Source organism: Sminthopsis crassicaudata, chromosome 1, assembly GCF_048593235.1.
Source record: "Sminthopsis crassicaudata isolate SCR6 chromosome 1, ASM4859323v1, whole genome shotgun sequence".
NCBI classification, from domain to species: domain Eukaryota; kingdom Metazoa; phylum Chordata; class Mammalia; order Dasyuromorphia; family Dasyuridae; genus Sminthopsis; species Sminthopsis crassicaudata.
The window spans coordinates 326177420-326465777 of record NC_133617.1 but is presented as its reverse complement, the minus strand read 5'-3'; the positions used below and the strand labels follow the sequence as shown (position 1 = coordinate 326465777).

General features: G+C 34.1%; 2 protein-coding genes across 4 annotated transcripts; both read right to left on the bottom strand.

Annotated features, from left to right (window-relative positions):
• Window positions 1–67018: 67018 nt before the first annotated feature.
• ZNF622 (zinc finger protein 622) lies at window positions 67019–93538 on the bottom strand. Its single transcript, XM_074279104.1, has 6 exons — window positions 92768–93538; window positions 90979–91218; window positions 90554–90716; window positions 83850–83962; window positions 76220–76363; window positions 67019–67730 (listed from the first exon to the last, which is right to left on the bottom strand). The coding sequence occupies exons 1-6, from the start codon at window positions 93381–93383 to the stop codon at window positions 67603–67605; spliced, it is 1404 nt and encodes a 467-aa protein (XP_074135205.1). The 5' UTR covers window positions 93384–93538; the 3' UTR covers window positions 67019–67602.
• A 22006-nt stretch (window positions 93539–115544) lies between these two features.
• Window positions 115545–286613, bottom strand: RETREG1 (reticulophagy regulator 1). Of its 3 annotated transcripts, none has more exons than XM_074279101.1 (10): window positions 284083–286613; window positions 240970–241076; window positions 236797–236827; window positions 188985–189026; window positions 128609–128735; window positions 126102–126186; window positions 125098–125235; window positions 124344–124408; window positions 124004–124130; window positions 115545–120377 (listed from the first exon to the last, which is right to left on the bottom strand). In XM_074279101.1, exons 1-10 carry the CDS (start codon window positions 284421–284423, stop codon window positions 119878–119880), a joined length of 1563 nt encoding a protein of 520 aa, XP_074135202.1. In that variant the 5' UTR covers window positions 284424–286613; the 3' UTR covers window positions 115545–119877. The 3 variants fall into 3 exon arrangements, with proteins under 3 accessions (XP_074135202.1, XP_074135204.1, XP_074135203.1); XM_074279103.1 differs by lacking the exon at window positions 188985–189026 and adding an exon at window positions 165389–165430; XM_074279102.1 differs by lacking the exon at window positions 188985–189026.
• Window positions 286614–288358: the final 1745 nt, after the last annotated feature.

The window sequence follows — 288358 nt, the reverse complement described above, 5'->3', positions numbered from 1 at the left end:
ATCTGCCTGGAACTTAAATTTTTTTTAACCAGCTCTGTGATTTCATTTTCATATGGCCTTCCCAAGAAAGAAACTACCTCTACTCAGGCAGAGAAGCAATTGTTTTTCAACTCAAAGTTTCTGAGAGTTACCTGGGGCTCTGAGACTCCAATGTCCTTCCGTAAATATGTATCAAAGGCAGGTCCCTGAGCTCAGATTTTCCTGACTCTCTTATTCATTATACCACACTTTCCTACCCTACAGGAAATGCCAAATAAGTTCTTATTAAATGTAATTGCTGAATTAGCCAGTTGTTTGTATTAAAGACCAATTCAGAAAACACAGCTAATTTTTTTGTGCTGGGGACAGTGTCTAATTCACTTTTTCTGACTGTTGTTTCAAAGTAATATTAGAATGTAGCAAGAAGTGTTAACTGGGACCTCATAGGTCATCTTAGGTTCACCATATGTCTTATATAGTCTCACCCACTTAAGCCACCTCATAAACCCAATGTAAAAAAATGAATATTCATTCCCCTATAATCAGTAGTAATGCCACGGAATGGCTACTGAGACATTACAATTTAGCAGTCTGGAAGAAGAAAAGGAAATTGCAAACAGAAAAATAAAGGTGTCAATTTTTAGATGGGGGAGAAAAGACTCCCTATTGTCTTTTCTCAATGATGGAGATTGTTATTACATAGAAGGATATTAGGGAACAGCAGGAATGGGGGAATTGCATGGTTACAAATTAATGTACACAGTGACAGAGAGCGTTAATTTGTTATCGCTATCGCCACATGAAAGTTATCAACATGATTCCATTTGACAAGTGATTCATTCTGAAAAATCCAGCCTGTGTCATTAGCTATCAGTCATCTGCATGCTGTTTGCTTCTTCCTCTCTCTAGCCAGTCTGCAGGTATTCCAGGCTGGCTGATAACGGTAATGGGATGCAAGGGAAGGCTTTGATTTACAGGGACATGTCCTCCAGTATCAACACAGCAAGGTTCATTATCGCTTTTTGAAACTGTTGCAAAAAGAGGTGACAACTTCCCTTATAAATAGTGTTTATAAAGATCCCAAAACTAAATGAGCCAGACTTTGTATTTCAAAACAAGGCAGGCAGACCCAGGGTGAATTAGTATGCATTGCAGAATTATCTTGGTCTCCTAATGGTAACAGAATTTATTTTTACTTAATCCCATAGAATGACAGTTGGGAAAAAAAGACAATAATGATTAAAGAATAGAATTTGCCCAATAATAGGAGAGCAGAATATCAAGACCACTTTCAGCATCTCTTGGGAGGTCTTTGTGGCCGGACTTAAGGGGCAAAAGAGGAAGGAAGTTCCATCTCCCTTCTTTTCCTTTGCTGATTCCTTTCATCTAAACAGATAGGCCCAAAGGCTAATCCATGAGTCATTCTGTTTCACCAAAAGGAGGGGAGGAGGGAGCCCTATCTTATCTGCCTGCAAAGAGCTTTATTTGAAAAAGGCTAAATATAATTGAAGCTAATATTATTAACATGCATCAACTCAGTGCTTTTTTTAAAAGATCCATTTTGCTTGATACATTAATTTTCATAAAAGCTTTTGTAAGAGTTCAAGGCTTTTAGCTTTCGCTCTATTAACTAAAAAACAGTAAGAGAGAAATGAATATTCCAGAGCCTCAGCCACTTCTTATTCCAGACAGATCTTTCCCAGCAAAGCAGGCACAGAGTCTCCAGCCCAGGCTTCTGAAAACACCATTTTGCTGAATTCTCTGAGACAGTTCAAACCATAAACATTATTGACCTCTTTATGACTATAATTATGTCAATGCTACCCTGCCCCTCCCATTGCCACAACATTTTGAAATGCAAAATATTTTGTTTGTGGTTCTAAGATTTTCACAGCTAATTTAAATAGCAGTTAAACATCTGTCTTAATATTCTAGAGAAACTCCTTTGCATAAAGGCAGCAGGTGCTGGGTCCTGCCATCAGGGTAACTATATTTCTTGCAAATAAATATCTCAAGTGAGCTTTACCCCTGGGACAAAATAGAAAAGGTCAAAAGATTTCCATTCACCCAGAAAATGAAGGTTAGCCCTTTAAGAATGGAAGCCATGTTTCAAGCTTTTAAGAATAAATTTTCAAATTTTATAGGTGGAAGGGACCTCTGAAGCTATCTAGTCCAATCTGCATCTAACTAATAATTACTTCTCCATACACAGCAAGAATTATCCAGTTTTCATATAAAAATCTCTAGAAACCCATTACCTCCCAACAAAACCCAGCACACTTTAGAATAATCTAATTGGTAGAAAGCTTTTCCTTATATCAAGCCTACCTCAGCCTTTAGATAATAGTTCTATCATTCTCTTGCTCAAAGTCCACTCTTCCTCAGACCAAACACCTCAAGTTTTTTCAACAGATCTTCCTAAAGCTTACACAGCGTTCCTTGTAGTCTCCCTCCAGAACTAAAAAGAGTTCTCCAGATGTTCTCTGACATGAACAAAGTGTGGCAGAACAATCACTCTATTCATTCTGAACACTGTGTATTTTGATTAATTTAAGAGCCTATTAGAGTTCTTTTTGTTGTTATTGTTGTTTTTGCTGCCATGTCGTATAGTCAATTTTCTGCTCACTAAAACTCCTGATCTGTTTCATATAAAATGCTGTCTACTCATTCCTGGATGATATTGGACTTGTGAAGGTGTTTTTGAACTTTATATTTAAGACTTTATGTTTATCTCTATTAAATTTCATTTCATTAAATTTGGCACATCATTCTACCCTGTCAGAATCTTTTGAGATCCAACCCATTAGCTCTATTCACAAAGTTCTTTGTTATCAGTTAATGTGTTAAGCCTATGCCTTTACCTCTTTCAATAATAAAATATAAAACAATTTAGGTTGAAAAATAGACCCTGAATGGTCTTCATTAGAGACCCACCTCCACACTAACATTGATAGTGATATCTCTTTGTGATTGAATCCACTTCTCCTGTCATATAGCCAACATTTATTTATGCTGTCTATCATGTCAGCAAAAGAAACTCTGTAAAATGCTTTGTGAAAACCCATATTAAAAGCCATTGTTAAAAATGTTTATAAATTAGTGTATAAACCATGACAAAAAAGATTAGTCTGGTAGGGCCTGTTTATAATTAAGCCTTCCTGACTCTGTTGATAATTATAGATGTTCAAAAATCATTACAAAGAACAAGAAGTTGTTGAATTTTTCTAAGAATCTAAGTCCAATTTGCAGGCTTTAGTGTTCAGCATTCACTTTCCTTTTCTAAAAATTGGGATTTTTGCCCTTCTCCAATCTTATGGCAGTGCTCTCATTCTCCAATGCTTTTCAAAGGTCACTAGCAATGTCTCAGTAATCACATCTACCAATTCTTCCAATAATTTGTGATAGAGTTCAACTGGGCCAGGTGAGATGAACTCAGTAATATGGCAGCCAGTTGCTCTTTTAACATCTCCTAATTTATATTGGATTTTAATCAACATTTTGCCTCGTATTTTCTGTCCTTTCTAGGTCAAAGATCATTCTCCTTGCCAAGGAAAATGAAAATTAAAGAGGAGTCAAGTAATTCTGCTTTCTCTTCCTCATCCATTATCATTCCACATATCCCATGCACCAGTCTTTACCCTTCTTTGATCCTGTTCTTTTCCTTAATCTTGCTGGAAAAGCCCATTATTTGTGATGCTTAACATTCAATGCCAGTAACTATCCATCCTGAGCTTTACTACTCCTGCTATTTGCTATTCCTACATGATATTTTATTCATCTTATTGCCTATTTTTGTTTTTTCCTACTTCTTTTAAAATATCTTTATCAATGCAATGACCTATATGTTCATATCAGTTCCTTATTTTTAATTGGTACTACTTAATAGCTTCAAAATTTCATTCTTGAGTGGTCCCCATACCCTTTAAGTTGATTTTTTTTCCTTTAGAATTTCAAGCTCCAGGATCCTCAATTGGTTGACATACTTAGATAAGAGTAGCAACTTATTTTTATGATAAAGTTAATTTAAATGATTGCAATATGCAGCTGTAGGGATGGCATACATATATATATATACACATACACATATATATGTAGGGGGATAATGCTGTACAGCTCCAAAGTTATAGCTTAAATATAAATCCCACTTACTTCTGTGTGAGTAGATCCCCAAAACTAGACTCAAGAAGATCTGAGTTCAAATCCAGGATCCGATACTTATTAGCGCTCTGTCCCTTGGCAAGTCACTTAATTTTGTGTCTCAGTTTCCTCATCTATAAACTGAAGTTAATATTAGCACCTATTTCATAGGATTTCTGTGAGGATTAAATGAAACGATATTTGTAAATCACTTAGCACAGCACTTGGCTTCTAGTAAGCACTACATAAATGTTACCTATTATATTAATATCATTGTCATCAACATCATCATTATTATTATCTATATCATTAGCTATCTAGTTCTATTGTAGTGTTCACAAGTGTGTAAAGACTTTTCCTGTTGGAATGTGTGGATGACAACTTTGTTTCAATGATTATAAAGGCAATTAAAGCAGGGCTTGTGGAGAACATCAAAAATTGTATCTCAGTCATTTTTGTCCTATCACTGGACTTCAATGATTTAGAAATAAATGACTGCACAATTCTTTCTCACTTACATCCAATCCACACATAAGTCAGGACATCATCTGTGATATCACAGATCTACTTCAAAAATGAAAGGTGAGCAACAAGAAGAATAACAACACAAACAGCTACCAGAACAAACATAAAGTCTCCCATTTAGAAATATTCACATTTCCAAAAGTACACACCTAATTCTACCTCAGAAGTATCTAATCAAGTCAACAAATCTTTATTAAGTACCTGCTATATACCAGGCACTGTGCTAAGTCCTGGTGATACAAAGAAAGACAAGATAAAAAAAAATGCACATATGCATCCATTGTCCCCTTTTCTCTTGAATCTAACATGAATGAGTTTGTGTGCCATTCTTGTGTGTTAAACCTGCTTCAAAGGGTACTCTTGTCAGAGCTCACCATGAAAACCATTAAGGGAAAAACCAAATATAAGAGAAAAACTTACTTATCTGATATAAAATCCTGAGTTCTTCATACCAAAGATATCACAAATCCTTGGTAAGAAAGCTCATGCTCTTAAGCCTTAAGTCAATTCTACTGGTTCGGTCTCCCTCTAAGGCTATTGCAACTAATTTATGTCAAGCTCCAACAGTTTTGCTTATCTGAAGCCCAAGTCAATTGCAGAAAATTTGATTCTTGAATTTTGGAAAACATCTAGTTTCAATCTAGTTTTAAAGAATAGAAACCTGACTCCCAGAGATCTCCTATTTCTAATATTTTTTGCTTTAGCTCTATGATATGTGTTTAGTTCCTGGTTCAGGGCCTAATTACTTTGGACATTGGGCAAGTCACTTATCTACTCTGAGCTTCAATTTCCATATACATACATATATATATATATATATATATATATAAAATGAAACCATTGAAGATCTCTAAACATATAATCCTAATACCTTTTGACTCCTAGAATAAAGGTAGGCTTATAACCCACTGGAACAGTAAAATATAATAAGAAAGTCATACATGTTGACAATAGAAAGAAGAGATGCTGAAAGGCAGAAGTGAAATTGAAGGAAGAAAATAGGTTTATTAGGACTCAGATACTGTGGTAGGCTGACAAAAGAGAGAGTCTCAGTCCTGTAAAGGAATTTAAAACTTAAGCAATCCAAGAATTTCAAATTGGAGGCAAGATTATACCAGAAGGAAGAAGGAGAAAGCAGCCATTGAGCTTGACAAATTTTCAGCAGAAAAGGTACGTCATACTGGAGTGAAAGCAGAGCTCAGTCCAGCACAGAACATGCCTCAGAAAGTCAGCAGCAGGCCTTGGGGACAATTAAATTGATGTAGATTCTAGTCAGAAGGAAATTAGAAGGGACCCTTTATTGGCACTGGGAGCAGGACTTTGTTGCATTGCCAATAGGTAATTCCAGATCCCAGCCCAAGGCAAGGAGGAACATTAACAGGAGCGGGGTGCCCAGTCAGTTCCAAGACAGAAAATAGTGCTTGTGGTTGCTTATAAGCCATAGTCCAGTCCAGTAGAGCAGTGACCACATCTCTTCTTAGATCATACCACCTTGGAAGAATTGAAAATTACAGACCCCCAAAAAACTACTTCCAAAAATGTCAATAGAAAGTCCTGAAGCTTGGGACAGTGTTCCTCCAAACCAGATGCAGAGCCCAACTTTAACATAAAGTGAAAAGTCAAGAAATAGACTGGAAAAATAAGCAAACAATAAAATAATCAATTGAACCATAGAAAATTACTATGATGACAAGGAAGATTAAAATATACTCAGAAGTGGAAGTGGAAATCTTCAACATAAAGAAGATCCAACTCACTTCCAGTTGATCAATGATGGACAGAGGTAGCTACACCCAGAGAAGAAACACTGGGAGGGGAATGTAAATTGTTAGCACTAATATCTGTCTGCCCAGGTTGCATGTACCTTCGGATTCTAATGTTTATTGTGCAACAAGAAAATGATATTCACACACATGTATTGTACTTAGACTATATTGTAACACATGTAAAATGTATGGTATTGCCTGTCGTCGGGGGGAGGGAATAAGGGAGGGGGGGTAATTTCGAAAAATGAATACAAGGGATAATATTATAAAATATATATATATATATAATAAAAAAAAATTTAAAAAAAAAATATAAAAAAATTAAAAAATTAAAAAAAAAAAAAACTGCAGGGCACATTATTTTAAATTATGATGCTAATCAATGTTAGTTTGGTTTCCTTCTATAACAATAAATGTCTCTAATTTCTTCCATAAACATTATTTTTTGAATGTATGCTCCTTTCAACTGTAATAATTGCTTCAAAGAAAATATCTTTCAAAGGCCATATCTCACCTATAAGGATAGTATTTTGAGCTGTGCAATTGACCAAGAAGAAAATTGGCTTCAAAATAAAGATTCAGATATGACTGATGGCAAAAAAAAAAAAAAAAAAAAAAAAAATATATACTCAGAAGAAGACAACAATGTTGAAACAGCTACATGCAAAGCTTCCCAAATAAAGTGAATTGGACACAAACCCAAAAGGAATTCCTGGAAGATCTCAAAAAGGATTATAAAAATCAGATAAGAGAGGTAGGGGGAAACATAGGAGAGGAAATAAAAGTGATGAAAGAAAAAAGGAGCCAATACTATGATAAAGGAGGCACAAACTGAAGAAAACAACATCATAAAAAAACAGAATAGACCAAATAGTAAAAGAGGCATAAAAATCCACTGAAAAGAAGAAATCCTTTAAAAGCAAAATTGACCAAATAGAAAAAGAAGTACAAAATTCACTGCAGAAAAGAACCAATAAAAAAGCAGAATTGGGCGGGGGTGGGAGGTGAAAGGTGAAAAAAATATGCTGAAACAAACTCCTTAAAAAGTAGCCTTGGCCAAATGGAAAACGAAGTACAAAAACTCACTTACGTAAATAATTCCTTAAAAATTGGAATTGAGCAAGTGAAAGCTAAATAGCTTCACAAAATTTCAAGAATTAATAAAACACAGTAAAAAAATTTTTGAAATAGAAGAAACTGGAATATCTTATGGAGAAAACAACTGAACTGGAAAATGGATTGAGAAAGATAATATAAGAATTATTGGACTATCTAAATGCCATGATAAAAAAGAGCCTAGACATCATATTTAGAGAACAGAGAAACTGCCTTGGTATCCTAGAATGAGAGGATAAAATTCAAATTGAAAAAATCCATTAATCACCACCTGAAAGAGATACTATGACAAAACTCTCAGAGTTCCAACATCAAAAACAAAATACCTCAAGCAGCCAGAAATAAACAATTCAAATATCAAGGAGCCACAGTACAGATAACATGCTTTAATAGCTTCTATATTAAAGGAGCAGGGGGCTCAGAAGATATTCCAGAAGGCAAAGGAGTTAGGATTAAAAACAAGAATTATCTGCCCAGAAAAACTGAATATAATACTTCAGAGAGAAGGAAATGGATATTCAATGACATAGAAGACTTTCAAGCATTCTGATGAAAAGACCAAAGCTGAATAAAAGGCCTGACTTTCAGATACAAGACTCAATAGAAATATTTAAAAGGCCACCAGCAAAGAGAAACCAAGAGATTTAATAAAAATTAAACTATTTAATTTCAACATGAGAAGATGACATTTGAAGTTCTTGAGTACTTTATCATTATTAGGGCAGTTAGAAGTATTTACATAGATCAGAAAGGAAGGAATGAACAAAATTTGAACCTTATTCTCATCAAAACTGGCTCAAAGAGAGAATAATATTTGTATAAAAATCTATCTTGTCCTACAGGGAAGTAGGAGGCGAAGGAGATAAGAGAAAGGAAGAAAAAGAAAAAGAGAAAGGAATGAGGCTGATAAAAGGAAGGAAAGATTGGAAAGGCAGTGGTTAGAAGTAAAACACTTTTTTAAAAAGAATTTAATAATATTTTATTATTGTATATTGTATATAATTGTATATAAAGACAATTAGTAACATTTTGTTTTAAGAATTTTGAGTTCCAAATTGTCTCCCTTCCTCTCTCAACCTCCCCTCTTTCTGATATGGTAAACAATTTAATATAGGCTACATATGTGCAATCATTCAAAACATATTTATCATATTAGTCATATTGTGAAAGGCACCAACCCAAAAGAAAGAAAAAGAAACAAACAAAATAAAGAAAATGAAAAACCGTATGCTTCCATCTGCATTCAGGCCCCATCAGTTATCTCTGGAAATGAATAGCATTTTTTCATCATTAGTCCTTTGGAATTGTTTTAGATCATTATATTGCTGAGAATAACTAAGTTATTCATAACTGATATTCATAGCTGTTACTAAGTACAATATTCTCAATGTAATTCTTTATCATAACAAAAAAGAGCTGCTACAATTTTTTTTAAACTACATCATTTTCTTTTTCAGAAGCAAAACACTTTTGAGGGAGGACAAGGTAAAACAACAGAGAGAGAAAGAGAAAAGGAGAGAAAGATAACCAGGAAGAAAAAGAAATGGAGGGAAATACACATTTAGTAATCATAACTGTAAATGTGAATGAGATAAATTCACCCATAAAAGAGAAATTGAAAAATAATAGATGAAAAACAAGAATCCCACAAGACATATTCTTGAAGCTCAGAAATACACAGACTAAAGATAAGGGACTGGAGCAGAATTTATTATGCTTCACCTGATTAAAAAAAAATCAGGGATTGCAACTATGAATTTAAACAAAATAAAAGCAAAAGTAGATCTAATTTTAAAATATAAGCATAGAACTTAACATTTTGCTAAAAGGTACCATAGACAATGAAGTAATAATTATATTCAACATATATGTACCAAATATTATACCATCCAAATTCCTAAAGGAAAAGTTCAATGAATTACAGAAATAAACAGTAAAATTATACTAGTGAAGTACCTCAACTTTCCCTTTTCAGAGTTAATGAAATCTAAACAAAAATTAAATAAGAAAAAAGTTAAGGAGATAAATAGAATTTTAGAAAAGTTAGATATGATAGACTCTGGAGAAATATGAATGGGAATAGAAAAGGATATATCTTTTTTTCAGTGATACATGGTACCTATACAAAAATTGACCAAATATTAGGAATAAAAACCTCACAACCAAATAAAAAGCAGAAATATTAAATATATCCTTTTCAGATCATAATGCAATGAAAATTATATTCAATAAAGGACTGTGAAGACAAAGATTAAAAATTACTTGCAAACTAAAAATCTAATCCTAAGAATGAGTGGGTCGAAGAACCAATCATAGAAATAGTAATTTAATCAAAGAGAATAACAACAATAAAACAATATACCAAAACTTATGAGATGCAGCCAAAATAGTGCTTAGGGGAAAATGTATATCTGTAAATATTTATATCAATAAAAGAAAGAATGAGTAGATAATGAATTGGGAATGCGACTAAAAAGAAAACTAGAAAAATGAACAAAAAAAGAATAAATTAGAAATTCCGAAAATCAAACATAGTTGAAAATTTAAAAAATATTAAGCTAGTAAACAAAACTAGGACCTGGTTTTATGACAAAAAATAAAATAGATAAACCATTGGTTAATATGATTTTTTAAAAGAAAGAAAACCAAATTACCAGTATCGAAAATGAAAAGGGTAAATTCACTACCAATGATGGTTATATTAAAGTTATTATTAGGAGCTATTTTCCTCAATTACATGCTAATAAATCTATTATTTTAAATATAAATTAGCTAGCGGTTACCAAAACCATTTTGTATTGGCTATGAAATAGACTACTTGATCAGTGGAATAGGTTAGGTTCAAAGGACAAAACAGTCAATAACTTTAATAATCTAGTATTTGACAAACCCAAAGACCCCATCTTTTGGGATAAGAATTCACTGTTTGACAAAAACTGCTGGGAAAATTGGAAATTAGTATGGTAGATACTAGGCATTGACCCATACTTAAATACCATACACCAAGATAAGGTCAAAATGGTCAAGATCTAGGCATAAAGAATGAGATTATAAGTAAATTAGAGGGACATAGGATAGTTTACCTATCAGACCTGTGGAAGAGGAAGGAATTTATGACCAAAGCACAACTAGAGATCATTACTGATCACAAAATAGAAATTTTTGATTATATCAAATTGAAAAGTTTTTGTACAAACAAAACAAATGCAGACAAGATTAGAAGGGAAGAAATAAACTGGGAAAACATTTTTACAGTCAAAGGCTCTGATAAAGGCCTCATTTCCAAAATATATAGAGAATTGACTCTAGTTTATAAGAAATCAAGCCATTCTCCAATTGATAAATGGTCAAAGGATATGAACAGAAAATTTCAGACAAAGAAATTGAAACTATTTCTAGCCATATGAAAAGATGCTCCAAGTCATTATTAATCAGAGAAATGCAAATTAAGACAACTCTGAGATACCATTACACACCTGTCAGATTGGCTAGAATGACAGGGAAAAATAATGCGGAATGTTGGAAGGGATGTGGGAAAACTGGGACACTGATAAATGTATCAGTGAATGATGGAATTGTGACTACATCCAGCCATTCTGGAGAACGATTTGGAACTATGCTCAAAAAGTTATCAAACTGTACATACCCTTTGATCCAGCAGTGTTACTACTGGGCTTATATCCCAAAGAGATCTTAAAGAAGGGAAAGGGACCTGTATATGCAAGAATGTTTGTAGCAGCTCTCTTTGTAGTAATCAGAAACTGGAAACTATGTGGATATCCATCAATTGGAGATTGGCTGAATAAATTATGGTATATGAATATTATGGAATATTATTGTTCTATAAGAAATGACCAACAGGATGATTTCAGAAAGCCTGGAGAGACTTACATGAACTGATGCTGAGTGAAATGAGCAGGACCAGGAGATCATTGTATACTTCAACAACAATACTGTATGATGATCAAGTCTGCTGGACGTGGCCTTCTTCAACAATGAAATGAACCAAATCAGTTCCAATAGAGCAGTAATGAACTGATCCCAATGAAAGAACTCTGGGAGATGACTATGAACCACTACATAGAATTCCCAATCCCTCTATTTTTGTCTGCCTGCATTTTTATTTCCTTCACTAATTAATTGTACACTATTTCAAAGTCCAATTATTTTGTACAGCTAAATAACTATGGATATGTATACATATATTGTATTTAGCTTATACTTTAACATATTTAACATATATTGGTCAACCTGCCATCTGGGGGAGGGGGTGGGGGAAAAGAGGGGAAAAATTGGAATAAAAGATTTTGCAATTGTCAATGCTGAAAAATTACCCATGTATATATCTTGTAAAGAAAAAGCTATAATAAAACATATATAAACTGTCTAGATTAACAGAAGGAGAAATAGAATACTTAAATAACCTTATCTTAGAAATTCATAAATGACCAAAGAATATGAACAAGCAATTTTCAGATGAAGAAATCAAAGCTATCTGTAATCATATGAAAACATGCTCTGAATCACTATTGATTAAAGAAATACAAATTAAAACACCCTAAGTTACCACCTCATTCCTGTCAAATTGGCTAATATGACAGGAAAGGAAAATGACAAATATGAGAGGGCATATGGAAAATTGGGGTAGTTATCTATAATCATATAAAAATGCTCTGAATCACTATTGATTAGAGAAACACAAATTAAAAAAAAACTTTTTTTAGTTTTAGATCTTCAACTAGGGAATAACTGAACAAGTTGTTATATATGATTGTAATGGAATACTATTGTGATATAAAAAATTATAAGCAGGTTAATTTCAGAAAAACCTGGAAAAACTTTGAAAAACCTATATAAAGTAAAGTGAATAGAATTAGGAGAATATTGCACATAGTAAGAGTAATATTGTGTGATGATTAACTGTGAATGACTTAGTCATTTTCAACAATACAATTCTATGCAGTACTGGGGAAAGAATTGATAGAGTCTGAATGCAGACTGAACTTTTGTTTATTTTTTTTCTTGGAATTTTTTTTTGTCTCTGTTTTCTTCCATGACAAAATATGTTTTTATGACTATATATATAAAATGTATATAAAAGTGTTTGCCTTCTCAATAAGCAGGGGGGGGGAGAGAAAGAGAGAGAGAGAGAGAGAGAGAGAGAGAGAGAGAGAGAGAGAGAGAGAGAGAGAGAATTAGCAACTCAGAATTATTTTTTAAGCATAATGTTAAAAATTATTTTACATGTAATTAGAAAATATGCATATTTAAAAGGACTCTAAAGTACAATCTTCTACACAAAGCATCTCTTGACTCTCATAAGTACAAGTATCCCTTCTTCCCAACTACCTTATATTTATTTTATGTTTATTCTGTATTTATTTATTCTTTGTGTACTTATATGTGTGTACTTCTGATTCTGTTGATAGAATGTAAACTCTTAGAAAAGGGATTATTTTCTTTTTTCCCTTTCTCTTATTTTTGTCTTTGTATCCCCAAGTGTCTACAACACTGCCTGATAACATGTGAGCACTTAATAAACTCTTGATGATTGATTATTGATTGTTGTATAAAGTGGCTCTTAAGAATCTTATGAAATACAAAATTGATAATTTTGTAAAAGGTTTTGCACAAACAAAACCAATGCAGCTGAGATAACAAGGGAAGCAGAAAACTGGGAAACAACTTTTACAGCCAGTGTTTCTGATAAAGGTCTCATTTCTAAAATATACAAAGAACTGACTCAAATTTACAAGAATACAAGTCATTCCCCAATTACTAAAGAGTCAAAAGACATGAACAGACAATTTTCAGATGAAGAAATTAAAGCCAGATATAATCATATGAAAATGCTCTAAATCACTATTGATCAGAGAAATGCAATTTAAGACAATGCTGAGGTACCACCTCACATTTCTCAAATTGGCTAAGATGACAGGAAAAGATAAATGTTGGAGGGGATGTGGGAAAACTGGTACACTAATGCATGTTGGTGGAGTTATGAAATGATCCAATCCTCCTGGAAAACAATTTGGAAATATGCCCAAAGGGTTATCAAACTGTGCATATCTTTTGATTCAGATGTCTCACTCCTGTGTCTTTATCCCAAGGAGATCATAAAAGAGGGAAAAGGACCCACATATGCAAAAATGTTTGTAGCAGTCCTTTTGCAAGGAACTGGAAACTGAGTGGTTACCCATCAGTTGGAGAATAACTGAATAAGTTACAAGGATATAATGAAGTATTATTGTTTTATAAGAAATGATGAGCAGGCTGATTTGAGAAAAAGGCTAGAAAGACTTACATGAACTGATCCTGAGTGCAGTGAAAAGAACCAGGAGAACATTATATACAATGATGATCAACTGTGATGGACTTGGATCTTCTCAACAATTTGGTGATTCAATTTGGTGATTTGGGGTGGGAAAATGCCATCCACATTCAGAGAGAAAACTACAGAGATTAAATGTGGCATTTTCATTTTTTTTGCTTGTTTTTATTTTGTAATTTTTTCCCCTTTTGGTCTAATTTTTCTTGTACAACATGACAAATATGGAAATGTATATAAAAGAATTATACATATTTAACCTATATCAAATTGCTTGCTGTCTTGGTGGAGATGGGAGTAAGAAAAGGAAGGAAAAATTTTGGAGCCCAAAGTATTACAAAAATGAATGTTGAAAGCTATCTTAATATGTATTTGGAAAAATTAAATACTATTAAGGAAAAAAAGAAAGAAAGTGGCTCTGCTCTTAAGTTCATCCTTTAAATATATAAGATGAATTGTATTTCAAGTATAGGGGGACAGCAGAATATGGTAATGGAAAATGGAATGTCATTTGTGTGAAACAAAGGCCAGTTTGACTCCACTGCATAGGAAGAGAAGAGATATATCATAAAGATAGATACATATTGTGAAGGGGGGGGGGCGGTTAAATGCTAGAGAGGAGTTTATATTTTATTCTCTAGGTAAGAAGCCACTATAGTTTACTGAATAGTGAGTTTCATGGTAAGACTAGTAACTTTAAGAAAATGACTTTGATAGTCAAATGGAAGGTGAATTACAGTAGGGAGATATTTCAGACTGGGAAAACATTTAGGAGATTTTTGTAATAGTACAGGTAAGAAGTGATAAGAGCCTGAATTTAAGTGGTGGCCCTATGGTTAGAGAGATTACAATGGATTAAAAAGAAGGATGGAGATACAAATCACAAAATTTAGCAACTGAATGACTATAGAGTAAAATGACATTGAGGAGTGAAAGATAACACCAAGAAGAGATAAACAAAATACACAAGGTGGGGATAGATAATGGTCCCCTTAATAGAAATGGAGGTCTGGAATAAGTGTACTGGGGAAAGATAATAAAGTTCTTCCTTGAATGTGTTGAATGTGTTAAGTTTAAGGTGTCAATAGGACATCTAATTTGAAATGTCTAATGGGCCATTGCTATTGCATGAGTGAAGTTTAAGAGAGAGTAGATTTAGATACATGAATGGTAAAATCATTTGATTAGAAATGACAAGTCCCAGTGGGTGGGATGAGGGTTACCAAGGGAGATGAAAAGAAAAAGAGGATCCAGGTCAGAGCTCTACATTGTACACATCAACAAAATTATGTGATAATCAACTCTGGTAGACTTGGCTCTTTTCAACAATGAGGTAATTCAGGCCAATTCTAATAGACTTGTGATGGAGACAGTCATCTGCATCCAGAAAGAGGATTGTTGGGACTCAATGTAGATCACAATAAAGTATTTTCACCTTTTTGTGGTTGTTTTCTTGCTTTTTTTCTTTCTCATTTTTTTCCCTTTTTGATCTGATTTTTCTTGTGCAGCATGATAAATATGGAAATATGTTTAAATATTTATACATACTTAGCCTATATTGGATTACTTGCTGTCCAAGGAAGAAGGGAAGAGGAAGGGATAAAAATCTGAAACACAAGGCTTTGCAAGGATGAATGTGAAAAACTATGTTCGTTTGTATTTGAAAATAAAAAACCTATTAAGATTTTTTAAAATAAAATTATGTCTGAAAAAGAGAAGAGACATAAGATTATAGATTAAAAGGATAATATATTTTAGAAAGGATTTTTTTTAAAATGGAATTATGACAAATTTAGGCATAAACATTTTAAAAGCAGAATAGTCTTCAGGTACTTAGCATAGGAAACTATTTTCTTCATGAAATTCTTTTGAAAATCACCAAATTGCATTGTAAAATTATATCTGATGTCTTAAATAACAACTTCAACTCATAAAAAAAGTTAAATTCCATTCATTGGACTCTATTTAAGAAGGCAGGAATATGTACATTGCATTTTAGAAAGGTTTTCACCCTAAACGGTTAAATTTTTTAAAGCTTCTGGTTAATGGTTAAGCTGCAAATAAACTGGAAGATTGCCTTATGTGGAACAACTTGCTCCCTATGATAGATAAATAAGAGATTACTATAGGATATAACATTATTAATACCCTAAAAATGAAGTAGTTTGTGCAGGGCATCCATGAGAAGAGTAGATTTTCAAGATCAATAAGAACACTTTCTTAAGGGATGGGTGTGCTAGAGAGAAATGAAAGCACAATTTGTTTTTTTTAAGCCTACAAATGCAAACATCAATAAAATTTAGGCTTATAGAATACTAGTGCTGTAAGGCACCTTAGAGATTTTTTACTAAGATTCCTCCTTTTTCAGAGTGGGAAACTGAGGCTCAGAGAGGCAAAATAACATGGGGAAAGAAATAAAAGTTGTGAGTGACACAAATAGGACTTGAATCCACGTTTCATGATTCTGAATTCTGTATTCTTTCCTTTATGCCTAGATATTGTTAACTTTCTTTTTTTTTTTTTTCATTTTATTGCCAGTTTGGAAATAACCATCATAGGAGAGATAACTCTAAGACTTGCAGTTGCTTAGGGTTTAGTAAGACATTGAAAACACCAAGGTCATCCATTGCATCCTGGGCCATCATCTCTCATCTTGACTTTTGTCTTTTCACTAGACTTCAATGACTCTTGAAGAGGAAGTAAGAATGAAGACATTGTGTAACTCTATCTCACTTAAATTCAATCTACAATTGAGTTAAGCCATCACTTTCTGTTGCCATTGGTCTTCTTCAAAAATAAAGGACAAACAACAACAACAATACAATGCTTTAAAGTTTTCCATTATATATATGTTCCTAATAAACCAGATTGGTACCTACTTAGCAGTAACTGCAAGTCTTAAGAGTTATCTCTCCTATAATAATTATTTCCAAAACTGACTACACACTATGTACATGCATACATACATACATATATATATACATATATATATATATGCACACACATATACATATATATATGCCTCCAATATATAATTTTCCACCCCCAAGTAGCTAAATGTATCCTTGAATTTTGGAAATTAATTAAAATAAGTCATTTCTATAATCTTGACAGTAAAAATTCTTTAAGCATTTTCTTTGGAAGATAGCAAAATACAGGGTAGGACTAAGGGACAGGTAAAGTATATAGCTGAGGGGATCATTCATTCATTCATTCATACAACAGTCATAGAACCTGAGTTTAAATTCCAACTCTATCATCAACTACAAGTGACTTTGAACAAATTACTTACCCTTTCTGGGTTTTAGATTCCTTATCTGTAAGAAGATTGGACTCAAAGTTCCTCTAAGACTCTTCTAAAGTCTATATCTGACAATTATTGGTCTTTGGATCTATAACAATAATTACAATTATCTTTGAAAATAGTTGCCCTCATTACTCCTATTTTCGAGATAAGGCTCACCTTCTGTCACTTCAAGACATATTTAGATCCAAATAGAATATGATAAGTCTGTGTTCTAGAAAAGCTATTTTTATGTGAAAAAAAGTTTTAATGCTTTTAAATGCACTCCCACTTCCATTTAATACATGCAAAAGACACTCTAGCCTGTGAGGGTACATGTATATGTGATCACATCGATTTCTGAAACGTGTTAAGACATTGTCAGTCTTTGTGCTCCTGAACTCTAAGTACATGAAGTCTGGAAAAAAGACATGAGGATGAGCAGACTCCCATTTGTTTTTGTCAATTTATACAATTAATTATGCAGGCAGGGAGGATATGAATTAGATGTCTGCATCTGCTATTAATCAATCACCAGATGCTTATTGAGCTTCAGCCCTGTGGGAGACACTGTACTAGGCACTGAGGGGGAAACAGGGAAAAATAAAGCATGGTCTCTATTCTTAAAAAAAAAAATCTTTAGCCCTCAAAATTTAAGGCTGCTTGTAGTTATTGACCACTTGGACCATAAAAAATTAAAAAAATTTAAAAAAACTCATTGCAGGCTTTACAAAACATGTGTTTTTTAATAATATTATATCTATGTGATGCTTTCAGGATGAGCTAGCTAAAAAATGTACTTCACTGCTCCATCCCACCCAACCCCCAAGTAGCTAGATGTATGCTTGAATTTCTGTTAAAATGAATTATAATAAATCATTTCTATAATCTTGGCACAAAAAATAAATTTTAAAATAAGAAGTTTACAGCCTATAAGATCTCTTTATCAGTTTTTTGGTGCACAGCAAACTAAGACTTTTTAATAAAGATTAACCACCAAAAATTGAACATATAAACCTTCTTAACCAATGAAGACGCAAGAGATGTTGGTTTAAGGAACATTGCATCAGTCACTATGGACTGTTCTCTTCCTGATACTTTTCTTGAGATTCTAGTAGTCAACAGAAATTTAGACAAAGGGTTGTGAATGGGTCACAGCTCCAGGAGAAACAAAAATAAACTTAAATAAAGCTAATAATAGGAAATTCATCAAAAATATCTTCCTATTAAAACACAGGCAATGAGTTTTCTGAGTAGGGAACTCATTCATACAGCAAGCATTAAGTGTTCACTATGCTTTCTAAGGGCCTATGGAAGGAAGAAGATACAAAAATGTGGAGAATATGACTTTTCAAAAAAAAATACCTATTATAATTTAAGTGGAAGTAAAAACATGATGTACATGTACAAGGGTATCACTTTAAAAGGTGCCTACATTATACAGTTGGAATTGACTAATCCATTTTAAGGACTGGTGAAAACTGTTTTACAAAGACCTTTAATCTGGCAAAAGAAAAACAACAATAACAATGCTTTCCTCTGGCTAGAAATCTTGCAAAGGGTGGAGGAAAGAGCCCTATTATCTAATAAATTATCTACATTAAAAATGCATTAGTAATCAATCTTCATAATATCTGGTGACAACTACATTGCATATTAAAAAAAAAACAACAACACAGTCTCCTTTCTTTGAATATATTTTTTATGGCCCTTCCTCTGAAAAAAGCACGTTTAACCAGATTATAGGAGAGAGTAAACTGCTCTATAATAAATTATTGTGTTATAAATAAGGTAACTCTTTGCATAATATTTTAATTGGTATTTTAATTTATGGTTTGATGTATTGCTGCCAGGAATGTCTATGGCAGACTCTTAAAGAATAAAATTATCACCATTGATCATTAATCTCTCAAAAGGGAGGTACATAGTATTTATGTTTTCTATTCTTCTGACCCTGAAATACAGAGTTTTCTGAAGAGCTAAACAGAATATCTTTAGCAAATGATAAAAATTTTCCTCCTTCCTTTTAAAAATCAGTGAACCCATTCTTCTCAATGTCCAAATCACTCCCTGTTGGAAAGGTAGATGTTTAGGAAGGTATATTTAACTCTTTCTGGTACTTTATTCCTACTATGGCATATATTGCCACCATATTTCTGGCACCTAATACAAGTTCCAAAGGGAATCATAAACACTAATTAGTTATGGATTTGCAATACTGTGTTGAAGACAAACGGGTCAGTTCTTCTTTAGGCTGCTGAAGAAGCATTATTTCATATAACAAAGGAAATCTACATCATGCTACATGATTGTTAAGCCTAAAATTCTGCTTCCAGATCATTACATCCTGGACAGAGTTCAAGGGATGAATGAAAATAGTCAAGGGTCGAAAGAGTTATCCTGAAATCTCACCATCCTTCAAAATCCATTCTCTCTAAAGTGACAAATTACCTTCTTATTACCAAATGCAATGGCTTCTTTTTTCCAGTTCTTATATATCTTTCCTTTTCTACAGCACTTGGTACTGTAAATCTGCACCCTCTTTCTGTGGATACTCTCTTCTTATCTGGTTTCTGTAATTCTGTTCTCATAATTCTTCCCCACGCCTCAGCCCTAATTAATCCTTCTCTGTCTTTTTTTCTACCTCCTCATCTTTCTTCCACCCCTTATATGTGGCATGTCAATGGGTCTTGTTATTAAACTTCTTTTCTGCTGCCTTAACTCTCTTATGGCAATAGCACCCATTACCATTTATGACTACTCTATTTTTCTATTTTCTCCCCAGATGGAGCTGCCATAAACAAAAATGATATGGTCAATGAAACACTACAAGGTAACTTGGTGGCAGGGATAGAGTGCCAAGCCAGGAGTCAGGAAGAATCATTTCCCTGAGTTCAAATCCAGGTTCAGACACATCTAGCTGTGTGACCCTGGGCAAGTCACTTAACCCCGTCTGCCTCAATTTCCTCAATTGTAAAATGAGCTGGACAAGAAAATAACAAATCACTGCAGTACCTTTGCCAAAAAAAATTCCCAACGTTTTAACAAACCTTGTTTGTGGCATAAAAAGTCAAACACAACTGAAATAACTGGACAAGAATATAGAATTTAGAGTTAGAGGAACTTAATTCAAATCCTGTTTCTGCTACTTACTATGTGAAATTCACTTCTCAGTCTCATTTTACTAATCTGTATAATTTGAAGGGGTTGGACTAGATGGCCTTAAAAGTCCTTTCTAGCTGTCAATGTATTATCTTAAGTCATTAATAAACTTGCAAAAGGAGTTGGGCAAGAAGGTCATTTGGAAAATGCTTTAATGGCCTAGTCTCAAGCATAAACATGAATTCTTCAGCTCTATTTGAAGAGTTGGCATAAGGAGCAATAAGATGAATATGAAAAATAAGATGCAATTATGGAAATAATTGCAAATAAATGATAGATGAAGGAAGATGAATTAAAATAAATGAGCTTCTATCTTTTGTTTCAATCAGATCCTCACAAACCCCCACTCTTTCCTTTTGTTCTAATTCCACCTATTTTATTGTTCTTTTGTTTGCTGCTCCCACTCCTATTCCTGTGTGTTCTTCATGAAAACTTTTACTCTACCCACTACAAGTCCTCTCTTCATGTCAAACCTCTGACTGACAATCACTGAAAGCTGATGTTGCCCCAGCCTCACATCCTGGAACCTGAATCCCAGAAGCAAAGCTATGATTCCCTTTTGTGCCACAATTTCTTTATAACTTTCCTTTTTTCCCCTAGACCTGAAGGGTTCTAAAGTGCTAGTAGCTCCCAGTGGATAAATATTACATGGAATGCATGCCCTAATCTTAATTTTCTTATTTTATATCTTTCTAATTCCTTTTATTCTGCCTTCACATTTATTAAACTTTATCCTGTCTTCTAACCAAAACAAACAAAAAAAACCCCTCATCTTTTATTCCTGCTACCATTCCCACTTCTCCCTTCATCTTCCCAGCTAAACTTGTAGAAAGATTAGTGTACATTTTCGACATCTTTTTGCTTCTGTTCTCTATTAAAAACCACTTTCTTCAATCTGACAAATGACTTCCTTATTACTAAATCCAGTAATTTTTTTCCTATTCTTATCTTCCTTTACCTTTCTATAGAATTTGACACTTGAACCAGCACTTTCTCTCTCTATGTGGATATTCTCTTCTCGTTTGGCTTCTATAATTTAATGCTGCCATAATTCTTCTTCACTCCTTACCTCTGACTGGTCATTTTCTCTATTTTTTTATCTCCTCATCATTCATCCCTTATCCCCCTAGATTCTTGTCATTAATTTTTTTTCTATTGCCTTAATTCTCTTAGGATGATAGCATCATTCACAGTGATGACCATCAAATCTATATCTCTACTCCTTTATTTTCTCCCCAGAGCTAAAGTCCCAAATTTCCAGTTGTTTGTCAAATATCTCCCATTGGATTTCTTATCCAATGATCTTATGATCAATCTTTCAAAAACTGAGCTCCTTAGCTCATAAGCTCCTCAAGGGGAAGAATTATTGGTTTCAACTCCTCACTATATTCAATCTGTTGCCAAGGTCTGTTGATTTTATTTTTTAATACTTCCCCTTCTGTCTTCTGATACTGAAAACAAACCCTTATCCCCTTCTTCTTGAGGCAGCCCTTTCTACTTTTGAAAAAGTCTAATTGTTTAAACTTTTCTAAATGTCAATCCCAAACTTGCCTCTACAAGTTCTGGCCTCTAGGGCCAAGCAGAACAAGTCACTATCTCTTCCTCATGATGGCTTTCCAAATGCTTAAATACCACAGTCATAACCCTCTGTCTTTCCCTTTAAAATAAACATTCCTGGCTCTTTTATCCAATGTCTCTTAGGTGTGTCCTTCGTTCTCCAGGAGGACCATGACATCAGGGAGGTGATATCATGACAAGCAAGTGAGTTGGATTTAAGGGAGGAAAGAATGGGCAAGGTCACCTGCTCACCTTCCAGATATAGATCAGGATGACTGGAGATGGCCCTGGATGCAATGGAAGACCTTGGGCTTTTTAAGCTAAGGTCTTCAACAGGTCTCAGTCTGACTGAGGCTGCACCCCCTCAGTGATTAAGGTTAGGTAGCCATTAAGATAAAGTATCTTCTCCAAACCATTTCTGCTTTGGCCAGAAACCTTGAGGGTTTTTCCCTCTCAGATTTATGGCCTCTTAGAAATAGTTGACAGTCACATTACCCTCATCTGGATGTTCTCAAGTTTGTCAATTCCTTTTCCTAGCATGTGGTACCCAAGAATGAATAAACACAAAACTTCTGAAGTAACTGGTGGAGTAGGGTTAAAGCATTGGATACCTTCTATTTACATGATTCTGGGCAGTCACTTAACCTGTGAATTTTTTTTTCAGTTTTTTTCAATTGTAAAATGGGAATAAAACAGCACCTATCTCACAGAACTAATATTAATAAAAGTGGAAAAAATTAGCACAGTGCCTAGCACATAATAGGAATTATATAAATTCTTGGGGCAGCTAGGTGCTGCAATGGATAGAGCATTGAGCCTAGAGTTAGAAAGATCTGAAGTTCAGATCCAGTCTCAGATATTTACTAGCTTTTTGATCCTGAACAAATCATTTAGCCCCTATTTGCCTCCGTTTCTAAGCTGTAAAATGGGGATACAGCTGAGAAGGAAATGGCAAACCACTTCAGTATCTTTGCCAAGAAAATTCTACGAACAAGTCCATGAGGTCCTGAGGTGTCAGACACAACTGACCAATATAAATAGTTATTCCTTTACCTACCTCAAGAGTGATATAGCACAAGAACAATATAAAGTAAGACTATCACTACTTTAGGCCAAAGTTCTGTACTTCTTGATGCAACCTAAAATCGCACTAGCTTTTTCAGTTGCCAGATTGCTGACTCATGTTGAGATTGCAGTCCACTAAAATCCCTGGTCTTGTTTTATGTATGCTATTGTCTAGCCATGCCTTTATTTTTCAATTTGTAAAGTTGATTTTTTTTTAAACCCAAGTCCAAAATTTTACATTTTACCCTATTGAATTTTAGTACAGGGATGTTGATGTTCTAGCCTGATGAAACATTTTGGATTACTGAGTCTATTATCTAATGTGTTAGTTTTTGCTCTTAGTTTTGTGGTATTTACAAACTTGATAAACATGCCATATATCTTTATTCAAGACATTGACAAAAATATCATACAGAATAAAAGCAAGAACAGATCCACTAAAGATCTTTTTTTCCAAATTGATGTGACTACTCTTTGGGTCCTATCATTTAACCAATTCTTAAATCACTTATCATCTGACCTGCATAATTCCACTTTGTACTCAATGTAAAAAAATGAGAATACATCAAATGATTTGAAAAATTCAAGAACAGCTATATACTATCTCAATCTATGGATTTATTGATACTGCCAAGAAAAATAAAGGTTAGTGAAGGTCACCAAGGAAGTTGTCATGGAGCGGATGACATTTAACCATGAAGAATGGTCATTTGATAAACTAGGATTTGTTGACAAAGGAGAAGCCTGGTTAAGGAAGAAACAAATCTCTATGAAGGCATGATAGTAAGACAGCATAAGGAGAGTTCAAGGGATGGTAAGTATGGCACAATGGAAAGAACGCAAGATCTGGAATCAGAGATCCTGAGTTTAAATCTCAGTTCTGCTCCTTAGTACTGGGAGCTTTGAGCAAGTATACTTCTTTGAGTATTATTTCTTCATCTCAGAAAAGAGAGGGTTCAGGAGCAGAGACAAGATGGAAGAATTAAAGCAGAGATGTTTTTTCTAATTATTTAAATCTGATTTTATTTGTATACAAACTATTTTATAAGTATGTTTATATCATTCCTGAGTTCTCCCAAATTCCCCTCCAAACAGTTTCTGGAATAACAGAAACCACAAAAGGTCAGGGTGAAATAATTTTCCAGTACAGGACAACTTAGGAAGTCTGCAGGAAAGGTCTATCTCTTTCAAGTGATATTCAGACTGGGAGCCCAGCCCAGACATTGCAACACAAGCTACACATGGGTACCAGCAAAAGATCTTAGAGACTGTTCATTAAGGAGGATAGCAGCAGTTTCAGGAGCACTACACTCACAAAGTAGTCTGACAACTAGTCAGAAAAAGATTAGAAGAGTCCCTTTGCTGGCACTGCATTCAGGACTCTGTTCATCCCCATATGTAATTCTGGGTTGCAGTCCCAGGGTGATGAGAAGCACTAGGCTTACTAGCACTTGCAGCCGCAGGGATAAAGAGATCCTGATCACAGTTCTGGAGCAGAGAAGAGTGTTTGTTGTCACTCCAGCAGAGAAGTAAACACCCTTCTCATTAGATCCTACCACCTTGGAGGAAATGAAACACTCCAAACCAGTTCTGAAAATAGTAGCAAAAAAGACCCAAAACTTGGGACAATGTCCCTTCCAAAATGAGAGCAAAGCCCAACTTTAACATAAAGTTATAAATTTAGAAATAGGCTATAAAATGAGCAAATAACAAAAAAGAACCTGACTATAAAAAGATACTATGATGAAAGAGAAAATCAAGACACAAATTCAGAAGACAACAAAGAAAAGAATACATGCAAACCTTTAAAGAAAAATATGAATCAATCACAGGCCCAAAAAGAATTCTTGGAAGAGCTCAAAAAGAATTTTAACATTCAAATAAGAGAGGTAAAGGAAAAATTGGGAAAAGAAATGAGAGTGATGAAAGAAAATTATTGAAAGAAAATCAACAGCTTACCAAAGTAGGCACAAAACACACCTTAAGAAATAAAGTAGACCAAATGGTAAGAATCATGTACAAAAATCTACTGAATAGAAGAACTCCTTAAGAAGTAAAAATGGCTAAATGGAAAAAAGATATAAAATTCATTGAAGAATAGGACTCCTTAAAAATTATAATTGGCCAAATGGAAAGGATGTATAGCTCACTGAAGATCACTGAAGAAAATATTTCCTTAAACATTAGAATCAGGCAGCTAGAAGATACTGACCTTGAAACATTAAGAAAAATTAAGCAAAGCCACATAATTTAAAAATAAAAGAAATGTTAACTGTCTTACTGGGGAAAAATTCACCTATAAAGTAGACTGAGAAGAAATAATTTATAAACTATTGAACTACCTGAAAAGCCATAATTTAAAAAAAAAAAGACATTACATTTAAAGAAATTGTTAAAAAAAAAAAAACTGCCATGGCATTTTAGAACCAGAGGGCAAAATAGAAATTTAAAGAATTTACCAGAAAAACTGAGTATAATTCTTTGGGGGAGGGGAAGAGAAAAATGGATAATCAATGAAATAAAGGACTTTCAAGCATTCCTGATGAAAGGACCAGAGCTGAATAGAAATTTTGAATTTCAAATACAAAACTCAAGAGAAACATAGAAAAATAAACATGAAAGAAATCATAAGGAATTCATTAAACTATTTAAATTCTTATATAGGAAGATGATACTTGTAATTCCAAAGAAGATTCTCAATATTAGAGCAGTTAGAATGGGTTCACAAAGTTACAGAACATGGATATGAGTTGACTATGATGGAATGATTTTACAATAAAGTAAGGGATGAAAAGAGGAATGCACTGGGAGAAAAGGAAAGGAAGAATGAAATAAATTATCTCATATAAAAGAGGTACAAAAGAAAGAGTTTTACAGTGGAGGAGAAGATGGGGAAGGGGAATAATACTAAAACCTTACTTGATTCAAAGAAGAAAAACAAAAACATTCAGTTGGTTATAGAGATACCTTATTGGGAAGCAGAAATAGGGGAGGAGGAGGAAGGAGACTTTTGAGAGGAACAGTGTAAAAAAGAGAGAAGCATAATGGGGAGAAGAATGGAATAGAATGGGATGGAGAGAAATACAGAGGTAGGTAATTCTAACTATGAATATGAATGGAATTAATTCACCCATAAAGCAGAAATGAATAACAGAGTAGAATAAAAGCCAATATCTGATCATATGTTGCTTAGAAGAAACACATTTAAAGATACACAGAAAATATAAATAAGGCAAGAGGATAGAAAAGAATCTTTTGTTTCAGCTAAAGTAAAAAAAAAAAAATTTAAAAGCTTAAGTAGCAATCATGATTTTAGACCAGCAAAAGCCAGAATATATATAATTTAAGGAGTTAAACAGGAAAACTATATTTTGCTAAAAGGTAGTATAGGCAATGAAGTAATATCAAAACTAAACCAAATGATATAGCATCCAAAATCTTAAAAGTTAAATTAATTACAGGAAGAAATAGATAGTAAAAGTATACTAGAGAGGGATGTCAACTTTTCTCTCTCAGAACTATATAAATCTGGCCAAAAATCTTTTTAAAAAACAAGTTAAAGAGATCAGTAGAATTTTAGAAAAGTTAGAAATCATAGACCTCTGGAGAAATGGGAATGGGAATAGAAAGGGATATACCTTTTACAGTGGAGGAGAAGATGGGGAAGGGGATAACGCTAAAACCTTACTTTTATCAGAATTGATTCAAAGAGGAAAAACAAAAACATTCAGTTGGTATGTCATGGCATCTACACAAAACTGATCGTGTATTGAAACATTTAAAACTTTCCCACCAAGTGTAGAAATGCAGAAAAATTAAATATATCCTTTTTAGATGATAATGCAATGAAAATTACATTTTAAAAAGGGCTATAGAAATATAGATTTAAAATTAATTGGAAACTCATTAATTTGAAAGAATGAGTGGATCAAAAAAACAAATTATAGAAACAAATCATTTCATTAGAATGACAACATTGAGACAACATACCAAAATTTATAGAATTCAAGCAATGCAATATTAGGGGAGAAATCATATCTCTAAAAACTTACATTAGTAAAAAAAAAAAAAAAAGAAAGAAAGAAAGAAAGAGCAAATCAATTATTAAGGCATGCAACAATAATTTTTAAAAAAAAGCAGAAAAAGGATACATTTTAATTCCCTAATTAACCATCAATTTAGAATCCTAAAAATCAGAGGAGAGATTAATAAAACTGAAAGTGAAAAATAATTGATCTAATAAATAAAACTAGAAGCTAATTTTACAAAAAAATAAAAGACAAACAATTGGTCAATTTGATTTTTTAAAAAGGAGAGGAAACCAAATCACTAGAATAAAGAATATGAGTATATCACTACTGTAACTGAAATCAAATCTTGGGACAAAAATATAATAGTTTATCAGATTAAAGTCTCTTATCTAAAACATATAAAGAATGTTGTTAAATCTATAAGAATTTGAGTTATTTCCAACTGATAGATGGTGAAAGAATATGAATAAGCAATTTTCTGATGAAGAAATCAAAACAATTTATAGTCAAATGAAAAAAAATTCTCTAAAACATTGATCAGAGAAATGCAAATTAAAACAATCTTGAAATATCATTTTATGCCTATCAAATTGGCCAAAATGATAGAAAGGGAAAGTAACAAATGTGGAGGGGGTACAGAAAAATTGGGACACCAATTCATTGTTGGAGGAATTGTAAACTTATCCAACCATTTTGGAGAGCAATCTGGAATTATGCCCAAGGAGTTATCAGATTGCCTATATGCTTTGACCATTACAAAGTCTATTTTCAAAGATAATTAGAGAGAAAAAAGAAACTTTATGTCCTAAAATGCTCATTGCAATTCTCTTTGTGGTGGTAAAGAACTGGAAATTTCAGGGATGTCCAATAGGAAAATGACTAAACAAGTTGTAGTATATGATTGTGATGGAATACTATTTTATTACAAGAAATAATGAGTTCAATGATTTTGGAAAACCATGGAAAAACTTGCATGAAATAATGAAGAGCAAAATGAGCAAAACCAAGAGAACATTGCTTACAGGGACTGTTGCTACATGGTACAATAGATAGAACACTGATCTTGGGATCAGGAAGACCTCAGTTCAAATCTAACCTCAGATACTAGTTGTATGACCTTGGGCAAGTCACTTAATCCTGATTACTGAGAAAGAGAAAGAGAGAGAGAGAGAACATTGTACACAATAACAGCAATATTTTTTAAGAATGACTTTAAACTAATTTTGACCATTATTAATACTCAAATTAATTATAATGGACATATGAAGAAAGATGTTTTCTGCATTCAGAGAAAGAACTGATAAACGTAAATAGGTATAGAACAATTTTACATGTGTGCATATATATACCCATACATCATAACACATACATTTATCTCTAATGGTAGCCATCTCTAGAGTGGGGGTTTTGGAGTATGGAGAAGAAAGGAAGAAAAAAGGAGAGAAGGAAAGAAATTTACATGATAATTTGTAGTGGGAAGAAAAGAACCTTGGACTTGACATTTTGATTCTCCTTTCTATGACATAAGTATAATTTTGCATAATATCCAGTTTTATAATTTATATAGGTCTTTTCTCCATTCTCCTCAAATTTAACATTAAAATTATTTCAGTCAGTTTGACAAAACTGCCAAGGTTTTAATAAGATACACTAAGTTCTTTGCTGAGTCCATTATTCTAGTATCATAAGCTATGGTTTACAATAACTAATCCTAACTGTCAAAGCCTTTTTCCCGGGCAAGATTTCCATGGCAGCTGTTTTGGGAAGGGTATGAGCAATCTCTTAATATAGATAAGCAATCCATAACACAGAACAATCCTTTGGAAGTCCTATGGGTCACCCCATCTTCCTAGACCAAACAGACATAAGAAAAGTCACCTCTTATATTATATGTAATATATATTATTTTGTTATGTTAAATTATATTATGGTATGTTTATTATGTCATATTGTATTACATTATATTATGCTATATTATATTACATATTATGTTATATTATATTATGTTATGTTATGTTACATTATATTATATTATATTACATATTATATATAACTTTAAGAAAATCTAGAGTTAAGTGAGTCATAATGCCTGGGAAAAATTAAAAAAAAAAAAAGGGACAAGAGTTCTTGAGCCAGCAATAAACAACTAGGTTTATGAAGAATCAGTTCACCTGAATTAACTCCTTTGTCACAGCATGTGTACATGCATGCATGATGTGTGCATGTCTCTGTATGAGTATATGTGTGTAAAGAAGAATGCAGATGAGCACTCCCTGGAGAGTCAGAGACTGTTGGGGTCCAGGAATTTGCTGTCATCTATTCCATGAGAGGTTGGTCTTAGGGAGAAGGGAAGAGTCCTGGATTTGGAGTTAAAGGTTCTGAAATAGTCATTTAGCTACTTGGAAACTATTTTCCTCATCTGTAAAATGATGGAGTTATTAAATAATTAGGTAATTTAGATATTCTCTAAAGCTTTTTCTAGCTTTAATTTGTGTGGTCCATGACTTTGGTTGATGCCATCAGAGTCCTCTACATGGCACCCAAACATAACTGGCCCAAATTGCAAAAAAAAAAAAAAAATGGTGTTTCCCTGGGGATGCCAATAGTTATATTATGTTATATAATATAGCATTATAATCATAAATATACAAATCTCGTGTATAAATACATATATATGTGAGTATTCAGATGGGGGTTTTAAAGAACAAAGTGAAAAAGAAAGGGGAGGGAGACCTCCAGGGAGCATGGCAGCCTCTAGAGTAGCCTATTTTCTGATTGTAATGATAAAGGCAATAGTTGCAGAGGTGTTTTAGAGGAAATGATGTGCACAGCGAATTTGAGATGTCATTAGCAGCTATGGGTCCAGATAATCTAGAAATTAATTTTATCCTACAGCTTAGGGAAACTGAAGATTTGTGGATAAGGGGGAAAATTAACAAGGTGTGTCAGGATGTAATTGTTAAAATAGGGTCCTGGAAGTCAAAGAGTTCTGGGCTTGAAGCCAGGTGGGGGCATTGATCACCCAGGTGACCTTGGTCAAGTCACTCTGACAGGAAGGGCTGCCAGAATTCTGCTTGGTTAATATGAGCCAGATCCTTTCTGGGCAAAGGAGGAAATTTTTCTGAGAAGAGAGAGGAAAGAGATTGCATGCTAATAGCACCCGCTGGCAATGTAACACAAGAAAAACTTATAGCAGGCACTATTAAAATCTGGACGGTCCTATGTTTTTATGACACATCTGGAAACTCAAATTATATGAAAATATTGCCTGACTTTGGATCCTCCTTTTGTTCCTTCACTTCCTAATAAACCTTTCTATTGACATACACCACCACCAATGCTTGGTACTCCACCATCACCTTAAAAGGTCATTGATGAAAGAAAGAAAGAAAGAAAGAAAGAAAGAAAGAAAGAAAGAAAGAAAGAAAGAAAGAAAGAAAGAAAGAAAGAAAGAAAGAAAGAAAGAAAGAAAGAAAGAAAGAAAGAAAGAAAGAAAGAAAGAAAGAAAGAAAGAAAGAAAGAAAGAAAGAAAGAAAGAAAGAAAGAAAGAAAGAAAGAAAGAAAGAAAGAAAGAAAGAAAGAAAGAAAGAAAGAAAGAAAGAAAGAAAGAAAGAAAGAAAGAAAGAAAGAAAGAAAGAAAGAAAGAAAGAAAGAAAGAAAGAAAGAAAGAAAGAAAGAAAAGAAGGAAGGAAGGAAGGAAGGAAGGAAGGAAGGAAGGAAGGAAGGAAGGAAGGAAGGAAGGAAGGAAGGAAGGAAGGAAGGAAGGAAGGAAGGAAGGAAGGAAGGAAGGAAGGAAGGAAGGAAGGAAGGAAGGAAGGAAGGAAGGAAGGAAGGAAGGAAGGAAGGAAGGAAGGAAAGGTTTCAAAATTTTTATAGCAACACTATTTTATAATAGCAGCAGAATTGAAAATAAAATAGATGTCCTTTGATTGGGGATACAGCTAAATAAATTATGGTACTTGAATGTAATGGAACATTACTGTTCTATAAGAAATGATAAACATGATAAATCCAGAAAAGCATGGAAAGACTTGGAGGAACTGACGCAGAGCAAAGCAGAGACAGGAAAACAATATGGACTGACTGCAACCCTATAAATGGAAAGAACAGCATCAACAAAACAATCAAAATTCAATGTTGTAAAATGATAAGACAAGATTGCCCTCAAAGAAGTGACATGAAAAGGTACCTTCCCCCCATCCTCCACATTGCAGAATTGTAGGGTACAAAGGTGTGAACATTGTTTACTCTACCATTTTTGGTATATGGTTTGGGTTTGCTGATTTTTTTCTTTCTTTTTCCCTCCTTAAAAAAATTTATTATAAGGCATGGCTCCTTGGGAGGGAAGAGGTAAGGCGATCCAGGGGAAAATTTAGATGATATAAAAAGAAAAGAGAGCAATAAAAATCTATTTTTAAAAAACAATGCCCTCTAGCTACCTTGTTTCACACTCCCTTTACACCATTACTACTTCAGAGTTCCAGCTATTCCCACTACCTTAGATTATCCCACATTTTAAACATTTCCTGATCCCTGACATACCCTCATGAAAACTTAGTTGTCCAGTGTCATTACTTTAGGACCCTTATAATTTGAGAAATGGATTTTCATTGAGATTTTAGTGGCTCATGTTTAACATATACTAGATTACTTGCTGTCTGGGGGAGGGAGGTCGGAGGAAAAGAGGGAGAAAAATTTGGAAACAACTTTTTGCAAGGGTGAATGCTAAAAACTCTCTTTGCATATATTTTGAAAATAAAAAGCTATTATTTAAAAATTTAAAAAATATTTTAGTGGTTGATTGAGGTTCTGGGAATCTGAGGGAGTATCAATAAGTTGAGGAATAGATGAATTTATGATACGTACATATGAAAGAATACTAGTGTACTGAACTCATCATCATAATGATCAATCAGGATTCCAGAGGACAAATGATAAAACATTCTGCCCACCTCCTCAGACTGAGAAATATATCTTTTTGATTTGGCCAATAAGAAATTACCTTTGTAACAGGAGTTATGTTTCCCTTGCTTTCTTGGTAGGGATAGGAGAAAGAAAATGGGAGGAAGTAAAGGCTGATCTTTGAAAATAAAGTAAAATTTATTTCTTGGGCAGAATGATAAATGTGGAAATATGTTCAGAAGAATTGCACATGTTTAACCTGTATTGGATTGCTTGCTGTCTAGAGGAGGTAAATGGCAGGAAGGGAGGGAGAAAAATTTAGAGCGCAAAGTTTTTCAAAGATGAATGTTGAAAATTATCTTTGCATTGATTTTGAAAATAAAAAGCTATTATTAAAATCTTTTAAAATAAAACAAAGTAAAATTTACTTTTAAGAAATTTTTAAGGTAAAATACATGAAGGAAAGTAAAAGGGATAAGATGACAAAAGTAAAATGGTGCCAGATTATGGAAAGCTTTAAATTCCAAATTTGAATATAGTATCTTGAATAGTAGAGAGCTTCTAAAGATTTTTGAACAGAGAAATAACGTGTCCAAATCTATGTATAAGGAAGTTTATTCTGTCACTCACATGAAGGATGACTTGTGGAGAGGGAAAGAGTAAAGGCATAAATTGATAAGAGATTATTACTGTAAAATGCAGGAAAAACATTGAATATAGTATCAGATTTTTTTAATGTGTTGTTTTACTAAGCTGCAGGATTTTTTTTTCATTTTTTTATTCTTTGTCATAAGGGAAGGCTCTCTGGAAATAGGGAACTAGAAAAATACATTGAGAAATATAGTTTTTTGTTAAAAAAATCTAAAATCAATCAAAAATGTAAATGGGGCTATTGCAAAAATCCAAAGAGTTGACAATGAAAGCTTATATAAAGATGATGGCAGTGAAAATATCTTGGGACCAATTAAAAATATTACAGTCTTTGAATTGACAGAACTTAGTAATATATTGAATATGAGAGATGAAGAAAAAAAAAGTCAAAGAATCCCTAAGGCTGTAACCATGAGATACTGGATAAATGGTATGACAGACAGAAGGCAGGTTAGAGGAGAAGGTGTTAGGGAAAAGATAATAAGCTCGTTTTGAGACATGTTGAATTTGAGGTGTTGATGTGACATCCAGCTCTGAGGTTCAGAAAAGAGGTTAAGGGAGAGAGATATAGATTAGGAGTTCACCCTAGATCTGATAGTTGCAGCCATGGAAGAGAATGAGATTGCCAAGGACATACTGCAAATATGGAAAAGGGGAAGGGCCAGAGCAGACCTTTTGAGAAAGTCTAGTAGACTTGTTAAAAAGTCAAGTTGAAGCTGAGCCCAAAGAGCAGGACTGGATAAGGAGGCAGGGAAAGAACAAAGAGATTGTGCTGTCTCTGAAATCGTGAAAGGAGAAAGTAACCAGTGGTGGGATGATCAACTCTCAAAATCCTCAGAGAAAGCAAGGAGGAAGGGTACTGGAAATAGGTCACTGGTCTTTGGCAAATGTAGACACTAATTTTAAGACAATGCAAATGAGTAGAAGCTCAATTCTATCTGACCTGGGGCTTTTAATATGAAAGACGCATTGAATGTCTTTAAACTATATATGTGAGCAGCTGTTTTTCTCTTCCTATTTACAATTTGAGGAGAAAATGAGTTTTTCTATCTTTAGGGAACCCGAAACAATATATATATACCTGGCAAACTAATGCAAAGAATTAACCTGCCAAAAAAAAATTTTTTTTTTTAATATCCCTTAGTTTTAACCAGTTCAAGGCAAGAATACCTAGATCTTCCTAGCCATTATTGGCTAATTCTTTGATATATTATGAAGAGGAGAAATTGAGCATTGGAAATGATTTATGCCATGTTAAGTGATACTACAAATAATGTATATTGAAACTTAATTTAAACCACTTTGGAGTTTGAACCCAAATAATCACCTGGCACATGATGATAAAATCAGCTAGTGTCAATCTTGATATTCAGTCTAGAGAGATTAGATTGGACTATTACATTTCACTGTATGGATATGTCCAATTAAGGACTGGGAAATTGTTTCCACTTGACCAGATTTTTTCTGCTTCCCCATTAAGCTCCACCTCTAAAAGGTAATATCCAATTCTTTGTTAGTTTTGTTTTGGAAAAACGAGCCATTGCAGTTTGCTTTGTTCCAATCACACTTAGCACATGACAGTCCTAGAAAATTAGCATGATAAAAAAAAATGGAGTTTAATCCCAACAGGTCAATATCTAAGATAAGTATTATGGATTTCAATGAAGTTCAAAGGAGTGATAGAATTTCTTCATAGTCACCTAGAGCCTAAATATCAGGAACAGGATTGACAGCTAGACCATTATGACTGACTACAAATCTATCACTCTTGCCTCCATTGCACGCTTTTGCTTAATTTAAAGTTAATCAAATATTTACAAAAGAGTAAGTATAATGTAGTCATTTAGTATTGTAATGTAATTTAATCATGAAATAGTACTTATCTGATTCTAAGATGCATAGTTCTTTGTCAGGTTTGTTTGCAATGAAAAGTTCCTCCATATAGCATTTATCTTAAAATATCATGCATTTATGAAGTACCCTTGTTTCGTGAATCTTAAATCACATCTAGTGCTCAGTTCCCATCTTCATGACATACCAGCAAATTTTCCAGGCCCAGTCCTTATTACTCTCATTTTACAAGTAGGATGTTCAATAGAAGGAAGGAATCCATTCATCATCTTTATCTCAGGATTCCTCTCACTAGGTCCTCCTGTCTCTCCTTTACTATCCTTTACTTATATTTGTCATGTCACCTCAAAGGGTTTAGGGAAGATATGGCCATCAATTCAATCCAACAACTATTTGTTAAATACTTACTATGTGCTAGCAACTATGCTAGCTGCCAGAGCTACAAAGCTGAAAATGAAAACTATTTATGTCCTCAAACAACTTACATTCTACTTTACAAAATGTTCTTATAATAGGAAAGGACTGACTGAAGGAAATTAAGATATGATGAATGGGAATATTACCATGTTAATGACTAGCTTCAGTAATACTGTTTTCAATTCCTTTGCTATGCACTGAAGGATGAGAAATTCTTTGTGTTTGATGATTATGACCTATATCTAATTATTGGATTATTGATTTGCATAATTGTTATCCCAATAACCACTAGGTAGACAGGATCTCTGGAACAAACTAGGGTTGACATTCATCATGTCATACAGAAAATTTAGAATGAGATCCTCATTCAAAAAAATTGCCAAAATAAAAGTGTTACTATAGCATCAAAATTCATGCTCCCTACAGCTCATAATTCAGGTAATGGAAGCTGAAATTGAGTATCATAATCTTTCACTAACAGCCTTTTTGGTGAATGGGAAGGTTCTGTGATCATTTCCAAAATTACAATTACTGTATACTCCTTTACTTTCCCTAGTCATGATCTGAACCCCCAATGTTTCTATGGTGCTGAAAAAGAGCATCCAGCAGGGCCATAGGTCTGGAACCAATCCAAAGGGGCAGGCAAAGCAGGTGTAAGTCCCAGCTGTACACTAATTCCAAAGACATTAGGTCTACTGTTATTCTTGACTGACCCCCCCCAAATCATTATCAGACAGAAAGTATGATGGGATAGTTACTTTTTATCAAAAAACATTCTTATTTGAAAAAAAAAAAGAGACTAGAAGGAAAAATAGACAAGAGAAATTTAAGTGCTATTGAAAATCTGATGATTTCTTTGGAGAATGAATTAGGCAATGAACTTTCTAACTCAGTAGATCAATCAAATCAGCATTTTTTTGAGACAAAAAGAATCAAATTGTTCATTTACATCAATGAAAAAGGATGATCCCAATGCCATCCCTCCATCCTAATCCCACTACCTCCAAGGAAAAGAAAATGCAGTTAAGTCAGGTTCTCAAAGCAGAGTTCTATACCTAACTTAATGCTCATCAACTTTCAGATTTCAGATTTCAGAGCTAGGAAGGAATTAGAAACCATCTGTTTTAGCTGATAAATTCATTTTACACATAAAAAATACCAAGACCGAAGGAGTCAAGTATCTTGCTCAAAGTTACACAAGTCACACAGTAGTAGAATAGAAGTAGTACAGACTCAAAGGTTTTGTTACTAAGTCCTGTACTCTTTTCACCATCACAAGCTCAATTCTGTTCGAGGCATTGTACCAATTACTGAGGATTCAGTAGTTGATATAACCCAAACTCTGAATTTACAGGGGCTTATAGTCTAACAACGAGGAAATGACATCTATTTTTTATAGAAGGAAGACTGCGATAAATCCAAGAGAAAAGTCTATGAGAAATTTTAGGTAAAAGAGACCATTTTCGTCAGGGAATAATCAAAAGTTTCATGAAAAAGGTGACATTCAATCTCAGCCTTGAAGAAGAAGAGTGACAAGTAGAAATTGAAGGGTGTGGAGTTTTTTCAAGGCAGAGAGGACAATAAGCAAAAACACACAGACAAGTGGAAAGGTGGGATGCCAATGGATAAATAGCGTATTATAATCTAGTCTGACCATATGGATAAAGTCAAGGAGATAACTTGTGAAGGCTGGAAAGATAGGATAAACAAATTAGACTTTGAATAAAAAAAAGAAATAGGAATTTATATTTTATTCAGTAGCACTAAAGATCTCTTGATGACTTTATCAGTTCCCATGAATTGGATTTTCACCTCTATGCAGATGACTCTCAGTCATATGTCCATCCCCACTCTCTCCTTAGAGCTTCAGTCTCCTATTAATTATGAAAATTTCAAATTAAATATCCCAGAGACATCTCAAAATCAACACTTCCCAAATAAACCAGCCACCATCTTAGCTCAGCCATTATCACCTCTTGCCTAGACCTATCAAAATGTCCACCAACTGGCTTCCTGCCTGAAGTCTCTCAACATTCCAATCCATCATCCACAAAGTTGTTTTAGTGATATATGCAGATCTAGAAATATCACTTTCTTAAGTAATAAATCCCAATGGTTCTCTTTTGGCCTCTGACATAAAATATAAATTCCCTAATTTGGTCTTTAATGCTCTTCACAACCTGGCTCCTTCCTACCTATATTTTTTGGCTTCATTATTATTCATCCTCTCACACTCTACACTTAGGCCAAAATGACTTTTTCCTCAATTGCTCACACATTTCTTCTCCCATCTCCATAGCTTTGCACTATCTCTCTCACATTCCCAAAACATCTAATGCTTCCTCATCTCATAAAATTGTTTTCTTCCTTCAAAACATAGGTCATACATTACTTTTTACAGTAAGCCTTTCCAAATCCTCAATTCCTAGTGTTATTCCTTTCAAAATACTTTATATTTAACTGCCTTGTATTTATTAACACATATTGTATATATTTATTCTTTATATATTTATATATAATGTTCATGATATTTTCTTCCAATAGAATATATGGTTCCAGATATGGATTATTTCATTCTTATCACATATATGTATATATATATATATATATGTGTATATATATATATATATATTTATATATGTGTGTGTATGTGTGTGTGTGTATATATACATACATACATATATACATATATAGATACATATATATGTATTAGTACAGCCTTTGGCATATGAATCACACATGTAAAATATTTGCTGATTCATTGGAGAGGTGTGATGTGATTATAGTGATGAGTAATAATGAATCTTCAAGTTTCAATGTAAGGTCAGAAACTGGATAGGAAGGCCAGTTATTTAATTATTAAAATAGTTTAAGAAAGCAAGATAGGAATAGAATTAAGGTGGTTGTGATAACAGTAAGGGGAATTGGGAGAAAGAAACTGAAAATTATTGGAAAAATTGAATCTATAAATTTTGTTCACTGAGCTAAGGTTGTATGTTGCAGAGTAGGGGAGGGATGGTTGCTGAGGGAAAACACAGAATTAAAGATTATTCCAGTATTTTGATCCTAGATATCCTAGATAACATGAAGGATGCTTATAAAAAGAAATGAAAAAGTTAGGGTGAGTTACATATTAGGGGATAGAGATAAAGATAAGGAGTTCTATTTGGACATGTTGAGTTTGAGATGATAAAGCTCTAGGGAAAGGTTAGGGAGTGAGATGGATTTATGAGTCATCTGCATAAAGATAAAAATTAAACCCATGGGCATAGACAAAATCACCACAGGACAACAGAAAGAGAAAAGAAAGGAAAATTACCAAAAACAGAACTTTAGTGGGAACTAAGGGGAGACATGGAGAGAGATAATGAGGGACAAACAAATAATACAAAGAAGAAACAGTGAAAGAGGTGGGAGAAACATAAAAATGCTTTTTTTTATGGAAGTTAAAGAAATACAAGAAAGAAGGAATCGATGGTATTAAGGTCAACACTATAAAATGTTGCAGAGGCGTTCAGGAGATTAAAGAATGAAAAAAAGGCCAGTATATTTGGGGATAAAGGAAAAGATGTGTACTCTCTTTCTATTGGGTAGAGCAGTTTTTGTTAAAAATAAACAAATAAATAAATAAATAGATAGATAAATAGATAGATAGATAAATAAATAAATAAATGGATACATAAATAAATAAATAAGTAAAATAAATAAATAAAGCAAATATGAATCCAGATTATTAAGGGTTAAGGAGAACATTGAGGAAATGGAACTGTAGAGTATAGCCAGTTTTGAACTATAATTTTTGTTTTCAAAACATGAATTTCCTCCAATAAGATTGACATATTAGGGAATAATCTAAGTATAATTTAAATTTCAAGTACACTTATATAGATTTCTTCTAGAAGAAACAGCAAAAACAAAGAAAACTACATTACTTTCTTAATAACTTAAAATAACTTACAAGCTAGAACTCTTTTGATGTCCACTTCCAACCTTTACATTGGAACTTTTTCAAAGTAAAGTACCATGTTTATTTTCTTTCTTCTGTTGTAGTAGGACCTATGGACCTAAACAGGTTGATGCACCCCCTTGCTCCCCTTCCCTACTCCTTTATCCCTGACCTTAGACGGTGGATTCCTAACCCACAGGTCTGAAGTTGTGGTCTGCCCAAGTGAGCAGCAACAGGAACCCTCAGAGCCTACCCCTATTTACTGTAGTATTTATGTATTTCTTAACCATTGTATAACCATTGCTTTCTTAACAATGTATAAAATTTAAGTCATTCCCCAAATGATAAATAGTCAAAGGATCCAAAAATGGGCAATTTTTAAACAAATAAATTAAAGTTATCTATAATCCTATAAAAAAATTCTCTAAGTCACTATTGATTAGAGAAATGCAAATTAAAACAACTTTGAGGTATCACTTCATACCTATTAGAGAGGCTAATCTGACAAAAAAGAAAAATGATAAATATTGGAGGGGAAACTGGGACATTGATGCATTGTTGGTGGAGTTGTGAACTTATCCAACCATTCTGGAGAGCAATTTGGAACTATGCTCAAAAAGTTATCAAACTGTACATTCCCTTTGATCTAACAGTGCCACTATTGGGTCTAGTATCCCAAAGTAATCATGAATGGCAGATCAAAGCATACTATTTTCACTTGTGTATGTGTTTCTTTTGGCTTGTTTCTCCTATGGAAATATGTTTTGTACGATTGCATATATAAACTATATCAAATTGTATACACACATATGGGTACACATACACACATATATATATGTATATATATAAACTGATTTTTAACAAAGAATTATAGGTAATCAAAAATCATAGAAAAGATTTTCCCCAAGAAACAATATAAACAATGACAACAACAATGTAAAGGGAAAGAACAAAGACAAAATAATCAAAAATGAATGTTGCAAAATTACAACAACAAAAACGTTTGGCCTCAAAGAAAAAATATGAAAACATCCCTTCTTTGAAAAGGTGTGGGATCCATGAATATGAAGACATTCTTATAACATCAGTTATTTTTTGCTATTGATTGATTTTGCTGACATTTTTTCTTTGTCTCTTTAAAAACATCTTTATTATTAGATATAGTTCTGTGGGAAAAGAAAGTGGAAAGATACAGGGGAAAACTAAGCCTTGTTAAAAAAAATTATTAAAAACCTATTCTTTAAAAAAAAAAAAAAAAGATTGCTCCAAATTACTAATAATAGGAAAAATGCAAATTAAGATTATGCTTTTAAGTTTCACTTCATGATCTGAAAATTAAAAAAAAAAGAAAACTAAAAAATACAACCAGACAATGGTAGAAGAGCTGTACAAAAACAAAAAAAACTAACATATTGTAGGTGGATCTGTAAATTATGGGTCCAAACATCTAAAAACAATTTGGAATTATTTGATAAAAGCTATTCAATTCTGACCTAAAGATTCCACTGCTAGACATAAAAAGGATTATATGTAACAAAACATTCATAGCTACATTTCTGGGGGGAACAAAAAAAAAAACTGGAAAAAAGTAGGAGCATCCATCAATTGAGTAACAGCTGAATAAATTATTGTATATGAAAATGACATAAGAAACAAATCTGAGAAATAGAGATAAACATAGGAACAGGGAGGACAGGTGAATGAGATCATAACTGTGACATGCTTAGAACAGTGCCAAATTCATCATAATCTACATAGATGTTAGCTCTTATTGTTATACAAATTGAAGTAGAGTTAAGTAAGCAGAACCAAAAACAGAGTAGTCAATAGTCAATAAACAGTTATTAAATTCCTACTATGTGCTGAACACTATGGATACAAATATGAAAAAAAAAAATCTTTCTCTAAGACCTTACAATCTAATGGGGAAAAGTAAAACAACAGTGGCTGAAAATTGGAAGGGAAGAAGAGAAAAAGGAAGGGAGGGAGATTCCTAATTTGGGGGCATGGTGGAAAAGTCACAGAAGTCCCAAAATAGTATAACTAAATGAGATTATTGTCCTAGTATCCAATCAAAGAAGCAGAGAATAGTGATAAGATGGAATATCAAAGCTGATGAGATCTCATAAGATAAGATTTTCTCAATAATGAATTTCTTCCATGGTGGAGAAATCAGGAAGAAAAGTTTCAGAGCACACTTGCCAGGTAAGAAATGAGTAGTATACACAATAACCATGATTATATAAATGAGAACACTAAAATTAAGACAAAACCCATATTTATTATTCTTAGATCTGGAAAAAAAATAAGGAAATTTAATTTTTTTTTTTAGAAAGGTGCAGAATGTTGCAAATGGAAAATAGCTATGTCAAATAGATTTTTTTAAAAACTGTTTTTCTTTATTACAAGGGAAAGTCTATTGAGAGAGGGTAAGGGTATAAAACTTGTTCTTTGTTTTTTAAATGGACTCAACCTTTTCAGTTAATCAGAAGGCCAGATCATCTCTTAAAATTGAGAAGGATGATCAGAGTTGAAGTAAAAGAGATAATTTGAAATATTCATTTTAGGGAGAGCCAATTGAATAAAAGGATTACTGGGGAGTAGCTAAGATTATTGGCATTTGTAAGCATTTTAGGCAGCAGTCAATCAGCATGGTTGTCTGCAGTAGAATGGACCACTCAAGAGTTGGAGTGGAGGAGGCAGATGATAGGACCCAGAGTTGAGGGATACCAAGGCAGGAATAAAGAAGGGAGAGGAAGTATAGAATTCAAGGAGGGAGAAAAAAGGCATTATTGAAACATTTTCCATTGGGTCAAGACTTTTCTGAATAATTAGCATGAACATTTCCTTGATGAATTTTCCCTTAAACAGCACTAGTCTAAATAAAAATAAATTTAAGGAAAAAAAAGAAAAAAAAAAGCATTAGTCTGTTCCCTTATCTTTTCTACCCTTGCCCCCAGGAAGTCTATGTGGAAATGCAAGAATTGGTTTAAAGCACAGCTGTAACCTTGAAACAATCTGGGAGACATTTAATAAGAAATAGCAAATAGCAAATGAGGAGGAGGATAGAAATGAGATGATCAGATAATTGGAGATTTTCACAAGAGCTGCCCACGACACTGTGAAAACTGTTTTCAGAGGTTTCAGAGGTTGTATGGGAACGGGTGCCTATGTTAGGATAAGAATGTGCAGACAATATAGTGAATGGTCTTTGATAAGAATTAATTAGTAGGATGAGCTTATAACTGCCTAAGGAAATGGAACTCAAATGGAAATGTCCAGCCATTATTTGGTGGGAGTAGACACAAATATATCTGTGCAGTCACTGTTCCATGAAAGGGTTTATAAAATCTTATCAAAGGTATAAACTCAAATCTTTCATTTTCTCCATGAAGTTTCTCTCCTCTGCACCCTTACTTTCTTTCAAAAATCAGCTGTTTGGTGGATTTAGGCATCCTTCGGCAAGAAGCCTTTCCTTGTACCCCTTAATGTTAAAGCCTTGCCTCTGAGACTATCTCCAAGTTATGCTACATATACATTGTGTGTGCAGAATTGTTTATACATTGTCTCACCCTTTAAATTGTGAGCTCCTTGAGAAAAAAGCACTTAGCACTATGCTCAGTACATAGTAGCTTCTTAATAAATGCTTCTTGACTTGATATGCACTATTTGGAGTTTCTACATTATATGATGCCCCTGGAGATTTGAAAGTCTTTCTTAGAAAGTGAAATCTCATGCCTTATCAGCATGGATGAAGCACGTGGCTCTAAGAATGGATGAGTTGCTAAATATTAGCATTGTCACTTTGAAAAAAAATTAAGCTTTTATCATATTTTAAAAATTATCTAACATTTGTTTTCTCTACCTCCCACCTTTCCCTCAGATTGAATAAGAGAGAAAAACTAAACTCTTCTTAAAACAATGTTACTAAAAAACAAAAACAAAACAAACCCCCCCCAAAAAAAAACAAACAAAAACACCTTATTTTACTGTCTCAGTGGATAGAACAACTGGCTCAGAATCAGGAAATCTGAATTCCAATCCAGTCTCAGACATGTATCAGCTGTAAAGCATTAGAGGGAGCCCCCTAGATCTCTTTAAGAAGGGGCCCTACCCATCCCTTCCTTTCCCCACCTTCAGTTTCTTTTTATGTGTCGTCTCTCCCTCTCTTTGTACCTCTAGCATGTGCCCAAGTGCCTAATACATAGCAGGCACTTAATAAATGTTTCTTGTCTGACTGGTTACCAATTTAAAGATGGGGAAACCAAGGCTCAGAGAGCTTAGGTGACTTGCCCAGAATCACACAGCTATTGCTGGGGCTGGAGTCCAAACCAAGCATCCTGAATCCTAGTTGGAGTCTATAGAGCATTAGCTTTGAAGTCAGGAAGTCTTGAGTCCAAAAGCAGCATCAGATGTCTATTAGCTATGTGATACTCAATCTCATCTCTCAGTTTCCTCATTTGTAAAATGAGAATGATAAGAATTTCCCCTAAGGTTGATTTGACCATACATATTTGTAAATCACTTTAAGAACCCTAAAACAGTTCAAATCCAATTATTATTACACTTCTACTATACTACTTGTTTTCTAAAACAATTAACATTTATTGTGACATGTTATCCTGGCAGCAACCCATGAAAGTAGGTGAGGAGGATGTCCTTAGCCTGATTTTGCTGATTAAGGAGAAGGCCTGAGAGGCTTAGGAACAATTGTACCACTGGTTTGCCCGATCAGAACCTACCCACCTAAACCTCCTCATCTTCCCACTTTCAGGAAAACTACTTCTGACCTGTGAGTTACTAATATCACGGCGCTGCCGATTGCTTTCCTCTGCTCATCAGGCCCCAGCTAGTTCTTAATTCCCCTGTCCTTGGAGATAATGCCTTCTAGCCCCAGTACTTGAGGGATAAAGCTTCCCTGGCTAACCACTCCTGAGAAAAACTCCCTCCCCTGTGCTACTGGTTCGTGAGATAGCTGATAATGCTCTACCCCTTGGAGTGAATCTAATTTCTATGCTTAAAACCGGAGATTGCTCTGTCTGGGTATCTACATACAGGAGAATGACGTCAAGAAAATCTCACATAGTCCTGATGAGCTTTATCTGTAACACCTGATTAGACCTCAATTTGCATGTAAATAAGCCCTCCCTAGTGTTGCATTCTGGGTCAGTGAATCTTCCTTACTCAAATGGAGCCTGTGCCTTTGATTTCACTTTGACCCTGGATCACAGGTCTCCCTATGGAGAAAGTGGGTTTTAGTGACTATTATTTGTTAGAAAAGGGAACAAGGCTTTTTCATTGTTCTCAAACCACAAAAAGATACACGGGAAACAAAGGGCTAAAATGTGGCTGATAAAAGGAATGGCATTTTAAAATGCAAGTGACTATTGGACCAGCAGATGCGTAAATTATTGCTACTAGCATCCCTAGTGTTAGAGGACCTTCATAAAGGCAAAGTTTTGCATTGTCAGGCCAACAGGCAAAGCTTCCAAGGGTCTTACACCCATTAACTGCTATTGCCTTTCTAACCAAGAGAAGGATGAAAAAAAGGAAAAGCTACTGGTAGAAAGCCAAAACTAGGAATTTTTATACCCAGGACAAGTAGCATGAAATGAGTAGATGGGGATGAGGCAGTGAAGAGAATGCTGGCCTTTGAGGTAGGACAGAAATTATTTCTGGAAAGACAATAGAGGTAAAATATAAATGAAGGACCATGATGGCATGGAAGAGAAATTAATTGCCATCTGGTTGCATTTCACTTAATTTTTAAAAAATAAATCATAACTGATATCTTTTATTTTTATATTATTGCCTACATTCCTCAATGTTTTCTTCCCCTTCCTCCCAGAAAAACATCCCTTAAAACAAAAAATAAAAAAGAGAAAGTGGGAAGAAACCAACACACCTAAACTCTAAAACTTTTTGAAGTGTACCAGACCCATAATTCCAATCTCCAAACTCTGCAAAGAGAAAGATACCTTTTCATATCTCTTCTTCAGAGCCAAAATTGGTCTTTATAATTTCACAGAATTCAATTTTGTTTTGTTGTTATTATTTTCAGTTTATATTGTTATAGTCATTATGGATACCATTTTCTTGATTCTGCTTGTTTTATTCTATACCAAGGAATATGTATTTCCAAACCTATTTGTATACTTCATATTCATTGTTTCTTATAATGTTATATCAGTTTCCTTTAATTGTTCTGCCTCAGTTTCCTTAAATTGTTCTGTCTCAGTTCCTTGAATTGTTCTGCCTCAGTCCCCCTGGCTGCAGCCCCCCTTCCTGACCATTAGGATTGATATAAATTAGGGTTGAGAGGCCTGACCACCAGCATTCCATAGAGCCATAAACTGCAGATGGTTAATCTCATATAGGGGGAATATCTCCTATCTCAGACTGAGAGGCTCCTAGCCCTCCCAACTTATCAGGATTTATGATCCTTCCTTACTCCTAACTCTCAGAACTGAATTTTGGTCTGTTCCTGGAAGTTCCCATTCACCAGAGCTCTAACCTCACCCTGCCTTATTCCTCTGATCTGTAGAACCCTATAAGAATCCCTGGAATCCATCACTCGCTGCTGGATGCTTTGAGACATGAGTCCAATTCAGCCACTGGAGGTAACAAGGATCCTATTTAGCCTCCAGCCCAATCTCCATCTCTCAAATATTAAAAGCTCTCAAATCTCTATCTTGCCTCAGTTTCTCCAGCATTATAATATTCCATTTTATCAATGTACTACAACTTGTTTATTCATTCCCAAAATTGTTAAGTATCCTTTTTTTTTTTTTTTTTTTTTTTTTTTTACTGTTTTTGCTTCTGCAAAATGTGCTGATATATATGTTTTTAATATTCAACCTCTTTCTATAATTTACATCTTTGGGGCATATGTCTAGCAATGGAATATCTGAATCAAATAATAGGGACATTTTAGTCACTACCTTAAATTCCAAATTGCTTTTCAGAATGGTTGTACAAATCCACAGTTCCATTGGATTTCCATGTCTTTCCATATTATCCAATTTTAGGTAATTATTCTTTGTAACTAGGTGCTAAACTCCATGATTTCTACATTGCTAAAGTTCTAAAATTGCTGCAAACACCTTCTAAATTCAGTCTCTAGGAAAAAGTTCCAGTCACCTACAGGATTACTTCATTATTGCTCAAAATCAACATTACTTTTAAAGGATATCTTCCTTATTATTCCTTATTATTTCCTCCGGAAGCAAAGGAATTAAGTTTTCATGGGCATTTACTCTCAGTTACAATTTCTGTCAAAATGTTTTGTTTTTTTTTAACCTGGCAGAAATCGGATGAGTTGACAAATGTCTAGTTGACAAGTTCACATTCCAAACAGAAGCATGTGTGTAAATACTCAAATGTCATTATTATCCCACTTGGAACAATTTGTTTAACTACAAGTAAAATTCCAACTTCAGACTACAAATTATAACAACAAAAAAATTAATAATAAATGTACAATGCATCTATGAAGGACAGTGACTAGATTTACAAAGAGAAAAAAACAACCTTTCAGCAGATGAAAAGAGTAGATTGACCAAAGGAATTTTATTATTATTATTATTTTTTTTTTTTTTTTGCTGAGGCACTTGGGGTTAAGTGACTTGCCTAGGGTTACACAGCTAGGAATTGTTAAGTGTCTGAGGTCACATTTGAACTCATGTCTTTGTGACTTCAGGGCTGATATTCTATCCACTATACTATCTAGCTGCCTCTAGACTAAATGATCTTGAAGGTTTTAGTGCCTAAATTCTCTACTAAGAGATTGAGCACAATGCTGTAATTCATTTCTCTCTATTTTCTTGGTCCCTGGATCAAGTTCATCTTTTCACCCTCTCCCATCCATATATCTAGTCCCCAATAGTTTCCAGTGTTTTTGATGTCTCAAGTTGTAGGCATAGTTCAGGGATGTTTAAGCAGGCTACACCTTTTTTTTTTTTTTTTTTTTTTTTTCCCCAATGATTTCTCTCCCTGATACCAAGTTACCTGAAATTCTCTCTACCAGGTTCTCAAAGAGAAGAGGATGGAATCTTGGCTTCGGGCAGAATGAAAAGGGCATGAGGATGTAGATGATTTTTTTTTGTACTATTTACTATTAAAAAAAAAAATTCTTCTGCCTGGAGTCCAAATGCCCTGCCAAGCCTGGTCAGTTCTTGCCCACTTTCTTTTCCAGAGGGATCACACTGGCAGAGATCTGCTCAGTTTCTAGCAATGCCCTTTCAGGGATCAATGGTGAAGAAAGATGTGTTCTGAAACTCCTTTCAACAAGAAAAAGAAATACTATCTGGACAGCCACTGAAGAAACCATCCAATTATTACTCATGATTCATCCCAAAAGGAATTGAACTTTGAAAGCACAATGGGATGATTGCTGAAAACAGTGGATGCTATTTGTGGGGCACCCATTTCTTCTTTAATATGGTAGCAGCTATAGATTGTCTTAAGTGCCCACTGCCACATAATTGATTGGCAAATGTATCCTCCAGTTTTGTTAATTGTATCTGGCTTTTTCAGCCCGGTTGTGATTATTATTTGTTTCCATCCAATGATGAGTATGCTCATTGGTCCTATAGGTCTCAAAAGCTGATTTTAAATGTAAAGGCATGATCTCTGAGCTTTCCAGATTTAAAAAACTGTTTATGTAAAAAGAACTGGCTGCTAAGTCTTGTTCTTGATAACACTGCTCCCATCTCACGCTCAGATGGGGAACACATTCACAGACATATCAAGTGTCAGCAGTGGTGACATTCTTAGGGATTATCTGGTCCAATACTGCTGTAGCAGGGCTCTGGGCTTTGTATCCCAAATTCCACAAACACTAGCAGACTAGGTCATTCCTAATCAGGGCACCTGGATACTGCTACCTTTGCTTTCTAGGAGTAAAACTGAGGGGTTGGAGATTTTAACACTCCCATCAGGTGTGTTCTCCTGAACCACTTAGCAGAGGATATCTTCCTAATACCAATTAGCCAATTAACATCAATTAGCATTATAAAGAGATACTTACCATACAGTACCAGCTCTGAATTCAGAAGGTATGACCTCAATACTGTGTATCCTTGAGCAAGTCACAACCCTAATTCCCTCCAAAATACACACACACACACACACACACACACAGATTTACTTAGACACTATAGATCCCCATGTAAGTCTGGCTCATACCACTTGTATCCTCAAGCTTCTAAAACTTGACTCTAAAATCAGTGGCTGGATAAAAACTGCTGCTGAAAATTCCTTCAAACAATTCCAAAACATCTCCTAATAATAGCATTAATTTATTTGAAATATATTTAATGTTGCGAAGTATTTCATTCCTTCCAAATTATTTTTTAAACTTAGTTTATGCCTTTGATTGATTATTAGTAATATTAAGATGTTTACTTTTCTTTCTGTTCACACATTTCTGTTGCTCACTCATAAAATCATCAGGAATATACACCATCTTGCTACTCTAATTGGAACTAAAGTGTGTAATATCCCATTCCTTTCTATACTGCTCTTTCCTAGATGAAGAAACAGAATCCAAAAAAGGGAGGCTTCCTCAAGATCAAAAAGAAAGATCTAGGACTAGAATTTATCTCAAAACTAGCTTAGGACAAGAACTAATAACTTCAAAAAGGCTTGCAAATAAATGTCTTTCTAATTCAGGTCAAAAGTCCTGATCTAAACTCTCCTAAACTCTATAGACTGCTTTGTATAATACAAGGTCCATAATCAAAGCTTTGGATATTATAATGGATCTATCTATCTTTCAAAATTCTTTGGTTTGTGCTTGATAAAGCAAATCTGATCATCACACAACTATTAAATGTTAAAGATAGGATTTGGACAGAAGTATATCTTCTTATTCCTATTTTCCCTAAAGTGTCTAGTAGGATGTTCTGCATGCAGCAAGTATTTAATAAACATATGTTCACCAACATTTTTTGTGTACTTGAAAAAAGATTCCAGTGGGCATCTAACAGATGCTTAGAGATCTTTGCTTATTGCTGTTGAACATTTTAATCAGTGATTTAGATAAGGACACAAATGTTTGCAGGTGGCTCAAAATTGGGAAAGACAGTTAACATACTGGATGACAAAAAAATTTTTTTTAAAAAGATCTTAACAAGCTAGACATTGGTTTGAATTTTATAAGATGAAACTTATTAGAGATAAATGTAAAGGTTGGAGCTAAAGGAGATTTAGAGATCATTTAGTCCAGTCACATTTTACAGGTGAGAAAACTGAAGCTGAGATCACTTAAATGATTTGCCTGAAGTCACACAATTAATAAATGTCACTGACAAGGTTTTAACCCAAGTTCTCTGACTCAGAACAAAACCCTTCCTATCATATCGTGTTCTCAGCTTGCTTTTAAAACTCAGCTGCACATTTGCAAGATGGTACTACTCTACTATGCCCTAGTCAGAGCACAGGTAACAATCCCAGGCACCTTGTATTAGGAAATTCAATAATAAGCCAAGAGCAACTACACAAAAGCAAACAGGGTACAGAGAGGCCTTAAGATAAAGGCATGTTTGGATTTCCTGAAGAAGCAGTTTTGCCTTGAGAATACTTAGAGGGGTCATGACTAAGTTTTTGAAAGGTTTTGTCATGACCTATGACAAAACTCTCTTGCTCTTTGCCCTGCTTGGCCCCAGGCACAAAATTAGAAGTAATAGATGGTGTAAATAATAGCAAATTTTGATTTAACCTTAAAAAAAACTAATTAACAGGACTATCCAAAAGCAGAATGGGCAGCCTTAGAAGTTGAGGGAAGGGAAGTTTCTTTGCTAGAAGTCTTCAGGCAAATGCTGCTGGTTATATTATGGAAGGGATACAGGTATGCTTTTACAAATTGCTTCCAAAGTCCTTTCTAAAATTGAGATTCAGTAATTCTGCAAAGAGAAGTGTTACTATTGGATTGGTAATAAAATGACTCTAGCTTTCACTTGAAGAAGCTTGATTTACATCCATCATGCATGATTCTCATGTGTACCAAAACACAGGTCTAAAGTCTCCAAGAAATCATACTGAGAGAAAGTAATAGTTTTAATAAAATGGCACTGACTATCTTTTATGCCTAGAATGCATCTCCATATTATCTCTACCTCTTGGAATCCCTTTTTTTTTTTTTTCAAGACTCAGCATAAGCAATAAATACCTTCTAGATAAAGCATTTTCTGAACCCTCTAGTCTGGTGGACTGCCCCCCCTCTTCAATTTGCCTTGGATTTAATGTCTGTTTCACATATTCATATTTATGTACAAAAGGTGGTATGGCATAGAAAATAGAGAGATGATTTTGGAGTCATAAAGAACTGAGCATAAGTCCTGACCCCTACAGATGATGTGAGATATTGGTCAGGTCACTTAATTTCTCAGTTCTCTGGGTCAAAGCTTCTTAAAACTGTGAGTCACAAGCACATGAATAGTCATTAAATTGAATGTGAAACACAAAAAATTTGGCAATAGTAAAATGTATCAAATTTTCTATCAGGATTTAATTCTTTATGTAAAAAACACATCTCACTAATATGCAAATTTGCTTTTATCTTTAATAAATGGTGAAATTATATGTATACCAAAGAATTGTTTTAAAATAAATTTCTTTATGATTTATTATTTATTGATTTGTATACCTATTTCTTGGACAAAAAAAGGGTTATGAGTAGAAAAAGTTTAAAAAACCCTGATTCAGGTTACCATTTAATACTATACATTATAGAGAAAGTAATATAGGGAAAGAATTAATCAACATTGGTAGAACTAACCTGCAGTTATAAATTGAGCTATACCTAACACTTATAGTTCTTTATATTATTGAAACCACAAGTTCCTAATTCTATTAATGTATATCTTTTCTCTTCAGATTGCAAGCTCCTTAAGGTCAGAATATATTTCATTTTCTTCATTATAATTTGAGTACCTGGAATAGTGCTTCAAACACAGAAGGCACATTAAAATATTTATTGATTTGTTTTAAAGAAAATGTTGATAATGTATGAGTGAAAGGTATCTGACAGTCTATGAACCTTTGTTTCTCATTCCTTTCAACCTAAACAATATTTACTAAGGCTTTTTACATATTTTCCACTTGTGCCCATTTTTATATTGAAGTTACAATGTTAGAATGTGAGCTCCTTGAAAGTAGGGACAGTTTTCATTTTTCTATTTGTTTCTTTAGTGCTTAGTAGGGAATATTTAACAAATGCCTTTTAAAATTATTTTTAGTAATTCATTATGTAATGATTTAATTTGTATAACTATCAAATTCTTTGGTCAAACAACCAATAAGCATTTGTTACGTACTTACTATGTGTCAGGCATTTGAGCTAGTTTATATGGATATGAAACCAAAATGGATATGGTCTCTATTCTCAAGAAGTTTTATTCTGCTGTAAGATATAGCATGTTTGCAGATAACTAAATGAATAAAATAGACAAAATGATATGGAGGACACTAACTACTAGGGGATTCAGGAAAGGCCTCTTGAGGGAGATTCTTCTTAGAACTTCTCTGTCTTTCATCCTCTATCATGATTTTCACAATATTATGGCCGGTTTGCTTTTTGCATTACAGGCACTTATGAGATGAGATGACTTTATGCCCAAAAGCAATTATTTCTTTTTTGAGTGCTCATGGAAATCAACTTTGCTAACTCTTATAAACCAGGTGCTACCTGGTTGAAATGACTTCAGGTATAGGCCCCAAGAGCAGCCTAGCTAAGTTTGAAGAGGTTTGCAAACAGAAGGTTGGTCATCATCTGATGAATTTTTTCTGGCCACATCAACTCATGACAGTTACCTACCAGAATGTGGAAAGATTGTGCAGTCTACATTGGTAATAATGATGGTTCTTTTGATCTACCAATACTACAGATACATAATATTGATCAAGTAAGAAAACCCACGGCCCTTGAAATGTCTGGGTAAAGCCAAAATAATAGCTTATAATACAGGCTAATGTTTTTCAACTGCATCTGACTCTTTATGAATCTATAGAGCATCTTCAGTCCATCACATTTTCTTGGCAAAGACAGAGCTTTACAATGTGAAGAACAGAGAGGACGAATGATCTGAGGTCATTCAAGGCAATATGTGGCAGAGCCAAGAGTCAGCCATGTATGGGCACCATATTTTGTTATTATTTGTCCTTTTAAGAGGGTCAGTGACTAAGCTGTCAGCCTCTGTTTTCTAGAGTCATCAAAGTCCAGGGATAGGACAAAGTTAAGACAACTCAGCCAATGGCCTGAGATACAGTGGATGATCCTGGTATCTTCAATGCACCATAACCTCAAGTTGAGTATTCTTTTAACTGTTTATCCAGACTTCTAGTAAGAGTCAGAAAAATGAAAGAAAGAAGAGACAAATAGTGGTTCCTTTCTGCCAAGCAATACTGCAGCAGCTATTGATTGTCTTGATCATTGTTAATAACAGAAATAACTCCTCTCTTCCCAGGGAACACATCTAAAGTGTGACAGAAAATCTCCCAAAATTTATCAAATCAGATGAGACTTCTCCATTTCAAGTGATTTACCTGGGTAAAAGATTCGTATCTATCATCTCCTCTCTTATTTTCTATTAAACAGAATTGGAGGAAATTGTACAACTGCAATGACAAAGTTATGTTATCCAATTCAATGGTTCCCTAACTGCAGAAAGACAAATTTTATTCTTCTTGAACTAATACTCTAACCTCAAGGAACATGTGATTAACCAGTGAGAATGTAGGACTCTGGGTTGCCTCCTACTTTCCCCATTATAGGAAATTACAATCAAACCATTCTCTTGACTCACTATTAATAGCCCCTCAATATTATCCCTTCTCCCATTTTCCTTCCCCAATGTATGACTATAATTTATTTTTAAAATATTCTTCTGTTGGGGTATATAGTAAAAAATACTATTACAGAGATGCACAATCAAAAAATTTATCAAACTCTCCAATTAGAGTCATTCAAAAAATTCGTTATTCTGCTTCTTCGACTCTGATAACTGAGGATCCTGCACCATAAATTACTGCGAAAATAATGGTCATTCACCATGAACTCCTTGATATCATCCCCTGTTCTATCCTTTGATGAATGTTACCCTTTTCACCAAGGCCAACCTCTCTATATGTCTCACCTATTATCTTTAGCAAATGGCCTCCCCTTTCTCTCTTATATTCAACCTCTCCCCACGTACTGGTTCTAACCCTTGCATACAACCATGTTCATCTTTAGAAATATTTCACTTGACCCTATACATCCCTTCTTAAAGCCATTATCCTATGACTCTCCTCCCTTTCTCAGACAAATTCCTATCCATTGATTCTACTTCCTTTCTTTTCCTTTCTTTCTATTGTTGAACTGAAACTGCTCCTAAATTACTTATAATCTCTCAGATGCCAAGTCCCATGGCCTTATTTCAGTCCTTATCTTCTTGACCTCAGTTGACACTGGTGAACAACTTTTCCTCCTGGACACACTCTTTTCACTTAAGTTTCCATGACACTGCTGTATTTTCATTTTCCTCTCACCTGTCTCACTGACTATTCCTTTAAAGTCTAATTTACTCAATTATTATCCACATTATGACTTGAAACGATAGGTATTCTCACAAATTTCTGTCTTGGGCCCTTTTCTGTTTCTATACTCTCTCATCTTATGACTTCATGGGTTTAATTATTGTCTCTATGCAGATTCAAGATTTGTATATTCAGGTTTAGTCCTTTATTACTATTAGACATTTCCAACTGGACATCCTGTAGGCAACTCTAATTAAATATATCCAAACAGACATTATCTTTTCCACTTCTGTCCTCTCCACAATCCATCTATCTTCCAAACTACTTTTTTTTTTTTTTGTCAAGGTTACCACCATTCTTCCATTCCCTCACATTCAAAACCTTAATTTTATCCAACTGCTCATTCTCATTCACTCAACATATCTAATTAGTTGCCAAATGTTCTGATATCTGTCCTCACATCTCTGTATTCATCTCCTTCTCTTCATTTACATAGTCACCAGCCTAGCCCAAGCTTTTATTCACTTTTGGCTGGTCTATTTTAATAACTTGAAAAATAGACCCCTTGGTTCAATTTTCTTCCCTCTCCAACACATTCTCTGCATGGTTGTCAAAGCGATATTCCTAAAGAACAGATATGATCATGGAATTTTCCTCTCACTAATTCCAGTGGCTTTCTAGGATCATAAATGAATTCTTTTTCATATTTAAACCTCTTCAAAATCTGGACCTAACTTATTTAACCAACTTTACCTTTATTATACCTTATTCCCCATTATCACATTGTAAAGTGTAAGTCAAATTAGCTTTCTTGTAGTTGGTTTCCATAATACTCTATTTATTATCTGAGGGTTTTTGTTTGTTTATTTGTTTTGAGTTTTTTGATATAGGTTGTCCTTCATGCCCAGAATACTCCTTTTGTATCTCTTCCTTTCAGAATCCCTAGTTTCCCTCAAAACTCCATTTGAATTCCTTCAACATGAAAACTTTTCCAACCCCATTCTTATTCTCACTTACCTTGTAAATATTTTAAATAAACTTTTATTTACACATATTTAGACATATTCTTTCTTCTCAGAGAATTTAAGTTCCTTGAGGTCAGGGACTCTTAAAAAAGTAACTTTGTATTCCCCATTCAAGAACAGTATCTGGCACAGAATAAGTCCTTAATAAATGCTTAAGTTCTGCCATTGTCAGAAGCTATGTAAAATGCAGTGCTGAAGATTATGAATCTTGTCAAGAAACTTAAGTTTTTAGAGGCATGGTCTGTATTTTTAGAGGCATGGTCTGTATGCATATCTGCTTCTTATAGAAGGTAAGAGTTTCAGATAAGAAAGGCAGTTTTGAAAGTAAATAGATGATTTAAAAAATGATTTCTGAAAAATAAGATTTAAATTTCTGAACCATATTTTAAAATCTATGAATGACAGACTCTTCATCAGGGATGGATGGAGTACACTTAGCAAAAGTTAGCAAAAATGTATTTGCAAATCTAATCTTTATACTAAAAAGGAAGGGGGAAGAAGATAACTGCCCATGCTGTTTAACACAGGCAGCAGATACAGCACAGGAAGAAAATAGCATTAAAGAAGCCCAGAAATTCAAAGCAGATTAAGTCCAAGAAAGGATGCAATAAACTCTATTACTTCAAATGTGTAAACACAAATGCAAAAAAGTATGGCTAAGAGGCAAGGTGAACTAGAAATCCTAAAGCAAGGCTAATTTGACTTTATAGGTATAACTGAGACACAAGAGTCCTGTCTAGTATAGGGCTCTGGAATGGCATATCTTCTTCAAAAGAAAGAGATTAAAAGAAGAGAAAGGATTAGCATAATACATTATTTTTAAAAATCTAAACTGATACCAAATAAAATTAGTATTTCCATATATAAAGTAGAACAAAAAAAGGATTGTATATGAAATTTCTATAATGTTTTATAAACTGCTTTCCCTTTCATGTGTATAATAAATGCAACATGTAACTTTCAAAGAGCTAATATTTGTCTGTATTTCTTTTCGGGCTCCCTTCTGTTCTCTGAATTTTAGAAAATGCTTCAATGGCTCTCTTTTATTTCTTTTCTTTTTAATAACTGTAACATTAATTCTTGTTTTTCTTCCCATACCATTCCCCATTATAAAAAAAAGACAAAACTCTTGTAACAAAATACATAGTCAAGAAAAAACAAATTCCCATATTGGCTGTGTACAAAAATTTATGTCTTATTGTACACTCTGAGTCCATTACTCCTTTGTCAGCACAAGGAGAATATGATTCATGGACAGACCGTCTAGAACCATAACTGGCTACAAGAATAAATCCAGGAATTAGAAAGGGAAAGCATGGTAGGTAGTATTTAGATAAAAAACAAGGGAAAAGCAATTTTCTCATTGGCATTTACTACAGACCCCCTGGACAGGAAGAAGAAATAAAGGCAAACCTTGAAGATATAGTAGGTTCAGTTCCAAATTACCACAATAAAATCAATTATCACAATAAAATGAATCACAAAAAATGTTTTGTTTTCCCAGTACATATAGAAGTTAAGTTTACACTATATTATAATCCACAACAGTATTATGCCTTAATAATGTATATACCTTAATTTAAAAATATTGCTAAAAATGTTACCCATGATCTGAGTTGTCATCATTGAGTCATTGTCTTTTTGCTAGTGGAGGGGGCTCCCTGTTGTTGATGGCTACTGACTGATTAGGGTGGTGGCTACTAAAAGTTGGTTTGGCTGTGGCAATTTTAAAAAATAGGACAATAAATTTCTCCACATTGATTCTTTCTTTTACTTCAACACTTAGCAGTCATTGTAGGATCATTAATTGACCTAACTTCAATATTGGTGTGTCTCAAGGAAGAGGGAGGTCAGAGGAGAGGGAAAGAGATGGGGAATGCCAGTTGATGGAGCAGTCAGAATACATATAACATTTATTGATCAAGTTTGCTCTCTTATATTAGCCCAGTTCATAGTGCTCCAAAACAATTACAATAGTAACATCAACAATCACTGACCAGAGACTATCATGACAGATAGTAATAATAATAATAATAATAATAATAATAATAAACTTTGAAATATTGTGAGAAGTACTAAAATGTGACACAAAGACACTATATGAGCACATGCTATTAGAAAAATGGCACCAACAGACTTGCTCAGTGCAGGGTTACCTCAGACTTTCAATTTGTAAAGAAAAAAATGCAATATCTATGAAGTACAATAAAGGGAAGCATAATAAAACAAAGTATGCCTGTAGATAAGAAATTCAAGAAACAGATTACACGTCTAGTATGAAAGCATGAAATAACAGTGATGAGGGATTTCAATTATTCAGTCATCTGCTGGAAATCTTTCTGACAAAAGCCGAGCAGTTAATAATTTCTTGTCTTATTTTTATTATAATTTCACCTTTCAAAAGGTGGAGGAAACAATGAGGAGAACTTCTATTTTCTATCTGATTCTCATCAGCAAGGAGGAAATGGCTGGTGAGGTGGAAATGATGGAAACTTTGTGGGGAAAAGAGCAATTCCTATTAGAATGTATAATAGAGAAAGAAAAGATAGTATGACATGAAAACTAAATTTATAACATTACAGAGATTTGCATTTGAGAGAGTAAATTTCAGTAGGTACAAAGAAAGGATAAGAAATATGCCATGGCTTAAAATTCTATATGTAGTAATCACTATTCATATGGACCCAAAAAAGCTACCACCCTCAGTTCCTCACTCATAAATAAGTATCCATCCAAAATCATAGCTCATAAACCTCCACTAATGAGTTTTCACTTACTATGTCAAACAAAAGACACATTACTTCAAAGCAAAAGATATTTAATTTTCAGCACACCAAGACAGATATAAAAATATCCTTCCCATACAAAGAGGTCTCCCACATGATCAATGGATGAGAATATACAGGAAAAATGAGTAAACCAATAAATATAGATGGCTTGAGAACACACATGGAAAGAAATATGCATGGGGAGCTATTGGCTTGATAAATCCTATTTTCTCAATGAGCTGAGATTTTTGTTTCCTTCTTTCTACTCCATTGCTCTTTACTGGGTATCTCTGCAGATTGTTCTCTGATGGCAAATCCTCTGTTCTCATCCTCCACCAACAAGCCATCAACTGCAATGTAGCCTCTTCTACTATCACCACTCCCTCAAAGGGGGAAGAATCCAGCAGCTCCATCAGTTCACACTCTTTAGAGCTTTTTAGGTCTCTCATAATTTCCAGCCAATTTTCATTAAGCATTTAAAATTGTCTTTCTAACTTCTTTTCCCCTGAAGCCATTTGAGGTTTCTTTGTCTCAATTCCTAACTGAATGATGATTCAAAATTCTTTTTAACAACTTATATATATATATATATGTGTGTGTGTGTGTATGTGTGTGTATATATATATATATATATATGTATAATTTTTAACTCATCATGGCCCTGGTTATTATATAAAATGGCAAAGGAACAAAACTAAAAAGGGAAAGCGAAGTTGATAACATTGGCAATCTTTGTTCTAGGAAGTCATCCCAAAAGAGATGGGAGTATCTCAAGAATTAATTTCTTAAGATAAAGACAAGCAACTCCAAAGAGGAAGAAAAAGAGTCATAAATGAAAACAAAAATGGAGGTTCTACTAAGATTCTAAACAAATTCATTTGGAAACAACTAATATTTACACTGGACTTCAAGAGTTTCAAAACATTTTTCTTATAAAAATCTCATTAGGTAGGTGTATGAGATTATTCCCATCATACAGATGAGGAAAGTAAGGCTGAGACCCTAAGTGACTTTCCCCATGATCACTGGTCTAGCATCTGAAGCAGAGTTTGCACACGCATTTTCCTAATTACAAGTCTTATTTTCTTTTCACTGTGAACTGAAAACATTTAAAAAGTAGAGGAAAATTAACCTCTGTTTTCACATTTCTTCCTCATCAATTCTTTCTTCAACATTTATTTTTTATTCCTGTCTTTTCAGTTGTGCAGCCCAATGCCATGTATTTTAGGTAAGTGTGATCAATTTATAATAATAATGACAGAGGCTGGGTTGCTAACAGAGGAATGTTTGCTTTACTGCAACTCATATCCCATATTTCATAAATGAAAGTTGTAAAGAACTCTTGAATCTCTAAGGGATGTCACTTCACCTCAGTGAATTTGTTTCAGTGAATGAAGCTTTCTGAGTACAGAGATTATTGCCTCTTTTTGTATCTCCAATGTTTAGCACAGTGCCTGATACTTAGCAGGAGCTTACTGACTTGATTATATATTATATATATATATATGTATGTATATATATATATATATATTTTTCTTTATTATCCAGAAATCTGAAGATTTTGTCAATTATTTCCAGCTGAGTTATTTGATTGCCAGAGCTTCAGATTAGGAGTGCCAAATTAGTTGTGTGCTAGAATTGGACAAAAGAAAGCTGAATTCTAATCCTAGCTCCCGTACTTACTAACTGGGTGGTCATAGCCAAGTAATTCAGCTTCAGTGAAATGCAGTTCCCTCCTTTACAATCCAAAAACCCCTATTGTAACCAGCCTCATGGACTGGTTGTGATAAAAGGGCTCTGGCATCCTTAAATAGCTAGCCCTGAGGTTGAAGCTGTCTCCTGGATCACTTAGGTCTGTGGTCCTCTGAAACCACACATTCTGTTTCATCTTCTTCCTTTTGTACAATGACCTCCAAGATCCTTCTTCTGTTCTAAAAGTATAGGACTATGAGGCAACTAGGTGGCACAGTAGATAAGAGTGCTCAACCTGTAGTCAGAACAGAACCTGTTCAAATCTAGCATCAGACATTTACTAGCTGTGTGACCCTGGACATGTTATTTAGCTTCTGCCTCAGTTTCCCCATTTGTAAAACAGAGATAATAATAGCACTTACATCACAGGGTGATTGTAAAGAAAAATTAGATATTTGCAAAGTGCCCTACATAAATACCAGCTATTAGTATTGAGGCAGCCTAGTAATAGCACTTTTTAATTCATAGTTCTAGGGAAAGAGGGTGACATAGGGGAAAGAGCCAGAGGCCCTAGACTTAATCTTGGGTAAGTCACTTAACCCCCTAGATCTGTTTACTCAATTGTAAAATGGGGCAGGGGTGTTAAACTAGATGGCTTCTGAAGTTCCTTTCATTTCTACATCTATGACCTATTAATTTACAAATTATAGAGGGAAACTGGACTGCATTTTAAAGTTAAAACAAATCTATCCATTTAAAATAGTTTCCACAACATATACTTCATTCAAAATTATTACCAAATTAGTTATTTGCATCTTTAAACAAAATAATTCATTGCATCCAAATAATAACATCTTTTGAATCCAGAAATAATCCTTTGATAGAAACATGTGCAGACTAATTTTTTTTTTTTTGCCAAAAGCTTTACTCTACATTACAATTATTAAAGGATAATAAAAATGGCTTCATCTGAGGATGCTTAGACAGCTAATCTACCAAACTGACTTAGATGCCTGATCAATGAGATATTTTCAAATAGCACCCAACATCTACCCTTCTGTCCCAAAGGAATGATGATTTATAACCTTGTCAAATAGAAATTTTATTTTATTTCCTGGTTTTATTGCTGTTCTTTCAGCTAAAAAGACTCAGCTTAGAGGTCATCCCTTGGGAAAAAGGAGGGAGGAATCTTGGGAGGCCCTCAGAGACCTTTGTGAAACCAGGAAACACTCAGCATTGACCAGTTTTATTGAAATCAATATGACGTAGACAGAAAATGGTAGCAGCTGAGAGAGATAAATTCTAGTCCATATTTTCCTTTAAAATACAATTTGCAAAAAATTTGGTTAAAGCACAAGAGGTATGAAGACAATTTGTGTTTAATCACAACATAAATGAATTTCAATTTGCACTATTGAAGTCAAAGGCTGTCTTGGATAGAAAGATGTGGTAATGAAAGGCCATACTTTTCTTTCCTTTTGTATAAATGTGACTAGTAAGGACAGAGAATAAAGAAGCCAAAGGGGGAGGGGGGGAATCTCACTAAAGATCAACTGTGGTCATTGTCTAGTGGCTCTTTGCTGTGATTTGAGGGTCTGTTTTCTAGATGGAACCAATCTAAGTATTTTCAGATTGGTTCGAAGATATATGATTAAAAATGTACTTCTGACAAAAATCTTCAGTTGGTGGTACCCAACTGATGCTTCTACACATTGAAATACCACACTCCTATTAGGAAGAAGGGTAGTAGTGTAGGTGGTCTTTAATCAGACCAAGGTTTTTCTACTGTTATTTTAAAGGCCAATGATCTATCACAGGTTATCTCTCCCAATGCCCTTTCAGAGGAGGCAACACAAATTATCAACTTGCAATATAGAATAGTTAAAGACCTTGCAAAAACTTAGATTTCCTTCTATCCAGAACCACTTTAGTGTGAAGGGGAACTATAACTTCTGCAAATCAACTACTGCTTAGAACCTTACAACTGGGAAGTTTAAGGTAACTTACCAAAAATAAAATCTGACAATGTGGTTCACTAAGTATGAAGCAGCTATGTTTGAATGGAGGTGAGAAAAATAAGCATTGTTAATAGCATTTACTTATTACCTATCTGGAATCAGATTAAGTAAGATGGGACTCTTCAGAAGTTAAAAATAAGTCCATGTAATACAGTTCAACCTACATTCCTTAGGAAGGCAGGTGGAAATCTAATTTAAAAGAGGTATTCCATTTTGAAATGACATCAAAAGCCACTATCTAAACAGGGATCAGAACATGATTAAAAAATAAATAATTGAAGTACCAGAAACTCAGACTTGCATATTGGGCAGACAAGATCTCCCTATAGGAAAAAAAAAAAAAAAAAAAAAAAAAAAAGGCAAAAAAGCAACTCATTCTCTGTAGGTTAGGCAAGATTTCCTTCTCAATTTGACAAATTAAAAATTCAGTTAAAGAGAAGATCATTTATAAGGCACAGATTGCTGGAGTTCTTAAGCTATTGTTTTTGAAACATTGGATGGTCTTATATTCATTCTAGGTAAAAGAAAAGTATTTTTTAAGGAATTTGGACTAGAACTCCTATTGAATAATTGGTACTAAGTCCCTAAGAGGAAGGCAATCTTTGAGCAAAACACTTCACCTTTAAAGGCAAAGAGGGAAAGTCTTGTTTCTTCACATGTAAAATGGTATAATTGACCTAAATGATCTAAGATCTCTGAAACCCCTAGACCTAGTTTTTCCCCCCTATCCCTGTTGCTAGACATGAAGACCTGTGTGTATTAAGAGTACAATCTCAAGATATCCCATTCTCTCCCAGAGCTCCAAATAAAAAAAGGAGATGGGTAAGGAACATTAGCCAGTAGAGAACCATTTCTAGCTTATGAAGGCAAAATCATTTGAGTGTCAAAGATCTGAAGACTCCCATGGACTGATGTAAAGGTGCATATTCAACAATGGCTTGCCAGCAAAGGCCTTATTAGATATTAGTGGTAATGGAAAAATGTTGGCACTCTTCAGGTGCTCTTAGCTACTGTTACATTGTCCTCATCCTCATCAAAATTACCAGATGTGATAGTCAGTGCCGGGTACTGTTCTACACATATTAAAATTTCTGTTTGCACTAAGGAACCCGCCTTCTTGTGACTTAAAAAAGGGGGCTCTAAGTAAATGGTCATGTGCAAAAGGGACTTAACTTTCAGGTTGGCCCCTGTGATATTTATCCCATGTAGATCTTTTTCTTTACTGGGGTCAAGTACCAGATATATTTCCAAGGCTAAAGTGATATATATAAGTCTGGATAAGCTATAATGGTACTTGGCCTATACAATTTTATTCTATAGATTGGCATATAGGTAGTACAGTGAATTATCATGTTGCACGTAAGAGGCTGAATAACGAGTTCAAATTCTTCCTTGCACATTTAACTGCCTACATGACCCTGGGTAAGTCATTCAATCTCCTTTAATCTATAAAGTGACTATGTAAAATTTATATATGTATATATACACATACAGATACTATACATGTAATAGTTAGTATTATTAAGAATGGACCGAGTTCCATCCATAAGCTATCTTTCTGGCTGATAGCAACAATCCCACCTCTCTCTTTTGCTGCTACTTACAACTTGGTCTGACCATCTGAGTCCACCTGTATAGGAAACCAAGCTTTCTACCTTGCTGAACTTGCAAACAGTGCTGATTTTCCTCTTCACAACTACTTATACAGATTTTGGGGATACTGTAAGGTAGATTTGAAGCTATTTCTCAGTTTCTTTTCGTGAGCAGACCAAAACAATGGTACTTGGATGAAGATATGAATCCATTTTGTTTTATTTTTGTAGAAAGGAAGTTTTCTGTGACAAGCTAAGGTCTCAAATGAAATACTTCCAAACCCTGTCACATACCTGTGTAGACTTGAATCATGGCATCTTGATCCTGTTCTCAGTCCTGTACAATCTTTGAGTCCTTCAGTTTTTTGGTTTTTTTTTTTTACCATACAGTAAGCCTTTTTGTCCTGCTTCAGCATTTTCTTATGGCTAGCAATTCTTGCCCTCAACATTTTCAAGGGTTATTTCTAAAATTTAGATGTTTTCTCATGGAATTCAAAAAGGGTACTGATTATAGGCACCAAGCAAGGTGAACATAGGCTCTTAGAAATTTATAACATAGAAACATAATTTATATGCATATTACCCTATGAAACATTGGATTCTAGTAATATTATAAAGCTACCATCTCTTGATCTGAATTATTCAGCAAAGTATGTTACTAGCTAAACTGAGCTAATTATCTGATTTATTTGGAATCACAATATACCTTATTTGGTTTAGTTGTTTATGATTAAGCTTAAATTATGGGCTAATAGCAACAACAAAATCCTGTGTTTTTAGTTAGTGTAACACTCATAATTCCTCTAGGTATATTTTGGTACCCTTACCCTGCACTTTATTTGAATAAAATCTTGGGTCAAAGGGTATTGTTGCAGCAGCAGGGAAGGGACAAACACCAAGGAATAAGTATGCAAATGTAGTCTAGAGCAAGAAAAACTTAGAAATTTGGGTTTCAGATGTGGATTTAGCTACAGGTAATTGGATTTTCCAGTTGTTCAAGGGAAGGCCTTCCTCCTCCCCTTTTTCTCTTAATATTCAATCTAATACTTCAAGGACTTGTGACTTTATCAGAGTACATGCTCTAAAAACACAGATCGCATCTATAACTTAGGCAATCTTAAATGGTTTGATTTGGTTGTTACCCATAGCTAAATGATGAACTTAGCTAGGCTGGTCCTTAAAAGACACACACACATTTTATCAATGGATCTATGCTTGAAGCCTTTCTAGTTTAGCATGACTTACTAGATTATGTTCCACTGCCATGATTTTCTAGAACTTAGTCAGGTTCACTTCCATTGCAACAAGATGTCAGTCAAGGATTTTTGATGAAACTAATAAAAATAATCGCTCCCATTTATACATTTCAAATTTATAAAATTCCTTCTACAACAATCCTTTGAAATAGGTAAAACAAGCATTATTTTTCTTATAGTTAAAATAAAAATGTGTCTCTTTTGCTCTTCATATTTTCTTCTTTTCTACAACCCTGGCCACATACTCTCCCTGCAAAGTCTTCATTGACTGATATTTTGTTAAGAGATATATCATGTCATGTTATGAAAGATATACTTATAAGATAGTTCTTTCATCTTTCATTAAGCATCCTTTTAGATGAAAGAAGAAATATGGTATCAAGGAAAATTTTCTTCATGTTTAACTCAAAAATAAACATATAAATAAATGAATAAATAAAATGCCCTATTTAATGCCTGTGGCCAAATACATATCAAACATTCTAGGAATACTAAGACAAAAATATAAATCCTAGCTCTGAAGAAGTTTTTAAAAAGATATGAAGTAGCAGAAAAGGCTTTAACTAGAATAGTACAAAATCCAAATGCAGCTAGTTTTGTTATGTGGAATTTAGGATAGCAATGATGCTAAGATTATTAGATTTCATTTATCAGTAATAAGTTCAAACAACAGATGTGCCTTCTTGTTATTTTCAGGCTTGAGCATGATGTGGTTTATTCCCCTTAAAAGGCAGAAGTTGTAATTAATAAATAATTTGTATGAAGATCAGTCATTCCAAAAGTGAAAACAATTTTCTCATTGCAGTTCAATGTGATGAACATAGGAAAAAATTAAGAGATGAAATTGAATTCTCTTAACTTTGCCACAAACATTGTGTGTGGTCTTGGACTGTAAGACTACTTTTTCACCTAAATAATGGGACTGGCCTATATTAACACTTAGATCCCTTGTTCCTCTAAAAAAATTTTTGGAAATAAAACTTTCTCCTTTCCCATCTTATTTAAGATAGTGTGCTTTAACATTTACAAAGACTTTTCGTGATATGTCAGGCTAGTATTCCAAATATGATCCATTAGAAAACTCATCAATTCCCTACCCAATGTTGCAAAGGTTCATTTAAATGAAGTGTATAAACCCCATATTAATTACAGTTTATTCTTTTGGAATCATTAAGCATTGATAAAATTTTCTCCAGGTGAATACCGTCTCCTTAACTTACTTGGAATATTTAGTGTTTTACTATGGGCAGAAAAGCCACTCGGATTATTTTCTTACTCAAAAGTGTACTGTTATCTTAAATTCCATATTGTTGATGACCAAATTTGTAAGATTTTATTGTGCTAAGCATAAGAATATCAGGGTGGCTAGGTGGAAGGATATGACAAGTTAGGAAAAATAATAGACATTATTATAGTAAAAGAGAGAGCCATTTCTCTGTATTTGGCAAATGATTTAAGGGTAACATTTCTTTTTATTTACATGATGCAAAGTGTAATTTTTTAAAGCTTTATTTATCTAGATTTCATTTAAACCTTGGGAGATAGATGAGGCAAGGTAAGGAAACTGAGGCTTATGCCTAAATAACTTGTCCATGATCACATTAACTAATATTAATATCAGGACTAAAGCCTGGGTCTTCTGACTCAAAACCAGTCCTCAAAATTCATTACGTCTCACTTGTTTTAAGTTAGTAACTAGATTTCCCAGACTTCTATTTTCAGAAACAAACTATGCCATCCTTAAAGTGATTTTATTGAGATTTTTCAATTTCAGCAAAAACAGCTGAAATGTTCCAAAAGGTCAGCAAAAAACAAGGAAATCTTAAAAAAAAAATAAAATAAAATAAAAATACTGCCAATATTGTTGGCATCTCCCTTAAAGCATAAAAGGTCAAGTCAACATTGACTTATAAAAGTATTCCTAAAAAAAAATGTAATTTTCCATAGCATTCCCTTCTTTTGTTTGTCTCCTAAATACAAAGTAAGGTACCTGAGAATTATTATGCAAAGCAGAACATCTTATCCAAAGCTGCTGAAATATTCCTTCCAGCTTAAGTCCACTCCTGATATCTGAAACTGTATAGAAGCACTGGGCTTCTCTGGCATGCATGGAAAAAAACAAAATAATATTCCCACTTCTGATCCTAGTCATGATGTCTCCTGCTAAATGACTGCTGCACTAACACACCAGGGCCATCTGGTCCCATCCTCAATCCCACCAAGAGAAATGTCACACAATTTATTTTCAGCCAGCTGCAGCAGACAACACTAATTTGCTATTGTCAAAGAATATCTTTTATTGCTACTCTGATATCCAGTTTAAATCATTTCTCTCTGCCAATAGACCCAACAGTTTAGTTTTTTTTGTTTTCTTTTCTTTTGGGGGGGAAGTGAGGGTAGTGAGAAGGGAAGGAGGAACAACAGCAGCAAACACATTATATCCAAAGTACATAAAAAAGAAATATAGAAAAATATAATTTCATAATTCAGTTACGTAGTTCTTCAGGTTAAATAATTTAAGAATTGAAAACAAAGCACCTGTAGAAAAGTGAGGTCTAGAGGCAAAATATCAAAATATGAAAAGGCAAAGATTTTGGATTTTAAGCACTGAAATAGCTTGTCTATATAATTCTAAGTTCTGAGAAGAGTTCTGTCTCTTTTGACTTGACTGTTGTTCACAAGGCTTCATTTCCCTGTGCAAACATAGGCCTAGGATGAGAGCCTTGGAACTAAAAACAATGCAGAACTTCTCTCAGGCCAAGGAGGTGAAAGTGTTAAAAAGAAAGAAAAACAAGAACATATAGACAGAAAAATCTAGTGAGACAAAGAGATATATAGTCTCCATTCTTCTCCTACCTTTTACAGTTGAAAAAAGTCTACAAAATCAGTGAGCTAATGAAACTAACACCATTGCCATTAGTCATTTCCCAGGTTGTTCATTCACTTTTCAGTAGGCAGTACCAATCCACAAAGAGTCATACACTTAGGGTCCTGCCCTCCACAAGAGTAGAATAGGCTAAAAACAAACAGACTCAAGAGAGATTTCAATATAAACATGAACAAAAATCATGCTGAAATAACAAAGAAAGGAGGAGAAGTTGGGATACATAATTAACTTTCCGATTTTTAAATCTTGGTACCTCTTGGGCAAATTTTAGCACTGATTTGTGTGATTCAATTTGGCATTTTTCTATATTCCATGAACTGTCTGAATTAAGATTTTGGTTGAAGACAACCTTGTCTTCAACCAAGATTTCTTTCGAAAATAAAAACTAGAAATGATGCATGTACTTTCCACTCAGTATGTACCACAATTAGTGAAGGGTTGAGGGAAAAACTGTAGTTAGCTTCCAATGTTCAAAAGGCTTTGGTACATAGTATTGTCACCTATTTTAAGATGAGCTATAGAAATGAAAACTCTGTAAGCAAAAAAGTTTGAAATGCCTCCTGAAAGATGTTCTAGTTTAATGAAACTACACAGTGCAGTTTTATCTCAGCACCAGCAGAGATAGTCATACAAACTTTATGGAGAGGTGAAAAGTCCAATTCTCTTCATAGAAATTATAAGTCTCAAAACTGCCGTAGATGGCACACAGGTAATTCCACCACACCATGATGTGAAAAACTGTTGTTTTAGAAGTTAAACTAAGATTGGATTTGACAAGTCATCTTGAAAGTCTCTCAATCATTTCTTTCATTGGATATACTGCTCTCTGATACATAAAGTTATCTAAAAGCATAAGCCAACTGCCAAACTAAATACATGTTACTGAGTACAGTGATCACTCGAGCACATTTCATTCTGTACATATAAAGATTTTAGAATTTGACAGAGATGACATTTGAAAACTGGATGATTTTCAGTATTATGATAGGTAAAAGTGGTGGTGGGAATAGTGCAATAGCAGTTGAAGAGGTTTTATCACACTATCAGACATCAAGATTCTCAGACAAATCAGGAACTTCTGAAGTGATGAGATTGCACTGAACCCTACCCTCCAATACTTCCAAAGGTCACTTAAAACCTCACTTGAGCCCTATAATGCATCTGTTTTGTGGCATTGTTGCTCATTCCTGTCTTTAGCATCCATTTTGACTTCATCCTCTGGACATACTGCATGTCACGCTCCCGCAGAAGAGTGGCTCCTGTGAATAAAAACACAAAGCAAAGAAAGAATAACTAAGTATTATCAGTTGCAAAGAAAAACTGTTCTGTGCAAAATCCAATTCTTATGGTGCTTATAAAAGCAGTCATACCACTTAAAAATGCAAAGAAGGCATAGAAGTACCTACTAGAAGAAGTAATTTCCCATGAGGAAGATATGAAATCAGTCTTTGCTATAAACAAATGACTTTGTAACTTATGAATTCCAGCAGAAGAGGAAAACTGCATGTATGTTGGTAGTGTGATATTTTAAAACTGATTTTAATTGCCCAGAGCTTTCCAAGCAATCAAAAAGGTTACTCCTCACTTAGCCTTTTCACTTGCTTGAAATTCTCACTCAATAACTAAAGATGACTAATTTTGCAAAATGAGCAAATCAGCAGAACTCTTTAAAAAAAAAAAAATTTCAAGCAGACAATTTGGCAACTTCTGTTGTTTTGTCCTGATCTCTTAGAAAACCAAGAAGACTCACAAAAATAAGAGGGACTTTTATCATATACCCTTCAAAAGTAGGACCTACAATTTATTTTTTTTAACACAAGGGAGCATATTATAGTATTATTAAAAAATTTAAAGGCTATTTGTACATTTCCATAAGGTGGAAGATAGTTCTAAAGCACCTTAAAGTCTTTCACTGTCTGTTTTTCTCTCTCTATCTAACCTATGACATCTCAAGGAAAGCCACTAGGCAAAATAAATTTAAGATGGTGATCTCTGTTAGAAAATAAGACTTAAAAGGCAGTAGGTAAAGCAAATTTAAATCTCTTGCTCATATGGCACCAAGCACTTTATACATTAATCAAAGTGTAACACGTTCCAAGATCCCCAGCCATGAACATGCTACACTCCACACACGTGTGCATTCACACATATATGCGCATACACTCACACTCCATTGAGTAAAGCTGTAGGTATGCCAGGTTAAAAAAAAAAGAAATATTAGAATTTCAGAGTAGAAGGTTTTCTCCACCTTCTATAACTCTGAATAAAATATAACAAAAAAAACTAACTTTCTAAGAAGTGATGCTTCAATATAATTCCCTTTCATCAACTTTTTAGGTTGAAAAAAATGCATTGTGTTATAACATACTTTTGTCTTTTCAACCAACCAGGAGAAAAATGACCCACCTCTCTTACATACAAGTGTCAACTTTTTTCCTTATGTCACTTTTTCCTGTGCCCTCTCTACTTTTTCAGGGGCCTCACCCTTTAATTACCCCTCTTTCTCTCTATCCTTCCCTACATACACGCACAGATCTCAACATTCCTAAAAACAAAACAATTCTGGGAGTTAGGTGCTGTTATTCTCATTTTTCAGATGAGGGACACTGAGATGGGAAATGGAGTGATTTGTGGGAGAAACAGTAAAGTGAGACTGATTAGACTGCATGAAAAAAAGGAATATATAGTGAGCTAGAAAGGAAGATCAGAGTCAAGATTTAAATCTCAAAGAGGGGGTTTATATTTGATCCTATAGATACAATTAATTGAATAGGAAAATACTATTTATGGTTAAACCCATGCTTCAGCACAATCTTTACGTAGCTGTGTTGGATGTACTAGGCAGACCAAGGACACTTAAATCAGGAAGACCAACCAAAAGGCCCTGCAATAGTCCAGGTGAGAGGTGATGAGGAGGGACTGAATGAGGACTGTGACTATGTGAGCAGAGAAGAGATGAATGTGAAAGATATTGTGGAGGGAGAAACAAGATGTCGGGTGACTATATTTACAAGTTTAGGGAAAAGAAGAATTGGAAGATGACACCCACAGTGGTTCCTCTGACAGTATAAGAGACAGATACATATAAAATAAAAAAGTTCATACTGAACTACAAAAGTTGAAGAATTCCAAGAGAAATCATGGCCAAAAAATTATATAGATAGACAGATAGAAAGAAAGGCAAAAGTTACCATTATAAGATCTCATGTTACACTGCAGTAATTATCAAAAGTATTTAGTGCTGGTTAAAAAAAAAAACCAAAACTGATCAGTGTATACAGATTAGAAAAGGAAAAAAAAATTTAAAGCAAATGAGTATAACCTTATTTGACAGGAACTGCTAGGTAATTTAGAAAGTTGTTTATAAGAAAACTGATTTTAGTCTATTTTATACTATTTAAATGACAAATATAAAAAGTCACGTAAAAATTAAGAAAATAATGGCAAGACATATCTTTCATAACAATGGCTAAGAGAAGAACTTATCAGTAAAGAGAATAGCGGAAATTAAAAGATAACTGCATTTTTATATAATTAAAGTTTTCTTACACACATATTGTAGCTAGACTAAGAAAAATATAGATTGGAGGAAAATCTTTGCATCAAACATATCTGATAATAATAATAGCTATCATTTACACCACACTTATTATTTAGCACAGCACATGTATCATGTGCACTACTAAGTGCCTAAGGCTGGATTTGTGCTCGAATCTTCCTGACTCCAGGTCTAATACTATATCCACTTCACCCTCTAGATGGCTTGATGTCCAAAATCTACTGAAAACTGACTAAAGTTCAACAACCCCCCTTTCTCTCTATCCTTCCCTACACACACACACACACACACACACACACACACACACACACACACACACACATCTCAACATTCCTAAAAACAAAACAATTCTGGGAGTTAGGTGCTGTTATTATTTTCATTTTTCAGATGAGGGACACTGAGATGGGAAATGGAGTGATTTGTGGGAGAAACAGAAAGTAAGACTGATTAGACTGCATGAAAAAAAGGAATATATAGTGAGCTGGAAAGGATGATCAGAGTCAACAAGTTTGAGTTTTCAAAATAATGCAAATTATCAAACACCATATGCAAATTAAATATCAGGTATATCCATATGTTAAACTACCAAAGATAATTAGAAAAAATGAAACTATTCAATATTGAAAGTCTATGGTCTATAGTCTATGAACAGACCAGCACTAAAATACTGTCAGTGAAGCAACTGTTCTAAAAAGGAATTTCTAATTGTGGGAGAAAAAAGTTTTACCTAGCATCTTCATTACTGGGTCTATATTTTGAGGAATTCTTCAACACAGTAAAAAGTACCATTTGTACCAAAATATACCAAACTGAACTATAAACCTATATGAATTATCATTAACAGTTACCTTCATCTGCCCTACCTACTCACTGTGATTACACTCTCTACCACTTTTCAATTTTCTCAGATGTTCCTGTCAAATCTTTTCCCAGTAGTTTGTTTTCCTTTGGCATCATGTAAGCTACTGGTGTTCTTTTAAGACTATTAGGTCTCTCCATCCTCCCTGAATCAGAGCCCTCTTTTCTTATGTGCTATGTGCATCCTGACAGCAGCAACCATCTTATTTTTCTTTTTATATCCCTAAAAATTACAATAGTGCTTGGCATATTCGCGCTAAACACATAAATGCCTTTTCATACATTTCATTCATTCATCCATCTGTGATCTCATCAACTCCCACAGATTCAGTTATCACCTTTCTGCAGTTTATTCACAAAATATATAGATCCAGCCCTAATCTCTTTCTAAGGAAGAAATTACTGCCTGTCTATCTTACATTTCCAAATAAATGTTCTCTGGAACCTCCAACTCAATGTGTTGAAAATAAAATTCATGATTTTCCTCACAATAGCAGTTTCTTTCTTCCTAGGTTCTCTATTTCTGCTGAGGTTACCATCAACCTTATAATCACTCAAATTTGCAGTCTCAGACCCATCCTTCAAATCTCTACTTTCTACAGCATATGCAGTAAGTTATTGAAAAATCTTTTCAATTCCACCTCCAAAATCATCTCTTGCTTTCTCTACAATCTTCAAAATAAGCAATCAACTCATCTCTTTTAAAAATTGATTTCTATTCCATTAATTTATTTTTCTTGTCTTATGGCCATCATTGGTATTTTGAATATTTTATTAAATAATAACAATAATAATAATGGTACAACTAGGTGACAGTGGATAAAATACCAAGCCTAGTTCAAATCCAGCTTCAGAAACTAGCTGTGTGATCCTAAACAAGTCACTTAATGTCTGCTTCAAGTTTGCTCCACCTGAAAAATGAAAATAATAGCAGTACCAATCTCCCCAAGGATTGTTGTGAAAATCAAATGAGATAAGAATTATAATATGTTTAGCATACAGTAAGTACTATATAAAATTTAAATACTGTTAGCAACAACTAATTAGTTATTAATGAAAACATCGTTATTAATGATTAATAACAGCAATAATAACAGTAAAAGAAAGGGCACCTCTTACTTCATCTTCTTATACAAAAAATCCTAGTTTTTTGTTTTGGGTACAAGCTTTTGATCATATTTACCATTTTAGCCTTTTAATTAAAAAAAAAAAAGCAACAATTTTTAGAATGCTGCTACTGTTTCTACTGATTATAATCACATGTGTTATGTTATTTATAAGATTAATTATGCCAAAGGTTTTCCTAAAATTGAACTATCATACATGTATCCCTTGGCATAAATCCAACTAGGTCACAAGGAATAATTTTAAGGATATATTGCTGCAGTCTGCCAAATTTTAAAATAATTTTGCATCAAGTGAAAATTTAATAATATTAGTCTTTAATTTTCTTTCCTTGCTTCAGCCTCTGATTTTAATATTAAGACCATATTTTCTCATGATAGGAAAGTAGTACTCGAAGTTTCTGAATGTACACACAAAAATTTTAGCATATGTCCTAAATACATGTAATTTGCTTATTTATAGGTTATATACATATACCACTGTATTAACAATTATACACATTATAAAATATAATAGTAGACTTTTAAGACACAGATGAAATATTTGATCACAAGAGTCAATAGAAAAGCTCTGGAGTTAGTAAAGAACAAACATGGTCAGATTAGCAAAATTACTCTAGCAACTCTGTAGAAGATGGACTAAAATAGAGATAGATTTGAAATAGTAAAGTCAAGAGATAATAACACCTAGCATTTTATGATACTTTTAGGACTGCAAAGCTAGTAAACGTCTGAAAGCATAGCTTGAACTCCCAGTCCTGTACCATATCTGCTGTACCATACAGCAATCTAGATTGAATGAGGTTGGTGGCTGTGAAACAGAGAGGAGATTCATGAGAAAGAAATCATGGGAATGGAAATAATCTGGCAACTGGAAGTAAAAGGAAGGAAGGAGAGGAAGTAGTTGAGGATCACAATAAAATGTGGAACCTGGGTATTTAGTTCAAAGATTGGTGGTTCCCAGAAATAGACAAGTTTTAAGAATTATGGGTTTGAGAAAAGAGGCAAAGATAATATAATGATAAGTCTATGAAGCAAATCAAAGGTCATCCATATTTGTTCATGCTAGGCAACTAAAAATGAAAGAAAGTGAACAAAGATTTTGTTAGGTCCCTGCCAGGGTATTTGCTGCAGGATACACTAGGATACAAAGCAAGGGGATTTTTACAGTATAACAACCCTGAAGGAAGTTTGTTTATTCATAGAAAGCCAGAGATCAGAAAAGTACTGATGATCATAAATGAAGAAAGAGTTGCAGTTGCGTTGAAGATAATCTCAAATGGAAGGCAAGATGACATTTTCTTATCCTCTGACTCATTACAATTTCCTGGGGTTATGCGTCAGACCCAGTGGGCTGATGCCCCTATCTAATAGACCACTGTGATAGAGACTTCTCAAAATTTTGAGAACAATGTACATGGTTTTCATTGATCTAGCTTAGATTTGTTAAATTTTTATATTATCTTTTAGCCTTTTAGTTAGTTCTAGGTGTTAATGCCACTTGGTGAACATACATTTGGGGAGAAGGGAGTATTTCTACTATTTCAAGACACAGTATTTAAGCACATTACAATAATTATCTCATTTGATCTTCACAACAACCTGTGAGGTAGGTGCTATTATCATTCCCATTTTATAGATGAGGAAACTAAGACAAAGAGAAGTTAAGTGCCAAGAGTCACAGAATAGTAAGTGTCTAACGACCACATCTGAATTCAGATCTTCCAGAATCCAGGTCCAGTGTTCTTTCTACTGCATCATCTAGTTGCGTCAACAAATATTTAATAATAACGCCACTAGCAAAAGACCTTTAACCATAAAATAGTTTCCATATTTGTAACTCCTGGTAGTATCTATTTTTCCATTTTTATAATGCCTCATGAATAACCAACTAATTAAATAAAAAAGAGTATATAAAATTTTAACCTAGTTCCTCAATTTAACTATGTGCTTTTTATGTCTTATATGGATTTCCTGTATATATAAAATCTTCGGGTTCTGTGTTCTGATCTACCCTGTCATTTCATGGGCAATTTAAGGCTATTTTCTGTAAAAACTTACATTTTTCACCTTTAAAACCAGTGTGAGGGTCCCTGAAATTTTGCCTTTACCAATTTGATTCCAGTTTCCTTTCACTTCTTTCAAGTGGAGATACTCTGAATGCACTTTTTTATTGTTATTATTCTTTCTTCTAATTCTTCCTCTAGTGTATTTTTGTCCAACTTCCCATTGTAAGCTTCCCACATAAATACTCATGTAATTCTATCAGTCAGCATAAATCAATGTAAACACTTTGGCCTTTTTATGCCAAATGACCTAGTTTAACTTTTTAAACATTTCTTTTAATTGATGAATTACTGGCCAAATATCCTGTCTCTAGTTTATTTGATGGGATCATGAATACATTTTCCCTCTAGTAAAGATCTATTTTCTTCACCAATAGTTAAAAGCTAAGTTTTACAGGATTTGTTATAGTATGTTAAGCAAGCCAATTTCAATTATATTCTAACCCCTTTTTTTTCATTATTCACAGTCAAGGAAAAACTTAAAAGATTTAGCTTGGTACATGAAAGGCCTCCTTTTGGGTATTTGCAAGACTGGTTGTTTATTGGACTTCCAGAGTTTGACTTCTGAGTGAATTGGGCCTAGAGGTTACTATCTTTGAACAATGCTATTAAGCTGTACTTTTGGATTTCCTCTGTTACAGTATTTAGGCTTTTTATTTCATGTTTTCCTAAAAAAAAAAAAAAAAAACAATAATTCTGTCCTCAAGGTAAGATGCTTTAGCTTTGTAGAGGTCTCAGGTGTTTTTTCATCTTACTGACTTTTGGTTTTATTTTGAGATTTCATTGAAGCCAATCATTTTTCAAAGTATACTCTTTCAGGTAGATTTTCTACCTGTTCTCAACTATCCCAAATCTTTTAAAAGAAATCTTAATTTTTTTTTTTTTTGTTTTTTCTTCCAGTAAGTCTTAGGGTCTTCTTGAGTATTATACCTTTTGGGGTTTTAGCATAATTGTTTAAAAAAAAAAATTCGACATTATAGATGCACTGTACCAGAGAGTATTTTTGATTATTCAATTTTTTGGTCTTCTAGCACCCCACATCCCAGTTCAATTTTCCCTGGGATTAGTTCTTTGCTTTCCACCAGTGTTCTGGTTTCAATCTTTTATTTGATTTTCTTTTTTGAAAGAAAATCTGTTTTGAAATGGGAAGGGCTATCTTCCTAGAAGTCAATCATATGCTTTTGAATAAGATTACAAAAATCCTATTTATAGTAATTTTATGAAAAAAGTTTTTTTGTATGTACATTGCATCACATATCCCCACAGCAAACCTAGCAAATTGGTCTTTAATTCAGAGTTTCAATGATCTACCTCTAGCTGCACAACTTAGCAAATGGCAAAGTTGGGACTGAACTCAGATCCTCTCGCCTCTTTATTTTCCAAGTGTTTCTGTCGGACTCTGTGTTTCAATAGCAATCAACTTCATAGATGGAACCCAGGCTAGAGGTCCTTCTACCAGACTTTATGAATTAAAACCTTTCTACCCTTAGGACAGGGACCAGAGTTTTAAAATGCAGTAGCTGTTACTCAGTTTGTTACTGCCAAAAACAGAGTAAGGGACCTCTGTAACTGTAAATAAAAACTCATTTTACCTCCACTACGCTAATTAGGGTTGTTTCTATCATAACCTGTGTCTTTAGTAACATAGATATAAAGGCAATGCTACTCATTCAGATATCTATACTGACTCAGATATATGGCTTACATTATTTTTTCAATGCATGATGAATTCCAGTTTCTTACCTGGATCTCCTTACAACCAGTAATTCATACTTGGGAGACAGTTAACTAAGATTAAAGTTATACTTGTTTGCCTATAGAATTATTTTTCTCTGTTCAAAGGAAATACATGGAAGATAACTAGTAACAGTCTCTACAGGGTTTAAAGCTATTTAGTTATATACAGAATGTATTCCAAAAATGCCTGTCCTTAATCCTGATGGATCTGAAGCTGAATTTTTCCCCCAAATAAAACATTCTTTGCTGGCTTTAAATAAACTCAGCCTAAAATGGATGTTATTGATGATGACATTTTTTTCCTAAGGAAATTCTAATACCATACAATGAAAAGAATTAACCAATAATCCTTCCCAGAAATAAAAGTCCTCTTCACATTTTTTAGTTTTTATCACACCACATACCTGTGCTTCCTGTCCATCCCAGTGCTCTGTATTGCTGGAGCACCCTGCCCACTGCTTTCTGATTTTTGGCAGTAGTAATGGCTCTTGACAAACCAAACCGTTGTTTGTAATACCTCATCAAGGAGCGATGACCAACTCTGGCACCTGTAGGTAAAGAAGCATTTTATAATCCCAGAGCTGAGGACAACAACACAATCTCTTAAAGCGATACAGCATAAAGCTATGGAACAAAGCTTAAACAAACTAGGCTTAGGAGTCTTTATGGATGAAAAAGAGGTAAGAGTTCTGTGCTTGATGAAAAAAAGAAGAAGGAGTATGCAAAATAAAAGCAGGATCTCAGAAAGCCAAAGAAAATACACACATATCCTAGTATCAGAAGTCACTGAGTAAATGAAAAAAAACAACAGCTGATAATATAAATGTTAACTATTCCAAAAAAACACCTCCCACAGCCACTAACCAGTTAAAGCTAATAAAATTCCAAGGAAATGAGAATGGGGCAAGTAAATTACTGCCTTATTTTAAGAATGGAAAAAAGCATAAAGAAAATATTCAGTTAATGTCAAAGATGGAAAATCAATTCCTAAATAAAGGAAACCTAACACTGAACCAGAATAAAAGATGACTGAGTAATATGGAATCCTGTCACTTTCAGTATACCCTGTGACAGGCACATGTATTTGAGGTGGCCGGGTCTTGGGGGAGGGAAGAGAGCAGAAGAATCACCCACTGACTGAAGTTAGAAGACCTGAGTTTAAATCATAATATGAAGATCATGTTCATTGTGACCTTGAGTAAATCCCTTACCTGGTCTGGGCCTAAATTTCCTTATCTGGAAAATGGCCTAGGTTATATGATCTCTTAAGACTCCTGGCTCTAGAACTGCTAATCAATCAAAAAATGTTCTAAATATGTACAAGCGTTCATCTGTACACTGATAAATCAAATAGCAATTTGTAACATGTAAGCCAACAAACAGCCCTCCACATTATAAAGAAGGAATCTAAAGAATAAGGGCAGGGATTATACCATTTGCTCATTCTACTGAAAATCTAAAATATGGAAATTTAATGAAGAAACTACATTAAAACGATTTTAAAATAAACTAAATGTAATAAACCATTTGATATAACAATTTAAAGTAATCATGTACAGTAGGAAGAATTAGGAAAAACAACCTGCTTACCACAGAAACATAAGCATATATATGTTGATTATTTCTGTATTTCTGTGATCATATTCAGGATAGTTAAATTAGATTATAAATTTGAAGGCATGTTTAGCACATAGTAGGTGCTTAATAGATTTCTGATGACAATATTCATAACAATACTACTTTGAGCATACAGTATAGTGGCTTGAAGACAGATGCTCCAATTTAATGTTAAACTTAAGATAGTTATTTTTTAAAAATCTTATTACTTATTAAAGAAGGGAAAGGGACCTGTATGTGCAAAAAAAAATGTTTGTGGCACCCTTTTTCATAGTGGCTAGAAACTGGAAATTGAATGTATGCCCATCAATTGAAGAATGGTTGGGTAAATTGTGGTATATGAATGGTATGGAATATTATTGCTCTGTAAGAAATAACCAGCAGGATGAATACAGAGAGGCCTGGAGAGACTTACATGAACTAATGCTAAGTGAAAGGAGTAGAACCAGGAGATCACTATACACTTCAACAACAATACTGTATGAGGATCAAGTCTGATGGATGTGGCCCTCTTCAACAATGAGAGAATCCAAATCAGTTCCAATTGATCTGTAATAAACAGAACCAGCAACACCCAGCGAAAGAATACTGAGAAATGAGTGTGAACCACAAGATAGCATTTACACTCTTTCTGTTATTGTTTGTTTGCATTTTTGTTTTTCTTCCCAGGTTATTTTTACCTTCTTTCCTAAATCCAATTTTTCTTGTGCAGCAAGATAACTATAATAAATATGTGTAATTGTATTTATTTAACATATTTAACATGTTTGGTTTACCTGCCCATCTAGGGGAAGGGATGGAGAGAAGGAAGGGAAAAGTTGTAGAAGTTTTTGCAAGGGTCAATGTTGAAAAACTATATTTAGTCAATAAAAAGCTATAATAAAAAAGTATTAAATAAATAAAAATTATGGCCCTTGCAAAAAAAACAAAAAACAAACAAAAAAAACTTATCACTGAATTCTTAATTCCAACACAAAGCAGGCACTTAGTTTTTTGATGACAATAAGCAGGGAAGTATGTTTCACTGATATTTAGCTACAGAGACAAGAAAAGGGTTAAATAGCAAAGCTGTAAGATCCTAAGACATAATTGACAGATATGAAATGAAGCCTGAAGAAGGCTTTAACAGGAAATCCCAGGACTATATGCTGTGGTTTTTCATTTCCGATATTCTGTCAGGATGTACTGAGTTTGCTCAGGTAATTATATCCAGATCATTAAGCAGTAAATCATTAGTATAGTGAATCAATATATTTCTATTCCGATCAATATTCTGACCTGGTATTTGAAAGTAATTTATTAAAAATATATTTAAATTTCTAAAAAACTTCACAAAAAGATTTTCATTACTCTAGACCAATGCCTTAAAATACCTGTTTTTATTCTTACTGGTTAGAAATTTCTGAATGAATATCAAGAAACTGATTAAGATTTCATGACAACCAATCCTATAATGCTATAGGAATGTACTCTCTAAAGATATTAATATGTAAACTTTTACTGTTCAAGGTATAATGTTCAAAAATCAAATGGCACAGCTTTCAGAGCGTGTTCAAAACATGTTATTTTGACGATTTCTTCTGGTCAGACAAGACTATGACCTCAGTCTTATCTCTTCCCTTTTCTTCATACGTTTAGCCAACCAAATGTCAATTCTAGTTCTACCATATCTCTCAGATTTGTCCCATTCTCTCTACTCACAAAACTCTCATCACTTTTCAAGTGATCCATATTATTACATCCAAGATTTGCAAAATATTCCTACATCACAAATCTGACCATGCCACACTCCTACTAAAAATTATCACTGATACATCATTACTTATAACATAAAATATAAACTCCTAAGGCTAATATTTAAAGCCCTATACACAAAGGCTCCTGCTTACATCTCCAAGTACATTTCATACTACTCCCTTTCAAATTAAGTTTAATTCATATTACTCCTTTTTAAATTAATCTAGTAGCCGTTCTTCATAAACATTGAACATCCTGCCTTTGAGAAGACATAATGATTACTAGAATTAACTCCTTCTCATACCTGCATCTTTTTATAAAGTTTTATTGATGCAATTTATTTTTACAATGCAAACAGCTAAGGAAAACTAATAATAGAGTGAACTCTTCTGAAAGTATATATAACATTTCATATATTTAATGTTCCTCTCAACTCTCTTAAAAAAAAACAAAAAAAAAAAAAAAAAACCCACAAATCTTTCTCCAATGCCACTGAGAAAAAAAATAGAAAAACAAATTACTTATAATAAATATGCATGCTCAAAGCAAAATAAATTCCCTCAATAGCTTTATACAAAAATTTGTATTTAGTTCTTTATCTTAAATTCATCTATCCATAATAGGTAGTATAAATTTCATCATCAGTACGATGGAATCACAAAAAGTCATTGTATTGATCTTTGTTCTTAAGACTTTTCAAAGTTGTTTGTTTTTATAGTCCGTTGTTATTGTTGAAATTATTCTCTGGTTCTTTACATAATAGCAATCTCTCTAATTCAAAAATATGACCATTGTCACTGGATCAGAAAATCATGCAAATAAGTATATATATGGGTACACATGCATGCACACACACATATATCCCCTCTTGACAAAGAAGTTGCAGATAACCTTTGATTACTTATAACTACTTCCTAAAGTGAATATCTACATAAACTGTGAGCCTAAATATTAATTTTCTTTTGAACCTTTTTAATCTCTCCTACCAGCCTAGAAGTTCTTTGTGGGCAACAACCATGGTTTTTATCTTCACATCTGTGTTAAGAGCAGACATTTCACTAGTATTTACTAAATTTAATCAGAAGAAAATATTTATATATTATGATGTTCATAAAAAATAAAACCATTGATATTATGAATCTGTTATTTCATCTGACTAGTCAATAACTTTAACTCACTAAAGTGAGTGTGGTCAACAGCAAAATCAAAAAAATTACAGCTTTTAGGTTCAAGACAAGATTTTACAGAATCTTTCAAAGTGAAGACATAGCACCATCTGCTGGATATCCTACTGCAATGACAAGATTATATTACTCCAAAAGCAAACGGCTTTAGCAAAGTAAGAGCTACTACAGGTTTTCAATACTCCTAGACTACTGTTATTCTAGATACATACTACTTTTCAGATTAGTCTGCATTTCCAAAGTTTTTGATATCCTGAATTTTTTCAGAAACAAGTTAATTCATTCAAGCAGATTCATTATAACACTGAGTATCTGTATGCTAAAGTCAACTTGTCCTGTGTGAAGCTGTTCATTAAGTCCCATCACAGTAACCAAATGGCTCATAATCAGATCCACGTATATGTTCAACTACCATTTAGTAACTAGCTGAATAAATAAATTCTACATAGAAAGCAAATTAATAATATAAGGTGAAGAACCAGTGGAATGTAACAGTCATCTCTGATGCTACATGTGTTTAACATTAGTTTTTAAAATCTTATGGTTTTCACAGTAAAATGATAAAGGCAAAATAGCTGGTAAAATGATGATGCTTCAGGCTAGCCAATCTCAGATTGCTGACAGAATCATTCCCACTATAAATTATTGTTGTGAGTTTTAGAGTTTTTCTTACTAATTTTAAATGATAATTCAAAAGTTTACAGAAAAAAAAATTGAAAACAAAAATCCACCAAATATAAATTGCTTTACCAAGTAATAATGAAGGATGACAATAAGTATATGCCAGTGGAATGGTCAAACAAATTAGCTTACTTCCAAATGGAGTTTATAGAATGGCAAAAGGCCAAAAGTAGAATTTAAAAGGTCATCCAAAGGGTAACCACTCAAATGGGCAAACTATGAGCGTTCATTAAATGAACAAAAGGCATATGAAACAACTGTGCTTTATCTTCAGGCAGTGCTTATGAAATTGAGTCTAAGAGTGGAATCTAAAAGTGTACAAGGGACATTTAAATGAATTCAATCAAAAAATTAAATTCATGAAGAAAATGAGCAATGTAGATTTGATTCAGGATTAGGTCATTTCTACTAGAAATTACATAAAAGTTAGTTTTATTTATTAATTAATGATGATTAATATTAATTAACATTAAAATTAATATTGATTTAATTAAATATTGATTAATGATGATTAATAATGAAATGATGGAAACTAAAAGATTCACTTAAGGATAAAAAATTTTTTAGCATCTACAAAACAGCTCAAGTCAGGATCAGAGGGCCAAAAGCATATACTAGAAGTTCAAAATAGGCAACAAATCCCCACACTTTAAATCCAATTCTCAAATGTTTGTTAGAAAAGTAACAGCAAAAACCTGCACTGGAAGCTATATGTTGTAAGACAGAATTGTCGCCCTCTGCTGGCCAATACTTCTGTTGGGAGTAAAGCTTAAAGGTACAGCTGAAGCTAGAAAAGGAAGTTCTTACCATTGAAGTCCTTGGCACTATTAAAAAGAACATTTGAATCAAACTAGAAACTAATATGACTTCTGTAAATGACAGATTAATATATGTACTTTCTCACTGTACCAGCTTACTTCCAAATGGAGTTTATAGAATGGCAAGACCACCAGATCTTTCCCTATTGTCTCCATTAGATTTCTTTGATAAGTCTTATTTTCAAGATCTAAAAGGAACTGATTTAAATTTATAAGAGCCATTCCCCAAATAATAATGATGATGAAAAGGATATAAACAGTTCTCAAGGGACCTCTAGTCATATGGAAAAATGCTTCAAATGACTAAAAATTTGAGAAATGTAAATTCAAGTAAAGCATACCCATTAGACTGACAAGCTTGAGAAAAAATGAAAATGACATACCAGAGCAAATTTTTTTTTTTTTAAAATAACTATACCAGGAGCAGCTAGATGGCACAGTGGACAGAGCACCAGCCCTGAAGTCAGCAGGACCTGAGTTCAAATCTGTCCTCAGATATTTAACATTTACTAGCTGTCCTAGACAAACACTTAACCCTAACTGCACCCCCCCCAAAAAAAATAATAAAAAAATTGTAAACTTTTGAAAAACAGCCACAATTTTCTTCATTTATTCTTAAATCTAATATTTAAAATAATCCTGTTTAGAAAGTAAAAATACTGGTTCGCAATGGAAATATACATGGGTGTAACTAAGATATCTGTGATTGCTTTAGACCATTAATGTATTTTGGGGGTAATGCATACTTTGTTTCTTTGGAGATACATTGGCTTTGTAAGAAATTTTACTGTTTTTAGGGATAATGATATCTTAAAGTGCCTTTGAAATATAAGATTTTAGGTCAGATCTTCCGTTCTAGGAAGAAAATGGTGGCTACTTGTCAAAAATATACAGTTGTCAGTCAAAATAACAAGTACACTCTAAATAGTTTGGCCTCTATCTTAGACTTAGTAGACAATTAAAAAAAAAAAAAAGAAAAAAAAGAAAAAGAAACTAGTAGACAATTAAAAAATAAAGAAACTAGGATGTTCAAGTCCATTAAAAAAAATATTGTTGTTGTTCAGTCATTTTCAGTCACGTCCATCTCTTCATGAACCCATTTGAGGCCTTTTGGGCAAAAACACTGGAATGGTTTGCTATTTCTTTTTCCAGCTCATTTTACAGATGAGGAAACTGAGGAACAAGTGACTTGCTCAGGGGCTCACACAATTAGCATGTTTCTAAGGGACAGGTGTGAACTCAGTAGGATCAATCTTCCTGACTTAACGCCCTGTACTCTATCCACTGTGTTCATCTAGCTGCATACTACACTCAATAGCATATTATTTAGAGCACTATTTTGGGAGCTGAAAAAACAACTAAAAAGGCATAGTCCCCTCCTCTGAAGTTAACAAGCATATTCAAACAAACAAACTAAAATGTTTTAAGGATGTGTACATATTCATTTTAGGGAAAGGGGCACCAGTGGAAAGGAATTTGGAAAAATTTCATGTAAAATGTGACACTTAAGTTGGATTTCAAAGGAAAAAAAGGATTCTAGGAGCAAAGGGGAAGTGAGCAGGCAGCACTCCATAGGAATAGAAAATATCAAAGCAGAGGCATGGAAATGGGGGAGGGAACGTACTATGAAAAACAGTAGGAAGATCAGTTTCACTGAACTAAACCAAACCCAAATGAGAGAAGTTATATATATAATAATCAATTCTAAAAATAAAGTACATGGCTGAAATAAAAAAAGAAAATCAAAAAGAAAGGATGTACAAGAAAATAAGGATAACAGAAATATTACTTAAAGGATCCCCGGATTCCCATCATAAAACAGGAAGTAAAAAAAACGAGTTTTCCTTTAAATTTAGCTAGAAACTTCAGAAGTTAAGAAAATATAAGTGACATTTACAATATGTGTTCCTTTTTTTCTTGAACAGAAAAAAAAAACCTACTTATGTGCTATGCCTGTTAGATCAACATTTAAGATATTTTTTGAAATAAGTATTTACCCGAAGGGAGAATCAGCTCCATGGTTTCATCATCATATTCTAAATTCTTTTCTGAAGGTAACTCCTCAGACACGTCAATGTCCTCACCTTCCTTGTGATCTGGGTAGCTACTCCTATAAATGAACATATTTTTAAGAACATTTTGAGTTTTTAGAAGTCACACAATTTAGTCTAGTTATCTGTCATAGAAGATAGCATAAGTACACAATTCTCCAAGGGAAGTCACACAATTCTTCAAAGTTTTTGTTTTGTTGGTTTTGGTTGGGGGTTAGGTAATAGGGATGAAAGGGAGAAGAAATACAACTTGCTAGCATGAGAAGTAACACAGTCAAAGCAATATAAAAGTAATATAGCAGATCTGAAAACCAAGATATGAGTTCAAGTACTGATTCTGATATGTGGCAAGTCACATACCCTCTCAGAGTGCTCTCTGCAACTTTCTAAGACTTGAAGTTGCACAAAGAAATAATTTCCTTTCCTGGTAGTTCTATATATATAAATGAATTATTAAATTTAGTCTCTCTTCTAATCTTTATTAAGATTATTATTGGCAGCATAGGGTAGTCCTGGATAAGAAGTCAGAGGTCTTGGGTTCAATTCCTATCTCTATCACTTAAAATCTATATAACCTTAGGCAAATCACTTAAATTCTTGGGATCTGATTTTTCTCTGTAAAATAAAGAAGTTGGAGTGAAAGACCACCGAGGTCCCTTTCACCTTTAAAACTACAATTCTATCGTGTCCTACAGTAAGATAAGTATCAGTAGGTCTCTGAATATACCTGAGGAACCTGGAACAAAAAGAGAGAGAGGCAGGAAGTTGGAGATAGAAAAAAATACTTTAAAAACAACACCCCCTCCCCCCAAAAAACCAAAATCTGGCATTTAGGTATGCCAGATTTATCACTACCTTCCATGGGAACTCAAGTCTTGCTTTTTAAAACTACTTTAGTTTTATTAGCTCTGCAGCATAAGCCAGATTCAATTTTGGGAAATTATTTGCAGTAATCATGTTGGTAAAACATTAATTGATGAAGTCATCAAAGAACTCATACCTTGTCCTTCATAAAGCAAGGGCTTACAGTGTGTTGAAACTTAATCAACATTAGGGCAAGATAGCAAAATAAATGTATGGACATATATACATATATTGTATCTAACTTATGCTTTAACATATTTAACATGTATTGGTCAATCTGCCATCTGGGGGAGGGGGTGGGGAAAAATTGGAACAAAAGGTTTTACAATTGTCAATGCTGAAAAACTATCCATGCATATGTCTTGTAAATAAAAAACTATAATAAAAAAAAAAATTAGAGTAAGAATGATATATTGGGGGGGGGGGTAAGGGGGAAAGGGGAAAAGAGCCAAGATGATGAAGAGAAGCCAAGAAGTTGCCTGAGCTCTCCCCAGTTTCCCTTAGAAACAATGTTAAATCAAGCCTCTGAACGGCTTCTGGAGCAACAAAACCTACCAAAAGAATAGTCAATTTTCCCGCCTCAGAAAGCTTGGAAGGACTTCAGGAAAGGTCAGCTTCATTAAGGTAAAAGAGGAGAGTAGCCCAGCATAGGTATTGTCTGGGTAAGCCAGTGGAAGGCTGTTAGGTATAGCACAGATCAGCAATGGACTCCTTGGTGGATCAATGGAATAGGTTAGGCATATAAGATACAATAATCAATGATTATAGTAATACTGTTTGGAAATCTCAAAGATTGTAGTTTCTGAGATAAGAATTTAATTACTTGACAAAAATTGCCTGGGAACACTGAAAAATAGTGTCGGAAACTTCCCAAAGACCAACATCTCACACCTCATAGTAAGATAAGATCAAAATGGGTTCATGATTTAGACATTAAGGAAGGGTAACACTAAAGCAAATTATAAGAACAAGAGATAGTTTACCTGTCAGATCAGTAGGAAAGAAGCAATTTATCACCAAACAAAAAACAGAGAATATTATGAAATGCAAAATGGATAATTTTGATTACATTAAATTTGAGAGGTTTTGCACAAACAAAACTAATGCAGCCAAGAACAGAAGGGAGACAGAAAGCTGGGAAACAATTTTTATAGCCAGTGTTTATGATAAAGGTCTCATTTCTAAAATTTAAGGAGAACAAAGTCAAATTTCTAAGAATGCAGGTTATTCCCCAAATGATAAATGGTCAAAGAATATGAATAAACAATTTTCAGATAAAAACATCTATAGTCAGTCACATGAAAAAATATTCTAAATCACTACTGAGGAGAGAAATGCAAAATAGGAAAACATCTGAGATACCATTTCATTCCTCTCAGATTGGCTAAGATGATAGGAAAAGCTAATGATAAATGATGGAGGGTATATGGGAAAACTGAGACACTAATATATTGTTGGTGGAATTGTGAACTGACTCAACCATTCTGGAGAGCAATTTGGAACTAGGCTCAAAGGGCCATCATACAATATATATATATATATATATATATATACACACCCCTTTGACCTAACAATACCACTACTGGGTCTTATATCTCAAAGAAATCATAGAAGAGGGGAAAAAAAGCCCACATGTACAAAAATGTCTGTAGCAGTTCTTTTTGGTAAAGAATTGGAAAATGAGTGGAGACCCAGCAATTGAGGAATGACTGAAAAAGTTATGGTATATGAAAGTAATGAAACATTACTCTATTATAAGAAATGATGAACAGGCTGACTTTAGAAAAGCCTGAAAAGACTTATACTCTATGAAAGCATTGTATATAGCAACAGCAAGATTCTGTGAATAACTATGATAAATTTGGATCTTCTCAGCAATTCAGTGATCAAAGGCAATTCCAATAAACTTTGAATGGAAATTGCCATCTTCATTCAGAGAGAGAACTATGGAAACAGAATGTAAATCAATGCATATTATTTTCACATTTTTTTTCTCATTTTTAAAAAATTTTTGTTCTTCCCTAATATGATTCATATGGAAATAAGTAAAAAGTGAATGTACATGCACAATCTTAAAAATAGCAAAATAAAAATAAAGGAAAAAAACTGAAAAAGAAATATACCTTTATTAGAGCAGTAGGGTATGGGCATAAATTGACTTTGATGTGATGACCTAAAAAAAGAAATTAAAGGATAGAAAATGGATTGTATGGAAGAAAAGAAAAGGGGAGGAAAAAATGGAGTAATTTACATCACGAAGAGGCACAAAAGACTACAGTAGAGGGAAAGAAGGGAGAGGAATAAGCATTGTTTAAACTTTAATTTCATCAGATTTGGCTCAAAGAGGAAATAACATGCATATACTCATCATTTGGGTATAGAAATTTATCTTATCTGATCGGGAAGTAAGAGAAAGGGGAAAGAAAAGAGAAGGGCTGGATACACAAGGGAGGGCAGATAGAAGGAGAAGGAAAAAAAAATAGTTTTAAATCTTCCAAGAGCAGCCAAACTTATGCATAGCAGTCTAACTCAATACCACTACCATCCCCACCTACCACTGAAACCACATCCCCTAATTCAGTGTATAGCTAATTAAAAACACAAGGGAAAAGGATAACAGGAAGCTTTATAACTCTGTTCATAGACTCAAAAGGGTCATAAACTTGAAGCTGGATGGGGATTCAGAAGCCACTGGATCCAAATCCTTTATTTTTCAGATGAGGAATGTAAGTCCAAAGAAGTTAAGTGATTTTTCTATGGTCAGGTATGCATCAAAAGGGGATGGTGAACCTGATTCCTCTGATTGTAGGGTATTACCTCCTAACACACATCCTTCTTTTCAAGATTCTAATGAGAGGTCAAAACAAGTGATCTTCTTTAATGCATATAACTTTTATAATTCAAGCTTTTTATGACCATCTAAAATTACCCTTTTAAAAACAACTATCTTGATTGTAGCAGCAACAACACAAAATAAAAAACAAAGTAGGTTTTTATTCAATGAGGAATGATTGAACAAAACTGTAGTGTAAAAATAGAATGGATTAAAACTGTGCCATAAATATTATTTTTCTATAAGAAATAATCAGCAGGATGAGTGAGTAGAACCAAGAGAATATTGTACATGACAAGATTATGTGATCAATTTTGATGAATGTGGCTCTTTTCAACAATGAGATGATTCAGGCCAGTTCCAATGATGTTGTGATGAACAGAACTATTTATACCCAGAGAGTGGGTGGAAATTGAGTGTAAATCACAACATAGCAGTTTCACTCTTTTTGTTGTTGTTTGCTTGCATTTCGTTTTCTTTCTCATTCTTTTTCCTTTTTGATCTGATTTTTCTTGTGCAGCATGATAAATGTGTTAATATGTACAGAAAAACTGCATATGTTTAACATATATTGGATTGCTTGCAGTCTAGGAGAGGGGATGGGCAGAAAGGAGGGAGAAAAATTTGGAATATAAAGGTTTGCAAGGGTTAATGTTGAAAACTATCTTTGCATACTTTGAAAGTAAAAAGCTATTATTAAATAAAAAAACAAAAAAGAAAAAAACTGTGCCACAAGAAATTATAAGTATTGAAAATTCAAAAAGTTATATGATATAGAATAAAGTATATAGAATTAGACTATACACTACAACAATGTAAAAAGAAACAACAATAAAAAAGTTTCCTAATTGTAATGACCAAGCTTCATCTGCACAAACAATGGATAAAACATAACTTCCTTCCCCCTAGATAAAAGAGACGTACTATGAATGCAGAATATTTGTTTTCTTCTAAATTTGATTAATTGTTTTTCTTTTAAAAGTAAAGATTCAATGGGTTGGGAGGGAATTAGAGGTGGAAAAGAGGAACTGAATGTAATGTAACCACAAAAGGGATCGATTTTTAAGAAGTTCTATTGGGAGATATGTTCTAAATCTTTTTTTTCTTTTTTTAACTTTTTATTTTTCAAAACATACGTATAGACAATTCTTCAATATTAGCCCTTGCAAAACCTTCTGTTCCAATTTTCTCCCCTTCTCCCATGCTCTCCTCTGATTGGAAAGTAGTGCAATATATGTCGAACATAGTAGAAATAGATGTTAAATCCAATATATACATACATATTTATACAATTATCGTGTTGCACAAGAAAAAAATCAAACCAGTTAAAAAAAAAAAAAAAAAAGCAAAATAAAATGCAAGCAAACAACAACAAAAAGAGTGAAAATACTATGTTGTGAACCACACTCAGCTCCCACTGTCCTCTCTCTGGATGTAGATGGCTCTCTTCATCATTGAACAACTGGAACTGGTTTGAATCGTATCTCATTGTTGAAGAGAGCCACTTTCATCAGAATTGATCATACTATATAATCTTCTTGTTGCCATGTATAATCTCCTGGTTCTGCTCATTTCACTTAGCATCAGTTCATATAAGTTTCTCCAGTCCTCTCTGAAATCATCCTGTTGGTCGTTTCTTATGTCTAAATCTTTTAAATTTGGTGATGAAGCTAACACATTTAAACATTTTTGAATATGACAAAATCTAAATGGACTTCATAAAGTGTTAGAACTTAACCCATAAAACTGACAATATAATCAAAGAAATGGTCCCTTTTTATCAATTTTCTACACACCCCAATCCCATTTCTCTCTACCCTCTCCTACACACATCAGAAAGAGAATCTGAATACATAATATTTCAGCAACTCAATTGATATGAAAATTTCACTTGGAGCACTAGGACTGATTATTGTTAACTCCTCTAACAATTTATCAAAATCCCTCCTCATCTATACATATAACCTTTGGAATTCCTCCCTTCTCTTTCACTGTGTGGATGTTTTCTTAGATAGATGCTTCAATCCATCACACAAGTATATTCATTCCTATCCAGGTTAGACCTAAGCCTCCCAAAAGCCTTTCCACTCCCCTCCACCTCTGCCCATCATTTCCTCTTCTAGTCCCTTCTGTTTACTTTCATTTATAAACTATGTGCATAATCCTGGAGACAAAAAGACCAAAAAACATTTCTAAAAGCCTGCTCTACATTTCCACTGCTAACTTAGCTTGGGGACAAATTCTCTGGCTCGGCTACTATAATCTCTGAATTTATCTCCCCATCTTAAGCTCTTTCCTCCTTCCCCTAGGCCCCAACATGGTTCATTTTACACACTAAAATCCAGGTAAATATCCCACAAGCAGTTCTGATTATATTATTCTTTGCTCAGAAGTCTTTATATAGCTTCCCACCACCTAATGAATAATTAACAGCTTAAAAGTCAAGGCACTCTGCCATCTACTTTTCTTATTTCCTATGACTGCTATCCCTCCAGCCAAATTATATTTGTCATTTCTAACTAAACTCTGTGCTTTCCCATTTCCAAACTTTTCCTCATGCAGTTTATTCTATCTTTAATATACTTCTACAGCTTCTTTCATAAAAGAAAATCTAATTTTCCCAGCTGAAAATGTTTCAAAGATATTTTCCTGGTCAGAAGTTACAAAAAGACACATTCAGACTTGATGGTACAAAAAACTTCCTAACAAAACTCTTCTAAGCTGGATTGAGCTGCCAAGAATTGATGGATTCCCAATCTTATTTTTTCTGGTATTATATTTGTGTACACATTTTATTTCTCCAAGTTTTAAGATTATTGAGAGTAAGAAACAGGTTTGATTTTTTTTTTTTTTGGTATCCCCCCCTCAGCATTATATAGTGCTCAGACACACAAGACCTCCCAAAACATGTGCTTAGTCTAATCTCACAATCCCACATAAGAGTTTTTCCTACCTAAAATCATAGAAGTCTGCAAATTCCAGGGCAGCATCTCCTTCAGTGAAGAGTTTACAATGGCTTTTGTCATTCATATGAGCCTGCACAGCTTCTGTAGAGTAGAAGGACTTCCCTTTCTCATTGCACCACAAACAAATCTTCCCTACACCAACTTTCTCCCCTGGAAATGAAAAAAAGTTTGGGAGGAAAAGTAAAAAGGACCTTTTGGGGAAAACATTTTGATATTTAACTGCCTCAAAGAAAACATTCCTGTTTGTGGTATTCACAAACAATACATATTAAATAGCTTGGTAACAGAGAATTAAAAATCTATGTAAAACAAGAGTTAAGTCTGATGCATGTGAAAACAGATCATCCTACTTCCCCACCATTCATCCCCACACAAGTTATTTTCTTTTTCAAGGGAAAATGATTGAACTTACCCAAATATTTAATCAGTCCCCTAAGATCAGAAAGGTATTCTATATCAGGGATAAAAAAACTATGAAACTTTGTCATGTGAGCCACATTCTTCATGAGTGAGCTCGAGTGATGAGAACAAAACAAGCAGTCTGTTACAAGAATAGCCCCAGGAGGTGGGTTTTCAGTAACTTCATCAACTTCATCTTGTTCCTCAGCACCTTCAGAGTCCATCTCTTCATCTGAATCAATATCTTCCCAATCTTCAAATCAGAATAAAAATAAAGCCAGTTTTAGAAATGCAGTAATGAAAACCATAGCTATTGTCTCTCATTCACAAAAGTAACAACACAATACATGTTTTTTGAGGCAGCCAGTAGACCTGTGTTCAAATACCTACCTCTAACATTTATTATCTTTGAAGCTTTGAACAAACCTGTATGCCTCTCTGGCAAGACCTAATGGATCATAGATCATTCCCTTCCCCAAACAGATGAAACCACAGTTCCTTTATTATACTCCATGAAACTGAATAAACAGAAAGTATGCATTCACTGAGGCAATTTATTTTATAAAGAATGGTATTTTATCTCCCAATCTAAAGTCATATATAAGTATGTATGGTATAATATCTATGAGAAATAACAACATCTCACAGAGAACTTACCTATACTGTTTTCTATTAAGAAGCCATCTGTATTACAAACTTAAAGCCCCTGACTTATAATTTACTTTCATTAATTCATTCTTGATTAATTCACAAATGCAAACTATCAATTCCTTTGCCTACTTGAAAACTTGATATGGTAGGCCTTAACAAATATTTAAATTAATCGACATATGTAAAAATCCTTGAGACACTTCAAAAAAAAAAAAAGTTATAGAATCACTTAGCACCTTACAAATGTCAATCTATGAAAAAGCCATAACAGCTTTCATGTACATAGTACTTCATATCATTTCATGGTTCATTTGAACATTACAAATTTTATAATCCACCTTTCTCCCCAACCAAATCGGAATGTCAGCTTATAAAAGTTAACAAGTAGAAAGCTCAACTTCCATTTAGAATAATCAGATTTGCAGAAAGAAGAATTTTGAATGCCTAAATTCATGACCTGGATAAAAAGAACATGTCACTCACAAAAAAGTGGCCTAGGCTCAGATCAAACTTGCAACAAATGGGGAAAAAAATTAAAAGCCCAGGTCTCACTGAGGTAATTAGCAACAGCAGTATCATGAATGCACAGGAAAATTTTGTCCCGTCACACCGTTTGGAGTTTTCTTGGTAAAGATACTAGAATGGTTTGCCATTCCTTCTCCAGCTCATTTTACAGAGTTCTAGGAACTGAGACAAAACGGCGTAAGTGACTAGCCCAGTGTCATTCAGTACTAAGTATGTGAGGCCCAAATTTCCCGACTCCAGGCCAGGCAATCTACCTGCTTCACCGCCTAAATCCCCAAACATTCAAATGCTAGGGGCCCCACAAGCTCAGCTTGACCATTTCTGAAACCGTCACTCAGAGTTAGCACGTTTTGCATCTTGCACACTCTGGCAGTCCAGTGCAGCCGAAGTTCCTTTTTCATAATAATGCCCTTAAATGCATAAACCAAGTTAAGTAGAATCACAAAAGAAACCAACTACATAAAAAGTTATCAAAATGTTCTTTGAAAAAAACTACATTACAGACTTCGGGTTAAGAACTTGTTTTTTTTTTCTGTCCTCTACTCCCACACCATTACAAACCTCTGAATTCTGAAAATTAAACCAAAGGCAAAGCAATCGTGTAAGTTTTTTAAAAAGCTCCTTACCGTCCCCTTCCATGTCCTCCTCCTCCTCCTCACTCCCTCCCTGCTGCTTGGCGAACTTCTTTGCCTGCTGTTCAAACCACTGTAGTCGGGGTGCCTTCTCAGCGGGGTCTCGGTCCTGGGCCTGCGGCCCCGCTGCGGCTGACAGCCGGCTCTTGGACAGCCCCGGAGCCGGGACTGCTTTCCGCGGGGACATGGAAGGCTGGGCTTTGATGGCCTGCTGGATGGCCGAGTTCATGGCATCCTTGTCCAGGCCGTCGGGGGCCAGCCCCTTCTCCAGGTTCTTCTCGTTTAACATCTCGACCTTCCTGCTCACGGCCTGGACAGCCTTCTTTTCCAGATCCAAGTGCCTGCGGGACTTGAGGTGGTTCTCGTAGGCATTGAAGGTGGCAAACTTCTTGCTGCAGACGGTGCAGTAGGTGGCGGTGCCTTTGCTCTCTTCCTCCGCCACGGCCCGCTGCGCCAGGACCCGCTCCTGGAAGTTCTCGGCCGTAACCGGGGCCATGTCGGCCACCTTCCGCTTCAGGTTGTAGCGGTGCCAGTCGCTCTTGTAGTGGGCGCGTTGAATGTCCGCGTCCTTGAATGCCACCCGGCAGGTGATGCACGTATACGACGCCATCGCGAGACCGACTCCAAGGGCTCCGGTGCCACGGGTCCGCCCCAGCCCGATGCGGCCACTAACCTAACCACGCTAAGGCCGGGGAGCCGGCCAGCCGAACTCACCACGGGCCGGAGGTTGAAACTTCCTGCTTCCGCCGGAAGCCGTTGATCCCCTTCAGGAAGTTTCACCTCAAAACGGAAACAGTCAGAGCCAGTTTGTAGCGGATTGGGTGGTTTCGGTGGCAATCTGTAGGAAGCTGAGGACGGCGAGGATGGTTCTAACCCCTCCTTCTCCAGCATTTACTCACCTTTGCTGTTTTCTCTCCTCCGTTTTCGGCGTTAGATGACTAATACGGTGTCTACGTGGAACTGATGGAGGCTCACGTAATATTTGGGCTTGATAAGCGTGGATCGCTGCTGATGTAGAAGCGCCGAGGGCCTCGAGATAGGATGCAGGAACCTAGTTGATAGCTAATTTATGACGTTAGGCGTTTCTGTGTTGCCTTCGTTTTGTTTCGCCACAATTTTTTTATCTATTAGAAATTTATTTTCTTTTCCAACTGTTACACTAGCGAAAAAAATTATTGCAACAAATATTGCCTAGTCAAGCAAGACAAAATCTACAATTGAAGGGCTCCAAAATGTTTGTCTTTATATTGAGTCCGTTACCGCTGGAAGATGGTCGCGTGATAGCGCTTTTCGGGCCCCAAAGAAAGAGGAAAAGTTGTATCTCTGCTTCTCCTCTCCCCATCCTTGGACCAATTATTTTATCTTCTCCCCGTCTTATTCTCATTTGCAAAGTGAGTGAACTATTTATGCCATAGAATTGTTATGGGAAAATTTTGTTAATTAAAACATTTCATTATTGACTCGATTTGTGATTTCGTTGGTTTCGATTATAAAACTATCTATGCAGCTTGGGCGCCCGCCATTCTGCTTCAGTTTCTAAAGCACTTTGCTTACATCAACCAAGTGACGTGTGCATTCTAAGTAGCGTTTATTTCCACTTTACTGAGAGCTTGCAAATAGAACATCAACTTGTTGATTTGAAGTCATTGCTCAATTTGCTGCCATCAAAATCATCCATTGTGGGATTTGATTTCACTGCTGACAGCAAATCAGGCTTGCCTTTCCTTCTCATGTAGTCTAGGGACAGAATCGGTAGAAAAATATCCTGCATCTACATGAGAGAATAACGTTAATGGCCACTAGGCGGCGCAGTGGATAGTGGTAGGCTACGACTCATCTTCCAGAGTACCTCGAAGGTCAAATACAGTTGGGCGGGGCTAAAAAACTGATTGATATACTACCTATCCCCAGTGCTTAGAGGTGTCTGGCACTTAGTAAGCACTTTGTGATTCTTGAGTAGCTCTGTAACCTCTCCTCTTAGTTTCCACAGGTATAACAACAGGAGGCTAATAATAGCCCCTATTTTGCAAAGTTTGAGGGATCAAATGAGATTGCCTGTGTTTTCCAACGCAAAAGCACTATAAAAATGCTGGCTATTATAACAGGACTAACACACAGCACTCCATCCAATCTCCCCATACTTAGAATGCATTTTCTCTTCACCTTTGCTGTTTAGAATTTTTCCACTGCTGTCTTCCAAGCAACAGAAAGCACTTGAACACCATCACTTTATATTTTGAATTTAATTTTTATGTATATTTTGCATTTCCTCCAGTCTAATGTTAGGTCCTTAGCAGAAGGGACTGTTTAATTTTTATTTCTGCCTTTCTAGTCCTAGCTATGATGCCTAGCATATTTATAGATATTTTTAATAAAATGCTTGGTGGCAGTTGGATGGCATAATGGATAAAGCTTTCAATTTGGAGTCAGGAAGCCCTGATTTTGAACCCTGACTCAGATACGAGTTAATTGACCATGAGTAAGCTTCAGTTTCCATGTCTAACATTGGAAAATAGTACCTCCCTTGCAGGATTATATAAAAGACTTTGCAAATCTTTTTTTTTTTTTTTTTTTTTTTTGTGGGCTGATATTTTTATTTTTATTTATTTATTTTTTTTATTATATATATATATATTTTATAATATTATCCCTTGTATTCATTTTTCCAAATTACCCCCCCTCCCTCTGTTCCCTCCCCCCGTCGACAGGCAATACTATACATTTTACATGTGTTACAATATAGTCTAGGTACAATACATGTGTTCGAATATCATTTTCTTGTTGCACAATAAACATTAGAATCCGAAGGTATATGCAACCTGGGCAGACAGATATTAGTGCTAACAATTTACATTCCCCTCCCAGTGTTTCTTCTCTGGGTGTAGCTACCTCTGTCCATCATTGATCAACTGGAAGTGAGTTGGATCTTCTTTATGTTGAAGATTTCCACTTCCATCAGAATACATCCTCATACAGTATTGTTGTTGAAGTGTACAGTGATCTTCTGGTTCTGCTCATTTCACTCAGCATCAATTGATTTAAGTCTCTCCAGGCCTCTCTATATTCCTCCTGCTGGTCATTTCTTACCGAGCAATAATATTCCATAACCTTCATATACCACAATTTACCCAACCATTCTCCAACTGATGGACATCCATTCATCTTCCAGCTTCTAGCTACAACAAAAAGAGCTGCCACAAACATTTTGGCACATATATGTCTCTTTCCGCTCTTTAGTATTTCTTTGGGATATAATCCCAGTAGTAGCGCTGCTGGGTCAAAGGGTATGCACAGTTTGATAACTTTTTGGGCATAATTCCAGATTGCTCTCCAGAATGGCTGGATTCTTTCACAACTCCACCAGCAATGTATTAGTGTCCCAATTTCCCCACATCCCCTCCAACATTTGTCATTATTTGTTCCTGTCATCTTAGCCAATCTGACAGGTGTGTAGTGGTATCTCAGAGTGGTCTTAATTTGCATTTCTCTGATCAGTAGTGATTTGGAACACTCTTTCATGTGAGTGGATATAGTTTCAATTTCTTCCTCTGAGAATTGTCTGTTCATATCCTTTGACCATTTATCAATTGGAGAATGGTTCGGTTTCTTATAAATTTGGGTCAGTTCTCTATATATTTTGGAAATGAGACCTTTGTCAGAACCTTTGTTTCTAAAAATATTTTCCCAATTTGTTACTTCCCTTCTAATCTTGTTTGCATTAGTATTATTTGTACAGAAACTTTTTAGTTTGATGTAATCAAAATCTTCTATTTTGTGATCAATAATGATCTCTAGTTCTCCTCTGGTCATAAATTCCTTCCTCCTCCACAAGTCTGAGAGGTAGATTATCCTCTGTTCCTCTAATCTATTTATTATCTCCCTCTTTATGCCTAAATCACGGACCCATTTAGATCTTATCTTGGTATATGGTGTTAAGTGTGGATCCATATCTAATTTCTGCCATACTAATTTCCAGTTTTCCCAACAGTTTTTTCCGAATAATGAATTTTTATCCCTAATGTTGGAATCTTTGGGTTTGTCAAAGATTAGATTGCTATAGATGTACCCTTTTTTGTCCTTTGTATCTAATCTGTTCCACTGATCTACCGGTCTATTTCGTAGCCAATACCAAATGGTTTTGGTGACTGCTGCTATATAATATAGCTTTAGATCAGGTACACTTAGACCACCTTCCTCTGAGTTTTTTTTCATTAGTTCCCTTGCAATTCTCGACCTTTTATTCTTCCATATGAATTTTGTTGTTATTTTTTCTAGGTCATTAAAATAGTTTCTTGGGAGTCTGATTGGTATAGCACTAAATAAATAGATTAGTTTGGGGAGTATTGTCATCTTTATTATATTCGCTCGGCCTATCCAAGAGCACTGAATGTCTTTCCAATTATTTAAATCTGATTTTATTTTTGTGGCAAGTGTTTTGTAATTTTTCTCATATAATTCCTGACTTTTCTTTGGTAGATGGATTCCCAAATATTTTATACTCTCAACATTTGTTTGGAATGGAATTTCTCTTTGTATCTCTTGCTGTTGCATTTTGTTAGTGATATATAAAAATGCCGAGGATTTATGTGGATTTATTTTGTATCCTGCCACTTTGCTGAAATTTTGAATTATTTCTAGTAGCTTTTTAGCAGAGTCTTTGGGGTTCTCTAAGTATACCATCATGTCATCTGCAAAAAGTGATAGTTTGATTTCCTCATTTCCTACTCTAATTCCTTGAATCTCTTTCTCGGCTCTTATTGCCGAGGCTAGCGTTTCTAGTACTATATTGAATAGTAATGGTGATAGTGGGCAACCTTGTTTCACTCCTGATCTTACTGGGAAAGGTTGCAGTTTATTTCTATTGCATATTATGCTTACTGACGGTCTTAAATATATACTCCTGATTATTCTAAGGAATAATCCATTTATTCCTATACTCTCAAGAGTTTTTAGTAGGAATGGATGTTGGATTTTGTCAAATGCTTTTTCTGCATCTATTGAGATGATCATATGGTTCTTATTAATTTGATTATTAATATGGTCAATTATATTAATAGTTTTCCTAATATTAAACCAGCCCTGCATTCCTGGAATAAATCCTACTTGATCATAGTGTATTATCTTGGAGATGATTTTCTGAAGTCTTTTTGCTAATATCTTATTTAAGATTTTAACATCAATATTCATTAAGGAGATTGGTCTATAATTTTCTTTCTCAGTTTTCGATCGACCTGGTTTAGGTATCAGTACCATGTCTGTGTCATAAAAGGAGTTTGGTAGGACTCCTTCATCCCCTATTTTTTCAAATAATTTATATAACATTGGGGCTAATTGTTCTTTAAATGTTTGGTAGAATTCACATGTGAATCCATCTGGCCCTGGGGATTTTTTCCTGGGGAGTTGATTAATAGCTTGTTCTATTTCTTTTTCTGAAATGGGACTATTTAAGCAATTTATCTCCTCCTCTGTTAATCTAGGGAGCCTATATTTTTGGAGAAAGTCATCCATTTCACTTAAGTTATCAAATTTATTGGCATAAAGTTGGGCAAAGTAACTCCTTATTATTTCTCTAATTTCCTCTTCATTGGTGGAAAGATCCCCCTTTTCATTTGTAAGACTATCAATTTGATTTTCCTCTTTCTTTTTTTTGATCAAATTTACCAAAGGTTTATCTATTTTATTGGCTTTTTCATAAAACCAACTCTTGGTTTTATTTATTAATTCAATAGTTTTTTTACTTTCAATTTTATTGATTTCTCCTTTTAATTTTTGTATTTCGAGTTTAATTTTTGGTTGGGGGTTGACTTTGCAAATCTTAAAGCTCTTTATGTGTAGCGAGCTGTCGTCTCTAGAAGCTGCTGGATCGCTCTCTGGGAAGAGATCTGCTGTGTCTTCTACTCAAATCTTTAAGACAGATTCTTCTTCCTGTAGTGAACCCTTGTCTCCAGGCAGTTGCTGTTAACTCTTGTCCTTAGAAGTGACTTCCCTTCCTGCAGAGAGCCCCGTCAAGCCTGATGCAATTCAGAGTCTTCTCCTCTTCCTGGATTGCTGTCCTCTTTATCCTCCCAGAGAATGGGCGTGGGATAATGCAAGGGCTTCTGGGAAGAACCACTTCAGCCAATGGGCTTGCTCCTTCTACCAAGTCAACCTGAGTTCTCACCTTGTAACTATCCAGACAACCTCAGTTCTCACTTAGTAATCCTAACATCTCCCCCTTTCTTTTGATTTAGAACATAGGACAGTCATGACCTTGAAACATAAATCCATCAATATGGGAAGTATTACAGATAATTACATAAATTACATAAGCACATAGTAACATAGTAACATAACACATGCTAGAAGTATATAACATAATCATAATCAAATAATCATAAATTGAAAATTTATAAATGTCCATAAGTCCATTGTCCATTAGTCTCATCTTGTGTGAGGAAGTCCAATGATTCCTGCTGGTTTTTAAAGTTCTTTAACAGTCTTCTTATTATTCATGATCTTTCAGTGTCAGATGTTTCTTAGATCTTCTCCTTTATTTTGAGGTCTTTCTCTTTTTCTGTCTCTCTCTGGTGGACAAGGCGAATATGACTCGTTGGCACCCATCTGATTCCTTCTCCTGCTGAAGAAATACAAGCAAACCCTCTCCCCCAGGCATTTAACCTATCTAATTATTACCTTCTATTTACCACTTTCTAAATCTCTTCTCATCATCTGGCAATTACATTGGAATTGTTTGCACTGGACACAACCCTGTTGGTTTAAAAGGCCTGTATTCTCCCCAAGTGTAATCCATTTTTGCAATCTGATTGCCTTTTGACTCACTTATCAGGTAATCCCTTTCTGCCATGTGATTGCTTTTCTGCTGGTTGATTAAATCATAGTCCTGACCTTCTAAAGGTTCTTTGGGTGTAGCATTAGCTGCCATCATACCCCAAGTCCTTTTTGCCTGGGCCCTGGACCTGGGCCCCTCATCCCGTTTCCCTGAATTATTCTACACTCTGATGCCCAATGGAGTCCTCTGTTGCATTTTGGACATGGGGTTTTAGGTCTTCTCTCACCCTGTCTTCTCACTGTATCTCCATACCTACACTGAGCTCTTAGATGCCCAATTTTTCCACATTGAAAACATCGCCGAGTTTCTCTAGAAGGCCCTTGCCATGAGGGACCCTGTCTTTCCACATTCATCATTGTCCAGGTGTAAAAAGCATTTGTTCCCACTGTAGCACAGCGTCTTATGATCTCCTCTAAAGGAGCATCTTTGTCTAATCCCCATATAATTCTTTTGCAAATCTCATTGGCATTTTCCTTAGCCAGATGTCTGGTCATTATTTCTGTAGCTGCATTTTCTCCAATAGTTCTTTTGACAGCAGTTTGCAAACATCCCACAAAATCTGCAAAAGGTTCATTGGGACCTTGCTGTATTTTAGTGAAAGCCTCTCCACGATCTTTCTGTCCAGGAAGGACACCCCAAGCTTTTATTGCAGCCTTAGCAATTTGTTCATATATTGTCATGGTATAATCAGTCTGTTCTGAATTCTCTCCATACTGACCTTCACCAGCCAAGTGCTCAAAAGTGAATTGTGTGTTAACTCCTATTTCCAAATTGCATCTGACTTGAATTTTACATAATTCATGAAATTCCGCAAGCCATAATAAATTTTCTCCAGGTTCCAGACATGTCCTTGCTATGGATTTCCAATCATTCGGGGTTAGGACTTCATAAGACAAACCATCTAGTAACATTTTGACATAAGCTGATGTAGCCCCATAAAGGGTACAACCTTTTTTCAAATCCTTAATTTTATTCAAATCTAAAGGTGCATATCTTCTCCTTTTTTTACCTACAGAGTCAGTATTTTCAATCACAGGATATGCATGTATAAAATCACTTATATCCTGTCCTTCTCTCTTAGCTTTAACCAATGCTTTTTCTAATCTTGTCATAGGCTTAGGCTGCTTCACAGGCAATTCTGTTTGTGTTTCTGCCTCTTCCCCTCCTTCTTCCTCCACCCATGAAGGGTTAATTGAGGGAGGAGATGGGAGGTGCTCCTGTTGCTGTTGCTCAGAATTGTACTTAACTTCATTGTTATCTGATTCATCCTTTTCACCTAGTTTAGTTGACACCTCCCCATTTTGCTCCTTCATCTCTTCCTTTAGAATAACATTTTTTAAAGCCATTTGGATTAAATTGTAGGTATGAATTGTATCTTTGGAAATTGAGTTTGGCCTGGAATTATAGTGTTCACCTAATTGCTTTCCTACTAATTCCCATTCATCTGGATCCAATTCTTCTTCCAGAGAAAAAGAAGGACATATAACCTTCACAGTTCTTAAAAGTTCAGTAATCTCCTCTAAAATTATAATCAATCCTTGGCTTTTCATAATCTTGATGATGCTCTCTAAACATTTTCCTTGAACAGAAGGTGTTTGCCCCATTTCACTATAAGAGATTCCTGGTTTAGCCCTTAACAAATTAAGTTCCTTATTTATCTATTAGCACACTCACTTAATCTTTAACAAAGTTTCCTCGTTACTCACGGTTCTGGGTCAGAGAGACTGAGATCTAGATCAGAAGCTTTTCCACTGGAATCAGGACTGTGTCTGTCCCTGTTCGGGCGCCAAATTGCGAAGGTCTGGTCTAGCTCCTCTTGTCAGGATAAGCAAAAGTCCTTGCCCCACGTTGGGCGCCAATTGTAACGAGCTGTCGTCTCCAGAAGCTGCTGGATCGCTCTCTGGGAAGAGATCTGCTGTGTCTACTCAAATCTTTAAGACAGATTCTTCTTCCTGTAGTGAACCGTTGTCTCCAGGCAGTTGCTGTTAACTCTTGTCCTTAGAAGTGACTTCCCTTCCTGCAGAGAGCCCCGTCAGGCCTGATGTAATGCAGAGAGTCTTCTTCTTTCTCTGAGAGTCCTCTCTTTTATTCTCCCAGAGAATGGGCGTGGGATAATGCAAGGGCTTCTGGGAAGAACCACCCCAGCCAATGAGCTTGCCCCCTCTATCAAGTCAACCTGAGTTCTCACCTTGTAATTGTCCAGAAAACCTGAATTCTCACCTTGTCACTGTCCAGACAACCTCAGTTCTCACTTAGTAATCCTAACATCTCCCCCTTTCTTTTGATTTAGAACATAGGACAGTCATGACCTTGAAACATAAATCCATCAATATGGGAAGTATTACAGATAATTACATAAATGACCTTGAAACATAAATCCATCAATATGGGAAGTATTACAGATAATTACATAAATTACATAAGCATATAGTAACATAGTAACATAACACATGCTAGAAGTATATAACATTTATGAATGCTCATTATTTTATAATAAAATGGGGATAACAGCACCTACTTTACAAGGTTGTTATGAAGGTCAAAGGTAATTGTTATGGATCAGAACTCTGAATTTGAAACAAGGAATTCTTACAAGGTACTAAGTGGAATTGATAGAGACAATAATTATCTAATTTAGCATGGTTCAGTATGATTGATCTGATCCTACAAGGAGATGTTATGGGCCAGAACTTGAAACAAGGTACTAAGTGGAATTGAGGAGGCAATGGTTAAATCTAGTTTAGCACTGATTTACTCCTACAACAAATAATGGTTTCCTAGTGATGTAATGATTGGTCTATACTCAGTGTGGGGCATATAAGGAGGAGCTCTCAGGGACAGAAAGACAAGCAGACTAGAAGTTCTAATAGCCTCAGCTAGGAGTCAGTCTGGGACTTTCAGAAGCCAGAGAAGGTGGGCAGGAGCTCAAGCTCTGGGAACCAAGACTACAGAAGTCCTCCTAAGAAAGCTAACCAGGCCACAGGAAAGGAGATAAGACTTTGAAGGAAACAATAAAGGATTTGGACTTTAACAACACCTGGCTGCATTTGGGGTGATTACTGAACTGAAAGGAAGGCTGCCTCCAGAGGCCTCCAAGAAAACCCTAACAAGAGAATATTACATTTTGGCACCCAACATGGGGTAGACACCATCCTGATTTCAGTGGAAAAGTCTCCTCAACCCAGAAATTAGGGGGTGTACAAAAATAGACAAGGAAACTGTTAAAGGGCTAAAGTAGTACTTCAGCTAAAATAGGACAGATGTTTAGAAAACAGCCTTCTTTTCCAATTCAAGGAAAATGTGTAGAGAGCATTGTCAGACTTTTGAAAAGCCAAGGTTTGATTATGATTTGGGAGCAAATCACTGAATTTTTAGAAACAGTACAGTACATATCTCCTTGGTTCTCCAAGGAAAAAGAATTAGATCTAGAGGAGTGGAAATTAGTAGGAGAGCAACTATGTGAATACTACAATAACAATGGACCTGACTCAATTTCCAAAGATACACTTTATACATACAATTTAATACAATTGGCTTTAAGAAATTATATAAGTGTTAGAATAAGAAAAAAGAAGAAAGAGCAGGAGGGGGAGGATCAAAATAAACTAGGTGAAAAGGAAGACAAATAAGAATGGAGTTAAGTACAATTTTGAGTGTAGTGCTTCACAGCAGAAACCATTAGGGCATCTCCCATCTCATGACCCTCCCCCCTCAATTAACCCTTCATGGGTGGAAGGAGGAGGGGGAGAAGCAGTAACACAATCAGCATCACCTATGAGGCAGCCTATGATAAGATTACAAAAAGCACTGCTTAAGGCAAAAAAAAAGGTCAGGATGTATCAGATTTAATAAATGCATACCCTATGATTGAAGAGCTTGACTCTTCAGATCAAAAAAGGAGAAGATACACTACTTTTGATCTGGAAAAAATTAAGGATTTGAAAAAGGTTGCACTCTTTATGGGGCTACATCGTCTTATGTTAAGATGTTACTAGATAATTTAGCTTATGAAATCTTAACCCCTAGAGATTGGAAATCTATATAGCAAGGACAATTTAGAACCTGGACAAAACTTGTTGTGGCTTTCCAAGTATCATGAATTATGTAGGATTCAAGTCAGATGCCATATGGAAACAGGACTTAACACACAATTCACTTTTGACCAACTAGCAGGTGAAGGTCAGTATGGAGAGAATTCAGAACAGATTAATTACCCCATAAGAGGATATGAACAAATTGCTACTGCTGCTATAAAAAGCTTGGGATATCCTCCCAGGGAAAGATGGAGAAGCCTTCACCAGAATAGAGCAAGGTCCCAATGAACCTTTTGCGGATTTTGTGGGATGTCTGCAAACAGCTGTCACAAGAACTATTGGAGAAAATGAAGCTACAGAAATAATGATCAGACAACTGGCTAAGGGAAATACTAATAAGGTTTGCAGAAGAATTATATGGGGACTACACAAAGATGCTCCTTTAGAGGAGATCATAAGACACTGTGTCACCCAGACTATGATGATCACGGAAAGACAGGGTTCCGCTTGGCAAGGGACTTCTAGAGAAACTTGTCGATGTTTTCAATGTGGAAAAAAGTATGGAGATAGAGAAGACAGGGTGAGAGAAGACCTAAAACCCTATGTCCAAAATGCCACAATGCTTCCACTGGGCCTCAGAATGTAGATTGACCCAGGGAAATGAGAGGCAGGACCCAGCTCCAAGACCTTAATCAAAAGACAGGTGGGGCATGATGGCAGCTGAGTTTACACCCAGTCTCTTTAAAAGTTCAGGACTCCGATGTGATCAATCAGCCAAAAAGCAATCAGATGGCAGAAGGGGATTACAATTGGGGAGAATACAGGCTTTTATTTTTTAACCCAACAGAAGAGCAGTGTCCAGTGCAAGCAGCTTCAATGTAACAGCTTCAATATAATTGCCAGGTCATGAGAAATCCCCAAAAGTGGTAAATGGAAAGGACTAGAGAGGTTAACTGTTTGGGAGAAAGGGTTTGCTTTTATTTCTACAGATGGAGAAGGAATCAGATGGATGTCAATGAGCTGTATTCACTTTGTCCATTGGAGAGACAGAGAAAAAAGAGGAAAAACCTCAAAACAAAAAAGACATCTGACACTGAACGAGTATGGCTGATAATGAGAATGCTGAAGAACTTCAAAATCTGCAGGAATCATTGGATTCCCTGAGATGAAATAATTGCTAATGAGACTATTGCAGGACTCCAAAACTTGCAGGAATTATTGGATTCCTGGCACATGAAGTAATGGACAATAGATTCCTTTTGGACTTTTTCTAAGACTTATGCACATGTATAATTCCTTATGTTGATTCATTTTATTTGTTATATCACTCCTAGCCTGTCTATATACTTATGGAACTTATGTAATTATGTGTAATGCCTCCCATATTGATGGATTTATGTATACCTGTTTTAAGAGTGAGCCCCTTCAGAAACCTGCTAATGTGATTTGATTTCCCATTTCCTTTGGTATTTTCATGTCCTTTCCTGAGCTGTCAGGGAAGGCATGATCACCTCCTTTTTTGGGGGTTCTCATCTCCTTGAGAAGTCAGGGAGGTTATGGCCACCTATGTTCTAAAACAAAAGCAGGTTTTGCCTAATTTAAAACTATTTAAAAACTAGTTATAGTTTATTGAATTGAGTTCCAAAAAATTCTTGACAAAAGTTTTAATTTTGATATATCATCTTACCAAATGTATTCTTAGGGGTACTGGTCCAATTTCCATTGCTTTGCAAGAGCACAAAAGGGTCTTATCCAAAAAAGGAGTGGTCAAAGTTCCTGTTGACATTTAAGAGATTAGTTTGCTTTCTTATCTGCTTATATCTGCCAGAAACAGTCTCTATTTAAAATGGGAACAGGTTATATGAGTAACTTATTAGAAAGGAAAGTATCGGGTCTATCAAAATATCTGCAAGCTGATGTTTGTAGCAATGGTCGGTCACTTGATTTAAAATGGAGAGGATCAGGTTTATATCCCTGTATTACTGCTTATTTTGGAATCTTGAAAAAAAAATCAGTTCATCTCTCAAAGCCTGTTTCCTAATGAGGGATTGAATTAAAATCTCTTGACTATTCCATTCCAGACCCCACTCCTCTCTTTTGTATACATACATTTGTATGCTCACAAAGAAATAAAATGTATCTTGGGTAGGATAATACAAAGAAGTATGCAGAGGAAGCATATTAAAATTCATGTGTAGAGAAATGTTTTCTTATATGGGAGATTCTAAATTCAGTCTCCTCCAAAATACCAGTGGTGTTTAGGGAAAAAAAAAAACAACTATCTTATGAGATAGTATAGTTCCAAAAGGAGGAAAAAGGTTTATCTTCAGATAAAGCCCAAGTTTACAGCCTTCCTGATTTTTCATAAAAGATCTTAACACATTAGGAAACAAAAGAATGGTTGTGTCCTGACTCTAGATTTATGAATCTTTCATGACATGGCTTTGAGTTGTCTCACCTTTCTGGCTATCCTTTTCTGGATTTACTCTAGTATATGAACATGCTCTTAATTTGGCACCCAGAACTAGATACCATACTCTGGATGTGGTCTGACTAAGGGATAAATGACTCATTCTAGACAATGTAATGGTATTAATGCAGCTTAATTCAAGAAATGTTCACCAGGGGGGAAAAATATTTCTCAGGCACCGTGCTCCTATGTTAAAAGCACTATTATATAGGTACTATTATAGGCAGATATAGTGATTGGGGTTAAGAAGATCCAAGTTCAAATCCAGTTATAGCTGACTGTGGACAAAGCATGTTTGTCTCAATCTTCTAAACTGTATAATGAAAATATAATAGCACCTACCTTGCAGGATTGTTGCAGCTCAAATAAGATATTTATAAAGAAATTAGCACAGTGCCGGGCACTAGGTACATGCTACATAAATGCATATTCCTTCCCCTGTTCTATTCTAGAAATTAAAAAAAAAAAAACCCTCTCTTTTTAAAGAACTTGCCATTTACAAACTTGTATTAACTTTTGACTGGCAAGTCTGTTTTGACATGTTGGGTTACAATTTACCAAAAACCCTATATACATTTTGCATAAATTATTATTCAGCTGTGTTTTCTTTATCCTATGTCAGTAATTTATTTTTATTGTGGTATACTACTAGTGGTTTGCCTACTTCCTTTTCCCACTCCAATGCTTCTTCCATTCAGCTTCAAAATGACTTCCCAGAAGTGCAAATTCATCTATTGTCATTCTACTAATAAAGTCTAGTCATTCCCTATCACCTCTGGGATTAAATGTAAAATACTATGCTTGATATTCAAAGCCATTCATAAACCTCCCTTTTCCCCTCTTACCATGTTCTCTTTAGTTCAATAGCAATGGCATCCTTGTTATTACAAGACTCAGCTCTGGGAATTTTTTCTGGCTATGCTCCACATCTAGAAGGCTCTCCTTCCTCATCTTTCTCCTGGTTTCCCAACTAAAAACCTATCTTCTAAGCCATTTCCAACCCCTCCTACTTTTACCGTTTTCCCTTCGTAAATTATTTTCCATGTCTTTTGCCTCTTTGTATCCCCAGGTTTAGCACAGGTCCTAGTACGTGGTAGGTGTATAATGTGTATGGACTTTTTTTTTTTTTTACATTTGCCCCTATTAAATTTCCTCTCTATCTTCTTCCCCTTCAGAATCTTTATTATATCCCCATAAGTTCCTTCCTCTATGCTTTGACAAAATATTGTTCTTGGTATTCCTTTTGGGCTGTCACTTTTTCTCTACTTTCACTACCAAATTCTAAAATTTTGGCCCACACTTAAGTGCCATACATTCCTAAAACCATGTAAAGTAGGTTTTTGTACAAATGTCAGGCCATATAAACTAAAATGTTATTAGCTAAATTTAATTTAATCCTCAATCTTTTTTTTTTTTTTTTTTTTTTTTTTTGCAAGAAAAGATGTTCTTTTTATTTAAATATATCAAGAAAAATATTCTGGTCTATTATACATAATAATTTAATTTAGCTAGTATAAATAGTGTGGGGATGATAGGAATTTTATTGTAATCAAGCATATTATTTTTTTTTTCCTTTTTTTTTTTTATTATATATATATATATATATATATTTTATAATATTATCCCTTGTATTCATTTTTCCAATTTACCCCCCCTCCCTCTATTCCCTCCCCCCGACGACAGGCAATACCATACATTTTACATGTGTTACAATATAGTCTAGGTACAATACATGTGTGCGAATATCACTTTCTTGTTGCACAATAAACATTAGAATCCGAAGGTACATGCAACCTGGGCAGACAGATATTAGTGCTAACAATTTTCATTCCCCTCCCAGTGTTTCTTCTCTGGGTGCAGCTACCTCTGTCCATCATTGATCAACTGGAAGTGAATTGGATCTTCTTTATGTTGAAGATTTCCACTTCCATCAGAATACATCCTCATACAGTATTGTTGTTGAAGTGTACAGTGATCTTCTGGTTCTGCTCATTTCACTCAGCATCAGTTGATTTAAGTCTCTCCAGGCCTCTCTATATTCCTCCTGCTGGTCATTTCTTACCGAGCAATAATATTCCATAACCTTCATATACCACAATTTACCCAACCATTCTCCAACTGATGGACATCCATTCATCCTCCAGTTTCTAGCTACAACAAAAAGAGCTGCCACAAACATTTTGGCACATATATGTCTCTTTCCGCTCTTTAGTATTTCTTTGGGATATAATCCCAGTAGTAGCGCTGCTGGGTCAAAGGGTATGCACAGTTTGATAACTTTTTGGGCATAATTCCAGATTGCTCTCCAGAATGGCTGGATTCTTTCACAACTCCACCAGCAATGTATTAGTGTCCCAGTTTCCCCACATCCCCTCCAACATTTGTCATTATTTGTTCCTGTCATCTTAGCCAATCTGACAGGTGTGTAGTGGTATCTCAGAGTGGTCTTAATTTGCATTTCTCTGATCAGTAGTGATTTGGAACACTCTTTCATGTGAGTGGATATAGTTTCAATTTCTTCCTCTGAGAATTGTCTGTTCATATCCTTTGACCATTTATCAATTGGAGAATGGTTCGGTTTCTTATAAATTTGGGTCAGTTCTCTATATATTTTGGAAATGAGACCTTTGTCAGAACCTTTGTTTTTAAAAATATTTTCCCAATTTGTTACTTCCCTTCTAATCTTGTTTGCATTAGTATTATTTGTACAGAAACTTTTTAGTTTGATGTAATCAAAATCTTCTATTTTGTGATCAATAATGATCTCTAGTTCTCCTCTGGTCATAAATTCCTTCCTCCTCCACAAGTCTGAGAGGTAGATTATCCTCTGTTCCTCTAATCTATTTATTATCTCCCTCTTTATGCCTAAATCATGGACCCATTTTGATCTTATCTTGGTATATGGTGTTAAGTGTGGATCCATATCTAATTTCTGCCATACTAATTTCCAGTTTTCCCAACAGTTTTTTCCGAATAATGAATTTTTATCCCTAATGTTGGAATCTTTGGGTTTGTCAAAGATTAGATTGCTATAGATGTACCCTTTTTTGTCCTTTGTATCTAATCTGTTCCACTGATCTACCGGTCTATTTCGTAGCCAATACCAAATGGTTTTGGTGACTGCTGCTATATAATATAGCTTTAGATCAGGTACACTTAGACCACCTTCCTCTGAGTTTTTTTTCATTAGTTCCCTTGCAATTCTTGACCTTTTATTCTTCCATATGAATTTTGTTGTTATTTTTTCTAGGTCATTAAAATAGTTTCTTGGGAGTCTGATTGGTATAGCACTAAATAAATAGATTAGTTTGGGGAGTATTGTCATCTTTATTATATTCGCTCGGCCTATCCAAGAGCACTGAATGTCTTTCCAATTATTTAAATCTGATTTTATTTTTGTGGCAAGTGTTTTGTAATTTTTCTCATATAATTCCTGACTTTTCTTTGGTAGATGGATTCCCAGATATTTTATACTCTCAACATTTGTTTGGAATGGAATTTCTCTTTGTATCTCTTGCTGTTGCATTTTGTTAGTGATATATAAAAATGCCGAGGATTTATGTGGATTTATTTTGTATCCTGCCACTTTGCTGAAATTTTGAATTATTTCTAGTAGCTTTTTAGCAGAGTCTTTGGGGTTCTCTAAGTATACCATCATGTCATCTGCAAAAAGTGATAGTTTGATTTCCTCATTTCCTACTCTAATTCCTTGAATCTCTTTCTCGGCTCTTATTGCCGAGGCTAGCGTTTCTAGTACTATATTGAATAGTAATGGTGATAGTGGGCAACCTTGTTTCACTCCTGATCTTACTGGGAAAGGTTGCAGTTTATTTCTATTGCATATTATGCTTACTGACGGTCTTAAATATATACTCCTGATTATTCTAAGGAATAATCCATTTATTCCTATACTCTCAAGAGTTTTTAGTAGGAATGGATGTTGGATTTTGTCAAATGCTTTTTCTGCATCTATTGAGATGATCATATGGTTCTTATTAATTTGATTATTAATATGGTCAATTATATTAATAGTTTTCCTAATATTAAACCAGCCCTGCATTCCTGGAATAAATCCTACTTGATCATAGTGTATTATCTTGGAGATGATTTTCTGAAGTCTTTTTGCTAATATCTTATTTAAGATTTTAACATCAATATTCATTAAGGAGATTGGTCTATAATTTTCTTTCTCAGTTTTCGATCGACCTGGTTTAGGTATCAGTACCATGTCTGTGTCATAAAAGGAGTTTGGTAGGACTCCTTCATCCCCTATTTTTTCAAATAATTTATATAACATTGGGGCTAATTGTTCTTTAAATGTTTGGTAGAATTCACATGTGAATCCATCTGGCCCTGGGGATTTTTTCCTGGGGAGTTGATTAATAGCTTGTTCTATTTCTTTTTCTGAAATGGGACTATTTAAGCAATTTATCTCCTCCTCTGTTAATCTAGGGAGCCTATATTTTTGGAGAAAGTCATCCATTTCACTTAAGTTATCAAATTTATTGGCATAAAGTTGGGCAAAGTAACTCCTTATTATTTCTCTAATTTCCTCTTCATTGGTGGAAAGATCCCCCTTTTCATTTGTAAGACTATCAATTTGATTTTCCTCTTTCTTTTTTTTGATCAAATTTACCAAAGGTTTATCTATTTTATTGGCTTTTTCATAAAACCAACTCTTGGTTTTATTTATTAATTCAATAGTTTTTTTACTTTCAATTTTATTGATTTCTCCTTTTAATTTTTGTATTTCGAGTTTAATTTTTGGTTGGGGGTTTATAATTTGGTCTTTTTCTAGCCTTTTAAGTTGTAAGCCCAATTCGTTAATCTTCTCTTTCTCAATTTTCTTCAAATAAGCCTCTAAAGATATAAAATTTCCCCTTATTACTGCTTTAGCTGCATCCCAAAGATTTTGATATGATGTCTCATCATTATCATTATCTTGGGTGAAATTGTTAATTGTTTCTATAATTTGCTCTTTCACCCAGTCATTCTTTAAGATGAGATTATTCAGTTTCCAATTACTTTTTGGTCTATTTACCCCTAACTTTTTACTGAATGTAGCTTTTATTGCATTGTGATCTGAGAAGAAGGCATTTATTATTTCTGCCTTCCTACATTTAATTTTGAGATCTTTATGTCCTAATATATGGTCAATTTTTGTATAGGATCCATGAACTGCTGAGAAGAAAGTATATTCCTTCCTATTGCCATTCAGTTTTCTCCAAAGGTCTATCATACCTAGTTTTTCTAATGTTCTATTTACTTTTTTAATTTCTTTCTTGTTTGTTTTGTGGTTTGATTTGTCTAAATCTGAGAGTGCAAGGTTGAGATCTCCCACTATTATAGTTTTACTGTCTATTTCTTCTTGCAGTTCTCTTAACTTTTCCTTTAGAAAGTTAGATGCTATACCACTTGGTGCATATATGTTTAGTATTGATATGGCTTCATTATTTATGCTACCTTTCAGCAGGATATAGTTTCCTTCCTTATCTTTTTTAACGAGATCTACTTCTGCTTTTGCTTGATCTGAGATAAGGATAGCTACCCCTGCTTTTTTGGCTTTACCTGAAGCATAATAAGCTCTGTTCCAACCTTTTACCTTTACTCTGTATGTATCTCCCTGCTTTAAGTGTGTTTCCTGTAGACAACATATTGTAGGGTTCTGCTTTTTGATCCAATCTGCTATCCGTCTCCGTTTGATGGGATCGTTCATCCCATTTACATTTACAGTTAAAATTACTAATTCTGTATTTCCTGCCATCGTATTATCCCCAGATTATACTTTTTTCCCTTGACCCCCCTGATCCCCCTCCCCGATATTTAATTTACAGACCCCCCTTGTGACCCGCAACCCTCCCTCTTTTTTTTTTTTTTTTTTTAGGATCCCTCCCCCCTCCCTCCAAGTCCCTTCACTTATTCTCCTTTTCCTTTCCCCTTTTCCTCTCCCCCCTTTTAATGAGGTGAGAGAAAATTCTCTGAAAAACAAATATGTTAATTATTTACTCTTTGAGCCTCTTCTGATGAGAGTAAGATTCACACAATGATTCTCCCCCTCACTAAGTTCCCTCAGATATGGTGTATTTTCTATGTCTCTTCCTGGGATGTAGTTTCCCTCTTTTTATCACTCCTTCCCCTTTTTCTGAACCGACCTCCTTCCCTTTACCACACCCCCCTTTTTTTCTTTTATATCAGTAAAATCAAATTATCCTTGAGTATTTTTTATATACCCACAACAAAGTTACAGTTCTCAAGGGTTCTGTGTACCTTTTTCTGTTTCTCTTCAGTCTTGTGGATGTAGATCAAATTTTTTGTTTAAGTCTGGTTTTTTTCTTAGAAACATATAGAATTCCTCTGTTTCATTGAATGACCATCTTCTTCCATGGAAAAAGATGCTAAACTTAGCTGGGTAGTTCATTCTTGGTTGCAGTCCTTGATCTTTTGCCTTTCGGAATATCAGGTTCCAGGCCCTTCTATCTTTTAATGTGGAGGCAGCCAGATCTTGGGTGACCCTTATTGTGGCACCTTGGTATTTAAATTGTTTTTTTCTAGCTGCTTGCAGGATTTTCTCCTTTGTGTGGTAATTCTGCAGCTTAGCCACAATATTCCGTGGTGTTCTTTTTTTAGGGTCTGTTTCAGAAGGAGTTCGATGAATTCTTTCCACATCTACTTTCCCTTCTGTTTCTATTATCTCTGGACAGTTCTCTTTGATAATTTCCTGTAAAATAGAATCTAGGCTCTTTTTTTGGTCATAGTTTTCTGGAAGTCCAATAATCCGCAGATTATCTCTCCTAGATCTATTTTCCAGGTCTATAGATTTTCCCAGTAAGTATTTGACGTTGTTCTCCAGCTTCTCATTTTTTTTGTTTTGTTTGACTGATTCTTGGGTTCTCTGTGAATCATTCATTTCTATTTGTTCCATCCTGACTTTTAAGGAGTTATTTTCTTCTTTCACAGTTTTTAGTTCTTTTTGTAAATGCCCAATTTCGTTTTTAAATGAATTATTTTGCTCTATTGAATTTTTTTCCATTTCCCTAATTTTTTTTTTTTTTGAGAATTATTTTCTTTTTCCAATTCAGAAATTCTATTTTCTTGAGACTTTTTTATCTTTTCCAATTCAGATATCCTACTTTCCTGTGTTTTTTTAACCTTTTCTAATTCACTAATTTTGTTTCCCTGCATCTCCTGTGAATTCTTTATTTTTTCCAACTCCAATTTCAGGACATTGTTATTCTCTATCATAACTTCCCTTTCCTTGCCCCATTTTTCTTCGATCTCCCTCAATTTCTTAAGAGCTTCTTCTAGGAGAGAGTTATGTGATGGGGGGCAGGAATCGTTCCCCTTTAGGTTGTTATCTGATTCTCTGCTGTCAACTTCCTCGGGGTTGGACACCCGCTCTTTCTCTGTATAGAAGGAATCTATGGTTTTTCTAGCTTTTTTGCTCATACTTAAAAAAAATCTTTTGGGGTCTGTCTCTGGGGTAGGAAATTATTTACTTCTTTACCAGCTTCCTCCCAGACGGGATGGATGCAGCGGCTCCTGAGCCTGAGCTAAGAGAGAGCTCTGGGAGAGAGTTCCCCACCCCCTCCCTGGGAGTGCCTCAGAGGTGATTAGCACTGCTGTGCTTCGAGGGCGTAGAATAGTGAAGACTGCAGGAAGCCCAGGCTATGTGTCCGGGTGGGGAGTGGGTGTCTGCAGCAGGTGACGTAAGAAGCCCCTGCGCTCAAACTGGAAGTGTCTGCCAGAAACCGCGGTCCCTAGTTCAAAGGTTCCGCTTCTCTGGGACTTCCTGGAGCTGAGTTCCACTCCCTCCAGCTAAGCTAGGCAGTGTGTGTTGCCTTGGGCCGTATCCACCCACTTGTCAGTCTCTTAACTATTCTCAGGAGGTAGCTGAGGCCACACCCCCTGGTGCCGAGATCTGTGCCTGAGTCACCCCCAGGGTCCGGGGAAAATCTAATCTGAGTTTTAAAATATTTTGGCTTTCTCTTCTGAACTGCTAAATAATTAGCAGAGAAGAGCTAACAGCCTGTGCCAGATTCCTTTACCTCAGTGGCTTCTCTGATCCCAGAGCCCCTCCCAGCGCAATGGGCGCAGTGTGCCCCTACCCCACCGTCTGTGCTGGTCTTTCTTATTCCTCCCCTGAGAACTGACCTTTCCTGTTGAAACTCCAGATTCTCTTCAGCTGGTAAGTCGTGCTTCCAGTCCTTGTGGTATCTATCAATCCTGAGCTAATTTTGAGACTTAATTTATCTAATTGGTTGTGAGGGAGTGAGGACGTTCACTGAGTCGTGTGTTTCCTCTCCGCCATCTTGGCTCCTAATCCTCAATCTTATTCTCACTTACAATAAATAACTCACTCCCTTCCCTTATTTTTCTGACTTTCAAGCAATCCTGGTTCTCTGACCTCTATGTCACATGTTCTAATTGTCTTTTGCCCATCTTGTATTTTCCTGGTTCTTCAATGATTTAGCTGTTTCCTTGGGTAGAACATTTAGTTTGCATTACACAATTTGGCATCTAATTATACTGCATTCTTCAATTGTTTCTTAAGTACTTTCATGCACTTATTTTGTACCATATTTAATATTTTTACTTCAGATGTGTAGATACCTAGGGCTTTATTTTTTGATCAAATAAAATAATGCATATAAAGCACTTTGTAAATACCTAAGTACTCTACAAATAAGAAAGCTCATACTCTTGTTTTTCCCAGTATCCAACAGTGTAAAGTTCTTATTAAATATTCATTAAATTAAGTTTTCAAGAGCTAGTATATATCATATCCCCCCCCACTGTATTATCCAGCACAAAGTAGTATTCAAATGCTGATTGATCAAAGTAGCACTGTGATCAAACAACTTTGCAATATCAATAAGTATAACACTGGGATGCTCAATTCAATGTTCATTCATGATTGCTGAGACTACTGTTAAAAGCGCCTCATTATTTATGAATATATGCCTGCTGATAAGAATTTAAATTGACTTTCAAATCATTTTATAAAAGAAAACACAATTTGTTCAGATGTGAATAGGTGGGTTAGAACTGTTTTCATATTTTGTGATATTTCTTGAGTTATCCTTCATTTTAATAACTGAAGTTGGAATTAGGATATATCTCAATTCTATAAAGAGACAGCACACACAAAGTACTAGCTTCTCATTATTTCCATACACCAAAGAGAAACTTAACAACACTTGACAACGAAAAAATCCAAAATATAAAAACAGGATTCTTAAGAAGTTTACTGTTATCAATCAAGTGAATATATTGGAAGATATAATCTTAAATCTTGACAAAATCCAAATAAATGTTACTTCTAAACAGTAGTTAAAAATAATTTTTTTCATAAATACCTTTCAGCCATTCTGAGCTTAATAGCTGGGCAATATGTTGGTTACAGCTTATTTTTGAGGATTAAAAAAAAAAAAAAAAACGTTTTGAAAGGTAAAAACTAACAGACATTTATTAAATGGTTTACAAACAATTGCTATCAATTATTCCATGTTTATAAAACATTCATGTTAATTAAAGTGCTGCAAATGATACTTCCATAAACAGTTTTAAGACATTTTGCAACCTCCAAAATTTCTGGTTATCTGGATATATGGAGTCTACAGGTGATTAGTATGATACATTCACATTAAATTTAAATTGACGCTAAGGTATCTGTCACAGTGTTTGGTTCACAGACTTTAGTCTGAATGATCAATTTACATCTGGGGGATTCTCCTTATACCAAGGTTTTTTTCATTCAGTTAAGAGTGAAGAATGAACCCAAATTAAATAAAAGTTTATTTTAACATTTCATATAATTCTACTCAATTATAATAAATTGTATCCTTCCTTCATAAACATGTAAAAAACAAAACTAAATTGGTATATGAAAGTATGCATTTGTGCAAAGCCATGAAAATCATTATTAGAGTTTTCATTTGAGTAGGCACTTGCATGTTGCCTTTATTCTAATGCTCAGAGGAAGACTTCATAAATTATGTTGTGAAATAGTAATGAATACCTTGGTTTTACATAGTGCCTTTGTTCAAGGAATTAATTTTCTTGTTTTCACTACATCATGGTGAGGTAGAGCGGAAATAAATAATAGAATCCTCATTTATAGAAGGAGAAACTGAGGCACATGGGCTGTTTATTGATTTACTTCAGGCCATCATAATAGAACCAGAATCCCAGCTTGTTTATTCCCATCTAGCTTAGGTCAGATTAACACAGTAGTGGAAAGAAAAGATAGGAATGCATAAATATCTAATTCTTGGACCTTCTAATATTATCACCTATCATTAATGGTAATTTAGTCAAATTTCTCAGAATAATTTTACTCTCACACTAACTATAGCAAGATAATTTGAATGGTTCAAATCACAAATGTTATTTAAAAATCCCAGCCTGACTGTTAAACATGACAGTAAACTGCATGAAGGCAGACACTATTCCTAATCTGATTGGTTTCTTCTACAATGCCCAAGCACAGTAGTTTTGCAAAAATGTTGGAAAAATGTTAACATTAAGCACAAATTTCTTAAATGGTGCTTAATATGAATGTTGACATTGCTTAGTTTGCTTTATTTCTCTTAGACAAATATTTATTTTTAAAACAATACAAATTTAATATTCTTGAGGGTGTGTGATTTTTTCCCCCTCTCAAATGAAGCAAATGGAATTATTTCAAGATTCCTAAATTTTTTTTAATACCGAAAGTTTAATTTCATTAAAGAGCATCGATTTTTCCCCCTCCTCTTGTACAAAGCTGTAAAATAGATGTTTCTTTATTAATTCAATTGAATCATCATTTAAGTGCCTAAAACATTCAAGACACTGTGCTAGGTACTGGGGGGCTGGGGAAGGGGAAGGACAAAGACCAAAAAGAAAAAAACAAAAACAAAAAACAAAACTCAAAGGTCCTGCCCTCAAAGGAGCTTGCATTCTGCTTTCTGAGCCTCAGTTTCCTTAACTAAAATTATAGGTCTGAATTAGAGTACTTTTAAGGTCTCTTTCAGCTTCAATAGTATGATTCTAAAAAAGGTTCTTAGTGTGAAAATTCTATTTTTTAAGCTAACAGAACAAGGGAGAAACAAAGGTCTTTCAAAAAGGGAAAATAGTTTTTTCTTCAAAGTCCAAATTGATATACCAACATAGAAAACTTCCACTTCTCTAGCGTTATTTTGTTATTTAAAAAAAAAAAAAACCTAGTACATAATCACCTAGACTATATTATTACATACTGTTACTCAGAATGGTCTATGTGAAATTAGAGAACAATTACTCTAATATATTTAGTATCAAAAAGGTACACCTGGTTCACTTTGACTGAATATTTTTTGACTTGATAGGAGATTTTCAACCATTTTTAAAGAGATACAGGGGAGAGATACAATGCCATATTATGTTCTTGTGATACAGCATGTGTAGCAAGATCACTACAGGGAAACTTTTTTTTTTTTTTTTTTTTTTAATGTGCCAGATGACACATACAAATTCTCAAACACAAAGGCAAATGCACAACACCTATATCTCAAAACCAGAAAAAAAAGATTATATACAAAAAGCCTTGACAACTACTCCTTTCATTATATGTTGTTTGGTTTAATTAATGTTTTGAGAAGAGTTCTGTTTTGTTGGATACATAATAATCACATTTATTTTTGAGCAAATAGCATTAAAGTGCACACTTGCTTACAATGTCACTGTTTAAGGAAAGCTATTATATGTCTGAACTACTGTACTTGCAATCCTGGTAACACCTTTTCCCAAGCCAACTCCCACCCCACCCCAAGCCCATTTTATTTTATTTTTTTTAAATATTTGACCCTCTAATATTCATTGTTTATCCATCATACAACTCAACTGTTGACAATCTTCTGTTAGGCTTGTCCTCTTTATACTTTTATGACTACCTGGATTGTCTTAAAGATACACTAAGGGGAGAGGGGAAACCTGTACTTTTTCCTCAACTGAGAAATTGAAATGGCTTTTATATATGTTTGGACTTCCTGGATAAGAATGTTTTTATGAGGAAGCTCACATGAAGAACCTGGAAACAATTTATTACAAAATTGATATATAACTTTTTCTTCATGTCCAGAAACTTTCATTGAATGGAATTAGGACATATTTCCCCAAGACCACACAATTTGTCCAACAAATAGTTTTCCTTTGTTCCAGAATGGGCAAGATAACAAAGGCACAGACTCACTTTGTACCAAAAGGGACAAGCAAACAATAACCACTAGGCACCTACTGATACAAAAGCACAGCAACCACAAATAGGAAATGTCAAAAGTCTTATGTAACTTTTCTCCCTACAATATTTGGCAAATTCAGTCTAGATTTTTAATACCTCAGAAAGAAAAATAAATAAATAAGGTATACCACATTAAAATGTAGAATTACCTACAATTTTTCTTTAGGAAGATAAGGCAGGTAAACAAAAGGAAAGGAGAGAAAAATAGGCTTCCTATTTGCTGGGATTATCCTTCCTTTCTGAGGGTCCCAGGTGACCATGTTCATCTTTTAAAATGCCAGCTATATTAGCTGTTTTTGTAATAGCTGACATGGTCCCTCAACCCTTCTCAAAGTTTCACATTAATAAATTGGTTTCATGTCTTACTTTGTTCCTTACTAAGAAATCTGTTCCTTATAACAAATTTAGTTATTTAAAGATTTTCAAAAAAAAGTTTTTATGATATTTTGATAGTTAAAATCTATTCCAGAACCCAAATCATCAAGAAATTACCATGTATAGACTTAAAATGACAAATAAATACATTTCCAAACAAAGTGAATTCCTCTTTTACTTAAATTACCCAGACCAGGGGTATAGGACTAAATAATTCTGCTAGGCAGCTGATGTTCACAAATGACAGCATAGACTAGAGAACTCCACAATCTTAGGGGCTGCTACTGTTCATCAACTAATGTAGGAGATAAATCAGCCTGTGTAAGGAAGAAGGCTTGTTTATGTTAAACATCAGCACTCCAAAATCCCTATCATTTGACAAACAGGGAACAAACTACAACAAAAATTTTGTCTGTTTACATTATGATCAGCATCTGCATGACATAGCAATACTTGCTTTTTGATGGCAATCGATTTAGGAGCAGGCCACTTAACACATCTATAAGCCTACTACTGCAGAAATAACCTGGAAATGTATCAGCCTATCCAAAGAGTTTAAAATAATGATTTATGTAAAATCATTTTATTTTCCTAGTTAATTCCTTTTGATAGTGCTGTCCAAGTTCTTAAATTTAAAAAAAATGATGCAAGGATTCTTTAACATCAAAATTTTAAAACTATTTCAAAATACTGGGGGGAGAGGATAGCATAAAGCTTTACACACACACATATATATATATATATATATATATATATTGCAACACCTTTCTCACTGTGTCACAATAAACTGCAGACTTGAAAGATGAAGTATGATGAAAAGGATAGAGAATACTTGGAAGGTTGTATCACTCTAACATTTGATCTTTTCCTTTAAAAAAAAATCTGTAATGTTCCTCTCTGTGGATATAGAATTCGTTTCCATGCTACTAGGCCTAGGTATAATGATCAGAAATATTAAATTTTCAGTTTCAGCTGATATATATCCAGTTAATTCACTGCAGAAGGGAAAATAGGACAACAAATCTAAAGTAATAGTTAAAGCTCACAGCTTATATAATTTTCTTTTTTTTTTCTTTTTGTTTGTTTTAAATTTTTTTGTGGTTTATTTCTGCTCTGTTGCAAGCTCTGATTCCCAAGTTAATGGCCTCCCAGCAAATTTGAAAGGAAGCCTGAAGATTTCTTTTGCTGTGGTTCTGCTTCCTGGTCTTGTGTAAGTCCCAGTTCACTCTCGATCTGATCGAGCTCTGACTGGTCCAGTAGTTCAAAATCATCACATTCTTCTGTGTCTGTGTCATCCCCTGGGCTAGGTGAGGGCTGGGAAGATGCTTTCTGCACTCCCTGTTGTAACTGGTCTTTGATGGCAGCAGACATTGCAGCTACAATGACATCACCAGCCAGATTACCCATCAAGTGAATGGTTTGGTCACTGCTCAGAGGAAGGGAAAGATCAGCTGCTGGATGCCTCTCTTTACTCTGTCTGTGACCACTATCCAGCTGTTCTTTTTTTCTTTTGTACTGGATAGGCAAGCCAAGGCTCAACTCATCTTCATCATTTGTTCCCATGCCATTTTCTAGAGATGGAAATTCTGAAAGATCTCTGGAGAAAGCTTCTTCCTGTTCACTGGGTCGATCGAGATCTATGAGATAATTGAGATATGCAATAAGGAATCTGAAATAAAGTTCTTCAATATAAAGGATGACTTAATTTAGTCTGAACTCTCAAGTTAGTCTACAAAACTGACACAGCTTTTTTCTGCATCACATTGAAGCAGCAGAGCACTGAGACTGAAATGGATTTCCTAGAGAAATTACAGATTGAATTCTCCTCTCCTCTACAAATTTTCCAAAATCTGCTGACTTAAGAGGCCTAGGATAGCACAAATTCAGTAATGCTAAGCAAAAAGATATATGTTTAACTTATAATCAACTATATGTGTTATAGAACACATCAAACTACTAGCCAATTTTCAATATTAAGGGGCTGGTTAACCTTTAATTTTAAATGCAAATTAGAACAAAAGTTCTCTTCTTTATGATATGAACCACATATACCAATGTCAAATTGGAAACAAAAGTGCTCTCACATGTCAAATAGGTGTTTTCTCATGTTCTGCTTTTCACTGATATCTGTGTATAATAGCCCCTAAGGCAAATATGGCCCTTTTTCCTGTGGTTGAATGTTAGTTATGATATATATGAGAAACTTTGAATATCCTCATGTGTGCTTCTATAGGGAGAAAGATATCAGAGGCCCTATCTAACTCAGTTCCATATTCAATAAAAGAATCTGTAGGGGTATACCTGATACTTAGCCCTCTGACTTTCCACAAAATAAAATTGATCTTATTTACTTAATCTTAATTTCTTGCCTACAGGAATACCATATATCTTTAAAAAAATCTTTTTTCATTAAGCATATAGTAGTTACTTAATATTTTTATCTTTAGACACATAGTGAGTTAATTACTCTTTTGTTAACATAATAGTAAGTCACTATTAGTATTTAAAAGTCTTTAATTCATTTTAGTACACAGTGGGGACTGTAGACACTAAATGCCATAAAAGTGAACTGAGATGTGGTTAAATAGTATTTCTATTAAAGTCCTAATCTCATGCTTTAGCAAGCATGATTACATGATAGCATAGAAGTAAAGCTGAATTCTCATAAGGCCATAGATTTAGAGCTAAAAGGAATCTTTAAGGACATAGAGGCCAACTTTCTCATTTAACTGAAGAAATTTAGGGAACTCTCCCACCCTATGACTGGAGAAGGTGGAAGGTGGATATTGGAGAAATCTTTTCTGATTCTCCACATCTAAGGAGGGCTCTATGGGAATTCAATTCATCAATTTCCACTCAGCTACTTTCCTGGACTTATTATTATTGTCCAAAGCGTCAACATTCTACAAGATGAAAACAACTCCAAAATTCTTACCTCCTCAGACCATCTGCTTCCTGGCTACAGGACTTTATCACAGTCCCTAGGCTCCCAGTCTATCAGCTTCTATGTGTTGTCCTCCCCTGTTAAATCGTGAACTACTTATGGGCAGAGACTATCTTATAAAACTATCTAAGGATTAACCAGGAGGTGACAACTATTTTTAGCTATATCAACTCAAGACAACTAGATGGCTCAAATGGCCAGTCAGGAAGAGCTAAGTTCAAATCCTTTATCTGACACTGACTAGTTATGTGACCTATGGCAAATCACCTAATCTGCTTGCCTCAAGTTTCCTCATCTGTAAAATGAGGATAATAATAGCATCTACCTCCAGGTTTGTTATGAGAATAAAATAGTTAAGGCTCTATAAAAGTACTCAATTTTTAGTGTTATTATTATTACTACTACTATCAAGGTATACAAGGATTTTCATCTGCAGTCAGGGAAGAAAGATTACACTGATAAAAGGAGCAAAATAAATGTTATTTGAATTTTCTGCATCTCTCCAATAAATAATTACTATAGGTTGTACAAGCAGATTGAGTATTTAGGATTTAGGAAGACCTGAGTGTGAATCCTGTTTGCAAGTGCTTATTAGCTATGTATCCCTGAGCAAGTCACTTAATCTTTCTCTACTTCAGCTTCCTGATCTGTAAATATAACTTAAATTCTTACAAGATTATTGAGGAGATTAAATGAGATAATATGTATAAAATACTTTACAAACATTAAAAGTGCTACATAAATATTTATTTTTATTGATATTTTTTGTTTCCTAACCCCTGAGTGCTGCTACCATTCATTTTTGCAACTATTATTAAGTCTCCAAAGACTTTTTATCTCTTTTCTTAATATAGTACCTTAGAGCGAAGAGCTATTTTATTTTGTACTTCAAAATATGACCTCAGTCCTTGAAGATTTGTGGCTATTTAACAATCCATCTCATAGATTAGCAATCACTTGATTACTTTGCATTTCACATATGACAAAGCCTTTGAGGCCCAGAAGATGGTGAAATGAGTGACCAGCTTGAGATCATGTAAGCAGTTAAACTGAGAAAGCCCTCCTGACAGAAGATAGTGATTATTGTGAGGGCTATGCTTATGTTTATCTTGGATTTGTAATTTCTAACAGAAATGGAAATTACTCCCTTCTATTGATAAGAGATCACAGCCTCTCTCTCTAATTGGGTAAATCATCTTCAATAACTGCTGTGGTTTAAAAAAAAAAACAAAATCAGTTCATGGTCCTGCAGCCACCAAGTAATAAACTTCTCCAATTTGGTCAAACTATAGGCCTGTACTCAAAACTTTTCTAGTTTGCTGTGATCTAGCAAAGCCCTTGCTGCTCTAAAATACCCATTGTCTTAGAGAATACCCACGTCTTGAAATCCAATGAAATATCAAAACACAAAGTGAGCACAGTCCAATGAAGCGAGGAGTAATAGTGATAAGATTCTCTTCTAAGTTTAACTAATAGTCTTAGAGGATAAATATTAAAGAAAACTGTGCTACATTACTCTAAGTTGATTTATCCAAAATTTATACAATTTATGGTACAATGTGTTATGCTGAATTTATACAAAAACAAAATTTTCATATATTATATAAGGATATGGAAAAAAGGGAGGGGAAGGAAGGAGTTACCATAACTCACTATATTCAACTCTCTCTCTCAATGATTGAGGGAAAATTGTTCCTGAAAATAGGCAGTGTGCTATATAGAGTAGGGACAACTTGATATAAAAGTATTAGGATTTAAAGTCAAAAGGAGCTAATTTCAAATCCCACCTGTCACTTGCATCCTGTATCACTTTGGGGAAATCTAGACTTCACCTTCCCCATCTGTAAAATGAAGAGGTTAAACTGAATGGATTGATGTTCTCTTCTAGCTCTAAATGTATGATCCTATTAAGAAAATTGTTCTATCTCCATATATCTACCCCATATACAGAATATTAAGCATTTTGCATGATGTTTTAATAATGATTCAGACTATCAAAAAGCAATAACATACATTACATTAAAAGACAGCTTAAGTGACCCAATGAATATAATGCCAGACCTGCAGCCAGAAAAGCCTGAGTTCAAATCCAACCTCAGATACCAACTACCTGTGTGATTCTAGGCAAGTCACTTAAACTCTGTATTGTTTTAGTTTCCTCAACAGTAAAATGGGGATAATAATAGTACCTACCCTCCCCAGGTTGTTGTTGCAAGGATCAAATGAAATATTTGTAAAGAACTTAGTACAGTGCCTGCAGTAGGCATTATATAAATGCTAATTATTATCATTACCAACATCATCATCATGGTTACATACCATCAGAAGTGTCTGTTTGTGGAGTACATCCTTCAGATAGATTGAAGGTGCCATTATCAGTCCAAGATACTTCTGATATATCTGTGTCAGACACAGATAGCTCTTTGGCAACAGTTGTAAGGCTAACCTATGACAAATTAGAAAAGTCAAATATTAATTCCAATCATCTTTTCTTGTACAAACACTAACACAAGTAGTTGTGAGATAAAAATGAAAAAATGATTTAACAAATGTGTTGAAATGCTGAAATTCCACCATAATGAACATGCAGCTTTGTTGCAGGCAAGTGAATTGACAATCAAACTTAAAAGAGAACCACCAAAAATTAAACACAAAGTACCTTAGGACAAAGGGCTGAAAAGTCTAATTCACTGTCATCTTTGTGATTTTTTTCTTTATCTGCCTCTGTTGAAAAAGAAAATGTACATATGAGCTTTTAGTTTCCTAGCTTTCCTGTAAGTACTACATCTTGCCTACCATGGCTGCTTCTTCATGCTCATCCCACATTTCTCAAGTTCTCAAACATTTCCAAATCTTGAATGTTTTCACAGCAGAAACATCATTGAGAAGCTGAATAAATTATTTCTGTATCACTGTCTCAGATAAGCTGAGTGGGAAATCAGTTTTCCTACTTCTTCTATCCCTCCCCCCTTACTATGATTATTCTCTATTCCTAACATTATTCTGTAGGCTTTTTCAACTCCAAAATATCATTATCCCACTCTCAAGTGGGATAAACTCAAGAAATTTAATCAGATATAAAATGTTTACACTTTTCACCACCATGGATTCCCCCATTTAAAACTTATTCAATAAATTCAATGTAATGCATGAAAACTGGGGTGGACGGGTATTGGGGGGATATATATATATATATATATATATATATATATATATATATATATATAAAATATAAAAACAAATAAACAGTACGCAAGGAGCTTGCTCTCCTGAGAATTTAGGTAAAACCCTTTAAAGTAGAAACAGTGGTTAGCATGAGGCCTTGCTCACAGAGAAACCTCTTAAATCTAATTCAACGATTCATGTATGTATGTCCATTTAATATGTGGCATCTACTTTTAAACCTTACTTACCAGATCTTTCTCGCCTCTTTTGGTTAATATATTCTCCTATTCCAAAATCTAGTTTCAGCAGAAATGACTTGATCTTGCTATATACTCTTTGTCCAAATTCATTGCACTTAAACAGTGGACACAAAAAGGCACAGAGTACTAAAAGGATAAAAAGGGGAAAGAAAATATTTATTTTCAAGTGATCAAAATTCTAGAGGAAAAAAAAAAGTACTGACTGTCCTTTACTGCCAAATAAGTGTTTATTTCTTAGGAAAAGTACTCTGCACTGGACAGAATAGAAATCATGAAAACAAAATAATTAACTTATTTCACAAACAAGGGAGCCTTTCACTTTCCTTCTGTCAACTTCATCATTACCATTGTTGCCATAAACAACTTTAATAATAAGCCTTGTTCAAAAGCTGGTGGTAAACCAGAGTTTTATCCATTCATGCCCTTGCAACCTCAAAACTGTAAGGTAAGGTACTTAGATTTGGGCTATTTCATTTTCAGGGAAAATAAATTTCTGAGAGTCAGTATGACATTCTGGAAAGAAGACAGGAAGTGGGGTCAAATGACCAGGAATGTAGTTGTAGCTCTGCCACCTAATAGTCCCTTAGTTTCTTCACTGATAAAGTGAGATATAACAGAGTGGATTTTCAACTTCAATCTAACTCTTCTCAAGAAACCATCAATGAAATATTTTATTAAGCATTTAGCACATGCTAGGCATATAGTACTACATGTTGGGAGCTTTTTTAAAAAGAAAAAAACAATTCCTGTCTCAAGAAGCTTATGTCTAATGGGAGAGAAAACATGTATAAATCAGAACATACATATGGAAATTGGAAGGTAATCCTAAAAGAGACAACAGTAGCAGCTGAAGGCTCTAGCAAATCCCTCATAGAAGAAGTGCACTTGAGCAAGCTGAATCTTAAAGGAAGCTATAAATTCTCATAGAAAAATATATTTGCAATTATATTATACCACAAATACAATATAAATTAAAGAGGGTATAAACTTACATACGAAGTAGGAGAGTATGACTCCAGGAATGTAACTTCCTAAGATCGTAAAAAATGTGCACACACTGCAGACCAGGAGGCAAAACTAGAAGTTTAATCAAAAAGGGGGGGGAAAAAAAAGAGCTGACAATCAGTATTTATTTGATGAAGACAATTTATTATTGCTACATATATGCCACTACCACTCCTAATTATTTTTTAATAAGTTACTTGTGGATTTTTTTAAAAAATCTACCCTATTTACCCCTGTCAGGATAGAAGAATTTTTCTAAATCCTGCATGAATTTTCATGGGGGTTGTTACTTCTCCACTAGTAGTTTTAGAAAGTTACACCTATTTTGTACACAGGAGGAATAATGTAAATCATCCTGTTTGTTTAGGGTCCTAAGTACATTATTTTCCCTATTCCATCATAATTAAATATTTGCTATTTGATTCTTGATTCTTGTATGGCCTAAGAATAGTGTATATTAGAACAAGATTTTGAACTATATTTGTGCAATTAGGACACAAACACTCCCACTTATTTGGAGGAAGCTGTGATTGCCAGAGGTGAAGGAGTACCATGGTTAAAAGGGATTTTTGAAAATGATATAGGTGACAAAGGGATATATACCTTTTGAAAGAGAAGTGATTAAAAGAAGAAAGGCTAAATTGCATGTTCATTTTTTTATTTTTAACCTTTGACATGAGAAAAGTAAGGGCAATGTGATGAAATATGAAGAAATGAATCTGTTTTTAAAACACTAGGGACCAAAACACATACTACAGAATACTTGTAGTGATCCAAGCTTCTCTCTGAAACACAGGACAGTCTTTATATTAATAGTTTTTTTCAATAATGATGCTATATTGGCTAATAGTCACATCAAGGTCAGTGGAGAAGACATATAGGCATATAGCAGCACATGACCAACAAACAATTGGGTAGGAAAAGGGACATAAAAGATTTCAGCAGGGAGATTTATGGCTGGAAAGAAAAGCATGAGCTGCTCACATAAGAAGTTAAAAAGTTTGCTAAACTTTTGTTTTAAGGTTAAAAGTTATTTTATAGCATGAATATGCTATAACCTTAATATGACAATAGTTAGCATATTATAGTGATGTGAACTCTAAATTAACTTGTTCTTTGGAATTGCTAAAATGATGGACTCATCCTAATCCTATTAATCATATAATCAAATCAGTTTTTTCAAAGTGTCCTGTTTGTATAGAATCATGTGAAGCTGGAGTTCTTTATTAATCCATCCATCCTGTCTTCAACTTCTGAGTCTGCTTAGATTAGCACATTGGAGACAATCTTCGTGGGAACTCAGTTTTTCCAAACTATCCTCTATATCTCAATACACAATCTTGTCATTCCCCAGATCCCACCCTTTATTTCCCCTTTCTCCCTGAGCTATAAAAGTCATGTTTCCCCAAAAAGCAAGTTGCTTAATCACCTATGTCTTACTTAGTTGTGGTTGATTATGCCTATAAGCTATTCCATGTTTTTAAAAAAATGGCACACCTTTATAACCTGTGATGGATGTCTCTTGACAATTTTTTTATGCTGTGAACTGAACCAATACTATTTTTATAATACTCTTTAATAATTTTGCTCTCCCAAATCTACTTATAAATCTATTTCATATTATCACTTCTGGTATCTTTCTTTTCTTCTGGTGTACAATTTTCAAGTTTGCAAAGCACTTAAAAATATCTCATTTTACCCATCCGGGAAGTAGGTGTCTCATTTTACAAAGTCCTTGATCTGAGTTATAACATGAGATACCTCTTTCCCCACAAATTCAATTTGAAAAATATTAAGGTTTATTATTTATTTTGTGTTAAAAAGGATTTCCAATAATATTTATTTTATTTGTTCTATTTTATAATTAGTATTTCTATTAAAAGCTTCCTTAATTTTTGTGTGGAAATGGAAAGAAAGAAAATTGTTTCATTTTTCCACAGTAGAAACCAAAAGAGAATCATATTGAATTCATAATGTGTTTTTTGGCTTATATTATTTGAATACAACAAATGATTTTTAAAATCAGGTAGCTTCTCCTTGATCTGAGTTATAACAATTCTTAAATTCAGAATAAAAGCATAGCTGACTTTAAACTAATATAACATCTACAACATTCTCTAAACCCTATTTTTATAATAAACATAATATTCATTTGTATAATACTTTTAACATTTATAATATCTTTTCCTCATAATAACTCTGTGAGAAAGATTATTCAAATATTATCATTCCTAACTTAAGAGTTGTGGGAAAGTGGCTTATCCAGGGCAATCTAAATTAGTATAGTAGCAGAATTGGGATTTAAATCCAAGTTGTCTGCCTATTATTTTAATGCTTTCTTTCAGCATATTATACATTCTTTAAAGTAAATTCAAAATGAATACAACTTGATGTAATTTGCAACCTGATTTGTAACCTGATATAAGGTCAACTATTTCCAAATTTGTTGGATGCTTTAATAAATGTAATGATTACCATGTACAATGAAACTTGCCTTGCCAGGGTTCTGCTGCTTAAAGAGTGCCATTTCTTGAAGAAATAAGCTGAAGTTCATCCATGATTCTGCAATACATTGGCTGAGTCCAGGCTTTTCATCAACTTTGGAATTTACCACTTCCCAGCTAAAACAGAGAGAAAGAAAACAAGTCATAATCTGGATAATTGATAGTAATATTTAAAGGAATTTCACCTTTGATGTGATATCAATCAAATAATGAAAGTATACATGCCGCAATGGATTTAACATGGTTGGTCAACTTTACATAAAATTGAAAATGTAGGCTGAGTAGCCACATGCTACATACATAGTCTCTCTTTCCAACATCAATTGGCATACGTAGGTAGTACTGGGAAAATGTAAATGAATCTGAGTATTTATCTAAGAAAACATTATAAGCTTAATAAATTTGATAAACAAAATTGTAATGAGGAAAGTTCAGAGATAGAGATTGTTGTATATCAGAAACTCCTTAGACTGTTCAATATGACCATATTTTTGTTTACTTTTTTTAAATTCTCAAGTAAACAGACTCCATATCAAACTGATGGTTCTAGTGAGCAAAGGAAAATAAATAGGGGAAAAGAGGAATTAGATATTCAAATCTATTGAAATTCTTTACAGGTATCACTCTTTCATAGCAAAAGAGTGGCTTTTTAAGAGAATAATAGTTCTAATTTGGAGGCTAATTCAGAGTATCATCCCAATATTCTTCCTAAAATATTATCATTCTCTGAGAAATGATGAGCAAGATGATCTCAGGAAAAAAAATCAGGAAAGTCCTCCATGAACAAAGTAAAATGTACTGTATATAAAGTAATAACAATGTTCTGAGATGACCATTTGTAAATGGCTTTGCTTTTCTTAGTAGTATAATCATCCACAACTACTCTAAAGGGCTTATGATGAAAAATCTAAATACAGATGTAAGCATTCTCTCTTTCTCTATCTCTTGCTTCCTTTTAAATGAGGGTTTTTAATTTCCATTATAGTGGAAAATCTATGTTTTCTTTCACAACTTGACTTTTATGGAAATGTTCTGCATAATTTCATATATGGTTTCTTAATTGTGGATGGGTATAAGGGAGAAATTAAATAAAATTAATCCCCACAAAAAAACCCTAAAATATCCTTCCTAAGATGGACTATGACATCCAAGAGATCTCTTTTTGGTCAGCACCTTGTTGCTGTCAACAAAAGTTCCTGGCCAGATTAAAAATGGGTTCATTTATTGTTTCATCTCTGGACTTGCCTATTTCACTGACCTTTAAGAATCCTGATCCCTATTACTGCCTGATGTTATTTATACTTACTTTAAATAAGCTCAAAAAACTCAGATTAATACATCATTTTCCTTAGAAAAACAAACCCATTTTTCTGACAATTTTCTGAAATAATATTTTAATTCCTGTTATATTTAGCACAGTGATAGGAGTATGCAGGACAATTCATTGCTAAGTAAAAAACTACATCAATGAATCATTATCATTATATGCTTTCATCTAACAACTTGATTGCTCTAATATACTTTTGTATATAATCAGGTTTATTTATGTTATATGACTTATTTCTTTCTCTATTCTTTTCTCCTACCTTCCTTCCTCTGATATTTATTAAATAATCTTTACATGCTAGACACTGAGGCAAAGATTAAAAAAGGCAAAGGTTCTAATCTCAAGCAGTTTGCAATCTCATAAGGTCATTAGGTATAAATATATCTATCTAACATAATATAATATAATAATAGATAAATAAATGTCATATATAGAATATAAGCTCATATAAGTACAAAGTACCATAAGATTAAGTATTGTTGATAATGTCTGTAAGGGTATGCTTGGAAATGATGAAATGTAGTCACATGGAAAAATTCCTAGACTGGGAAATGGAAGAACAGGTCTGATCTTGGTTCTGTTATAAACTGGCTTAATGAAACTCTAGATAAAATATCAATTGTACCTCTCTGTACCTCAATTATTTATATATAAAATACTTATTTTAAAGCAAAAATTATTTTTGAGGGGCCATCCCATTCTAAAATGCTTTTTAAATAATGTCGGCCAGCCCAATTAACAACACTATCTCCCTTTCCTTCCCCTCCCCTCCACCTGTTCTCTTTCCTAGTATCAGTTGAGTGTTCCACTTTTAGAGACAGAACTTTCTAGGAAAACTGATTACCTCATTCCTAGAATCTAAAGTCAGAAAGGAAATTTATGCTACTGATTATTTGACGTTTGGAGTGTACTACAGGTAACATGTACGTGATATGTATAGTTACTCAGAATATCTGATTCTAGAATTTCCTAGAAAGTCCTTTCCTAAAAACATTTAAGAGAATGGAGTCTGTAAATATTAGATTGACTCATAGTAAATGTATCTTTTATGTGTTGTATGGCTCCCTTCCTGTCATCTCAAAAAAAATATAACATACAATATAAGAGATTGAAGGGATTGAAATATACATAAAATCTTTGTTTTCAAGTTAAGTTGCTGTAGTTTTTAAAAATAAGACAAAATTCTTCTATTATATCCAAAAACTTAAGGAAGGAGGTTATTCATAGCTTGAATATTGATCAATATTCCAATATTTACTGTTACCTTCCCACTTAGTTTTAGTTCAATATTTATTTATTTATTTATTTATATTATATTTTTAAATTTACAAAACATATGTATGGGTAATTTCTGTTCCAAATTTTCCCCTCCTTCCTCCCACCCTCTCCCCCAGATGGCAAGTAGCCCACTGCATGTTAAATATGTTAAATCCAATATTTGTATACATATTTATTTTTTATTTTTAAATAGTTTTTATTTACCAGATATTTGCATGGGTAATTTTATAAAGTTGATAATTGCCAAATCTTTTGTTCTAATTTTTCCCCTCCTTTCCCCCCCCCCCAGATGGCAGGTCAACCAATACATGTTAAATATGTTAGATTATAAATTAAATACAATATATGTATACATGACCAAACAGTTGTTTTGCTGAACAAAAAGATTCGGACTTTGAAATAGTGTACATTTAGCCTGTGAAGGAAATCCAAAATGCAGGCGGACAAAATTAGAGGTGTTTAGTATTTTTTAGATAGCTTTCCATTTTCTTGCTTTTACTAGGCTTAAGATTAGGAAAGAATAGGGAACTTTCTCAAGAAATCATGCCTATAGCAAAATATGATACAGCTTAAGGTTTCCCTTCGCTGATGCTGAAAATATTAGACACAAAATATTATTGCAGGTACTGAATTCTGGAGTATGTCATCGGATTCTTCTTGATGAAAATGAACTAAGCCACTTATCTGGACATGCATCAAGGTGAAGTTTCCCCAAAACCAAACCTGAGAATGTATAAAATTTTATCAGATATTTCAAAGGAAAGTATCTGTGAATAAGATTAGGATAGCTCAACAAATGACCATATTTATGAGGCACAGTGAAGTAGGTACCCCACAACTGTTGAACCTGGAAGTAGGGAAAGATCATACTCGTGTGAAAAGCTAAAAGCTAAAAGAAATAATAATAGCTTCCTTTTGTACAGTGAAATGACAACTAAACTCATTACAATTAGTATTAAATAGCAAAACCAGGATTGGAATTCACATCTGGCTTTTAGTCCTGGCTCTGATTTAGAAAGACAGTGAGATATAATGGAAGAGTCATAGAACCTAGATTTATATTCTAGCTCTACTATCTACTTCCTTGCCCAATTTTCATATGTGGTTTCTTAACCTTCATTTTTTCCTCTCTGGGTCTTTATAAAAATCTGGGAGCTGGTTTAGATAACTTTAAGATTCATTTCAACTCTAAATCTATAACAGTAATCCACTCCTTAGGTACTTATCTGATATAATAGTATACAGTATCAACAGAGATAGAAAAGACCTTTTTAAGTTATCTAACCCCAAACTCTTAAAATGTTTTTCATATAAGATAAAAATGAGTAAAGATAGTATTTGTGGAAGGTCCTCTGACTCATATCTTGCACATTTTCTACTGTATCTCACTACCTCACTAAAAACTATTAGTAGCTGGACTCAGAATGTAGGTCCTTCCATTACTTTGTACTGCCTTCCATCAGAAACAAAAATTCTTCAGAAGACTGCTTCATTTTGGCCACGAAAAGTATTTCTATTTATTATTCCCAAGAGTAGAATTTTATGCCCTAAATCTTTTCCCAAATCCTATCACATTACCGTGTATTCAGTTCTTATAGGCTTTGATCTCAGGACAACGGCTTCCTGGCTGTTCCATGAACATTCCATTTTATCTCAACTCAACACTTTCTTTGGCTATCCTTCAGTCTGATATGGGCCCCCTCCTCAAAGATAGAGAGACTACTAAACTCCCTGGTTTCCTTTAAGTTTTAACTAATTCCCAACTTTTATTGGAAACTTTTCTCAATCCCTTAATTCCAGAGCCTTTGCTCTGTTAATTAATTTTTTTCCCTGTTAATTATTTTCTACCAATTTCTTGGTATATATTTATTTTCAATCTGTCTTCTCCATTAGAATACAAGATCCTTAAAGGCAGGGATAATTCTTTTACCTTTTTTTTGTTTGTTTGTTTCTCTGGTACTTATTAGCACAGTGCTATTGTTAGTAGGTACATTACAAATATTTATGGATGTTATGCCTTTCTGATCTATTTTCTTTTTTGAGAATTTATTAGTTTTTAACATTTACTTTTGTAACATTTTGATTTTCACTTTTTTCTCCCTCTTCCTCCTGCCTCCACAAAATGACAATCAATTTGATATAAGTTATATACAGGTACAGTCATATTAAACATTTCCAAATTAAGTCATGTGGTGAAAGAGGAACCAGAAAAAAAGGGGGAAAACCATGAGAAAGAAAAAAAAAAGTGAAAATAGTATGCTTTGATGTTCTTTCAGACTCCATAATTCTTTGTCTGATTGCAAATAGGACTTTCTATCATGAGTCTTAGATTAATTGCTCAGAAGAGCAAAGTCTATCAAAATCTATGCAATGTTATCACTATGTACAATGTTCTCCTGGTTCTTGAGTTATAGCCTTAGTAGCAACCAACCAAATACTTAATCATAAAGTCATGATTATCCAGTTGTCCTCAATAAATATGGACTGAATTTGTTTGAATGTCATGTTGTCATTTATTCAATCAATAAACATTTATTCCAGATTCCATTATTTGTCTACTGATCTGAAACTGATTTTTTTTTTGCTTATTGAGGAACTACCATTTAAGGTCTTTAGATTATTTAGCAGAATAATTCTTTGATCCAAGACAGCAAACAATGCAATATAGATCAGAGTAGATTAAAAAAAAAACCCACAGCGTTTTCATTCTGATACAAATCATATCTTTTTCTGAAGTAGAAAACTAAAATGGCTCTTTCTTTAGCTGAGCACCAAAAACAAAGTTATAGAGCTATTAAACTCGTATTCCTATGAATATTGAAACAAAAAGAGAATATTCTAAAATAATGGGATTTCTTTTCTATACCAGCAAGAGACATGAAATCTGTGCCTAACTTTTAAGATTATACTGCTAAAAAACTCACACTAAACTAGTCTATGTTTGTCAATGTTTTCTTTCTATTTGGATTCTTATGAATAGGTCTTATAATAAACATAGGCTATTTAGCATATAAGTGTGGCATGTGGAAAGAACGCTGGACTGAACATTCAATCAGTAGTTCTGCATTCTCTTCCAGGCTCTGCACATAACTCTGTATGTTACGGTGGATGAATCACTTTATCCCTCTAGGCGCTTCAGATCCTCATGTGGGAAATGAGGCAGCTGGACTAAGATCCATTCCAGTTCCTTGAATTGTTCTTAGTATGAGAAATCATTCATTGGAGTATAAACAAAAGAAATTAATTCTGAAGGTAACATTTAAAAAAAAAAAAAGAACAATATCTCAAGCACACTTGACTTCTGGTGTCACAGAGACAGATTTTTAAAAAAAATAATTCATAGTGGAAGCTTAATACCTTGTAATAATTTATCTTTTTTCATCTAGAGAATTAATTGAATCTTCCGGAGAATTATTTTTCCTTATAAAATAAAAAAGATTGAATTTTTTTTCTAGTGGAAAAATTTTAAAATAACATATAACTTGGGTTAAAATGATATATCCTTATCCAATATAAATTGCAGATTATTACATCAAAAATCTTATTTTAAATAATATTTATACCTTGGATTAAAATGGAAAGAAATATTTAACAATTCTAGTTTAGAATTTTTAACCATTTTTAAAATTGCTTATAAAACCAAAAATATTTTCTCAGTGGATTTTTAAAGCTGCAACCCATAATGTTCTCCATTAGGGGGTTCTACAATCCCAAGAAACATGCCCTAGTGCTCTTTAAAAATAGAATGCCATTTTTCTCTAACTGAATCCATCCTAACTAATATTAATATTACAATGTAGGGACACTGAGGGAAATGAAATATATTCTCAGTGCTACACAAACAAGTTTGATTGTCTTAATAAGGAAAATAAATCTCCTCAATCAATGTTCTTCAAGCTTATAAAAGAATCTGTATAACAAAAATATTTAAGACTTTTTACCTCCCCCCCCCAAAAAAAAAACCCTTACTCATAGAGACAAATGGCTACACACTACAAACAGCTAATTTTTTTTTTTACAAATTAATAAATAGGGACTAGCCCTAAAAAAATATCAAAATGAAGTGGGAAAACTGTTAATTATTGCTAGCACTATACATGTAAACATTCTGGTCACTTTCTTCATTTTGACACTTTAAACATTTAACAATTTCTTTGTCCAATGAATTCCTGGATTTGAAAACAATAATTATTTTCCCAATTAAAAACTGTTTTGGGGCAGGATTATTTTTCCTCAAAAGCTGAGCAAGATTTTTATTTAAATCTTATAATTTCATTTACATTCTACAAAATCATATTCTCATATCTCCACTAGCTAAGAGGCATCATGGCCAAATACAATGTATCTGAGCTTCATTAAACTCTAGAGCATCCTTCTTGCTTTGTTATTTCCTTATAAAATGTCTGCATTCCTGGAGTGATACTGTAATGAAGCTTGGCAACAAACCAATACAAACAAAACAGGTCTACAAAGGTGCTGGGTCTTTTTTTTTTTTTTCTTTAAAGAAGAAGTGTTTCTGGACTAGTCATAGGTCCCCAGAGTTCAGCTGAGACTGAACTTAGTCCAGTACAGAAAGAAAAAAATAGAGATTTAGTGATTCTTTCCTGAGGCTTAGGTTGTGTGGGACCTTCAAAAAGGAAGATAGCGTTTTGTGGGACTCAAGTGGCAGGAAAGCTAAAAATGTCACACTAATAATAACAGTCTGAATACCCTCAGTTATTTCAGAAACTTGGGTCAGGAAAGCAAGTTGTTGTTTTTTTATGTTTGTGGTTTTTTTAAATAAATAACAAAGTTTTATAAAGTACTCAGTGTATTAAACTAATCTAACCATAATAAATCAGGCTAAGATTTAAAAACCCTCTATAAATTAGGCTGCAAACTACATTACTTATTACATGTTGTTGTCCAGGATAGAATATAAGATTTGAATTCACAAAGAACTGAGTCAAACTGACTAATATAAATCCTCACACACTTACTAGCTGTGTGATCAGGGAAAATCATTTAATTTCTCTGTATCTTGGTAAACTCATCCACAAAATACAAATAACAACAGTGCCTCCCTTTCCAGGTTCTTGTGAGTAATGAGATAACGTATATGAAAACACTTGCAAAATTTAAAGTGCTCTACAAACATTTGATACTGTAATTTCACATTTCTACCTTCTAGTCATCATTCTCCCAACAATACCATTTTCAGTCTTCATTTATTTACATTTACATTTCAACTGCATTTATCTTCCTTCAGATTCAATAGCTCATTTCTTTTTTTTTTAATAGTTTTTATTTACCAGATATATGCATGGGTAATTTTATAGCATTGACAATTGCTAAACCTTTTGTTCTAATTTTTCCCCTCCTTCCAGATGGCAAGTTGACCAATACATGTTCAATATGTTAAAGTATAAGTTAAATACAATACATGTATACATGTCCAAACAGTTGTTTTGCTGTACAAAAAGCATCAGACTTTGAAATAGTGTACAATTACCCTGTGAAGGAAATCAAAAATGCAGGCTGACAAAATTAGAGGGATTGGGAATTCTATGTAGTGGTTCATAGTCATCTCCCAGAGTTCTTGCGCTGGGCATAACTGGTTCAGTTCATTACTTCTCAATTGGAATTGATTTGGTTCATCTCATTGTTGAAGATGGCCACACATCCATCAGAATTGATCTTCGTATAGTATTGTTGTTGAAGTATATAATGATCTCCTGGTCCTATTCATTTCACTCAGCATCAATTGATATAGGTCTCTCCAGGCCTTTCTGAAATCATCCTATTGGTCATTTCTTACAGAACAATAATATTCCAAAATATTCTCATACCACAATTTATTCAGCCATTCTCCAATTGATGGGCATCCACTGTTTCCAGTTTCTGGCTACCACAAAGAGGGCTGCCACAAACATTCTTGCACATACAGGTCCCTTTCCCTTCTCTAAGATCTCTTTGGGATATAAGCCCAGTAGTAACACTGCTGAGTCAAAGGGTATGTACAGTTTGATAACTTTTTGAGCATAGTTCCAAAGTGCTCTCCAGAATGGCTGGATATATTCACAATTCCACCAATAATGTATCAGTGTCCCTGTTTTCCCACATCCCCTCCACATTGCACATTATCTTTCTCTGTTATTCTAGCCAATCTGACAGGTGTGCAGTAGTATCTCAGAGTTGTCTTAATTTGCATTTCTCTGAATAATAATGACTTGGAGCATCTTTTCATATGGCTAGAAATAGTTTCAATTTCTGTCTGAGAATTGTCTAGCTCATTCAATTAAAATATTTATTAAACACTGATAATATATAAAAATAAAAGAAATGGTCCCTATCCCTCAAGGAGCCTAGAAAGAAAATCTAGCTATTTCTTCCCCATTTTGTCTTTATATTCCTCAATGCCCCCAAAGCCCGGGTACTTAGCCAATATTTGTTGAAATGAATTGGAGTGGAAATGGAACAGATATGCAGGCAAGTACATGCAAAAGATATAAATACAGTAACTTCAAAATTAAAAAAGATATTTTTACAAATATTATCTGATTTGATCCTTGCAATAACCCTCAGAGGCAGATGCCATTGTTATCAGCACTTGACAGGTGGGGAAACTGAGGCTGAAAGAGGTGAAACTTGTCAAAAGTTAATGAATGTCTGAGACTATTTAAACTTAGATTCATCCAAGGTCATCACTCTACTGCACTATTTAATTGCCTTTAAAAGAGACAATTCTCATTGCTGAGGTTGTCACAATTCCACATAATGGGCATTCTAGCCATGGAAGAGCATCTGTAAAACACAGAAGTGGGTGATGCAATGTAATACAGAAGGAACAACAAGTAGGCCAATTTCACTAGAAAAGAAATGCATAAACAGGAATATTAATCAGTGAGACTAACCCAGAGAAGAAATAGGTGGGAAGTCTTATTTTGGAGAGCTTTCAATGACAGGATGAGGACTTTTTTTGTAGTTTATTTATCTTAGGGGCAACATGGAGCCACTGATAATTTTTTTTCATAGTCACATACAAATCTAGAGAATATCAATCTGGAAGTGTATGAAGAAAAGGTTAGTAAAGAAAAAAACTGAAAACAAAAAAATCTATTAAGAGAGATTATAATAGCCTGAGAGATAGCAAAAGTCCAAACTATGATAAATGTTATGTGAGTAGAAAAAAGAGATGAGAGAGATGTTGTAAAGGTAAAATCAATAATTTATAGGCAATTTATTATATAAGGGGAGGTGAATGAGAGGAAAGAATAAAGAATAACTATTGTAAGGTTTATTTAAACCTTGGTAACTAGGAAGGACAGTGTTACCCTAGGGAGAGACTGGGACAAGAATTGAGCTTAGTAAAAAATGTGAATTGCATTTTGGATTGTGAAGTTTAAGATGTCTGCAGAATATTCAAATAGTGATGTCTAGTTTTCAAGTGGTAATGGGAAGTCTTATGAATAGAGGGCTAGATTTGCAATCAGGAGAATTAGCTAGATATAAGACTTGAACAAATCATTTCACTTTTCTCATTCTCTCTTCTCTATAAAATGCAGATAATGAAAGAGTCTACTTCCAGAGGATTTCTGTAGGAATCAAATTAAATAATGTATATATAAATTTTAAATTAATACAAAATATAAATAAGCATAAGGTATTTTATAAATGTACTCTGAATATGGAATGTGAGGTTAGAAGAAAGATTAAGGCTGCATACATAAATCTGGGAGTCATATTCATGGAGATAAATGAAACCAAATGAATTAAGAGTGCTAAAAAAAGTATAGAGTAAACAAAAACAGAAGCCTAAGATCAGGGCAATCATTTATTAAGAGGCAGAAAACCTTCAGAATAGGAGCTCTTTTTTAATGAAGTCTTCACTGATATTCCAAGTAATGAATGTTCTCTTTCCCCTCCTTAAATTGCTTTATCTTTGTATAAGTATCATGCATGTTTTTCCCAGTAAGATGTGAGCTTTTTGAAGGTTGGGTCTCTTTCGTGTTTTTTCCACACTGTATCCTACATAATCTTGCACATACAAAGTATTTAATAAATGCTTGTTAAAACATATTGGTCTCAAAATCTTTTCCCTAAAGAAAACTATAATCTATATTTATTCATCAAAACAATTATTTCTGAGGACAGTTCCATGGGCTTAGGAATCATTAGATTAAGAAGACCTCATTGGACAAGAATCTGAGATAGCATAGTGTGACAGAATAGAGAGAGAGAACTGGACCTAGAGTCAAAACCCAAGTTCAAAACTCACCAGAAGGGACAGAGTCAAGATAGCAAATTAAAGACATTCAACTAAACTCTCCCAAATTCCCCTTCAAAGAACTTTAAAATAATGCCTCAAATCAAATTCGGGAGCAGCCGAATGAAACAATTTTCCATTCCAAGAAAACTCAGGAGGTAACCTGTCTCACCAGAGTTGTGGTTGGACCCTGCCCACAGTACAGTGCAAGTAAAGCTATGGCTACCCTTGGCAGGCCTTGGAACCAGTTCTAAGGAAAGCAATGAGAACAAGAGCATTATGAGTTCTCAGACCAGAAAGGGTAAACTACCAGAAAACTGATCAGGAGATTACAAGTGATCCTTTGCTTTCAATGGGAGCAAGATCCCGTTTGCAATGCCCATATATGATTCTGTGTCACAGTCTCAGAGTGAAGAAAAGTGTCCTCAGGGGAGCAGAGACCCTGGTCATAGTTCTAGAGTAGAATAGACTGCTAAGGATGGCTCATAGGTCAACAGAGTAAAAAGAAAGGGAAGGATAAATGAGAAAAAACAAAAAGGAAGGAAGCATTAAGTAATCATAACTGTGAATATAAAGGTGATGAACCCATAAAATGCAATGGATTAAAAACCATAACCGCAAAATACACTGTTTACAAGAAACATACTTGAAACAGAAAGACACACATACAGTAAAAATGTGGGGGACAGAGCAGAATCTGAGTATAAGTAAGAAGAAAAAAAAAAAGGCAGTTAGCTATCATGATCTCAGACAAGCCAAAGGCAAAAATAGATCTAGTTAAAAGATAACCAAGTGGACTCCCATTTTGACCAGGTTGAAGTTATACCAGGAATGCAAGATTGTTTCAATATTAGGAAAACTAATCAACATAATTGGCAATATCAATTAAAAAACAACAACAATTATATAATGATATGAAGAGATACAGAAAAGGCTTTTGATAAAATACAACATTCATTCCTATTAAAAAAGATGAGGAAGTAGAGCAATAAAAGTTGCTTTCCCTTAAACAGATGAGTAGCAACTATCTCAAACCATCAACAAGCATTATCTCTAATGGGGATAAATTAGAAGCCTTTCCAGTAAGATCACGGGTGTAAAGCAAAGATGCCCTTATCACCCTATTCAATATTATACTAGAAATGCTACCTATAGCAAAAAGAGAAGTATATATATATATACATACATACACACACATACATATACATATATATACATACATATACATATATATACATATATATATGAATATATAATGAGGAAACAAATTATCACTCTTTTCAGGTGATATAATGGTAAAATAGAGAAGCAATTAAAAACTGTTGAAATAATTAACAACTTCAGCAAAGTTGCATAATAGAAAATAAATCTAAATAAATCATCAGTATTTCTATATATTACCAACAAAGTCCATTATCAAGAGATAGAAAGACAAATTTCATTTAAAATAACTGCAAACAATATAAAATTCTTGAGTCTTTCTTCTAAGACAAATCCAGGAACTATGCAAACACAATTATAAAAATTCTTTTCACACAAAGTTCAGATCTAAACAATTGGAGAAATTTTAACTGTTTATGCATGAATGGAGCCAATATAATAAAAATGACAATTCTATCTAATTAATTTACTTATCCAGTACCATACCAATCCAATAACCACAAAATTATTTTATAGCATTAGAAAAAGTAATAAAATTCATCTGGAATAAGAGAAGATCAAGAATATCAAGGTAATCAGTGACAAAAAATAGGAAGGAAGATGGCCTAGTGGTACCAGATCTTAAACTGCATTATAAAGTAGTAGTAATCAAAGCAATTTAGTATGAACTAGAAATCAGAGTGACAGTTCAATGGAAAAAATTAGAAATACAGTAGCAAATGAAAATAGTAATTTAGTGCTTATTGATGCAAATACCCAAGGTTTGGGAATAAGAATTCAGTTCTAGGAAAAATGGAAAAAAGCTTCTTAAACTATGGATCATGACCCTATATGGGGTCCATAACTGAATGTAGGAATTGCAAAAGAGTTGGCAACAGTAAAAGATTTCCAAATGTGCAGTGACCAAAAATTAATTCAAAATCAAATGTGTAATCTGGCAATGTGCCCAAGTTGCATTGCATGACTTCACCACAGCCTTGGTTCTAAACACATAAGTGCACTATGTACTGTGTATGCCATCACACCACACAAGGCCAACAAACACTACCCAGAAGTACCTCAATTCAAATCTGAGAGTATTGTGTATTATGAATGGTACTGTGTTTTTACTGTACATACAAAGTTTTTTGCTATTACAAACACACAATAGTTTAATTAGGGAAAATAAAAACTTTTATTTTCCCACTGTCATTTCTCAACATGCAAGTATCAAATTAGCATATCTTTGGATTGGATTGTGCTAGAATGTTTGATTTTTAAAATTGCTGTTATCTTCTTTTACAGAAACTTAAGTGTTTGACTGTAGCAAGCCCTTTAATAATATTTCTCCAATCATCATTACTGTATGCATACGTAAATGTGAACATTAATTTTTGAAATTAAGCATAAATAAAATTTTATAAACTAAAGCTAGTATTTGAGAAATTATTAACAATACTCATATTTTAAGACAAAAATGTTTTTGATTATGGATAATTATAGAATAAGTGGTTAAATTTAGACAGAAGAGCAAAAAACACTAATGACACAATGCAGCAATCTTTGCAACTAGGTTATATAATGTATTAACATACCTAAATCGGCAACAACAACAAAAAATATATATATAAAATCATTTTTGCAATATGGATTTACTTCTAATAATGGTGATGGTATGGGAAAATCTCTTTGGCTACAGAGAGCATGAAACCAGCCAGATTAAAACAATATCTTTTTACCAAACACGCACAGTACTGCAATAAACCAATAGGATATTTTGAACAACTTTTAAAATTTTCAAATAAAGAAAAACAATCTTTTGAGAAATATATTACTGCCGTAGATATAAAAAAATTTATACTTGCTCTTTTTATGCTGGCAAAAAAAAGAAACTGAGTGGATGCCCATCAATTGGGAAATAGCTGAGCAAATTGTGTTATATTAATGTAATGGAATACTATTTTGTTCTAAAAAATAATGAATAGGATGCTTTCAGAAAAATCTGGAAAGACATAATTATCCATCCAAAATGAAGTAAGCAGAACCAAGAGAATACTGTACACAGTAACAACAATATTATACAATGATTAACTATGAATGACTTAACTATTCTCAGCAATGGAATGATCTAAGACAATTCTGAAGTAGTTATTACGAAAATAATATCCCTCTCCAGAGAAAGAACTGATGGAGTCAGTATGCAGATTGAAACATCTTTTTGGCTTTATTTTCTTTTGGGGAGAGGGTAATTTCTGTATTTTCTTTTGCAACACGGCTAATATGGAAATATTTTACATGAATGCACGTGTATAATCTATATCAAACTGCTTGTCTTCTCAAGGATAACAGAGCAAAGAGGGAATTTGGAGCTGAAAAAAATTTTTTAATTGAATTTACATGTAATTGAGAAAAATAAAATAATAGAAAAAATAAACAAAATTTTAAAAATTCACCCCAAACACATATTGGCTAGATCATAGGAAAGTTAATTTGCTTCTTAAAACTATATAAATGTAAGATACTGCTTCTGTCTCTTAAGCCTTTCTTTTAAAAAAAAAATGATAATTATCCATTAAAATACAAAAATGTGGGGAATAATTTTACCTAAAACTCTTTAAGTTAACAAACCCAAACCAAAATGAATTAACAAATAACAAACTTGTAAATAAGATCCTTTTTTATTTTTATCTCCTTTTAAGATTGCCTCAAACTCTCACATCTATAGTATTTTTTCCTTTTTTTAAAAAAATTAGTTTGCATGTATGCAGTTCTAGTCCTGCTAACTTTTCTCTACCTCATCTTAGATTATCTATAATTCCTTATATTTTATGTTTACAAATTTCCATTAAAATAATGATTTAAGGTAATTTCAAAAGATAAAGTAGATTATTTTAATTAAATGAAACTGAAAAGATTCTGAATAGACAAAATTAATGCACCTGGGATAAAAAGAGAAGCAGTTGAATTGGGAAACACACAAAGAAGAAAAATATACATTTTAATTTTAAATGTAAATAGAATAAAATTGAAAACCTGGAATACAATTAACTGTCCATCAAATGAATCTTTAAAAAAGAGGAGTTATGTTACAAGCATGTTATTATGGGGGAAAGGGATTATTAGACTTGTGATTTCACTGGTATAGAAAATTGTAGGGTAAGAAAAATGCTTCTGCCAATACAAACCCCACAGATTGCAATGTCCAATCTTACAAGAAAACTGCTTGCACAGGGAGAAGTGAAGGAATTTGACCAAGGTCAAGCACATCATTTGAGCCCAACTGAGAACAATTCTCCACCCAATGTGTCATTCTCTCTCCTGTGCCATTTTGGTTTTTTGGGTTTCACTTAGCTGGCAGCAAAGTTTGTTCCTGTATTTCATTTTGATTATATTTCTATCTTTTTTCAGGGGAAGGAAGACAAGAGGGAATAGAGGGTTAGTTACTTAGGATTGAAATCCTAGGAATTTCATAAAGAAACTAATTGACATAACTTCTGTGAAGGCCGAATAGAAAATCAATAAAAATATTATTTGTATAAAATGATAAAATCTGAAAGACAATTAACAAAAGAGGAACTATCATTCAAATTAACCAAAAATGCATAAAATATTTGGGAATCAATCTACCAAATAAATGATGGTATAGTATTATCATAAGTACAGAAGGGAGCTAGAGAAGAAATTATATTGAAAAATCAATGTGAGTTGAAGTCATCATGGGAAGGTTCAAAAACTGGCATTTCTACTGTTTTGGAGGAATTTCAAGTAGGAAAATGAGCATAAAGAAATGAAAGGGAATTAGAATAAGTGATACATGCAGATGGGAGATTGGCCTGGATGAAGCAAAGATTTTTCATATCAAAGTGTAGCAGACCAAAAGGGTGAAAGAAGTAACAAAGCCAAATTATGGAGAAATTTTGAAAGCTAGAATTTGCAAAGAATTAACAGTTAAGTTTTACTGCTATTTATCTATGAAATTTATTTTGAACCTTTTATGGAGAACCATAAAGTTAAAATTCTTATTTTATGTTTCTGGTAACAATTCTTATTATATTGGTCTGATCAAGATGAGAGTGGTACAATAATATTCAATTGCATTTAGGACATTTGCCATCCTCTTGGAAACAAGCATTCTAAACAAGAAACCTGCACTTTGCAAAGGATCTGTTTGGGCAAAACCCAGATCTTAACATTTTTTTTCTATTTGCATCCAAATGCAAAAAAGAATACGATTACAATACTGTAATTTGGAATATAACAGAGAAACAGATCAGAACACTAAATGAAGAGAATATAAAGACAAGACTGAAACAATTTCATAGTTTCAAATGAGCTCTGGGAGAAAACAAAATCTCCACCATTTTGGGGGGGGTGAGGTAGTGTTTTCTTAAGAATTGCCAGGCCTGTAATGCTTTACTGAATGAAGATAAAGTTTGAAAATACCTCTGACTTTCTGGCCCATTATTCGAAAAAAAGCTTAGAACTTTTCTCACTAGTGCATGTTCTTAATCAATGTGCAATTAGATTAAAATTAAGGCTGAGAATGACAGATAGCAGACATTCTAGAAACAAGGACTCATAATATCACTATTTTTTATATCTATAAAATCTTTTTATATCTAAAATTAAACAATTAAATTTTAATACAATATTTATTAAGTGCCTACAACAGTGCTAGGCAATATTTAACATATTTAAATTTTTATATCATTTACAACCTATTCTGTGACACTCTTCAAGCTCTTTTAGATCTTAGTTTACTCATCTATGAAATAAAGGTATATTCAATTAGATGGCCTAAGATCTCTTCTTGCTCCAACTCACATGATCCTAGGAACATTTTTTTAAAGAGAAGGTTAACACAAACTATCACCTAGCAACTGTGACAAGCAGATGCTCCAATTCATCACATTTTTATATATGTGTGTTTTGGCCCAGAGATCCCGTAGACTTATTGTAAGACTTTTCATTCTCTGGAAATGACTAATGATCTCATGTGCTCTGTTGATAGTGGACATCTGTTAAGGCAAAGTCCTGTCAAATTTTTCTTAGAAAGGTCAGTCAATCTCAAGTTACTGACTTCAGAATGTCTTAGAGTAATGCGTGGACATTTTTTTAACCCACTGGCATAAATATGCCCGTGGCAAGCACATACCAAATACATCTGTGCATATGTCTATATATACCTAAATAAATGTGCTTAGGGTTTATATATGCAACTGGGAGCCAGAGAGACAAAACCTATATACAAACACACAAATCACTGTCATGATGGAGCAGAATGAGATGTGTCAACCAAAGGATTATACAAACAAACACAAGATTAAGAAATTACACAACACTCAGCTCTAAGCCTTCACTTTCTCAGACAGCATGTGCCAAGTGGGCAACATCTTCTCTAGGGCCTGAAGAGGAATAGAAGATGCCACTCAGTCTGTTCTTACTTAGGTATGACAAGCAAAGGGCCATATTCTTTAAGTAGTAAATTAACATCCCACTGCTAAAACTGAAGTTCTATTTCCAGGGCCTCTTTTTATACCGTTTCATACTAATCAGAAATAAGTAGTATATTTATGAACTTTTCGTTTTCCCTTTTCTTCTTATTTAGATGGATCTCCTTTCCCAGATAATCAAGCATACAACCTAGACAACCTAGAAGCCTGAAACTGAACTTAACATCAGTTTTTATTTGATTTCAGTTGCACTTTAAGCTTCTGTGAACAAGAGGCCAATTGGAAGGCATTTTAATGTCTGATTTCATTGAAGTTTTAATAGTCTATAATAAGCCTGAGGCATGAACAATTTAAATTCCACCATCAGAATGGGACAACTTCTACTGGAGGCATCCTGATGATTAAATGCCTGTTTCCATTTGTGAATGCCAAGGTTTGTCTTCAATCACTGTCTCTGTGAGGGGAAAACGATTCTATTTTTTCCCCTAAAGAATATCAGATAGATAGAAAATAAAACCTTTCTACAACCCCTAAAGCAAAGTTTCCTAATCATTTTTGTGTATTGTGGACTCATTTGACAACCTGGTAAAGCCTATATAGGACCTCTTCTCAGAATAGTTTTAAAATGTATGCAATAAAATACATACGATTACAAAAGAAAACAAAGGCTTGTGCTAATAAAGATGCAATTTTTTCCTTATCCAGTTCCAGATGCTCCAAGTTCCCTAAGGAGAATTTAAATAACAAAATATACTTCTGTGAAATAAATTTGCTTCTGTGGGCATAAGCCCTTAGCAGTATTCTGGTATTGGGGATCCTCTATGAGGATACAGTATGGAAAGACTTGTATTTAAATTAGACACAAATTTTTTTCTTACATATTTGGTAATATGAAATGTATATTCCTCTAACTACATAAATCATAGGTATTTAGGCATTAAAACAAGTCATGCATGTGTAATTGCTTTGCCTCCTTTTCTGACTCTTTTTAAAGCCCCATCTTTCCATGAGGGCCCAGGTAAAATAGTATTTTCTCCATGCAGTTTTCCCTTATTTCATCCTCCTCTTTTTGGTGCCCTTTCATAACATTTAAACTCTACTTCATGTAAGTGTGTTATTTTTCTCTGATAGAGTGTGAGCTCTGTGAGAACAATAACTACTTCTTTTTATTGTCCCGAACAATTGCCTAAGTGCTTTGAAAAAGGCACTCAATAATTCTTTATATAAGTTTGCTAAAGAATAAATATGGAAATTGTAATGCAGATGCTACTTCTACAGAAATATGTATGTATGTGTATATATATGTATATGTATACACACATACATATACAATCAATAATTTTACTATGAGTTTGCTAAAGTATAAATATTCAAATTGTCATTTAGAAGCTACTTTTTCCCATGGAAATGTGTGTGTATATGTATCCATAAATAAGCATAAAGAAACTAATTGACATAATAGCTTCTGTGAAGGCTACAAAATAAACCAACAAAAATATTATTTCTATAAAACATTTAAAAATTGAAATACAATAACAGAAGAGAAACTCTCATTTCAAATTAACTAAAAGTGCATAAAATATTTGGGCATCAACCTACCAAATAATTAAATAATGGTATAGTATTGTCAAAAGTACAAAAGGGAGCTAGAAAAGAAATTATATTGAAAAAATCAATGTGAGCTTACAGGAAAAATATCAAACACTAAATAAATAAACCAAAAGGGGCTGAGCATCCTGACTCACACCAGAGGTACTAGTTTCCTTGACACCCCAAATACCCTGGAAGTAGTAGCAACGACAATGATCATAATGCTGATGCCGACTACTAGCATTTTGAGTTAACTTCTGGATTTGCAAAGCCCTTTATGCATGTTCCTTCATTTGATGTTCACAAAAATACTATGAGATAACTGCTACTGTCCCCATTTTACAGATAAAAGAAATAAAGGCTGTTAAGTGACTTGCCCAGATTCACCTAGAACTTGGGTTAGGAATTAAATTCAGTTCTTCCTCATTCCAAGTCTAGTACTCTATCTACCATGCCATCTAGCTGTTGAAATATGTTTGTCTAAGTATTGCAATAGATTATGATGCATGAGAATTATGTAGCAAAAAGAGTATATGTGTGCTCATTTATTCCTTTTCTCTAAGAAAGCAATTATGTCTGACTCCTATCTACAGCTACTTTCAATTTAAACAATATGTCTGACTTCTATCCATAGTTATTTTCAACTCAGACTTAATTCTACAAAATTGTGTGATACTCTACAGTAGTGATACTTTATTTTTGTATCAATGAAATAATAAGCCTGTTCCCACACCTAACACGAATGGATGGACCATGACTACATAATCCACTAATAATCACTGTCCTACTGTGAGTGACAGTAAAGTTATTTCAGGTAATTAACTTGCTTATCATACCAAGTCAGCATATTTTCTTACTACTAATACCATCATCTTTACAAATTCTAATGCTTAAAATGTCAATGGATATCCTTCTATGCCAAAAGAGTAAGCTTTCTACAAGAGTATTTTATAAATATTAATTCCCACTATCTGGTCCTACCAGACTTACCATTTGCTACAAACTAAGCATTTACCAGTGGCTCGTTCATTATTCTTTGGAAGAAATTTGTGATTATGACTGTGTTTCTTTTCAGACATAATTATCCTATCTCTTATTTCTATTTCCTAGCTAGATTTTCTTTTTCTATTACTTTGGAGTTATTGAGTTTAAAAGTTTTTCCAAAACTTAGTACTGCAGAGTTTTCTCCTTTCTTCCTGAGTCATAATCAATTTTTTCTTATCATATATAAAATGCCTAAATAATACTCATCTATTATCTAGATAATTACTGATTAATTTTTAATAATCATAGTGTATGGAGCTAAAAAAAATATTCCCAGTATACCAAAAATCCCAGCAGCAGGCTTTCAGTTTCCAAGTAAACCCCATAGTATTTGTTGTACAAAATAAGACTTGGATATATAAAATAATCTTGATTCACTCTTTACTGTCAGAGCTCTAACTACCATCATCCGTAAGCATATTGTCTGACCAATGAATACTGATATCTTTGTTTACATCAAAATTTAATAACAGATTTGTTGCTGAACTCTAATGAAGTATGCTCTTGCACATCCAAATGATATGAGCTAAGTAGCCCAGTGGATAGAACCCTTGGCCTATAATCAGGAAGACAAATTCAAATACAACCTCAGACACACTTCTTAGCTATGTGACTCTGGGCAAGTCATCTGTTTGCCTCAATCAAAGGCAATCCGAGGTAGATAGCATCTATTTCTTAGGGATGCTGTAAGGATCAAATGAGATAATATATGGGGAAGAACTTTGCACAGTGTGTTAAAATATTAAGCACTACATAAATGCTTATTCCTTCCCTCTCCAGTTTCACCTAAATAGATCAGTCAATTAAGTGACATTAAAAATATCAAGCTACTAAGACTCATAAACTTCACATGAATAAAATATTAAGGTATGGTATGCACAATACTTGTTTTGCATAAGGTGGAGTGATTTCCCTTTAAGGAAGCAAAGACGGCTGGTTGGTCGAAAGGATTGTAACAGGCTGTAAATGGTAAGCTTATATGGAGTCAGTGATCTGAAGGTTTTAGCAGAATTCCAAATGTCCTGTGGGCTATGCCTTCCAAGAGTTACATATTTCAATGTGAATAGACAGGCAAAAGAGTAATGGCTTAATTTAATTAAGAATAATATCCCTTTTAACATTATCACAAATAAAAGTGGTTGGATTTTGATTTTTTTGCTTTGTTTTGTATTTTATTGTTCATCAATGTCTTACTGCTTGCTAACTCTGAGACTGAATTACTAGATTGCACTGAATTAGACTCAGCCTAGAATAAAAGGCAATGAGTCACAGGTGAAGCAAACAGGACAAAAACCCAGCTAATGAAGCCCATGGGGCAAGCTGGTCAACAAAAGATGAGACGCTGTTCTATTTTCACTAAACGTCATTTAATGGAACACCATGTGTCTAAGCAGAAATAAAGGCAAAATATAGTTCACTCAATCATTGCCTTGAAATATATTCTGGACTTGGAACTAATTAGGCCATTACCACTCCAACAAGAACTGATTTTTTAAGTCAGATAAAACATCTTTTTAAAAAAGGGTTGTATGTTTGTATGCCTTTTTATTAAAAATGGCCTGTTCTAGTTAAAGAATTGACCTATATTATTGAATGCTTGCCATAAATTAGAAGAAAAAGTATCAAGTTTTATTTAAGTTCATTTATAATCAAACCTCCCAATTCTTCTCATTACCAATTCAGGCAACTTGTTATTGCCTAGAGACACTCCATCAGAAAAAAAAGAATTTGATTCTATTGTCCCCTTAATTATTTTTTTAATGCAAAACCTTCCACAAAAAAGCTTCTTGTTGAGATAGAAGTGGAGGCAATTTTGTGAAGTCCCAAAAGTCAGGAACATGGCTGAGAAAGGAATGAAAAGCTTATCTGAACCCTTTCACAAAAATGGAGATTATAGGAGGAACTTCTCCAGTGAGAGAAGAGGGACTTCACAGAGTTCAAATATATAGGAAAATATAAGAGTAAAAGTATGCTTTGATAAACAGGAAAAATGAAGAAGGATGACTTAAAAGAGGCATAGATGGGTGTTTATTCAAAACTAGACAGGATAACTGGATAAGTTAACATCAGTAAAAGTTCTTAAAAGAATAGAACAAATCTAATGAGATAAAAGTTAATAAGAATAAATATTGAAATCTTATGGTCAAGTTAAAAAATAACTTCCAACATAAGATAGAAAAGGCATGATTAGGCAGAATTATTTGAAAAATATCTGAGGGTTTTAAGTATAAAATCAATATGTGCCAAGAATGGATTATGGGGGAGGGGAGAGAATGTCCAAATATAATCTTAGCATGTATTAAGAGAATTATCCTGTCTAGAAGTGGAAAATAGTTCTGACATACTATACCCTGCTCAGGCCATTTTTAGAGCATTGTATTTATTTCTGGAATTCATTTTAGTAAATATATTAATAAGTTGGAAAATATCCAGAGGAGAGTAACCAGGATACTAAAGTGCTTTGAGATCATGCCATATGAAAACTGAATGAAAAAAGGGGAGTGTTTCACTTGAAAAAGAGAAAACTTATGGGGAACATGGGAACTCTTTAAGTATTTGATGGGTTCTCATACATTAGAGATATTACCATGAGGCTTGTTCTGTGCTTCCTTACTAGGAACAATAGGCAGAAATTGCAAAGAGGCATATTGAATTAATTAATAATAAAGTGTGGAAAGGCCAGGGTAATTATAACCTGAGAGACTTTCGAGAGATATTAGTGTGGAGGAACAGAGGGCAAAGAGGGAAAAAATAGTAATTCAGATTTGGACATTCTGAGTTTAAGATAATTTCCAGGAAATCCAGTTTGAAAAATCCAATAGGCCAAAGATAATGCAAATGTGAGAGACTTGGGATGGATATTTAGGTGAAAAAATTAAAGGAACTCCAAAATGGAAAAAGTTGTCCTTGGATTAATAGACCTTCCTCACTCACTTTGCCCCCACCCTCTCTCATCCTGAAGTTATCAAGCAAAAATTGGATGGCCACTTGTTGGTTATGAGAAGTCTTGTTCAGGTATAGAAAGGGCACTAAATAATTTCTCAGGTCCTTTCATTCCTCTGTTAGACTGAGATTCTATGACCTTTCCTTTGGTGTAGAATGAGCCAGTGTTTGAAACATGTAATTCAGTTTAGTGTTGTTTGTTATTATTATTATTATTATTATTAACTGTCCCATTGTTCTCTTTTTCTATATGATTCTTTGAGAATAAAATTATGTAAACACATGACAAGACTTAACTCATATTCATAACCCTAATAATGAGAGCAAGTAGCATTCATATACTATTTTAAGACTTGCAAATAATTATATATTCCTTTTTAACAGAGTGCACATTTAACTCTTCCTTGTTCTTTCAGAATTCTCCTTCTACTTACCTTCCTCTCATATAATATCTAATCATTTTTATTCATGGATCTACTGGGAGTTCGGCAAAGAATAAGTTAAGTATAGAATATGAGACACAGCAAAGCCCAGATTCAATGGATGTACTGAACTATAATATTCTAAGTGAAACACTTTTTTCCATTAAATGTCACAGTCTAATGGGAGAGACACATGTGAATAACAGTGTACAAATGATATATACAATTTAAACTAGAGATAATCTCAGAAGGGAAGTATTAACATTAAGAGGGCTTCTGCAAAGGTAGGATTTCAGCTGAGAGTTGATAGAAGCCAGAAGATGGAGATGAGGAAAAGAGAGAGCTTTCCAGGAGTAGGAGAGGGCCACTAAAACTACATGATCCTGGAGACAGAATGTCTTGAGTAAGGAATAATCAGTAGGGCAGACATATTTAATACCTTAAAATGTGCGTTAATGGCTACAAGTACCAATTGAAATAGTAATTCTAATACAACTATTCAACAATGAATATGATTTCTTCACTTTCTCCTGACATACTGTTTGCTGATGACCTAAAGTGCTAGTGTTCTTCCTCTGAAACAATCTTATTTAGCTAGTCAATATTTATTCTATTTCTGTTTATTCTGCATCTTCTTATACAAGTCCTGGTTGTTTCCCCTATAAAACTAAGTTCCTTGTGAAGAGGGATTGTTTCATTTGTTATATTTCTTTCTACAGCACTCAGCACTGAATAAATGATTGCTGATTGATTGCTAGGATTACCATCTGACAGGTTGTACACCTGACGGTGTTGTGTCACAGTTCTCTTTTGTTGTCCTGACTCAGTTTTCCTAACTGGTTCTGCCTAAATTTTCCTAAATTGTTCTGCCTCGGTTTCCTTAACTGTTCTGCCCCAATGCCCTTAGTTGCAAAACCCCTCTCTGGTTCATTAAGACTGAGGACCACTTGCTCTAAGGTTATAAATTGTCAATGTCAAGATAAGGAGGAGTTCAGACTTCCTGGCTCCTAACTTCTTCTCTCATCAAGAAATTATGGCACTACCCTCTCTAAACATTCCAAAAGATAAGACTATCTTGGATACCTCATTGACACCTTTACTTCTGTTTATTCAGACATCCTGACTCTGGCTTCCTATTTCCCCCCCCCCCCCCCCATCATCCTACTAGAACCAAATTTATAGTCCTGAAACTTCCCACTCTTTACTTCCTTTGTTTCTAGAGTCCTATTTAAAAAAACAAACAAACAAACAAACAAAACCTGGGATTCTCACCATTGGCCACTGGATACTTTGAGACCAGAGTCCTATCCAGTCAATCCAATTAATAAAATATTAAAAACTCTCTAATTTACTCTTTCTTGCCTCAGTTTCTCTGACATTACAACAGAATCATAGTGACAAGGTTCCTCAAGGGATCCCAGAAGATCTGGACACTTCAGCTTTTGACACTGTCAATCAACTTTCCCTTGGTGCTCTCTTCCACTTTTCTGCAACAGTGATCTCTCCTAGTTCTCCTTGCAATCTGACCTGTCCTTCTTAGTATCCTCAGCTGGGTTCTTTATCTAGATCATGCCAGCTTTGGGTGTCTCTCAGTGTCCTGCCCTGAGCCCTCTTTGATTCTTCCTCTGTACAGTTTTGCTTGGATATCAGCTCCCATGAATGCAAATGTTATCTTTATGCTAGGAATGATCAGATCTACTTGTCAAGTCCTAATCTCTTGCCTGACCTGCAATCTCACGTGTCCAAATGGATATATTGAATTTTATGTACCATAAAAATCTAAAATTTGGGCAGTCAAAAGTTGAACTTACTAATTCCCTCAAATTCTCTCGTCTTCCTCACTTAATACTCTTCAAGAAAATCACTAGCCTCCAATTCAAACTCAGAGATATTATCCCCAATTCCTCACTCCCTTTCACACACAGCTCTAATCCCATCTATTTCCAAGTCCTATTGATTCTACCTATCTTTGTATATGTTACCCACCATGGTATTGCCTTCACTATTGCAAAAACTTTGTGATTCATCTCCCTGCCTCCTGTCTTTCCCCACTTAAGTCCATTTGCTACTCAGTGATCAAAAAAGATTACTTCATAAAAAATGAGTTTCTGACTATGTCACTACCAAAACCATTCAATAAAGCCCAGTGGCATATTAATTATAATAATAACTAGAATGTGCAATAAATTTTACTTTAATAAATTGATTAATTTATTAGATATTATTTATTTGTATGAATATATAGAATATTTAAAAATTAAATAAATAAAGCAAATAAATTAATAAAATTAAATAAATTTCACTATTACCTTCAGGATCAAATATAAATCTCTGGCTTAAGCCCTTTATAAATTTGTCTTACCCAACCTTTACAGTTTTCTTATTCGTTACAATCCTGTGACATTAGTCCACTGTCTGTTCCTTGCACAACACACTCTTTCTCCAACATCTTGAATTTTCAATACCTCTCTTCCATGCCTAGAATGATTTCCTTCCTCATCTCCAGCTCTTAGTTTCCTCAGTTATTATTCTCCCCTGCTAGATTGTGAGTTCCTTATGCTCAGGGAATGGTTTTTATTGCCTTTCCTTGTATCACCAGTGCTTAGCACAGTTGTTGATTGCTGACTATCAGGCAGTTGTTCTAAAGACCTGTCATTGTTCTTAAGACCAATGCAATAAATGTTAGCAATTCAAACTAAAATCATTCATTCCACCAGTATTTTTAAATTGAATCATTGCTTTTTCAGAACAGACTAAAAATATTTCCTTATTTTAACCTCGCAAGCTCTGAACTTTTTCTATTAGATATCAAGCAATGGCTGCCTCCTTTAACTTGTCCTCTGACATAGCAAAAGATTATGGATCATATTTTATGACCGATGTCAAAGACTGCTGTATTTTGATTAATTAGCCACTGTTCTCATCTAATTTCTGGCAAGCAGAGTCAGTCCAGGTCTATGACTTGTTTATTTGTTAATTCCACCCATGGTAGATTCTGTTACTTTTCTTAGTATAGTTCTTAGTATAGTTATGCTTTCAAGAGATGTTTTAAAGTAAAATGCCAATTGTTTTATATCAGTTTGCTGGAAAAGTTATCAATCACAGTTCTTATTTAATTTTAATTCATAATTTATTTATTGTTCTTTAATAACATATATATACTCTTCAGGATTTTCTATACTTTGTACTCTATAAGGTGAAGAAAAACATTCAAGAATATTTTCCTGTCCCCATACCTCAAAAACAAAGCGACTTTAATGAGGGATAGGGTAATTTTATGACTTTCAATTACATTATACTCATAGTTAATTTTCCCTTTTAAAATAACATATTTGCTGATGCACAACTAAAATACTACCACGAAATGTCAGCTATTAAGCCAGAAGGTATCACTTACACTCAGCTGCCTCTGTTTTTGTTTACATGGCTGAGACTGAAGCTTAATCGTGATGATAATTATGTAACATTCATTAAGCACTTATGTGTTGGTGTCCTAGAGAGGAGACGAGAAGTCCATCCTTGCCCTTGAGGAGTTTATCTATCAAGGACACACCAAAATGCTAAATCACAGTTAAGCAATGTCTATGAACACACAACAGAGGGACTCTCCGCTAGTCATATACCATTGATCAAGGAACAGAGGGAAATCTTCATGCCAAAGGAGCCCACAGGTGCTGGTCAACAATTTGAGCACAACTCTTTCCCCAGATTTCCTTACTGCCTCTTCTTCCATTTAAGGAGGGTAAATATCACACATGTTCTACATATGATCACGCTGACTCCACAAGACATGACCTAGATCTAGACAAATCAGCAGTCTCATTTAACCAATGAACCTCATTTTGTGAACAACGATTTCCATTGTGTTTATGCTATTATGACATTTATGTATTATGCTACTAATAACAATACTACTACTATTTTATATTTATATAACACTTATTTTCAAAGTGATTTATACGTTATTTCATTTATCTAAGTCACAAAAATGTCCCTAGAGTATTGTAGCAACCTAAGTTAGAAAACAGAGTTCTAGACCTAGAAGAGATCTTGCATCCATTCAGTATCTTAATTGAAACATGAAATCCCCTTTCTAGCATCCTCAAGAAACTACTTTGTAAGGAAATCTAATTCATAATTAAAACAGTTCAAATTGTTAGTCCATTCTTCCATAACCTGAACTTGATTTATGTATTTCTACCTATCATTTTTATATATTTATGTATCTTCGACCTACCATTTTTAATTCTCTCTTCTCAGACCAAGAATCCTATCCTTCACAGCATAACAGCCCTTAAAATGTTCTAAGACAGAGTTCAAGTTTTCATCTCTTATCAATGTAAATATTCCTAGCTCTTTCACAAATTCTAGCATGGTTTGGAGTCCACTTACCATACTATTTCTACTTCTTTGGTTTTCATATCCCTGTTAATTTTGAATCAAGAGGGTGGAGATTAAAGTAAATATTGTAGGAAGAGGAGGGTGCAAGGGTATATGAGGTACATGTATATTAAAGGTAGGGAAACTCCCCTTTCTGCTAGCCAGGCAGTCCATGGCAATTGCCATAATAAAATGGCATTGATCTAACACTGTGAAATAGTAGACTCCTTTCCTATCATTTCCAAATTTTTCTAAGTGCAGCCAACAACTTTTACTCATTCTTATTAAAGGTCCCTCCTTCCCAAGTCTATTATAGCTCTTATTATATACCATTTCTACCAAATCCTAACTCATTCCCCTCCTCCTAGAAAAAAAGGGAAGGAGTTTCAATTTTAAAATGTGACTTTGATGTACTATTGTAGTGACACTTTAACCTTTCCCCTCCAAAAAAAAAAAAAAACACATTTTCTTTCCTAACTAATCATAACAAATACTATTGGCTGAAGAGTTTAAAATCCCTTTTATTCATTTTTATAGTGAATAGTAAAATATTTTATAATTCTCCCAAGAAAAACATTCAATAAATGAAGAGGTGTTTTTTTTTAATTTCCTATTGTCCTTGATATTTTCTATTAATCTACAAATATTTAGAATATTTATATATATTTATAATAATTTAGAATAAAAGTTTCTCTATCTTCTTACATGGCTGAATTTTAGGAATGAGAGTAACTGGTTATTCAACAAGTATTTATTAAGCACCTACTAAGTGCCAAGCACTGTGATACAATTGGGATACAATACTGGGATACAAAGAAATTCAAAAGACATTACTCTGCTCTCAGGAAGCTCATAGTCTAATAAGAAAATAACATGCACACAACTATGTGCAAAGTGGAGATATTGGAGATAAGCAACAGAAGGAAGGTAAAAATATTTTAAAAGGATGGGAAAGACTTCTTGTAGAAGGTGAGATTTCAGCTTCGACCTGAAGGAAATCAGGGAAATCAGAAGATAGGGAGAAGGAGGTGGAAGACATGAGACACAGTCAATGAAAATGTCCCAGATTGGAATGGAGCATCTACCTTGGGAAAACCCATGAGGGCCAGGGTCACCTGATTTCAGACTAGATGGAGGTAACAAAATTGAAGTAACAAAGCTAAGGCCAATTAATATAACCCCTTATCTTTTTTTTTTAATTTTATTGCATTTATTAATAGCTCCAAAAACCTCACCCAATTAAATATGTTAAAGGTATTTAGTCAGCCCCAGAGGAAATCTCTTCCAGTGATCATACATTATTAGGAATCATTTTTTTTAAATTTTTTATTATATATATATATATTTTATAATATTATCCCTTGTATTCATTTTTCCAAATTACCCCCCCTCCCTCTATTCCCTCCCCCGGATGACAGGCAATCCCATACATTTTACATGTGTTACAATATAGTCTAGGTACAATACATGTGTGTGAATATCATTTTCTTGTTACACAATAAACATTAGAATCCGAAGGTACATGCAACCTGGGCAGACAGATATTAGTGCTAACAATTTACATTCACTTCCCAGTGTTTCTTCTCTGGGTGTAGCTACCTCTGTCCATCATTGATCAACTGGAAGTGAGTTGGATCTTCTTTATGTTGAAGATTTCCACTTCCATCAGAATACATCCTCATACAGTATTAATATAACCCCTTATCTTAATGTTGAATCTCCTTTGCAAAATCCCTGAGATGGATATCTTTTTGAAAAATAATGAGAAGATTCTAATGTTTCTCAACTAACTTTACCTGCATGTCATGGGAACATACATGCTTTATTATATTAGATATATATTATATTACTGAAATCTGGCAAAATTTTGTGTGATAGACTAATATACCTATGAATTAGGCTTATCAGAATTGTTATAATCATCATTTACCAAGTCATAAGGAAGATATTTTCCTCTCTTTTTTCCTCTCCAAAGAGTAAAAGTGCCCTTTGTACCTCCAAGGGAAGAACTACAAGTCTAAAGTTTACTTTTGCTTAGTGATGTAAGATAATGAAAAGTAAACAAGAGAATTCAGACTTCTAAACAGGTTTTATTTCAAGAACACCTCATTTAACTAGAAGTCACATACTTCAATTTTAATAATCAGTAAAATTAAAAAGAACAAGGAAGCAAAAATAAGATTTTAAATGGTCATAATACATCATTCATAAAAGAACATCTTGGATCTTTATTTAGTGACTATTTATATTTAAGACATAATTTTTAAAAAACTTAATTACCTGATTCCAATCTATATTAGATTAAAAGAAACAATATAGAACAAAAATTTAATAGAGATGAGCATTATCAGCTAGGACTAAGTGACATCCTAATAATGTTGGAACAAACCAGAAAGCCTATTATAAAAAACTAGAACTAAAAAAGCCATTTGTTCAAAGCCATTTAACTTGGGATCAAAGACATCTCAAACAAAACCCCTAAAGAGGTCTGATGCTCTATGAATTTTTAACAAACTGGGATAGAAGGCACTCCCTAATGGCGTATAGTCTAAACTGAAAAAAAAAATCTGCCCTTCCTGGTTTCTTCAGTCATTTGAGTACTTGAAGTATTAGAACAGGCATTAATACAATGTTAATGTTCTCAAAGATGACTTATTAAAGAAAAGATTAAATTCTCTTCATTATGATCTGCATTAAGAAAGACAAGTAAGCAATGCATTTAAAAAAAATAACACAATGCCTATATAAAAATGTTTGAACCTGGCAAAGTTTGGGTACTTAAAGGACTAAATGTTTGTTTTCTGGGAAAAATCAGTAATATGGAACTCCTCCTTCCTCTATAAGGTGGCAAACTGAGTTTTGAACATTAACAGGGGAAAAAAAAGAAGAGAAAAAACATTGGGTTTGGAAAGCTAGGTTTAAATTCTGGCCCACATACTTAGGAGCTGTGTAATCATTAATTACTCAGAATCGATTTCCTCATGTATAAAACTGGGACAATAATACACAACACCATGGAGCTATTGTAGAAAAAGTGTCATGTAAATGTGAGGTATGTATATGAATATAAACATATATGTGGAAAAGAAAAAAAAAGGCAAATAATTCAGGCAAAATGGATCCTTATTAATTTGGATTCATTAGCTTAGAAGCTGTATTGGGGGAAAAAACCACATACACACACACACACACACACACACACACACACGAAAACTGCTAAAGTTCTCAGTAATTTATTGGAAATAATATTTTTTTTGTAATCTTCATCAATTTCACAGAAACACATTAAATGAGTTTTAGATAGTAATGCAAAAGTTAAAATTGTATTTTATTTTACAAATAAAGAGATGATCTCCTTCCTTTTTCACAAATTCTCAATGTGTTAGAGGCCTTTTTAACCTTATAAATGAAAAGACAGTTTAGTGTGAAAGGGGGAAATCTATGATCTTATTCCTATATCCAAGTAGGCTATTTTTTTGTTTCTACTTGCTCAATATTTTTCTTTTTCTTTCTTTTCTTTTTTTTGCCATTTTGGATTTTAAAAAATAGAAAAAGTTGCATTTAGGCAAATTCTCAAGGTACTGAACACTAGGCCAATACAATAATTACATTAGTCTGGTGATAGTGAAAATTAAAAACAAAATAAGACTGAACAAGATGTTTTTACGAGCCGAGCTAATGTCAAGAACATATTTGTCAGCCTCTTTATCCAGGAAAAAAAGTGTACTATTCAACTTCATTTTTATTTTAGTTTATCTGAAAGAATTTGTCATTGAAAAGTACAACAAAAATTCTGAAAATCTGTACTATACTAACCCATAATTTGCAAGTTAAAAAAATGGATGAGCAAAAATTCCTGAACTTAAAAATTTCAGCAATAGGTAATAATGTTTTTCAGCAAAGGCCAATGTAAGCCAATAAAAATCTATCCCAAGATATCTTCTTAAATTGTTACTTTTAAATATCTTGAACTATTACTAACAAATAGCTTACAAATAGAGGTTTGGCTAAGTTTAAAATACTTATCACACTCAGCTTCTTAAAAATAGTTACATTTCCCCTTTAATAGAAGAGTACATTTCCTATCTGGAATTTAGCTCCTGAACTAGAACATTTATCTCATAAAAGGGCTAGGAAACAGGATGTATGCAAAAAAAAAAAAAAAAACAAAAAAACCCAAACCCACTTCCAAACAACTAATATGTATATATCAGGAAGTATACACACTAAAGTTGTACTGCAACTCTTTTTAGTATTTGGACTTTGATTAAGGAGTTCTACTTCTGCACACAATCCCAAAGAGCTTGGAAATGGAAAGACAATTAGAATTAGAAATTAGAAAGGGGACTTCCACAGGCAGGTACACTAATAGCAGCAAGATGATGCTAGCAAAGGAGACAAATGGGTATCTTAAATTTTTTTAAAAGCAGGCATGTGAACTGGAGACAAATCAGAAATGGAGTAGTAGTTTGTACAAGGAGGTAGCCCAATGGCACAGTGAGAGGTAAAAATGTCAAGTGCTCAGCCAAGCTCTACTGGTACTCTCCTGAATTCAGGGCTGGTGCTCTATCCACTGCACCACCTAGCTGCCCCTCTACTGGTACTCTCAACATTTGAAGAAGACCTACAGAAAGGCCTCCAGAATACTGGATGAATCTTCTGGGGAGAATCTATAGGAGAAACCTAGACAAAAATAGTGCAGAATCAGAAGCACAGATTGCAGTCATCTGGCCATACTTAGACAGTGAGTTTGGATTCTTAAGGAAGGAGAAGCATTTGGAAAGAATGAGCACCAAAAAAAAAAATTATTAGTTTTCCAGGGGAAGTTACAGCACTGGGAATGGCTGGTCAGTCCAGTCCTGTTTCACAGCACACAATCAAGAGGAAGTGATGATGGGATGTTGGTCCCTGTGGGAGGAGGGAGAGCATTCATCCCCAAAGAGCTTCAGGAAGCCTTCTTCCCATGTACCACCAGCTCCAGAGGAACAGCCCTTGGCTACTGAAGTCAAGGCCCACAGAGATTTATCTCCAGAGCACCTGTCAGGTTTCTTAGCACCATCCCTTAATCTAAGGCTTGCTCCCTCTTCTTGTGGGTGAAGGGAGTGGCCACAGACGAGGCAAGATTACAACAAAGTTGAAGTGTTAAGCAATGAAGCAAACTGAATTTAAGATAATGCACTTATTAAGTGCTATGTGTCAAGTACAATTGTTTGAAAACAAACACACACACACACACACACACACACACACACACACACACACACACACTTATTAGTGATTTGAATTCACAGATCCAGAGCTGGAAGGGAACTCAAGGCAAAGTGTTTTATATAATTGTGAGATACATAGATATACATATATGTGTATGAATATATATGTACAGCTAGAGGAGAAAAAGCCCAATTCAGTCCCTTGTTTTACAGATTAAGAAAAAGCAGTCCAGAAGAGGGGAAGGGATTCGCCTAAAGTCACACAGTAAAGATTAGTGTAGGATTCTAACTTAAAATCTCCTGAATCCAGAACCACTGTCCCTTGCTACTGTCCCTTCCCACCTCTCAAAGATTAAAGAAACTGTAACACAACATTGTAAGGGAATATCATTGAACCATATACGATCATGGAGGTAATATATAAATTGAGAATGGAGAAAGCAGATTATTATTATTACTACTAATACTAATACAATTGTTGCTGCTACTTGCTGTTGCTGCTCTTACTATTAAGAACTGGCATTTATATAGAGCTTTAAGATTTTCAAAATCCCATGTATGTGTGTATATATGCATATACATATACACACATACATTATTCTCAATTTAACCTCACAACACTGAGAGATAGGTGCTTTTATTATTCCAATTTTACAGATGGGGAAATTAAGGCAAATACAAGTTAAGTGACTTGCCTAGCACTACTCAGCTAGTAAGTGTCTCAGGCTAGATTTGAACCCAGGTTTTCCAGGACAAACAATAACAACTGGATCATATAATAGGAACCTAATAAATTTATTTTTAATGACACTATGTCCTTCTATATAGAAAGGCATATAATATTGAAGATCAAGTGTGTTAAAATGTGATTTTTGTTTTTTTGATGAGGGATTCTATCATGTTGATGTCTAAAATCTACATTAAGAGTATCTTAAGATTTACAGGCAGACATTACAATAGAAACTATCTAACAAAATCCTCAATTCCTAGAACTATACAATGTAATCCAGGGGAAAATGTGCTAGACTTAAACATTAGGAAAGAACTAGATTGAAATCCCATGTATGATACTTACTAGCTATGTGGCCCGTCACTTAACCTCTGAGCTTCAGTTTCTTCAACCTGCAAAACTATACCTATAACACCTAATTAATTCACCAGGTCTTTGTGAAGATCAAATAAAAACACTGCTAGGTAAAGCAATTTGCAAACTTTAAATAAAATTTAAAAGAAATGAGAAAAAAACTGATTTATAGCATTCCAAACAAACAGTGATAGCTATATCTGCACAAATCCATAATTCTTTGTACGCAGAGATCTCTATCCCACAGAAGCTGGATAAACAGTATCTAACTTACTCCCAAATTTATTAATGTAATTTTCTCTAGATACAATACCAATTCCAAACGCTAAAAGAATCATCCATTGACAGTATTCCTTTCTCCTATACAGAGTGATTTTGATAATATTCTGAATGTAAGGCAACTACAGAGAACAGGGATGAGAATGAGAAGGAACTTATGAGAATCATGGAACTTTGGAGCTTGAAAAACATTCATCATTTTCTAAACCTGGAATAGTGAGGTAACTTTGGTAATGATGAATCCATTATATCCTACAAACTAGCAACTGTTTGGACAGACACTAGAGCAGATTATTTCTTGGGTCCTTTTCTGCCCTAGATCCCTATGAGAAACAAAATACTACAGGTACTTATTTGGGTCTTTATGTGACCAACTCTTTCCCTGGAGGAATTTATGAAAAAGATAAGCTTCTCTATATGAATTCAAAGGGAGTTTTTCTCTTCATAAAGTCAAATATATTATCTTTCCCTTCTCGTAATGTTCAAATTCTAATAAAAATTTATTACTTCAAAATAATATCATTTACAACCAATTACTTTTTCATTTTAAAAATGACAATGTTGTAACTTATTAAAATACTAGTTACACTAACCTTCCCATACTGACATGGATCTAAAATCGTTCTGATTGTGTGTACAAATCCTAATAATTACTGCAGCTGATATACAGCTTATACAATTAGCTACCATACTAGTGTACTTAAGTATCAAATATATTGAAGATCCAAATGTGTTATCTCAAAATCAAACCAGTCTTTTATAATTATTGGGAAATATTTTATAAATTTCTATTTCTGAAATTATATTATTAAAAAAGAAAAAGAAGAGAATAATTTTCCAGTTTACATTCCTTGATCTAACCATCCCATTCTAAAGTACAACTTCTTAATATTGAATTCCACACTTCAGATATTTGAAAAGGTTTCTCATTTACATAAATTGACTATTAACCAAAAATTTTCTTTCAATATGTACTGGTATGCTGGTGTAATACTGAGGGGATGAAAAAGGGTGTAAAAACTGAAAGTTATATAGTTGAAAATGAAAGTTATTTAACTATATAAGCTGATAATCTCTGATAAGCAACTTGCAAAGAGTCACATTTTCATTTAGCAACACTAGCAGTATCTGAATCCAAATAATTATATTTCCTTTTTTAGATCATAGTAATAAAATATTTTATAAAGATATGATTTGAAAACTTTTGTGAAGTAATAGACCCCTACTTAATTTGAAAGTAATGTTAATGAGACCACTCTGCTTAAAATAAGACTGTTTCTATTAATTTTTATTATGCTGAAATCAATTTGCTCAAGTGAGAACTGTAATTAAGATATTTTATTTACCTGGTTAAGTTATTTATTTGAAAAGTTATCACAGAATAAAAATGTAGAATTTTAGTATTTATGGAAATTGCTGAACCTGGGAGGAGAATGAGGTGATAGTATTGCCAAAAAAAAGGAAAGAAAAGATGGTAAATAAAGTATTTAAAAGAAAATTTACAAAAAAGCAAAAAAATTAAGTTCCAAAGAAGGCACAAACTTTGAAAGTAATTCACTGAATTTATAATTTTTAAAAGGAGACAACCCATATGTAGTAGAGATTTGCAGTTTTCTTTATTCTTTATTTTTTTTTCTTTTATTCTTTTCTATTTTGTATATAAAAAAGATTCTTTTGTGTTTAAACGTATATATTTAAGCATAAAATTTTAAAAAGAATTTTTTAAAACTAGTGGATTATGACCAAATTGATTGATATAATGCTCTTTATTCCACCTCACTCCTACAACTGGAGCACAATAAAACCCCCAATACTGTTCATTACTATTTATAATTATCAGGATGAACTCTTTCAGAGCTTTAAACTGTCACAAAAAGAAGTTTTTTAAATACAAAAACAAGTAGTTTGATTTGGTATCAAATAATTTTAGCATTTTCAAGAAATCCACAAGTACAAATAGGAAGTCTTATCTAAAAAATGAAAAGCTTCTTAGCTTTTAAACAAGAATATAATTTAAAGTTAAAACTCAGAAACCATAAAATTTAATTTTACATGGAAGACAATCTCAATACTTTACTCTCTTTAAGACAGTAAAGTATCCCCCCTATTTTTCAACATAATTCATAGAAATGTTTATATACTATTTTAATGATATTAATGCATAGTCTAGGAATAGAGGACTATAAATCTCTGCCTTTCAACCATATAAAAATAAACTAAGTGATCATTCAATGTTCTTATATTAATAACTTTAAACTTGATATAAATATTTTTGCTGGTTATTAATTTAAAAATCTACCACCACACATATGTCTTTAAAAAGCAAATTAAAAAAAAAAAAATATATATATATATATATATTACATCAAGCATACCTTTCACCTTGTCCAAAGTCCTCACCTTCAGGCATTTCAGCCCTTTAAAAAAATAAAGGAGATACAACTACAGGTCTTCTATAGCAGGGTAATTATTCCAAATGATAGACTCTTTTCAACTCTGGAATTAAATTATGTCAATAGGAAAAATACCCAGCCAGTTCTTCCCCTCTGGAGAAGAGTGCTCCCGGCTCCTCCAGTCAGTGTTTACACACTTCCTGCTGGTCCTGAATGAAGCTCCCAGTGCTGCCTTTGTTATTGGCCCCTTCTATAAATAAACCGGTCTGTCACCTCTTACTCTAAGTACCATGACAGGCAGCTGGGGAGCAGGAGCAGCTCAGCTGCCAGGCATTTCTCCCCAGTCTTGTGAAGAGCATCACCACCCAGTTATTAACCTTTATTTGGATGACTTCACAGAGGCCTGTTCCTTTTTTTTTTTTCCCCTCATTTCTTCTTCTTCTTTTTTTTTTTTTCTCTCAATGTGGCAGGGCACTAAGCCTTACCCAGGTGACCAGAAGCTTCAGCACATACTATCCAATCCCATATCCCTCAAGCTAAAGCAGGGAGTTTGGAAGCCAAAGGTGTTGTAACTGTGATAGTACCCAGTAATGTTTGCTCGATGTCACAACGACTCACTTGGCAAAAAATGTACCTGGAATTGATTTCCCCCTCTCCCCCTTACTCTAAGAAGTATCATCACCATACCCTAGTATTTCTTTAGAGGATGGTGTCAGCCATTTTTCCAAGAAAAATTGACCACTGCAACATCAGCTCTTCAGCTCTCTAACTCAGGTAGACTATGTCCCTGGGAGTCTTGATTTGTTAATCATCACTGCAACATCAGTCCCTCAGCTTTCTAACTCAGACAGACTATGTCCCTGAGAGTCTTGATTTGTTAATTGGGACAAAATGATTTCCAATAAAGTTTTCTCTGATGCTGGCAAAGGGCCAAATTGGGAACATGAGTTATTTTTAAGGCCCATAACTGCCTCCACCCCACTCCCATTCTTTGTCACAATTTAAAGAGCAGAGCAAAATAATTTCAATTTTTATTTACCAAAGAGAAGAAACAGACAAATGATAGGTAAGAGAGGATGAGACAGAAACATACTTTTTTTTTAAGGCTGCCCTAGCATGTCATAAGCTAATAGATTTACAGCTGCTAAATCACTACTAATTAATGAAAAATTAAAACATCTCACACCTATCAGATTGGCTAACATGACAGGAAAGGAAAATGACAAATGCTAAAGTAGGTACTATTAGCACCTATCAGAAGCTGCTGGGGGAGGGCTATAAATGGTGGCAAAATTTTTGAAACTAGAAATAGTCTCACAGGGAATGCAGCATGACTGATCTGGGCCTATCCCCAAATGGAGATTCCTAAAGAAATCAAGGATGGGAAAAGAGGGATCCCTGCATGGCAGAAGCCCACTGCAAGGTGAGATGTTCTCAGGTACTGAAAGAAGTTCTAGAGTAAGATGATTTCTTCTGGGTCCTACATCCTAAACTTAACATCCAAATTTATTAAATCCTTTCTTTGATGTGCCAAATAGACAAAAATATTTTGTTTTGTAAATGTCTTTTTATGTCTTTAAAACACAGACTACTTCTGTTAATATTAATGTTAGTGGATTTCTCAAAAGAACTTGTACCTGATTGATTAACTGATTAATGAAGAGATTCCTATGCTGCAGTACAATGCATGAACCACATGTATTTTGATGCCATGGCACTGACAGAAATGCTCTACCTTTCTTTGAAATTTTAAATCACTTCCTGCCCCCAGGAATTCAATTTAAGGGAAATGTTGGTAGTAATTTCTGAGATGTGAAAATAATAGTGACAAGTATTTAAAGAGCTTTCATAGAGAAATGAATTAAATAGCTTCTTCATTTTAGTCCCCGATAGCAAAACGAGGAACAAGACAGAATTCGTTTTAAAAAATTTTTATAAGAATTAGATCTAGTCAAAAGCAAAATGGATTGGCTTGGAAGAATATGGGTTTTCCTTCCACTATTTGTGGTCTTCAGAGAATAGTCAGATAATCTCTTGTATGAGTTGGACTAAAATGCTTTCTTAAGTTTCTTTCCAGCATTTAGATTTTTAAAATATCTTTTAAAAATCCTGGCACTTGGCCATTATATAAATATATAGATATTTTAATATTATTATAGTAATATCATTACATACTAATATCATGTTGTATATTAATCATGTACCATATAACCATATAGATATTACATATATAACTGTATCTATATATTTATGCCACAAGCATAAGAGATTATTCCCCCCCACACTCTTTTGAGCTCATTTTCCTAAATGAAGAACAATAAAAAAGAAATTCAGAATTCTGAAATTCAATTGATAGTACAATTTATACAAAACAGAATTCAAATAATCAAAGAATCATGGAATATGAGAATTGGAAGGGAATCAAGAAATCATTTATTTAGTCCAGTCTGTACCCAAATGTTATTCTTATTATTTAACACACCTGTCAGATAACCTTCACTGGAAGACCTCCAGTAAGGGAGGGCCATTGCTTTCTAAGACAACCCACATAGGAAGATTTTCTTTCCACCAAACTTAGATTAGATTCTGCTAAGAGTCTAATTGTTTCTATTTTTTCTAGTTCTGCCATTTAATATGAAGAATAAGTTTAATCATCTCTATTCCACATCAAAGTCCTTCAAATATTTAAAACAGTCATCATATCTCAACCATTCTTCTCTTCAGCTAAAAATCCCCATTTCCTTCAACCCATCAATCTTCATAGAGAATGTTCTTATCAATCTTCATATATCTTAGGTGCCCACCTCTGCCCTTTTCCCAGCTTATCAATGTCCTTCCCAAAATACTGCATACAGAGCTAAACATCATATGCCAGATGCAAGTTTCCCAGAGCAGGTGCTCTTTTGTTGGTAAGAATCAGATCTATATTAGAAGTTCCTCTCACTGGTTCCTCCAACTCTGAAACATGACATTAAGGAAGAAATTAACAACCATTCCACTTCTGGCAGAGAAATCTCTAGATTTCAGAGTAATTTAAGTGCCCCATGAAAACTATCCAGAGAACACTTTGATGACAATATTACTCCTGTTCTGCCTCTGATCGTCTTCAATCGATTTCTTCCCAACCTGCTTCTCTCTATTCAAACACCTAAAATTCTTCATATTTTAATATGCAATATTATTCCATTCTTTCTTTTTTGTATACAATCACTTTTCTGTATACAATTACTGTACCTTTATACAGATTTTTCCAGTTAACTCAGATGATGTAGTATGGTATAATATCAAGCTTTTAATCTTAGAGTATTAAGTTCAAACCTCATGAAAGTACTCATCTCATCATAATAATTAACACATTTAAAGCATGTGAAGTGCTTCACATACATGATTTTATTTGATATAGCAATCCAGTGAGGGAGTTACAACAGACATTATTATTCTCCTTGTACAATTGGGGAAACTGAGATATAACAAGGGTCAGTGATTTGCTCATGATCACACAATTCTGGTATAGACTAGAGGCCCCATTTAAAGCCAGATCTTGCTGACTATGTCCAGTGCTCTATTACATACCACACTACATCTCTTACTTGATTCTTAGTTTTCACTATTTGTCTCAAAAAGTTGTTGCAACAAAGAGCTTCGTTAACTCTAAAGTACTATATAAATATAAGCTACAAATATCACATAAAGATTCAAAGCAACAATCAGTTTGCACAAAACCAATATCTGAGGGCAGGTACATTTTGGCTAACATGGCATCTTTTTTTTCATAAAGAATCATAGGTCTTTAAGATGCTGTCACAATCCTTACCTGGCTATGGTTAACACATGGTGCTCCTTGTTGCCCAAAACTAGTTTGAAAAACCAAGCCTAGATTAAACATGAGATGTAGGTATGTATTTAAACCATTAGTTTGTTCTAATGAGAGATCCTGGAGTTGAAAGATGGAAGAGAAACCATTTAGAAATCGTCTAAATAAAAATAAGAGGAAACTGAGACCTATAGAGATGATAAGAGTCTCACGTCATTTGAGTCATAAATGAAAGAGCCAGAATTCAACTTTGGGTCTGTCGACTCCAAATCCATTCTACCACATAATGAAAGTTTTATTTCATGATTATGATTTCACAACTGTGGCTAATTATTTATCAGTAACAGTTTGATGATGTCAGTTGAATGTTTAATGAATGAAGAACTGGAAGAGCTCAGCATTTAGCAGACAAACAAGAAATCTAAAAATCGTTTTCAATTATCTCAGGAGCAAAGAGAGCTTAGACTTATATAATTCAGTATGGAGGGAAGAATTCAGGACAATTAGGTGAAACTATAAGAGACTCAGTATAAAGAAGAATTTTCTAATAATGAGTGTTATTCATATAGAACAACAGCCTGGAGGACAGAGCCATGAATTTCCTTTAACAGGAAAAGTTTTCAGCTAAGGATGGATAATCAACCATTTGTCAGGGACTTTACAGTTTAAGCATAGGGAAGAAAACTGAATTTTATTTAATTCAGTTAATATTTATTAAGTGCCTACTATGTGCAAGGCTCTGTGCTAGGGGATACAAAAATGGAAGTAAGGTTGGAGAGACAGGGCAAAAACAACAACCTTAAGACCATAGCATAAAGACCTGGAAATTAATTAAATCAGTTCATTTTACAGATAGGGAAACTGAAGTCCAAACAGTCTGACCTCTAAGATTCCTTTCAATTCTAAAATTCCATAATTCTATTTTTACTAAATTGAAAAATTCAAAGTCATACTTATAACTCAGAAATAAAGGGATAACATTTTCTTGTACCAGTTACAATTTTATATCCCAATGCTGTTAAGTGACTCCTAAAGGTTGAATTTCAATACAATTAGATTATTTGAAACATTGAATTATACCAGGGAATCAATACTAATGGTTTCCCAGAGTAGTTAGAGCATTCAAGGGAAAATTCCAACTCAAATATTCTAATCCAAATTAGAATGTTTAACAAAGATCAACCTCTAAATGAGAGCCCTCAAAGAAGATGAGGTTTGAAGCTGCCCCATCCATTTATGACACTCCCTATTATCTCCCAACTGCCCCCCAATATGCTTGCTAGGAAGAATTTGGCTCCAGATATAAACATCAGCTACATACTTACACTTCCATTTTCATATTCCTTTTCTGGTTTAGATTATAAAATAAACTAAATTCAGCTTCTACCTTTATGTCCCAGTGATGAACAGGGTAATCATAAAACTATTTTGCTTGTGGGGGTTCCCCAACCTTGAGTTAAGTTCTTATTTAGTTTTAATTCATATCCTGAAGGATTCTGAGAGAATTGGACATAAACTTTCCTCTCATGAACTGGAAACTAAATGTGCACTCCAATTGAGCTCTGAAGATAACTTTCTTTTTAAATCTTTAAGTGTTTTTTCTCCAAATACATGTAAAGGTAGTTTTCAGCATTCCTTTTTCTCAGATTTTTGAGTTCCAAAATTTTTTCTCCCTTCCTTACTCCCCTTACCTCCTCTCCTCCCCAAGCAATCTGACATATTATATGCATAGAATCATTTTACAAAAGTTTGTGTTCTAAATTTTTCTCCCTCTCCCCCCCCCCTCCACCTTGCAATAACAAGTAATCTGATACAGGTGAAACATGTGCAATTTTAAGATAACTTTTGTCAGGAACTATATGAGCAAAAATACAAAACACTTTTCACACAAATAAAGTCAGACCTAAACAATTGGAAAAATATCAAGTACTAATGGATAGGCCAAGCGAATATAATAAAGATGACAATATTCCCTAAATAACAACAGAATTCATCTGGAAAAACAAAAAGTCAAGAATTTCAAGGGAATTAATGGGAAAAAAAAGGAAATCAAGGTGGTCTAGCTGTACTAGATCTAAAACTATATTATAAAGCAGCAGTCATCAAAATCATTTGGTACTGGCTAAGAAAAAGACTTGTTGATCAGGGAATAGGTTAGGTTCACAGGACAAAATAGTCAATAACTTTAATAATCTTGTGTTTGACAAACCCCAAAACCACAGCTTTTGGCACAGGAATTCACTATTTGAAAAAAACTGCTGGGAAAAATCGAAACTAGTATGTGGCAGAAACTAGGCCTTGATCCACACTTATCACCAAACACCAAGATAAGATTGAAAAGGATTCATGATGTAGACATAAAGAATGAGATTATAAACTGTAATATTCTTCTCTAAATTGTAATGTTCTCTGGGAGGCAGGTTTCTTGAGGGGCTTCTGGGATCAACCTTCCTTTCAGTTCAGTGTAATCACTCCAAATGCAACCAGGAGTTAAAGTCCAAATCCTTTATTGTTTCCTTTTAAGTTTGTCTCGTTCCTTGGGCCCAATTAGCTTTCTTAGAAGCCCATCTCTTCTCCTTGGTCCCCGAGAGCTCTTGCCACTAGTCCTTTCTCTCTTCCAGCTTCTGCCTCTAGCTCCCTCTGAATCCAAAGCCTCTAGCCAGCACAAACGTGAAAAATGGGATGATTCTGACTCCACCTCCGAGAGTGGGCTTGTGGGCTTCTGTGGGCTTATGGGAGCTCCTTGCTTATATGCTGTGCACTGAGTATACTCCAATCATTACATCACTAGAAAGCCATTATTTGTTGTAGGATTAAATCAGTGCTAAACTAGATTTAACCATTGTCTCCTCAATTCCACTTAGTATCTTGTTTCAAGTTCTGGCCCATAACATCTCCTTGTAGGATCAGATCAACCATACTGAACCATGCTAAATTAGATAATTATTGTCTCTATCGCTTCCACTGTAAGAATCACAACAATAAACAAATTAGAAGAACATAAGATAGTTTAACTCTCAGATCTGTGGAAGAAGGAATTTATGACCAAAGAACTAGAGATCATTATTGATCACAAAACTGATTAACAAAAACAGATTTTGATTATATTAAGTTAAAAAGCTTTTAGACAAACAAAACTAATGCAGACAAGATTAGAAGGGAAGCAATAAACTGGGAAAACATTTTTTACAGTGAAAGGTTCCAATAAAGGCCTTATTTCTAAAATATATAGAAAATATCCTTAAATTTATAAGAATTCAAGCCACTCTCCAACTGATAAATGATCAAAGGATGTGAACACAGTTTTCAGATGAAAAACTATTTCTAGTCATATGACAAAGTGCTTCAAATCACTACTGATCAGAGAAATGCAAATTAAGACAACTCTGAGGCACCACTACACACACACCTGTCAGATTGGCTAAAATGACAGGAAAAGATAATGACAAATGTTGGAGGGATGTGGGAAAACAGGGACACTGATACATTGTTGGTGGAACTGTGAACAGATCCCAACCATTCTGGAGAGCAATTTGGAACTATGCTCAAAAAGTTATAGAACTATGCACAACCTTTGATCCAGCAGTGCTACTACTGGGCTTATATCCCAAAGAGATCTTAAAGAAGGGAAAATGTTTGTGACAGCCCTTTTTGTAGTGGCAAAAAACTGGAAAATGAATGGATGCCCATCAATTGGAGAATGGCTGAATAAATAATGGAAAATGAATGTTATGGAATATTATGGCTCTGTAAGAAATGACCAGCAGGATGATTTCAGAGAGGCCTGGAGAGACATGAACTGATGCTAAGTAAAATGAGCAGATCCAGGAGATCATTATACACAGCAACAAGATTATATGATGATTATTTCTGATGGGCATGGTTTTCTTCAACAATGAGAGGAATCAAATCATTTTCAATTGTTCAGTGATGAAGAGAGCCATATACACCCAGAGAGAGACCTGTGAGAACTGAGTGTGGAGCACAACATAGCATTTTCACTCTTTCTGTTGTTGTTTGTTTGTATTTTTTTCTTTCTTAATTTGATTTTTTTATGCAGCAAGATAACTGTTTAACTATGTATACACATATTGGATTTAATTTAACATATATTTTAATATATTAACATGTATGGGACTACCTCCCATCTAGAGGAGGGGGAAGGAGGGGAAAATTTGGAACAGAAGGTTTTGCAGGGGTCAGTGTTGAAAAATTACCTATGTATATGCTTTGTAAATAAAAAGCCTTAATAATAAAAAAAATAAAGGTAACTTTCTAAAGCCTAAATATAACAGTGTTAACTTCTTATAACTATAATTGTCCTTTTTATATTTCTTAACTGATTCTCTTTTGTGACAGAGAACATACATTCCTTAGGAGGGGAGAAGAGAATCCTCTGTCTCTGGCATTCTCCTTTTCACACATTTGGCATGCTCAGAGGCTGTCCTACAAGAAAGTGGAGGGGAGCCCAAATAATTCCATCTCAGTTTTTACTCCTGTCATGTTCCCTTTGAGCTATATCCTCTGTGCAACTGAGATGCTTTCCTTAAGTACAGAGGAGAAAAATGATTTCTTAGCCATATAAACTTGAGCTGGCAAAATTAGCATGAGTTATAAAGCAGATTCTATTGGAAGTTAGCTTCTATTTTGTATTATTATTATGAAGAACATAATACCAGTTTATTTTTCTAAGACTATAATATTATATATCTATTCACACATAGATACGTAATATATATATATACATTTATATATGTGCATGTATATGTGTATATGTATATAATATATGTGTGCACATATTATATATATCATGACTTTTTGCAAGGGAAGAGTGGTACTCCATTTTCCAAGAACACATATGCTTAAATAATCATCTAGGCTTACTTAAAACTTGAGACACTGGAGACTAGGGAAGCCTCTCACTAAAAAGCAAGGCAAACAGTTTTTAGGAAATGGCTCATCATAACCCAAGTGGGTCCTATTTGAATTCTACCTCTGGACAGGTGGAAAGTTTCATGTTTGTTTTGTGCTGCATCTTCTTGACATTGGACCTATTTATACATTTGCAAACACAAACAAATACAACACACACACACACACACACACGTAATTTAATAAAAACAACTAGAATGTTTCTGACTTTTAGAGTCCTTTACTTCAAATTTCCAAGAATAAGTCATTTGCCCTCAAAGGTCTTTCTTTGGAATCTCATATCCAGAGTGAGCTTAAAACAAGAAAGTTAATGCTGATTTCATTTCATGGGCAGGGATGTTGAATGGAGGCATAAAGGGTAAAAATTGGAGACCAAATACATATGGAAGCATTCATAGTTGCTATAGCTCTAGGAACTGAAACCAAAATCAGGGATCAGAAAGCAAGTGGAAAGACTATGTAGATGTATCTGAATCTGGACCCCTATTTACATGAAGCTGAAATGTATTTTGCACAAATATAATGAAATCAATGAAACAAACCCAATTACTATTCTCTTTTTTTAAGAAGATATTAATGGTGGTCATCTTTATAAAATGCCCTCATCTTAAAATTGACATGCCTGCATTGTGTCAGAATTTCAGTGCAAAACTTTAAGTACCTCTTCTTTCAAGCTTATCTAGCTTACATTATCTAGCAGTGTCTTCCATAATGAGTAAAGAACAAGGTAGTTTTTGCCTAGCACGTTTAGACAGTGATCTCCACAGTGTTTCCCATAATTTTCTTCATGCAATGACATCCAAATGAAGTAGAGTTTAGTCCTTTAACAAATGCTATCCCATCAGTCTCCATATCACTTGCTTTGCTCTTTTATTAAGGTTACTTTAATTTATTACATTTAGAACTTCTGTCTAGAATTCAGCAATTAATGTACATATAAAAATCAAAATGCAAAAATTAAAATTAAATAACTTAACTTATTCAACTTTGAAGGGACCATTAAAGTTGTACAGATTATTAGAGAAGATGAATAGGGCTATGATAATGAGTCAAGGGCAAAGAGGGAACTCAAGAAATATTTTGAAGAACAAGAAGGGTAGAGTTAATTAACGATTTAACAAAAGCTTGATGAGCAGAGACAGTCCCTTATGAAAATAATAAGTATTTTATATTTTGCCTTGTCATTAATACATCACTGGCTTCTTGCATCTGCTGTATTCTTAATTTTATAAAGTCTTTTTTTGGTCATATCTTTATTATTGTAGAAACCAGGTATCTTTATTATTGCAAAAAATCCTGGCATCCAAGAGCCATCATTCCATGTTCCTCTAAATTCCCAGCATCTGATAGGGAAAAAAAGGAAAAGGAGAAAGTGACCTCAAAGGGAAAAATAGAAATTCTGTTATCTCTACATATTTCAGGATGTGAGATGCTTTTAAGCAAGAAATTACTTTCAGAAAAACATTCCTATGTGAAATGTTATTAGTCTTGAGGCTTACTTAAAAATTAGAATCATATCTTTGGTAGCTATTAGAATTAGGAGTAAGGTACTGTAGTTAAGAGACCTAAAAGAGACTGATTTCTTTTCCTTAGTGTTCTCTAAGATAAGGTAAGGTAAGATAAGATAAGATAAGGACAATTTTCCTTTCTTTTTGTCAGTGCCACTCTACAATGTGTTATAAATGAACAAAAGTGACATTGAATGTCATTGGTTAAATAAATAACTCTTTTGTTTACACTAGTTAGTTTTGAGTTAATAAAAATATTCTCATATTTCAGAAAAGATCTAATTTGGAAATAATTCATGTTGACTGCCCCTTTCTATTCATAGAGATACAAAAAGAAATTCTCAAAATATTATAGGGAGAGGAATGGGATTAAGCAAATAAAAAATGAAATTTCTCTCTCTAATCAGACTTTCTAGGCCACTCACCACTTTTTCACCGTAGACAGTTTCTTTCTGAATTTAGAACTTTCTGAATGCTAAGCTTTCTTTATTCAGTCTTGCCATATCCTATAAGCCAGAGGTGTCAAACATACTGCTCAAAGGTGCTGCAGGACAAAATAAAATGTAATTGGGAAATATTTAACCAATAAGTGAAAATACAATAAAAGATACATTAAACTAAGACTCCTGTTCTCTTCATAATCTTGACTCAATGGTTAACCATTTCAACAGACTTCACATCTTGTGCCTTTGAATATCTTGCCTACTTGTCCTATTATTCACACACTAATCATTAACAGTAGGTCAATTTCAATCATTCACCTTCTCTTTTTTCTACTTAAAGCTCTTGACCACTGCTGGATAAAGTGATAAAATAGGGAAAAGCAGATCCACTATACATTTCTCATCTAATTCACCTAGGTCCTCTCTAGAGCACAGAAATCTTTTTATTCATCTACTACTGACTCTCAACCATATTCCCACTAACAAAAAATCCAAATATTTTTTTCTCTCCTCAAGCCCTCAACTCTACCCCGCTGTGCCCTCTTTCTTAGGAGACACTACCTTTTACTTTACTGAAAAGCCTGAGAAAATCTAATATGACCTCCTGGACCATCTACCTGCCTCACTCCAAAACTACCTCCATATTCATTAATCCTTTTCTTCCTTTGTTTAATATGCCTTTCTAAGTTATCAGACATTTATTAAGCATACCTTTCAAGGGTCAATTAAAAGTACCAATTCCTGCATGAGGTCTTTCCCAGCTGCTAAAGTCACCTCCTGCAAATTACATTGTGTGTACATATGTATACATGCACATGCACACTTGTGTGTATGTATATAGGAATCACACAAAATCTGCAATTGTATATATTGTTTTCAGGGGTAGAATAAAAGTACTTAAAGGAAAGGGGCTGTTTTATTTTCTCTTTGTGTTAATTAACTATTATGTGCCAGAAACTGTCCTAGATGTTTGAGACTCAAAGAATAAAAGAAAAAGGCTTTACTTTCATAGAAATTGCAATTTACTATGAATATATGAAAAATGCATGATATATGGTTAGTGTATATATATATATATGTATATATGAGTATATATATATATATATATATACTCGTGTAATTAGGTTTTAACTCTAATTGCTCTTACTTTTCAGGGTATATGATTTGTCATCTTTGATAAATATTTCTTATAAAAGTATATTACTGTATTTTTCTTTTTGATTATATAAATGTGGCTATTTACCCTATGTACTCAACCAAAAATAGCTTTGTTGAAAGTCATAGTGATTAGCGACTAAATGGTAACACTCCTCAACACCTCCTCCCTGGCAAAAAAAAAAAAAAAAAAAAAAGTTTTTAAAATGTGAGTTTTATAATATGAAAATAAAAACATTGAGAATGTAGAAATTATATCCAAATGAAATAAAAAAGAACCTATAGTGGTGTTTTCTACAACTCAACCTTATCTGGTTAAGGAGTGGGGGAAGTTACTCTTTTATTGCATTTGGATTAATCTTTGGAAAAGGATTGCAGGCTTTAATTAGCAGCTTGATTCTCTGCAGTTAAGATAAATATTGTGTTGCTATGACTGAAATCATCCTGTGCCATGTAGGTCATCTTCTCATATTATTAGCCTCTTATCATATCATGTGAAAATCAAACTAACAGCACTAGGTGCTAATATGGAAATTCAACTTATCAAACAATTGTTTTCCTATATAAAAAATGGATTTGATATAATAAAAATATCTAAACAGAAAATATACAAATCTAACCAGATAGTTCAAATTCTTAAAGACAAAATTTTACTTTCAATCATATATTCACTTTTAAGAACTTAGATACAGGTCTTTTAATGCTAATTCTATTAATCTACCAATTATATTAATATTTTTCATGCAATGCTATGGCATAGAGACAGGATAGCATAGTGGACAGAGAAGTGGCTTTTATTTAAGTCCCACACTAAGTCTCTAAATACTAAATAGGAAGCTTATTAACTTCTCAATGATTCAAACAATTCTCTAAAACTATAAATTGCAAGTGACTTTTTTTCCCCCAAGAAAGGATGTTTTTTCATAAAGGAATTTCCTAAACCAATGAAAACACAGGTCTATCTTTCCCTTATCCCTAATTTAAGTTAAAAGATTTGTATAACTGAAAGCTGAAAACAATGACTTATTTTTGAGTAAAAAATATGCCAAGGGATACAAAACTGTGCATTCCTTTTGAAAATTCAGTATTACCACTGCTAGATCTAAATCTCAAAGATATTCCAAAAAAGGGGAAAAGAAACTACTTTAACAAAAATATTTATAGCACCTCTTTTGTGGTAATTAAGAATTGAAATCAAAAGGATACCCATCAACTGGGGAACTGCTTAACAAACTGGTACATGACTTACATAAACTGGTATATGACTGAAAAGATATATTTTTGTGCTATAAAGGAATGACAAGCAGGAGGATTTCAGAAAAACCTAGAAAGTCTTACAGGAACTGATACATAGTAAATGAAGAGAAGTGGAACAATGCTGTACACAGTAATAGCAATATTGTTTAATGAAGAACTGTGAATGAATTCACTGTTCTCAGCAATGCAATGATCCAAGAAAATCCCAAAGGACTAAGGATAAAGCATACAATCTGCCTCCAGAGAAAGAGTTAATATTTATTGAATATATACTGAAACATGCTATTTTTTACTTTCATTTTTTTTTCTTTTGAGTGTTCTCATACAAAATAATTAATATGGAAATGTTTGACATAGTTTACACATGTATAACCTATACCTGATTATTTTCCATCTTGAAGGAGAGGGGAAGAGGAGAGCAGGGAGGGATAAGATTTGGAACTCAAAACTTTAAATACAAATGTTAAAAAAAATTTTTTAAAGACAATTTCTTCCCTCAGAATGTTTTACTATTAACAAAATACTCCTAACTTGATTACCTTAAGACTTAACAGAAATCAAAAGGAATTCTCTCACTCAAACCAAAGGAGTAAGACTTTATTTTAAACACAAGGTTATATCTAATGAGAGGCATATATATAGATTGCTATATAGATCAAGGTCCTATTTTGGCATTAAAAACTGTTTGCAGAGGAATGGAAGGAATTTGAATAGGCAATGAGGAAATAAAACTATCACTCTTTGCAGATGATATGATGGTATACTTAAGAGAATCCTAGAGAAATAATTTTTAAAAGTTGAAATAATTAATTTCAGCAAAGTTGCAAGACATAAAATAAACTCACATAAAATATCAGTATTTCTATATATTACCAATTAAGTCCAGCTGGAAATGTTGGAAAAATAAATTCCATTTAAAACAGAAGACAACATAAAATACTTGGGAGTCTACCTGCCAAGACAAACCCAGGAACTATGTGAACAAAATTACAAAACATTTTTCACACAAATAAAGTCAAATCTCAACAATCTGAGAAATATTAATTGTTAATGAGTAGGCTGAATCCATATAACAGAAATGACAATTCTACTTAAATTAATTTACTTATTCAGTCCCATGCCAATCAAACTATCAAAAATTGTTTTATAAAATTAGAAAAAATTAATAGCAAAATTTACTTAGAAGAATGAAAATCAAGAATATCAAAGGAATCAATAAAAAAGTGAAGGGAGGTAGCCTAGCAATACCAGAACTCAAATTTATTACAAAGTAGTAATCACCAGGAAAATTATTTTATTGGCTAAGAAATAGAGGGGTGGATCACTGGAATAGGTTATATACACAATACACTATAGTAAATTACCAGAATAATCTTAGTGTTTGGTATATGCAAAGATCCAAACTTTTGAAACAATAATTCACTATTTTATTAAAATTTGGGAGGAAAGCTAAAAAGTAGTTTGCAGAAACTAAGTACAGACCAACAACTCATACCATAAATCAAACTAAAGTTAAAATGAGTACATGATTCAGATATAAAGAATAGTATAAGCAAATTAGGGGAGCACAGAATAGCTTACCTGTTAGATCATGGGTAAGGGAAAAATGTATAAACCCACAAGTCTAGAAAGTAGTATGGGACTTTGAATAGACAATTTTAATTATATTAAGTCCAAAAAAGTTTACACACACACACACACACACACACACACACACACACACACACACACACACACACACACACACACACAACCCCAGCAGGCCAAGATTAGAAGAAAAGCCAGAAACGGGGAAAAAATTTTATAGTATGTTTTTCTGATAAAGTCTCATTTTTCAAATATTAAAAGACCAAAACAGTATATAAATCATTCCCAAATTGATAATGTTCAAAAGATATGAATAGGCAATTTCCAGAAGAAGAAATTAAAATCATTTATACATCCATTTGTTATATGCAAAAATTACCTAAATCATTATGGACCTAGAGAAATGTAAATTAAATAACTCTGAATTATAATAGCCTTATATCTATGAGGCTGGTTAATAAGACAGAAAAGGAAATTAAGAAATGTTGGAAGAGATGTGGAAAACTGAGATACAACCATTTTGGGGAGCAATTTGTAATTATGGCCAAAGAATTATAAAAATGTACATACCCACTGACGATGATATCATGACTGAAGATTAATTTAAAAAAAAAGGAAAACGATCTATATCAACAGAAATATTTATAGTGGCTCGTTTTTGTGGTGGCAAAGAATCAGAAATTGATGGGATGCTCATCGGTCTGGGAATGGCTAAACAAGTTGTGGTTTATGATTATGATAGACTATTTTGTTATAAGAAATGACAAGCAGGAAGTTATCAGAAAAACCTGGGAAGACTGATGCAAAGTGAAGTGAGCAGAACCAAAAGAACATTGTTCACATCAACAGCATTACTATACGATGATCAACTGCAAATTACTTAGCTATTCTCAGCAAAACAATCATCCAAGACAATTCCAAAGGATTTATGATGAAAATGCTATCCACCTCCAAGGTAAGAACTAATGGAGTCTGAATCCAGATTGAAGTAAACTTTTTCATTTTCTTTATTTTTCTTGAGCTTCCTGGGCCTTTCTTTTGAAACATGGATAATATAGAAATGTTTTGCATGATTGTTCATGTAAAATGTAAATCAAATTGTTTCCCTTTTGAAGGAAGGGTGTGGGGGAGGAAGGAGAATTCAGAAATTTAAAATTGAAAAAATAAATGCTAAGAATTGCTTTTACTTGTAATTGAGAAAAATAATTTTAAAATATGTGGGTTTTAAACCTGGTTTTGACACATATTAACTATGTGATTGAGGCCAAATCACTGTGTGTGTGTGTGTGTGTGTGTGTGTATGTATGTATATATATATACGTTATATATATGTATATAATGTGTGTGTGTGTGTGTGTGTGTATATATATATATATATATATATATATATATATATATATATATATATATCAGATAATTCTATGTAGTAGGGAGGGAATAGGGATTTATGTAGTCCTTATATATGACAAGTACTGTGCCAAGCACTTTACAAAATTTTTTTAAGATCCTCACAACAATCCTAAGAGATATATGCTATTATTATCTCCATTTTACAGTTGTAGAAATTGAAGTAAATGGAAGTTAAGTGACTTGCTCAGGGCCATACAATTAGTTATATATCTAAGGCCCAATTTGAACTCAAGCTTCAATGGCTCCAGGCTTAGTGCTCTACTTTTTCACTCATCCAGAAGCTTCTGTCAAATTTACAATTATAAAATGCAGACATATCAGTCTAGATGAGTGAAGAGAGTATCTATAGTGAGAATTTCCTTCATCAGTGGAGTCATAGGTATGGATAAGTTAGTTATTATCGAAATAGTTCAAGTCAAGAAATTTATTATTGTATAGTTCTATGCTTGACTTACTCATTAAGGTACTAAGCAGACATTAGAATAATTGTCTTAGACATTAGATATTATGTCTATAGACTATATAATGTCTTAGACATTAGATATTAGACATTAGAATAATTGTCTAGATTTGACTTCCTATGATAGTGTGGCAACATCTGCCCATACTTTTAATACTTCAAACATGAGTTAATTACTGATTTAAAGCAACGTAAAGAAACAGGAGTTGCAGAAGAGTGGGAATGGAGAAAGGAGAAGGGAGAGTGTTCCACCAAGGGTTATTTTTCTTCCTGAAGCTTTCTAGCGCACAGTTCTTGAGTATTCTTGGCTTGAACTACATTCATCCCTGGAAAGGATATGGGAAGAGTGGAAAAAGTAATACACCTATTTCAGTCAACTTAATGGAGTTCAAAAAATCATGTGCTGATGTGTGAATCAATTATAAAGAGATGCCCAGGATATTTCTACACTTCAGTAGCATCATGAATATTTAAACTTAAGTCATATTAGTCTCCTTTCATAATTTTTAATAGTTGGTTCTAAAATGGGAATAATAAATAACAATTTTGTTAATTTATAAATGTCAAGCATTTCACTTGAACATGATATTGCAATCTCTCTTTTCTAAAAAAGCAAATATTCTTCTAAATACTAGAGATACTGTGTCATAACAGAATACTAGAAGTGAGTCATAGGCTCAAATCTTATCTGAGACACTAGCTTTTCCTGATAATAAGACAGGTCACTTAACCTCTCTGACCTTCAATTTACTCAACTGTAAAATGAAACTTAATTTATTTAGTACCTACTATGTACTAGATACTGGATACAAAAATTAAATGGTCTGCTCTCAAGAAACTATTAAGAGAGGCAATGTGTACATGTATAGGTATATAAGGAATAAATACAAAATATATACAAGGTATTTAAAGGAAATATACTAGCAACTGTGAGGGTCAGGAAGGTAAAAGTGAAAGATTACTGGATCTGTAGTTGGGTCTTTGCACTAACTAATAACACCTATGGGTCACTAGGTTGTTCTGACGGTCAAATGAATCTTACAAAGTTATTTTTATTATTGTTGTTGTATACAAAGTAATTAATCTCCTGAAGTAATAAAGATATTCAAATTCACACGGCATATTTCCATTGAGCTATATTTAAATATAATTATAACTTCAAATAGTACACATTTGAGCATATGCAAAAACTCAAGAGGAACTCATTATTTGTGCAACTCATGACCTAATTGTAGTCATCAGTCCATTCACTCTACACATGCAATAAAAATAAACAACCTCTTCAAATAATGGCACTTTATTATCCTCCTTTCTTCCAAGGAATCAATCACACTGATAAAGGATAGCAGACATACTCCTTTGTCATGAAATCTACTACTCTTTCGTCTTGTACTTGGAAGTAGCTTCAAGTTAAAATGCAGTACAAGGGTATAAAAATAAATAAAAATAAAATAAAACAATAAGACAAAAAGAAACAAAACAAAAGAAAGAAACACTGTATAATGGGAAAAGCAATGGAATGGGAGTTCATGTCTCAGAGCTCTATCCATTAAAAAAAAAAAGGGGGGGGGCAGCTAGGTGGCGCAGTGGATAGAGCACCAGCCCTGAATTCAGGAGGACCTGAATTCAAATCTGGTCTCAGACACTTAACACTTCCTAGCTGTGTAACTCTGGGCAAGTCACTTAACCCCAGCCTCAGGAAAAAAAAAAAAAAAAGTTATCCATTTGGCTTTGTGTCACTTTGGGGCAAGCCACTTTTCTCATCTAGACTTCAGTTTCCTTCTCTTTTAAATGATGAGGTTAAATGGAATTATGAGGTTCTATTCAACTCTAATAATTTCTGGTCCTATAAACTGTGGGACTAGTTCCTTTGTTCTAAAGAAGGGATTCTTTGCCTTTTTTTGTGTCATGGGTCTCTGCAGATCTCTGCTGGAGTAGAGTTCAAGAAATCTGCCTTAGATTCTGCAACCAGGTAGAGTGAACCTTATTAGGATTTTTACAAGGTGCTAAGTCACTGGAATGAATAGACACAATTGATTTGATCCTACAAGGAGATGTAATGAGCCAGAACTTGAAACAAGGTACTGAGTGGAATTGAAGAGACAATGATTAAATCTAATTTAGTATTGATTTAATCCTACAATAAATAATGGTTTCCTAGTGATGAAATGATTGGTGTATACTCAGTGTGCACCATATAAGCAAGAATCTCTCAGGCCAAGCATACAGAAGCCCATAATCCCACACTTTTGGAAGCAGAGTCTGATTCATTCCCACGTCTACCTTCATGCTGGCTGGAGGCTTTGGCTTCAGAGGGAACTAGAGAGTGAAGCTAACTGGACCCCATGAAAAGATTCAAGACTTTGAAGGACAAAATAAAGGATCTGGAGATAAGATTTGGAAAGAGATAGTAAAGGACTTTAACTGCATTTTGGGATTATTGAACAGAACTGAAAGGAAGGTTGTCTCCAGAAGCTCCCTCAAGAAACCTGCTTCCCAGAGAACGATTTCATGACTTAGAGAAAAGAGAACATTATAGAACCCAACACAGCATCTCAGACACAAAGTACTATAAGGGCAACAGGAAGAAATTAATAAGAGATAACAGAATTAGAAGGAAAGATCATCAAGGAGAATGAGTGCATTAGAACAAAAATAAACCTTAAAAGCTTAAAATTTTCTACAAGAAACAAGCATACTGAAAATTAGAATGGGTCAAACAGAAAATGACTTATGAGAAAATAATATTAAAATAAAATCCACTTGACAAACTGTTCTTAATTATGAGGCCTGAAAAGAGATTTTACTTTATTAAAAAGTATAAAAATTATTTGTGTAGGGATTATAACTAATGATGAATTTTAAAAACTAAGAAAATCAAAAAGAATTTAACGAATTCTAATTCTGTTAGAAGCTGCTGAAAAAGAAATGAAAGTCCCTGACCCCGAGGTCTTATATTCTTTTAGGGGAGACAACATGGATATAAGTACATACAAAACATATATAGCAAATAAATACAATGTAAATTTTGTCAGAGAGCATTAGAAGTTGGGGGTGTAATGGGGTGGGTGGGAATCAAGAAAGGCTTTATGCAGGTGTCCTTTGAGCAAATTTGAGGGAAACTAAGAATTCTAAAAAGTGGAATTCCATGGGGAACAATCAGTGCAAATGCAGATGGATATACAACGTGTAGAAGAAAAGCAAGACTAGATCAGAGAGTACAAAAAGAAGACTGATGAATACTAAAACAGAAAATAGGTAAAGGGAAAGTTGCAAAGGGTTTTAAAATTAAAGCAAGTTTATACTTGTTCTTAAAGGGGGTAGAAAACAATTGGATTTTACTGACTAGGTTACTGATATGGTCAGATTTGCACTTAAAAAATATTTTTTACCATCTCTGAGAAGAATATGTTTGTTTAAGATGAGGTTATTTTAGGCAGGGCTACCCATTGGAGGGTATCACAACAGAAAGGTGTCTGAACTTGAGAAATGACTATATAAATATCAAGAATGTAGAAATGAAACTTGATTTTGGACATGTTGAATTTGAAATGTCTCTGGGACATGGGGTTTGAAATGGTCACTATTTGTCTTAGTTTCCTCATCTGTAAAATGAGCTGGGGAAGATCATACCAAACCACTCCAATATTTTTGCCATGAAAATCCCAAAATGGGGCCATGCAAAGTTGAACATAACTGAAATGACTAAACAAATCTATGAGTCTGGAGCTTGAGAGAGACAAGGACTACATATAGGAATATGGGAGTTCTCAGCATAAAAATGACAATTAAACTGATTATAGGAAGAATAAAAGAGAGCCTAGGAACAGGACCTTGGGGTACACCCACAGTTAAAGTATGTGTGATGATGAAACAAAGGAGATATGTGGGATGGAATGGTTAGACTGGAAACAGGAGAATCAAGAGGGAGCAGACTATGCTGTAAATGAGTATTACACTAGTTTTGTTTTCTAAGGATTATTATCATATAATTCAGCCAGTCCCTTCAAACCAGGAATTTGCAGAATTTGAAATCATCAAACTTCTCAGAATTGCCAAAGAGGGTCTTGAGAGCTTCTAATTCTTCCCCTTCCTCAAAAGCAAACAGAATTTTATCTCTCGTTTGCTAAGGAAAAGCTCTCAACATCATTAAATAACAAGAGCTCTTGGGCCCAGAAAACACATGTAATATGACTATTTTAGGTCACTGGAGCTTGATTTCACTGCCATGTTACCTTCTAAGAGTTGTTTTCATTTTTAATAATTAAAATATTTAAGTACATTAAAATATTTTTACCTGCCATCATCCTATTAAAAAATGTTAGAAGGAGTTGCTTACATATGATATAAAATGTATGTGTAGTTACATATAATTATAGCACCAAATATAATTCCATGGGCATTTAAATGAACTTAGTAAACACAATGTAATGGACACTATTTTCCTAAAACCCCAGGAACACTAGAGAAAACACAAACATTGAAAGAGAGAGAGAGGCAGAAAGACACACACAGAGACACATAGATAAAGAAAAAAGGGTGTGGGGAGGAAAGGATATATTTATAGAACTTAATACACTCAACACTCTGCTTTCCAAGATTTTTCAGGAGAGGGCCCAAACCCCAGGTCTCCTATAGCAGAGTTTAAGGCATCTAAAGGCATTTAGTTAAACGCACCAAATCTTTGTGATTTAGAAGCAGAGACCTTTCAATGGAATACAACATTTTATTTCTCAGATAGCTCCATGGAATAACAAAAATAGGGAAGAACAAAGTGTAAAGGAGGGAAAGGGAAGCCTTTACTGTGTTGAAAAGAGGCCAAAGGAAATAAGCAGTTATTTTTCTGATACACTCACGTGTCTGCTAGGAAACTAGCCAGGGAATTCCTTAGAACTCAATGACTAATCAGATGATGTGCTAGGAAACACACCCCTGAATGTCATCACAGTCCAGACATCTGCACTGAACATCCAGAAATAAGTTGTCACTAAAAGAGACTCATGCCCTCTGCAAATAATTTCCAGAACATGTTTTGTAATCTAATACTGGGACTTTGTGAGACAGATAAAAGTAAAGGTCAAAAACTAACCACTCTTCCAGTAGTACTTAGCTCATGTCCTGCTACTTCAAACAGCCTCATCTCCATCAGAGACCCCTGTCTCCCATTCCATCCCCTGTACACATAATGATACACACTGCATCTGTCCTTCATTATCATGAGCCTAAATTTCAAAGTTACCTCCAATCAACAAGAAAGCAATGAATTCTGGCAGCTATTTCCTAACATATCCTGTGATTTGCAACAACAGCTAGTAGACAGCTAATGAAAAGGAATGTTCATTAGAGTTTCCTGATAAGCCTTAAAAAATTTCCTCTCTTTTGTGAAACTATCAAAAATCTTAGTGATTTGTACATTAGTAGGCTGGCAAGACATTGAATATTATTAAATCTAAGGTGTAAATCCAAACTATATCACCTTATTAAACCATATTTCAGAATGAATGCTCATATTAATTTGTTCATACTGTTCCCCAAGCTTAGAATATCAGTTTCTTTTCTCAAACCTCCTGTTACTGAAATCTTCAAGCCTTAACTCAAATATAACCTCCTACATGAAGTCTTCCCATATTCTCCTGACCAGAAATAAGCTTTCATTCTTCTCTGAACTCTAATAGTATGAGGGTTGTACCTTTCTCATATGTACATCTCATTATTTCCTATAATAGTTATTTACGAACTGTGGATAACATTCACTTTGGATAGTTTACCATATGTCCAACAAAAGGGGGTTTATGTCAACCTGCATGATATGAAAATGTCTTGAAAAAATTTAAAAATTAGTTTTAGTTTTAAATATTTGCAAATTATAACTGTAAGAATACTGACTACATACAAGGTTCTAGTTTAATGCAAATATATAAGTAAAAGATTTTTATTTAATTTGCTCAGGAAGTGAGGAAGGAGGGCAGAAAGCAAAGGATTCCTGAGGAGGGAGGTGGCCAGCACATAGTTCCAGGACACATAGGGACCTTATACAGATATAAGTAGTAGGTTGAAGAACTCTTTGCAGACAGACTCCCTATAAAACTGGGCAAGTCACTCAGCTGGGTAGCAAAAAGAAGCCCTTCTCAGAGTCCAAGGTCTCAAGGCAAGCTCCCATGTGGCAGCAGTAATATCTCTAAAAGTCCATTTTCTACTTTCACTCGAAGGGTTTCTTTAGGGCTTTTTTTTGGAGGGGTGGAGAGGTGGGAGGCCACAAAGCATGCAAGCCCTAGGGCAAGAGCACAGAAAGGAAGAAAGAGAAGGAGCTGCATTGTAAAGTTAATATAAGAGTTTTTTGGAATGCTGATTTCTTTCAGAATTCTTTACATAAAGTCACATTTCTATAATGTGACTTTATGTAAAGTAAGAACTGTCTGCATATGTCTTGGCTTTCCTAATATAAACAAAATCTTTCTGAGAAAATATTACCTTCAAATGTCCCTCAAGTCTATTACAATGCCTTGCATGCAACTGGGCTTTTGGTAAATGTTTAGTTTGATAAACTATTAAACAATATTTTAAATCAAGTATATAAAGATCTTTTCTAAAAAGTACATTCTTCAAAACATTTTAAGTAGTTTAACAATAATCTTAAACTTTTAAATAGTTTAACAATAATCTTAAACTACTGACTTTTGAAATTATATTATATTATTTTTAATTCAGTTCTATTGTTTGCCCATGTTTACTATCTGTTTGCTGAAAATAAATTTAAAATTATTCCTAGTAAATTCTGTGAAGGTAGAGCCTGCTTCTTTTTTTTTTTCTTGTATCCCCAGGATCCAGTGCAGTACCTTATACAAAGCAGGCACTTAAATGTTTGAGATTCTTAGATTAAAATTCAATATTATTCACAATTTTAAATGTGGTTTCAGAAACCAATGGTATCAAGGCTTCCTGATATGGTTTATGGAGTTGTTTCCCATTCTTACTTCTCATACTAAGAAGTGAGACTTTTTGAATTGCTTACCATGAATCGATTAGTCTTGGTCTTGGAGAACTTGCCAATTTGCTGTAAGGAAAATCACTTGTCTTCATTATAACATAATTAATGTTTTCTTTATAGAATAATCACATATATAGCATTAAGATGACATAAAATGAATGGGAAGGCTAAAGCTTGACTCTAAGCCTATGAATAATTTGCAAATTAATCTTCCCACAGAATGAAAGTACTCATGTCTTTTGCAGAAATGAAGTTGAGTTTTGGATATAATTCAGTGCTAATATAAGTCATCTAGAACAAAGTTTTTAAAAAACTGCTTTAATCTCTAATATAGCACCCTTTTTTTGGCTACTCGGGAAATTCATATAAGCCCTAAGGTTTGCTTTTTTGGGGGGGCAGAAAAAGGGGGGAAAAATCAGCATTTATAACAACTACTATGTGTCAGTCATTGTATCCAAATGATTTTAACAACTTTTCTCTCATTTGATCTTCGTAACAACTCTTCAAGGAAGACACTATTATTACAATATTACATATAATGTTATATATTATTATATCCATTTTACATTGAAGGAAACTAAGGCAAACAGATTAAATGAGTTGCCCAAATTCTTGGTTACTATAGATTTGAACCTAATTTGAGGTAAAATCTAGGCTCACCATTCTATCCAGTGCACCATCAGCTTTGTATACTTGCACAGTAACTGCCTACTGAAAATAATTTGAAAATGATTCCCTTTATTTCTACTCCATGGAAAAGTAAGTTCAGTCTGGACTATAATACCAATAGCACATAATATATATATAATTTCATGTGTATACAGTTTTCTCTGAGAGGAAAATCTTGCTTTACTGAGGTCATAGTAAATTAAGGAAAAAGGGCATATGAATGAAGATCAATCAAATAAAAAATCTTCGAAGAAAAAAAATGATACTGTTCCCTTAATATGATTCTATGATAAACTATGATTCTAACATCGCAGTTGCTTAAGCACAGGCAACAGAGTCAAATTAAGGATGTAAAAAGCCTCTTTCAGCCAAGCAGGAACCAGATATAATCCCAGAAAGCAATATGCAAAGAGTAGAGAACCTGTTAATATTTTCAATATTGTTTATTTGTCCCTGGTTTCTAAGGAGCTCTCTCTTTTCAATCAATCAGCAAGTCAATAAATACACATGAAGCAGCTTTTACATGTGCTCCACTGTGCCAGGTGAGAGTTGTTAAACTTGGGACTTGCAATGACTGCAGCTGTGGCAAAACTCCCTGTCAGAACCAGATGAAAGTCTAATTGGGAAATGTTTAACAAAATAAATAAAAATATAACACAAAAAATGTTAATTTGTGGTTTTCTAAGTTAATATGAGGTCCCAAGAATTGTTTTTAGTTGAGTTTGAAACCACTGCTCCAGATTATACCCAGGAATGAAAAGTGGGAGCCACCTGTAAGAAATGACCAGCAGGAGGAATACAGAGAGGCTTGGAGAGACTTAAATCAACTGTTGCTGAGTGAAATGAGCAGAACCAAAAGATCACTATACACACTTCAACAACAATACTGTATGAGGATGTATTCTGATGGAAGTGGAAATCTTCAACATAAAGAAGATCCAACTCACTTCCAGTTGATCAATGATGGACAGAAATAACTACACCCAGAGAAGGAACACTGGGAAGTGAATGTAAATTGTTAGCACTACTGTCTATTTACCCAGGTTACTTATACCTTCGGAAGCTAATAATTAATGTGCAACAAGAAAATGGGATTTACACACGTATATTGTATCTAGGTTATATTGTAACACATGTAAAATGTATGGGATTACCTGTCATCGGGGGGAGGGAGTGGAGGGAGGGAGGGGATAATTTGGAAAAATGAATTAAAAAAAAAAAAAAAGTGAGAGCCACCACACACTTCTCCCCAACCTACAAGCTAGGAAGAGAGCCAAAATATACATAAATCACTTCTGGTTGGCTGCAGAGCTGGAAGTAGAGTGCATCCAAAAGCTACTAACTAGCCAAAACAAGTCTCTTTCTTGCCAGGCTGCATTTGGGCTAGGAAGCAAGGCCTGCTGTAAGACCTAGGTAGGTATTTTCCTACCAAGGTCACTGCTAACACATGGCCCTTATGTTACTTCTGTCACAGTTGTTTCATCTTTCCTGTTTTTAAGTGACTACAAGATTATGAGCTTTGAAAGGTCCTAATACTAAGTGCTGAAAGTCTAGAAGTTCAAGTCTATTCTGGAATTTTTTGGAGTCCAAGTTTGGATGAGATAGCATCTGAAGATGTGATCTATCTGACCCAGAGCAATGGTACCAGAAACAGAAGAGTTTATTTTGTAGCTATACCACATTCAGAAGTGAACTTGGTGGGCAAATACTTTGTAAAAACTGCTTTAAGCTTGAATCTGCTCTTTTTGGGGACAAGATGATAAAAGAGAAAATATGAGCCCCTATGTGGGGAAGGGTAGAGGAAGATGTTAAGAGGTAGTGTACAGCAGGAATGATGTTTTGTAATTTCTATTTTTGCTATATCTTCAAGGTAAATAAAAGTGATTTTAAAAATTAGATTTTTTTTTTCCTGTAAAAATTATTAAATGACATTGAGGGACCAATCACTGATGGTTAACACTTGAGAAAAGACACCAGAATAGGGGCTTGATCTGAGATAGTATTAAAAAATCCAAATATTGGCGAGATACAGGATTTATCCCTTTCTGAAATCTTCTCATATTAGGCCAAGCCAATTACTGAAAGACATTGCTGATAATGAGATTGGATTGACTTTCTCTCAATCTTATTCAGACCTCACGGAGGTGGGGAAGCCCATTGTGTTCTTGTGTTAGTTGAGTGGAGATAAAATTTTTGAGTAGACTACCCAGTGCTCGGGGTGGTTTGGAAGTAAAAGACATACTCAAAGTCACAGCCCTCAGTCCCTCATTAGGAAAAAAAAAAAATCTAATGATTAATTACTTACTAAGACTATAAATTCTTCTCATTAATTGTTAACCAATCAGAGTCATTGCCCACCCTCAGGGAAAACACCCACTCTTTTTTTTTTTTTTTTAATAGTTTTTATTTACCAGATATCTGCATGGGTAATTTTACAACATTGACAATTGCCAAACCTTTTGTTCTAATATTTCCCCTCCTTCCCCCCACCCCATGGCAGGTTGACCAACACATGTTAAATATGTTAAAGTATAAATTAAATACAATATATGCATACATGTCCAAACAGTTATTTTGCTGTACAAAAAGAATCAGACTTTGAAATAGTGTAAAATTAGCCTGTGAAGGAAATCCAAGATGCAGGCAGACAAAATTAGAGAGATTGGGAATTCTATGTAATGGTTCATAATCATCTCCTAGAGTTTTTTTTTGCTGGGTGTAGCTGGTTCAGTTCATTACTGCTCTATTGGAACTGATTTGGTTCATCTCATTGTTGAAAATATCCACATCCATCAGAATTGATCATTATATAGTATTTTTGTTGAAGTATACAACGATCTCCTGGTCGTGCTCATTTCACTCAGCATCAATTGATGTAGGTCTCTCCAGGCCTTTCTGAAATCATCCTGTTGGTCATTTCTTACAGAACAATAATATTCCATAATATTCATATACCACAATTTATTCAGCCATTCTCCAATTGATGGGCATTCACGCAGGAAACCATCCACTCTTCCAAGGGCATATAAGTATTGAGTGAGTTTCATTCAAGATTGTCACTGACCCCTTTTATTAACTGTATGCTAATACGATTAATTAAGTACCCCAAAATCCCAAAACTTTTTTAAAATCACAATAAACACAGGCTCCTTAGGGTACCCATAGAACACTAAGGAGAGATCTTGCTTAGGGACTGCCATTCTATGAAAATCAGAGATGGAAACTCAGGCCACATTCTACATTGGTAAACGTAACTTGGTGGTTCTTTATACCAATGAAGGGACAGGTCTATTCCCTGTCTCCTAATTTCAAATAAAATACTTTTGAAAGATAGAAGATAGCTTTATTTATATCATTCATATTACACACACACACACACACACACACACACACACACACACACACACACACACACACATCACTTAAATAATGAGATTCATTACCATCTTGAAGTAGCAATAGAACATCTTAACTCTCAAGATATAAGTAGATGTTTTGATGAAAGGTAATATATAACAAGAAAATGAAGATTTTGGATTCCAGTGAAGTTCAATTCTTTGAAACCTAGATCCTATTGATAACAGGTTTGTTAGTGATTACTAGCAGGAATGGAAACAATCTCATTCCAATCCAATCCCATTACCATGCTACATTCTTATCCCTTGAGTAAGGCACAGGGAATGTCAAACAGGTGATTGCTCATCTATTGGAAGGGATCTTCAGTGCAATACTCCATTTCATAATCAGTTTTTTGGTCCACATATATATTCAGGCATTAGGGAAGTAAGTTCATATTGAACTTCAACACCAATTGCCTCATGACATATGTTTATTCACATATATTTATGCACGTGTGGGTTGGTTTAACAACTCAGGGAGCAAGGAGCTTGCTATGATATATGGGAGGTCAGTGGCATGCTGATCAATGTTTAACAACCAGCTTTCCATTTTAAAAAATTCTATGGAATATGAACCTTTGTTTAGTTTAACTTCCATTATTACTTTTAAGTCTATATAATTAGTAAAAAATAAATAAACCAAGTTCTGTTTTATAGCATTTCACAATTTTCAAGGCATAAATGGCTCACTATGCAAATTTAACAACTGTTTTCTTGCTAACTATAACTAGTTCAAGCTGGTCCCACCTCACTACTGGCAGACAATCAACCAGATAAAATTCAAGAAATAATTTTAATTAAAGAAAAGAAATGATCTTGCTCTTCAATTAAGGGATCAGTAAGATCTACATCTAAAAATATTATAAAATAAAGTAATTTTAACACTAAACACCAAGATAAGATCAAAATGAGTTCATGATTTAGGCATAAAGAACAAGATTATAAATAAATTACAGGAACATAGGATAGTTTACCACTCAGACTTGTGGAAGAAGAAATTTGTGACCAAAGAAGAACTAGAGATTACAATTGATCATAAAATAGAAAATTTTGATTATATCAAGCTAAAAAGCTTTTATACAAACAAAACTAATGCAAAGAAGATTAGAAGGGAAGCAATAAATTGGGAAAACATTTTTACAGTTAAAGGTTCTGATAAAGGCCTCATTTCCAAAATATATAGAGAATTAACTCTAATTTATAAGAAATCAAAGCCATTCTCCAATTGCTAAATGGTCAAAAGATATGAACAGACAATTTTCAGATGATGAAATTGAAACTATTTCTACTCATATGAAATGATGTTCCAAATCACTATTGATCAGAGAAATGCAAATTAAGACAACTGAGATACCACCACACACCTGTCAGTTTGGGCTAATATGACAGGAAAAGATAATGACGAATGTTGGATGGGAATGTGGGAAAACTGGGACACTGATGCATTGTTGGTGGTGGTGTGAACAGGTAACCATTCTGGAGAGCAATGGAACTATGCTCAAAAAGTTATCAAACTGTGCATACCCTTTGATCTAACAGTGTTACTACTGGGCTTAAGTCCCAAAGAGATATTGAAGGAGGGAAAGGGACCTGTATGTGCCAAAATGTTTGTGGCAGCCCTTTTTGTAGTGTCTAGAAACTGGAAAATGAATGGATGCCCATCAATTGGAGAATAGTTGGGCAAACTGTGGTATATGAATGTTATGAAATATTATTTTTCTGTAAGAAATGACCAGCAGGATGAATTCAGAGAGGCTTGGAGAGACTTACATAAACTGATGCTGAGTGAAATGAGCAGAACCAGGAGATCATTATACACTTCAACAACATTACTGTATGAGGATATATTCTGATCTGTATGATGATATATTCTGTATATCTTCGACAAAGAGAAGAATCAATTCAGTTTCATCTAATCAATGATGGACAGAATCAGCTACACCCAGAGAAGGAATACTGGGGGAAATGAATGTCGACTACTTGCATCTTTTTTTTTCCCCAGGTTTTTACCTTCTGAATCCAATTTTTCTTTTGCAACAAGAAAATTGTATGGTTCTGCACACATATATTGTATCTAAGATATACTTTAACATGTTTAACATATATGAGACTGCCTGCCATCTAGAGGAGGGGGTGGAGGAAAGGAAGGGAAAAGTCAGAACAGAAGTGAGTGCAAGAGACAATGTTGAAAAATTACCCATGCAGATGTTGTCAATAAAAATCTATAATTAATAAAAACTTTTTAAAAAATAAAGTAGTTTTTCAATATCTTCTTGGCTTTTACTTCCATGGCTTTTTCCCTTTCATTTTGATATAATAACCTCTTCCTTTCTCAGAAGTTCAACGCTTTTTATTTTGTTCTGCTCTAACTCCCTTCCCTACTACTACTACCAAAACATCCCCCCCAGACCTTACTTTCCCCACCAAAAGCCTAAGCTCTGGACTCAAGAGCTCATTCCTCTTTTACTACTGAAAGCTCACCCATCCTGCAATTCATTCTAATTAATGTTTACAAGATGTTTTGTACATTGCCTTAATATTCTCAGGAGACAATAGAAAACTAAAAATTTTAAGTCATCCTAAGAGCTGAGAATAATTAATAACACCAAAGAAAAATAAAATGACTGTTTTAAGTAAAAAAGAGGAGAAAGTTGAGGATCTGTCCCAATAGAGAAGAAATCAAGCTAATAACGGTTAATATGATATTCCTTTGGAGTGTCTACATTTTAACATAGAAATGGAAAAACTATACTCACAATACTTTCTCTTACCTGACTATCAGAATACTCAAAAGACCATCATTACAAATTAATTTCTTATTGACATATTCAGTGATAAAAATTCAGTGAATAAAAACAGTGGCATTCCATAAAATTTGATATATTGTATTATTTCTATAATTATCTTTTAAATATCTTCTAACCTAAGCTTTAAAAAGCATATTATGTGTATATCCTCTGCCCCCAAAATACAATTGTTTTAAAAATTATCTAATATTTAACAAAGACTAGAAATGATGAAAGGAGTAAAATAGATATATCAGAAATCCAAATACATATGATTAACAAATATAATTAGAAAAACTGGTCATGATTTGCTAGAAAAGAGAACTGAACCTACATCTTCATAACATTTACCTCAATATATGAAATATAGCTTCATGGCAATTAAAAGAAATTCAGACAAGATAGGAAAATGGAATAATATAAATTATTTTGAATATGGAATGGACACAATCATTTTCTATTCAATAAATACATGTTACATATATTTTTATCATGTTTAACATATTACTTGCCATCCAAGAGAGAATAAGGTGAAGGGGGGGGGGGAATTGGAATACAAGGTTTTGCAAGGGTCAATGTTGAAAAATTATCCATGCATATGTTTTGAAAATAAAAAGCTTTAATAAATATAAATAGAAAGGAAAATAGATAAATAAATACATGTTATATTAAGAAGACAGATGTGCTTGATTATCCTAAAATTTCAAAAAATTATTTATAACAAAAACAAGACAAAAATCAAATTTTGTAGGAAATATTTATGACAAATATGATAGCTAAAAAGTCTTAATATATATCTCTTTTATTTTAGGATTGGAGATTTAGAATTAGAAAGAACCTGAGAGATTATCTAGTTCCCCACCCCCATTTTACATAAAAGGGTAATAATGCCCACAGAAGTTAAATGACTTATAGGTTATACAGCAACTCTGAAAATGCAAAGTCTTTGGTTTTCTTATGGGCAATATATCTGACAAAAAAAATTATCTTCCTTCTAGCAAGAAGTCAGAGGATGTAAAGGCAAACTACTGAATATAATGGCAGACCAAGTAACCCAATGGATTTTTTTTTCCCCTTAATGGCTTTTTTTTTTTTTTTTTTTTTTTTTTTTTTTTTTTTTGGTCACAACAAATGATTCACTTTCTCAGGCTTATGAGAGAATGGAAGAAATAACCAATATATACAATCATAACCCATAGAGAAACAATAATGAAAAGAGAATGGGTGAAGATCAAGGGGAAATAGAAGACATTCATTAAAGAAATCAGGCAAATGGATTATGACCTAAAGAAATTAGGAAAACAGTTAAAAATATTAACATGGTACTACAGTTCTGCAGCCTAATGGTTTACTTGGTGACCTTAAAATGTGGAAAAGGTTAACCACATACTTTGTAAAATGGAAGAACTTTTACAACCTTTAGTATTTTTTTTTTCTTTTTCTGAGGCTGGGGTTAAGTGACTTGCCCAGGGTCACACAGCTAGGAAGTGTTAAGTGTCTGAGACCATATTTGAACTCAGGGCCTCCTGAATTCAAGGCTGGTGCTCTATCCACTGTGCCACCTAGCTGCCCCCAACCTTTAATATTTTTTGAACCCAGAAATAAATATTTCACAAGTACTCTACAGTTTGTAGATTACATATCCATCCCCAGCACTACAGTACCTGGCATATAGTTGATATTTAATAAATGCCTGTTGATTGATTGATGATACGTTTGGGTAATAAAATGCCAACTGATTGAGTTAACTGCTGGATGATACCACAAGGCTCTGTAAGCAGAAAAGAGGAATGTATTTAGAGAATAATTATCAAAAAATACAAAGCCTATGCACTATTGTGAACCAGGAATCGAGTAATTACTGACAGTACCCTGAGCACATCTTATAGGCAGGGGGTCTGAAAGTCATACTTATCATTTGAGAGACTAGGTAGGCAAGGAAAAATAGTGGTTTTTAGAATAAGATAATTAAAACATTTTTAAGAATACCAAATTAACTGACTAGTCAACAAGTATTTATTAAATGCTTCCTATATGCCAGGCATTGTGCTAAACACTAGGAATCCAAATAGAACTTAGTAGTTCTGCTAGAACACTTGTTTTACAAACAAAAATTCGTTTCAAAAGAATTGATATATTAGGAAACAACTTGAGCACAACTAAATATTGAGTTTGCTATGCAATTTCATTCAGAACTCAGAAAGTTGTACTTTAGCAGTATCTCATAAACTGTAACCATTCTAAGACCCACTTTCAAAATCAAACTTTAGGTCTTTAAAATAAATGCCATAATTACTATATTATCTCTAGTTCAGGAGGAATTGTTGGAAAAGAAAAATCTAAACACTCTCTCCACCAACCCACCACCTGTTCACAGGCCCTATTCTAAGCAGGAGCTCTTGACTTTGCCAGCCTAGACCTCATGAGAACTGGGATGCAGGCCAAACACCAGCCCAATGCTACAGGTGCCATCATTATTTATTTTAGTATTTTTATTTTACATGTATAATCATTTTACATGTATAAAACTATGCTACCATTTTTATTAAGTTCCTATCTTTTCTCATATGCTACAGATAATTTATTTGAATGTTGTGCCCCTAACCCCATTTTTCCCCAATAAGCCTGTGATTTTTAATTTTTATTGTGAAATTTTGCATAGTTTTGTGAATTCTAAGAATTAATTCTATGTACATATTCATCAGAACTTCCTGGCCTTTTCGAGTATTCACTTGTGTCTTGATTCTTTCTGTTCCAGTGAACCATACCATTTATGAAAGATTTTCTTGGCAAAGATATTGAAGAAGTTTGACGTTTTCTACTCCAGTGGATTAAAGTAAATAGAGATTAAATGTCTTGCCCAAAGTCACATAGTTAGTAAGTAAATGAGGTCACATTTGAATTCAGGTCCCCTTGATTTCATGCCCAACAGTCTATCCAGTCAGTCAGATGACTAGTTGCCTCTAGAACTGATTGTACAAAAAGGGGAAAAAAAAAAAAAAAAAAAAAAAAGGAGTCCCTGGCCAAAAGTAGCTTCGTATTCTATTGAGGGAAAATAGTAAAGGGAAACTAAACTGAAGCTTGCAGAGGAGACAAAGCCACGCAGCCTGGGGTGGATATTAGAGAAAAATGAGAAATGGATAGCTTGGGCTAGTGTACTTTAAATTTCTGCAACAAAGTATTCAGAATTTTAAAAAAGATACACAAATGCTAAAAATAGCATACCAGGTTTTAAAACATAAACCCTCTAATTCCATAAATGGCTAAAACAGATACATATCACAATAATGCTAAACACCAAAACAGACACGTGCCACTTAATGTTAAAGTTCTGATCTTCTATGCATCTTGAATGGGATTAACATCACTCCCTATTTGCACAGGTCCAAGCTGCTAACTAATGGTCCCCTTTATTCTACAAGAGAGAGCGCTACAAAAACTCTCAAGAAATTAAAGTTATTGCTAAATAACTAATAATTATAGTCAAGAACACCCAAAGAAAGGAAGAAAATGAAAGTAAAAAGTGCAAGAAAACTTTAAAAACAGGAACAATTTTAAAAATCCAACAACAAATCACTTTCAATACCTAAAAAATATTTTCACATCTACTTTCAAAGTATCTATTTTTAAAAACATCAAAAGAATATGATATAATATATCTTAAAATCACATCTTTATGAAAAGCTAATCTAATAAACAAGATAATCTAATTTCCTCTTAGAACCAAGTAACAAGTCTGAGAACAGGTTCTTTAAAACAATGGTCAAACTTATTTTGATTTTAAGATGTTTATTTTCACATTGAAACCAAAACTAAGAAAAGACAACTTTATCAAAGCAGTACTTTTTTATTGAAATTACAAAAATCCATTTTAGTATCATCTAGGAACTTTTTTTTCTATAACAAATAGAAGACTTGGAATGAGGAGACCTAATTCAAACCTCAGGTTTGTCATTTTGGTTGTTGTTTTAATTACTTTAGGTTTTCTTTAATTTAAAAAACATTATTATTGACATTCTCTTTTTGATTTTTTTATTCTGGACTTAACACCAAATCAGACAAGTATTTACACATTAAAAAGCAAACTCTAAGATTGTACATGAAGTAAAAAATTTGTTACTTTTATTTCACATATATATATATGTGTATATATATATATACACACAAATATAATTATATATCTCTAATATGCAAATGTATAGTTTTAATTATATTTTAATATGTAATAAATTCAATATTGGTTTTAAAGATTTTCTGCTTATTCTTGCCTCACACCTCACCTCCAACCAAACTTTCTTCTGTTGCCTTTTGTAAACTTTTAAAAATAACTTCAATGACATTTTTTTTGCTTTTGGTAACTTTAGTACTATCTTTATTCTACTTCTCAATAGCCCTACTGAAAGAAAAACAAAACACTGACATCAAATATGCAAGTTCAAGAAAATCAGATTCTCATACTGGCCATACATGTCTCCTTTTGCACTCTTTATCTTTTTCAGGAGGTGGGTATATCATGGTTCAGCAATAGTCCTCAGTAACTGGTTGAGCATTGTGAGCATTAAGTCTTTCTTAGTTGTTGTTGTTTTTTTTTTTTTTTACAAAGGTGGTGGTGTATAATTGTTCTCTTCATTCTGCACATTTTACTATATAATCAGTTCCTACAAGTATTTCCAGCTTTGTCCTTCCCTCTCAGCATTTCTTATAATGCAAAAATATTTTGTTATGTTCAAAGTCATTTGTTTTAGCTATTTCCTAAATGATAAGCATATATCATTAGCTTCTAACTCTTTGTGACTACAAAGATAATGCCTATAAATATTTGTCTATACAGTTTCTTCTTTCTTGATCTCTTTAGGGTATATGCCACTTATTACTATAAAAATAAGCAATTTACAATGTTTCTGAGTCTCAATTACCTTATCTATAAAATAGGGATAAAAGTTATAATTCTCACCATATAGACCTATTTTATAGGTGCTTAATTAATAAGAGGTTACTTAATTAACTAGGAGTCTAAACTTTGCTATTTCTGCTGAAGGAGTGCCCCCCCAATTTCAAAATCTTGAAGGTTTCCAACTCTTCACTTGATCCCACATATTCAATCAGCTGCCAAAGTCTTATCACTTTTTCAATTGCAATAGCTTTACATCTAACTCTTCCTCTCTCCAGTGACAAGAGCATCAATCTTAGTTCAACCTTTTATCACTGAAATATTCTTTTATTTGCCTTTCTACTTCAAGTTTCTCCCTTCTCCAAACTATCCTCCTCCATAGTCTTCCTGAAATGACATCCATAGACCTGGCCCATATATTGCTCTAGGCTCAAAATGCTCCCATGATAGCCAAATCACTAGAATGAAATATAAATTCTTCAGCCTGGCAAACTCGTCTGTTGGCCCCATTCTACTTTTTTAAGCTTATTACACATTACTTATCTTCCCACATTCTGCGTTCCAGTCTAAATGACATATTTGTTGTTCCTTATACATGACATTCATTCCATCTCTTTGCTTTCATTCTTTTGTAAAAGCTGTCCCCCATTCTGGCATGGATTCCTTCTCCACTTCTATCTCTGAGAACCCCTGTTTTCAGAGAACAGCTCCAATTGTCTTTTATACAAGGCCCCTTCCAACTCCATTTTCCACTGAAAGTACCTTGTGTTTATTTGGTAAGTATTTTCCAGATACAAAAACTTATTTAAAAGAAAATATTTTAGAAATCTCCATTATTTCCCCTTATAGAACACAAATTCTTTGGAGAGAAGGAACTGTTTCATTTTTCTCTTTGTAAACACATTGCCTAACACAGTGTCAAGCAAATAGCAGTTACTGAATAAATGCTTATTGATTGATATAATAAAATAATAATTGATATAATAATATAATGAATCATTATAGCCTGAAAAAAAATAAAGGTTGAGGAAATAGGGCAGCTAGCTATTCACTTCATTCAATGAGAATGAGTCAGAAGCAATTCAGATACCAGCATAAGTATAATAATGATAATGAAGATTTTAAAATAATAATATTTAAAATAAAATAATAAATATCAACATTTATAAATCACTTACTATGTGCAAGACATTACACTTTAAAATGGTCACTTTTGATCATCACAATAACCCCATTTTATAGATGAGGAAACTAAGATAAACATAGATTAATCCATCCATCTCAAAGACAGTGACTGAGATAATACTTGAACTCTGGTCTTCCCAATTCCAAGCTTAGTACTTTTATCAATTTCAGCCTTTGATTGGCCCAATATTAGAAAGAATTTTTAGCTGTAGGGATTAAGAGATGCTAAAACTAACTCTAAAGGAATTTCATAATTAGATAACTATCTTTCTATTAAGAATTTCAGTCATTTAGAGCTCAGGTGACAAACTTACTACTGAGTGAAAATATAATTGAGAATATTTAACAAAATAAGTAAAAGCAAAAAAAAAATACAACATAGGTTATGTTAATTTTTTTGTTTGTAATCTGTAGAGATCCACTTTTATTTGAGTTTGAAACCAATCTATAAATCCACTCCAGTCTTCCCATGTTTTATTTCTCTGAAATGTGTCCATCTAATTCCTTTTTTTCTACTTTCATTATTATCCAATACACCTAAACACATACTTGATTTTCACCTTTCAATTATTAAACTAATTTATATCCAAGGGTTTTGCCCAAGATGTTTATAACTACCCATGGCTAGGGGTGGGTTGACCATAAAGCCCTATGGAATTTGTAGCTCTTCCCAATTTGGAAAAAAAGGAAACCAACTGAGATCAGCCCCTGAAATGGGAGTTTGGAGTGTTGACAGAAGGCAAACGCCTATCCAACTGTGGAGGACAGACATGTAGAGAGAGGAAAAAAGAAGAGCAGCCAATTGCAGCCGACTGTGAAAGCCAAAGACTAGGACACCTGAGGCTTCTTTTTTCAAAACTCAAAGAGGTAATGTCTGTATAAATCAGTAAAGAGGTGGGTGATTATGGGATGATTTATTTCAAGGGATCTGGTGCTCCTAACAGTAAAAGAAAGAAGGTGCTGGGGAAAAAAAAAAAACCTGATAGGAGGAAAGGGTCTATTCTACCCCTGTCTTAACTTTTCTACTTAACTGTGTTTGAAAAAAAAACAAAAGTTAAGACTACAGTCACCAGATTTTTTTTTATTAATTCATAAACATCCAGAAATGATCTTGTCTTTAAGTTGCGTGATGTCTTGTTTTACAAGAGCGTGTGAGAGATAAAAAGGAGGTATGTTCTCCAATTGAGAGCACATGCATGAGCCAAGATAATGTGTGCACAAGTAGGGAAATGATATACTAGGATTTATAAGATGTACCCAGAGAACATGGTTAAAATGGGCAATCTTAAGAGCATTGTTAAGGCTTCATAGATCTATAAAGGAAATAGGAGATGGAATCCTACTCAGGAGTGTAAGCAGTCTTCAGCTCCCCAATTTGAAGCATGATGCAAATGATGGGAAGTGAAGTCCAAGTGACCTGGCTGACCCATTGCAGCAGCGACAGAGATGCAGGCTCATGGGTCCACTGGACGCTGAATCCAGAGATGAACTTGGATGAAGGAATACTGCAAAGTTGTATTAAGTCTATTCTCCCGGGGGACTGAGGAAGGGTGAGGGGGAGGGTTTCACTAAGTATTGGGGAAAACAATTACACTGCTTGTTAATGTATCTCTGTAGCAAATATTTCTTGATAAAAGCTAACTCCACTGGAGCAACTAGAAGTAAGGGGAACACACCTGCATGGAAGCTCAAGATAATGACATCAGAGAAAATACATGAACCCTTGAGAGATAACAAACTTGCTCTAGGAAAATCAGGTCAAAGTATCACATAACATATCTTCACCATATTTTTTAAACCATCCTTTAAGCTGGTTTTGCAGTAGAAACTGTATATAGTATCATTTTTAAAAATGACTGCTGATATGGATTGGTTTTACATTTATATATATATATATATGTGTGTGTGTGTGTGTATATATATATGTGTGTGTGTATATATATATATATATATATATATATATATATATAATGCACACTGATTTTACGTAATAATGACTACATTCACATAGCTCTTAAAGATTTTCAAAGCATTGTGCATATATAAACTTATTTGATTTTCACAACTTTGTGAGGCAGGCACTATTATTATCCCCAATTTATAGATTAAGAAACTGAGGCTAAGTGAGGTTCAAATAAGTTCTCCAGGGTCACACAGCTAGTAAATGTCTGAGTACAGATTCAAACACAAATATTCTCAACTCAGAACACAGTGGTCTATCAATAATGCCACTTAGTTGCCTCATTTTAATTTCCAAATATTTGATAATATTTTTATATCAATCCATTTTGACTCTCCATAACAGATCAGTAAATTCAAATCTGGAATAATCTTGATCATCATCTAATTCAGCATACATAAGGAAACTTGAGATAGAGAAAAGAACCAACTTCCTCAAGATACTACAAATATTATATAGCAAAGCCAGGATTTGAATCCAGATCATCTAACTCCAGTTACAGCATTTTTTCCCCACTATGCCATAGTGTCTCATGAACAGAAAGACAGCTATTTTTGGTTAGAGGAAAGAACGGCATTTCTAAATCCTGGTTCTACTACTTCCTGACTGTAGTACCTCTGAAGGCATCATCCTACCTCTCTGATTCTGTTTTCCCAAATGTAACATGAGAAAGTGGAAATGGATGATCTTGAAGATTCTGTCAAGCTCTGAAATTCTATGGTTCTATTCTAGAGTGCAGCTGGCATATTATCTAAGGAATGCCACTTTCCCTAACTCAGGATTCTTAATTTAGCAGCTTCTTTGTAATGATGAAAGATTGAATCTTAATATTACAACATTCATTAATAAGGCAAATTTCCTTCTTTCCAATATGATGCACTTATATTGTTGGAAGATTTTCAAGCACTTAACTGAGAGCCAAGACAAACTTATAAACTCAATCCATGCCTCTGAGTGAGCCTTCAATGAAGCACTTGTAAATTTCACAAAAGTAGATCCTTACTCTTTTCTCCATCTTATTGTATTGTATTTTTAACACATGGTTAAAAATAAATTAAAAGACTGCATGTATCATAAGAAGAAGAATGGAAAGTTTTAATTCTAGCTCAATATCTTTATTTGTGACCACTGATGCAATCTTGCTCCAAGCCAAAAAAGAACTGAAAACCAAACTATTTCTTCATTTAGTAATGTTTCCATTTCTTTAAAATTTTTCATAAAATTTTCAATTAAAATTTCATACTGTTATGTTGAGTCAAGTGCATATCCTTTTAACTGCCATCTCTCTTGCCTCCTTATAGTTATGCAAACTCATCAGCAGGATGAATGTCTTTCCTGTTTAAAGTATTTATTTTAAAATATGCAACTTATTCAAAATGATTGATTAAATTCAATTCAAGACTTATTAAGAAGTTAATGTGGATAAAATATTATACCATATTCTGGTTAAGGCAGGAAGTTTAAATAGTATAGAAGAATCCTTGGCCTCACAGAATTAGTAGTAGCAATAATAATAATAATAGTTATCAGTTTTGTTATTATAGCATTTATATAACTATGGTATTGCATAGCACTTATGTGTGTTATCTCATGTGATCTTTACAACAATTTTGGTAGTAGGTGCTTCTTATTATTGTTTTTGGTTTATAGGAAGCTGATGGAAGTTAGAGGACTTGCTTGTATCACTTAGCTAACAAATGTCTGAAGCAGATTTAAAATCCAAGTGTTCCGACTCAAAGTCCAATAGACCTAAACAAATAACTATAATAAACAAAACTCCTTACAAAAATCCTGTGAAGTGGTCAGCTCACACATCATCATTACTATTGCTTTACAGATAAGAAAACGAAGTTTTACATGACCTACCTAGGGTATACCTATTAATAATGATCATGATGATGATGAAAGCTAACAAGGGGTACAGCAAGAACTCAAATCTCTTAATTACAAATCTTTTTTCTCTCAACTACAGTGTGTGAGCACATATAAGAAAAGTACAAACACTGACTTGTGATTTTGTAAATGTTTTGGATAATTAGCCAAGGATATTAAATAGGTCTATTTTTATAAGTAAATCATTCAACTAGCATGTATTAAGCTTCTACTAAAAATGGCTGTTGACTTCTGTTTGTTAAAAATTGAATCAAGCAATTTTAAAAATTAATATTGTAATAACCACAATATTACATGTCAATTTTAAAGGGAAAATGCTTTAAAATTTTTTTTCATGGGTAACTGAAAACACTACTTTAGTTGAAAGAAATATTTTTGACACCTAATACTTACAGTCTGTACTCTGGAGATATTAATATTGAAAGTCCTTCTTGTGCTGTAAATGACATGCAGAGACTGAGTGTTATGGTTTAAAAATACTCTGTAAGATGACAAGCCAAATGACTGTAGGATTATAAGTTCTCTCTCCCAGTTGTTCAGGTATTAAAAATGGCAGCAAGTAAGAATAGCTCTCAAAAAAGTCATAAACAGCATACGTGCAATAGAAGCAGTACAACATGTAATTTTTTCCTTGCTGACTGGGCCTCCTAAGCAACCTTGTAATCTGTTTTCTTTCTTCCTTCATCCTCCTTCCCTCCACTTCCTTCATCAACCAAAAAGTGAAATTCACAAATGAAGGTCATATTCATGGACTCCCCTTTTAAGCAGTAAGAGGGATCAGTACCAATAATTATTCTGCAACTAAGATCACACTTTCCCAGGAGACATTTAGACAATTGGTTTATTAGTTGCTTGAATTAATTAAGCAATTAATTGTTTGAATTGATTTCATTTTTCAGGGAGGAAGGAGCATTTCAAAGGCAAGAGCAGTGCCATCCAACTGCTAAGTCTTTTTTCCCTATCTTCTCACGCCCAACTCCACCATCACCAGCCCCTGCCAATCTCATGCCTCAAGGGTATGTCCTGATGTGTACCTGGCCACTGGACCCAGATGCTCTGGAGGGAAGTTGAGGCAGGTGACCTTACCCAGCCCTCCCTCCCTGAAATCTGATTCATTTGTACATTATGGCATCACCTCCCTGGTATCATGGTCCTCTTCAAAAAGAAGAATAAATGATAACAAGAACAATATTTAAAATAACCTAGAAAATTTCTGTTTTTTTCTGTCCAGCAAGCCATCCCCTGTCTCCTCTCTCTGGCCATACCTCTGAGGGCATGCAAAATCACACAAATCAATTTCTAGAAATAATTCTCTCCATCTCCTCCCCCCCCCCAGCTCAGTATCTCTGGTGATCTGACACTATGAAAACAACCTGATCTCCTAGATAATAGTCTGGTCCTTCTATTAACATTGCTCCATGATTCATTCCTTTCAAATTCCTACTATTTCTACTCATCTCAAAAAGCAAAAACAAAAACAAGCAAAAATTCTATGCCATCTATTTTCTATATAACCCCTATACCACGGGTATCCACTACACTACTGGACGCTCATTTTTAAAGATTTCCAATGACTTCCATCTTATAAAATCCAGGAGTTATTTCCCATTTCCCATCATCTTTGATTTAATCTTTAATATGTGATATGGTTGGTGGTAGACATGGAATCAAGAAGCCCAAGGTTCAAATCCTTCTAACATTAGCTTTGGGGCAAATCAGTTAGTCTCTTCTGATCCTCAATTTTATAATTTATAAAATAGGAATGATAATACTTGTTTAAGTAACAAGAATATATATTACAAAAAATTACAAACATTAAGGTTTTAGCTTCCATATTTTTCCTCCCACCCATCTTCTAACTCCTGGACACCTTAATTAATTAATTAATGGCTTATTTATTATTAATTAATTTTTAAATTGTGGGTATTCCAAGGACTCTCTTCCCACTCTGTATCTTGTTGAACTTTATTAATTAAACTAATTTTATTAATTATCTCTACAATAATTACTTCCAAATTTACATCTCTATTTTTGACCTTTAACCTGAGCTCCAATTTCACATTTGCAAATGCTACTGGATATTTTCCCTTAGTATCACTTCAAGTTCAAAATGGCTAAAAGAGAATTCATAATGTTCATCCTTTAAAGGAGATTTCATTTTTAATGTTTTTATTCCCATTAATTTTAACACCATCCTTCTAGTAATTCTGGAATAAAACTACTGATTATAGCCTTTTAGAGTATTCCCACTTTTCATATACTCTATTCAGCTAGTTACCAAGTATGTTCAATCATTCATTAAACTCCTTCCTCTATTACCAGTCATCTCCATAGTAATTTCTCACCTTGCTCCACAGAACAATTGCTTCCTAACATGTCTCCCTACCTGCAAACCATTCTGTCACTGTATTTTCCTTCAGTGGATCCAATGTATTATTCTCTTCAATAATAGAAACTGCAATCATCTAGACCTCATCATTCTTTGTATCTGCTACTTATTTACTCCTATAAATACTCCACAAAAGTTCTATTCAATACATTGGAAGCCTTTATCTAATGTTTTAAAATTATTCTGGTGTCAGTGCAATGCTTGGGCTGCCCATCCCTTGCCTCTCATTCTTGCTATATGACTGAGAAGTATTTTTACCACAGATTGTGATTATCACAGAATACATAATTATAGAATCGATTTTACAGAATAGTTAACCAAAAAAAATAAGGTCAGTTTCAGTCCAATGAAGTATTCCAAATTGCTCAAAGAATAATATTGTAGAAGAAAATAAAAGAAGTATCTAATCTTCCTTTTTTCTCCTACTCTAAAACTGATTCAACCCAGTTTCAATATAAACAATATAAACAGAAGGCAAAATTTAGTGACTTTTAGACACATAGTTGTGATACCCTTGGGGACCATGCCCTGACTCTGAGGGATATTATGAGTCAAAAGGAAAATGGAACTATGAGTAACATCACACTATCCCATGAAAGCAAATCATGAGACTTGTCTCCAACACAGATACAAATGCACTTATATAATATTCTTCCACTCACACTCCCAACCACTATCCACCACAGTACACTAGAATAGGTGCACCAGCAAACAATCACAAATTAGACAAATGCTCTTCCTCTCTCTAAATACATTGATCTTCTGAATCCCAGATCACCTCATGTCTCTACCAGACATCCCTTGAAGGATGTCTCTGTGCTCTGGAAGAGTGATCAGTAAATATGTTCTGTGATCTTATAGAAATAGCCTCCTAATTAGGCTCCCTGCTTTCCAGTGTCTTCTCTCTCTCCATTCTATCCTCCTTACAGCTGCCAGTGTTATTCCTTAAACTTAGTTGTGGTCATGCCATTCTCCTATATTCAATAAATAGTTCTCCCTATTGAATCTAATATAAAATATTTCATTTTTATCTGTTATAGTTACTATGAATGTAATTTTATGTTTCTACTTATTAATACAGTATTGTGCACATATAACTTATAAATAAATGTATAAATAAATTAAATATATATATATATATATATATATATATACATGTTGCCCTCACATACTCAAATATTTTTTACTGATTGGGTCAAAAACGTCATAGCCCAGTCTCTCTCAAAGCTCAAAGAAGGGAGACATACTTTCTTTGTTCAGTATATTCTAAAGCTCTTTCTACCTGGAAAAGCACATTCTGATCCAGATAATTAAAAGCAGATGTTCTGCAAGGGTTATACTGAATTTGTTCTATGAACAAGGGAAATCGTTTGACAATACCTCCCTTTAAAATGATCTCTTTCATTTTTATGACATTAAACTCTGTATTCCCAATGAAATTTTTGTGCAAATATTTCTTCTCTATCTCTTCTTCCTCCCCTATCCTCTAATTCAGTACCTGATACAGTACTAATTCAGATAGGGACAATCAGTAAGTATCTGTTAAATGAAGGAATGAAGAGCAAATTAAATTGAGGAAATAAGCACACTGTTTTTCCTCTAAACTGTTCTATTAAATAAGGAGTAGCCAAGCTACCCTGTTCATGAAAAGAATGCTGGTTTTGGAGGAAAAATAACTGGGTTCAAATTATGTTATGTTTTTGGCATTACAGTCTAGTAATACTAGGCATTACCTATGTGATCTTGGGCAAATAATTTCAGAGAACTCTTTAAGTGGTTTTAGTTTTTTGTAGCTTGGGGATACAATGGTTAGAGCCCTGAACTAGAGTCTAAAAAACTCAAGTTCATATGTGGCCCTCAGACACTTACCAGCTGTATGACCCTGGAAGTCACTTAACCTGTTTGTCTCAAGTTTCCCCAAATGTAAAATAAGGATAATGATAAGATCAAATGAGATAACAGTTATAGAGTGCTTAGCACTGTGCAAGGCATACAATAAGAGCTATAAATGCTAACTATCATTATCATGTACAACAAAATGAGGAAGGGGCGGGCGGGGGTAAGATGGCTTCTGAAATTAATTCCAGTTCTAGATTTGGGTTTCTAGGATCTACCTCAGAGACATGTAGTAAGGAAAATGCTTTATAATGCATAAAGGCTCTAAATGAACATAAACTGCTATTCCTATGGCAGTATCCAATGCTATATTTATGTATTTATTTTACTATTTTACCATCTGCAGATTTCTGGAGCACAAGCTTCACTTCTGAATGAGAATCCTGACTTAGCAGATAGAGAGCTAGTCTCATAATTGGGAAGATCTGGTTTTACGTTCTAACTTGTGAAAAATATTAGCTGTGTGATCCTAGAAATGTCTAAAACAAAAAAAAAAAAAAATTCAGAGCAAGTGCTAATTAATTTGTTTTGGTAAAAGGTGTTTTCTCACTCAAGAATCCTTTGTGCTTCCTTATATCTGCAGTCTCAGGTCTCACCCAAAAGGAATAAAAAACACTTAGTTTAATTATTAAAAGGGTCTTATCTCCCAAATGGTCAAGAAAACAACAGAAGAAGGTTGTTGTTCTGGACCCAATTCCCAACATCAAGGAGAAAAATGTTGTCAAAGAAAAAATGATGATTCAGAGGAAGAAGCCAGAGGGGTGTTGTTTGTGGAGATTCCGGAGATTCAACATAAAATGCCATTGGCCAATCTGGATGTTAAAAAGACGTGAGTAAGTGTCTCTTCTGGACCTGGATCCCAAAGAGATCATAAAAAAGGGAGAAGGACCCACATGTGCAAAAATGTTTCTAGCAGCCCTTTTGGTAGTGATAAAGTACTGGAAAATGAATGTTTGCCCATCAGTGGGGGGAATGGGTGAATAAATTATGGTATATGAATGTTATGAAATATTATTGTTCTCTAAGAAACAATCAGCAGGACAATTTCAGAGAGGCCTGGAGAAACTTACATGAACTGATGCTAAGTGAAATGAGCAGAACCAGGAAATCATTGTACACGACAACAAAATTATATAATGATCAATTCTGATGGAAGTGGATCTTTTCAACAATGAGATAATTCAGGTCAGTTCCAATGATTTTGTGAGGGAAAGAGACATCTGTACCCATTGGAAGGATTATGAGGACTGAATGTGGATCACAACATAGTATTTTCACCTATTTTTTTTTTTGCTATTGTTTGCTTTTTTCTCTCTCTCACTTTTTTCCTTTTTGCCCTGATTTTTCCTGTGCAACATGACAAATGTGGAAATATGTATAAAAGAACTGCATGTGTTTAATCTATGGATTGGATGGCCTGCTGTCTAAGGGAGGGAGATTGAGAGAAAGAAGGGAGAAAAATTTGGAACACAAGGTTTTGCAAGGATAAATGTTAAAAATAAAAAAACTATTATTAAAAAAAAAGATATGCAAAGAAGACAAAGGTAGATTGCTGAGGTGGAATATACAGGAGAGATAAAATACTATTAAAACTTGGGAACATTTGTAATGAGCCAGAACTCCGTACTTGAAACAAGGATTCTTATAATGTGTTAACTCAGTGGAACTTATAAAACAATGGTTATCTAGTTCAGCATGGTGATTAATATTAAATCTTACAATAAATAATGGTTCCCTAGTGATATAATGATTGGTTTATACTCAGTATACTGCATATAAACTAGGACAAACAGCCAGAGAAGGACTCGGAGACAGACTCAGGGAAGACAGAGGACTGAAGGCTGGAGCACAAGCTCCTAGCTTCAAGACAGAAACCACTGTGGTCGTCATCCTGCTTCCTCCACAGAAACCAAGACACATTCCAGAGGACCTCCAGATCCCTAGCTGAGTCCCAGGCAAGGAGACAATAAAGACTTTTGGACTTTATCTCTGGCTATTCTTGTGGTATGATTACTCTGCTGAAAGGAAGGCTGGTCCAAATGACCTCCAGAAAACCAACCAGAACATTACAAACACTAAAGTCCAAAAGGACTTGAGATTTCCACAGAATGCTACAGACAATAAAGAGGGCTCTCTATCCACATATACTAGATACAGTATCAATACAGTAACAGTATTGATACTCTTACAGTGATAATGAGAGAATCATGCTTGGTATGGATGGGATGAGAAAAAAAGTAAGATATACCACAAGGATGTTATTTAATACCTTGATGAGAAAATGTACTCAGAAATATAAGAATTTATAATTAATGGAAATTGATTTAAAAACTAGAACAACCAACCAAAAAGCATTTAATTATTAAGTGCCACCTATAGTAGTACAGTGGATAGTAGGCTAAGCCTTGAGAAAGGAATACCTGGTTTCATAACTGATACAGATATTACTGATGTGAACCTGGGCAAATAACCTATGTTCACTTTAGTTTCTCAACTGCAAAATTGGGATAATGCCTATCTTCCCAGAGTTGATGTGACAATCAAATAAGATAATATTTGTAAATCATTTATCACAGTGCCTGGCATATACTAAGTTCTTAAGAACTACTTCTCCTCTTGACTTTGCTCCCTTTCCCTTTACTACTATACACTATATACTGAGAATACAAAGTCCCTACAGTTTATCAAGGAAGGTAAGATGCAAACATAATTATATACAGAATTAAACAGCGAATCAATCAACCAGTATCCAGTAAATGCTCACAATGGGCAGGGCAACTGAAAACATAAACAGTCTGAAGGAGCTTCTGTTCTGTCACACAGAAATGGCAACTTTCAAGATATAAGAGTAGATGAAATGGAACTGCAGAAAGGAAGTAGCAACTGGGGGATCAGGAAAAGACTTGTGGAAAACAGGGTTTGAGATGAATCTTAGGGGAAAAACAGGGTTTGAGATGAATCTTAGGGGAAATCAGGGATGCCAGGAGACAGAAAAGTGGAGGGGAGAGACTTCCTGACATTGGGGACACTGCATGCAAAGACAGAGAGACAGTTTAACATGTAAGACAAAGTAGATAGACCACTACGGCTGTCATACACAGAGCATAGGGAGGGGAGTTATATGTAAAAAGACTGAAATGCAAAATAAATATGGGGCACTTTTGGGAGAGAGGACACCAGCAGATTAAGGAAATCAGGAAATGCTTTATGCAGAAGGATATAAACTGAGTCTTCAAAGAGGCATTCTATGTGGCAGAGAGAGAAAAGGAAAGTGTGTATTTCAGACATAAAAGACAGCCAGTATAAAGTGAAGATAACAAAAGATGGGAGGACCCAAAAGAAGGCCAACTTGACTAGACTGCAACATATGCAAAGAGAAGCACTGTATAATAAGGCTGGAAAGGCAAATTGGGAAAGGTTCTAAAAACTTTTATTTTAAAGTAACAGAGCCACCAAAATTTATTAAGCAGGGAATGAAATTATAAGATTTATTTAGGCAAAATCACTATCAGCTATTTGGATGAGAGATAAGAGAAGGGAGAGATTTGAAACAAAAAGACTAATTAGTTAGCTATTATAATAATTCAGGTCAGAAGTAGTGAGAGGGAATGGATGGCTGTGAGAAAAGTTGTGGAATATCACACTTTGGCCCAAGGAGGTCCTTTTGAGATTCAAAGGGTCTAGATACATGGGACCTCCCATATTTCCACCAGTGCCCTAACAGCATCCTCCAATTTAACTGACAGCAATGTCTGCACTGGAATACAACGTCAGGCTGCATGTAGATTCATGGTTCTTCTAAAAGCCCAGAAAAGAAACTATAGGGAACTTCTTGAGCACCCTTAGAAATGAGGAAAAAAAAAGGATTTCCAGCAACCAAGTTACCTCTTTGCCACGTTTTCTCTTTAAATTTGGGCTGCTTTCCCCTTTGTACTTGTCGGAAAATGCAGACTTTCAGGTAGTAGTTTCTTATCATTCTTATCATACCTAGTATGGTAAATCCCCTTTTCAAAAAGCTACTTAAGTCTCTATAACTAAAAATAATTATCAGATGACAATATTGAGAATCATGACAGTGGAGGCTGGTGCTGGTGACAAGAGAGAATCATCCCCAAATCCTTGAGATACCCCTATAACTTTGAGGGATGAATGCAGCCTTGCTTTGGAATTTGAGTTACCTGATAAAATAGGAATTGGGATAAGGATTCTCAGAGTGTAAAAGGGGTACAAAGGTACAAGGAAGAGTCAAGGATAATGCTAGAGTTTGGAAAGATGGAAGCATACAGATACAAATAATCGACCTAAGAATCAATGGAAGTCATATAACCATTGTGACTCAAATACTCACCTACTTTTTGAAAACAGCATATCAATGACTCACAAATTGCCATTTGGTGATTTCTTACAGATGCTCATTTAATTATAAATATCCTAAATGCACAAAGTGCTTACTTTCATATTCTCATTATTTCAGCTCTATCCCTACAGAATTTTCAACTCCCCAGAGAAAATAAAAATGTGAGACTGGATTTTTGTGTATATGAATAAGGGTAGAATTTAGAGCATTGACCATACCATGGTTAATAGAGAGCAAGTCTTAGAATCAGGAAGATTTGGGTTTAAGTATCACCTCTAATAAATATTTGGCTATATGATCCTGGGCGTAATGCTCTAACAGTGTAAGTTGCAGAAAAGGTATTGACTTTCAGTGGTAGAAGAAATTTGTCATCCCTCGTACATTGATTAAATCATGTGAATTATCAAAAACAAATTCCAATGGCTCGGATTCCTATTGCCTAGTTCCTTTCCTACCTTTCCAGTTCTGCTATACTTTATTTCCTAATATGTATTCTTCAATCCAGTGGCACCGCATGTTCCACAACCAAGAGACTCCAGTTCTTGGTATAGGGCATTTTCTTTGGCTATCCTCCCTCCTTGGAATGTTCCTCCACTCAAGACTACTGACCTCCTTCTGGCTTCCTTCAATCCCAACTAAACTCTACCTTCTACAGGAAGCCTTCCCTAACCCTTCTTGATTCTAGTGCCTTCCCTCTGTTAAATAATTCCTATTTACCTTGTATATATGGTTTGCTTTGCATGCCCTCTTTTCCTTTTTAAAGATTATCTTTTGCCTCTTTTTGTAGTCCCAGGGTATAAGCATGGTGCCTGATACATAATTGATCCTTAATCAATATTCACTGATTGTTTGCGACTAGAATGTCTTATTTGTGGAACATGCATCAGGCCAATGTCCCTGAACTGAGGAGTACTTATTGGGGAGTGAAGTATAGAAAGACTGGTAATATAGGAAAGAAGCTAGGTTATGAAGGACTTTGAATGACAACAACATTTTATTTTTGCTTCTGGAGGCAGTAGAGAGTTGAAATTTTGCTCTTGGTAACCTAACCACCATTCATATTATCTTTCTCCAATTTCTACTGGAAATAAATAACAACTTAGGAATAAGATGAAAGTAACTCCTGAATGTTAAAAGATTATGTCAATGAAACTTAGGTTCTGACAAGTTCTTTCTATCCATTTTAAGATTAGAGTAGGTTAAGTAGAATGGCTTAAGAGTAGAGATCTGGTGACAGACTGCTATCTGAGGAACAGGCCAATAAAGCTCAGACACTTGTTTTAAGAAACTAGCCTCCAGGAAAGGGGAAGGAATTTAATTAGCATGGGTTTCAAATCCAGTGTTATCAATAAGGCTTCAAAATATCTTAGATGATCACTTCACGTTAATTCTTCCATGTGTCTGCTTGTAAAACAGCAATTATGCATATTAAATAGGTATGATAACATGATTTATATTAGAAAGCAAACTAACGACACATGTCACCAGATCTATTCTCCCTAGCACAATAAAAAATTAGCATATAGCAGGAACTCAGGTTTTGTTTTTTTTTTAATTTGAAAAGCCTCTTGCTATTATAGCTATTTCTAATTACATCATTAAAGATAAAGATTAAAGATAATTTCATCAGCAGTCAGGTCTCAAGGGAATTTTGTTTAGGAGGTTTTTGCAATTTAGGGTCACAACAGAAAAAAAAGTTGACAGTCAAAGAAGTAGTGCAGTACAACGCAAAGATTATTAGAATTACATTTAAAGGATTAGGGTTCAAATTCCCTCTTCTGCTGCTTAAAATGTGACCTAACTTCTTTAAGCCTCAGAACCTTCACCTGCAAAATATAGGAGTTGAACTAGACTATGACCTCAGAAAAAGCCCCTTCCAGCTCTAAACCTACAATCTTATATATTTTTAAAAATGTAATAAATAAATGTCCTTGGCATTTTCTTAAAAGGGATTCTTTTCTAGAGAATTTTAGTTGGAATTTATGTTATAATTTTTTAAATCAATCACATAATTTTCATTTTCCTGAGTAGGAAGCAAACCAAACAGCAATATGGTTTATATTTGATAAATAAATTTGATTTTCAAATACTGATTTCCAATTAAGTATATAACTTAAATATAAGTGCCCAAGTGCCAGTTTCTGTTCCTAGGGGATCTAATCAATAGGCAGTTTTTTCTTCATTGAATCTATGTTCACTATGCCAAATTTCTTTTTACCCAATTATTTAAATTCTAGTTAAAGGTCAATGACTAGCTTAACATAAGAACAGAAAATATTTTAAGACACTTTATTCCAGTTTGAAGAAATTTATTTTTACAACCAAAAGAAAGCCTCATTAAATTTGGTCTTCATGACCACAGAACAGACTTTTTGTTATACTGAAGAGGAAATAGAAGATGTTAAATAGAATAAGAAGAAAGCTCCCAATGCAGCTGAAATATTTAAAGAAGACTATAATTGTATTGCCAGATAAAACCAAGCATTGCTTAAGTTAAAATTTCAATATTTTAATTATAAATTATTCTTACTAGTCATTAATTTATACTCATTAAATCAGGACTTCTAATATGATGTACATGGTTAAATAAGTTTTAGTTAATTTATGTAAATGGCTATAAGTTATAGAATTCCTTAGTCTCTGAGGAACCAAAATTTTAGGTCACTCAAAGGGGCAAGGTATAGCACCATGTTAAGCAAAAATAAGTTACATCAAATTATAGCCATTGAATTGGATGAACTAAGCAGGTAAAAGATAACATATCAATAAGATATATAGTTAGGAAAAAAAGGAAGCAGAATACTCATGTAGAGGCAAAGTATGGGATAAGGTAAGTAGTTCAGGGAATAGTGTACAAAACTTGAAGTAAAGCAAACCAGAATTCAGTTTGGATTCAAACACTTGCTGTGTGATACTGTGCAAGTCACTTCACCTGTATGCCTTTATTTTTTTTATCTGTAAAATAATGATAGTATCTATTTTCTAAGGTTGTCGTGAAGATTATATGAAATAATAATTATCAAGAATTTTGCACAGTGACTGTCAATTAAGTTCTACATAAATGTTAGCTATGATGATGATTATCATAATAGGCAGACAGTACTCATTGATATATTGGTACACATTAGGAAAACTAAAGCAAGGGCCCTGGAAAATTTCAGGAATTCTTGTGGAGGATTTATGAGAGGGCATGGGCAGAGGTCATGAAGATGAGAATGTAGACAGGTACAATAGGGAGTAACATTTAACAATAATAATACAAAACTCTTGAAAGATACATTTTAAAGTAATAAAATTGCAATTTTACATATATATGCATAATATACATACATATGTATGTATATGTGTGTATACACACACACACACACACACACATAAAGAGAGAGAGAATATGTGTGTGTTATAAGTTGTTTGTTTTTTTACTCTTGGAGGAGGGAAGTTGGTCTGAACTATAGACTATAATTTTATTGTAGCCCAAAAAGCCATTTGAGGTTGTCACAATCAGAATTAGATTTTTTTCATTGTATTTCTGGTATAGCTCCTTAATACCCATGGCAGTCTCACAAAGATATGCATTCTATTTATTTAATTATATAATGAAACATCATCAAAAGAAGGAAAGGAGGTTATTGAACTGATGTCAATCTAGGTTAACATAGTAAAGTAATATATAGCATAACTTTTCCTTTAGTATCTTTAAAAACTATCTAGAGGACATCAGTAAAATCAATGGCAAATTCAATCTGGAAAAGATTCCAAGTTGATAAATGCAGAATAATGCTCTCAGAGCCAAAAACTAAAAAGGCCTGCTTTGAATTTTGGATCTGTCATTTATTGTGTGGTGTGAAACAGGTCATTTCCACTCTCTGGACATCAGTTTACTTGACCATAAAATTAAAAGTTTAGATTAAAATCAATTTAATTTTCAGATATCTACTGTGTACAAATCACACTGGTGACTAAGTACCCTGTATAATTACAAAGATAAGAATGAAACAGTTCCTCTATCAATGAGAATCCTAGGGTCAATACAGAATATAAATAAATACGAGAGAATTAAAACTGGGAGGATCAGGAAAAATATAACAGGGAATGGCACCCAAGTTTCATTTTGAAGAAACAATTCTGAAAGCAATGAAGAATGGCATTTTAGGTAGGAGGGATGGCCTTTGTAAAAAATACGATGGCAGGGTGCAAAATGCTAAATTTAGAGAATAATTAATAAAATTTTGTGGAAACATAGCATGATCCTATGTGAGAAGAGTGATATAAAATTAGGCTGGGAAAAAAAAAAAGGATTAGAACTATATTCTGGAAGTCCTTAATTGTTATTGCTTATCTTTCATTCTTAAAGAGGACCGTGTCACCAGAAAGGTGATGACAAGACTTGAAAGTGCATTGGATTTAAGTGAGAGAGGACTGTGCAAGGTCGCCAGTCTCACTTTCTCCTCTAGAGCCATCTGGGTCCAGTGGGAAGATACAGATCAAGGTGACTGGAGATGATAGGAAACTTAGCCCAGTTTGGAGGATGATCCAATAAGAGAGACTGAAGGGAAGTCAGACAAGAGCAGAGGCAGGTGAGAACACCTGTGAATGATTTTAAAATGCTACTTAAATGTGATCATAGTGGAGAAAGTGGAGAAGAACTGAGAAAAGGTTACTTAATTCAGCAATTATAAGATATATAGCATGATGAACAGAGCATTATCAATAGAATGGTAAGCTCCAGAGGCAGACTGTAAGTTTCATGATCTTTCAAGTTCCTTCTAGCTCTAATATCTTATGCAATCTGCTTGAACTGAATGATATTTCAGACTTGAGAGTTTTTTTGAGCTTGCTATACTACCAAATGTGAGATTCATCACAATAAAGAAATTTGCTAATACATAATCATAATAGTCATATAATCCAATCTCTATCATCTAGTACATATAAATTCTAGTGATTATTTTTCTTCTTCCCTGCCCCCAATCAAATCAAAACAAAACAAAACAAAAATACATTAGAAACATGCTTTCCATTGATCAGAATGTACATTTTGAACTCTGATGTTGTGTCTTCCTTTAGGATGAATCCTCTTAAAAGTACCAACTGGACTTTTTTCATACAAAACTCAACATAAATTTAAAATAAAACAAAATCTTACTTTGAAGTGTGTTGGTCTACTGTTTACAAAATCTTTTGATGGGGCTTTTAAAGTTCTTCATTATTCAAATAATGAATTCTATATCTGCTTCACTTAAAGCGAAAGGTTTTGGAAAAGTTAGTTCTTTACTTCATTTCTAAAAAAGGAATGTTTAAAATTACAAATTTCAAACTGTTCTGCTTCTTCACTTCTTTCTAGTTATTCTAACTTCCAAAGTAAAGTGAAAAAATTAAAAAAAAAATTAAAACCAGGATAACACAGTATTTTCAGAAGCCTCCCAACTAAATCTCATGTAGCTATTGCTTAAGCTCTTGCTATCATACCATACAGGTTCAGTCAATGAATAATGTCCAATTATATCTTAAATGGAGAGGAAAAAATATTACAAGTTGCCATTGTATGATGTCAGATGAATCATGTAATTATATATTCAAACAATTTTGAAAACTGAATAAAAGATTTGTTCTGATTTTCATTAAAATTCTCTGACCTTCAGAGTAACTCTGATCATGGTCTATCCCAGGAATTTTCCAACAACTTTTAAGATAAAGATAATCTTATTTTAAACATTTTTTCTAGTATAATGAGTTAATTAAATAATAAATTCATAGGAAAACAAAAACAAGTCTTATGTAATATAATGTACTCTTCAAAATGAGGGATTTTCTCCCAAACTACCATTTATTTAGCTATTTTGCATATATTTGGGATTTTTTTTTTACTTTATACTATAAATATTTATATGCATACTTACTGTTTTCATTGGAACATAAGCTCCTTTCAAGGATTGTTTCATTCTTTGTACCTTTAGCACACAGTAGACATTTAATAAATACTGGTCAGCTGATTTATTTCATTTTTAAAATACAGTAAATTCTAGAACACATCTCCAAATGAAAATTATTAGAGTAAATGCAGATTTTAAGCATTTTTGCCTCAGTCTTAACATAATACCAATAACATCATCATGAAAGCATACAATTTGACATGGCAAGCATACAATTTGACATGGCAAAAATTTGAAAAATACTTATAGTGAGTTAATAATCTTATACTGTTATTTTATATTAAATACTTTTATAAAAAATATTTATTCCAAGAGTTATAAAGCACAATGAGTAAGCACTTCTGACCCTAATTTTCCTGAATAGCACGCTCACTGGTCAACTAAGATTAACCCTTTTAAACCATTAAGCACTGAATACATTATTTTGTTATAAACCCCATTAAGTCTTTGAAATTATCAACATCATACTCATCCCAGGATGTGTGTGTGTATACACACACACACACACACACACACACACACGAGCAGGAAATGATTTAGAGACATGTATTTTTAAAGAGAAGCTGGAAGTAAACAGGAAGGGAATACCCATTGATGCATGCCATCCATGTAGGTCTTTAAGAAACCAAAAACTGACTTTTCCCATTAGGATGCAGACTTTTGACACTAGAGGTCTGGGCACCATGATATGAGTTTTATCCCCAGGGCATAGAATTCAGTGTGGTCATGCCCTTCCTTCCAGAACCTAGAAAGACCTCATACTGTTCAATACATAAGAGCAGCCAAGTCTTCATCTTTCAGTGATCTGCATGGCAAATTGCAATGGCAATCCAAACACAGCACCTTTTATGTTCAACTGATGAGTGAATCTGACACTCCCATCTGTTGCACAGATCACAGCACCAGGAAGCAGGACAACTTGGGGCCCTGGTTAGTTGAAGAGTTAGTCAGGAATCTGGAACGATGTCTCTTGAGATGATAATAGCATTTGAAAGATTTAATGTTTTCTTGATATCAAGTTGCTTTCTATTTTAAGAAAATGATAATTATTCTCATTTTGAAATGAAGACACATAATTAATCCTGAATAGTCTAAAAAGTAAAGGATTCAGTTAGCAGGGGCCCATGAGCATTACTGTGAGCAAACTGAACCCCAACCAGATTTGAAAAGCCTAAAGCTAAAAAATTAATTACTTTGATTTAGTTTAAAAAGCCTGAAGGTAACTAGTGGACACTACACAACATTTAGATTTCAGCCAGCAAGTCTAACTACATAGTTTTCTTGTGAATCACAAACACAGGAATTATAGGTTTCCTTTTCCCAAATCAGGAACCATGCAGGTTCCTTGTGGTCTAATTATCTATCTCTCCTTCCCCAAAGTAACCAAGGGCAGGTCTGGTAGCGAATGAATTCGCTATCAATGCTGTACTTAAAACAAAGTCTTTATTGTTAGTAAAGGGATAGACAGGCATTGACCTCCAGAAAGGCCAAACTGCCTGGCAAGGGCCGGGACACCAGAACAAGTTGGTGGGCACAAGGCAAGGATAAACTGAGTACAAGATTTACATTTTTAGAACTTCATTTTATACATAACCAGGGTCATAAAAACAACATTTGCACAGAGATGTTATCCAAGAGGTTCCAGAGATATTTGTAAATAAGACAGGAATTTCTCTTAATCATTTGTGTCTCAAGCTATCTCCTTTTAACCTCTCCCAAGACAAGAATTTTCCTATTAATTATTTTTATCTTGGGCTATTTCTTTTTTTTTTTGACCTTATAATTTCTCCCCCCCTCAAATAATAGGACCCAAATTCTTTTGGGGGTAGGGAAAATGAAAGTTGGAGATTGTCTAGCTGCTTCCTGCTGGAAAGGGGCGTTGAAGAGGGGGGGAAGAGCAGGGGAGAGTTAAGATCTAAAAAGTGATAGCCATAGGGTTTTAACAACTCCCATTCCAAATCTTAAACACACAGTAATAAATAACCCAGACAAGGTTTAACAGTCATTCATCAATCATTCCAAAAGTCCTCCACATCAGTCCAAGTAGTTATGTTCCTATGGAAGTTATACTTAACATTTAATTTCATGAGACTACGAAGGTACAAAATGAGGGTACCTAATAAAATTTATTTCTTTAAAGTAGAGATTGATTCACTGTATTTGTATCTACAGTACCTGGCACATAGTACATGCTTACTAAGTACCTGTTGATTATTGTTGTTGACTGAATGTACTACTCAATATTAGAAATTTGAAGTAAAGTCTTCTCTTCTGTTTAAGGTGGAGATGGGGCTCAGGATTTGAGATTTATACACTAGAGCTAGGTTACTCTTTATTCTCTGAAACATACCCAAACTATGATGATGATTTCCAATGCTTACAAAAGTAAAACTATGTCACTCCCTCAGAAGAAAAGGGCAATGTACTTCATCAAGTACATTCCAGACACAATTAAATCCAAAAGATAAAAGCTCTAACAAAGTGATGGAGACTCACTTCAAAGGACCTTATTCATATTTTACTATGCCATTTAAACGAATCAGTTAGATGTAGCCTAAATAGAGCTGAGAAAAAAGCAGATATGTCTAGGATGCTGCTGCCATAAAAAGGATGCTATTTTAGTCAGAGGCTTCATGTGGGAAGCTTATTCACTGACAGGTTGATTTTGTTTCCTCCATAGTGTTAGCACACATTCCATGCCAACCCTCCCCCAAGAAGTTAGTCTCTAGCTCCAACCTGAGTTCCATCAATTTAGTGACCAGAGTGAACTCATTTTTTTGGGGGGGGGCAGGAGGGCTTAGATATTATTCTGATTACTCTTTTGAATTACCAGTTGGCCCACATTATTTTTTCTCTAGGGATATTCTCTACCTTGGGGCCCATTAATACTCAAACCATTTGTGTCCCAGAGCTACCAGCAGAACAGAGAGTAATGGAAGCCCTGGCATGCCATAAAAAAGCCAAACTTTGGTCAGAAAATGGTGAATCCATTATCTGCAATCCAACCTTTGGATCCCTAGAATTTTTATTTAAAACTCCAAATAGCTTAGCAATAATTTTCATATACCAAACTTTTTAATAACATTTATATTTGAGCTCCTATTATCCTTGCTAATACTAAGAATCTGTAATATTACTTGAAAAAAATTTAAAAAAAAACATAAAAATAATGATGATAAAATCATGATTGGGAGAAGGGGTGTGTCCTTGGGAAATGTTTTTTTTTAGTTTAACCTAATGTCAAAGGGACAAAAAATTGACCAAGCTAAAAACAATTTTAAAACTAGATGTTTTATTATTTTGGTTATGTATTGAGAACTTTAATCCAAATCATTCACACTAATCTTATACTCAAAGAAAGAAATAATCCTATTGACATTTTCAATAGATACTATGCATAGACACTAAAAAGAAAGAAACTGTGTGAAATCAAACTGCCTAAAGAAAACTTAAAATTAGCATTACAACTTGGCCACTTTGGCTAAGACAACCATAGCCTGCTGGGTTTGCTGCCTATCATTCACAAAAATAGGTCAGACAGAGCAATACTCAGCATATATACTGAGAACCAAGTTCACATTATATTAATTTTTCAAGCATAAAGATTAATTCTATGAGTAAATTCTATATATGATATCTGTATTTCTAACAACACAAAACAATTTCAATGACTTTAACATATTCTAATCTAACAGATTTCCTCTGTTATCATTTTTAAAAGAAAATACCAAACTTCCAATAACATTATATAACAAATATATTTATTTATAATAATTATAAATAATTTATATAAAAATTTATAATAATAAAGTAGATTAACTGTATTATGTTTTTAAAGAATTTTTGTTTCTACAAAATCAAATACACATAAATCAATAACAAATATTAATTAATATTCATATAAAATTATTTTCTATAAATTACATATCACAAATAAAAATAGTCTAATCTATTAAGCAACAGAAATTCCTTTTCCAACCTACAAAATATTAAATAAAGCCCTAAGATGGCAATACACTCATACTTAAAATTATAAAAGTTTATGAATGGTCCAAAACTATATCTTTTTCAGGAGATTAATGTTGTCTAAATATGTCAATCTTAACTCTGCAGAGGTTTCTACTGAAACATGGCCCAACTCAAATTAAGCCAGCGTTTGGGAAACCCTGATTATTCAAAGCCTGGATTCTCAGTTGAGCTCACTAAGAGAGATTCCAATTATGGCCAAGTCAGTGGGTGATTTCTGAGAGGCATACACTTGAGAACTATAATATACCTAATAATGCTCATCTCACATAGCACACAATACAGACTTTATACATCCATGACATATTTCTGGCACCACACACACACACACACACACACACAACACACACACACACACACACACACACACACACACACACACACACACACACACAAAGAGAGAGCCATAAAACAGATAAAATTTTAGAAAATTAAGTGCATACCTACCCACAAGATGTCAGAAGTATGATGTAAAAAGAATATAAATCATAAGGAAGAAGAATGTTTTAATTTTATCTCTAGGTTCTGATAGACTTCCGGCAAGATGGCGGCGTGGAGGCAAACAGCTGCTTGAGCTCCGCATTTTCTCTCAGAACTTACTTCATGACAAGCCTCGGAGTTAATGCTTGACCAGAAAAGAAACCCACAAATAATCACCAAGAGACGACATCCTTGAAATTCACCAGAAAAGGTCTGTGTTTGCTCCGGGGAGGGTCGAACAGACTGAGTGCAGACTGAGGGCAGGCAGCAAGAACGAGGCAGGCAGCTTACAGAGCTCAGACCTGAGGGGGGGGGAAGGGTACAATCTCTTCCATTTCTGCTAAAAGACTTTTACCCCAGTGTGGATATTCCGTCTTGGCAGCAAGCCAGGAGCAGAGAGAAGGTGTAAACACCGGAGGTAAAGAATAAAACCTAAAGAATAAAACCAGGGAAAGCTAGCGTTTCTCGGAACTGGCCACCCCCACCCCCACCCAGAGTGACTCAGCGCATTCTCAAAGCCTCAGAGCGCAGATGCAGCTCAGCCATCACTGTCTAGTGATGCTAGTGACTCGCTGCTGCCTCCTGCAGTCTGTAGAAGAAGCCCAGTAACATAGTCCAGCCCCATCCCCCCCAAGAAGCAGACCAATTGTTTCTCTTGTCAATTTGTTTTCTTCAATTCCCACTCTGACAAAATGAACAAAAAATTTAAAAGGGCTTTAACCATTGACAGGTTTTGTATGGAGAGAGAGCAGACTTCAAATACAGAGGAGACTAAAAACAGACTGTCCCCAGAGGAATCCCCTAAGGGGGATATGAGCTGCTCCTCAATACATAAGACTCTCATAGAGGAAATCAAAAAGGCTCTCACAAGAGAGCTAGAAGAGAAATGGGAAAAGGAAAGGGAAGCTTGGCAAGAGAGCCTGAAAAAGTTATCCCAGGCATTTAAAGACAGAGTGGATAAAGAAAACAAATCATTGAGAAATAAAATTAGTGAGCTGGAAAAAGAAAACAGCTCTCTAAAAAATAAAATGGATGAAATGGAAAAAAATTCCATAGAAGAAAAAAACTCACTTAAAAACTCAATTGGACAAAAAGATATAAAAAAAGTGAGTGAAGAAAATACATCATTGAAAATTAGACTTGAACAAGTAGAAATGAATGACTCAAGAAGAAACCAGGAAGTAATCAAGCAAAACCACAAAAACGAAACAATTGAAAAGAATGTCAAGTACCTTATTGGAAAGACAACAGACCTGGAAAACAGATCCAGGAGAGACAATTTGAGAATAATTGGACTCCCAGAAAAATGTGAGGAAAAAAAGAGCCTGAACACTATTTTCCAGGAAATCATCAAAGAGAACTGCCCAGACATTTTGGAGATGGAGGGTAAAATAGACATTGAAAAAATTAATCGATCACCTACTGAAAGGGATCCTAAAATAAAAATGCCAAGAAGTATAGTGGCCAAGTTCAAGAACCATCAGACGAAGGAAAAAATACTGGAAGCTGCTAGAAAAAAGCAATTCAGATATGGAGGAGCCACAATAAGGATAACCCAGGATCTAGCAGCATCCACATTAAAGGAATGAAAGGCCTGGAATATGATATTCCGAAAGGCTAAGGAACTTGGTATGCAGCCAAGAATAACTTACTCAGCAAAAATGAGCATCCTTTTCCAGGGAAGAAGATGGACATTTAACGAAATAAATGAATTCCATCTATTCTTGATGAAAAAACTAGATCTACACAAAATGTTTGATCTTCAAATACCAAACTCAAGAGATTTCTAAAAAGGTTATTTTTACCTTCCGAATCCAATTCTTCCTTTGCAACAACAACAACAAAACTCAGTTCTACATATATATGTTGTACCTACGATATACTATAACATATTTAATATGTATGGAAATGCCTGCTATCTAGGGGAGGGGGTGAAGGGAAGGAGGGAAAAAAATTCGGAACAGAAGGGAGTACAAGAGATAATGTTGTAAAAAATTACCTATGCATATGTACTGTCAAAAAATGTTATAATTATAAAATTAATTTTAAAAAAGGTTCTGATAAAGGTGTCATTTCCAAAATATATAGAGAATTGACTCTATAAGAAATAAAGCCATTCTTCAACTGTTAAATGGTCAAAGGATTTGAACAGACAATTTTCAGATGATGAAATTTAAACTATTTCCACTCATATGAAAGAATGTTCCAAATCACTATTAATCAGAGAAATGCAAATTAAGAGAACTCTGAGATACTACTACACACCTGTCAGATTGGCTAAGATGACAGGAAAAAGTAATGAGTGTTGGAGGGGATGTGGGAAAACTGGTACACTGATGCATTGTTGTGAATGAATTCAACCATTCTGGAGAGCAATCTAGAACTATTACCCAAAAGTTATCAAATTGTGCATATCCTTTGATCCAGTAGTGTTACTCTTGGGGCTTATATCCCAAAGAGATACTAAAGAAGGGAAAGGGACCTGCATGTGCTAAAATATTTGTGACAGCCTTTTTTGTAGTGGTTAGAAATTGGAAAAATGAATGGATGCCCATCAATTGGAGAATGGTTGGGTAAATTGTGGTATATGAATGTTATGGAATATTATTGTTTTGTAAGAAATGACTAATAGGATGAATACAGAGAGTATGGGAGAGACTTACATGAAGTGATGCTGAGTGAAATGACCAGAACACCAGGAGATAATTATATACTTCAACAACAATATTGTATGAGGATGTATTCTGATGGAAGTGGATATCTTCAACAAAGAGAAAATCTAATTCAGATCCAATTGATCGATGATGGACAGAATCAGCTACACCCAGAAAAGGAACACTGGGAAATGATTATAGACTATTTGTGTTTTTGTTTTCTTCCCAGGTTATTTTCACCTTCTGAATCCAATTCTTCCTGTGCAATAAGAGAACTGTTCAGTTCTGCACACATATATTGTATCCAGGATATACTATAACTTATTTAACATGTATAAGACTGCCTGCCATTTAGGGGAGAGGGGGGAGTGAGGGAAGTGAAAAATTGGAATAGAAGTGGGTGCAAGGGATAATGTTATAAAAAATTACCCATGCATATGTATAGTCAATAAAAAGTTATAATATTTTTTTTAAAAATAATAATTTTATCTCTAAGGAATTTTATAAGAACAGAACAATATTTAAAATCAACAAAAATTAATATGATGAAAGATACCTAAGGGACACATCATTAATTATATGTATTAAATATTAAAAGTGTATTTTTGAGTGTCATTCAATAAGATAACTTATTTGAGATCAAATGAATTTTAAACCTGGATCATTTATTCCAATGGGTGATAACCTTGGAAATTATAACTTGTTCATGACCAATGCAAAAAGTGTGGAAATTTGCTGGAAGTCTAGAAAAGAAGAGGCAGAAGGTAAGAATATGATGGTGTGCTTTCAATTCCATTGTGGTGTGTTCTGGAAGCAGAAATAAATATTTAATCTGTTTGGAAGATATATTCCTATAATGACATAAAAAGTTTGTCAATTATAGCCTAAAGATATTATCTTTTAAATCATCCAATTCCTTTATAACATTAATTTGATTTCATAAAAAGAATCCCTTGCTATAAAGACAATACAGTCTAGGCAATCAACATAAGAACTCCAATTCACATGGCAATACCATTTCTCAAAATAAATTAAACAAATTAGCATTCCAATTCATATTTGGGAGTCTGGTTGTTGGGAATCAGTATCTTGGAGTCTGATTTTCTCTGGATGAACTGACTAATCAAGTACATGAATATACAAAACTGACAACCCAACCTTATTGAACTGTGTATAACTCATAGTACTGATATTATCTTCTAAGGATAATAAGATCACTTTATTAAATTTTTTCTTTCTAAATCCATAGCATACAGCTCATTTATATAATTAAAAGGAAAAAAGTTCCATTTAAAAAGTTTTAGAAAATCTTTCTCTATTTTATTATTATTATTTACTTCATATTGCTAAAATGACTGGGTTGCCTTAAAAAAAAAAAAAAAAAAAAAAAAAAAAAGATTGGCTAAGGCTTAGAAATATCTCAAGTTGAGGTCATTAAAAAAAAAAAAAAAGGAAAAAAGACCTTCATGTGCAAAAATTTATATAGCAGCCCTTTTTGTGATAGCAAAATATTGGAAAATGGCTGAACAAACAGTGATATATGAATATAATGAAATACTATTATCCAATAGGAAATGATAAACAAGATTTGTACAAACTAATACACAGTGAAATTAACAGAACCCAGAAAGCATTGTATATATTATCAGCAACACTGTATGATGATAAACTATGACTGACCCAACTCTATTCAGCAAGACAATGATTCAAGGCAAGTATAAAGGATTCATGAAGGAAAATGCTATCCAAAACCAGATAAAGAACTGATGGACTTGGAATGCAGAACGAACTAAAACTTTTCTCAATTTATTCTTGCTTAAGGTTTTTTTTTTCCCCTTTTGAGCTGTTTCTTCTTTCAATCTCTTCTCCTTGCATCTCTTACACTGATTAAAAGTCCTGAAACAAGACCTCTATTCAAAATTTTACTTTACTGCAACCTCTACCATAGCCCATGTCTTGTTTTTCTCATTTTTTATCCCTAGTCTGCCTTTATCTCTTTCTTTCTTCACAATGCTAACCCTACCAGTTACCATTTTCAACCTAATTATTGAAATATTTTCTCCCCCATTAGAATATGACACTTCCTAGACTCTTTTTACCTTTCTTTTTATTTCCTACACTTAGCATGAAACCTAGCATAAAGTAAATATACAGCAAATGATTGTAACTGACTCTTGAATATTCTATCCCTTTATTTTTTGCTATTCTCCTCTTATAACTCTTTAACTCTGGGTTGCTTAACCATTTCACCTCTTTTTACCATACCCCTATTTCTTAGCCACCAGGTAGTTCTGGAGTATTTCACAAAATCATGCTTACTGGATCCACCACAAATTTATACTATATAAAAACCAACTGAGTCCTCACTACTACAAAGCAATTTATTTTGATAAAAAGATCTTTGGTGGGTTGCTTTTACTCTCACAAAAAATACTCCTTCAAATTGTCTTATTGATTTCATTTTCACATCTATTTCCCTAGATGCACCGTTTGTTTCAGAAGATGACTTTACTTCATACTTTACCAAATATCAGTCTATTTATTACAATATCCCTCACTAGCCTCTCTGTCCCCACTCATGCTCTCTCCCATTCTTCTTTACAGTCTCAAAGCCTAAAACCCTCCTGCCCCAGGAACCCCTCTCTCCGCCTAATTGGAGAAAGGAGAGGAATGGATACTGGGGAGCTTCCTCCCACATCTTTCACAATTTAAATAGAGCACCAAGAGAATTCTTATCAATTCCCATCTGGTCAACTTTCTTTCATCCTCTCCAAAAACTCATCATTCTGCAAGAGAAATCAACTTGGAAACTGGCCACCTCAGATCATTTCTATTCTAGCAGCATGACTTCATGATATCAACCAAATCTCCCATTTTTCACCTCTTTTATGTGTTATCTCCCCATTAGATGGGGAAATATCTGAGAACAGGTACATATTACACGATTTTTTGTATCCCTAGAACTTAGTACCATGGCTGGCACATAAATGGGCACTTAAGTGTTTACCAACTCTCTGAGTTCCCATGGATTCTCATAGTCAGTCACCTGCTTAGCCCTACCTACACCCAACCCCATGCTTAAAACACATTCTCTCCCTTGCTTTCTGCCTGCTGAAATTCTCTACCTGCCGAAATTCTTTGCCTTCAAGGTGCAGATCCTCCCTCTATCATACCCAACAGAAAACTTTTTCTCCCAGCTCAAATTTTCCTAGGACATTTAAATCTGGATCCTTCCCTTTGTCCCTAGGTGACACATGGTGGATAGAGCACTAGATTTAGAATTAGAAAAAAATCCATTTCAAATCCTCATTCATATACTCACTAGATATGTGATCCTGAACAAGCAATTCTCAGTCTCCTAATCTGTAAACCTACTATTATAATAGTACCTACACTTCACAACGTTATGAGGATCAATTAGATAAAAAATGCAAAAGTGCTTTACAAAAATTCTAAAATCAACTTTAACTTGTTTGCGTTATCACTCTTGATATCCACATCTACCTCTTGATCCAATATACTACTTAATTACACCATCATTTCTAGGAGAGAAGACAAGAACATTGTAACCAAGGCAAAAAACCTGAAAACTGAATTTTAAAATCTGAAATACATCAAGATACTCTCTAAATAAATGTGCAGTTAGACAATGAATACTACTAAAACTACCAGTGCTTCAGAATTAAAGTTTGGTGTTTAAAGCTCCTTAGTTTACCAAAAATAGTACTTTTTAAAAATAAGTAGAGTCTTTTCAACCAATCAGCTCTAAAAGCAGAAAAATCCTGCTTTTCCCCTCAAGTTATTTGTATTGATTCACTAGGATTTATTAATACTAAAATATTCCTTGCATAGCAGAAACTAGTAAAATATTAACACTAAATTTGTTTCTTGGTAAAACAACAATATAAGTTTTACTTTTTACAACTGGTATAAAAAGTTGCAAAAAAATTTAAAAATAAAATTATTGAGATTTTCTTTCCTAATGAAAGAATTATTGCTATGCCAAAATATAGTTCTTGTTCATCAGTGGTTCTGAATAATCTGCAGTCATACTATATGATTTCTTGACAGGTGAACAATGTTTTTGGAAAGATCAGATACCACATAAATGTATTTACAATTTTGATAAATTTCTTGGTACAAAATTATCACACCAACTGAAAACCTGCTACTATACATACAGGAGTTTCTAGGACAAGGGTTAATGTTAACTTAATAAAATATAATGTTCAACATACTCTGCATTTGCAGACAAACTAAGAGGAATGGATGCTATTTTTTGTTTCAAACTAATAGCAAATAAGAAGGTATTATATTTCTATATCTGTATTTCAACTTACTTGTAGTTAATTGAAATATTTAAAATCTGACATTATGAAAAATTGCTTTGCAAATCTTACTGCATGATATGAATGCTAGTTATTATTCTTACCTTCAATCAAGATAATTTTTATATGTGTGTGTGCATGTGTATCTATGTGTGAGAAAGAGAGAGAGAAGGGGAAAAGAAATAAAAGGAGGGAAGAAGAGAGAGAGAGAGAGAAAGACAGAGATGTGTGTGTACATGTACATCTTATATCTCTCACAAAATAAATTTCTTAATTTTTTTCATTTTTCATCTTTATTCTCCAAAGCCCACCATAATACTTCGCACGTCGTCAGAGCTTAATAAAAGACATATTTATGCCTTGAGTTTTGCTAAACACTTCATTATAACTAAAGAAACTGGGTACAAACATATTTTAAAATACTTTTTGATAATTTATTCAAAACAAATCACTAACTTGTATTTAAACAAGTTATATATAACAAATTAAAATGCATCCTAAATCTCAAGATAAACCCCTTTTCATATCTAATAGTTATATTATTAAGTCAGAAATCCATGTCTTTTTGTGCTGAAACATATTTTATGTTTTTCAATTGTAACATCATTCCTAGTAAAATTTACTGGTAAAATGAAATTGTCTTTCACACCAAAAATAAGAATTTTAATTAAAAAGCAAGTGATAATAAAAATCATATTTAATTCTAAAGGGCAATATCCCTGTGTATATCTCTTTCATTATAAATTTCTACTGGAGTACAACTGGAATAATGTATTTTATTTTATTTTGTTTCTAACATGTTACAAAATGGAATTAAACATGAAAACATGACAATAAAATTCTAATAAATTAAGAGTATATATATATATAGAGAGAGAGAGAGACATCTGATCAAATGGCATTAATTTGAGTTTTCTGAAAAGTTTTAATGATGCATTTTGTTTTGTTCTTTTTTTTTACATTACAAATATTTACATATTACTCATTTTGTAGGTCATTTGTAACAAAATAAAACATAAAACAATTAAGCAAAACTCATGATAATGACCTCATCTGAAGATGCATGCAACATTTCACATCTGCATCATTCCCTTCCCTCTTTATATTTCCTCTTCCTCTCCTTACAACATTTTGAGAGGGAGGAAAAGATAAAATAAAAATAAATTTATTTTTTAAGATATGCAAAATTTTTAAAAATTCTCATATCAAATTCCCTATGTCTCAGTATGTACCCTATATCTACCACCTATCTATAATGAATTGTCTTCTCTCTTCTTTTCAAATTACCACCCCTTATTTTTTTTCCTTTAACATTTTTTTCTGTATCCCTTTTCCAAGATTAAGATGTATTATTTTATTTATGACTAATCCCTCCCTGAAATATCCTCTCCTTTTATATTTCTCTTTCTTTTCTTTCTGTCCAATTTAATATCCCTGTTGAATTGAATGTGTTGCTATACTAAACTCTTTGGTAAATGTGAGTTGTTTCTTTTCAACCAATTCAAGTGATGCTATTACTCTATTCTTCTACCAAGTTTGTATATGATTCTACTTAAAGAATCCGATTATGTCTAACAAATTCCCCTATTTTTCCTCCCATTTCCCTTTATTCTTCTTTTGCTTTTCTTTTTTTTTTTGACAGCATCTTCAAAAAATAACAAAACTGTAAGTTTTCTGTCCGTTATTCTCTATGACCCCTTGTGACATGAGGATTCTAAAAAAATGCGTTTAACATCCCCTCTCCCAATTGGAATATAAACAGTTCATGTTAAAAAAAAAAAAAAAGTCCCTTCTTTTCCTTAACTTGCAGTAAACCCTTTAAATATTTGCAACAACATAATGACAAATGAAACAATACAACAGAAAATTATTTTCTAGGAGAGGTGGGATTTTGTAGTATTAATGATATTGCTGTGAAAAATATGCCTGTCTTCTCTAAAAAAAATCCTGCCTTTACTCTGCCATTTTGGCTCCCCAAAACTCTAAAAAGCAATCCCAAATCATTCTTCACATTCTTGAAGGTAATTACAAAATTTCTTAAAAGCGTATTGAGTGTCAAAGTGTGCTTTAACTAAAAAAAAGAAATGGAACTAGAGATCATTATTGATCACAAAGTAGAAAACTTTGATTATATCAAATTAAAAAGTTTTTGTACAAACAAAACTAATGCAGATAAGATTAGAAAGGGAAACAATAAACTGGGAAAACATTTTTACAGTCAAAGGTTCTAAGATAAAGGCTTCATTTCCAAAATATATAGAGAATTGACTCTCATTTATAAGAAATCAAGCCAATCTCCAATTGATAAGTGGTCAAAAGATATGAACAGACAATTCTCAGATGATGAAATTGAAACTATTTCTAGTCATATGCAAAGATGCTCCAAGTCATTATTAATCAGAGAAATGCAAATTAAGATAACTTTGAGATACTACTACATACCTGTCAAGATTGGCTAGAATGACAGGGAAACATAATGCAGAATGTTGGAGGGGATGTGGGAAAACAGGGACACTGATACATTGTTGGTGGAGTTGTAAAAACATCCAGACATTCTGGAGAGCAATTTGGAACTATACTCGAAAAGTTATCAAACTGTGCACATTCTTTGACCCAGCAATGTTACTACTGGGCTTATATCCCAAAGAGATCTTAAAGAAGGGAAAGGGACCTGTATGTGCAAGAATGTTAGAGCAGCCCTCTTTGTGGTGGCCAGAAACTGGAAACTACATGGATGCTCATCAACTGGAGAATGGCTGAATAAACTGTGGTATATGAATGGTGTGGAATATTATTGTTCTGTAAGAAATGACCAACAGGATGATTTCAGAAAGGCCTGGTGAGACTTACATCAACTGATGCTGAGTGAAATGAGTAGGACCAGGAAATCATTGTATACTTCAACAACACTATATATGATGACCAATTCTGATGGATGTGGTGATTTTCAACAATGAGATGAACTAAATCAGTTCCAATAGAGCAGTAAATGAACTGAACCAGCTACACCCAGCAAAAGAACTCTGGGAGATGACTATGAACCACTACATAGAATTCCCAATTCCTCTAATTTTGTCCGCCTGAATTTTGGATTTCCTTCACAGGCTAATTGTACACTATTTCAAAGTCCAGTTATTTTTGTACAGCAAAACAACTGTTTGGACATGTATACATATATTGATTTACTTTATACTTTAATATATTTAACATGTACTGGTCAACCTGCTGTCTGGGCGGGGGAGAAGGAGGGGAAAAAGAACAAAAGGTTTGGCAATTGTCGATGTTGTAAAATTACCCATGCATATATCTGGTAAATAAAAACTATTAAAATAAAAATAATTTTAAAAAAGAAATGCTCTAAATAACTTTTTAGGAAAGTATTAAAATAAAATATGATAAGGCATCTCACTTATTGAGGGGAAGTATCCATCAGTGTTAGTGACATTATCATCCCCTTGCATTCTACACTACTAAGTCATTCAGAACAGATTTTTCTCAATATGAATAGTTTCAGAGCAACTATAAGGTACTGGCCTTTTCACATAAGGGCACTTGGATTACTGACAGGGATAACTTTCTATCTATTCTTCTGACGAATGTTTCTTAACATTTCAAATGAGAGCAATGACTCTCTGAGAAAGTAGAAAGAAGAGGGATGCATGAAAGTCTATGTAAATGTGAAAACAAAATACCATTAAATTTTACATTACAAAATTATCTAAAAGACTGTTCTCAAGTTGATAATAGTTTTCCTTATATAAAGTCACTGTACTTTTCAGCCACCAAAATATCCATATATGACATTATACTTTTTCTCCCAGATTATTTTTCATGTTTGTTAATTGTAGTTATAAGTTAGTAATGAGTGAAAAAAACAAAGGTTGAAAAGAAAAAATTTCTTTTTTTTTTCAAATGATTATTTTAATACTAGATGCAAAAACACAATTTAATTTTTAAAAACCCACTAATGAAATCTCGTGAATCCCTCTGGATTTGGAAAACATATACTACCATGAAATTTTAAATGTTTTCATCTAAATTATGACATGTTAGTTTCATAATATTCACTTTACCTCAAGCAAAGTTATAATAAATATATATGTATATGTATTTGTGTCTATATAAATATACTTGAGCATATATGGGTGTATATTCATACACCCACCCACACATCCAATTTTGTGCACCTAAGTAACATTTAAGTTCAATTTTATGTAAATATTTATTAAGTCCCTAGGGTACAGAAGACATTTTGTGAAGTTGTGAAGAGACCACAACAAAAATGAAATGGTTGCTCCCCTCAAGTAGCTTATATTCTACTGGGTAAAATTAATATAGATTTGTACAAATAACTATAGGTCTAAAACAAAGCTTTCAAAATTAATCCAAACATGATCAGAAATTACTTTATTAGGTGCTAAAAAATGTTAATACTATATTAATTGACTGCCACTCATTTCTACATTTTCCTAGTTTTCCTTACTCAAATACACTCACAGAAGAAAAACAGGAAATATTTCTTTCCCTGAATAATTTTACCCCATTCTTTCTTCAATGAATAAATTTACTTTACTTATGTAAAAATAAATTAAAATATTGCTAGGACATTATGTTTTAAGCCATTTTGCCTTATTTGGTCTCATAAGAAAGCTGTTCTAATCAAACTAGGCAATTTAAGCAACATAGCTAATCAGTACAGATAAATATTTTTTCCAGGAAAATATCATGGCTTAACACCATGACTGAAGTGCTTCAAAATGCAACCTTCTTTTTAGAACAGTCTTCATAATCATTTTGTTCCTAAATCAACTATGTTGTTGAGACGTGCACTTTTGGTCATTGCCACAGAATCTAAGTCCCTGTCACTGAGACCCTGAACTGTGTAAAGAGAAGAGATGCAGTAGAGACATCAAGATGTCAGTGTCTTCCCCTAGAGTCCACACCTGAAGATTAACTATCATATTAGAAAGATTAAAAAGGAAATCCCCTACCTTTCACTGAGGCTCCTCCATAACTGTGCACCTGAAATAAAAAGTACAACAAAAAACTTATGTCAAGTATTTTTCCTTAACCACTTTCTCTTTTAAGTAATTTCCAAACAACTTGAAATTAAATAATCTTCCAAACAAATTATAAAATTTAAACTCAAAAACAACAACTACCAACTAAAAATTCCAAAAATTGACAATTTACTTCTCAGGCAAGTTTAGAACTCGAAAATAAATGAAAACTATTCAATTTGTCTAAGAAGCTGGGTAGCATTGTGGATAGAAAGCTACCTTAAAGAGCCAGGAAGTCCTATACTGAAGCACTGACAATACAAGCTTTATTATCAAGTTTTTTTACTTCTCAAGTGTTCTAGTAAATTTTCTAGGATTATAAATTATAAATGAGTTGCCTGTGTGCAACCATGGAAGGATTTTCCACACCAGGAGTGCTTTATGAGGCTTCTCTCTCCCCATATCTACTTCAACACCAATTTAAAAGATAGTAAAAAATTTTCTATTATAAACTCGACACAATACCAATTATAAGACAATCTTCATTTGCTTTCTATTTCATAGTGAAAATTTAAAATTATTTTAGAAAAATTTAATTTTCAATATTTTTACAATTAAATTTTCAGGGGCAAAACTAATATGAATAATTACAAAATGTGGCAGAAGAAGGGTCAAAGGGGAATAAAGATATACTCTTTATGTTTTAAAAGATCAATTTTCTGATTTGTGGTTATGGGCCAAGATATCTGATTAAAAATTAATTGTTTCTTAGATTTATGCAAAGGTATATTATTGCATTTTTATCTGACTTAGATGTTTATTTAGTTGCTACTCAAAACCAAATTCATTACAGCAGGTAAAACTCAAAGGCTAAGTTGGCTATATAGATAGTCTCTGTCAGACATTTAGACAGCAAGGATATTTAGCACCACTATTCCAAGAATTATTAAGGTTTCTTTCCCTCTCCCCAAGAAGCACGGATCTGTGCAGTGCCGATTCCTAGTAACACAAAAGGACTTTTAATTCACACCTACCCTAGTAAAACAGATCCTAGATTTTTCTTGCTTCAGAATTTATGAGATCTGCACTATTAATCCTAGAGAATGAAGTTCTTAGCAGGTTATTTTGCTAAAATCTTCAAGTCTGCCTATGACATGAAAATCTGAATATATAGAAAAGTCAGTAAACAGACAAACTAAAGTGAAATTAGTTCTTAACTCAGGAAAGGAACTGGCAATTGGTTAGGAGACTATTCTCTAAAGAGACCAAATTCAATAGGCCAATAAAATGTTATATATCTGTGGACAGCAGCAATCAAGAAAGACATCAAAAGTAAAAAGAAAACTTCATTCTATCATTGAATAAAACCACTGTGCATCTGCACTTGGAATACTGCATACTATTAGGATCCTTGCATCTCAACACAGACCTAAGTCAGTTGAACATCAACTAATAGGGTCAAAGGGATAGAGGGGTTACCAAAGCAGGGTAGATTTTAAAAATTAGGACATATGTCTTAAAATGGAAAGAGAAAAGGAATTCTGAATGAAATACATTGTATTGTGAAGATATGACTAAAAATGTATAGGTGTTTTTCAAATACAAGAATACCAATTCTTAAAGGTAAGCCTCTAGAGCTTAAAAAAAAAAAAACAAAGTAAAATCAAAGAAGGCCTATACTCCATACAGATAGTAAAATAACAGAATTCACTAATGTCATATGCTGGTCTATAAACATAAATCAGAAGATAGACCTTTCTTTTTTTAATTAATTTTATAATTATACATTTTTTGACAGTATATATGCATGAGTAATTTTTTTATAACATTATCCCTTGTGTTCATTTTTCCAGATTTTCCCCTCCCTCCCTCTACTCCCTCCCCTAGATGACAGGCAATCTCATACATTTTACATGTGTTACAGTATAACCTAGATATAAAATATGTGTGTAAATCCAATTTTCTTGTTGCACGTTAAGTATTGGATTCCGATGGTATAAGTAACCTGGGTAGATAGACAGTAGTGCTAACAATATACATTCACTTCCCAGTGTTCCTTCTCTGGGTGTAGTTGTTTCTGTCCATCATTGATCAGCTGGAAGTGAGTTGGATCTTCTTTATGTTGAAGATAGAAGATAGACCTTTCAATATAAATAGCATATAACTTTATTCTTCTTTTGTCCCTTCTCTATCACAACTTGGAACTGTTCACATTATTTTCACATTTAAAATCTGTATTGTAAGAACACAAAGAATGTGCTTAATTTGAAAAGAATCAGCAGAAAATCTGGCAGCCATATGTGCACATATATAACAGAAGATAAAATTTAGCAATGTGACTTTTTTTTAGAAAATTAAAACATTAACTCAATCTGAACTTCTTTAATGCTAATTCATGACTCCATTTACATTCCCCAAGGGAATCGGGGGTAAAAATTGGACATATAGATCCAAAAGAGATCTGGATAAATTAATGGGTAACAGCAGCCTAATCTTTGAAGCTGACATCAACTGCAGCAGCATTATAAATGCAGATGTTTATATGGCACTTTATGGTTACAAAGTGATTTGCAGCCAGGGGTGCTGCTGGAGCCAGCTAATATAGGCTTTTCAGTGTTTATTCTTAAATTTTTAGGTTGAGCATTTTTCGCCTTAGAAAATTAGCTTATGCAACAAAAATTAGGGCTTGATTTATTGTTTTGTTGATTTTTATAGCTTAAGAAAATGATGAATAAAATGGTTTTAAAACAAAGTCTTTTCAGAGAACTGATTATGAATAAATTCCTATTTTAAATTAATCTTCAAACAACTCTGTGAGGTAAATAGTATAAGTATTATACCCATTTTACAGATGCAAAAAGATGCTTAAAAGAATTAACTAAGATTATAAGATTTAGAACTAGAGGGGATCTTAGACATCCAAATTCTTCATCATATAGATTAAGAAGAAACTGAGAATCCAAAGAGTCCAAAAAGTCATATACCTAGGATATGAAAAGAATTCAAATTCAAATTAAAAAGTCAGATTCAAAGCCAATGCCCTTCTTACCATGTCGTCTCTATGCCATCAATAGAATAGCAATGCACTTCCATAAAACATCCTTTAGTGTCATGTCGAAGAGGAAGCATGGATGCATGCAACAATCATGCAAACAATGCATGCAAAACAATTTTGGAAAGGACAATGAAGATGGGAAGGATCTTAAAGATTCATCCAATTCCCACAATTCAGAGAGATTAGAACTCTTGTCCAAGATCAAACAGATGGCAAAATGGTCGGGATACAAATCTAGGGCCTCAGACCCCAAACACAATGCTCTTTCAACCATAACAAAGATCTGTCTGAATCAATTTTATTTATTTAAATTTAGGTTGGCCACCTTAGCCAATAATTTTCCACTTTTGACTACAGTGAAATAAAATGTCACATGCTAAATTATTTCCTAATTATTCACCAAAGATATTCAATAAGCAACAAAGAACATAGAGTTGTCTTCTCAACATAGACAGCCTTGTGTATCCATATATCAAACCTGATTGGTTCATTTACAAATTGGCACAAAGTACAGAGAAAGTTTGAATCAGGATTTTTAAATATTAAGCTAAAATATATTTTAAAATTAGTTAAAACAGTGTCTGTTTCAATTAATTAAATCAATTTTCAATAATTTCACTTTTTAAATTTACTACTAATACATTTTCATGAACTAGATTGTTGTTATACTCATTCTTTTGAAATTCAATAAATGAAGATTTCTTCCATTAAAGGTTTAACTTTTTTGAAACTGTGATTTAAATGTTACACCATATTTGGACAGATTTTGCTGGCTCATTAGCAAAGAGAATGATGCATTAGAAAATGGGCTAATTTTTTTCATATAGGTAAAATATGTAATTTATACTCATTAGTAGTTCATTTAGGAGAGGAAAAAGGTAACAAAAACCAACTGACCCCCTGAACTACAAAATTAGTAAATATTAAGCACAGTTAACATCTTTTTGCCAGGATCAATAATGTTAATAGAGCTGTCAGCCATCAGTGAAACCACAATAGGATAGATAACAGGTATATTCTTCTAATTTTATGACAGACATAGGAAGGTTAAATCTTGGAGAAAAAGTTCTTGAGAATTAAGAGATTAACTAAATTGTGAGTTTCCTTACCTTTCATTCTAGATAATACCATATCTTTTATTATCTGCAAAATTACACGTCCAAGTATCATGACTGAAATCAGGTGATACACTCTCCAGGGTGTCAGTGCAAGAAACCTAGAATATTAAAAAATGAAAAATCTATTTTAATTTCCATAAAAGAATCCTAAAGTTCTTTTAGTATCATCCCCAAGTCACAACATTACTATTGTATGACCAGTATTAGAAAAAGAAAATCTTGCTTAGCTCAAAAATACAAAGCAATCCCAAATTTTGTGCTGGATTTTCTTCAGCAAAATCATAAACACAATACTAATCAAAATAATAAGCTCCCAGTAAATATTCAGTGAGTTCAACATAACAAATTCAGATAAGCAAAAGCTTACTTAAAATTTTTATGTTTTTTACCTTTTTGACAATCTAATGAGGCCTACAAATCCTTATTCTCAGAATAATATTTGAATGTATTTATCAAAATGCAGAGGATTATACTGAAAAAGTTAACAAATATTTTTTAAAACAAGTTCATGGACCCCAAGTTAAGAATCTTTGGATGAGAAACACAGAGCTGCAGGGTTGATGATAGATAACAAATAATCACCACAGGCAGTATCTAACACAACCTCCCTGTTGTTTAATCTTTTCCTAGCCAAAGTAATCTCCAACTCTCCCTGTCTTACCAACTATTAAAACATATTTAATATAGGATTTAGAGTTGGCAGAAACTTGAGAAATCATCTACAGAACAATCTCATTTTCCAAAAAAAGGAACACGAGGCTTCAAAAAGTTCAATTATTTGCCCAACATCATTTAGAGCAAAGCTGAAATTCAAACCCAAATCTTCTAATTACAAATTAAATTTTCATTTAGCCTATCAACCACTTCCCTCTTCACAATCTGACAAATATTTATGAACTTAATTGCAAAATCTGACATCCTTTTCTCACTCCCTGGTCTTGTAGACCTCTAAGAATTTTGGTAGCTAACCACTCTTCTGCCTCCTGGCGGCTTTTTCACTGTCTGGGATTTTGTGATGCTGCTGTCCCTTGGGTGTCCTACCTTATCTGATCTCCTCATTTGCCTTTACTAGTTGATCATTCATATTATGCCTACCTAAGGGGTTGGTTTTCTCTCTCTCTCTCTCTCTCTCTCTCTCTCTCTCTCTCTCTCTCTCTCTCTCTCTCTCTCTTTCCCTCTCTCTCTCTCTCTTTCCCTCTCCCTCTCTCTCTTTCCCTCTCCCTCTCTCTCTTTCCCTCTCCCCTCTCCCTCTCTCTCTTTCCCCTCTCTCTCTTTCCCCTCTCCCTCTCCCTCTCCCTCTCCCTCTCCCTCTCCCTCTCCCTCTCCCTCTCTCTCTCTTCTCTCTCTCCTCTCTTCTCTCTCTCTCTCTCTCTCTCTCTCTCTCTCTCTCTCTCTCTCTCTCTCTCTCTCTCTCTCTCTCTCTCTCATTACCTCATCAGTCCCCATGGGTTTACTTATTTCTCCAATCATGAAGCCATCACCATAGTTCAAGCCCTAATCATCTCTCCCTGGAACTATTATATCTTCTAACTGATCTTTGTGACTCACCACTTCAATCCTTTCTCCACATAGAGGAGCTCACTTCTTTATTTGGCCTGTCAAACCTTTGGCCTTAACCTCCCTTCCCACTGTCTGTTCCCTGGCCTAACCTTGCTACTGTTTGTCATACTAGTACCTCTATTACTTACCCTCTAGGAGGAAACTGTACTAGGTGTCCTCGTGCCTACAATATATACCCTTTTAACACTACTGCTTAGAAGCCCAAGTGACTCACCTTCCAGGTTCAGCTCAGCTCAGTCACCACTTTTATTACTAAACCCAATTTCTAATGCCCTATTTCCCCCCCTGTTATTTCTTTTGTATAAAACTACATAAGTACATTACTTACTCCAATGAAATGTAAACTCTCTGAAGGCAGAAAATATCTCCTTTCTTTGTCTTCTCACCTTTGGGCTCTTATTACATAGGTATGGTAAATGATTGAACCATAACTAATAAAGGTAGCATGAAATAGTGCCTAGAAAGCAGATCTTAGAATCAGCAAGGTCTGGTATCAAGCCCTGACTCTGCCATATAAGGGCTGTGTGACCTTAGCAACTCCCTAAAAATAAAAATTAGAAATGAAATGGTGAACTCCTTTGATAGAAGGTCCCTACCCTGTAGAAACCATAAGCCTTTCAGATTTAACATGGCCAAAACAGAACTTGTTTTTTCTCCAAAGCTCACCCATCTTCTGAAAATTCTTATTACTGACAAGGCCACCAACATTCTTTGAGCCATCTAAATTTGTAATATCAGAATCATAGTCAATTTATCATTAAAGAGTTAGGACCAGAAGAAATCTTAGAGATCATGTCCAATCCCAATTTTACAGATGAAAAAAACAAGGTCAGAGAGTCCAGGTCCAAAAAAAAGAGAGAGACTAGATATATGAATAAGATATATTTCTAGGCCTTAGGAAGCTTACAAATAAAAATGTGATACTACAATAAGAAAGATACATATTACTGTAGGAATTCAAAGTGAAAGATAACATTTTGGGATGAAAAAAAACAGCCTAGATGGAAAAAAAATTTTAATGGGAATTAAACACATGGAGAGTATAGATGCAACTCTCAATATGCAGATATAGGAAATGTAATCCCAAGGAGGAGGCTGTGAAGCACATGCACATTTTGTAAATGGTTTCAAATAACTAAACATGATGTTAGGAGTTTTTGTTTTTGTTTTTAAATAGGTTACATAGCCAGAACTATAAGTGCCATCACAAATGCTCAAGTCAGCTTTAGCTATCTTGTTTCATTCATTTCTAGGGGAACTCAATGACTTTCTCACAAGACACCTTGTAAGAAAGAGATCATGTGAGTCTCTCTGGACCTTCATCCTCTCTGATGCTATGGTCCCCCAAAAAAGGGCTTTTATTATTGGCCTTTATGTTTGTTTTCTATTCTAGGTGAAATGAGAGGAGCCTCCTCAATTTTGTGAGTTCAAAAGCTGTGCAGGGATGTCTGGATGTTCCAGAATCCTAGGAGAGGATTTCAATATAGTATCAATGCCTTAGGAACAATCTTCAGGTTTGACTCTCAGGGATCCCAAACCAGCAGAAAGATTCATTAGGCACCGATACTACCTTTGGACAAGAACTTGGTGAGACAAATGCCATCTAGAAACGGAGTTAAATTTTAAGCCTACCAGCCAGATCAAAATAGTATAGGGCAATGTATGACCTAAAGGAATAGAGGGAAATGTCTGCACATATTTGTCCTTATTCTACCTTTCAAGTAAATATGCTTTGTAAAAGTTACCTGACATTAAAATGATTGAATGAAATTGTGATGTTAGCAATCTCCCTAAAAATAAAGGGAATACAGCCAGTGGAGGCTCAAGCTTGTGAATTGAATAAAAGACTCCTAATCTCTCAGGGAAATCCTGCAGTAATGTAGCCTGCCCCGTTCTGGGAGACCATCCTGGATATATAGGTCAAAAATGATAGGATCACAACTCACTTCCAAGTTGATCAATGATGGACAGAAATAACTACACCCAGAGATGGAACACTGGGAAGTGAATGTAAATTGTTAGCACTACTTACTGTCTATCTACCCAGGTTACTTATACCTTCGGAATCTAATACTTAATGTGCAACAAGAAAATGGTATTTACACACATATATTGTATCTGGGTTATATTGTAACACATGTAAAATGTATGGGATTGCCTGTCATCGGGGGGAGGGAATAGAGGGAGGAGGGGATAACTTGGAAAAATGAATACAAGGGATAATATTATTTAAAAAAATTACTCATGCATATATACTGTGGAAAAAATTCTAAATAAAAAAAATGATAGGATCATAGATTTCAAATAGAAAGGATGATAAGAGATTATCTAGTTATGAACTTTGAGATTGGACTTTGGAAATTATCTATTATCTATTATCAACTTTTACAAATGAGAAAACTTGAAGACCTATATTTTCAAGCTCATAGTTTGAATGAAGTGACATTAAAACTAGATCTTAAAAATCAATATGAAATAAAAGAGGCAAAACTGAGCAGGGGAGAGATGAAATGTCAGAAGGAATAGAGTACCACAGAATGAAAAGAATGAGATATACTTAAGAAACAATGATTCAACTTGAAGCAGGGCAATATATACAGAGTAAAGGTAAAAGGTTGGAGCAGAATCTACTATGCTTCAAGTGAAGTCAAAAAAGCAGAGGTAGCCATCCTGATCTCAGATCAAGCAAAAGCAAAAATTGATTTAATTAAAAGAGATAAGGAAGGAAACTATATCCTGCTAAAGGGTAGCACAGACAATGAAGCAGTATCAATACTAAACATATTTACCAAGTGGTATAGCATCTAAATTCTTAAAAGAGAAATAAAGAGAGCTGCAAGAAGAAATAGACAGCAAAACTACAATAGTGGGAGATGTCAACCTTGCTCTCTCAGAATTATATAAATCAAACCACAAAATAAATAAGAAAAGTAAAAAAAGTAAATAGAATACTAGAAAAGTTAGGTATGATAGATCTTTGGAGAAAACTAAATGGAGAAAGAAAAGAGTACATTTTCTTCTCAGCAGTTCATGGAACCTATATCATATATTAGGACATAAAAACCTTAAATTCAAATGCTGTAAGGCAGAAATAGTAAATGCATCCTTTTAAAACAGCAATGCAATGAAAATTACATTCAATATAAAGCCAGGGGAAAATAAACCAAAAAATAATTGGAAACTAAATAATCTCATACTAAAGAATGATTGGGTGAAACAGCAAATCGTAGACATAAGTAATAACCTCACCCAACAAAATGACAATAATGAGACATCATACCAAAATGTGTGGGATGCAGCCAAAGCAGTAATAAGGGGAAGTTTTATATCTCTAGAGGCCTACTTGCATAAAATAGAGGAAGAGAAGGTCAATGAATTGGGTTTGTAACTAAAAATGCTAGAAAAGGAACAAATTTAAACCCCCCAGTCAAACACTAAACTTGAAATTCTAAAAACAAAAGGAGAGATTAATAAAATTGAAGGTAAAAAAACTATTGAATTAACAAAATTAAGAGTTGGTTCTATGAAAAAAACAACAAAATAGATAAACCCTTATTAAATCTGATTTAAAAAAGGAAAGAGGAAAATTAAATTGTTACTCTTAAAAATTCGCCACTAATGAAGAGGAAATTAGAGCAATAATTAGGAGTTACTTTTGCTGAACTTTATGCCAATAAATTTGATAACTTAAATAAAATGGAAGAATACCTTCAAAAAATATAGTTTGTCCAGATTAACAGAGGAATAAGTAAATTGGTTAAATGGTCCTGTCTTAGAAATAGAACAAGCTATTAACCAACTCCCTAAGAAAAAATCCCCAGGACCAGATGGATTTACATGTGAATTCTACCAAACATTTAAAGAACAACTAACTCCCATGCTATATATATAAACTATTTGAAAAAATAGGGATTGAAAGAGTCCTACCAAATTCCCTTTATGACACAGACATGGTACTGATACCTAAACCAGGTAGGCTGAAAACAGAGAAAGAAAATTATAGACCAATCTCCCTAATGAATATTGATGCTAAAATCTTAAATAAAATATTAGCAAAAAGACTACAGAATATCATCCCTAGGATAATACACTATAACCAAGTGGGATTTATACCAGGAATGTAGGGCTGGTTCAATATCAACAACCAAATTAACAAAAACCATATGATCATCTCAATAGATGCAGAAAAGGCATTTGATAAAATCCAACATCCATTCCTAATTAAAAAAAAAAACACTTGAGAGTATATGAATAAATGGACTTTTCCTTAAAATAGTCAGGAGCATATATTTAAAACCATCAGTAAGCATCATATGTAATGGGGATAAACTGGAACCATTCCAAGTAAGATCAGGAGTGAAATACAGTTGCCTACTATCACTATTATTATTTAATATTGTATTAAAAACGCTAGCTTCGGCAATTAGAGCTGAGAAAGAGATTAAAGGAATCAGATCTTTCCACACAAATAAAGTCAGATTTAAATAATTGGAAAAATATTAGGTCGGGCGAATATAATAAAGATGACAATACTCCCTAAACTAATCTATTTATTTAGCGCTATACTAATCAGACTCCCAAGAAATTATTTTAATGACCTAGAAAAAAATAACAACAAAATTCATATAGAAGAACAAAAGGTCAAGAATTTGAAGGGAATTAATGAAAAAAAAAAATCAAATAAAAATGGCCTAGCTGTACCTGATCTAAAACTGTATTATAAAGCAGCAGTCACCAAACCCATTTGGTATTGGCTATGAAATAGATTAGTTGATCAGTGGAATAGGTTAGGTTCACAGGACAAAACATTCAATAACTACAGCAATCTAGTGTTTGACAAACCCAAAGATCCCAACTATTAGGATAAGAATTCATTATTTGACAAAAACTGCTGGGAAAACTGGAAATTAGTATGTCAGATATTAGGCATGGACCCACACTTAACACCATATACCAATATAAAATCAAAATGGGTCCATGATTTAGGCATAAAGAATGAGATTATAAATAAATTAGAGGAACATAGGATGGTTTACTTCTCAGACTTGTGAAGGAGGAATTTGTGACCAAAGAAGAAGTAGAGATCATTATTTGTCACAAAATAGAGGATTTTGATTACATCAAATTAAATAAACAAAACTAATGCAAACAAGATTAGAAGGGAAGCAACAAATTGGGAAAACATTTTTACAGTTAAAGGTTCTGATAAAGGCCTCATTTTTAAAATATATGTAGAGAATTGACTCTAATTTATAAGAAATCAAGCCATTCTCCAATTGATAAATGGTCAAAGGATACAAACAGAAAATTTTCAGATGATGAAATTGAAACTATTTCTATTTATATGAAAGTGTTCCAAATCACTATTGATCAGAGAAATGCAAATTAAGACAACTCTGAGAGACCACTACACACCTGTCAGATTGGCTAAGATGACAGGAAAAAATAATGATGAATGCTGGAGGGCATGCGGAAAAACTGGGACACTGATGCATTTGGTGGAGCTGTGAACAAATCCAACCATTCTGGAGAGCAATCTGGAATTATGCCCAAAAAGGTATCAAACTATGATCCAGCAGTGTTATTACTGGGCTTACATCCCAAACAGATACTAAAGGAGGGAAAGGGACCTATATGTTCCAAAATGTTGTGGCAGCCCTTTCTGTAGTGGCTAGAAATTGGAAAATGAATGGATGCCCATCAATTGGAGAATGGTTGGGTAAATTATGGCATATGAATGTTATGGAATATTATTGTTCTGTAAGAAATGACCAGCCGGATGAATACAGAGAGGCTTGGAAAGACTTACATGAACTGATGCTGAGTGAAAAGAGCAAAACCAGGAGATAATTATACATTTCAACAACAATACTGGATGAGGATGTATTCTGATGGAAGTGGATATCTTCGACAAAGAGAAGATCTAATTCAGTTCCAACTGATCAATGATGGACAGAATCAGCTACACCCAGAGAAGGAACACTGGAAAATAAGTGTGAACTGTTTGTATTTTTTGTTTTTCTTCCCAGGTTATTTTTACCTTCTGAATCCAATTCTTCTTGTGCAACAAGAGAACTGTACGGTTCTGCACACATATATTGTATCTGAGATATATTATAACATATTTAACATGTATAAGATTTTGCTTGCCATCTAGGGAAGGGGATGGGGAGAGGAAAGGGAAAAGTTGGAACAGAAGTGAATGCAAGGATAATGTTGTAAAAATTACTCATGCATATATTCTGTCAATAAAAAGTTATAATAAAAAAAAGAATTTTAAAAAGGAAATAAAAAGAACCAAAATAATAAATACACCAGTGAATTAAATGCTGAAAAAAATAGTGATTGATCCAAATTAAACTTTGAACATAAGGGACACGAAAGAAATTCTCAAGAGAGAATGTTAAAAAGGTAAGTGGAGACCAAGTAAATATTTTAATATAAAACCACAAAAGTTTGTGGTCTTCTGAACTTAAGGTTAAGGGTCCTTTAAATCTCAGATGCAGTGAGTCAATGAATTTTTCTATTACTTTTTTAGATCTTACTTTTTTTGATTGCATTGATCTAACTCCCGTTGCTTATGAGCTAAACATGTCAATCATGCTGACCTCAGGTCTGGATATCTGCCCTGGCTCTGGTTGCTTTCAAGCTCTCTAGTAATGTTTTCATCCCTGACTCTGGTTCTAGACTTCCTTAACCTATAACTTCTCAGTGTATCTTGATGCTGCCCCTACCATATCTTGGGGTTTTTTTCTATAGCCTTGACTTGGCTTCTTTCTGGATTATATCCTAGACTATCCTTTACTCTTAAGAACCAGCTTAGAACCTCGACTCCTTTCTCAGCTGGGGACTGTTCCAGGCATGGACAGCACCTCTCCCTGCTCTCAGATGCCCTCCAGTGGCCTATTTGTCACACTTTTGTCTCCTGGACCACACAACCCCTCATATGGTACAATCAAGGGGCATCTGACAGGTTTCATTTCCCTAACTCTTCCTGATGGCATTTTTTCTTGATCTAAGGAAAGGAAAAATTATTCTCTCTCTCCACAATAAACAGTTCCACTATAATTAGTTTTAAATAGGCCAAATGATGTTGCAGGATCACTGACTCCTCAGAGACTTTTTTCTTACTATTTTTTTTTCTTTTAGGTTCATTTCTCCCATGATGATTGAAAATATTTATTACCGCAACTACTCATATACTTATAAGTAGCACTTTGAAGTTTACAAAGCATTTTCTCTTCATTCTTAGGACTAAAAAAAAGGAGGAAAAAGAATCTTTTATTTTCTCTAAAATTAGCTATATACAATAGAGACTAACTCTTCTTCTGGGTGCTAATCGTTACTTTGGAAGGGAGTAAAATACATATAAAAGAATTATACATGTTTAACTCATATTGGATTACCTGATGTCTGGGGAGAAAAGGGAAAGGAAGAGAGAAAACTTTGGAACACAAGATCTTATAAAGGTGAATCAATGTTCAAAACTATCTTTGTACGTATTTTGTAAATGAAATGCTATTTTAAAAAATAATTTTTAAAAAGAGGTTCGTTAACAAAAGTTGGCCACTGTTTGAATTGTTTTAGCCACAGCATTTTATAAATAACATCTACTAAGGCGCATTATTATTGCTGTCTTTCAGTCTTTGTCATGTTCAACTCTTCGATGGGGTTTTCTTGGCAAGGATACTAAGAGTGGTTTGTATTCTCTCCTTTAGCTCATTTTATAGATGAGGAAACTCAGGCAAACAATTAAGTGATTTGTCCAGAATCACTCAGCTAATAACTGTCTAAATCCATATTTGAACTCAGATGTTCCTGACTCCAGATGCAGCACTGTATCCAGTGAACATGTAGCTGTGTCCTACTAACATATAAGGAGGTTCTAATTTCTATCAATGGAGGCAGTACCCACAATTATTAAAGCATGGATTCTTGACATGTCAGGCACTATGCTAGGCAACAGCAATATAAAAATGTATAACAACAAAATCCCTACCCTCAATGAATATAAAGACAAAAAAAGTTTTTTAAAAAATATTTTACTTTGCCCCAATTATATATCCAGATAATTTAAAAAGATTTTTTGTAAGTTTGGAGTTCCAAATTATATCCTTTTCTCCCTTTGTCCCCTGTTCCAAATTCTATTCTTTTCTCCTGAGATGGTAACCCATCAAATATAGGTTATACATGTGCAATCATTAAAACATCTCCAAATTAACCACTTTGTAAAAGAGAACTCAAAAGAAAAAGAATAGAAGAAAGTAAAAAAATAGTATAATTTTTGTTCCAACAATACCAGTGCTAGATCTATATTCCAAAGATATCAAAAAGGGGGGTGGGGGGCTAATTGTACAAAAATACTTAGAGCAGCTTTTTTGTGGTGATTCAGAACTGAAAATCAAAAGTTTTATTTCGCATCCAGTACTAGCTAAGAAATAAGAACGGTGGATCTATGGAATACACTTGGTACACAAAACACAGTAATCAATGACCATAGTAACCTAGTGTTACTATGAGACTAGCTATTTGACAAAAATTTCTGAGATAACTGGAAAACAACAAAACACAAACTAGGTATATAGATCAACATTTCATGGCATGTACCATTGTCATATATCATGCCACTGATAATATCAAAATGGGTGCACAGTCTAGACATAAAGGGTGATAGCATAAGCAAGTAAGAAAATCAAGGAATCGTCCACTTGTTAGATCCATGGGAAGGGCAAAAATTCATGACCATACAAGAGATAAAGAGTATTACAAAATGCGAAATAAATAACTTTGATTATATTACAAATAAATACTACAAATAAAACCTACACAACCAAGATTAGAAGAAAATCAGAAAGTTGGGAAACAATCTTTACAGTAACTAACTATCTCTGATAAAGGCCTCATTTCTCAATTATAGAGAGAACTGAGTCAAATTTATAATAATATAAATGGTCAAAGGATATGAACAGGCAGTTTTCAGATGAAGAAATCGAGGCTGTTTATAGATATATGAAGAAGTATTCTAAATCACTTTTGACTAGAAAAATACAAATTAAAACTATTTTGAAATCCCAGCTCACATCTATCAGATTGGTCAAATATGGACCAAAAAAAAAAAAAAGTGACAAATGTTGGAAAGGAAGTGGCAAAATTGGGACACTAATGTACTGATGCTAGAGTTGTGAACTGATTGAACCATTCAGAATATAGAATTATGCCCAAAGGGCAACCAAACTGTTCATATCCTTTGATCTAGCATAATACCACTAGAAGGTCTGTATCCTAAAGAGATCATTAAAAAAGGAAAAGAACCTATATGTATAAAAATATTTATAGCAGCCCTTTTCATGTTGGTAAAATGTTAGAAAATGAGGGGATGCTCATCAATTAAATGGCTGAACAAGTTCTGGCATATGAATATAATGGAATACTGTTATGCAATAGGAAATGAACAGGAAGATTTCAGAAAAAACTGGAAAAACTTATACAAAGTGATGCAAAGTGAAATGAGCAGAACCAAGAAAACACTGTACACATAACAGTAATATTGCTATGATTGACCCAACTCTTCTCAGCAACACAATGATCCAAAACAAGTACAAACGACTCATGAAGGAAAAGCTATCCATAACCAGCTAAAGAATGGAAGGACTCAGAATGTAGATCAAAACTTTTTTTTCCCCCAGTTTATTCTTTCTCATATTCTTTTTTCCTTTTGGTAGTTTTTTCTTTTATAACTGTGACTAATGTGGAAATGTGTTTTACATGATAGTGTGTGTATAAATATATGTGTATACACATGTACATACACACATATCAAACTGCCTGCCATTTTGGAAGAAGGTGGGACAGAGGGAGAAGAAAAATTTGGAACTCAAAATCTTGTGAAAATGAATGCTAAAATTATTTTTGACATGTAACTGGTGGAAAAGGTAAAATAATATTTAAAAATTTAAAAAGAAAGATAACTATCCAGAACACTTAGAACCAGAAGGCAAATAGAAGTTGAAAGAATACATTGATCACCTCCTAAAAGAAACCTTGAAACAAAAACTCTCAGCAATCCAGCTTCGAAGTGAAAGAATAAAATAGTGCAAGAAGACAGAAAGAATTCAAGCACTGAGGAAGGATCACAGAGAATTTGCCCAAAATCATGATTAATAAAAGGAAATTTTAGGATAAAAGTTGGCTCACTATTTGGGAGGGTTAAGGGATTAACCTGATTGATTAATGGTTGTAATGAGAATGTTAGCATAACAAAGTCTTCAATGCTTCCCCTAGGCAATGGCTTTTAAAATCTAAATACAACAAGTAGAGCTGTTGGCTTTAATAGGTGCTTCAGGGGTTCTCAAACAACAGCCCTAGGGTGGCTGCTGAGGACGTTTATGTGGCCTGCCAGGTTATGGCAAATGAGCTGAGAGGTGGAGACAGAGTGTGAGTTTTTGTTTTTACTATAGTCCGGCTCTCCCACAGTCTGAGGGACAGTGAACTGGCCCCCTATTTAAAAAGTTTGAGGACCAGTGCCCTAGAGTTCACATCAATATAGTATTACTGTGGTATACCCACCTGGGAAAATAGGGAAAGAAGAAAAGGGCTGATACAATTAATTAGTACTAACTGAATTGCAAAAAATTCAAAATAGATTTTTAAAAATGTAATTCCTGTTTTAGCCTCTTCAAAATGAGATGTTGTCAGTGTTTCTCATAAATGAAAAAAAAAATTATGTCTAATCTTCTTTTTCCCCTCTAGAATTTATACAACTCACAGAATTAACTTGAATCCTTAATCTGAGGACTTTTGTATTAACAAAAGTTTTCTCTAATCATAGTAGAAAGTACAGCTTCATAAAGCACAAGGATTTATCAGCTCTGTTATATGTATAACAGAACCTTGAATTTTACTGACAATTGATTCTATTTTCTTATCAACTCATGGGAACACAGGCAGTCCCTCATCCAATTTAATAATACAAGCAAGCCTGACTTAAACAATGCAGTCTTTAGTCTTTGTCAATCAACCATTTGTAAAGAACTTTGCAAAACATTTGAAAAAAAAAAAAAAAAAAAAAAAGGATGCTGGGAGGAATTCAGTGTTAAATAAGAGCTTCCCTGAGACCTGGATAATTTTGTGCCAACTCTCAGTTTTTATACTTTCAAGGAAGTTTTAAATATAAAGTCATATAAAGGGAAGGAAATGACAAAACTGAGGGGGGGGGGAAATCATACACAAACAAAAAGGAGTTTGTATTCTGCAGAACCTCAAGACCTTGTTTAAAATAGATAGATAGATAGATAGATGTATCTATCTATCTATACACATATATGTATATATGTGGAAGAACTTTTATCATTGACTAAAAGGGGGAAAGGTATCAAAATAATCCCATATTTTGACAATAATTAGAAAATTATCTCTGGCACGCAGAATATTTTTGGAAATGATACATCTGTTAGATTTCTTCACTAGACCACCCACACTTTCCTATGCCAACCCCCTCATTACCTCCCTAACTTCCTATCATTTTGCTTGCTCACCCCTCTCAGCTACTCACCACATCATTGAGCTCTGTCTACTGCCAAAGATAGTCAGGCTGCCAAAAAACAGCAATATCCATGAAAATCTAAGGGAGTACTGTTCAAAAGTAGAAAGGAAGTATTGGATCAAGATAATTATAAGGGATACTTCAAGGTCATGCATTTTAACATAAGCCAGTATGAGAAAGGGAAAAGAAAAAAGATGACAAGAGCAGGGAAACAAAAAGTGAAATTTAGAAGGGAAAAAAAGACAGGTTATGAATACAAGGAATCAAGGAAACCAAAGCGGGGCTGGGAGAAGAAACAGCTAATTAAAATCCTTACTAGATATACCAACTTATTTAATTTTATTTTAGTTCTCAGGCACTGAAACATAAGATCATTTTTCAGGCAATGAGCTAAAGAACATAAATTTAAATACTGGGCTCCCCCTTTCCAGAGCAAAATTTTCCAGATATCCAACCCTTTTCATCCTGCCTACTATCCTATGATTTTATAAACTCCAAGCGCCCCTCTTCTATATCCACAAGAATGCTGCAAACAGTAGAGATTTCCATGAACTAATTTCTTCCCTCATCGAGCAAACATTTGTTGTCTGTTAGATGTACAGCACAGTGCTAGTTTCTAAGAATATGAAGGAAATGTGTGATACATAAAGTCCTTCCCTCTAAGAGTTTACAATCTTGTTGGGAAGACTAGACCCTTGCAAATATGAATTTCCTTACATTACAAAGCAGGCAAAATAGCACAGAGAGAGCTGATAGGTACTTGTTCAGTCATTTTCAGAATCATATTTGTGCATATATTTGGAAAAATATGATACTATTTAAAAATTCAAAAAAAGAGAGTTGAATTATTAACTAGGAAATATAAGGAAACTAGGCAAAGTATTAAATACCTGATTCTTTGTGACCCCATTTGGGGTTCTGTTGGCAAAAATACTAAAATGACATTCCTTTCTCCAGGTCATTTTACAGATGAGATAACTGAGAAAACTGAGGCAAATAGGGTTAAGTGAGTTGCCCAGGATCACAGAGCTAGTCCAATGTCTGAGGCCAGAATTGAATTCAGACCTTCCTGATTTCAGGCCCAATGGTCTATCCACTGCTCCTCTTATAGACATCCTTTATCTCATCTCTTACTCATGAAGAAAAGATGGACAGAAACAGGTATCTGGATGGTACCAGTACAGAATACTAATCCATCCAAATTTTCTTGTCCATTCTTTCATACAACTAGCAGCATTAAAAGGCATGAGCTGGCCAGTCTTGAGAGTTGAATCATTTGAATATGGAATTATGTTTAGAAGAACTGAACATGTTTAACTAATATCAGATTGCTTGCTGCTTAAGGGAGTAGGAAGGTCAAAGAGAAGGAGAAAAATTTGGAAAAACAAGATTTTGTGAAGGTGAAAACTGAAAAATATTTGCGCATATATTTGGAAAAATAAAATACTATTTAATAACTCAAAAAAAGATAGTTGAGTTATTAAGTAGGAAATATAAGGAAACCAAGTAAAGAATTAAATAAGACCTCAGTTTCCTTAGCACCCTGACCTAACTGATCAAACTATCAGCAAGGGTATGGTTATAAGAAAACAGAGCTTAAATAGAAGAGGATAATACTAGAAATTGAAATGTCTTCTTACCTGGAAAAAAGGAACATCAATTTAATAATACTAATAGCAGAAGAAGCTTAACAGAATAAAACCTTGCAGCTACTCAAACCTGCTTATTTTCAGTCATTTTTTTTTCCTGCTCCAATGATTACATAACTAAAATAAAATATCTGCATAGGAAATGGCAAAGATATGATTTACAGAAGCCATGTTGAAATATTTCACTTAATAAACTGAACCCCCCCCTAAAAAAATATGAAAGGCTGCAGTGTCTGTGAAAGTTACATAAGGGACTGATTTGATCCAAACAAGAAGGATTTTGTAATGAGTTTTACTTCTAAATTAATATTATGCACTGATGGTCCCTATTTGTGGGACATCTGTAATTCTTCAATTAGTGACTTAGCCTGACCGATATGGCTATTCATCTGAAGAACTAAACTAAATGACAAAGGAAACCAGCTTTTTATCAACATAAGGGGGGGGGGGTAACAAAGACCTATGTTGTTCACTTGTTTTTTAGTTTTGCCCAACTCTCCATGACCCCATTTGGGGTTCTCTTAGCAAAATATTGGAATAGTTTGCCATTTCCTTCTCCAGCTCATTTTACAGATAAGAAAACAGAGGAGAAATGGATTAAGTGACTTGCCCAGTATCACATAGTTAGTATCTGCAGTCAGGGTTTGAATTAAGAAAGACAATTCCTAACTCCAGGCTTGGCAGTCCATCCCCTGAGCACCTAGCTGCTCCCAAGGACCTATGTACATTGTTTATAAACATATACATTAAGAAATGATATTAGTGGCAGCTAAGTGGCACGGTTAATAGAACACTGGTTCTGGAATTAGGAGAACCCCGAGTTCAAAAAGCAGCAAAGGTGTCAAGCACACAGCCTCCTAGAGTCACCTGCACTAGATTCACTGCAACTTGGAAATACTGAACAAAATAAAATATAATAAAATATACATCATTTAAAAAGCTAAATCAATTTGTAGCCCCATAGGAACCCTTACATTTTAATCCATATGATCTCCATTTTTATTTTGAGTATTAACCTCATGACATGAAAAATAGAAAGGCCTGAGTCTGAAAACCAAGTAAAATTAAAAGGCTATAACAATAGTTCAAGTGAGAGGTGATAAGGGCCCAAGTAACGGAAAAAGTTGCAGATGCAAGATATGTGATGATAGAACAATAAAGAAGAATTGGCAAATGTTGAGATATGGGAGCTGGGTGAAAATGAAGAAATTAACAATAATTCAGAGATTGCAAATCTGAGTGACTAGAAAAGTTGGTGTACTCAATGTTATTTTAATGGCCAAATGTAACTATTAACAGTATTTATTGTTGGCAAATATCTAACATTCACGTGAAATGCCTTTACAAAACAAGGTGCGATGAAAGTGAACAGCCCAATAATAAGGGAAAGTACAGAAATTTGGTTAATTCTTACTCACCTATGCCAATGAAAGAAAGCAATGAGATAAATAATTCAGAAATATGAACAGTGTTCCCTTTAGGATTGCTATCTTGGGGCAGCTAGGTGGCGCAGTAGATAAGAGCATCAGCCTTGAATTCAGAAGGACCAGAGTTCAAATCTGATCTCAGACACTTCCTAGTTGTGTGGCCCTGGGCAAGTCACTTAACCCCAGCCTCAGGAAAAAAAAAAAAAAAGAAAAGGATTGCTATCTCAAGTTAGGCCACAATACTGACTTAGACAACAGAAAATAGTATTTAAGACTTATATGAAATCAGAACTTGAATATAAATTCAATTGTTTTTGTAATTGTTTTCTGACAGAGAAATAGTGTTAAGTCTCCAACATTATATACACATGAGAAATTATCTGCTGAATCTCTGATACTTGATAGTTCTAGCGTGCTCCCAAATGATAGAGAGGAAGCATGAGAAAGTAGAAAGGATAAGTTTTAAGTCAAATAATTCAAGTTTGAGTCTTGACAACTATTAGATGCGAAGCTATAAACTTAACCTCTGAGAGCTCATTTACTAATCTTCAAAATAAAGTATTAATACTTGGACCAGCTATGCTACAGAATTGCAGTAAGAAAAATACTCTGTAATACAATATGCAAAACTAAGCTACGATTATGATGAAAAATCATTTCATAAATTTATATAATCTCAAGAACTGGAAGGAACGCCAAAGAATTTCTGTTCAAGTCAACAAGAACTTACTTAGTGAGTGCCCATCCACTATTCTTTTGGAATGCCTATCCAAAATATACATGCTAAAGAATGAGCTCTTCATGTTGTTGACCCAATAGTACATCTGAATCTAGATAACAGGCATTCTTCATGTACTTGTTTATCAGGAGAGCAACATGGCACATTTACACTCCTACTAATTCCAGGCATTTTCTCTGACTGTGTTCATGCCTGGAATGCTCTCTTCCTCTTCCTCTCCATGTCCTGGCTTCCTTTCTGTTAAAATCCCACCTTTTACAGGAAGCCTTTTCCAAATCCCTCATAATCCTAGTGCTTATCCTCTATTGATTTTATCCAATCTATACTATATATAGCTTTTATCTGTATATAGTTGTTCGCACATTGTTCCTCCATTAGCCTGTGAGCTCTTTGACAGCATAAACTTTTACCTTTCATTGTATCCCTAATATATTAGAACAATGCATTAAATGTTTTATGTAAACATTATGTAGTCAGAAGTCTACAAATTACCTCTCTGACATTACTTATTATGGTCTTGGGCAAATCAATGAACTTCTCTGGGACTCAGTTTCCCCCACTTATGAAATAAGGCAATTAGATTAAGATGATCTCTGAAGTCCTCCATTTTCAAATCTGTGATCTCTATTCAATTTCAAATTCAGTCTATTGTCTTTTATAGGCTTCCTTTATCTAAAAATTCAATAAATTGTTCAAAAGAGGAATGATATTAATCTGGCACTGGTTTTTCACTGATTGCTTATTGGCTGGTGGTAATCAATGTTTCCTGTCTTTAAAGCTTAAAGTCTATGCATTTAAAATAAATTATAAAATTTTGCCAAGAATTGAAATTAAGGTTCTTCTCCTTTTTGAGATGTTTACCTCTCTTTGTTTTTGCAGCACCTTTCCCCCATACTCCACAGCATCTCAAAAATATCTAACATGATCTATCATTTACCTAAACAAGTTCTTTTAGTATACTAACATGTGGTTAGGATACTAGTTTAATTAGATACTAGTTTAGTTTTAGTTAGTAACTAAAATCAGCATGGAAAGAGACTTCCAGAAACCCCATGGTTTATCACATACCTGACCAAAATCCCTTCTATGACATCTCAACAGGAAGTGATCTTTTCTTCAGTGGAAAACTTTCAGTAAAGAAAACCTACCATCTTTCTTTAGGCTGCCAATTGAAACTACAGAAAACCCTAACCTAATTACTGGAAAGGGCAGCTAGGAGGTCCACTGATGTTAGGATTACAAGGTGAGAACTCAGGTTGTCTGGACAGTTCTATGGCTCAGAATTCACACCTTTAGTTCCAGCCTTTAGGGGGAGTTTACACCTTTAAAAGGAGTTCTGAAAAGGAGTTTACACAACCTTTAAAAGAAGCAAGTTCACTGGTTGAAGTATTTTCTCACAAGCCCCGTTGAGTTCTCACTACAATCTCTGCTAGGATAAAAGAGGAGGGGACAGGAGAGCAAGGAGTAGTCGAGTCTGTGACAGAGTTGGGACGGCAGTCTGGAAGTAGAGAGTCTGGCTGGGAGATTGAGTTGAGACGGCAGTCCCCAAGGACAACTTAGAGATGACCGGACCTTTACAATTCAGGACCTTTACACACTGATTCTCTAGAACACTGGATTTGGAACCAGCAAGACTCATCATTATGAGTTCAAATCTGTGTCCTCTAGGCAAATCCTTTAATTTTGTTTGCCTGTTTCCTCATCTGTAAAGTAAGCTGGAGAAGAAAATAGCAAACCACTCAGTACTTTTGCCAAAAAAACACCAAGTGGAATCACGAAGGGCCAGACACGACTAAACAATTATTAGGAAGTTTTTCTTTACGTGGGGCCTAAATCAGTTTCTTTGCATTTCTGACCTTTCATGATAAACAAAACATATCTGAAGATCATTCTTCTTATTAGAATAAAAAAAGAAGCATGACTTTTCACAGTTGTTTTCTTTCTGCCTTCTGGTATTATTCCACTTGTACCAAATAGAAAAGTCCTGTCCAATGTTTGATTTTGCTTTTACCTTCAAAGCTAGCTTCCCCCACTCCCCAAAAAAACAAAAAAACAAACAAACAAAAAATATGTTATTCCTATTGTACTTAGCATTCATCAGATTCAGCTCATTTTCTGCTTTAACATTCCTAACATTCATAGAGGACTGGGCTTTTTTTTTTTTTTTTTTTTTTTCCCACATTCACCTTCAGAATCTACCTTGGCTTGCAAATCCTGTACATATTATAAAAACACTGAATTAGCTGATGACTTTCCAATACAAATAGCTTTTTTCCTTTCTGGGATATGTTGTGCTTCTGTTCTCAGGATTTAGTTTTGAGAGTTCTTGAGCTGACTTTCTCTGCAGAAATTTAGGCCATGGAATTATATCTGTCTTTTCTATAAACTGTGAAATAGGCCTGCCCAGAATTTAGGGTAAATATCAGACTATGATATTGATGAAGTTCAAGGTTCTCGGAGTGGTCTGGAACATAACAACTCACAAAGGCATTATCACAGCCAGAAAGAGTATTTTTTCTCTCAAAAGCCACAGCAGGTAGTTCAAGGGGACCCAGCTATGAGTGATGGGATGCTATTTAAATCTCAGGGAAAGAAGGCGAGGGGAAGTAAGGGCAGGGTCTAAAGAGTTAGAGGAATTAGGGAGAGTTCTAGTTGAGAAAGAACACACTTGCACTTGCTTATGTCAGCAATTGCAGGATGGGAATACAGCAAGAGGCATATGCTAACAGGATAATGAGGGTGCTTTTTGCCACAAAGATTACTTGTAAGGCAAGAGTACCTCTAGTGCACCTGCTCTGGGGAAGGAAGGGTCCCTTATCTGCAGGGTTCTCACTAATTTGGGGTTTTAGGCAAAACCTGGTCATTTTAACAAGATAAAACAGTCCCAGCCATGTGGCCTCCTTTGTGTGGGACAGGATTAAAAGAGAATAGGGTGACCTCAGAGTTCACATCAATATAACCTTCTCTATCATTTGTTTTTCTCCTAAGATATTATAAATTCCCACTATTTGTATGTTAACAATCATTTTTCTTCGAATTGCTCAGAATCAAGTCTAGAACGGCCAATTGCACTCAAAGATTTTCATAAGCTTTTGAAGAATAAAATCATTGAATCAATTTAAGAATTAATCAGTTGGAGTTCAAATTTAATCTCAGTCACTTAACACTTCCTAGCTATGTGACCCTGGGCAAGTTATTTAACCCCAAATGCCTCAGATAGATAGATAGATAGCTAGATAGATAGATAGATAGATAAATGAATGAATGAATACATGAATGAATTAATAAATAAATAAATAAAGGCTCATGGAACAAAACAGTCAATGGCTACAGCAATCTAATATTTGACAAACCCAAAGACCCTAGCTTGTAGGATACGAATTCACTGACAAAAACTGCTAGGAAAATTGCAAACTAGTATGGCAGAAACTAAGCATTGACCTACACCTAACATCATATACCAAGGACAAAATGGGTTTATGATCCAGACGTAAAATATGATATTATAAACAAATTAGAAGAACGTAGGATAGTTTACCTCTCAGATTTGTGGAAGAAGGAATTTGTGACCAAATAAGAACTAGAGATCATTATTGATCACAAAATAAATAATTTTGATATATTAAGTTACAAAGGTTTTGTACAAACAAAACTAATGCAGACAAGAGTAAAAGGGAAGCAATAAATTGAGAAAACATTTTTATATTCAAAAGTTCTGATAAAGGCCTCATTTTTAAACTATATAGAAAATTGACTCAAATGTTTAATAGTTCAAGCCATTCTGCTATTGATAAATGGTCAAAGGATATGAACAGGCAATTTTCAGATGAAGAAATTTAAACTATTTCTAGTCATATGACAAGGTGCTCCAAATCACTATTGATCAGAGAAATGCAAATTAAGATAACTCTGAGATACCACTATATATATATATATATATATATATATATATATATATATATATATATATATATATATATATATACACCTCTTAGATTGGCTAAGATGACAGGAAATGATAATGACCAATGTTAGAGGAGATGTAGGAAAACTGGGACACTGATGCATTGTTGATGGAATTATGAACAGATCCAACCATTCTGGAGAGCAATTTGGAACTATGCTCAAAGGGTTATCAAACTGTGCATACCCTTTGATCCAGCAATGTTACTACTGGGCTTATATCCCAAAGAGAAGGGAAAGGGACCTGTATGTGCCAAAATGTCTGTGGCAGTCCTTCCTGTAGTGGCTAGAACCTGGAAAATGAATAAATGCCCATCAATTGGATAATGGCTGAATAAATTGTGGTATATGAATGTTATGGAATATTATTGTTCTGTAAGAAATGACCAGCAGGATGAATACAGAGGCTTAGAAAGACTTACATGAACTGATGCTGAGTGAAATGAGCAGAACCAGGAGATCATTAAACACTTCAACAACAATACTGTATGAGGATGTATTCTGATTAAAGTGGATATCTTCAACATAGAGAAGATCTAATTCCGTTCCAATTGATCAATGATGGACGGAATCAGCTATACTCAGAGAAAGAACACTGGGAAATGAATGTGGACTACTTGCATTTTTGTTTCTCTTCTTAGGTAATTCTTACTTTCTGTTCAGGGATGAAGAGAGCCATCTACACCCAGAGAGAGAGAGAACTGTGGGAACTGAGTGTGGACCACAGTATAGCATTCTCATTCTCTGTTGTTTGTTTGTATTTTGCTTTTTTCCTCAGTTTTTTTTCTTCCTTCTTGATCTGAGTTATCTTGTGCAGCAAGATAACTATATAAATATGTATACATATATTGGATTTAATATATATTTTAACATATTTAACATGTATTGGACTACCTGCCACCTAGGGAAGGGGATGGGGGAAGGAGGGGAAAATTTGGAACAAAAGGTTTTGCAACAGTCAATGTGGAAAAATTATCCATGCATATGTTTTATAAATAAAAAGCTTTAATAAAAAAAGAGAGAAAAAGAAGAGAAAAAATAAAGGTAGATAGTAATTTTTCATCATGAATTCTTTGGAATTTATCTTGAATCACTGGATTGATCAGAGTACTCTAGCCTTTTACAGTTATTTATCATCACAACTTTGCTGCCATGAATAATAATGTCCTGATTCTTTTTACTTTACATAAGTTCATATAGATGATCTGATATTTTTCTGAAAACAACCCCTCTATCATTTCACACAGCACAATAGTATTTCATTACAATTGTATACACATTTTTTAAGTCATTCCCAATTGATGAGCATCCCCTCAATTTCTAATTTATTCCCACCACAAAAAAAAAGCTGATGGACAGGTGTTCCAGTTCTGGAATTAGAAAGATTCCTCTTACTAAGTTCAAATATGTCTTCAGACATATAATAACTGGGTGACTATGAGCAAGTCACTTAACCATGTTTGCTTCTATTTCCTCATCTGAAAATGAACTGGAAAATGAAATGGCAAAGCATTCTAGTATCTTGCCAAGAAAACCCCAAATGGGATCATAAAAAACAGATGAGACTGAAAACAATAATAAATATTTTTGTATGACAGATTCTTTTTTAAAAAAATTTCTTTGTGGCCGATTCCTTTGTTCTTGAAGAGGAGGCAAAATGATATCACTAAGTTGAGTGGAGTTACAATGTGTCTGACTATAGCTGATCAGACCATTATGAACTCAGAATGGTCTAAATAGTCCGACCTATGAACATTTGGGGTGGTTTCTCTAATTCTGAGCATCTCACATTTTTTTCTGGGCCAATTCAATTCTGCTTTGCTCATAAGGTACAGCACCTTCTCTGAGGAGGGCACGCCATGCTGGGAGATCCTATGCCAATCTCCCATATTATACGATCGATTCTAAAATTCTTGAGACATTGAGTGTGTCCTCATACCACTTTTTCTAACCACCTTAGTAATAGTGGCATTGCTGGATCAAAGGATATGAACAATCTTTATAGCCCTTTGGCCTTAGTTCCAAATTATTCTCCAAAATGACCAAATCAATTTATAACCCCCATAGCAGTTCATTAGTGTATCCATTTCTCCTTCTTTCCTCCTCCAGAATTTGTAATGTCTGATAGGTATGAGGAAATACGCCAGAGTTGATTTAATTTGCCATTTTTAATCATTTTTTATGTGAGTAGATAACTTTGATTTCTTCTTCTGAAAACTGCCTATTTATATCCTTTGACCAACTATCAGTTAGGGAATGGCACTAATTTTTATAAATTTGACTCAGTTGAATACCCAGTAATATGTTTTAAATGAAGGTTTATCAGAGAAACTTGGAGTATATTTTTTTGATATTACATCATTGATAATGATAGGTGATATTAAATCATTTTTCAGTAATGCCCAACTCTTTCTGATCCCATTTAGAGTTTTCTTAGCAAAGATACTGAAGTTGTTTACTATTTCCTTCTCCAGTTTATTTTACATATGAGGAACTAAGAATAGACAAGATTAAGTGACTTGCCCAGGATACTTTTAGCAAAATGTAGCTTCCATGACTATTTTTATTAGATATATTAATTAGGTGTATTTAAATAGATACATGACTATTTTTATTAATTGTGCATATCCTTTGATCTAGCAATGCCACCAAAACTGAGGTGATCAGAAAAAGCAATACAAAGACACTCTCAATATCTCTCTTAAGGACTTTACTTCAGCTTTGTTTGAGATCATGATGGCTATAATTTCCTTTTTATAAATGTATATTTGATACATATGAGATTCTACTCCATCCCTTTATTTTAACTGTGTGGCTTTCAAGTGTGACTCTTCTAAACAAAATATTGTTGGATTTTGGTTTCTAATCCATTTTACTACCTCCTTCCAATTTATGGGTGATATCATCTTATTCACTTTCATAATTAAAATCACTATTATTTTCTACCACCCTATTTTCTTCTGTTTCTTCTTTTTTGGCCTGATCCTCCTCAAAAGTCCATTTTGTTTCTAAACACTGCCTCCCTTAATTGGTCCTTTCTTTTTTATTCTTCCTACTTTTCTCTTTTCCCTTTTTTTATTCTATTTCCTTATTAAGCTATACTTCTATACAGAAATTAATGTGTGTATATGTAAAATTATGCATATATGTATGTACACATGTATATGTGTGTATATATATATATATATATATATATGTTCTTCCCTTTTTGAACCAAATTCAATCAATATGAAGTTCCAGCACTGCCTGCCACCTCACTCCCATCTTCCCTTTCCACTCTAAAAATTCTTCCCGACATATCTCTTTTATGTGAGAAAATTTCCTTCATTATACCTCTACTTTCTCCCTTCTCCCAGTGAATCCTTCACTCACCCCTTCATTTTTAAGGAATCAGTCCAGTATAATAATGTTTCTTTCAACTGTCTTAAAATTATAAAGTCCATAGGAATTACATGTATCATCTTTCTATATAAGAATATTATAAACAGTTTAGATTTATTGAGATGCTTATGATTAATCTTTCATGTTTACTTTTTTATACTTTTCTTGAGTCTTACTAAAAGGTTTAAATGTCAAATGTTCTATTCTGTTCTTTGCATCAGTAATACTTGAAATTGCCAAATTTGATAAGTCTCTTTTCACTCCTCTCCTTCTTTAGCCTCTAGTACATGACTTCTTCTGGACTTTCTTCTCTGGAATTTCAAGATACTACTCTTTCCTGTTTTTCTTCCTATTTCTCTGACCATGTCCACAGCCTCATTTTCTGGCTCTTCTTCTGTATCATCTCTAAATGTGCTGGTCCCCAAGTATCTCTATCTTCTTTCTATTCTTCCTATCTATTCTTTCTATCTTCTTTCTCTACACTCTCTCTTGGTGATTTTATCAGCTTCCTACAGATTTGGAATATGGATCCATATATCTAGTTCCAGAATCCCCTTTAGTCCCACTAATAAAGAAACTTGCAGGGAGAAAATTCTTTGAACTCCCAATGAGGAACATGAGTCTTCTCACTGGAAGTTCCTTTTACAGCAATTAAATCACAAGTCTAGTGCCATTAATAATTTATATCATATGTATCAAGGAAATAGACCCATAAAGATATATCCAAGTACAGCAGATTAGGAGCTTCCCTGGGTCATATTTATTGTAAACATAATTTATATCTTATATACTAATATTAAATGTAAGTTATATCAAGCCAAAGTTGGCTTCTATCTTCCCAGACAACTCCTGAGCAGTTTTATAACAGTACTTGATATTAAAAAAAAAAAATTAAGGTCCTAGGGGCCAAAACTGCATTAAATACAATAAAACAATTTAAAAATATAAAAATTATTCTTAGCTCTAAGCTCATTCTCTTAAAAATATAAAAATCATTATGCAGTACAAAAACAGATGGCTAGTTGTAACCCCTTAGATCTAGTCCTTCCTAGTGAGCTGCCTTAAGAGATTATTGCACAAATGAAACTTTCATTTATACAAATAAAGAAACTGCGATGCAGAAGTCATATCCATATTCACTATCCTAAGTGGTCCTAGGCAAAGGTAGGACTAAAATACAAGCCTCCACTTTGCTTATTTCCCTTCTTCTAAACATCTATGCATAGAGATAATCTTCTGGTAAGGAGGACCCCCATAAGGATAACCCTGAGTTTTACTAAAGCTCCTTTTATTGAATACTCTCTTGGGAATTAATGAGCCTCTTAAGGGATTCCAACATTAGTTCCAAAGACTATCCAACAGCATAGGCCACTGGCTCTATTATCAGATATGTCTCTAGAACTAGAGTTGAAAAAAATCTTTCCATCCACTCCAACCCCTTCATTTTTTTAGACCTCAGTTCAGAGGTCCTTTTCCACTGTACCACACAGGATGCTTCATAGACAAAGAACACACACCAAACCAAGTTCTTAACCGTCACCAACACTGCTAAGATACAAGGGGAGGTAGATAGACTTACTTAAGTCTTTTTCTACAGTACAAAGTATTCCAAAAATCTTGGTGCAATTTTAACCTACTAAAGCTTAAAATAAAGTCAGTTAGACTAGAGCTAATAGGGAGAAGGAATAAGGAATAATTCTGAGATGCATCTATCTTAAAGGGCCCTTCTCTTAAAAATCCCCCAGACCTTGTGTCCTAGAAACACTCCAAACTTGGAAGCAGAACAAGCTATAATAGATGGGATTTCTCCAAAATTCTCTTAATTTCTTCAGTATAGTCTTGAGGATAATCTAGAACCATAAAAGATCTAGAAATTCAGGCAGGAGTTTTATGATGTGACAGAATGCAAAATGAGCATTTCAGTCCATCCCTCCCACACTACTGTGACTTCAGAATTAGATTTAGGTTTCTGGGTGGAATGTATTCTCTAAGAAATAACATTTTTAAGTTCAGCAGAAACAAATACCAATGGAAATATATGTGTATCTTTGTGAAAAGCATTTATTAAATATGTCAAGCTTAGGTTGGGACAATCAATTCTAAAATAAAGCATATTAATAATTGATCATATTATACAGTGTCTTGTTTATTTTTCTACCATCCCTAGAATATAATAGGCATTAAACATTTATTGAATGAATGCTTTGCATGTGCATGAACACATGCATGCACGCACACACACACATATACATACATTAAGGCAGTTCCCACAAACTATATATTCTTCCCACTTCAAAAGTCTTTAGGATTACCTGTTAAACTTATTATATACTTCAAAAAAAGAAGCTCTACATAATAAAGATTCAGGCTTAGGTACTTCCTTTTTCTCTCTCCAATGTGTACACAGGTTTTATTTGAAGCTATTTAGGTTCGTGATTTGAAAACAAAAAGCTTTCTTAAACTTAGGGAAGAATAATAAGATTAACATGTACTTTAAACTATAACTTGACATGTTAATAAACAATTTTTATATATACTCTGAATTCAAAGGTTCTTAACTTGAGGTCCATGAAATTTTTTTGTTTGATAATTATTTTTATTTTTTTTATTTTAAAACATTGGGAAGAGGGTCATAGACTTCACCAAATTGTGAAAGGGGTCCATGCAAGAAAAAAGCTGATAATTCCTGCCCTAAATTATTTTAAAACTATCAGTAATAAAAAATTTAATTTAATTTTTAAATGTTGTGCATGGTATTTTCTTAAATAAAATTTTTTTTAAAAATTTAAGTCATTAAAATGTGATCTTTGAAAAGGAAACAACAGTATGATTGATGGCTTCCTCAGAATGCTAATATAGCATTGCTTTCATTAAATAAAACTCTTCTTGACTCTAGTGGGGAAGACTGTAATATGGTAGTGCACCTTTTCATCCTAATTATGACAAGAAATTCAGGATTAGAGATATAAAAATTATAAAAATAACAAATCTATCAGGATAAATTATTTCAGCAATACAAGGCAATACTAATAATAAGAAATAAGAATCTGATAGTAGAAATAATTCAAAATTGAGCTAGAGAATGGGTTCTTAATGTGGGTCTATGAACACAGGTGAGGTAAAAATTATATCTTTATTTCAACAACTGCTTTTCTTTGTAATACTATGCATTTTATACATTTAGAAATGTTATACTGATAAATTCATCAGCCTTACCAGATCTCTGAAGACTACCAAGACCTTAAAAAAAGATTAAGAACTTCTATGTTAATACTGTATAATAATCAACTAGGACACCCTTAACTCTTCTCAGCAATACAGTGATCCAAGACAATTACAAAAGACTTGTGATGGAAAATGCCATTAACATCCAGAAAAAGAACTATGGAGTCTGAATGAAGATTAAAGCATGTTATTTTCACTTTTTTTTAAATTGTTTTATAATTTTTTCTTCCTCACTGGCTTTTTTTTGTTCTGATTCTTCTTTTACAACATGACTAATCTAACATGGAATATTATGTATATAGCCTATATGGTATATATAGGGGGCAGGAGAGAAGAAAAAAATTGGAACTCAAAATCTTACAAAAATAAATGCTGAAAACTAATTTACATGTAATTTGAAAAAAAATAGTATTAGGGAGAGAGAACTTCTGTGTTAGAGAAAAACTTCTGTGCCTTTAATGTAATTTCTTAAGACTATTTTGGGGGATGTTTGTTTTCCCTTTCATTTTTTTAAAGGGGAATATGATATAATTGGTACACTCAAACTAATGATAAAGGCTAGCATATTTAGACAATAGTATCACCATTTGCCACCCATTCATTTATTTCCACTCACCCCAAAGAAAAGATCATCTTTACACAACAGCTTTATCCAGCCTTTTTTCTCTTTGTGTGAATATAAATGTTATATATAATGGTACAACATTCTCTAATTAAGCAGAAGAGACAATGTATTCCCTTAGCACAAGACCTAGCTAGGTTCCAAAAGAAAACATATGTCTCTCCTGATAATACCACCAGAGAATTCTAAGACCATATTAAGTATTCATGTTAGAAAAATGAAGTACATGGATCAACAATAAAAAATAAAAAAAAAAAGAATGAAAGAAAACATAACAAGAGAATACAACATCTCATTAAACTGTAAATGACATAGTTCCAAATTTAGGACCTTTAAAACAATAACAGCAGCTTTCCAGGTAGTCTTCTTGAAAAAAGGAGAAAATTACATTTAATAGATTTCTTATGTGCAACATTTCCACATTTTTGTGTGAGGAGAAATAATTCCATACATAGAATCTTTCTCTATTCTCCCAGGGCACTTTTCTTCCATTAAATCCCCAAAGCAGTCTGGGATTCTCTCATGGTTATCCCATTGTGCTTTCCATTCCAGTTATCTACAAACTATTCTTATTCCATCTACTAGACAGAAATCTCTTTGAGAGCAGGTTCAATATAGTTTTTCATTTTTTTGATTTCCCATAGTACTCAGCACAAATAGACATGGAAGGGTCTTTGAGGGCTGGCTCAAATCACAGAGATCTAAGTATGGAGCCTATAATTGCTGATTATAGGTTATGTGACAATGTATAAATCACTTTATTTCTTTGCCCAAGATAGCCTTCAAAAACAATAAATGACAGAGGAGTTGCCTATATGTATTAATGGAGCATTTCCACACCTATGTCTCTGAAAGAAAAGAAAAAAAAAAAAAAAAAAAAAAAAACATCACCACACCCAAGACAGTGACTTGTATATATAGCAAATACCTAACAAATATTTACTGGTAAATAAATCAATAAATGAAGGAATTAACATCATAAAAATATGACACATCAAAACCTATATAACAAGTACCAATTATTAAAATGGCCAGTTCCCAGGTTTCCATGCTTTGATTTAATAATTATCTGATAAATGATAAAAGACCTTTGTAAAAGTACTACTCTGAAGTCTCATGGGCTTTCAAAAGGTTTATGCCAGCAGTATGGTGAAGAAGTGAATATGCAAAGCACTGAATTGGACACTAAAACTAGGAAGACAAGACTGGAAACAATGCTGCCCTCAGGGGGTTACACTCTACAAAGGAGATACAATATTCAAAATGGCTAAGAGGAAAGCAAACTGAAAAATGAAAGACGGTGAGGACCTGGAAAAAAGCAGGTAAGTATTGAAGGAAGGTGAGGGCTATGAAAGGAAAGATTAATTGAGAGCAAATTCCAGGCATTACAGAAAGCTTGAGCAAATAAAGAAAGGCAGAAAATGAAATCCTGAGTTAGGAGGAAAGCCTGTTCAGTTTGGCTGGAATGTGAAGTACATGAAGAAAAATAATATAAAAACAGGATAAAAAAGTAGATTGGAATCAAGGGATGATCTTAAATGTCACTGTGAAGAATTTCTTTTTTATCCTAGAAAAAACAGGGAGCCCAAGTTGGTTTTTGAGTAGTGAAATTACATAATCTGTTATGTACCTGAGGTAAAAATACTTTTGACAGCTGAGTGAAATATGGCTTGGCAACATGAAAGACTGAAGGCTATGACAATAATACAGAAAAAAGGAAATGAATATCTAAAAGACGGGGAAGGCTTTATGATTTAAGTGAAAGGGATGGATACTGGAGAATGTGGAGGTTATCAGACCTTGACACTTGATTGAGAGATAGAAGGAAAGAAATAAAGTGAGGGAAGAATGAAAAATGACTACAAAATATAAACATGAGTGATTGGGAAAATGTTGGGATCTTTTCAGTAGAAATGGAGACGTTTAGAGAAGGGATTTCTTATTCAGACATTTCAACTGTGTCCAAATCTTCATGATCCCATCTGGGGTTTTCTTGGCAGTGATAGTGGAGTGGATTGCCATTTCCTTCTCAAGCTCATTTTATAGATGAGAAAACTGAGGCAAATAGAGGTTAAGTAGCTTACTCAGGATTCACATAGTAAGTTAAATATCTAAGGCCAAATTTGAACCCATAACTGCACCACTTAGCTGCCCCTTAGAGAAAGCACAAGAAGATTTAAGTTCTGTTTTAGACATACTGATTCAGACGCCAAAAGGACATCTACATGGAGGTACACAACAAGCACCTGGAAAAGTGCAGTTAGGATTCAGGAACAGAGATTAAAGCTGCTTATCCAGATTTAGTAATCATCTCTGCTGTCCACGAAATTACCTAGAAAAGAGAATGCAGATAAAGAAATGGAAATGTTGCACATAAGAAATCTATAAAATGTAATTTTCTCCTTTTTTCAAGAAGACTACCTGGAAAGCTGCTATTATTGTTTTAAAGGTCCTAAATTTGGAACTATGTCATTTATAGTTTAATGAGATGTTGTATTCTCTTTTTATGCTTTCTTTCATTCTTTTTTTTTTTGTATTGTTGATCATGTACTTCATTTTTTTAAACATGAATACTTAATATGGTCTTAGAATTCTCTGGTGGTATTATCAGGAGAGACCATGTTGAAGGGGAAGCAGATGATCCAAGCAAAGAAGAAATCGATGTCAAAAAAAAAAAAAAAAAAAAAAAAAAAAAGACAGATTAGACATGAGCAAAGGATGGTCATCAGTGTCAAAGGTTGGAGAACCAAAAGATGAGGAAGAATGAAAAAAAAGACATTGGGTTTAGCAGCTAAAAAACATTACTAATCTTTGAAAGAACAGTTTCATTGGAATGGTCACACTGGAATCCAGATCACAAAAGTTGAGAGGTAAGTAGGTAGTAATTGTAGATGACCAAACAATTGGCAATGAAAGGCAAAAGAAATACAGAACAGTAGTTTAAGGCAGAGGTTCTTAATCTAAGGATCTGTGAACTTAAATGGAAAATAAATGCTTTTATCTTCACTAAACTCTTAAGAAATGTGTTATTTTCTTCAACTACTTTTAAACACTGTTTTAAGGAGATCCATGGGGCTTCACCACACTGACAAAGGAGTATATGACCTAAGGAAAAAAAAAAAAAAAAAAGATTTAAAAATCCCTAGTTTATGAGGAAGGCAAGGTCAATTGAAGATTTTTTTATGTTTAGAAGAGACATGAGTACTTTGTGTAAGTAAATCAGAAAAGAGTTAATGTGATGGTGGGTTACAGAAAGAAAGGAAAAAAGAGAATGTCCTCCAAATACAGACACACTAAAATATACCAAAACAAACAATGAAAGAGTCACACAAGTGACACATATTTAGAATTATTTATGAAACAAGCTCTCAAAGAAGAGGCAGTGGGAATAATGGCAACAAGAAGAGAGATTTGCAAGGAAAACAATCACCTCTACTTCAAAAACTAGAGCAAAATTGAAAGAATAGGATGAAGATGATGAAGATGGAGTATGAGGTCTGAAGTAATGGAAATGATGGGATTCACAATGGACGGCCTTGAATTTCAGAAGAGTAGAAACTAAGATCATCTGGTTAAAGAAAGAAGAATGAGAGTGGCAATAAAGGCTGGAAGTGAGAGGACTTTGTAACAATCATTGACATATCACAGGACATGAGGGCTGATCAGAAACGAATGCAAAATTTGTTATATATCTGAATGAGATTAAAGAATATGAATTTGTGATATACCTAGACAACAGTTCCATGACTTTCTCCAACAGAAATCAGCAATTTGGAAAGAGTGGAAGAAACAGATAACTTGGGTGAACAAAGGTGACAGGAAATTATAATCTTGCTTCTGAATGGGACTGACTGGATGAAATTCTCTCAGTTTATAAGACTAGGCCTAAGTAACATGATCCTTATTTCCAGAGCCAGAAGATCAGGCCTTGTACCTTGGATTGGAGAAAGTCACATGAAGTTAGTGAAATTACAGGAAGTGACAAGAACCACAGGAAGCAGATAAGATTGGTGACCATTGGTTAAGGATAGTTACTTCCTTTCAGTCTATCCAATGAAAAGGCTTGGGTCTTTTGCTATTTAACTCTGATGATCCAAAAGCTTGTCAGGTTGTAGGAATACATGGTGGGAGCTATGATGGCTCCCTGGTGTTCTTGGGCCTCTACATTTGGGGACTAAGTAAATGCTTTCTCTTTGTACCTGAAGATGCCTCTGATTAATTTGGGAAAGGAGGTCTAGCACCACACATTTCACAAACAATAGAAAGCAATGGAGGTGAAGTTGAGGCTGTAGGAAACTTAGATTAGAAGCAGTCTTATCATTCAAAAAACATTTACAGATAAAGTTAGAAAGACAATAAACAGATGCAAAAGAAACAAATCCATCAACATTGTTCTAGTACTTATAAGTGATACTGAAAATCCATATCACTTGAACCCAACTCTATGAGGAACAAAAGCTGATTTTTTTCATATACAATATACAAGAATATGGGCTAGTTTCCATGAATTGTAATGGTAAGTTCTATCATATTCTGATCAGTTCATAACTAAAGCACTGTGTTCAGTTTTGGATGCCACCTTTTAGAAATAAGGATAAGGAGGAAAACATTCAGAGACTGTATCAGAATGGTAAAGACCAGAATGACAAAAGGCCTAGGAGATCATGCCAGGTACTGAATGATGAAGAAAACAGGCATTTTTAATCTAGAGAAAGAGATTACTTGAGGGAGAAAGAACAGAGTTTTCTTCAAGGGCTGTCACAAAAAAGGATTGCACTTGTTTTGCTGGGTCCCAAAGGGCAGAATAAGGAATAATCTACAAAAGTTGCAAAGGCACAGATTTAGGCTTCAGGCTAGGAAAAACTTCATAACAATCAGAATTTGTTAGGCCTAGCATACAGCTGTTTCGCAAAGTTATGAACCCTCACCAGGAGGATTCAAGCAAATGTTGGATGACCTTTTGCTAGATAGAGTAGATTTTTGGTCAGATATAGGACTACTTCTAAGATACCTTCCAAATCTTTACTGAATTCCATTAAGCCATTACTTCACCCCCAAATAGGAGTTGTTCAACAAGTAAAAAAATAATACCCAAAGAATAAATTGGATTGGTTCAGAGAATACCATAATATGCCAGCATCTTCCTATTACACAACTCAAAACAAAATTATTGAAAGGGTTTATAAAATCCTATGTCTCAGTGCCAAGAAAAAAATAGGCTTCCTCTCCACTCTTTACAATGAGTCCTTAGTATACTGGGAGTGCTCTAGGCAATCTCCAAGAATTGAATTCTAGAAAGTCAGATTTAAGACTTACAGCTATCAAATAGGTCCTACTCCAGATACAGAATAAGTCTTAGTCCCAAGAAAATTTCCATGTGAGTAGGCCAATTCTAATTCATCCTAACTTCTACTCAAGATTTTAAAGTAGGTCCCCAAAAAATCTATTTTGGTTTGATTTCATTGCACTTCCCTCAGAATGGCTCTGAATCTTCAGACCAGGGGTTCTGTAATGGATAATTTGGCAAAGAGTTATGTACCATTTCTCCATATAATGCTTTTTAAATGCAAAAATAATACATATAAGACATTAAAAGTTTTGAAATTCAATTATCAAAGTATTTTTAAAACAAGGTCACGGAATGCAGGTTAGGAACTCCTAGACTGAATAGATGCTCAGAATTATTCTTTCAGATCTTTCGATATAAAATGGCTGAACAGGCATTTTCAACAGCTAAGTCCTAAATAAGTCTTTCCAGCAACATCTCCTATTCTCACCCAAGGTATTACTAAGGAATCCAGAACTGCCCAGGTGAGATGCAGAGACTGAGAACAGCAAAATCCAGTTTCAGTAACATCTATAACTCCATCATGTTTTTATTTTTTTCTTATTGTATATAATTTATGGTCCAAATGAAAGAATGCCCTTAGATGTTAAAAATGAGAACTAAATCTGTTCTGACATTGATAAATATTGCATTTTCTATTATTATTCACAGCACAAACATTACTCAATAATTTCATGCAAAATGTCAACTTAAATTTTAAAATTATATTATGCAATACTTGGATGGGGAGTTCTCTATATCCAGAATGAGAAGATTTCCTTCTCAGGTTATTTTTACCTTATTTCTAAGTCCGATTTTTCTTGTGTAGCAAAATAAGTGTATGGACATTATTTAACGTATACTTTAACATATATAACATGTATTGGTCTACCTGCCATCTAGGGGAGGGGGTGAGGGGAAGGAGGGGAAAAGTTGGAACAGAAGGTTCTGTAAAGGTCATTGCTGAAAAATTACCCATGCATATATCTTGTAAATAAAAAGCTATAATAAAATAAAAGAAATGATCAGCAGGATGATTTCAGAAAAACTTGGAGAGACTTATACGAACTGATGCTAAAGGAATTGAGTAGAACCAAGAGAAAATTATGCACAGCAACAAGACTGTGATGATCAGCTGTGATGGACTTGGCTCTTTTCAACAATGAGATGACTCAGGCTAATTCCAATAGACTTGTACTGGAAAGAATACATCTGCATCCAGATTGTGAGAACTAAGTGTAGATTCACGGCTTAGTATTTTCACTTTGTTGTTATTTGCTTGCTTTTTTCTTTCTTTCTTTCTTTTTTTCCTTTTTGATCTGATTTTTCTTGTGTATCATGATAAATATAGATATATGTACAGAAGAATTGCACGTTTAACCTATATTGGATTATTTGTTGCCAGGGAGGGGGGTGGGGGGAGAGAAAAAATTTTAATACAAGGTTTTGCAAAGGTGAATGGTGAAAACTATCTTTGCATGTATTTTGAAAATAAAAAGCTATTATTAAAAATATACTGAGTTCCTCTTTATAAAGCATTTCTATGAAAGTTTGTCAAGGCCAATTTTTTATTTTTGGGATTTATCCTAAACTAATACTTCTTCATATGCATTATAACAATTCTTTCTTAACAGATATCTTTGTTAAGATATAGGGGATTGCATGACTGCACATGTATAACCTATATCAAACTGTTTGCCATCTCATAGAGGGAGAGAATTTGGAACTCAAAAAATTTAAAAACTAAATGTTAACATTTTTACATGTAATTAAAAATATTAAAAATTAAAATAAATAAATCAAACTCCCGTTCAACTATAAAAACAAAATGATATAAAGTATCACAAAAATGCTGTGCTTTGACAAATTGCCCCAAAACCATCCCTATTTTAAAAAGTAAAGAAACAGTACTGGAATCTAACTCACACCACATAAAATATCTATGGAGTATTATGCAGTGCTTCAAACTACATATTAGAAATTTAAATGGAGATATGGCCTAGTGGAACAGAGGAATGTAAAGATACAAAGTTCTATTTCTGAATTATATATAACCTCACTGAGTGATTTTGGGCAAGATCTTTGTTTATCATCTCAGGGAAAGATTCGTATTTAATTCATTCATTGAGCATTTATTAAGCGACTACTGACAAAATATATCCAACTATGGGGAATCCCAAAAGTAATGACACCCTCTTCCTTCACAGAGTTTATATTTCAATAGCAAAGATAAGATGCAAACGCACAAATAATTCTAACATAAGGCAGAAGATAAAAGAATGACAAAACAGTTATAAAGGGTTATTGAAGTCCCAAATGGAAATCTTGGAAATGCTTAAGTACAATCCTCTGCGCTAGTCAAACATAATTAGAAAAGATAATTGGTTTGTTTAACATTTGAAATTTGAATCAAATAATCAATTTATTTTTTCCCTTCTAGAGCACTATTCCAAATTACACTATGGAATGGTATGATATCTAAATTCTACCAACTAGAGGATTGGCGGGGACTAGCTAGGAATCCAGTAATAAATGCTTGTTAACCTGAATTAAATTCAATAGAGAGCAGAAAGTAGATGGGCTAGGTAAAGACAAGCAGAGTTAAGACAAGACATATAGAGATGAGTAGGGCCAATCAATCAGCAAATGTTTATTAAGTGATCACTCTATGCCAGTGCTAGGCTCTAAAGATACAAATACAAAGAATAAGACAATCTCTTCTCTCAAGAATCTCAGAAAATGAAGGAAGTGACACAAGCTGGTTTTTGAAAAGAGTTAGGATTCCTAAATGATACAGAAAAAAAGGGAGCACATTCCAGATGATTTTTTTTTGCCTGTGCAGACATGGAAATGAGATAAAATGTTATATGTGCAGAGTCAGTTTGGAAATAATATCTTTTGGTTATTAAAAAAAAAAGTTTTTCCGATCAGTAAGACAGTAGGCGGTAAGAGTTAATAATAGGGTATTAGATTTGGAACTCAGGAGTTCAACTTCAGTCTTTGCCATTAGGAGTTGTGTGACCCTAGGCAAGTCATCTAACTAACCTCTTGGTCTCATCTGTAAAAGGGAGATAACAAAACACCTACACCTTGTAAGGCTGCTGTGAGAATTAATGAGGTAAAGTGCTTTGCAAATCTTAAAGCACTACATAAATGTGAGATATCATCGTTTAATTTTTAAAAAAATATATTCAAAGACTAGAGTAGAAAACATCCCCACTCTGGGAGACTACATCCATAAGAATATATAAAAACAAAGTCTTCTCTCTTCATCTAATACTGTAATAGTCTCACTGTCCTACATACAAAATGATCATTACCTGAAAGCAAGGGCAGCGATAATGAGACTTCCAATGAATTACTTTTTAAAGTAAAATGTTCTACCCTAGTTAAATGTTATACTCTAGCACTATGTCCAAATAAAATAATTTGGCTTATTCTATAAACACAATGGCATGTTTAATAATTCATATCCACATTTTAACATAGGTATAAATCTACAATAATAAAGAATGTGATCCATGCTTGAGCAAGTCAGAAAGCATTTGGGTGATTTTCCCCTCAGTTTCAACATAGAAGGGCCACGGGTAGAAAGAGGCCCCTCTGCATGCTTTGCACTGATGTTTCATTACTTCCAACTGCGACTCTAGCATGTAAGTGCTGATAAAATATTTGAAAAACAATTTTTGTCAAAATTTGAAATGTGGAAGAAATTGAAGAACATTAAAACTAAAAAAACTACAGAGGAGATTCACACATTAAAAAAAATGTTTCTACATTGCCATGTCTGTACTGTCTAATCAGGCAAACTTCACAAATGAAGATTTATGCATGAAATCCTCAATCTAAAATAGCACAATGCCAGCTGTAATATTAACTTGGATGCATTTTTATCTAAACTATGCCAAAATAAAAATTTTTATTAGATAAAAGTTAGAATAAATAAGAATTTAGTACAAAATTGTCTAATTCGAGGTACATCTGACCTAAAATCAGTTAACTGAATTCATATAAAATTCCTTCAGTATTTCTCATTTTTTCAACCCTGAAGTTCTATGTCTATTCTATGTCCTGGACAAATTGAAAATTTTGAACTATTTTCTAATTAATTCCTGTGCATTAACTTTATTGTCCCAATTATTTTGCAAGCTCCAAGATTGCACAGTGAGTGAATGGTTACAAACAATTCATTCACTTAACAAAGTTACTGGTGTGTGTGTGTGTGTGTGTGTGTGTGTGTGTGTGTGTGTGTGTGTGTGTGTGTATATATGCAAGAGCACCACACCTGGAGTCAAGAGAACTGGGCTTATATCTCCCAGATATGACACTTAAAAGCTGTGTGTATTTGAGCAAATCAGGTCACTTCTATGTGTTAGGATTACAAGGTGAGAACTCAGGTTGTCTGGGCAATTCAAAAAATTCAAAAAATTCAAAAAAAAAAAAAAAAGTTCTTACATGCCCATTCTCTGGGAGGATAAAAGAGACAACATTGAGCCTGGAGTTAGTCTGATTAGGATATTGAGTTTAGTCGGTGGTCTGGAAGGAGAGTCTGGCTAGAGGCTCCAGAAGCTTCCTAAGAAACCTGCTCACAGAGGAAAAGATTTTACAGAAAAAAGAAATCTCCTCCCAGAGAAGGATTATAATTGAAGAGACGACAGGACCTTTACACCTATGGATTTCTCATTTATGGATAATGTCCTATATTTAAAATGTGGACAATAATAACTATACTCATTACACCACAGAGTTCTGGGCAAAAAGCATTTTGATAAATTTTAAGATGCCACAAAAAGATGAGCTACTATTATTACTATCATATTATCATTAGTTCTCATAGTACAGAACACAGCATGTATTCCATACTTGCTGATCAGCTGTTAATGCCTTGGACACCCAAGAGATGACAGAACAAAGGTCAAAGACGGATTAACATTAGAAGAGGGAGAACTACATACCACTTTCAACTGGGGAAGGAACCTATCACTGGACCTAATTAGTTTCTGACAACAAATTATTCTAGGAAACTATAGAGTCTAATTTGTTACATGGGTATGATATTTAATTGTTTTAGTTGCTCACTCAAATGATCTTTCACTTTGATTCTTCTATTTACTTATATTACCCTTCAAACAGATTTTTTTCTGATTCTGGCTTCAAGTTAAACTCCAGAAATCACGGATAGTGATCATCAGATGCTCCAGTCATATGGCAGATGGGCATGAGAGCTGTCAACTGGGGTGTGGAAAACCAGCTTTATCCAGATAATGCAATGCTTGTATCCATTAATGAAAGTGTTGAGTTTCTAGGACAAGGATGTCAATAGTCATTCTATTCAGATCACATTTAAAGGAATGAGTTTAAATCAAGGCACCATATTATAAGAGGAACACTGGAAACTTAAAAAATAAGAGTGAAAGGACCTAGATTATGTAACATAAAATATGGCTGAAGGAATTCAAGACTATTAAGACATAGAAGGACTGATCATAGCTGTCTTCAAATATTAGAAGACTTCTCATATGGAAGGAGTAAATTTTCTGTGTAGTTCAATTTGATCAAAGGGCTAGAGATTTAAAGCTGAAAGAAATTTCAGAAGTCATAAAAGTCCCTTATATTACATATTAGGAAACTGAGGCAAAAGATTTAGCAATGTGTCCAGTTATACAAGAAGTAAAGAGAGAACTGGGGCTTGATCCTGATCCTGAAACTTCTTTTGAGCCAGAAGTTCTGGATTTTGGATATTATATTCCTGGGAATTTTTACCTTTTTTAGGGGGTGATCAGTAGATTCTTTCTATTTTCACTTTGACCTCTGATTCTAAAAAATCTGGAGTTTTTTTTTTTCATGACTTCTTCAAATGTGTTCTTCAAATATCTTGTTTAATTAAGATAATTCAATGATTCTTAAATTAGCTTTTGATCTGTTTCAATTGCTTTTGACAGGAGATAACCTTATATTTTATTTGACTCTCTTTTGACTTTGATTTAATATTTCTTATTGTCTTGTATAGTTATTAACTATGGTTTGGTCTATTGCAATTTTCAAGGAGACTGTTACTTGGAGATTTTTTACCTTTTGTGTTAAGCGGTTATATCTTTTTCCAAGTCCTACTCTCAGTCTTTTCCAAGTCCTATTTCTCTTTTCTTTTCCAGGATTTAGCATAGTGCTGTTCTTAGATCTTTATTGGAATTGTTGGGAAGGAGCCAATACCAATAGGGAGGTGAAGTTAGGCTGAATTCTTTTATCCTACTTAATCATCATGGCTGGTCTCCAAGGTCCTAAAGATCCCAAATCCAATACTCCTTTCCAAGTCATTCATTATGGTATCTCCAAAAGACGGAATTAGTACCAAGAGGTAGAGAAAAATTTGAACTCAGTAGAACTAAGCTATATATTCAAAAGTAAAACCAATTGCTTTATGAGGTAGTGACTCCTTATTAAGAGGGGCAAACAATCATCAAGAATGCTCACAAAGTTTCTAACCATCAGTCAAGAATGTTGTAAAAGGGACAAGAAGGTCAGGAAGTTGGATGAAATGTTTTTCTAAGGTGCTTTTCAACTCTAAGAGTCTATGATTCTGACTATTTAATATCTTAAAAATACACCATAGTGCTAGAGAAGAATGAAAGTGGAGATCCTAGTTCTAGTGAACAATTTAGTTATCCAAAGTGAGTTATTTTCTCTACATGTATTTAGACTTCTTTATAAGCATAAGGATAATGCTATATTACAATACTATGAAGTCTAAGGAAAGACTGCTTAAGAAGAAATTGACCTATACAAAATCTTTTTTTCCCTTGAGGCAATTACGTGACTTACCCAAAGTCATGCAGTTAGGAAGTGTATCTGAGGCCAGATTTGAACTCAAGTCCTCCTGATTTCAGGGCTGGTGCTCTATCTACTATACCAACTAGCTGCCCCCAAAACCTTTTCTTTTGCATTATTTTTTGAAACTGTTTACCACTGGATCATGTCAAAGTTATGTGATAAATCAAAAGGCAACAGGCCACAAAAATAATTGCATCTAGTAGGCCATTATATTTTTAGCATTATGGCCAAAAATAAAACGAATACTTATTCCACAGAAATTTTAAATGCATTTTTCAATACCATTTGTACAAGACTAATACATGATCAAAATTTGTGTTTTAATCAAAACAATATAAATCCAATTAAAAATTGGTTTTAAATCCAAATTTAAGTAGTTATTTCTTAGGATAGTAACAGGCTCTCATCTGTGCCTAGCTTCATCTTTTTACAGAAAGAGTAAGAATACATAATTGAAGTTGGGAGAAGAAGAGGAAGGAGAAGAAAAGTAGAACCTTAAGAGATGCACTCACACCCAAAGATAGATGAATGTTTAAAATAAGTTACTATTATTAACAACAAAGGCTGAACTTATCCTAATCATAAAAATCTTGATGTAAAAAAAAAAAGAAAGAACTAATCACTAAGAAGTCTGGTAAGATGGGTCAAAAATACAAGAAATCATAACAGAAAAAAGGAGAAATGGTGACTATTATTTGCATTACTGTTGTCTGAGGACTCAGCCAAGTGGAGAGAGGCTTCATTTTCAACAGATGATTTTTTTCTTCAGTGCAATTCAGGCTACCTATTAAGATTCGAAAGGGGTGACAACTATAATTTAAAAATACCCATAAATACAAATCAAAGCCAAATTGTGAATTTTATTCAGAATGCAATGTCTCTTCTGTAAAACGAGGAAACTAAATTAGATTATCTAAAATGTTTCTACTCTACCCAAAATGCTATGGGTATTCCTAAAATCATGGCTAGCATTTATAAAGCAAATGTAGGTTTGCAAAGCATTTTACATTATGCTTCTTTGATCCTCACAACAATCCTTTGAAGTAAATACTATTTCTTATCTCCATTTTTATACAATAGAAAACTGAAGCTCAATAAGTGAAGTAACTTGCCAGAATCACATAGCTAAATATGTAAGGCAGGATTTTGGGTCTTCCTGACTGGAAGACCAGCATTATGTCCAACACTCCATATGTAGCTTGTTTAATAACAGTTTTTTCTTAATCTAAGCTATGGTACATAGTGACAACACTAAGTAAACACTTAAGACGCTGATGGGGAAAAGAAAAATCTAGAAAAACAGAGCAAAGGCACATATATAGTACCTAGGATATACTACAACACATTTAACATGTATGAGATTGCCTGCCATCTAGGGGAGGGGTGGAGGGAAGAAGGGGAAAATTCGGAACAGAAGGGAGTACAAGGGATAATGTTGAAAAAAATTACCCATGCATATGTACTGTCAAAAAATTATAATTATAAAATTAATTTAAAAAAATAAAAAAAAACAGAGCAAAGGACAATATAACTACAATGACATTATCAAGATGAAATCCATCAGTTTCTATCTGCAGAAAAATCTCCTTGGCTTTCATGGATATCTAGGAAATGGAAGCATGCTTTCACCACACTGATAAACTTGAAAGCTAATTAAATGTCAATGTACACGGCGCTGTTCTGTACACATCTGGAGTACTCTGCTCAGCTGGAGTGACACACTTTCTGAGGGGCACTGACAACTGAAGCAGGGGCAAAACACAAGCAAGATGGTGACGGATCTGGAAAAAATATGTCAAAGAGCTGCAGGAACTGGGGGGTGGTGCAGTTCTGAAGAGACTTTTCAAAGGGAAAGGCTCATCCTGTTCCTCCTGGCCTTTAGAGCCACACCCTCAGTTTATAACATGGCATTTTTTATAACAAATGTTTATTCCCGGTTATATGTATTGTGGTTGTTGTGAGAATTCTTTACACAGCAGAAGATCGTAGCTCTTTGAGTTTATACTGGCAATTAATGGATGACAAAGCATTTCTATAGATGAAAGAGCTATGTTCTTCATTTGTGTGTTTGAAGTGGACCATTTTGGAATTAAACCTGTTGAACAATACCCTCAGTATATTTCCCACATTATTTTTAAATATTAAAAATGTTACACTCTTCTAGATTATGTAGGGTCTATAATATTCTGGAATTAAACCTGTTGAACAATTCTCAAATAGGTCATTCATGCATTTTCCACTTTATTTTTGAATGTTAAAAAATACTGCACTATTCTAGGCTGTGGGCTCTATAATCTACCTGTTTGCTTGCTTTGTCTGCATTTTCTCATCAGGGAGCACATCCAGCAAACTAGATCCCAAGAGAGGAAAACAAACCGTTCAGCCGCTGCCTCGGGAGGATTATGAAAACGACAGCGCTGATTACACACATCCAGGAGTCTGTCTGGATGTATCTGTCTGGATGTACCTGCCGTGATCTGCATTCAGGGGCACAAGTTCGCGCCTGTTGGATCACGATGAGCAAGTAACGACATGTAGGTTTCTGAAGGCGTTACCACAGTGTTTCTAATCATACTGGGCGCCTAGCAGCGATGGGATGCTTTTGGCGCTACCGGCCTAGTAGGCGGATTTTAAGTAGATATGCGAACACGAAAGATAGGTTCGCAGGTAAAGTGTTCAGAAGAGGAAAGCTAGGAGCTAGAGAGCGGAGGCGGGGAAGGAAGGCCCGGCGGCCCCTCCTCTAACTTTTCCTGCGCTCTCCCCAGGCCCGGGACGGTGCACCTGGCCCAGGTGAGCCGCCCCTCCTCCCCGGCCCCGTCTCCCCGGGCCCGCGCGCGCTCACCAGAACAGCAGGTTGGCGCAGACAAAGCCCATCAGGCTACGGAGTGGCCTCCGCCAGCTCAAAGCATCCCCGACGCAGCCGCTCAGCAGCAGCACCGGCTCCCCCAGCAGCCAAGCCGCCGCGGCCGCCGCCTGCTCTTCCCACGGCCGCCGGGGCCCCGCCGCGGTCTTCTCCGAGGGCCGCGGAGCCCCGGCCGCAGCCGCCCGCTCGGTGTCCGCCGCGGGCGCAGCCTCCTCCTCTTCCTCCTCGGCAGCCGCAGCGGCAGCTGGTGCGGCCACGGCGGCTGCCCGCGCACAGCATCCTCCCTCCTGCTTCTCCTCCCGGGGTCCCAGACTCGCCATCTTCTGTTTCCACTAGTGCTTTCTGGGGCCCGGAGGGGACCGTCGAGCCCTGCGGTCTGTGGGGCTGTTGGTGACGGTGACGGTCGTGGGAGCGTTGGTGATGTTGCTGCTGCTGTTGCTGCTGCTGTCGCTGCTTGCCTCCGCCTCGGCTCCGAGGGCTCCCCGGGGCCGAGAGGGGAGGAGTGTGGGTGGATGCAGCGCGCAGGGCGGCCCGGGGCCGAGGGGGCGGGCGCTAGACTAGCCCGAGGCTGCGGCGGGGGCTGCGGGCGGCGGCCGAGCACCAAACTGCTGATTGGGGGGGACTTGTGACGTCACAGAGCCCGGGCGGCCGCGAGCCGCTCCGGGAGACTGGCCGAACCGGGCTGCGGCGGTCTGCCCCACACAAGGCAGCTGATGGGGAGGGAAAACCGAGCGAGTCGGGAGGAAGTGGGTGTGGCCAGGTTAGCCTGACACCAGCTGTAGATGCCAGCAGATAGACCGCCTGGAAGCGGCGGGCACGCGTCCTAATTGGGGGTAGCCTGCAAGGAGGGTGGGAGAGCAGGTCCGGCTCTGGGAAAGCTGTGGCGGGGGAAAGTTAGCTGGCCGAGAGAACGGTTGGTGCGCCTGTGAGTATGAAGGAGAACATCCGGACCGCGTTTCCCTGGCCCCACCGTGATTCAACAATTTTTACTCTTTGCTGCCATTCTCAGGGGCGGATTAAACCGGAAAGGTGATTCTGTACCCTTCCTCTTCTCAGTCCCTTCCCCCACTCCCAGGCGGAACCGGGGCAAAAGTCGCGGAAGGGTTGCCTGATAGTACGTGAAGTATCGTGGAGGAGGGCATCCATTTATCCGAAAGGGGGAGCAGGCCAAAAGATGCAAACCTCTTGCTGACCAAAGTGCTCCCTCTGTTTGACATTCTAGTAAAGGAGGACTCGGTGGTCCTCAAACTTTTTAAATAGGGGCCAGTTCACTGTCCCTCAGACTGTGGGAGGGCCGGATTATAGTAAAAACAAAACCTCACACTGTCTCTGCCCCTCAGCCCAGTTGCCTTAACCTGACGGCCTCATCAACGTCCTCAGTGGGCCACATCTGGCCCTGGTAGTTTGAGAACCCCTGTGCACGAGGTGATGAGAAGGATAGGAACCAGACCTAGGACAGGTGGATGTGGGAGCAATGAGTGGGAAGAAGCTAGAGACCCAGAAGGGGGGTGTGGTTCTCCCTTCATTAAGCTCCCCAATGAAAGCCCAACCTTTCTGCTGGTCCTTGTTTGTGCTCTCTAGTTCCATGCATGATAAAATGGGATAGTCTCCTATATAAAGACAGCCTGAGATCTACTGGTTCTATGGAAAGGCCCTGCTCCCATTATCACTAAAGAGGAAATCACTTTCCCACTGAAGCTTGGGGCCTTCTTGGAGGACTTGGACCCAGGGCTTCCTGCTTCTATCCATTACATCCCCACTGCTCTCATTGATGTCAGATGAATAGCAAAGGTGGTGACACATCCTATTTCCTTCCTCCCTGCCCAAACCTTGTCATCCTCTAATGACCATGTAACTTAACTTTCATGTGGCATTTGAGAGAGTTATTATTGGTGTTTTCACCTCAACAGATATGCCTCCTCCTTTGCCTTTTCCCTCCATTTCCTTCTCAGCTATTTATGAGGTCCAGAGAGATGCTTCCCCAAACTAAAGAGCAAATGGAAGCTTCCTTGACTTGGTGAATCTTACACTACTGCAATCATGGGAGAATTAAATAAATTCCTTTCAATAAACACATAAGTTTTGTATATGCTAGATGCAGATGAAGCCTTTCTCCTCAAGGTACTTACACTTACATATGACAAGTGATTCAGATGACTCAATGGCAAGGGATAATATTCACTTGTAGGATTGATATGACTTAAAAATCAAGATAATTGCATTATAGTCCTATTTCATCTATTAACACGAGATATTAAATTTTTCTTTTATTATTATTGATACTGTATACATCCCATTTATTTTCAAATATATATCGATATTTCTCAATTCAGCCATCCCTTGTAAAAAAGATCTTTAAAATAATTTTTTTATTCGTTGTTGTAAGGGCTAGAGATAAGGGCTAGAGACTGCTGTGTAGGAGAGGAATATATTCAAAAATGAAGGTTATATGAAAACAATGAGCAAGAACATTTAAAATAAAGAGGAAAAAAGCAATTCAGCAAAAAAAAAAAAAGCATGTGAATCATATCTGAGAATATATAATATTCTATACCCATAGTCTCTCAGTAATGAATTGAAGGGAGGGAAATGAATCTTCTCCCTTTTTCTTGGTCTAAGTTAGGCATTTAAACTACTATTTAGTTAATTTTTTTCTTTCTGTGGAGGTTGTTGTGGTTCAGTCTACTCCATCTCTATGACCTTTTGGACTCTATTATCCATTGCAAAAATATTGCAGTGATTTGCCTCTAAGTGGATTAAGGCAAACTAAGATTAAGCAATTTGTCCAGGATCACATAGCTAATAAGTATGTGAGGCTGCATCTAACTCATTTTCCTGACTCTAGTAGGCCCAATGCTCCATGTGATCAGCCTTCTAGGTATTTTTATACTCATTACATACATTGTTTTCCTCATTTTTTATTCTAAATGAATTCTTGTGTCTTCCCATCTCTCTTCAAATTCTTCATATTTATCATTTTAAATATAGTAATACAACCATCTATTCGCCTCTTTCTCCATTCATTGTTTTTTTTCAAATCTTTGCTTCTCAAGTCTTGTTCAGTACTAACTTTTCCACTTCAAGATGGTACCTTTGGGAGGCTTACTCTAAAACTATTGACACTAATCAAACCGTTGTTGGAATTTCTCTCAGAATATTCCTTCAGAACTATTTAACATTTTGAGTATTCTTATTCACGACAAATCTTCATTGAAAATGAATATGATTGATGGTATACTTAGAGAACCCCAAAGACTGCTAAAAAGCTACTAGAAATAATTCAGAATTTTAGCAAAGTGGCAGGATACAAAATAAATCCACATAAATCCTCAGCATTCTTGTATATCATCAACAAAATGCAACAGCAAGAGATACAAAGAGAAATTCCATTCCAAACAAATGTTGAGAGTATAAAGTATTTGGGAATCCATCTACCAAAGAATAGTCAGGAATTATATGAGAAAAATTACAAAACACTTGCCACAAAAATAAAGTCAGATTTAAATAATTGGAAAGACATTCAGTGCTCTTGGATAGGCCAAGCGAATAAAGATGACAACACTCCCCAAACTAATCTATTTATTTAGCGCTATACCAATCAGACTCCCAAGAAACTATTTCAATGACCTAGAAAAAATAACAAAATTCATATGGAAGAATAAAAGGTCGAGAATTGCAAGGGAACTAATGAAAAAAAACTCAGAGGAAGGTGGTCTAAGTGTACCTGATCTAAAGCTATATTATATAGCAGCAGTCACCAAAACCATTTGGTACTGGCTAAGAAATAGAACGGTAGATCAGTGAAACAGATTAGATACAAAGGACAAAAAAGGGTACATCTATAGCAATCTAATATTTGACAAACCCAAAGATACCAACATTAGGGACAAAAATTCATTATTTGGAAAAAACTGTTGGGAAAACTGGAAATTAGTATGGCAGAAATTAGATATGGATCCACACTTAACACCATATACCAAGATAAGATCAAAATGGGTCCATGATTTAGGCATAAAGAATGAGATCATAAATAGATTAGAGGAACAGAGAATAGTCTACCTATCAGACCTGTGGAGGAGGAAGGAGTTTAGGACCAGAGGAGAATTAGAGATCATTATTGATCACAAAATAGAAGATTTTGATTACATCAAACTAAAAAGTTTCTGTACAAACAATACTAATGCAAACAAGATTAGAAGGGAAGTAACAAATTGGGAAAATATTTTTAAAAGTAAAGGTTCTGACAAAGGTCTCA

Excerpts from the sequence above, each read along its gene's own strand:
- RETREG1 (XM_074279101.1), bottom strand. The coding sequence starts at position 284,423 with ATGGCGAGTCTGGGACCCCGGGAGGAGAAGCAGGAGGGAGGATGCTGT. Across the intron at positions 241,077-284,082 it reads TGCGCCAACCTGCTGTTCTG|GTTTCTTGCACTGACACCCT; the intron begins GTGAGCGCGCGC and ends TTAATATTCTAG. Across the intron at positions 128,736-188,984 it reads CCAAGACTAATCGATTCATG|CTGGGAAGTGGTAAATTCCA; the intron begins GTAAGCAATTCA and ends TCTCTGTTTTAG.
- ZNF622 (XM_074279104.1), bottom strand. The coding sequence starts at position 93,383 with ATGGCGTCGTATACGTGCATCACCTGCCGGGTGGCATTCAAGGACGCG. Across the intron at positions 91,219-92,767 it reads GGAGGACATGGAAGGGGACG|ATTGGGAAGATATTGATTCA; the intron begins GTAAGGAGCTTT and ends TCTGATTTGAAG. Across the intron at positions 83,963-90,553 it reads GCAGACTTCTATGATTTTAG|GAGTAGCTACCCAGATCACA; the intron begins GTAGGAAAAACT and ends GTTCATTTATAG.